Source organism: Mustela putorius, unplaced genomic scaffold (genome assembly GCF_011764305.1).
Source record: "Mustela putorius furo isolate JIRA1106 unplaced genomic scaffold, ASM1176430v1.1 tig00000835_pilon_pilon_pilon, whole genome shotgun sequence".
Lineage (NCBI taxonomy): Eukaryota > Metazoa > Chordata > Mammalia > Carnivora > Mustelidae > Mustela > Mustela putorius.
The window spans coordinates 8,819,671-9,037,602 of NW_025421492.1; the positions used below are offsets into that span (position 1 = coordinate 8,819,671).

General features: G+C 54.4%; 6 protein-coding genes, 2 long non-coding RNA genes and 1 pseudogene across 18 annotated transcripts; 5 read left to right on the forward strand and 4 right to left on the reverse strand.

Moving 5' to 3' along the window:
• The first annotated feature begins 13,313 nt into the window (after positions 1 to 13,313).
• Positions 13,314 to 23,693, forward strand: KCNG2 (potassium voltage-gated channel modifier subfamily G member 2). Of its 2 annotated transcripts, XM_045085277.1 has the most exons (3): positions 13,314 to 14,485; positions 14,570 to 15,474; positions 21,009 to 23,693. In XM_045085277.1, exons 2-3 carry the CDS (start codon positions 14,905 to 14,907, stop codon positions 21,810 to 21,812), a joined length of 1,374 nt encoding a protein of 457 aa, XP_044941212.1. In that variant the 5' UTR covers positions 13,314 to 14,485; positions 14,570 to 14,904; the 3' UTR covers positions 21,813 to 23,693. The 2 variants fall into 2 exon arrangements, with proteins under 2 accessions (XP_044941212.1, XP_044941210.1); XM_045085275.1 differs by having other exon boundaries at positions 13,314 to 15,474.
• Positions 23,694 to 23,792: 99 nt separating this feature from the next.
• SLC66A2 (solute carrier family 66 member 2) lies at positions 23,793 to 71,075 on the reverse strand. Of its 3 annotated transcripts, none has more exons than XM_045085279.1 (6): positions 70,774 to 70,917; positions 69,965 to 70,298; positions 62,544 to 62,677; positions 54,646 to 54,693; positions 34,017 to 34,233; positions 23,793 to 25,580 (listed from the first exon to the last, which is right to left on the reverse strand). In XM_045085279.1, exons 2-6 carry the CDS (start codon positions 70,165 to 70,167, stop codon positions 25,373 to 25,375), a joined length of 810 nt encoding a protein of 269 aa, XP_044941214.1. In that variant the 5' UTR covers positions 70,168 to 70,298; positions 70,774 to 70,917; the 3' UTR covers positions 23,793 to 25,372. The 3 variants fall into 3 exon arrangements, with proteins under 3 accessions (XP_044941214.1, XP_044941215.1, XP_044941213.1); XM_045085278.1 differs by lacking the exons at positions 23,793 to 25,580; positions 34,017 to 34,233 and adding exons at positions 37,239 to 38,225; positions 38,894 to 38,998 and having other exon boundaries at positions 70,774 to 71,075; XM_045085280.1 differs by lacking the exon at positions 54,646 to 54,693 and having other exon boundaries at positions 70,774 to 70,912.
• Positions 30,103 to 34,010, reverse strand: LOC123393414. The gene is made up of 2 exons (XR_006608196.1): positions 33,758 to 34,010; positions 30,103 to 33,675 (listed from the first exon to the last, which is right to left on the reverse strand). It is a non-coding gene; the product is annotated as an uncharacterized LOC123393414 (long non-coding RNA).
• Positions 71,076 to 80,144: 9,069 nt separating the features above from the next.
• Positions 80,145 to 85,269, forward strand: HSBP1L1 (heat shock factor binding protein 1 like 1). The gene is made up of 4 exons (XM_004745679.3): positions 80,145 to 80,737; positions 81,655 to 81,721; positions 82,624 to 82,733; positions 84,455 to 85,269. The coding sequence occupies exons 1-4, from the start codon at positions 80,687 to 80,689 to the stop codon at positions 84,458 to 84,460; spliced, it is 234 nt and encodes a 77-aa protein (XP_004745736.1). The 5' UTR covers positions 80,145 to 80,686; the 3' UTR covers positions 84,461 to 85,269.
• Positions 85,270 to 95,010: 9,741 nt separating this feature from the next.
• On the reverse strand, positions 95,011 to 110,404 carry TXNL4A (thioredoxin like 4A). Of its 4 annotated transcripts, none has more exons than XM_004745676.3 (4): positions 110,265 to 110,397; positions 109,829 to 110,000; positions 100,008 to 100,111; positions 95,011 to 96,976 (listed from the first exon to the last, which is right to left on the reverse strand). In XM_004745676.3, the coding sequence occupies exons 2-4, from the start codon at positions 109,979 to 109,981 to the stop codon at positions 96,805 to 96,807; spliced, it is 429 nt and encodes a 142-aa protein (XP_004745733.1). In that variant the 5' UTR covers positions 109,982 to 110,000; positions 110,265 to 110,397; the 3' UTR covers positions 95,011 to 96,804. The 4 variants fall into 4 exon arrangements, with proteins under 4 accessions (XP_004745733.1, XP_012908296.1, XP_012908297.1 ...); XM_013052842.2 differs by lacking the exons at positions 109,829 to 110,000; positions 110,265 to 110,397 and adding exons at positions 108,681 to 108,879; positions 109,079 to 109,153; XM_013052841.2 differs by lacking the exon at positions 95,011 to 96,976 and adding an exon at positions 97,582 to 98,859 and having other exon boundaries at positions 110,265 to 110,404.
• On the forward strand, positions 110,367 to 114,559 carry LOC123393415. Its single transcript, XR_006608197.1, has 2 exons — positions 110,367 to 110,456; positions 112,452 to 114,559. It is a non-coding gene; the product is annotated as an uncharacterized LOC123393415 (long non-coding RNA).
• Positions 114,560 to 117,653: 3,094 nt separating this feature from the next.
• On the forward strand, positions 117,654 to 131,901 carry RBFA (ribosome binding factor A). 4 transcript variants are annotated; one of them, XR_006608198.1, is made up of 11 exons: positions 117,654 to 118,077; positions 120,151 to 120,193; positions 120,985 to 121,161; positions 121,645 to 121,757; positions 123,750 to 123,834; positions 127,982 to 128,055; positions 129,113 to 129,308; positions 129,763 to 129,855; positions 130,384 to 130,544; positions 130,797 to 130,918; positions 131,539 to 131,901. XR_006608198.1 is itself a non-coding variant. In XM_045085282.1 (10 exons), the coding sequence occupies exons 1-10, from the start codon at positions 117,827 to 117,829 to the stop codon at positions 130,852 to 130,854; spliced, it is 1,251 nt and encodes a 416-aa protein (XP_044941217.1). In that variant the 5' UTR covers positions 117,654 to 117,826; the 3' UTR covers positions 130,855 to 131,901. The 4 variants fall into 4 exon arrangements, 2 of the variants coding, with proteins under 2 accessions (XP_044941217.1, XP_044941218.1); XR_006608199.1 differs by having other exon boundaries at positions 130,797 to 130,915; XM_045085282.1 differs by having other exon boundaries at positions 130,797 to 131,901.
• A 49,023-nt stretch (positions 131,902 to 180,924) lies between these two features.
• Positions 180,925 to 208,516, forward strand: ADNP2 (ADNP homeobox 2). Of its 2 annotated transcripts, none has more exons than XM_045085284.1 (4): positions 180,925 to 180,992; positions 186,687 to 186,808; positions 199,369 to 199,458; positions 203,863 to 208,516. In XM_045085284.1, exons 2-4 carry the CDS (start codon positions 186,701 to 186,703, stop codon positions 207,088 to 207,090), a joined length of 3,426 nt encoding a protein of 1,141 aa, XP_044941219.1. In that variant the 5' UTR covers positions 180,925 to 180,992; positions 186,687 to 186,700; the 3' UTR covers positions 207,091 to 208,516. The 2 variants fall into 2 exon arrangements, with proteins under 2 accessions (XP_044941219.1, XP_004745737.2); XM_004745680.3 differs by lacking the exon at positions 180,925 to 180,992 and adding an exon at positions 182,587 to 182,943.
• LOC101676959 lies at positions 192,611 to 194,268 on the reverse strand (annotated as a pseudogene).
• Positions 208,517 to 217,932: the final 9,416 nt, after the last annotated feature.

A 217,932-nucleotide genomic window follows, 5' to 3' on the forward strand; every position in this document is an offset into this window, starting at 1 on the left:
GGTGACGGGTGCTCAGGGGTGCGGAGGGCACGTGTGACCCCTGACTCCCAGGTCAGCAGCGCCCCCCCCCCCCGGCTTCATGCGGTCCTCTTGGCTGCCCACTCACACGTAGAGATTCTTAAACTTCTCAAGCCACATGGACGGGAAGTGATGTCCGGGTGTCTTCGTCTGTTCTTCTCTGGCCATGAGTGTGCTGGAATGGTCTCTCCACACATCCGAGGGCCGTTTTTATCTATTTTATCTATTTTGCAAATCGCCTTTTCACAGTTTTTCCACTTCTCTATGGGTTTTGGTCCTTTGTCCCTCCACTGGAACAATGCTTCTGACGCACTCGCACATCTGATCCGAGTCCTACATGTTAACCCCATGATACAGCTTGCTCTGATTTTGCTGGGATTGAATGAAACATGTACGTTAACCTGAGTGGAGGAATCTCTCGTGTAAAATGCCGCGTCGTGCTATCCAAGACCACGGGGTGGCTTTCCCCGGTTCGGTTCTGCTTTTCTGATTCCGGGGTATTCTAAAACCCTTCCTTGTAGAAAGTGCCCACTTTCCTTGTGACACAGGCTCCTGCGGATTTAGTCTTCTCTTGCAATCACCATATTCTTGATTTCTTGTTTGTGTAAAGGAAGCTGTTGTGGCCTGCTACTTCACTCAGTTCTGTTAGTCAGTAAGTACATGTTTTACCACTGGTTCCTGTGATTTTCTAGTTACACTGTCATCTCACCTCCAGGTAGAGACGGTTTTACTGTCTGTGCCCACTCCATGCCTCTAATGGGTTTTCTTGCCCAATTCTGTCAGTTAATACCCTGGGGGTAACGTCGAATAACATCGGAGACAGTGCCTGTCCCCCCTTGCTCCTTATCTGGGTGGGAAGGCATGTCGCAGCTCTTCATTAGCCAAGAGAGTGGCTTTTAGGCTTAACGTAGTGGTCTATTGTGCCAGTGAGATGTCCCCAGTTTCTGAACAGTCTGTCAGATGCTTCTTGGCATCTGTGGGATGGTCAGAAGATTGTTTACTCCTTGGGTTTATTTTTATGGCACATGACGTTAGTAGACTTCCTACTATTGAACCTGTCTTGCATTCCTGGAACAAATTCCAATTTTTCTAGTATTTTTTAAAGAACATCGGGTTCTTCCTGTTTAGTAATATTTGTTCAGATTTATTACGCCCGTAGTCATGAGTGATACTAGACTTGAGTTTTCTTCCTTTGTATTAACCGCGTTTGGTTTAAGTATCAGGGTTTACCTGCTTCGTGAGAGGGACTCAGGAGCCTTCCTTCCTTTTCAGTGCTCTGCAGTACCTCGCAGCACCTGGGAACTGTCTGGTCTTCCAAGAAGTCGGGTAGGTTTCCCAGAAACTCATCCAGGTCTGGTACTTTCTGTGGGGTAGCTCCTATACCACCTTCTCTGTCTCTGACTCTCGTGGGATCAGTTCTGATCGTTGGTATTTCCGGAGGAAGTCGGCCATTTCCTCTAGGTTTCCAGATATTTGCATGGAAGACTTCAAAGTGTCCCGTGATTTTTTATATTCCATTTCAGAAGTAAATTTCTTGAATATAATCATGTAGTTACAAAAGGGGGAAGAACGTTTGAGTGACGGGGAGAGATCATCCCCTAGAATTTCAAACATTGTTATTTTCAAAGCAGCCTGTTACAGTGTTGCTCACCCTCTGTTTTCAAAGACTAACCCGTTGGGTGGTCTACAAAGACGTCTCCCTGCGCCGCTGGTCCGAGAGCTGCCCGCCGTGGAAAGCAGTGGTCTTGCCTGGGATTCGCAGGGGCTCCGTGACCGTGGAGACCGGCGGCTTCTGGTGCGGCTGACACGGCGCACAGAGCACATCTCCGGGGTCGGTGCCAGGACAGCCCCCCACGAAGGGCCATTGTATCGCGGTACGTTTCAGGAGACTTCCGTCTCCTCATATGAAAACACTCGAAGATGAGACTTCCCCCCTAGAATCAGACTGGATTTAGTCCTTTTCCCGGCTACTCGAGTTCTTAGATCCTCTGTTGGGGGGGGGGTTGACGAAGCAGGATCAAAGAGCATAACAAAGTGAAAATCACCTCAAATTCCGCCACCGCACCTGTGTGCTGTCCGCCTGCTGACGACTTCGGTCCCAGAGGTTTCTGTGTGCGTCGTCCCCAGAGAGAGAAACTGGGCACAGACGGTCAGTCATAGGTCTGGGCTATTCTGTCACCTGCTGTTCTTCCTAGTCCTTCGTCACAGATGTCACTGCCCAGAGTTGATGACAAGGAACGGGGAGCCCCCTGGAGAGGAGGCTGGAGGTCTGCGGGCTCGGGATGGTGGGCCGTGCCCCTCAGGCCGCCGAGGGCTGCAGCAGTGTCCCCACACGTCCCACAGCCTGTCCTCCAGCCGGCGGAGGGAGTGTCTGGATCCCGAGGCTGCGCAAAAGCAGCTGCCTCAGACTTGACTCGAAGCCTTATTCCCGCAGCCAGTGGGCAGCTCTGGACACCTGGGGGGCGCGCTGCCCTCTGTGACGAAGCGAGGGTCACAGCGAAACCAGGCCAGCATAGGGGCCCTCCCCCTACTGCACAGCCACTGGGTGGCAACTTCACGGTGTGTGTGCCGCTCTCACCGAAAGTTAAATTAATGTGCATTCCATGCTGGTTCAGAGGTATGGGAATGATTAATCACTTGTTCTAAAAATTGATTTGAAAAAGAAATGACCAAATAAGAGTTGTCCCGATTGAGAAGTAAAATTTGATTATCTGGGACATGTGCTCGCTTCCTGTTCTGTGTCTGCTCTCCCCGGCGTGGGGACAGGAGCCCAGCATTGGTGTCTGCTGGTCTTTATGGGGACACAACAGAGGTCTCAGGCCCCCTGAGGACCGGCCTGGGGCCCCTCACTCGGCAGAGGACGAGGGTGGAGAAGCCTAGTAGCTAGTCGGATCACGGCCCACCTGTTTGTCGGGAGCTGGGGATACTGAGGGCCAGAGGGTCGGGACAGGGGAACTCCTGGAACCCACGAGAACTTCAAACCAAGTCCCTGTCAGCTCCCCTGCTGTTTCACGAGCTGCGCCGGGAAGACGGCTGCTCCGGGGTCCGAGTCCTGGGCCCGGCGGGAGGCTCCGCAGCTCTGGAACACAGCTCTCAGACTTCCCCACCTTAAGGATGATTTAGGATCAAAGAGCTTTTTTAAAAGTGGGTCATGTGTATCACCATAGCCAGGTTAGAAATCACTGGGGCAGGAACAAGCCCCCTGAGGGCGTGCCCGTCCTGTGCCCTGGGGTCCCGTGACACCGGTGGTCCAGACCTGCCTCCAAGAGACCGGCACCGACGGGGACGCTCGGAACGGATTTGGGAAATGCTGGCGGAAAGACAAGCTCCCAGGAATGTTAACCATGCCCTCCGGGATTGCATTTCCTCCAAACCGTGGCCCAGAAACCAGCAGGAAGTGGACGGGCGACTCCATTACCCACCCCGCGGCCCGCTGCTCCGCGCGAACGTGGATGGTGGTGGCGGAGGGGTCTCTCCTCTCCGAGCTCCATGAGCAAAAGTATCGATGTAAACCGCTACTTCAGAGGGAAGGTGGGCTTGACGGTCCATTTGCATAAAGCACACTAATTATGACCCTCTGACCTGTGCCTTGAGGCAGATTCAGCAGTTACAAGTGTCCTGGAATGAATGGTCTTAAACAGAGGGCGCACGGGCCGGTGGGGGGGGGGTCTCTCCGTGCATATGAGGATGTGTGTGCTGAGCTTTGCCGACTCTGACGGCACCGTGGGCGAGGGGCCAGGCCGCCCCTAAGGGACTGACATCCCGAGAGACGACGAACGACATCTAGGTCTGTGGCTGGTCCAGACGGGGCACCTGGGGCCGGCTGAAGCGGGGTGAGCGCGCGGCCCGTGTCACAGCGACTGTGGGCTCCTCTCACAGCAGAGGGCAGCCGGCCCTTGGGGCAAGAGAAGGAGGCAGGTCTGGCACACGGAATGTGACGTGTCCAGGAGGAGGTGAGAAACGCAGAATGACAGAGTGATTCGGGAGGTCTTCCAGAGGACGCCAGCGCGGGGGATTGGCCTCAGGAAAGAACCCTCCTTCCCTGACACCGGACGGTCGTGGTCAGGGGCGGGGGACGAGGGCCTCGTGCTAGGGCCTGCAGGTCGCACTTCTCACACTTTGTAGCGTGGGCTCCTGAGCAGCTGTCCGGTCTGCAAATGGGAGGCCAGGAGAAGACAGGAGACAGGAGCAAATTCTGGAAAATTCTTGTGTTTTCCTTTGTCCAAATGCTACACTGGGGACTCTGCCTTTGGTAGATGAGAGTGACCGCGTGGTTTGCCGTCGTGATATGATTAAGTTGGTAAATGAGATAAATGCAAAACGTTCCCCCAGAAATAGAGGCTCTCGAACTGGGAAGCTGTGGTCCTTGTGACCAGCGGTGGATTTCATGGGGCCCAGGGAGACCCCAGCCCGAGCCAAGATGATGTGTGCGGCGACAGAAATTCTACACAAGCAGATGGACTGGGTTGGTTGGATTCTCTGACAAGTTCATGGCCCTACCAAGGTCAAGAAGCCACGCCTTAAAGGGGATTGGAGGGTCCCCCAGGAGGCTCAGCTGATGAAGTGTCCAGCTTCTGGTTTCAGCTCAGGTCGTGATCTCGGGGTCCTGGGATCAGGCAGGCTCTGTGCTCCGTGGGGAGTCTGCTTGGGCTTCTCCCGGCCATGGCCCCTCCTGGCTCTGGCTCACACGTGCTCTCTTTTCTCTCTCTGTCTCTCAAATAAAATCCATCTCTTAAATAAAAAACTAAAAGGGAGATTTGACGTGTCCTTTCAGGGACTTGAGCGCACTGGCCGAGGTCCGACGGACGGCGCCATTTGCGAAGGGGCCCCTGGGATGAGCCACCACGCGGGGACACGGACCTGAGGTAAGACGCGTGCCTGCCCCCCACACCCCACTGGGAGGAAACGGCAGGATCTTTTCCCTGAAACGTCTCACTTAGAGTCTCAGCAGGTGACGCCGTAAACACACGGACGTCCTTGGAGCTTCGATGAAGGAGGCTGAACTCTGGGGACAGAACCCAGGGACGAGCCCCTGAGCCCGGCGGCTTCGGGTGCCCGTCCCCCAGGAGCTCCTGCGGCTGCTCTGGGAGGCCAGCGGGTGACGGCCAAGGGGGCCCCCCGAGTTCTAACTGAGGAGTGGGATAGTGGCAAACTGATGACCTGGGGGACCCCAGAGAGCCTGTGTCCGCTGTCCCCTAGGCCTGTCCTTTGTCCTGTGAGTCCCCCGGAGCCTGCCTCGCCCTTCACGGGACCCTCACGGAGCAGACCTGTGAGCTGCTGGTTCTTTGAGCTTCGCCCCAAGATTCCGGACGGAAGGCTGTGCAGGGGTCTAGGTGCTCACCGACGCAGGGGGACGGTGTCACCAGCTCCCTCCTAGCTCCAGCTGCAGGGACCCCAGTCCCACACCCGCCCCCCGGGGGTCGTTCACCTGCCCCCAGGCTGTCCCTCCGCAGCTCCGCGGGCTCTCCCACACCAGCCTGGGCCTCCCCGTCCAGTCTCGGCCACTACTTCGCAGCACATCCCTGCTGCTCTCCGGATTCCCACCCCTCCCTCCCTGGCCACTCTCACCTGGCACTTACAGACCTTAAATCTGGAAGAGAGCTAGAGATTATCTCATTCAACCCTCGGTTTGCTACCTGGACCCTGAGACCCTGAGGGCTGTGGGCGGTGGGCCCCAGACGCACACCAGGGGCACCAGGACACCCTCCCCTCCCCCGACGCAGTCCTCAGGCTTTCCCGCCGAGGTGCCCAGAGTCCTGTTGGGCGCAGCACACCGTGGTCCCAGTAGCTTTGCACACTCAGATGTCCCCCCTCTTCCCGGCCCCCGAGTGCCTGCTCTGGCTCCGGAGCGGGGGCAGGTCAGCCGTGAGCTACGGTGTCGGATCTGGCCAGGCCTTTCGTCAGCGTTGGCTGCGAGCCAGGATTCACCCTCCGGCTGGGAAGGTGGAAGCTTCAGCTACTGTAAAAACCGGCGGAGAGGGATAGCGCGTGGGTTTTCCTTGCCGTGGCGTCTCCGTGTTTCTCAGCCTCCACGACTGGCTCAGGGTTTCTTGGCGTCCGACCTAGGTCTCTGGCTGCACTTCGATGCGGCTGTTAGTGCTGCTGGGTGCGGCCCCTGCGGCTCTGTTTGCCTTCCAACGCCCGCGTCTCAGTGGTGTTTGGGGACTGAGAAAGTGGGAGCCCTGAACTCACAGAATAAAACCCAAATCTGCTGCAGTCGTTTTAGAAGCGCACGTCCATGAGGACACCCGCGGACGGACGGGGGCCAAGCAGGCCGCATCCGTGAGTCAGTAACGGGCACATCAGTGTCGACGTGTTTTACAAAGACTCCTCTGTCCGGTGTGGTCAGGCCCCGTGTGGTCACTGTGACGGACACACGACCCAGCAGCCCCGCATACGTCAGAGCGTCCAGGGTGCCCAGGCCCTAGCCAAGGCCTCGGCGGCGGCCGGTGCCACCACACTGAGCGACCGGGGAGGAGGACAGCCCAGGGGCCACGCAGGTGGTCAGGGCGTGGACACCACCACGGCGTCGTGGCAGGAGAGTCCGTGTGCTGGCATAGAGTTTTGTTTCGGGGTTTGTTGCTGTTATTTTCCAGCGTTTTTAAGGGAAAAGTCTCAAATACACCAGAAGTTGAAGGAGTCGCTCGGTGAAGACCCGGCCGTCTGCGCGTTCACGTTCATGTGAAATAACGACCCACCTTGGAAGCAGCCCCCGGGAATCGAGGCATCTTATCCCTAAACAGTTACCATGCGTCCCCAAAACAAGGGCCTTCCCTCTGGGACCACATGCATGTGACACTGAAGAAAATTAACAATCATGGCTGTATTGCGTCCAATTGCAGATCTCCCCAGGGGTCACAAACCGTCTTCTGTCGCTATTTCGGATAAAATTAATCGTGTCTACAACTTCATCGGTCAGTTGTCTCAAGCTCTTTGAACCCTGATTCTAGGACATTCCTTCACGTTTTGATTCCCACGTCCCTGACTCCACGCAGAAGCCAAGGAGTTCTCCTCAGAATGGCCTCTGCTCATGCTTCTGTGCGAGCACGTCACCCCCGGGTTCTCTGGACACCGGGACGTGGGTCTCTGCGTCACTCAGGGCAGAGCCCGATGGCTGTGGCAGTGTCAGCCGCTGCACACCGTGTCGTGCTCGAGGCCACGATGTCAGTGGGGCCATGCCACGTTGTGTGACTGGACTCAGAGTGAACCCAAAAGGCACCCATCGTAAAGCCACATCCACCCTCATGACAACTGGGTGGCCGGTGCCCGGCAGATGCCCGTCCCCGGGGATGGCAAAGGGCTTTCCCTCTTCTCTGCGTCTCTCTCTTATTTCTGCGTCTCTACAGACTCATCAGCCTCTGTTTACTTGTGTCACGCGTCCACTCTCAGCGTCGGCCGTAGGACCCGTCCCTGCGCACCGCTTTGCCCGGGACTGCGGTGCCGCTCACAGAAGCGCTGGTCACAAGGCGCTGATCTCACCCCGGACGCTGCCGGCCTCCCCTCGGGGACCGGCACTTCCTGCGAGATGCAGCTCACGTGGGAAGGGCCCGTCCCTGATGGCTAAGAGCATTTTCCCTAGAAAGAGAGGGTATTTAGTTGTATGATCTTAGGAGCTTGCCAGATGTGTTCATTCTGTTCTGAGAGGCTACAACAGAAGTTTTAAGTAAGATCCAGAGTCCCATAACATCACGCCCCAAATCTCCAGGTTTCTTTGGAAAATCAGTCCTCATACCAAGAGCCAAGACGGTTCAAACCCAGCAGAGGACAAGCATGAGACACCGACATCAAGACGACAGACACGTTAGAATTAAGTAAGCTGCCATCGTAAAAACACGTCAACGAGCAACGACAAACATGCTTGACAAGAAAACTGAGCTTTAGCAAAGACAGAGCGTCTCAGTGAAGGAAGAGCAGGTATGAAGAAGAAACGGGAAACTTTAGAACTGAAGAATACAATAAATGACAAAAAGACGCAGTGGATACATTCAAGCACCAGTGAGAAGGCGTCTGGACGGCGAGCCGGGCCGCCTGAAGGACGGGGAGGACAGAGACAGGGTAACACGGATGGCGGCTCAGAGACGGAGCCTCCGGCCGTAACAAGAGCCAGCGTCCGCGTCGTCCGAGTCCGGGAGGGGAAGGACCGCGGGGCGGAAAGTTCTTGGGGAAATAACGACTTAAAAATTAGCAAAAGACACAAGTCTACAGATTCAAGAAGCTGACTGAGTACTAAACGGTACAAACCAGCAAGTCCACACCAAGACACACCATAGTCAAATGTCTAAAAACCAGGAAACTAAAAATCTGGAAAACAGGTAGAGATAAAACGTGCCTTACCTGGAGGGAAACAGTTCAAACGGCAGGAAATTTCTCATCGGAAGCCATGAGGCCAGAGGAAGTGAGACCAGATTTAAGGGCTCAGTTTAGGACAATTCGTATCAGCTCAGAATCTCACATTCAGCAAAAACACCTTCAGGAATGAGGTGAAGTCAAGACATTCTCAGGATACCCGGACTAAGAGAATTGTTGCCAGCAGACCTGTCCCCTCCAGCACACGCTGACTGCAAGTTCTTGGGAGAGGCAGAGGCTGAGGGGCCCCGGGGGAGAAGGTGGGGTGTGAGCACGGGCGAACGCGGCGGCTCTGCTGCTCGCCTGGGGCTTCCGAAGCGATGTCCGACGGCAGGAAAGAAAACCGGACGGCTGCCCATGTGCTTCTAAAGCCCCTCGAGGACCGACCGCAGACAGCTGTCTACCGGGTGTGGCGCAGGCATGTAGGGGACAGTCGGGGACCGTGCTCCGCGCCAGCTGTGGAGCGGACAAGTCGTGTGCACATAGCGCAGGGTCCCAACCAGCCGCCGAAACACTCGGAAACACCGCGACGGGTCTATGGAGAGTTCCAGCGCACGTGCGAGGCCCATGCACAGGGGCACCTGGGGGCTCCGCCCGTGAAGCCTCCCCCTCTGCTTCGGACTCAGGCCATGACCTCAGCCCCGCGCCGGGCTGCACGCTGGGTGGGGCTCTGCTTCTCTCCCTCCTGCTCTCCCTCTGCCCACCTTAAATGAACAAGCGAACTCTTATTTCATGAAGGCTACATGGTGCAAGGGCCCTGGCTGGCTCAGTCAGTGGAGCGATCGGGAGCAGAGCCACGGCGCCGTCCTGGCCTGCCGAGCCTGACTCGGTCTTCCTGGGCCTCTGCTTCAGGTCGCAGGCTCTGGCCATTTTTTCAGGGGAAATCACAGGGGCTGTGTTCTTGGGCCCCCGGACCAGGTCCACCAGAAACCTCCTATGTGCTGGGCCACGGGCCAGACCCCACCCCAGCTACACTCATGCCGGCCTTGCCACCCATCGGGGGCCACGCGACGCGTGGGGCACATGGGCCGGTAACATCTGAGGCCCATGCGTCCCTAGCTTGTCCCTTCGACGAGGACTACCTGACCACCCGCCACACTCCAGGGACCGTGTTGGGGTGTTTGATGGCAGCTGTTCCCTCGCGGAGCCCCTGTCCCAGCAGCAGCAGAAAGAAAACGGCCAGTGGCTAAAGCAGGCGAGCTCACTGCCGGCTCACCTGGGAACAGGCCGGAGCCGGGGAAGGCCGGGGTGTGCGGTGAGCCGAGAGCTGAGGGACGGAGGCGGATCTCAAGGGAGGCGAGGAGCCGGAGGGCGTCGGGGGTGGGGGGACACCGCCCGGTCCAGACCTCCGTCCGGGGAGCAGACAGCAGGGAGATGTGGTCGGAGGCTGACTGCCCGGCCTCGCGAGCCTCCCTGGCTGCCGTGCTGGGTGCAGGGCAAGTAGGAGACCGGCCGGGAGAGGATGAGGCTCTCCAGCGGGAGAGGACGGAGGCTCAGACCAGAGGCGTTCAGCGGTGGACACTGCGCCCACCCACACGAGTCGAGAATTCCCCAGAACATCAGACACGGGCGTCCGCCTGGAGGGGTTCAGAAGTTCGCAAGATCGGGGCCACCGGCCGGCGTGGAGCTGCTGCTGGCTCTGTGCTGACGGTGAGGAGGTCGGGGACACGCGTGCACTCACTCCCTTCTGCGCCCAGATGCGGCGTTCCTTCCCACAGGCGGACGCCGCTCCGGGGAAGCCTCCGGACAGACGGGTCCTCTTCATCCAACTCCCGACCTTATGTGTCTGGTCATACAAAATGCCCGAAGAGGGCAACTCAGACCTCATCCCTCGGGAATCTGTGAGCTGCGCACAGGGAACAAATGGCGTTCGGTTCCGAAGTCAGCGTTGGGAGTGTGTGTGCGGACGTGGGCGGAAGGTCGCGGGTGCTGCTTCCTCGTGTGACATCACAGACCAGCATCAGGGTGAGGGTTAGGGTGTGGTGGAGCGCCCCTGGCCAAGCACCTCCCGAGGACAGCCACCGAGCACCCCAGCAGCGCCCGCCATCTGGGCCTCACCCAGAGCCCAGCCCCCACTGCCCCGTGGCCCCGGATGCGCTAGCTCGGAGCCCTGTTATGCGCGTTCGGAAATACACGTGGACTTCAAAGCGAGGAGGTAGGGGTCGTCTTCCCCGTCAGACAACACACACGGAATGCCAGGGGAGCGCTCTCCGGTCTCAGAAGCACTGTCTTCTCAAATGAGAAGGAGTCAGGTTCCCGTCACCTCGAGGAACACCAGGAGGAGCCTCGGGGACGGTTGGGCTCTCTAGGTCCGGAGGAACCCAGAGGTGTCTGCCTGCCAAGGAGCCGCGAGCGGCAGGCACACCCCTGCCGGAGGGGAGGGCTCGCAGCTGCACGAAGGGACGGACGGCCGTGGCAGAAGTGCCGGGACACAGAGAACGGAGCTCTCTCTCGCATCCCGGTGGTGCTTTGGGGTGATGTGGCTCTGCCTGCCGGCGCTGTGGGCTCCCACTTCACCCAAGGAGCTCCCAGCCCAGCCAAACACCATCCCAGACAAACGGAGGGAGGCAGACAGGTTAGCAGGGCCTGTTGCGTCCTGGGTGAACCAGCAGGAATCAGAAGGGAAGGGGTGTGGGGGACCGGCAAGCTCCCCGGCTCCTTGACCCCGCAGTGCAGCCGCACCCCGCCCCGGGATACACGGTTTGCAGTCTGCAAAGTGAGCCCCCGAACCTGCCCCCAAGGATCCGTGCCCACCCGTGACAAAGGATTCATGGCACTCCTAGACCCAGCAGGCCCTCGACGGTCACTGGAGCGGCTGTCCCTGTCCGCAGACACCCCGCCCCGGCTCCTAGTGCCCCCCCGGCCAGGCTTCCTCCCCCTCCCCCACCCCACCCTGCTCTTCTGGTCCTGGTTTCTGTAGGCATGGCTAAGAGAGGTGCTTAGGGACTCTGAGAGCCGTCACACCAGCCGTCCCCGGAGTAGTTGGGAGACGGACCATGGGGGCGTGAAGGCCAGCGGGTGCCGGCCCCCACTCAGGCCCCCTGCGGGACCTCACTTCTGCCCTTCTGGGGCAGGGTGACATCCCTCGCAGTTGACTCTGGCCCCGCCGTCATTCACAGCACCCTGTGCCTTCTAAGCGTCCCAGTTTGGACAGATTACGTGGGGGAGGCAGGTGATCGCCAGGGCAGAAGTGGGCACTGTGAGGTTCAGAGACCATGTCATAAAAGAGCAGTAATTTCTCTGCAAGACCCAGTCGAGGGACGTCTGGGGAGTGTGGTCGGTGCAGTGTCTGCCTTTGATCTCGGGTCCTGGGATGGAGCCTGCTTCTCCCTCGCACCTTCTGCTTGTGCTCACTCTCTCTGTCTCTCTCTAGCAAATAAAATCTTTTTAAAAAAAGAAAGAAAGAAAAACTCAGTCAAGCAGCCCAAGATAGTGGCTCTAAGTCCCTTTTCTCCCTACAAGAAGCAGGAGGTTCCATTCCAGAATGTAAGAGCCTGATGCATCAGAGGCTTTGAGTCATTGTTGGTGACACGGGCGCACGCACACATGAAGCCGCTGATGACCTTCTCTTCTAGACACTGTTCCTTGCATCTTTCTGGCTCTTTAAAGTTCTGGGAACTGCGGGCTCCACACACACAGCCTCACACTCCCCAGATGTCTGAGCTCAGTTCCTCGGGCAGACCGGAGGAAGCGACGCAGAAGCCTCCCCAGGCTTCCCCAGGAAGCCACCCCAGGAGCACCAGTCCCAAGTGACCAGGAGAGGAAGGCAGAGTGGGTCAGCCAGGGAGGCCCCTCGCAGGACTGGGGAGCTCTGGGGGCCTCTGACCCCCGCCTCTCTGCCCTAGTGAGAGGTGCCCCTGCAGACGCTGAGCCTCAAGCATCTTTGGTCTGTCCCCCGGCGGCCAGGGGGACGCAGGCACAGAGACCCAGGCACGGACAGCTAGGAGTCCACCCAGTGTGGGCACAGACCCATGGGAGGTGGGGTCCAGGCGAACACGAAACAGGGAGACCCGGGGCCCAGGGGAACATGGGTCCCCGGGGACGTGGGCCCGGGAGACTTGGGGACCAGGAGAGATAGGTCCAGGGGGAGGTGGGCCCAGGGCCGCTGTTTCTTGTTTCGCTCCACCTGGTCTTTCTCCGGGATGTCTAACCCCTTCTTCCACATCTTTGTGTGTGTTTGGAAGCTCTATTATCTAAAGACCCTAGGGCCCTCCCTTACCCCTCGGGTGCCTGCCGCTTCTTGCTCTGAGGGTTGTAACCCTGTGAGTTTCATAATTTTGCTTTGTCATTTCATCGTCACTGAGGCTCCGACTGTGGGAATCCCACAAGGCTGGACGCGAGAGCTGGTCCCGCGAGAGCCGTGGCACTGTGGACATCTGGGCTGCTTCCCACCCTGGGTTCTGGGGACGTCCTGTGCATCCCAGGGTCAGCAGCCCCCATGCTCTCCGCCCACGGCTGTCAGTCACCAGCAAACAGTGGCCGCAGCCCCGCCAAACGCCGCGTGTGTCAGGTTGAGAACCACAGCTGTGGACGGAGGGTGTGCGGCTCTAACACGGGCCGTGGGGACAGTGCCAACCCGAAACCACCTTCCGTGCGCGATCGTATCTGCACTTGGAGTTTCACAGACCGAAATCCCAGCCCCAAACGACTGTGACGGCAGACGCTGAGGTCCATGCTCTCATTCTACACCCAGAGCCGGCCCAGAAATCTCATGGTCTTCCCACACCAGCAGATGGAGTTTTTTCTAGGTTACCCTTTTCCTGAGTGCGTGGCCTAGCTAAGGTCCCCGGGCTTCACACCCTCGGCTCCTGCCAGAACAGCTGGACCCACTGACGGTCCGTGAGGAGGGAACGAGTGTGACAGACCCCACAGCTTGACAACAGAGAGATCAGACTTCCTCACCCGTTCCCACGCGCTGCCTCGTGGGGACCAGAGAGCGCTCTTTGGTCATGAATGAGGCTGCATAGCTCTTCCTATGTGGAAAGGCTCTTTTTTCCTTTCCTGTAAACTTTGTGGCTTTTGCTCATTTTTCTACTGAGCCGTCCGTCCTCTTAAAACCAGCTGCGCTTACAGACTGTTGTGTTTGTGTTGGGAGTGGGGATGTGTTCAAGGTGCTTGGAAGTGACAGCGTGGCCTCCCGAGTGAGCAAGAAGTTGACTGAGAACACTTGTAAAGTGAGCGGTGACTAGTACTTCTATTTCTACAGGTACGTTCTGGCATGTTCTGTGGAACATGTGTGTTCTACATGTATGTTCTGGAAAAACGGTTTCCAGAAGTCCCGGGGTCCGGCAGATTACCCAGATCTTTCAACCCCTGCGCACTGACAGGCCCTTGGAAGCACGCAGCTGATTTAGCTACAAAACGACTCCCTCATCCTGTTCCACGGACTTAGTATGTGACTCAGAAGGGGTGGGGGGGGGGGAGAGACCGAAGCCCCGGGCAGCCCAGACAGGCTTCCACACGTGCGTGTCACGTAAGCTGGGTTATTTCTCTGTCCCTCGTTTGAGACCGGATGCCGGTATTCCCAGCAGAAACTGCTTCAGGTTCCGCAATCCCGGGGGAGGGTGTGCGGTGCTTCCCTCTGGGGCATGGGACCTTCAGCACCTTCCCGGGAGCTGCAGCCGCTGGTCCACGCCCGTCAGCCTCACGGGGCTCTGGGCACTCGGGACCGTGTCCCCGTGAGGGCCACACGCTGCCCCCGCAAGTCTTCCCTGACAAATCGCTGCTGTTTCCTGCCATTTTGAGAGCAGATGCCTTGTGACCTCAGGAAGGAGGTTCTGTCTGGGAGCCTGGGGGGAGGTGGGGTGGGGGTGGGGCAGGGAACTCTCAGAGCTCTGCACTCCTCTGAGTCTTTGATTTGGGGGAGCAACAGGAAGTCTTGGCAGCAAGTTCCCGGGACCCAAATGATGACTGCTTTCCAGTAAGTGAAACCTCGCTCCTTCAACACAACTTCCACTTTTCCCCAACTCCTTGGTTCTGAGAGGCTCTCCTGGCTCTCCAGACCTTTCTGGGTGCCCAGAGCACCCTCTTATTTCTCCTATAGACCCCACCTTGCAGCTGGGGGTGCTGGGCTCTCTGTCCCCCAAACTGGAACGCCAAGGAACCACGTCCTCCGTGTCAGGTGTGTGGCACACCTGTTCGCCCCGTGCGGCTGATGGCCGAGTGCACACGGGATTCAACCTTGATCACTGCCTCTCGCTTCCAGCCACCAGCTGCCCTTCCAGAGCCCAAGAGCCCACCGCCCACAGCTTGATGAAAACGTCCCCTCTGTCTTTCCCCCTTGACCTTTATTCGAGGCGCCGGTGAGCCTGCGGGGCGTCGGGTCGGTGGCCCACCCTTGGCCACTGCCCTCCTCCCGGGGAGGTGAATTGACAGGAGGGCACCACCTAAGCGGGCCTGCGGGGGCTGAAGGGGTCCGTTCCGCGGTTCCGTGCAGGTGGGACAATCCGGCTTCTTCCCAGGCTGGATCCCCCGCGCGCGCCCTGACCCCTCCGTTCCTTTGCAGGTGCTGCGACCCGAGTCCCGCCGGGCTCCGGGGCCATGGCGCGGCTCCCCGAGCCCGCGAGTGGCCGGCGCGTGGTCATCATCAACGTGGGCGGCTGCAGGGTGCGCCTGGCCTGGGCGGCGCTGGCGCGCTGTCCCCTCGCGCGCCTGGAGCGCCTGCGGGCCTGCCGCGGCCGCGACGAGGTCCTGCGCGTGTGCGACGACTACGACGCCAGCCGCGACGAGTTCTTCTTCGACCGCAGCCCGTGCGCCTTCCGCGCCATCGTGGTGCTGCTGCGGGCCGGCAAGCTGCGGCTGCTGCGCGGCCCCTGCGCGCTGGCCTTCCGCGACGAGCTGGCCTACTGGGGCACGGACGAGGCCCGGCTGGAGCGCTGCTGCCTGCGCCATCTGCGCCGCCGCGAAGAGGAGGCGGCCGAGGCGCGCGCGGTGCCGCCGGGGAGCCCGGGGGACGCGGGGCCCGGACGGCGCCTGCGGGACCTGCTGGACGACCCGCGCTCCGGACCCGCCAGCAAGCTCTTCGCCTGCGTGTCCGTCGCCTTCGTGGCTGCCACGGCGGTCGGCCTCTGCCTGAGCACCATGCCGGACATCCGCGCGGAGGAGGAGCGGGTGAGCGGGGCGGCGGTGGGGGATGGGGGGGGGGTGCAGTGGGGATGGGGGAGGGGGGCGCAGACTGGGATGGCCCCAGGGTGCGGGGCGTGGGGGGCCTCTGGGCCTGCGGAGGGGCTGCTGGTGCAGGTTGGTTGTGGCCAGGCCAGAGGGTGGGGACAGCTGGGACCTGGAGGCAGCTAGGCCAAGGGAGAGCCAGCTGAGTGCTGGTTCCAGAACCCCTCCCGCGTCCAGCACTGACACCCCAGGATCCGGCCCACTCCTGCTCTGGTCCAGAGCCCCCAGAGTGAGCCTTCTGGAGGAGGCGCTGGCGTCAGCCAGGTGGCTGGGCGGGGATCAGACAGCCGGTGAGCAGCCCTTCCCGGAGCCTCTCCAGCCGGCAGGCCAGCAGCCCCCGATGACTTGCAGCCAAACATGCGGGATCATAAAGGCCTAGGGAGTCGTGTGCTCTAGCCTCTAGTCCTGGGTCTTGAACCAAGGGGACACGACCTCACATTCAGGAGGGGCACTGGAGCCAGTCCTGGGTCTGCTCAGACATACCCAGGGTTGGCTGTGTTGAGGGGCTGGGCGCAGTGGTACACCCTGTCCCCGTTTGGTCTGTGAGAACGCCCGCACATGTGGCCAGAAATGTTCCCAGTTTGGATGTTGCCCAACGTGTGTCAGCATTTATGCACTGAATGCGTGGTGGAAAACCCAGGGGACATTCCGGAAAGGCCTGGAGTGTGTGCTGTCTGGGGCAGCAGCACTGGGAGACGAGAGGGTCCTGCGGCGTTTGGAGGGCAGAGTCGAGCATTCCAGCGTTTCCTTCTCGGGAGGGTATAAACCCTCCACAGTCCCCAGCTTTCCCATTCCAGGGGCTGGACCGAGGCTTCGGAGCACCTTCCTTGGGCAGAGAGCTCGAGATCAAAGCCTCGGAGCCCCTCAGAGGTCAGGAGGTCAGCCTGGAGCACAGGTGGTGGGGTCACCCCTTATCCAGAGTCACAGTGACGAGATGAAGGCCAGTGTCCTCCCCCGAAACAGCAGCCGGCTGACCAGGAGCCTGGCGACCCTGACGGCAGAGTCAATTTCAACATGAATTTTAGGAGGTCGGTTCCCTTTGCCGTTGGGTGTCTGATTCCTGAGCCGTCGCCTCCAGGGGTCTTAGCTCCGGTTTCGGATTCTGCTTCAAAAAGCCACTTGCCATGTTTGGATTTTCTGAACTGTAGTAACCCCGGGCAGTACGCAGAGGGGACCCATTTACATAGTAGAGTCAGGACACCGGAGGAGTTGGGGTTGCCTCGTTCCTGATGTCCTTTCGGGAGTCCAGCTGGCCCCTGCGCAGTCCTTGGGTGCCCACCGGCCTCCGTGCCTCCCCCAGTTCGAGCCCCTTAGCCCCTGCCCCCCACTTCCTGAAACATCACTTCATGCTGGCCAGGCACCGCCTCGTCCCGTCAGTTGTGGGATTACAGAGGAAGAATCCCAGTGTCGGTGAGCACATGCTGGACTGTGTCGTGTGTGCCCCTTGCCTGGGGACAGACACCTGTGGGGCATCTGGCCTCCCGCACAGACCAGGTGCTGAGTAAAGAGCAGGTGTCGCTCATCGCCGTCTCAGGGGAAACCTGCCCAGAGCCGACCAGCATCTGGACGAAGTGCAGATGACACGTTGTGTCATTACTGCCACCGCCACGGCCAGAACCTTTTCATCTTCCCAAACTGGAAGTCCGCCCCCATTAAACCGAACCCCTCCTCCCCCAGCGCCTGGCACCCACCATCTACCCTCTGTCTTTATGACTGCGACTCCTTCAGGGCCTCACACAAGTGGAATCCCACCGGACTTAGGCTTGTGGCTGACTTCTGTCACTGAACATATGTCTTCAGGTTCGCCCGTGTCGCAGCAGGTGCAGAATTTCTCCCTGTTGAAGGCTGAGTAGTATTTCCCTGTCAAGCACGCCACATCTTCTCATTCTGTCTGTGGACACTCGGGTTGCTAACCCTCCGGCCCATGGCGCCGGACGCTGGCGTGACCCCGTATCAAAACCCTTGCTTGAGTCCTTGTCCTTCATTATTTTGGGTAAACATCCAGGCATGGGCTTGGAGGATCATATCGTAATCCTGTGTTTCCTTGTTTGCGAAACCACCTCACTGTTTGCTGCGCTGGCTACACCGTTGACTCTTTCCAGGAACGAGGCAGATGGGGTGGAGGCGGAAGGAAAGAAACTTGGGAGCCTTTTAGTACTTTCTTGTCGGGGTTTTTCCAGTAGAATTTAACTTGAAAGTCACAGGGCTGCAGTAATTTCTGTATGTGATTTCCGATTTTTAAAGTGGCTAAAAGATTTCTTTTTAAAGTTTAAGTATCATTCTGCCCACAGCGCCGAGCCCCCCACCAACCCCCCCCCCCCCGGGCTGTGAATGCCCTCAGGGACCCGAGGGCCCTTTTCTGTCTCCTCCAGCACGGAGCCGTGGGGCCGCCCTCAGGGCTGAGCGCCCGCCCCGGAAACCCGCCCTTCTGAGGCCGCATGCCCGGTTAGGCTGCTCGCAGGAGCCTGTGCCGGCAGGTGCCGTCCCCGGGAGCCCCTGACCGCTGACTCCGGCCGGAGCCGCATCGTGGGTCACCGTGTTCCCGGCGCCACTGGAGCAAATGCCACAGACCGCCTGGTGGAGGCTCCCACGCATCTCCCCGCACAATCCTGGCGCTGGCCCCAAGGAACCTTCCAGAAAGGGGAGTGGCAGACGTCCTTGCTGCGTTTCTGCTGCCCCAGTTGCTGCTCTCCCTGGCCGTGCACGGTCCTGTCACCAGGCCTCAGCCCTCAGGAGCCCTCCTGCTAGGATCTGTGATCGCCAGATGCCCCAGGGTGTGCACAGCCCGCCAGCCCTCACAATGGCCTCCACAGGGAGGGGAGCAGCCAGCGGCCGGCCGCACGAAGAGCCAAGTGGCCCCGTGTCATCAGCATCCCCAGGGAACCTGGATTTGGAGGGGTGAGGCTGGCAGGTGGGAACAGGTGGACAGGGCCAGGTACCCCCGAGGGCACAGGTGGGGCAGGAGCCCCTGAGTGCTCTGTGCACAGCAGCTCCTAACCCTTTGGGGCCCAGAGCCAGCTCTGGGACAGAGGGACAAAGGCACAGACTGGACACACTCGGGACCCCAGGCCATGCCGCAGACTGGGCGCCTCCAATTGGGCTAAAGCCCCTGCTTGTCTGGGAATCGAGGGCAGCAGCGAGACCACCGGACTTTCTAAAACAGTCGCACCGCTGCGACCTGCAGCTGGGTGACTGCTGGGAAGCCTCTGGACTGGCCACACCACCCCTGACCCTGGGGGGATCGGGCCTTGTGGGACGACAGGCCACTGAAGATCCTACACCATGTTGTCCGCACACCCCAGCAGAGGGTCTGAAAACCCCTCCTCTGGGCGGAGGCACCACTGCCTTTGTCTGGGGACAGACCTGCCACATTGTGTCCAGAGACCTGCACCCGGGCCGTGTCTGCATGTGAGCCTGCGGGATAAGCCGCGGCGCCGGCCCACTATCTCCAGGCACAAAACAGGCGATGACCACGGCGGCGGAGGTCCTGAGCCCCAACGGCTCATTCGTGGGGAGGCGAGCCACCGGACGGCGGCGCATGGCGGAGACAGGTCTATGGGAGCCCCAGAGGCCCGGGTTCCTGAAGACTGAGATAAATCAGGGTCTGTACATGTAGGACACACTTGGGGAGAAGCCCTGTGCTGTCCATGGGGGGTGGAGATGCAGCCCTGCCGGCCCCTCCCTGAAGCAGGCTTGGGAACTGGGCGGGCGTGAGGGTCTGTCCCCACAGGCCGAGGGGGGCAGTGCAAGGCCCCCAGGTCACCTCCCCTCCAGCGAGAGGGGGTCCGCAAGTTCACGCCAGCGTCCGCTGAGTCTGGGGAGTTTGCTGAGCCCCCGGGAGGTTCTGGCCAGGTGGGAGCTCCGGGTCAAAGGCAGGCCCGACCAGGACCTGCCGGCAGCTAGGCACACGGAAAAGCCTGCACGCCCCATCTGTGCAACGGGCTGCCGTCCCGAGTTCCACGTCTTCGATCTTCCTCTGGTCTGTGAGCACATTTCCACAACGGTGCTTCTCCAAACTCCGGCATCTGGTCCTCCCAAAGGTCGCTTCTGTTTCCTGATTCTTTTCTGAGGCAGGGATCATGATTTACGGTTTCCACACCCGCTCCAGGGTTTCTTACTGGAAAGACGCAGGGCAGCAACGCTGGGTCACATGGACCTTTCCTCCGGGCTTCGCTCCTGTTACCTGTTCTAGCGCAGGTGTCCTTGTCCTCCGTGTGCGCGCACACACGTACACAGACACATGCATGCGCACACATGTACAGACACATACATGTGCACACGTAGACACATACATGCGCACGCACGCACATAGACACATGCATGTGCACACACGTACACAGACACACGCATGCGCACACACGTACAGACACACACATGCGCACACACGTACACAGACACATATGTGCACACACGTACACATACATGCACACACGTACACAGACACATCCATGTGCACACACATGTGCACGTGGATGCACACAGATACATGTGTGTGCATGCACATGCAGATACATACATGCACACGTGCACATACTAAGTACTCGCACACACACGCAGACACATGCACACGGATATGCGCGTGCACACACGTATGTGGCTACACATGTGCACATATACACATGCGCACACACGTACAGATACACACATGCACGCGTACACACGTGCACACACACGTCCGCACACTGGGATTACCGATGCTGCCCCTCAGGGACCCACAGCTTGGGGACACCCACGGTCACCCTGGGACAAACCCCATGACTCTCTGCCCAGTTTCCTTCACGACAGTGTCCAATGATGAGAACACCCTGGGGTCGAAGGACTCTGCACTTAGTTACAAATGAACTCAGTTTCTTTGGCAAGAAATGAGCTGTTCTAGGAGCCTGCTTCCCCCTCCCCCCGGGGAAACCTCTGCCCCAGGAGTTGTGGAACTGGGGGTGGGGACAGTGCCTGGCTTCTCTGGTGACCCCCATTCACTGAGCTGACTGGGGGGAGGGGGTCAGAGCAGCTCAGGTCCTCTGGGTTGCCTCTCCTGGCGTAACACCACCAGCACAAGCCAGGACCCCAGGCAAGGCGGGGACCCCAGTGTTCTCAGAGCAGGGTAGGGCAGAAGTGGGGACTGGGAGGGAGAAGGCGCCCCCTTCGAAGCTGCACTGCCCTGGGGAGCTAGGGGACGTGGCCTGTGTTCTGGAGCAGGTCTCCTCGCTGAGCTGGGGCGGTGGTATTTCTCTCGCCTTTCTAAATGAATTTCTTTAGCTTTGCTCGAATAGATGTTCCGTTTGCCGTTTCCAGAGGCTTTAATGGCTGTTTTTAATGACTTTCACCAGTAGTGCTGGGGAGGCGGGGAGCGGGTCGGCTGAGCTCCAGGCCAGGTGACAGCCTCGGAGGGAAACCGGCCCCCGCGCATGGGGAAGGAGGGTCCGGGCGCGTGGGGGAAGGGCAGCGCGGGTGTGACCGCACCCCGCCCCTCTCCTCTGCAGGGCGAGTGCTCCCCCAAGTGCCGCAGCCTCTTCGTGCTGGAGACGGTGTGCGTGGCCTGGTTCTCCTTCGAGTTCCTGCTGCGCTCGCTGCGCGCCGAGAGCAAGTGCGCCTTCCTGCGGACGCCGCTCAACGTCATCGACCTCCTGGCCATCCTGCCCTTCTACGTGTCGCTGCTCGCGGGGCTGGCGGCGGGGGGCGCGGGCGCGGGCGCGGCGCTGCTGGAGCGCGCGGGGCTGGCGCTGCGGCTGCTGCGGGCGCTGCGCGTCCTCTACGTGATGCGCCTGGCGCGCCACTCGCTGGGGCTGCGCTCGCTCGGCCTAACCGTGCGCCGCTGCGCGCGCGAGTTCGGGCTCCTGCTGCTCTTCCTCTGCGTGGCCACCGCGCTCTTCGCCCCGCTGGTGCACCTGGCCGAGCGCGAGCTGGGCGCGCGCCGCGACTTCTCCAGCGTGCCCGCCTGCTACTGGTGGGCCGTCATCTCCATGACCACCGTGGGCTACGGCGACATGGTGCCGCGCAGCCTGCCCGGGCAGGTGGTGGCGCTCGGCAGCATCCTCAGCGGCATCCTGCTCCTGGCCTTCCCGGTCACGTCCATCTTCCACACCTTCTCGCGCTCCTACTCCGAGCTCAAGGAGCAGCAGCGGCGGCGCGCCGCCAGCCCCGAGCCGGCCCTGCGCGAGGACAGCGCGCGCTCGGCCCCGGCCACCGAGGTCGGCCTGCAGGGGCCCGCCACAGCCGCCCACGCCGGGGTCCCCGCACCTGGGGGGTGGCCGCGACTGTGGCCCCCAAGAGGCCACTCCTCCTGAGCTTCCTCAGGAATAGAAGCGCGTCACCCCCCAACCCCATCCCATGGGCGACCTCGGGGTGGGGGTCCTGGATCCTTCCAGGTACCCACTGCATGTCCCTCTGGCCAGCGCAGCCCTAACTCGGAGGGAGGGGGGGACTGATCCTCCTCTTCTGGTCATTGCTTCCCTCTTTCCTCCTCCTTCCCTCCGGAGTTCGGATTCCCTGGCCCAGAAATTCCCAGACCATAGCGAATGCCAGGCGGCCACCCGTGTCCGCAGGCCGCACCCTCTGCTTCCCTGCCCCTTGGCTGGCAGCTCCTGGAGGAGCTATCTGTGGTGGGCAGTTGGGGGGGGCTCCTGCTTCTGCAGGGTCATCCACTGTGGGCGTCCCACTGCGACACACGCACGCACACGCACGCATACATGCACACATGCACACACGGCTTCTTCTTGCCCAGATGGAGACGGGCCGGCTTCACTGAGCCTTCCGTCGGCTCCAAGTTCTCGGAGGGTCAGCGCAGGGAGCCGCACCGTGTCACACCAGCAGCCAGGGCAGTCGCGCCACTATCCTGCTGAGGGGAAAAGCCATACAGCTTTATCGGAGGTCTAAGCCTGCGGAAAGGGACCTTCATCTACTCTGATTAGAGCCCCACTTCTCGTGGGGCTCGGGAGCCTGTGCCCCGCCGGCCGATGTGATGACGGGGCCCCAGCTCCTTCCCACACACCCGGCGGCTGTGAGTGGAACCAAAGAAAGAGGCCACAGGTGACTTTTCAAGAACGGAGATGGGCTCATGGCGAAAGACGCCTCTGCGTGCTTGACTGCTCTTCATTTCGCCGTCGGGATTTTTACTGCATGCAGAATTAGCAGTTAATTTTAACGAACTGATTATCAAAAAGAAAGTAAAAAAATCTACCCTCAGAGCAAGACAAGGGTCCAGGCTGGGGATGCCGGATGCCGGAGAGAGACCACGTGGGTGTCACCCACACGGAGGAGCTCCAGGCCAGACTCACTCTTGGACCCTGGGGCCAGTGCGGGAGGGGTTGGGGGGGTCATCCAAAAATTTAGAATATCATTTTCATGTATTTTCACCGTATCTCTGATATTTCTGAGACCTTGCCCCGAGATGTAAATTGTCTCCGTGAAAAAAAAAGAAGCACTCAGTACACACAGCTCCATTCCTACAGGCTTGACAAAACTGTCCACTTTTCTTCAAACACTTCCCTTGGCCTTTCTTTAAACAAAAGACTTCTCACCCTTTCAAGGCATTCGGTGGTCAGGGCCTCCCCTGGCCTGGTCCTGCTGCTTTGTCGGGGGAGCTGGTCTGCGTCGGGGGGCCAGTCTGTCCTGGGGCACTGGTCTGTGCTGAGGGGCTGGTCTGGTCTGTCCCAGGACACTGGTATGTCTAGGGAGCTGGTCTTTCCTGGGGGAGGGGTTGGTCTGGTCTGTCCCGGGAGCTGGTCTGCCCTGGGGGCTAGTCTGAGGGGGTGGGGTCGCTGGTCTGTCCTGGGGGACTGGTCTGTGGCCCCTCAGGTCTGGCCCAGGAGACTGGTCTGTTTGGGGAGCTGGTCTGGCCCTGGGGGCCAGTATGTCCTGGGGCACTGGTCTGTGCTGAGGGGCTAGCCTGGTCTGTCTGGGGGGACTGGTCTGTCCACGGGGCTGGTCTTTCCTAGCGAACTGATCTGTCTGGGGGGAAGGGGTGGTCTGGTCTGTCCGGGGAGCTAGTCTGCCCTGGGGACTGATCTGTCTGGGGGGTGAAGGGGGGCTGCTGGTCTGTCCAGAGGGTGGGGGCTGGTCTGTCTAGGGAGCTGGTCTGTCTGGGGGGCTGGTATGTCCGTGTGGGGGGACCGAGACAGCAGTCTGGTCCCTGCCCCTCACAGAGGCAGAGCTGGACCCCAAGAAGAGGGCACCCCCCCTTCTCTGAAGACCCGTGTGGACCCATGGGGACCCATGATTCACTGTGTCCTGGGCGCCCACTTGGACTCCATTCACGAGGCCACACGGATCCGCAAGCGGTTTATTGGGTTAAAGTCAGAGCGCAGAGACCCCGAGTGCTCCCCTTGCTGGGCACATGCCGCATGGCCGCAGTCAGAGGGAGACACTTCAATCTGGAGGCAATTACGGCTACTGACACCCCCTGTGTTTAAAAATAAACATTTTCAAAGCATCTTACAGCCCAAGTGACTAAGCAGGACCCTCACTCAGACAGTCAGGCGTTTGTGAGCAAAGCTCAGGAGGAGGCAGCAGCTGGAACAGCAGGACAGCAGCGCTGCCCCCGCACACCTGCCCTAGGGCCGCCCTCCGCCCTGCAGAGGGGAAGCCTCACGGCTGCTGGGACACTCAGGCGCCGGGACCTGGGAGCTCGCCCAGGGCTGCTGGGCACAGCAGAGATGCTCCTGTACAACTGAGGGGGGAAGAGCATGTGGCCAGGGACGCCCCGCCCTGGCACGTCACCCCACGCCCGAGGAGCGTGGGGACACCTGCATCACACGTGCCCTCGCCTGACTCGCAGGCCACCCCCGTCCTGGAACATGGACGTCCAGGGCGGCAGGCTGCAGGCACGTGCGATTCCCAGAACCCAGAGGGAACACCAGTAAGTACACCTGTCCTCGGCGGAGGGTGTGTCCCTACAGACCTGGTCCTGGGCCCCCAGCTTTCCTGGGGGCACACACGGGCCACTTGTGCCCCCCACATACCCCCAGGACTCATGGGGAACTCTAGGCTCTGGTGCCAACACCCCTGAGCTCACTCTGGCAGCATGCAGCCGGCACAGGCTTGCCTCCTCGCTGCCAGCGGCGTCCACACAGGCATCTCCCAGGAGGCGGCCAATGCAGAAATGAGGTGTGTGGGCACACGGAATACTCTGGGCCCCACTGCCAAGCTGAGGGCCAAGTCCTGAGTCCCGTGACGCGGCTGCACTGAAGATGACCCTCACAGGGCAGACTCCGGCAGGTCACCAGAAGCGCTTGTAAAGTGCATCCTCACGGCTTCCTTCCCACAAGCACTAGCTGTGTACAAACCCCAGGCCCACTCTCTGTGCCCGGGCCCTGCTCTGAGTCTCCCTCGCGCGCGTGCTGTCTCCAGGATGTCCACGTTTGGGCCATTCTGAGACCAGGCTCTGTGCGCCGGGTGCATGGGCTCTCCTGGTGCCCCTGCTCCCCCACCCGCCCAGGCCGAGGGTTGCCGACAGCCCGGCTACAGGCCCCGGGGACTCCCGGCAGGCCTGAGACCCAGAGGGGCTTCCTGGAGCCCTGTCCCGCAGCAGCCCAAAGTCTGCCATTTCCTGGGTCTGTGAGCACATTCCAAGTCCCAGACAGGTGTTTTCTGAGAGGAAGGAAGAGAACACTTGCTTCTCCATCACCTGGAAAACAGCCTCAGCCCAGCCCTGGGGTCTCGTGCCCACTCACACTCGTCCTCGGGGTGGAGCACGAATGTTGGCCCCCAGGCCCCTGGCACCCCACCCGAGACCCACAGAGCTGATCGAGATCCCGATGGCCCGGACATCCCCTTGGCCACGCAGGGACGACAGGCGCCTGGGCCAGGGCCCACGGCGGAGGCCACGCGTCCGTGTCCCACCGCCACCTCAGAGGGCCTTGGCGCTGGCGGGGTGTGCCACGTGGGGGGCTGGCTTCTGGGGGTGGCGGGCGAAGGCGTAGGCCTGTCCCAGGATGGCCAGGTCCACCAGCACCTGCAGCAGGCCGCACACGGAGAACTGCAGGGGGGCGCCGTTGAGCAGGAAGTAGGCCGTCTTGAAGGTGTCGCCGCTGGCCCACATGAGCACCATCTTGATGCTGCAGAGACACAAGCCGGCGGTCAGCAGCCATCCAGGCCCCCACCTGTCCCCCCCCCGCTCCTCCTGTCCTCACCGTGAGGCCACGGCATGCACAGCCGTAGGGACAGGCAGGCCCTGCGGCTGCCAGGCAGGGAAGCAGACACCTTGGACACCGTGGCACGGCTCACGTGGCCTCCTGAGCGTTCCGTCCCTCCTGACAGCCGGCGTGCATGCTATGACCCTCAGGAGGCATGCTGTGGCCTCAGAAGGGAGGGGGGAGACCACCCCTTCCCACATGGCATCCCAAGGACCACCAGGCAGGTGGGGACGGCAGGAGAACAGCACTTGGCCACGGGGACGGGCGGGCTGAGCCGGGCTGGCCTCGGGAGACTTGCCTGGGGGGGGCCCTGTAGCCAGGAGCTTCCTTTCCTGGCCGGGCAGCCCCATCTGCACCCAGGCGTGCTGAGGACGAAACTGGAGGCCACAAGCAGCAACAGAGCGAACCCCTGGTCACGGGAACCCCTGCCTGGCCAGACCCCCGCCCTCAAACGGTAACTGGAGGGAGATGCCGTCTCTGGTCGCCGACGCCAACCTCCCTTCCAGCGCTTCAGATCAGTCCACAGGCAGGCAGGGACTCTCAGCCCTCAGTGGGTGGCAAGGGAGCACCTGTCCCTGCGACGTCCCCCAGCCACGTCCCCCAGCCACGTCTCCCCTGACAGCTTCGAGCACCCAGGCTTCCCAAGGCACCGGCACAAGCACTATTGTGTTTTCCGGTAACTTACCAGTAAATTTAAATCAGACCCGTTTCCACCCGTGGCCCGAACCCTCCCAGCTAAGTGAGCCAGACCAGAGTCCGAGAGGAGCTGCTGCCAGGAAGGGGGTTGAAGATGAAGGAGAAGCGTGGGGATCCCCACGCAGACGGGGCGCCGTCTGCTGCCAGAGCCGCCAGCACCAGACCAAGGGCCACGCATCCAGGCACTGAGCTTGCAGACGGACACAGTCCTCTGAGCCCCAGGCTCGTTCTCACTCCAAAAACCAGGGTGAGGACCCCCGTGTCTGGAACTCCCCGCCTGAGGACGTAGCCCTGCGTCCCCCACTCTGCCGCGGCCGTACAGAGCGCAGACGGGGACGGGGAGGCCTCCCGACCTGCCGCACACAGGCTGCCTGAGGCTTCGCGGGATGGTCACGGGGAAGACGGCCCGCAGCCTGGTGGGCCCCGTGCAGCCTCTCCGTGGACGGGCGCTCCACGACCGGAAAGGCCCCTAGATGTGTCCCCTTTGGCCTGTGATTCTGGCTCACACGGCATTCTAAGACTCTGTTGTGAGGGAGCTGGTAACTCTGCGTTTTAAAAATCCACACCGTGTACGACAGACCCTCTTTTCCTAGTTGCTTTCAACATCCGACTTCGGCTTTTAGCAGACCGTGACGGGGTCCGTGTTTGGGAACTGAGGAACTTCTCGAATCGGTAAGTTTATCTGACATCAAAGCTGGGAAGTTTTCAGACATTCTGTCAGTGTTTCGTCTGCTCCACACCCCTGCTCTCCTCCAGACTCCGACGACATCAATGTTAGATTTTCTCGCACTTTCCCTGAAGCTATTCTGGTTTTCCTCTGCTGTTGAGAACGTATTTTTATTGATCCGTCTTCAAGTTCACGGGCTCATTCCCCGGCCATCTGCTTTCCACTACTGAACTCACGAAGTATATTTTTATCTGGCTTACTGTGTTTTTTAATTTAAAATGTTCTGTTTGGTTCTTTTAATTTTATAGCTTCCACGTCTTCGCTGAGTTGTCCTGATTTCCGTTCACTTCGAGCGTGTTTCCTTTCCTCCCTGGACCAGTTTCCAGGGACCGTTCCCAGGCCCGGGTGCCCGCGCTGGTGGTGCGTCGTCAGCTGGCCGGCTCCTCCTCTGAGCTGCGGAGCCGGTGCTGATGTCTCTCCGCTGTGTGTCCTGGGCACGGTCAGTGCCACATGACGAGACTCCGCGTCCCGTCAAACCCCGTGGGAACGTCGGGTTCTGCTGCAACAGGCACGGTCACCGTCCAGCGGCATGTGGGCTGCCATGCGTTCAGCTCCTGTGGCTGCCACCAGCTCTGAAGGCAGCGACTCCGGGCCTGGGGCCTGCCTAGGGTCTGCGGAGGAAGGGCAAGGCCAGAACACTGACAGCCGCGGCCGGAGCTCACGCGCCCGCACACACGGAGCGGCGGGGGCTGCACTGGGAGCCCGTCCTGCTTGGCTCCGGGCACGGTGCTGAGCCCCAGGCTGGCGGGTCCAAAGGGAGACCAGCACCGCCCATGTCCGTCGTTCCCAGGGTTTCCTCCTGCTGCCCGGCCGAGTCCCCCCAGCTGCTGGGCACCTCCTGTCCAGGCTCTCTGCGCCCCTCGAGGGGAGAGTTGGGCTTGCCCCCTGCGGCCCTGAACAACATATGCGTTCCACCACTGGCCACCCCAGACTGGCCCCTGGGGATAGCTGGCCTGGTCTGCCCCGGACGGGGCAGAGAGACAGCGATTGTTGCTGTGATGTCCCCCCCAGGATCCGCTGCCTGCGGTGACCAAAAACCCTGCACTTGCCACGGCTGTGCCTCCAGCTCGGCCCGGACCGCCTGGTCTGGGGCAGCAGCGGGGGAACTCGGCGTGAGGCAAAGGGCCCCCCGGGGGCTGGACAGCGGGGAGCACGGGCAGGAACGGGGCTACCGACACACTCGGCGCTGGTGGGGACCGCAGAGAAGGACACAGCAGGGCGACCAGCCGAGGAGGGAAGCAGCTCAACCAGGGCCCCTGGCCGGGGCCCCCTACGGGCTGGCCCGCTGGGCTGAGATGGCCCGCCTGAATGCCCTGCGGAGGGGCCTGCCTGCCCGGGAGGGGCTGCTCGTAGCTCCCACACTCACCCCTGCGCTCTTCCAAGGAAAGTCCACACCCACACAGCAAGCATTTCAAGAAGCTCCGAGAGCAGCCAAGGTTTCTGCAAAAGGCCGTGAGGACAAGGAGAGAAGCAACAGGGCCCAGCAGAGGAGTCTAGTTCTGTCTTACAGAGTTAACAGTGCAAGACTCGGTCTGCCGGAGGCACCCACATTTTATCAGGAGATGGAGGCACCTCCCTCAAAACACAAATAAAATCTAACAAGCCCCAGCGCTGGTTCTAGGCCTGGCAGCGGGGTCCATCAGGGGGCCGGGCTGGAGCCTTCGCAGCGGACCTGGGCGGGAGCAGCCAGGCCTGGAGTGAGCCAGCCTGGAAAGGTCCTGCCTGTGTCTCCAGCTCCTTGGGGCCAGGCCACTCCTGGGGTTAGGGTGCTCCCGGCCGCCCTGGAATGGCCGCCTCGCAGGAAGCTGGCCCCTCCAGGCAAGGCGGCACTCCACATGAAGGCCTGGAGACAGTCCCAGGACCTCCACCCAGTGCCCGGTCACAGCCCCTCCCCCAGGCCCTGAATGCACAGGTGGCCTCTGCTCAGGGTCACAAATGTGACAGCCCCGTGGGCGGCCCCACACCAGCCACCTCGGTGGGGGGCTCAGGGTTGGGGGCATGGCCCCCAGATCAAATACTAGCCAAGCACAGGAAGCGATCAGCACCCTGGGTGGTCAGCTGTCAGGAAGGAGCGTTCCTGTGCAGGGCTCGGGATGTACGAGCTCATGCTGTTACCCCAAGACCCTGAGGCGCCCTGCCCCCACGAGCTGTGAATTCCCATCACCCACAACAACTATGGGAGGGAGGAACGAGCCCCAGAAGCTGGGCTCTCAGTCCACAACATGCCAGGGATGTCCTGGAGTCCCCACCCCAAGGGGGACCAGGATGGAGAAATCTTTTTTTTTTTTTTTTTAAGATTTTTTAATTTATTTGACAGAGAGAGATCACAAGTAGGCAGAGAAGCAGGCAGAGAGATAGGGGGAAGCAGGTTCCTCGCTGAGCACAGAGCCCGATGCGGGGCTCGATCCCAGGACCCTGAGATCATGACCCGAGCCGAAGGCAGAGGCTTTAGCCCACTGAGCCACCCAGGTGCCCCTGGGATGGAGGAACCTTAACCAGTCCAGAGCTCCAACACCACAGGAAGCCCCGACCGCCCCTCCCAGGCCCCAGCTGTGGCCTTCCTGCTCGGGCTGGAGATGGGGCTGTACCCCCCGCCTGACCCTCTTCCACCATTTTAATCCAGGCTCCTATTACCTTATTCTTGACGTCTGCATTTTTCCTCCCAAACTCTCCTAAGATTCCTCTCCCCACCTGCTTGCTCTGTCCTGCAGTCCAGAACGCGTCTTCCCAGCTGGTGCCCAAGAAGCGATGGCCCCACTCCTGTGCCCGCCCAGCCTCCTCCAGAGCCCAACCAGGCATGCCGACTCCTGCGGCCACCCCTCTCTGCACCCTCAGCCTAGACCTAGACCTTCTCCCTTCCACGAATCAAAGGCTCTCCTGTAATTCAAAATCCACCCAAAACACGTCCCAGAGGAACAGGCTTTTGAGACCTTGGGTCAGACGGGGGTTTCTTGGGTCTGATGACGAAGGCAGGAGCAACAACCCCCACCCCCACCCCACACACAAATTCATTAACTTCAGCAAATTTAAAGTCTTTTGTACTGAAAAGGAAAATATCAGGAAAGTGAAAAGACAACCCACCGGATGGGAGAAAAAAATCACGGATCATACGCCTGACAAGGCTGTAGTGCCAGTGCAATACGGAACCCTGCAACTCAGTAATGAAGACGGACCACCGAGTTTAAAGCGGGCAGAGGACTGGAACAGAAGTTTCCCCAAAGACACACAGATGGCCAAAAAGCACATGAAAAGATGTTCAACCTCATTATCATAGGGAAATGCAAACCGAAACCACACGGAGACCGGAGGGCCCACGTGACACCCACGAGGACGGCTAGAATCGACAGGCCACACAGTAACAGGCGTCGGTGGGATGCCGGGTCGGAACCCTCAGGCGCCACTGTGGACGCAGCATGGCCGCACCTCAAACCGTTCAACCCAGAGCCGCGGTCCGACCCAACAGTGCCACCTGGTCTGCTCCCAGAGAAAGGAAAGCAAGTGTGCAGCGGAAACTTGTACGTGACCTTCACGGCAGCATTACCTGTAACAGCCAGAAGATGCCGGACACCCAGATGTCCGCCAGCGGAAGAACAGGCGCAGGTACATCCACACAACCAGACTGTGGTCCGGCCTCCGCAGCCGAGCGCGGATACGTCGTGCACGGCGGAGCCTGGGAGCACGGTCCGCTTCCCCACGGCTCTGTTTACGTCCAGCATCCTAGAGACAGCCGGTCCAGGGCCGCCGAGGGCCAGGGGTGGGGCAGGTTGGGAGCATATGGAGGGTGACGGCCAGCAGGCAGGAAGTTTCTCCGTGGGGGGAGGAAAGTGCTCTACCGCGACACGGAGGAGGCGGCCGCACAGTTCCGTGGGCCGGACTCCTCCCACCTGCGCCCCCGAAACGGGTGATGGGGTCGCGACAAAGCTGGGCAAGGGTCCGGAGGTCCCGTGCCCTCTCCAGGCGCACCGCTCTCCCCAAATCTGCGCGTCTCCACCGGCCTGAAGCTCTCTGAAGAGCTCGTCTGAATGACCAAACAGACGTTTCTTATAGATCATCATATTGCGATTTATTTATCCACTTTTGCTGATCCTTTCGTCCACCCGTGGACACCGGGGCTGCTTCTGCGTTACAGCTGCCGTGAACGGTGCGGCTGTGAACGAGTCTGCAAGCAGTGCAGGACCCTGCTGTCCGCTCTCCTGGGTCGATTCCCAGAAGCAGAACTACCGGATCATCTGGTGATTTTCTTTTTATTTCTTAAGGACCCCATACTGCTCTGCACAGTGGCGGCACCAGGGCGCCTGCCCGGCACCAGGGCACAAGGGCTCCTGTCCCCTGGCCACCACCGCCTGCTGCTTTTCTTCTTCTGGGAGCAGCCACGCTCCTGGTGTGAGGGGGCCTCAGTGTGGTTTGATCTGCAGGTCCCTGAGGGTCAGCGATGCTGAGCACCTTTTCTCGCGCTTCTTGCCCACTTGTACATCGGCCTTGGAAACATTTTTCCGGTCTTTGTTTGTTTCTTAATTGGGTTGTTTGGATTTTTTGTCATTGAGTTTTAGAAGCTCTTTCTGTAGACTTAATGTCACCCCTCACTGGACAGAGGCCCTGCGCATATTTCGTCCCATTCTGCCGGTCGCGATTTTGTTCCTGGACAACCTCCTGACGCATGAGACTCGTGGTTTATAAGTCCAATTTGCCTTTTTGGTTCTTCCTGTGCCTTTGGTGTCACATCCAAGAAATCACTACCAAATCCAACGAAAGCATCTGATGATGCTTTTCTCCCGTGTTTTCTTCTAAGAATGTTGCTGTTTCAGGTGTTGATTTAGGTCTCTGTTCCCTTTTGAGTATTTCTACGCACGGTGGCAGGTAAGGGTCTAACCTCGTTCTCTTGCACGTGGACGTCCCGTTTCCGCAGCACCACGGGCTGGGAACAATGCTCCTTCTCCACTGAACGGTCTTGGCACCCCTGCTGCAAGCCACTGAACACACAGGGAGGGGTCGTTTCTGGGCTCCAGCTCTATCCCACGGGTCTGTCTATACGCCGGCAGGGCAGCCTCGATGGCACCTGCACAGTCATTTTTGAAATCTGAAGGTATGTCCTCTAGTTTTGTTCTTTTTGAGACTGTTTTGACAATTTCAGGTCCCTCAATATTCCATGTGAATTTCAGGACAGGTTTTTCTATTTCTGGAAAAAAAAAAAAATCACTGGGATTTTGAAAGGGTTCCACTAAACCTGCGGCTGCCTTGGGTCGTGTTGATATTTTGACAATCCTGAAACTTCCAGGCGTGGATGCGGAATGTCTTCCCTTCTACTCATGTCTTCAAGTTCCTGCAACAGTGCTCTAGTTTCCACTGCACGAGTCTGCTACCTCCTCGGTTAGTCTCCGTAGTACCACGAACGGGATCGTTTTTGTCATTTCCTGACTGCCCGGCAGTCTGCTCGGTCTCAGGGGACTGAGCTGTTGCGTCATTTCCTACATTATGAGGCTTGAATCCTGGGGCACCCGGGTGGCTCGGTCCGTTGAGGTCCAACTGTTGATTTTGGTTCAGGTCACGCTCAAAGGGTTGGGGATGGAGCCCCACGCCGGGCCCTGTGCTCAGTGGGGGTCTGCTGGGGACTCTCCTGTCCCTCTAAAATCTTAAAAGAAAAGCCTTGAATCTCTGCCTTCCAGAGATGTCTGTGAACTCAGCTTCCCATCCATGGGCCATCGTCTCTAGCCAGAGGCATCAGCAGCCTCTACTCCGACCCACCTCTGACCCACGGACAGTCCTTCCCCATCACAGCAGCTCGGACTTGGAAAATTGAGACAATGTCAGATTCAGCTGCCAGGGTGTCCCGTGTGTGCTGGGCATATGAAGAGTGGCCACAGGACCTAGCCAGTGAGCGGTGGCAGCCCGGGAGCTGCCGCACACACAGGCGGGCTACGGAGCGGCAGGTACGGGAACAGTGTGACCTCACTGTGAGCATGTGCCGTGGCCACAAACCAGGTGGTTGGCCTCAGTGAGTCTGCAGGTAGCAAGGCTCCCCAGGGAGGGGATACCCTGCCCCAGTCCCGGCACAGGCCTCCCACTGCACATTCTGACTTGAAGCTGCTCACTAGACTTCTGTCATGCGTCGCACGAACAGACCCACCAGGGAGAACTGGGTAAGGAAGGGGCTGTAAGCCATCACGGGACGGACGGCCGGCAGACCGAGGGAGAGCAGCACAGACAGGAGGCCCCAGGGGAGTGGGGTCGTGGATGCTGCCTTCACACACACAGGACCACCCTGGGAGGGGCTGGGCTGCATGGACCTCAGGGAAAAAGCATGGGAACGTCAGGTGCTACTACGGGGCCTCGAACAGAGCCTTGGGCAGGGGTCCTCACGCCTGGGGAGGAGGCTCCCCATCACAGGAAGCAAGTAAGTACGAGAAAAGCACCGGCAGGAACGACGAAGCTTCAGAGCAAGCCCATCCACGGGGGCCCCGGGAAGTCCCGTCGACATCTGGTTCCAGCGCCACGGGCGACTTCCACAGGCTGGGGGAGGGCTCCACCCAGTGCCTTCGAGACCCGTTCCACACGGGCCTCCCGTGACCGGGAGGGCATCTAAACACACGGAGGGCCCTGCGGAGACACACGGCTGCCACCTAAAGTGTATCTCGGGACACAGCCCCCACCGCCGGGCACCGGAGCCACCTCCGCTCACCTGTGCTCCCACAACAAGGCTCCAGGTTCAACCCGGGAGACCCCGTACCACGCATCTGTTTCACAAGGGGGTCGCGGCGTCCCCTTGCGTGTTCCGCACAAACACATCTGCCCACGCGTCCAGATGTCTGCTCTCTACCTGGCGTCTCACAGGTACAACTTAAAACACAGCGGCCAAGTCTGTACACATTTGGTTTTTACCAAACATGCGGGCACACTGGTACCAACAGATGCGGTGAGAGCGACTCCGGTCCACTTACCTCATTCCCTCGGTGGACTGGTGGCGGTAGTTGCGGTAGAGCTGTGGGACCCCCAGCATGGCCTCAGTCAGCACAGCCAGGAAGCCCAGGGTCTCCACAAACAGGGCCGAGTCCATGGACAGGTATGTGACGTAGCCCGCCACTCCCGTGAAGGCCAGGACACACTGCACGTAGTCCCCAAAGCTGCTCCAGTGCCAGAAGTGGTGAGGGTCAAAGTCTAGGGCAAGAGGGAGAAAGAAATGTCAACCAGGCATACGGGTCATGGTCAGCATGAGGACAGGATGCGGACTGAGTGAGGTCGAGGTCCGTGTACAGAAGACAGATACGGGCTGTGGGGCTCCATAAGCTCTCGACCCAGGCCGTGGTGAGGGAGCCCTGGTGAGGGAGCCGTGATACAGATACGAATTCAACGTAAAAACGCTAGAATCCTTCAATCCGCTGATGGCATGGGCAGGGACCCCACTGGAGCCTCCGAACGCTCGTCCTGGGTGAAATGCTTGCCCCTTCCCTCCACGACTGCACTGCTAGCCACGCGTCTCAGTTCTTCAGACGTAAAAGAGGAATAACTTAATCTCCCTCCTAGGGCTGTTTCAGCGGTTAATCTTCTGAACCCTACAGAGTGCCCAGCCCGTAAGCGCCCAGCAAAGCTACGTGCATGCCATCACTGCACACATCACTGAGGGAATGTCGTCTGCTCCACGGATGCGTCCTGCAGAAACCAAACTCACAGGCACTCACCATCAGCAAACCACAAGAAGTTCCTGGGCTTTGGCAGATAAACACGGGAGGCCCTGGGGACAGAGGTGGCTTCAGGGAAGGTCAGGAAAATGGAGACACATACAGAGAGAACATGGGGGGGCACGATGCGCCCCAGGACTGGCCTGGCCCTCACTGGCAGGGTCTGGGCGTGGGCAAGGGTGCGGGCTAGGGGGCTGGCCACCCAGGGGCCGGGAAGTACCCTGAAGGGAATGTCCAGCCCGCGTACAGGAGCCTGTCCTCTCCGCCCCCGGCCCTCCCTCCCAGCTCCACCCCTCACTCTGTACGAGAACACCCCCCCAGGTCTGAGCTAGAAAGCAGGTGGTGTGTGGGCAGGAGGCCAGAGGAGGGGGACACAGTGTGCAGGTGTGCCGACACGTCCCAGAGCAGGGCGCAGTGGGAGCGGCTCTACCTCCTGAGCAAAGCCCGGCTGCCCGGTAGGGGTGGCCTGGGACCCGGGGCTGGGAGCTGACACTGAGGCATCCCCTACAGAAAACACGGAATCCCAAGACGGTGCAGCAGGGACACCTCAGACCTGGGGGGCTCCTGCCCTTGTGCCGGGGAGTGCAGGGAGCACGTTCAGAGCCGAGGACGGGGGCCAGGACCGGGATGAGCTAAGGCCGGCGGGAGACGGTTCGGGGCCAGAGCAGAGCCAACAAGGCCTGCGCTCAGTCTGTCCGGAGCCTCCTCTGTCGGGTTCCCCAGGATCACGTCAGTTAACAAAGAACTAACAGAAAATCCTACCAAAAGCTTCTGGGAAAAGACTGAAACTAGACCCTTGCCTTCACATATACAAAAATTAACTCCAAATGGATCAAAGCCCTAAACATGAGAAACCAAACTCTGAGCAGAAAATACAGAAAGCTTCAGGGTGTCGGGTCTTCAATGGTCTCTCCGATGTGACAGCAAAAGCCAAAATAAATAGGGTGATATCAAAATTTGAGGCTTCGGTGTTTCTAAGAAAAAAGCTCTTTGACATTATTGGTCTTGGCAACAATTTTTTGGATATGACATCAAAAGTGCAAGGAATGGGGCGCCGGGGGGGCTCCGTCGTTAAGCCTCTGCCTTCAGCTCAGGTCATGATCCCAGGGTCCTGGGATCGAGCCCCGCATCGGGCTCCCTGCTCAGCAAGGAGCCTGCTTCCTCCTCTCTCTGCTTGTGATCCCTCTCTTACTGCGTCTCTATCAAATGAATAAATAAAATCTTAAAAAAAAAAGTGCAAGGAATAAAAGCAAGAATGAGTGGAACCACATCAAAACAGACAACCAACGAACCAACCAGCAAAACGAAAAGGAGACCTACTGAGTAGGAGAAAATATGTGCGAACTGTCAGTCTTACTGGGGTTATACCAGATCATATATGAAACCCATTCAGCACAAAGGGGAGAAAGTTTAAAAAGCCAATCCAGTTAAAAAACGGTCACGGGACTGACTAGATTAGCAGACTAGGTCTTTTCCCAAGTAGACACTCCGATGGCCGATGGACGCTCGGACAGATGCTCAAGTCCCTCGGCGCCAGGGAAGTGCCCATCGGAACCCCGACGAGACCGCGCTGCAGCTGCCGGAAGGCGAGACGCGGGAAGACGAGGGACAGCAGGTGCGGGCGAGCAGGCGGAGAAGGGGCCGCGCGCCGCTGGTGGGAAGGCGGGCTGGTGTGGCCGCCACGGGGACGGTACAGAGGCTCCTCAGAAAGTCAAAAGCGGGGCTACCCCGTGCTCTGGCAGCCCCCCGGTGGCCCCCTCTGGAACAGAGCCTGAGGGGAGGCAGGCAGCATCCGGAAGACGTATCCGGGCCCCACGCCCACTGCGGCTTCACGCACAGCAGCCAACAACCCGAGTGACCGTCGAGAGAGGACGAGATAACGGTTCAGCCATTAAAAAGGCAGGGGGGGGGGGTCTTGCCTCTAGTGACAACACAGACAGAAACGGAGGACGTCATGTGAGTAAAACCCATCAGAGAAGGACACGCCCTGTATGTTCTCCCTCAGACGCGGAATCCAAAATGCCCAACTCAGAGAAACGGAGAGCAGAACGGTGGCTGCCAGGACTGGGCTGGGGAGAGGTCAGTCCCAGGGTACACACCTCCAGTTTGGGGCCTGATGTACAGAACGGAACCGTAAGTAACGCCCGAGCGCGGCTGGCTCGGCTCGTGGAGCGCGCGACTCCTGATCTTGGGGTCACGTGTTCAAGCCCCGCGCTGGGTACAGAGTTTTTAAAAAAACTTTAAAAAAAAAAAGGTGCCTGGGGAGGCTCAGTAGGTTAAGCAACTAACTGCCTTCAGCTCAGGTCGTGACCCCGGGTCCTGGGATCGAGCCCCACGTCGGGCTCCCTGCTCAGCACGGGGCCTGCTTCTCCCTCTGCCTCTGCCTCCGTCTGCTTGTACGCTCTCGGCGTCAAATAAATACACAAAATATTTTTTAAAAATTAAAATTAAAATTAAAAAAATTTTCAAATGTGTTGAGAGAATACATCTTAAAAATAATATAATAAAAATAAAGTAATTGTGTGAAGGTGTGGAAGTATTACTTAATCTTACCATGCACTTAGTTCACAACATCTGTGTATTAAAACATCACACTGCAGGTCTTAAATTTAAAGGGTTATATGTCAATAATATCTCAATAGAGCTGAGAAAATTGATCTTTTTAAAAAATCTGTGTTTCAAAAGACATAATCAACAGTGAAATGCAACCCAGGGAACAGGAGGAGGTCGCTGCGGATCCCAGGTCCAGGGAGGAACTCGTGGGTGTGGAATATACAGAAGGCGCACAGCTCGGGAACCAGCCAGCTCATTTTCAAAAAGGGCGGAGGGCGTGTTTCCGCGAGGGCCTGCGGCGACGCATGAAGAGGTCCCCAGGGCCGCTCATCGTTGGAGAAGCGCAAGTCAAAACCAAGTGCGCCGCCGCTTCACGGCCCTTCCAGCAACAGAAGTCGGCGGGGGCGAGGACGCGGCGACACGGGGCCCTCGCGGGCTGCTGGTGGGGCGCGGAGGCTCTCCCGGAAAGCGCAGAGGGCGTCCTGGCAACGGCGAACAAGGCATCACCGCAGGAGCCGCGACTCTCTTTCCGGGTGTGCGCCCGGAGAGCGGGGCCAGGGGCTCGGGGACAGCTGCGCCCGGGGTCCCAGCGGCGGGGCTCCCGGGAGCGGGACCCAGAAGCCACTTGCTGTCTGTCAGCAGGTGGACGGAGACGCAAACCGTGGCCCACACGTCGACGGAGCATTAGTCCGCCGTGAAACGGAAGATTCTGCACCGTGCGAAAACACGGATGGACCTGGCGGGCGTTATGTGCAGGGCAACAAGCCCAGGACAGAAAGGAAGGGGACGCGGAGTCCCCGTGCCTCCAGGCGCAGCGATTCGAATCCAGAGCGAAGGAAGCAGAAGACGCGGTCCGTCGCCATCGCTGCTGCGGCCGGGAGAGGGCTGCGGCGTCCGTCCAGGCTGGTGAGGTCTGGGCTGTGGGGGAGGAAGACCCGGGGGGAGGCGCCTTCACACGCAGCAGCCACGGGAGGTGAGGGGCGTACGGAGGCCCCGAACGGGAAAACTGAGCTTCCACCCCCCTTCCCGCCACCGCAGAGACCAGCCTTCCTCCCCCACACGACTGAGCAATGGGCAGCATGTACGTCTGCAGGTCACGAGGCAGGAAAGGACCGTGACCTCTGGCAGATGGGAAACAGGCAAAGGGAACCCAGAACTGACTGCCACAGGTAGGGCTAGAGCGAGTTTCTGGGGACCCAGGCTGGGCCCACAGAAACCCGGAGCTGCGTCCAGGAAACGAGGCAGCTGGAGTCGGCAGGACAAAACTCCAGGAAGCAGGACAGCACGGAGAACGCGGGAGGTCTGCAGAGCGTCCTGCCCAGGCCCTTGGCGGGGCACCGACCGCAAGCCCAGGGAAAGAACCACCGGGCGGGTAAGCGCTCACCGTGCCCAGCGTCCATCCACAAAGGGCCAGGAGTGCCCCTGCCCGCCAGAAGGGGAGCCTCCCGATTCTCTGGGCTTTGGGAGTCACCAGTCCAGACTGGGCAACGCTCTGGTCCCAGCCGACTCATCAGAAAAGCAAGACCTAAAAAGATCAAACTGTTTCCAAGCTCCTTCAGTGCACCCCCAGAACAAAGCTCACGCACCTGTGGAAACTGAAGACGCCCCAGCGACAGGGGCGGTCGGACAGCCACAGCGGAGCAGCCAGCGGAAAGGAAACGTGACCCACGATGCAGCGACAGATCGGCCGACTGCAAAGACACGCACAGCCAAAGTGCACGTTGGCATTTAGCTGACAAAGCGATCAAAACCGCCGTTATAACTCTGTTCCGCATGCTCACAAGGTCAGAGACAGAAAATTCTGTATTTATAGGACACTGTGAGTCATAAACCGAAGCAGCACAAGAAACCTGAGGAAAACCGTGTCATCGTAACGACATCTCAATACGAATAGTAACACGGGAACCATGGCGGCAGCCAGGACCGCGCACACGCGGAGGAACGGGGAACGCGCCCTCGGGTCGCTCGTCCGGCGCAGCCCAGGCGGCGAGAGCTCACGGGCGCCGACAGAGAAAAACGCATCCGCTTAGACTGCCAGACCTCACGGAAATGTCTTCCAACATGAAGGTGGGCGATAAAGACTTTTTTACATTTAAAAGCTTAAAAACTCCATCACCAGAGAGCCGTGGCGCCAGAAACCTTACGGAGAAGGGCAGCGGCACCGGATGGAAATCCGGATCTGACATCTCCGGCAAGGACGCGGCAACTAAGTGGGTAGATGTATACGATACTTTTCTCATAATCTCATTCTCTTTAGTAAGTGACTCGAACAAAAATAAGAACAAAAGAGCAGGGGTTCAGCACACGCAAAGGACAGCCGCCCAGGGACCGACGGCAGAGACGGGGCAAGCAGACCCCGCCGCGGGCCGGGCTCTCGGCAGCACGCGCAGCGCCCGGGCGTCCCCCCAGGGCAGACGGAGGGAAAGATGACCACGGTAAGCCTCAAGCCACTGCCCATGCATGGATACGGCAAAAGAGAATCTAAAGTCAGCAAAGAAAATTAGAAAGTATTTTTGCCTTGAGTGTAGCTAACACGAGGCAACAAGTCCACCGGCCGCTGCTAGAGCCCCTGGCCGCCCACTTGGCCGCGGTGCCTGTGCCAGAGCCAGGGTGCAGGAGGGCAGGCGAGGAACAGGTCACAGCCACCGGCAATGGGCGCCGGGCGGCTCCACCGGCGGGGCGTCCAGCTCTTGGTTTCCGCTCAGGCTGTGAGCTTGGGGTCGTGGGATCGAGCCCCACGTCGGGCTCTGTGCTCGGCGGGGAGCCTGCTTGGAAGTCTCTCCCTCTCTGCTGCCCCTGCCGCTCACGCTCCCTCGAGAAAAAAGTCAATCGATCTTTAAACCCAAAGTGAACAGATAAAAGGAAGTAAGAATAACAGAAACCAATACCCAGAAAACGGGAAAAAAGAGAAAACCAGTGAAACCAAAACGAGACCCACCATCTCTAGGCAGGATAAACACGAAGCTGTAAAGGAGTCAAGAGGAAATGAATAAAACAAGTAACCAATCCCCATCAGGAAGCTGAATGTGAATTAAAAACTTCCCACAAACGGGGCGCCTGGGTGGCTCAGTGGGTTAAGCTGCTGCCTTCAGCTCAGGTCATGATCTCAGGGTCCCGGGATCAAGTCCCACATCGGGCTCTCTGCTCAGCGGGGAGCCTGCTTCCCCTTCTCTCTCTGCCTCTCTGCCTACTTGTGATCTTTGTCAAATAAATAAAATCTTAAAAAAAAAACAAAAACTTCCCACAAAGATAACTCCGGGCACAGACGGCTTCCCCGAGGGACCTCACAAGCTCGAGTAAACCGAGAAGTACGGAGCAACTCCCAGCTCACTCCACGGCGCCGGCATCGCTCCGACACCAACCCCGGATTAAGGCATCGTAAGCGAACCACAGACCAACAGCTTTCGTGAACGCAGACGTAAGAACTCGGAAGAGGCTGCGGCAAAAAAACCCGCACACAGAAGGGTTAGCCCCTCGCGACAGAGCAGGTTCATCCCGGAGCACAGGGCTGCGGGACTGCCCAGGAACCAATCACACGATGCACTACGTCTTATTAAACTAAAACAGGAAAACATACGCTCATCTCAACAGGTGAACGAAAAGCATCTGACCGACTCCACACACAGTCCTGATGAACAATGGAGGAATAAAGGGAACTTCCGCGACCTGAGGACAAAACACAGAAAAACCCTGCGGCTAACCCCACGCTCGTGCGGACACCCTGAGACGGGGAAGCCTGAGACCAGGAACGGGACAGGAGGGCTCCCCAGCGCTGCTCGACACCCCCCAGAGTTCGTCATGGCGACGAAGCAGGAGACATGAGACACGTCTGCCCGGGAAGGAAGAGGGAGCCTCACCTCTCCTCGCTGGTGACGTGATCATGACTGCACTTCACAGACACGGAAGGAACCCACTAGAACCCTTGAGCTCAGCAAGGTCGCAGACGGTACGCTCGGCACACAACAACCAACAGGGTCTCTCCGTACGAGCAGTGAGCAATGAGAAAGTAGAATCTAAAGAGCAAGACCGTGTAGGACACCACCGAGTGTGAGTCCCTCAGGGATCCGTGAGACGTGTGGGAGCAGCACACAGTGAAATTCAGACACTTGGCGCTCGTGGGCCAGAAGCCTCGGTGCTCTGTGCGGGTTCCCAGACCAGCCCCGGGTCCTGTGATCTTTCTAGAAGGACTGACACAGGAGGAGCGTAACTCCTCCAGCAACAAACTACTGACAACGGGAGTCAGGCTCCACCGAGGAAGCTCCTGGAGACTCAAGGCCCAGAGTTTTTACTGCAGACACCCTGCCTGGCACGTCTCACAATCCCACTTCCAGAAAGAAAGCAAGCGTCCAGCACATCCCCCGTCATACCCAAGTCCAGGCACAAAGAGCCCCTCCCCCAGGGCTGGGACGGAGGCAAAGTCTCCTGGAAATCCGGACGCCAGCCCCGGGCCAGCTGCGCACACGGGCCCTTCTAAGGCTGCTGTGTGAACACCTTCTGCATTACTGCCAGATGTCAGTTTCCCCCAGATCAACCTGAGATTCAAAATAATCCCCAAATCCTAGCATGTTTTTTGTAGAAATTGACAGACTGATTCTAAAATTCTACCGAAACGCACAGAATCCAGAACAACTTGGAAGACTAACAACACCTGATTGCAAGACTTCTCACCAAGACAGTGTGGTCCTGACCAGGGACGCAGGAATCAGACGCTGGTCTTCGATAAACACACGAAGGCAACCGAGCAGACAGAAGACAGTGTCTGGACAACCACATGCGGATACGGGCTGTAGCGAACCCTCACACCAACAAACACGAACTCAGAGCGGGTCACGGACCGGAACACAGAGCCCAGGGGCGCCTGGGGGGCTCCGTGCATGAGGCCTCTGCCTTCGGGATCCTGGGATCGAGTCCCGAGTCCGGCTCCCTGCTCGGTGGGGGGTCTGTGTCGCCCCCGGCCCCTCCCCCCACGCTTGGGTGCGCTCTCTCTCACACTCAGATAAATAAATAAAATCTTTAGCATAAATAAGTAAGTGTAAAAGACAGAAAAACAGTTATGCGAAGGTTTCTGATACATCAAAAGCATCACCCATAAAGGAACAAACTGGTAAAGTGGATTTTATAAAATTAAAAATGTTAAAGAAAAAAATACCCTCAGAGCTCGGTGAGAACAGCGTCCCGGCTGGCCGATCGGGCACCTCACCAGCGAGGACGCAGAGACAACAGCTGGCCCGGCCAAGGTGCCCAGCATCACCCGTGAGAGGAGAACCACACCGAGATGCCCACGCGTCCTTCCAAGGCCTGCAAACGAAAGGAGGCGCAGACTCGGTGTGGACGAGGTGCCAGCCAGGAGCCCACTCGCCGCGGGGGGCGCTGGGCAGCACCAAGGAAGCCGAACCCACTCACTGTCGGGTCCGGCCAGTGCACGCCCATTGGTACCCCGGGGAGAGAAGGCACACGGTCGCACAAGGACCCGTCCATGGACATTCTGAGCAGCCTTATTTGGACCAGCCCCACGGCACAGCTACAAGGCCCGGTACCACCGACACCAGCACGGGCGGACCGCTCCCGCCGTAGCTCGGACACACTGCAGGCAGCCCTGCTGTGTGGACGGAGCCAGCGGAACAGGAGACAAGCAGGACGACCCCGTCTGTGCTGAAGTCCAGTCCGTGCAAGCGGACGTGCAGGGGAAGCGGTCAGTGGTGCCTGCTGGCGCGGAGGCAGCTGGGGTGACCGAGGGAACTCGGGGGGCAGCACGCTTGGGCTCTCAGACCGCACTGCGGAGGGGGTCACAGACACGCATCCACACTCACCCAAACCGCACACCTTGATACAGGCTCGCTGTGTGCTGACTGTGTCTCAGCAACATGGGGTGGCCCCCAGGGACTGGGGAGCCACGGAGCCACATGGTGGGAAGAAGGACCCCCAGTGCTCAGGAGCCACCCTGGGCTCCGTCCACACCGCCAGACCACAGGCTCCTGAGCTACATCCAGGGGCGACAACACAGGACGGCAGCTGTACTAGGGATTTCCACAAAAGCGGAAAAGAGCCCATTCCCGGCTGAGACCCCTGCTGCTGCCCAGGGTCCCAGGCCTAATCCCCACCCCGGGCGGCTGGAGAGGCGGGCCTCCCCCCGCAGCACAGCCCGTGGACACTCTGTCTGGGCGGGCCGTCACCCCTCACATACCCTGTCACCCCTCACATACCCTGCGCGTCTCGCGAGCTTCCCCGCCCTCCCAGCTCCGCCTCGATGCTCACCCCAGGCCACACGGCCACCCACTGGGGGAGCCCAGCAGCCCCCGCCTCTGTGATCCAGGCTTTCCCGTTTGCTGCTCTCTGTCCACACCCGGCTCTCAGGAGCACACACTCCCCAGACCACAGGACAGACGTCCATTCCTGTGGGACACAGCCCTCGGTTCACACGTTCCTTTTCTTCCCTCATACTGCGGACCCCACCTTTTCTGGGGGGAGATGTTCCTGAGTTTCTGGGGTTCCGGGGTGGGGAGGGTAGCCCCGTGGCCAAGCGCAAGAGGTACCCTAAGCGACACGGGCCTCGGCCAGCAAAGCTGGGGACGCAGCAAGCTGCCCGGTTTCCCAGCTCTGTGCTCATGGGCATGGCACTGTGGAAAGTGTGTCCACAGAGCAGAAGCCAGGTCTGGCCCCTGACCCCGAGAACACCACACCGGTCACCAAGCTCTCTGTGCCCACCTGGCACCCTTCTTCCCAATTCCTACCCAACCAGAAATTCGGGGGGGGGGGGATGCGGTGCCACTCATGACTGCCAGTGTCCTTTGCTGGGGTAGGAAGTGACGGTCCCACACGCACAAGTCCCAAGAGCCGCAGGGGCCCATGGCCCAGGGACCCCACAGGACAGTCCTGACCAGTGACACGTCTCTGCCAATGGCGCCTCGGCTGTGCCTCAGCACAGACACCAAATACCGCGGATTCATCCCGGATTCTCCCATTTTAACGAGGAAACATCAACATATGCGTGACCCAGCCGTCCCCCATCAGTGACGTAAGGCTGGATCTCCACAAAGTCCCAATCTGGAGCAGAACTGCAGCTCGGAAGGTCGCCACAGACCTCAGCCCACCCTCCGCCCCTGAGTGCAGCCTTCCCAGACCTGCAGCCCCCCCAGTCCCCAACTCACTCAGCTGGAGCCCTTCACGTCTCTGAGTCCAGGAGGCACAGCCGCAGGTGCCGGCCCCTCTCCAGAGGGCTCTTCGTGTCGGCTCCCAACGCCCCAAGCCATACAACTGGGGGATACTGAGGCAGCACCATCGGCTGGATACAAGGCAGGGGGGGGACAGCAGGACCCCCCTCCCCCAGCCCCCACCGGGCAGGGGGCAGCTGCCAGCAGCCACAGGGCTGAGGGAGTCGAGGGCCCGGAGGCTGCTGAGGTCTCAGGGTTCCACTGACTTGGTTTCACTCCTCATTGCTCTGTGCAGAGCTGCGAAGGCCAGCGTGCCTGCAAGGGGGCCTGGGCACCTCTCCGCACAGCCTTCGGGCCTCAAGGGACTGCAGAGGGCCTGGCCGGGCAGGGGGTGAGGCCGAGTCCAATCCGAGCACTGCCCCAGCCGCTGCGGGGGTGGGGGGGGAGGCCGGCCCCCAGCTCTGCAGCCTGACCCCTAGGACAGTAGCAGCAGTCGGCCCCTAAAAGACCCTGTCCCCAGCCTCCCCTGAGGAGCAGGAGCCACAGAGACCCTGGCCCTCCCTGAGGTCGAGGACACCCTAGCCCTCACAGGTCACTTCCTGGCTGGCTTGACCTTATCAGGGCTACACCGAGGACCCCCTCAGTGATGGAACAGTTCCGTAACCCCCGGCGGTTTCTGCTCCTGCAATTTCCACCCAACTCCCGGACCTCGAAGCCCGCGAGCACCCCCGTGTGGCCCACTCCCGCCAGTTCGGGCAGAGTCCCGCCTGCCGGAAAGAGGCTGAGCAAGCAGGGCAGAGGGCAGGCTGTGTCCCTCCCCAGGGCCAAAACGACAACCAGACGTTGCTGGAGAAAGCGGGGTGAGTCCGGGCTCACCACATAGCCACGGGCTCCCCAGGTGCCCCAAGAAGCACGGAGAGTGCAGGGGTCCATAGCTGTTCCCGCCCGTCAGAAGCTGCTGGCCCGGGACACAGGCTCCTGGCCTCTGCCAGCTCTGCCCCCAGGTCCCCAGAAGCTGGGGAGGGGGGAAGGTGTGAACTTGAGGGCTGCCGTCCCATGGTCCACGACACACACAGTGCCCAGTGACGTGGGCACAGCCAGGGCCGAGCTGTGGGACAAGCGGGGGCTGCCTCAGGACTGGGTCTGCTGGCTCTGTCCTACGGGACAGGACCCCCAGCTGCATGCAGCAGGCGGCTCCTGGTAAGGCCCGGCCACTCCCCAAGGACAAGGAGAAATGCAGGTACCGAGAGGGCCTGCCACAGCAGCCAGAGCAACGTCACCAAAGCTGAGCGCCCCTGGCCACTGTCACCCCTGCATACCAAAAGCCGAGCTCTCTCCTAGCCTCTGTCACCCCTGCAGCAGAAGCCAAGAACTCCCCTGGCCCCCTTCACCCCTGCTCCAGAAGCCAAGCACCCCCCAGGCCCTGTCACCTCTACACACCAGAAGCCAAGCTCCCCCTGACCTCCGTCACCGGCCACCGGAAACTGCCTGTCCCAATGGGCCAGGGCCCACAAAGCCTCATGCCGCATATAGCCTGGGGCTCCCGCTGCACAGCTTCTGCCCAGGAGTGGGGGCCAGGCATGGCAGCAAGCCTAGCATCGAATGGTCAGCCCCAGTCCCCGGAGGCTCAGATGCTCCCACAGGCGAGGGTCCCCACGGGAAAAGACGGGGGGGGGGGGGTGCACAGCCTGGGCCTGTGATGACAGCCTACCCATCAGGGGGCCCAGCCTGCCTCTTGCTGTTGTGTGGCTTCCTGCACAACAACGCGGCCTCCCTGGGCCTGTCCCCACATCTGTAAAATGGAGAAATCTCCGTACACTCCACACGGGCCACGTGAAAATTAACCAACTTCTCATAAAAGACTTAAAACAGCGTCTGGCACATACAGAGCGCTCAGTGTCTGCTACGTCGACGATAAAGTCTCCTGCATGAAATCCTCGTGGCCAGAGGACCACGTCACGTCTTCCCCGCCCACGCGGGGGCAGACACACCCACGCAGCTCCAGGGTGAGTCCCCCTGTGCTGCTTCCTAACGAGTCCCCCCTTCCTGAGCCCAGCAGCGGACCCGCACCATCTGGGAACCCGACTCAGCAGAACTTGGGGACCAGCCCGGTCCCAGCCCATGCCCAGCCAGGGGGTCTCATCTGCAAAAGCACTCCCTTCCCCAGGGGCAGGGTCCACGCTGCGGGGGCAGAGGCTGCCCCAGACACACCCGGGTCTTTCTGAGGTGACAGGCTGCAAGGAAGCACCCCCAGAATCGTGGCAGGTCGCAGGGACTCCCCGGCAACCCAAGCAGACACGGGTCAGTCGCTGAGTGAGGCAGGAAGCCATGAATCCCTGCCCTTATCATCAAACATGGGGATGCATGGAAGTTTGAGGAGGAGTGGGATCTTCACGAGCATTCAGGTGTCCCCCAGAAATAGGTACAAACCACAGAGAGAGGCGTGGGAGCCGGAGCAACAGCCAGGAACGGTGCCACGCGGTCCCTGGAGGAGGGAGAGCACAGGCACCAAGAGACAAGCGGCCCCAGGGTCTCAGTACCCCCGAGGAGCCTCCAGGAACCCCCAGGACCACCCAGAGCCCCCCATGACCCTCCAGGAACCCCAGGATCCCCAGGACAAAGGTCTGGAACTGACCCCTGCGAGCACAGGCCAGGAGCATGGGACGGCTGAGCACACGGGCTCTGGGGACCCGTCCCTGCACCGGCGAGCGCACGCTGAGGTTGGTGGGCTGGTCTGAGCGGAACCTCAGGGTGGCCCACAGATGCTGGAATCCTGCTTCCCAGAGCCAGCCCTGGAGTGTCCGGGGTCACCAGGCAGCAAGTCAGACACTTCCTCGCAAACAGCTAAGAAAAAGCGGTGCACTCCTACCCTAACTTTGTGGCCTTTCAAAAAAATGCAAATGTTTAGAAATCAAGTCTTCATGAAAACAAAGCCACCCTCACTCCTTCCTTCGACACCCTGGATCAGACTAACACGCGGCTCTGGTCACACGCCCCCGCCCAGGCACGACTGCTCATCGGTGTGACTGCTGAGTGCCCGCTCAGTCTGGGGACACCGTCCCGATCTCTGACCCCATGGCCCTGGGCTCACACTCTGACAAGGAAGATGGGGGGCCAGGCGCCATGGGGGAGCATGTGCTGTCACCAGGGGTCACCAGAGGAAGCCTGGGGTAGGCAGCCTGCAAGGCTCCTGATGGGGGGAGGGGCCGGTCAGGAGGCAGCTGGCTCTCCAAGGTGGGGTACAGCCACTCTGCCCAACCCTCCAAGCCCACCCCGGCTTTAACTCTGCCTGACAGGGACGCAGCGGGTTAGCAAAGGGCTGCGCAATCCAGCTGCAGGACTACAGAACTGTGGGCCGCGGGGCTTGCCGCACTGACCCACCTTCCCTGCCCACTCACGCACCACCCTTGCCGGGCAGGTCTGCCGACCGGCAGGCCACCACTGTGAGGGGGTGATCGGGGGACCCAAAGGTCCCAGAGCGCCTCCCCCCTCCCCCGGAGCATAGTATGACTAACCAGTGAGCAGGAACACCAGCCCTTGTTCAAAAACGCTGTCCTGGGGGGTCCCACCATGCCCCCGAGGCTGACCCCCAGCAGATGGGCTGGCCTCCGGCACGCCTGAATTGCAGGACCCTTCCCTCTTACTCTGTTGGCTTGCGAGGACTCTGTGCTGACAACTCGTGCTCAGTGGGGCTCCCTGCACTGGGCGATGGGAGGGCCCCGGCTGAGAGGCCCGCACCGGCCTACACGACAGGCTGCTGGCTCAGGCCCGCGGAGCCGCAGGCGGTGCTCGAGGTCCCCGTGCTGGACGCAGCAGGAAGAGCAGCAGACAGACTGGGAAACGCAGCTTCTCCCCAAATCAAAACAGTACTTCGGTTTGAGTTTTAAGGCTGCTTCTAAAACCTTACCGGAGGACATGACCTTCTGTTCAGGTGAACATCCTGCCCTATCCTCCACGGAAGAGAAAACCAACCGTGAACGAGCAGGTGCACCTTCAGGCAGCTCTAAGCAAAACCAGAAAAGCTCCTGTTCTCCCAGCCTGAAACCTCTGCGACGCGACGGCGGTCGCTCTCCCCAGCAAGACAGCGCAGTGTGTGCACCCCGTGAAGGGTCCTAACATCTGTTTAATAGAAGAACGTCTGAGACTCGGCCCGCGGCCCCCACCGCTCCAGGGGGGCGGCCGCTACATGCCCCAGCCCCGCAGTGCCGCGGGTTCTCCAGGGGCAGCAGCTGCCAGCACTTCCCAGCCCTCAGCTGACTGCTGCAGGCAAGCACACAGAGCCCCCAGGGCGCTGCTCCCCACACACTCAGCGACAGAGGCTGCAGGGAATACCGTCCCCTCCCAACCTGCTCCTGGGACTGAGGTCCCATGCTGGGAGGGCCGAACTGTCCCCTCGGTCCCACACTCAGAAGAGCAGGGGCGTCACCCCAGAGAAGCTGGTGCTGCCCCAGCCCCCAGCTGCAGAGCAGGGGTTCCGAGGTCTGTCTCACAGATGGGGCGCACAGGAACAGACCGGTCTGTCGCTCTCCCTAAAGGGAGGAACAGGAGCAGGAGCAAGCCTAAGGCCTGACGAAAGCAGTGGGGACCTTGGTAGAGGAGCAACTGGGAGCTGACAGCTCAGCACGGCAGCTCCTGAACCAGCAGACCTGCTCCGCGTGCATCAGACTAAAACAGCCCTCCTGGGGCACAGCAGCCTTGGAGACTGCCCTCGAGATCCCCGCCTGATGAGCCACTCGTGCCCCCCGGGTCTTACCCACCCAATAGAGCCATTGACCCGCCCGGCTGCCGATCTGCTAGCCATGGGCAGAGGCGCACAGGGGCGTGTGATTCCGACGGGGGCCGGCCACCCAGAAGCTCAACAGGGGAACCCAGGAGGGTCAAGGAGAGCTAGACCCACAGCCCTGCCTGGGGGAAGACAGGTTCAGAGATGGCACCAGACGAGCCCACTGGCACGACACATCAGCAAACAAGCCTTCCCACCAACATGGGGGCGGGGGGATCCAGGAGTGAGTCGCTATAGTATTTTACAATACACAGCTTTCAACAAAATGTTTGAGAAATGCAAAGAAATGGGAAAGTGGCCCATATGCAGAAGAAACTTAAGAGGAAACAAAACTCTTTTTGAAGGGGCACAGCCACTGGACTGAGCAGAAACAGTCTTTAAACTTTAAAACAGTCACTCTAAGTATTTCAAAGAACCAAAGAAAATCATAAAGTAAAGGAGAGCATGACAGTGTCTCATCATACAGAAAATCAGTGCAGGGCACGTGGGCGGCTCAGTAGGTTAAGCATCTGCCTTCAGCTCAGGTCATGATCCCAGGGTCCTGGGATCCAGCGCCTTGAATCGGGCACCCCCGCTCGGCGGGAAGCCTGCCCCTCCCCACCCCGCTTGTGTTCCCTCGACCACCCTCTCTCTCTCTGTCAAATAAATAAATAAAATCTTAAAAAAAAAAAGAAAGAAAGAAAGAAAGAAAGAAAAGCAGTACAAGATAGAAATTATAAAAAAGAACCAAATGGAAATTCAGAAATTGAAAGTACAATAACTGAAATAAAAATTTCACTACAGAAGCTTAACACTGTATATTTCTTTAAAGATTTTATTTATTTGACAGACAGAGAGAGAGAGAGCGCATGCAGGGGAAGTAGCAGCGGGAGAAGCAGGCTTCCCGCTGAGCAGGAGCCAGATGTGGGGCTCGGTCCCAGGACCCCCGTGCTCGGTGGGGGGTCTGCTTCTCCCTCTGGGCCTGCTCCTGCTTGTGCGCTCTCACTTGCTCCCTCTCTCAAATAAATAAATAAAATCTTTTTTAAAAAATAAAAGATCACCAAAACAATTAATATACTAGGAACATCTGCTTAATCCAGAAGCAAGCAGTAAGGAAGGAGAAGACATGCAGGGAAACGGAGAACATCAGGTACAAGTCCAAACACATCAAAATAACATTCAGCATGAATGGATTAAATAACACAAATCAAAGGGCATAATTGCCAGAATGAATTTTTTCTAAGTTCCACTATATGCTGTCTACGGGAAACACACTTCAGATTCAAAGAAACAAGTAAGTTTAAAGTAAAAGAATCAAGGGGTGCCAATGGGAGGCTTAGCGGATTAAGCCTCTGCCTTTAGCTCGGGTCATGACCTCAGGTTCCTGGGACGGAGCCCCAAGTCAGGCCCCTGCTCAGCGAGGCGCCTGCTTCCCCTCTGGCCCTCCCTCTGCCCCTCCCTCTGGCCCTCACCCCGCTCATGTATGATGTGTCCTCCCTCTCTCCCTAATAAACAAATAAAATCTTTTTTTAAAAAAAAGTGAAATAAGGGAAAATATTTTATCAAACAACAGCAACCACAGGAGGTCTGCAGTAGCTACACTAAGATCAGAAGAAAGAGATGTGAAAACAAAACAAAAGAGACTAGAAATAGGGGGACAATTTATAATCAAGGGCCAATCCATCAGTCAGGTAAAAGTATAAACATATAAACAAACACAGACACGCCGAACAACAGTCCTCCAAAACAGAAGAGGCAAACCCGACAGAAGTGAAGAAGAAAACCAAATAATTAAAAAATAGTGGAAGATTTCAATATACACTCTCGGTCATGGGTGTGACGACCAGAAAGGGCGAAGGAAAGACTTGAGCTCTACGAAACGGACAGTCTCTCTCCACTTCCACCCAGCAAAGGGTGTCATGCATGTGGGACATTTCCAGGACAGACCTTCTGTGACCCCATGAAACCAACCTCAGCTTAAAATGACTGGAATGATATAAGGTATATTCTCTAACTACATGGATTCAGTTAGAAATCAGTTACAGATGAAAATCTGTGGAAAATACGTGCAAATGACACAACATATATAAATAAAAAAACGGGTCAAAGAAGTAATCTCAAAGGAAGTTAAAAAGTATTTAAGACCAATGAAAATGGAAACTCCACAGGCCAAAACTTTCAGGGTTCACTGAAAGCATTTATTAGAAGTTGTTTATGATTATACATGCTATACTAAAAAAGAAAAAAGGATCTCAAATTAATAATCTAACCTTCCACTCTTAGGAAACTAGACAAAGCAAACTAAACCCAAAGCCATAAGCAGGAGAGAAGGAAATACTAGAATCAAAATAAGCACAGGAGAGAATAGAAACACAACAGAGAAAATCAACAAAACCAAAATTTGGTTCTTTGGGGGGGGGGGAATCAATAAAACTGACAAACCTTTAGCTAGAACAACCAAAAGAGAGAGAGAGAGAAGGGAACTCACACTATTCAAGTCAAGGACGAAAGAGAAACCACCTGCCCAGAAACAAAAATAAGACAAAAGTACACATCAGCAGATTAGACTCAGTGGACACATTCCAAGCAAGTAAGAAAAGTAATTGAGTAACTAAGTAAAAGTTACTAAGAAAAGTAACTAAGTAAGTAAAAGTCACTAAGAAAAGTAGCTCAGGAAGAAGCAGAAAGTCTGAAGAGACTTGTAAGAAGAGACTGACCTGGTAATTTTAAAACTTTCCACAAAGGCCCAGGGCCAGAAAACCTCACAGGATAATTCTACCCCACAGTGAAAGAATCAATAAGCTTGTGATGAGAAGTACACAAGCCCCAGAGACGGAGAGCACCGGGGGGTGAACACAGACGAGTACTGTGGCCATGACACCTGCTGCGGTAACACGGAATTATTCTAACCACTAAGAAGATTTTAACTATGTAATATGATAATCACCACTATGATGGCAATCATATTACAATATATAAATGCATCAAAGGGAAATGATGTGCACCTTAAATTTCCACAATGCTGTATGTCAAATGTATTTCAGTTAAAAAACAAAAAACCTCCCATAAAGGAACATAGCCAATAAGCTCCGTGACATTGGCCTTGGTGATGAGTTTTTGGACCTAACTCCAAAAGCAAAGGAAAAAAAGCAAAAATAAATAAGTGGGACCACATCAAACTAAAAAGCTTCTGAACAGCAAAGAAAACCACCAAAGCTCACAAGTGACTATTTTAATCAAAGAGACAACAGAGCTGGGACGCCTGGTGGCTCAGTTGGTTAAGCGTCTGCTTTCGGCTCCGGTCATAATTCCAGGGCCCCGGGATCGAGCGCCGCATGGAGCTCCTTGCTCAGCAAGGAAGCCTGCTGCTCTGCTTGCTTGTGTTCTCTCTCTCTCTGTCAAATAAATGAATAAATCTTTAAAAAGAAAAAAAAAAGGACAACAGAGCAAGCGTCGGCGAGGATGTGGAGGAAAAGGACCTCTCGCGCACCGTTGGTGGGAATGCAAACTGGTGCGGCCGCAGTGCAAAACAGCACGGAGGGTCCTTTAAAAATTAAAAGTAGAATTACCACATGACCCAGCAATTCCACTACTGGGTATTTATCCAAAGAAAACAAAACCACTAATTCAAAAAGATATATGCACCCCTATGTTTACAGGGGCATTATTTACCATAGCTAAGATCTGGAAGCAGCCCAAGAGTCCGCCCACTGATGAATGGACAGAGAACATGTGGTGTATATATACAGTGGAATTATTATTCAGCACAAAAAAGAAAAAAGTCCTGTCATTGGCAACAACACGGATGGACCCTGAGGGCATTATGCTAAGTGAAATAAGTCAGAGAGAAAAACACAAGTACTGTATGATCACTTATATGTGGAATCTAAGGAAACAATGACTGATGTTAAGTAGACTTACTACATACTCAAACCAGATGTTATATGTCAATTATACCTCAATAAATCATTTTTTAATTAATAAGGAATTGATACCAATCCTTCATGAACTTGAAATAGAAAAGGAAAGGGGTGCCTGGGTGGCTCAGTGGGTTGAGCCTCTGCCTTCAGCTCAGGTCATGATCTCAGGGTCCTGGGATCGAGCCCCGCATCGGGCTCTTACTCAACAAGGAGCCTGCTTCCTCTTCTCTCTCTGCCTGCCTCTCTGCCTACTTGTGATCTCTCTCTGTGTCCAATAAATAAATAAAATCTTAAAAAAAAAAAATAGAAAAGGAGGGAAACTTAGAAGACCAGTACTATCCTGATACTAAAACCAAAGTCATCACAAGAATTTTAAGTATCTACCTTCAGCTCAGGTCATGGTCTCAGGGTCCTGGGATTGAGTCCCACACCGGGCTCTCTGCTCGGCCAGGGAGCCTGCTTCCCCCACCACCGCCTGCCTCTCTGCCTACCTGTGATCTCTGTCAAATACATAAATAAATAATCTTAAAAAAAAAAACAACTAGCAAACAGAATCCAGCAATTTATAAAAAGGATTACACATCACAATCAGATGGGGTTTATCCCAAGAATGCTATGTTGGTTCAACATACAAAAATCAATCAATGTAGAATAAAGGACAAAACCACATGATCATCTCAAAAGACACAGAAAAGCATTAGACAAACTTCAACATCGTTTCATGATTTAAAAAAAAAAAAAAAACCAACAACCACTCACCAAACTCAGAACAGAAAGGTTCTTGCTTCATCTACATGAGGCATCTGTGTAAACTGTGCAACTTCATCGGGCTCGATGGCGACAGAATGCCTTCTCATTGAGACCAGGCACAAGACAAGCATACCCAGGCCCACCATTCCTAGCCATTCCTAATTCTAGAGTAATTAGGCAAGAAAAAGTGAAAGCATTCAGATTGGAAAGGAAAAAGTAAAACTACCTCTACTTGCTGATGACATAATCTTACAAGGGAAAAACCCTAAAAAATGTACTAGAAAGCTATTAGAACTAAAGAATGAGACCAGCAAAGCTGCAGGATACAAGATTAATATGTGAAAACCAATTTTATTTCTACAACATAGCAATGAACAATCCAAAATGAAATTAAGAAAACAATTCCATGTACCACAGCATCCAAAAGAATAGAACACTTTGTAACAAATTTAACAAAAGCATTCCAAAACACTTTGTAACAAATTTAACAAAAGCATTCCAAAACTTGTACTCTGATCATCTGCCCCCCCCAACACACACACACACACACACACACACACTGGACAGGTTTCTAGGAACTAGTTCATGCTTAAAAATAGCAGGCTATGGGTTGGTTAGTCGCTGGAGACACGGCCGCCTTAGTAAAACGAATCACACACAGAGCAGCAGGACAGTGAGGGCTGAGCTGGGACAGAGCCGCACAGAATGAATGAAGCAGAGGGTGCAGGGGCCGCCTTGCGCGGTGTGGTACGTACCCAGATAGGACCGCCTGGGGGGAACCTTGATTTCTTCATCCTTATGATCTGCAGCGACATTGAAAGAAAGAGAACAGAGAGGAGGAAGCACAGAAACAGACTGGTTTGAACACTGGTCGCAGCCCCGGCTCCCAGCCCTCTTGGCATTCTTTACAAACAAAAACAAAAACAAAAGACACTGGAATAGAAGGACAGATCTTGGCTTCTGTGTTTTAGGAAATTTACTTCCTGAACTATTCTACCCCCAACCTACCCTCTTCCTGTAGAAGTGCCTGGAGCAGGAGGAGGAAATCTTGGCCGAAAAAATCAAAGTCACCATATTTTCACTTAATTTGTAAGGTCGGAGGTGCCATAAAGGCCATTGCATGGCTGCTGGGCTGAGAGAAAGAGAAAGCAGATGCTACTTCTATTTTCCCCTAAAAACTCATCTCCATGCGAGCTTTGACGGCTCTTGTCCCAGGGTCACACCCTTCAGAAAGGGTCACACCCTGCAGAAAGCTGTTTCCGGAGCACGCTAACAAGATGCCCGCTGGGAATGGGGAGCCAGTTCAACCTGCGAACCTGACAAACGTGTGGCCCAGAGACAATGCGGCGTCCGGCCCGCCGGGGAGGGACTTGAGGCGTCGGGGCAGCTGCACCTGACGTAGCACGAGATGACTCCGTGCTGGGGGAACCTGCTCCTCCGGCAGCCCAGCCCCACCGCAGACCCCCCAACACGGTGCTGCTGGACGACAGCCCACAGCCCTTGAACACACAGCCAGAGTCCCTGCACAGTGGAGCCCAGGACAGAGTCTGAAAGACGGAGGGAAGAGTCACTGGGCCCAGTTCCCTGTCCCCTGCCCGAAGTAATGAGGCTCCGTGCGTGGGGACAGCAGATGCCCACAGGTCCTGCTTACAAGGAGCGGCCGCACAGCGCACATGAGGGCTCCTGCCAGCAGCACCGCCACACGCCTCACCTCCGCACCCACTCCCTCCCAGCTCCTGCCCTTGAACACAGCTTCGTGATTCTGTTTCTCTCCTGAGACCGATTTCACCACTCACTGACACCTCCTCAAGGATCAGGTTCCAAAGTGCAAGGGAGCGAAGGGGACACAGGACACACTGCTCGCGTTGCTGCGGGCAGGCCGGACCCCCACACACCATCTGCCCTCTCGACTCGGGCCACATCATGCCCAGAGGACAAGCAGAGCTCGGAAGCACGCCAGGGAGCAGGGCGGGGCCAGGGGCAGGCCCAGGAGTGAGAGAACATGGCCCATCGGGTCTCTGGGCAGCACCACGGGGGAAGGAAAAGCAGCAGCTGGTAGGGAGTCGTGGGTCAGGGCGGGGAGACTCACCCCAAGGACAGAGTCAAGCCACCCAACGTTTCCTGTCTACAAAGCAGAGAAGCATGCCTGCAGAGGACAGACTGGAGGTGAGCCAGTCCTGAAGCTGAGAGCCCAGGTAGGGACCCACGGTCCATGCTGCCCACGTGGCCCAGGCCTCCCAGCGACACACCCACGGTGACGTCAGGGCCTCACCGCTCCCCGCTGGATGCACCCCTGGGCTCCTGGGGACCGTGACCACTCCAGGCCACAGAGACGATGCTGCATGGGCCCCAAGACCAGATGACAAGAGAGACACAGCTCCCACCCAGTTCTCTCCCAGACCCACCCCCTGAAGCCTGGCTGCCATGTCCAAGCGCAGGCCACGTGAGGAGGCCACGTGACCACGTCCCAGCAGACTCCCCAGTAGAAGCTGAGAGGACAGGAGGGACGGATGGAGGGACACAGAGCGCGAAGGACCCGAGCCACAGAGACTCCAGCCGGAGCTCAGACCGGAGAACTGGCCGTCCTGAGCGCCAGAGGACAGCCAGGGGATGGCCGGCGGGAAGGTTGGGAGTGGCCAGGAGCCAGGGCGCATGCGGTTTCCAGGGGCTTCAGGTCCCCGTCGTGGTGTGGGAGCCACTGCGGTAGGCGCGTGGAGAGACCAGTTGGGAGGAGCAGAGCGTGGGGGCCGTGGCGGGCAGGGGTTCCATGGACAGGACGACCCAGAGACCAGGGCACCAGGGGGGTCCAAGCAAAATGGAGATGCGACAGACATCAGTTAGGGCTGTAGGCAGGAGAGACACAGGACATGTGACCCGTGTCCAAGGAGAACACCGATTAACCCTCAGAAATGCAGAACAGCAGGCGCCTGGGTGGCTCAGTGGGTTAAGCCGCTGCCTTCAGCTCAGGTCATGATCTCAGGGTCCTGGGATCGAGCCCGGCATTGGGCTCTCTGCTCAGCAGAGAGCCTGCTTCCCTCTCTCTCTCTCTGCCTGCCTCTCCATCTACTTGTGATTTTTCTCTGTCAAATAAATAAATAAAGGGACGCCTGGGTGGCTCAGTTGGTTAAGCAGCTGCCTTCGGCTCAGGTCATGATCCCAGCATCCTGGGATCGAGTCCCACATCGGGCTCCTTGCTCAGCAGGGAGCCTGCTTCTCCCTCTGACTCTGCCTTCCACTCTGTCTGCTTGTGCTCCCTCTCGCTTGCTCTCTCTCTGACAAATAAAAAATAAATAAATAAATAAATAAATAAATAAATAAAATCTTTAAAAAAAAAAAAAAGAAAAGCAGAACAGCTCATAGACAAACACCTTCCAGGGGCTTGGTGGGGGGGGTCCTCAGCTTTCATTCTCAGGATGGTATGTGACCCTCCCCCACCCACTTCCCCAATTCCATCCTGGAGCTTGGAGTGCCGAGATCTGGGGCCAAGTCAGATGAAGGCGACCACCTGACCTTGAGCCAGAGATGAGGTTCTTTCTTCAGTAAAAGGGAACCAAGAAGCCAGCAGTGTGTGCCCATCCCTAAGGAGACACTCTTCCCAGCGACTCGGAAAAAGGTCATCGACGGTAAGAACGTATCATCCTGGGACCCCCAAGAAAACAACGTTCCAGGAGGCTCCTTACGGAGAGCACCTCCAGCACAGGGAAGCAAGTCCGGCCAGTCTCTCGCTCCTGGGTCCTCGAGAAGTCGGCAAAAGACATGAGACAAGACGGAAGCTCGGCAGAGTCGGCGACAGGTCTCACCTCACCATCTGCCACAGAACCTCCCACCCACTGAGAAAGCCAAACCACCCCCAGTCCCATAGCTGTCCCAGGACCAGAGTGCAGCCTCCAAATGCCCCCGGGTCCAAGGGACACTCGTCCGTGCCAGAAGGTCAGGAGCCAGCCGCAGAGGCTCCCAGTGGCAGACGGGAGTCAATGGGGCCTTCACCAGATGTAATAAAAGGCAATCCAGAGAAACACATCAAATAGGGGATTTGAAGCCCATACACTCAGAGCAGAAAAACAACGTGATCACTGTTTGCAGATGTAAGGGAACCAATTTTGAAAACCAGCAAATAAAGAGAAAGAAGAAAAGTAATGACCTGCCTTTCATTTATAAATTATACCACTGGATAACTAAACAGCATTTACAGGGGCAGCTTTTCTTCAGAGAAGCCCTCCAGCTAACAGGTGAGCAGAGACGGACAGAACATCAGCGTTCTGCAGCCTCGCGGCCCACGGGTCAGGCACCGGGCACCCACCACCACTGACCACTCATCTCCACCACTGACCCCGCCACCACTGACCTCCAACAAGAGATAAGCCAACAATACATGCGTCCTTGTAGAAGAACACAACAGTCGGCAAAAAACAGACAGAACCAAACCTAGATCTGACCGACCCCTAGACCCAAAGATCTCTTTCCAGTGTCCTTCCACACAGCATGCCAGAGACAAGAAGATGTGATCAACCACCACGGGTGTGGCCAGCAGAAGCCAGGCTGGGACCAGGTCCGTGCACCTCCAGGTCCCCTGCGGCAGCAGGAACCTTGTCTTCGCGCAGATGTGGCTTAGCTCTCGACTCTGCATTTCCTGCACACTCCTGGGCTGTCAGCCCCCGGCAGAGCCTGGGGTCGCACCACCCAGCAACCCGCAGACCAGGCCACCTGCTGTAATGGCACACAGGCCACACGGAAGGACAGGAGGGAGGGAGAGCCTGCAGATGAGACAGACAACCAGCAGGCACCTGGGCAGCCCCGCGGGGTAAGCGTCTGACTTCGGCTCACGTCATGATCCTGGGGTTGTGGGATCAAGCCCCACGTTGGGCTCCCTGGTCCACGGGGAGCCTATTTCCCCCTCTGCTGCTTAAACATTCTAACAAACCAAAACAATCTCAAAAAAAAAGAAAGAAAGACCATCAGCTGATCGCAGTGTGCAGCCTGTAACCTGACCCCGGCTCAAGGAGCTAAATCGGTCCAAAATGAGGAAGTGATGAGGCAGCTAGAAACTTGCACGGCAATTGCGTCCTAGATAATTAAGGAACTCATGTTTTATGGCTGATAATGGCATGACAGTATTTTTTTAAAGTCCTTCTCTTTCAGAGATACATTGTGAACTATTCACAAACACGGTATGTCAGGAATGGCCTTCAGAAACCACAGGCGGGCGATGAGAACAGGCCTCGGGGAGCAGCCAGAGGTGGGCACGACCACACCTCTCCCCGAGTCTGTAGACGTCTCACGTTCTCCAAATAAAGATTTCTTCCTGAAACACATGCGTCTGGCCGCCCTTGGAGGCCGAAGCCACCTCCAGGACCCACACCCCAGCCCAACCAGAGTCTGAACAAGGGCACAGAAGGAACCCCCAGTGGAAGGAGACATTTTTAAAAATTTGAGCCTCTCTGAAATACTTCCAATTTTGTGATAGGAGACGAACTGCAGAAGTGTCCCCAGAGTTCACAGATGTCACCTCTGGGGGGCTGGATGGAAAGCTACTGGCTTTCACTTCATACTCCTCTCTCCTCCCCCAGAATGTCGACTACGAGCATGTAAGCTCCTTCTAATCAGACAGGAAATTATATATTTAATTGTGTAAGTAACCTGCTTTTTTCTTTTGATTCCATTTCTTTCTTTAATCTTAACTTCCAACATGAACCAGTACCTTCAAAATTAAAAACCTCTATAAAAGGTATAAAACATTTAAGTTGTTATTTGTTTAGGCTTTCTATCCTTTGAGAACGCTGAAACAGGGCTATTTAAGATTTCCTTCCCTAAATACTTGAGGTGTGCAAGGCCAGCCCCCTCAGGCAACCCCAACGCCCCAGCAGAAAACCGGCAGGACGTGGGGGCCGCCTGCCTTCCACGGGGAGGCCCCTGGCACTTTCGTCAAGGGACTCGGCGCTTCCAGCCCGAACTAGCCGGTGTTTCTATCCCCCACCTTCCCACTTCCGGCAGAGGACAGGAGTACATAGGAAACACAAAAATCCGTCAATCTCATTGGATTCAGAATTAGCGATGGACCTCACTAACCCTCAAACACATCCTGCCGTGTTCTCCCATGTGGAGTCTGGGGACAGGCTCTGCATCTGAGGCTGTCTGCGCCCCCACCTGCCCTCGAGGAGCGCAGGGCTCATGAGATGCGTCCGTCCTCTGTGTCCGTCCTCTGCCGGAGGAGGCCAGCCAGCCAGGGACAGGCCCGGGGAGGGGGCGCTGTTCCGAGGGGCAAGGTCAAAGCCCACCGCAGCGTGAGGTTGGGGGAGGGGCAGAGGGAGAAGCAGACCCCCACAGAGCAGGGAGCCTGCTGCAGGCTGGATCCCAGGCTGGATCCCAGGCCCCGGGGATCATGACCTCAGCCGGAGGCAGACGACCCCAGGGGTCCCTCCGTCCTTTCTCTGTGACTTACCTGCATCTTTGAATCTAAAGCGTGTTTCCTGCAAACAGCATATAGCAGAACTTATAAAAAATTCATTTAGCAATTATACCCTTTGATTTGGGTTGTTTAATTCATTCCAAGTCGTCATTCTGACGTGCTTGGGTTTGTGTCTGCTGTTCTCCTTTTCTGTTCTCTGGGTCCCTGAGGCTGAGCTCCCCATGTCCCTGCCCTGCCAGTTTCCCAGGTTCTTCCTGCTCCTGCCCCTCCCCCGTGGCCAGGGCCAGAACCACTTTCCTCAAGGCCCTCCTGGCCATGTCCTCTCTCCTCATCTACTCTAAGGGCCTCTGCCGACATCAGGCCCGCCCAGGAAGTCCAGGGCAACCCCCGGGGAGGCCTCAGCACTCATCACCCCTGCAGCCCCCACACCAGCTGACACGGCCCCTCCCAGGCTCCCAGGAGTGGACGTGCGTGGGCTCCGTTCATCGGCTCATCCCAGAGAGGCCTCTTGTGAAAGTTCACACTGCAGCTCTATCCCTGGAAATTGGGATTCACTGCTTTAATTCGGTCCGTTCTAACCAACCAGAATTAAAGACAGTCCTTGTGGAAGAATTTACACAAACACCAGCAGTCAAGACAGAACGAGAGAGAACTGTGGCGCCAAAGGGCTGTGGGAAGAGGCCCCACTCCCCACTCCCGAGGTCTGCCCCTGCACTCAGCCGCACCTGTGCCTCTGGCCACCTGCCGGTGACCGCAGGAAGCAAGACAGCAGGTGCGGGCAGCCAACAGCCTGTCTTTCAAGCAGGGCACAGACGGGTGACTCCAGGACTGCTCCATGGCCTGGAGGCCCACGCCCCTGCTGCATCTGGCCCCTTACTCAGCACAGCCTTACTCTATTTCCAACAAGATCATGAAATCTGGTCTCACGTTTCAGAGTGAGGCATAGGAACACTGAGCAACTGTGGGCCCCAAGTGCCTTCTGCCTTTCGTCCTTCCCTGGGGGAGCGGAAACACTACTGACCAACTCCCGCCCTCCCCCCACAGGGTGGGCGCAGACTCTGGGCCACACTGAAGGCGAGGTTTGCAGATCAGGAGCAGGGGAGGGGCGGGTGCCGAACCCGGGCCAGCCCCTCACCCGCTAAGGGCGGGGGGCTGGAGAAGCCCTGCTCTTAGGCAGGACCCACAGTACAACGAGCACATCCTCAGCTGTGAACAGTGAGAACCGAGAACAGATTGCAGAGAAGTTCATGGGGGAGAGAGAACAAAGCCACAACAGAAGCAGACCGTGGGGGCCACTTGAGTGACACGAACCGGTCCGGCCGCCCATCAGCGCTGGAGGGTGACCTATTTAAAGACTGAAACTGGCAAACCTTCATCTCTAAAAACAGAAGCTACCAGGGGAAAGAATTTGCTCCGATGGAGAGAAAGTAACCATCAGGACAAACACAGGAGCAAGACCTCAAGTCCCCAGGAGCCAAACAGTCCCACAAAAAAGCTCCACGAAGCAACAGCGGAGATGAAACACACGCTTCAGACACAGTCAAATGAGAGCTGTCTTCCGTCTCATAACTGGAAGAAAACCAGAAGTAAAGCATTGACAACACTCCCGTATGTTCACACACAGAACATCAGCCCAGAAGGAGCTTTTTCAAAGGAAAAGGCAAAAAGAAGTATTTTCTATTTTCTGAGCCACAAAGTCACGAAGCAGTGTGGGCTGAGTGTGTCATTCGTCCTGCCCGATGCGCAGACCCCGTGGGCCCACTCCAGGTGACCCCCTACCGGCCCCACAGAAGCAGGATGTCGGGTGAATGGTTACCAGGCACGAGAGGAAGCTCCCGGTGTTAGCACCGAACCGCAGCTACACGGTCACTGAACGGGCATGTGGGAGGCGCCGGCCCCACACGGTGAGAAAACCATCGTCGGGCAAATCCCCCTCTGAACCGACCGTGCCAGAGAAGATAACTGAAACGTACGCCCTAGCCCAATCAGAACCCTCAGGTAAACAGCCACGGTGCAGAGGAACACGCCAAGACTACTTTGGAGCTTGCGCACCTTCCAGGGAAGAAACGACCCCATGTTAAGGGAACATGCGGCACACGGGACACACGGACGCCAGGCACTCGCCACCGTGCCCTGGGTGAACCGAGCACGGCTCCAGAGCGGCCCCTGCCTCTCCTGCGCACATGGGGTGAGTTCTGCTTGTTGACCGAGCACTTTGTTCCCAAAGCCGCAGATCAGATCACCAACCTGCAAAGAAACGGCGTTTTACGTTCAGCTCATTTGTGACGTGGACTTCGGTGCAGAGCTTCAACATCAGTAACATGGTCAAGATCATGACTACGCTCTGCCAGAGAAGCGGCGACTCAAAGTGCCTTCCAAACCTGGGGAGGGAAAGAGACCATGGCGTCAGGAGGGCCCCCGGGGCACCAGGGGCCTCACCGCCTCTCCCTGCCCGGGCCCCTGCCACGGCCCCCCTGGCCACCTCGGGAGCAGCCCCAGACGGACTCGCACATGCGTCACAGCCGTGGGCCCGAACGCCTGGGCCTCCAGGCTCCGCGGGGAGACACAGCAGGGTGAGCAGGGGCTAGGAGCACTCGGGGACGGCAGGACCAGGGACCACGATGCCCCCTCTGCAGGGGCACCTCTCAGAACGACAGGCAGGGCTGCCACGCTCCCCTCCCCGGGACCCGCAGTGAGGGTGGATGGGCTTCCCAGGTTCCCGCACCACACAGCCAGACGTCCCGCAGACAGAGGCCCCAGCCACCCACGAAGCCCAATTTCTAGACCACCTGATTCCCTGGGAAGACTGACACCAGAGTCCAGGAATGACAGGAAGTCCTGCCTCCTGCCTGGGCCGAGCAGGGTCAGTAGGCCAGAGCAGTGACGGACCAGGGAACCCCCCGTCCCTCCCACCAGAGAAGAGGAGGAGCAGCTGAGGGCACAACCTCCCACTCCTGACCTGAGGCCCTGACTCCCCGCGCCCAGGCCTCGCCACCTGCTGTCCCTCTCCCTCCTCGCCCGGGCCTCGCCGCCCACTCTCCTCTAACCCCCCAGCCTGCCCGGCTCTTGTGCCCTTCCTGCCGAGGTCCTCCTGGTGGTGAAGTGTCACCAAGTGAGCCATAAGGTCCTGGAGGTGAGACCCTCGATCTAGTGACCAGCACGCATTGGGCGCCTCAGCAGATCCCAAACCCCAGGGGCGGAGAACAGCAGCGCCGCCCTCCGTGCGCCAGCTCAGGGGTCTCTGCCGTGGCCACAAGGATCAGTGTTGACCCAGGCCCATCTCTAAGGCCAGGCCTGGACAGGGCACCCCTTGAAGCCCCAACCCCAATTCTAGCCCAGCTATCGGGGAGCAGGAATCCCACTAGGTCTGGCTGCATCATGACCTGAGGGCAGCTCCCAAAATTGAACTGCTGTCAACGCTTTGAGTCAAGAGACCCTGCAAGGCAGCCTGACTTCCCAGCTGGTCGTGAAAAGAAGATGCAGAGAGAACCGCCCTCCCCTCCCCACCACCCTCTCCCTCACTCTGGCCTAAGCCAACACCGTGCTTCCTGCAGAGAGGGACGGTCACCGAGAGCTGACCACTGACGCCTGGCAGGGGTGCCCCCATGACACAGAGCTAGGTCAGAGCTCCCGGCAGGGCATGGGCCTGGGCTCCCCCACACCTGCCAACACCAAACCAATGAGAAATCAAGGCAAAAACTCAGCTCTGGGTTTGTCGTGAAGACCAAGATTAGCTCTCCTGGCCGAGGAGCACACGTCTGAGACGTGTGCCTACACAGCAAGAAAATCTCCCTACACAGTCAAGAAAACATGATGCTTCTTCGCACAGAGACACTGACTTTGGCCCCTGCTCCAGCGCAAGTCAGCTTCTCCAAGACCGAGTCGTGGGCACGCACCGCCCTGCCGGCGTCCTAGCCAACTCGCGCACCTCTCCAGAGGGGACGCCTCTGCCCAGGGTCTGCCCTGCCAGCGTGAGTTGGCCCAGCAGCGGAGAGCAGGCCACCGGGAGCGGGCTGCACCCAGGCCACCAGCCCGCAGGAGGTCCAGCCACCAGGAACAGCCAGATAGTCCCTGGGAACGGGAACCATGACACCAGTGCCAGTATCGGCATTCTGCACAGTTTCTGAGGTTAAGGGCTGGCCCGTGTCCTCGGAGCAAAGGACAGAGCAGTCTGGGGTCACAAAGCCTCAGGCCCACACCCCTTGGGCCCCAGAAGAACCAGGACACAGATAGGACAACTCCATCACCACGAGATTTCTCCTGCCTCCCCAGGAAATGTCACCTGCGCTCACTGGGGATCCTGCTGCTTCGTCTGGACCCCTCCTTCAGGAGAGGAGCTGAAATGCTAAATGGTCAGAGCAAGAAAGGGCCGATGGGCCCTGGAGCTTTCGAAGCCAGCAACACAGACCGGGGGAGCCCACAGACTCCACCCCAGGCTGGTTCCACAGCCTTCGCACCTGGACCCACCACCTCTGGGCCTTGTCTCTTCCGTGAAAGGCAGCTATTACCCTGAAGGCCATTAAGGACATTTCTAGTCCTTTCTAGGAACTGGATCCCACTGGTTACCCAGCTGATCCCAGAGGTCAACTCCTCTCTAGGTGAAGATCAGACAAGGGGACAGCAAAAGTTCAATGTCTGCCTAAGGAGACAGGAAATGCTTCCTTCCTGAGCAGGCGGGAAGAACCCCAGTACAGCAGGGTATTCTGGGGCCCCTCGCACCAAGCTAACTGCCAGTTGTGAGGCTGAAGATGTGCAATTCTGGCCATTATGTGAGAAAGAACACTTTTATTTTTTAAATTCTCAACAGAAACAATGACTAGAAAAACTGTGGGGCAAAGAAATCAAGGTTTGCACTTCCCCTTAAACCCTACACCGAAACCTGAATCCAGATGAATTCAGTATTTACAATAAAAACAAGACCATCTAAAGCCAAGTGAGAGGGAGCAGAGATGAATATTTAACTGATTTTGGAAAGACAGGCTAAGCAAGATACAGATTTCAAAAAGCACAACTTTCGACAAGCTATATACAAAAGACAAAGTAAATCTGAAATGAGGATCAATATCATTAGTAACTTTAAAGGCCAATTCAAATAGAAAGATACCATTTGTTACTTATCATATTGGTTAAGCTTTTTCTTCCTTTAAAGCTAAGAACTAACTAAACTGACAGAGATGTCAACACTTTGTCCTCTCCTGCCTGAGAATGTGTGCTGGCACAACTTCTTCTTAGGGCAGATGATGGGTCAGCCCCCCGGATGAGTGAAGGGCGTGCTGCTCAGATAAGCTACTCTGAAGGGTTTGTCTTTCCCCCTAGGAAGATACGCACTGCAGGCGAGGCGATGTTTCACCAAGTCTGACAAAAGTTTCTACACGGGACACCTTCTCATGTCTTCCAAGTAACAGGAAATCAGTAGAAAGAAGTTGTCTGTCTCCTACCCTGTGTCACACTGACTGCTACACCCTTAGCTGAATGTTACTGAGTGCCCAGCAGGGCCGTATCTCTGATACAATGCGGTGCAGGACTCTGGTATGACACCTGCTGCGTCTCTGATACAATGTTACTGTATCTAATGTGGTCACAACACTCCCTGTATCTCTGATAAAATGTTACCGTATGCAATAGAGTCTTACTCCATCTCTGACAGGGTGTTGCCCCCTCTCTAGTGTTTCCTTATTTCTGATACAATGTCACTGCATCTCTGATACAATGTTATTAAACATCTAACACATCACTGCCTCTGTTACAGTGTTTTCACCCAATAGGAATGGAGCTTGAGAACCAGCTCTGTGAATGCAGAAGGCTCCGGCTGGAAGGTCCTGCGATACCAGCCCTGCACCCTGGCCTCCTGCGCCTTGTTCTGCCTTTCTCTACAAAATCACAAGTCTGCAAACATCAGTCATGAGGCATCATTTAGCTCTTCGCCTGGTGTCTCCTGACGCCACTCTTCTGAGTCAAAATACTATCCATAAGCATTTCATAGAATATAATCTGCTGAATACTAGTTCTGCGAAAGGATGATAAGAATTGTAAGAAATAAAAGTGCTAGAGGGGGCACCTGGGTGGCTCAGTCCATTAAGCATCTGCCTTTGGCTCAGGTCATGATCTCGGGGTCCTGGGACTGAGTCCCACATCAGAGGGGGAACTCAGCTTGGAGGGAGTCTGCTTCTCTCTCCCCCTCTGCACTCATGCTCTCTCTCAAATTCTTAAAAATAATAATAATTTAAAATTAAAAAAAAAAAAGAAGAAAGGAAGACAAACCCTTCAGACTGGCTTATCTGAGCAGCATGCCTTCACTCATGGGGGGGGGGGGCGCTGACCCATCATCTGCCCTAAGAAGAAGTTGTGCCACAAGTTTTAGAAAACCCAGCATTGGGGCACATGAGTGGTTCAGCGGGTTAAAGCCTCTGCCTTCGGCTCAGGTCATGATCTCAGGGTCCTGGGATCAAGCCCCGCATCCAGCTCTCTGCTCAGCGGGGAGCCTGCTTCCTCCTCTCTCTCTCTGCCTACTTGTGATCTCTCTCTCTCACTGTCAAATAAATAAATAAAATCTTCTAAAAAATAAGTTTAAAAAAGAAAAAGAAGACCCAGGGTTTACCCAGCTCTGTCCCCCTCTGCCGCACAACTGCGAGCCACTCCCAACCCTCACACCACAAATCCGCAGGGGTCTTCCCAGACCAGAGTTCCGAGGACTGTGGTCTCAGCCGGCTTTGGGAAACACACTCTTCAGTTCTAAGTCCAGCCCTGGTCTAGCATAGACACAGCTTCGGTCTCACCTGGAGCCTGCCACAACCCATGTTGTGTACAAGGTACACCCCACACAGCACTTCTGCTAACATGCAAACCCATGGCATCTGGACCAGGGTCTGGAATGCAGAAAACCAACACCTGCTAACCCATGGGCTGCTGCTAACCCATGAAGGATGGTAGACCCAGGAGTGAGGGCTTCAGAGGCTCCAGAGAAGACATAAAAGGAGGATGTGCACCCTCTCCGAGGAGTGGGGCCCAGAACTTGGTGGGCAGAGAAGCCCACATGACTCCAAGTCCTGGACAGAGCTCAGCCCATCTGCCGGGCTTCACTGTGAACGCAAGGACTGTTCTGCGTGAAATGCAGGAAAAGCACACCCCTGAGCCAGAGACACTCTGGAGGAGGGACCAGTGCCCTTGGCCAGCCCTCCTGCCACCCTGCACACTGCTGCAGTCTCCTGTAATGTGGGCTGAGGGCAGCCCTGTGTGTTCACAGGTCGCCACAGAACGGCTCCAGTGACCCGGGGCAGCGCAGGGTGCTGACTCTGGGAAAGGACCAGTTGGATGGATAGAAATAGACTTGCCAGTGGATGAAGTTTAGAAGCCCACAGTTTAGAAGTCCACACTTGAGAAGCCCAGTGCCCCATTAGGAGAGCTCCAGATTCTGCTTCCCAAAGTCTCAGGCCCTAGAGTGGGGACAGGACTCCCAGCCCAAATGCCAGTTAAACCCAGAATCCCTGAGACTTGGCATTCAAGAAATTAGTGTAATTACTGACTTCTCCAAACCAGCTATTTGGATGTACATTAGCTACCCTATCCTCTTTTTGCAACTGTGAAGGAGAAGCATACTAGGAAGAGATCTCTTGACTGATCTTTTTCCCCCATAAGGCAAGCCAATGTCAGGCACCTCCCCCCAGTGCAAGAGAAAACTTGTTCCACAACCTCAGCCTGGGAGACCCCTGAATGACCCTCCAGTGCACTCGGGATTAACAATGGTGTCAGATACAATTATATTTCAGGAACTGCTTCTGTTCAACCTCAGACTTGATTAAAGCCCCCCCCCCTTTTTAAAAGATTTTATTTATTTATTTGACAGACAGAGATCACAAGCAGGCAGAGAGGCAGGCAGAGAGAGAGGAGGAAGCAGGCTCCCCGCTGAGCAGAGAGCCCGATGCGGGGCTCGATCCCAGGATCCTGAGATCATGACCTGAGCTGAAGGCAGAGGTTTTAACCCACTGAGCCACCAAGGCGCCCCCTAAAGCCATCTTAGAAAAAGCCACATGTCACTGTGAAGCGAGTGATCTCTGCCCCCAGCCGAAGGAAAAGGAGAAATCTTGAAAACATGCGTTTTCAACTAGAGAAACAAGTAAGCACCCATGAGCCCTCCTCCTTCCAAAGTAGCTCCTAAACAGAGACACACCGGGGGATGTGACAAATTCTCCCTGGAGGGGCTGACTTACTGGCTCAACTTTTAAAAGCCCCAGACAAGGGCAAAACTAACACACAGTGAAAATAAATCAAAGGTAGCCTGGGGCCTGGCACCACTGGATGGCCCCATCCTGGATGGAACACAGAGGAGAGAGCAAACCTCTGGCTCAGAAAACTCCTCTCCGGGTTGTGATGATGATGGGAAGGGGATGTTGTCAAAACTCGTCGAACTGTGAACTTACGATGGGCAGTTTTATTGACCTCCGTAAAGCTGACTTAAAAATGAATTAGCAAGGGGCGCCTGGGTGGCACAGTCAGTTAAGTGGTTGCCTTCAGCTCAGGCCATGATCCCAGGGTCCTGGTATCGAGCCCCACGTCAGGCTCCCTGCTCAGCTGAGAGCCTGCTTCCCCTTCTCCCTCTGCTGTCCTCTCTGCCTACTTGTGTTCTGTCAAATAAATAAAATCTTAAAAAAAAAAAAAAAAGAATTAGCAAACAATGTGGTTAGTCCCTTACCAAGAAGCCAACAGGAGGAACCAGAAGCAGAGGTCCCGACACCAGTTGCCTGGAACCCTTGTCCTACCTCTGCCCTCAGCCGACCTCCTCCTGAGCAGGCTTAGCAACCTGTCTCACTATATGCGCAGACAACCAAGAAGAAAGTTCCAGACCTCTTCCATCTTAGAACGGGGCTGAAATGGGGCACCTGGGTGGCTCTGTCTGTTAAGCACCTGACTGCACTCAGGTCATGAGATCAAGCCCCGTATCCGGCTCTGCGCCGGTCACGCAGTCTGCTCAATATTCTCCTGTCCGTCTGCCTCTTCTCCAACTGCCCCCTCTTCCTCTCTTAAGAAAAAAAAGGCGGTCATAAGACACCATTTCATTTCCTCTAAAAATGCCCCCTCCCAGACATGCCTGGCTTTAGCAACTATTAAAATGAACTACAGACTTCCTCACCAGAATGCAATCGACAGTAAGAGCAAGCGGCCTGCGACTGGCAAAGAAAACAGTCTCAAGTAGCAGCCAGAAAGTTGCCTTTCCTATCAGAACGGAACAAAGCTGTACACACCAGACAAGGCTGAGGGGGCGGCCCTCCCGGCACCAGCCCCTGAGCTCTTTCCTGCCCGGCTCTGATGGCCCCTCCTGAGGGGCCCGGTGGTCAGCCGTATGCCCTTCCCACAGCTCGTCACTTCTGGTTAGTCTTAACTTCTTCGTTCCTCTTTCGTCTCCCCTGCCCCCATGCAATCCTGGGGAAGGGACCAAGTGCAAGGACCTCGCCGGGCACCCAGTCGTCTGCGGGAAAGTCTCTCCCCAGGTATGAGTGCCATGAAACAAAGACGTAGCCCGAGAGTCTCCACTCCGATCCCCCGTGTTTCCTGGGAAATGATCGCATGCAACCGGCCAGTTCCTGCCGCCACCCCACCCCACCCCACTCCGGAACCCCGAAAAAAGAAAGCCACCTTCCTGGAAGCACTCCCATAGAAAGCCCCCAACTTACCAGAAGAGGATCCGTAAAATATTAGCCACCAGGAGCACCAGACACACGTAGGTCGAGAAGCCCTCAGCGTTCTGAGTCCTCCGGATGTCCCTGTACTGGGGGATATACGGCACGACCCCTCCGAAGACCATGGCCCCGGCCGCCCCCCAGGAAACCAGCCGGTGCAAGGGGACCAAGAGCCAGTCCAAGCCTTCCGCTTCCATCCCGAGCACCTGCGGCCCGCCGACGGACGTCCGCCTGGCCCGGGCCCGCTGCTCTCGCGGGCTCCCGGGTCGCGCGCTGCCGGTCACCCCCACCTCGCCGCTGCTGCCCGGCGACCCTCCGCCATCGGAGCCTGGCGGGAGAGAAGAGCCGAGAACTCCGAGCCAGGGCGCCGCGGGGGCTCACGGCCGGGGCACCCCCCGCCGACACCGGGGCCCCGGAGCCCTACGCGCGCGAGCCGACCCCGCGCGGGGACGGAGGCGCCGGGCGCACAGCGGGGCCCGCGGGGCCGGGGGTGGGGGGGCGGCTCGGCCGGGGCGGGGCGGGGCGGGGCGGGGCGGGGCGCGCTCAGGCCGGGGCGAGCACGCCGAGGCCGGGGCGAGCGCGCTCGGAGGAAGGGAGGCCGGCGGCTCCGGGGCGGGACGCGCGGCCGGGCGGGGACGGGGGCGGGGACGGGGGCGGGGGCCGCGCGCTCGGTCCGGGGGGCTCCGTCCCGCGACCCGCCGCCCCCGCCGATCCCCGAGCTGCGACCCCGGGGCGGGCGGCCCTCGCGCTGCCTCCGCGTCCGCGTCCACGCGCGGCCTGCGGACCCGGAGCCCGATCCTCACCCGCGGCGGCCGCGCCCGCGCCGGCCCCGCCCGGTCTGTCCCGCGTCCTCCGTCTGTCTGTCCGTCCCGGCGCCGCAGCCCCGCCTCCTCGTGACGTCACAATACAGGAGCCCCGCCCGCCCGGGCGCCGGGCCAAGCGGCGCTGGGTCCTAGAGCGCACCGCACAGCCGGGGAGGGGTCGGACGTCGGGGGCGCGGGGGCGCCGTTGCTCCGCGCGCACGCCGGGGCTGGGGTCAGGAAGCACCTCCCGGGCGAGGCCGCGCCTCCGGAGCCCGGGACCCACGTGGGCGCGTCCGCACCTGCGCCGGGGCAAGGGGCCCTGTGGACGCGGCGCGCCCCCGAGAGCGGAGGACCCGCGCCTGCCTCCGGCCGCGGTCTGCGCGAGGCCCGGAGCCCTCCTCCCCTGGGGGCCCCCTCTCGTGGGGACGGGGGCGGCGTCTGCGGCCCGCAGGTCGTGCCTGAGCGCCCCCAGGAGACCCCCGCGGTCCTTCCACGGCCGCGTATTCTGACGCGTTGGGGGGCTCCCCTTCCCGACGGGCAGGCCGAGCCCGGAGCAGCAGGTGTCAGAGGCTAACCTGGTCTCCGGTGAGGCTGAGGGGGCGGCCCTTCTGGGCAACCAGGCCCAGGATGTCGCTTAGGGCGGGAGCCGGGGCTGCCTGCGGCAGCGTCTCTTGCTGTAACTTGCTAAGTGCTCCGGGCTTCATCTGAGGCACACTGTTCTCGAGGGGAACTCACGGGGTGCCCGCCGACATAAAGAAACAGGAATTCCAGAGTTCCCTGACCAAGGGGAGCCCCGGGGGCCTCGGGAAGGTGCCTCGGACAAAGATGCTGGGGGGCTGGGCGTTAATGAAGCCCACGGCCGGTGGGATGGAGGGGCACTGAGGACACTTGTGAGAAGTCGGCAGCCCCGCGTGCCCAGCACCCTTGCAGGTGGGACTCGGGGTGGAGAAGACCAGCCGCAGGGCCCCAGGACTCTGTCCACAGCACAGCTCCCCCCACGCTCCTATCTCCACAGACCTGAAACACCCCAAAAGGGAACGTGGCCGTGGGGCCGCACACCTGGCTGGCCAGCTTCCCGCTCCAAGGTGTGGCCCGCCCTCCTTCCTGCCAGGCAGGTCTCAGAGAAATCATGGAATAGCTCCAGCCTCCCTGACACTAAGGCCCAGACAAGTCTGGTGCGCTGAGCAGGAAAAACAGAGGCTGGTTCTCAGTTCCCTCCCATCTCCGAGGCTGATGTTAGGGATCTCTGAGTCGTGGCTACTCAAGAGTATCCCCAGGAAACAAGCATCAGGAGTGTGCAGAGGGGAGAGAAAAACACACAACCACAACCACGGACAAGGCTGCTGTGGCTGGTCAAGGAGGAAAAGTGGGTGTTCTCCCCCCAGCCCCTCTGCCGGAGCTCCAGGGGCCCCGGAGGCTTCACTCTGTCCTGGGGGTTGGAATGAAGCTTCCTCCTCACTCTCACTGGAGCGCCCGGAGTCACAGCTGCTGATCCTGTTCATCTGGGCGTACTCGGGCCAGTCGTCGCCATCCTGGCCGTTTCAGAGCCATCAGGGCTGTCAGGGGAAGCGTCCACACCAGACAGTATCCACAGAGTCCAGCGACGTGGATACAGTCTGGTGTCCTTGGTCCAGGACTGCACCCCACAAAGGTCTCCGGTAAGGCCAGCTGATGACTGGAGAGTTCGCTGTTAAGTCCTTTTAAACACCAACCGTCTGGGACCCGAGGTGCACTCGCTGGCCTAGAACCATCCGTCAGTCAAGCAGAAGGGAGGAAAGCTCATCCAAGATGCTGCTCCGTCCCATGGCTTCCTGTAGTCCCAAACAGAAGGAGCAGCCAGGCTGGGCTGGAACGGAAAATAGCCCCCAAATGTATCCTCCTCATCCCCAGGACCTGGGAATGTTACCTTATTTAAAAAAACAAAAACAGGGGCGCCTGGGTGGCTCAGTGGGTGAAGCCGCTGCCTTCGGCTCAGGTCATGATCCCAGGGTCCTAGAATCGAGCCCTGCATCGGGCTCTCTGCTCAGTGGGGAGCCTGCTTCCTCCTCTCTCTGCCTGCCTCTCTGCCTACTTGTGATCTCAGTCTGTCAAATAAATAAAATCTTAAAACAAAACAAAAAAAAAAACGCAGGGCCCCTGGCTGATTCGGTCGGTGGAAGGAGCGACCCCCGCGCTGAGGCTGTGCATTCGAGCCCCACGTGGAGTGTAGCGGTTACTTAAAAATCTAAGATAAATGAAAATAAAATATTTTTGAAAATGCAGGTGTGATTAAGTTCAGGGTCTTGCTCTGGGGCAATGGTCCAGGATTATCTGGCTGGGCCCTGTGTAGAGACGGAAGGGAGGAAACTTGACACACGGAGGAGACTCTGTGAAGACGGAGCAGAGACGTGGAAAAGTGGCCCCGAAGACTGGATTGGCCCAAGAGGGTGGGAGCTGTGCCCAGAGAGGCAGGACCACCCTGTCACCGCTGCTGGGGAAGACCACACCACCAGGCTCTTCCCCCGCGTGGGAGGGTGCCACCGAAAGCCACCAACTCCTCCAGGAGCCCTGTCAGAAGCTGCCTAACCAATGGCATTTCTAAAATGAAACGTAAACCAAGGTGACCTTGGTCCTAGGAGTCGGGACATTTTGGGCTGACCCTAGGTGGCTGTCACCTCATCTCAGGAAGCTGCAAGGAGACTGGGCAGAGGCTTCACTCTGGAACTTGGGCGGCAAAGTGCAGGAATACTGGACTTCCAGAGTCTGCTCCAAAGCCCGCGGTGGTCGTCCTGCTGACCCTCCCCCACAGACACCCCCACCCCTGCCACCAGAGGTTCTTCACGGGCCCAGCCACAGCCTCCGCTCGTGAAGTGGCTGTGACAAACGTGTATTTCTGTGCATTCTGAGCTCATGCATTCCCTTGGGCAGGCTGACCAGCTGCGGTCGAGGCCCCACTGGCCCCCAGTCCTGCAACCCCCGTCTTGGAGCACTCATGTGGCTGAGCACCAGCCAGTAAAGGCTGATGGACTCAACGTCTGCCACTTCAGGCCCGTCTCCCTGGGTCTCCTCCGGCCCTTCGTGCTCACTGTCGCCTGACCAGGTGCAAACAGGGCAGTGGAGAATCCACCGGGACATGGCCTGGCATGTGGTCCCCGACTGGATGGCCTTGACTCACAGCATAGGGTGGAGTCCCCACGGCAGCCTGGCAGTGTCGGGCCCTGACATCCACGAGGATGTCACTGGGCTCAGCCGCCGGAATGGGTTTGTTCCTTACAGCTTTGTTCCTTCCTGTGACAGACAGTCCGGTCCTGAAACGCCCACCACCTTACCACCTCCCCAGTGGCCTTTAACCACACTCAGACACACTGCACACGTCCCCAGACTACGGGCCCCAACAAACCCAGTGCAGCCCACTTCTGCTCATTCCAACCAACACACTGGTGTTGTTCCCAGTAGAGGAGGCTCCAGGAGCCTCCGAGACTTCCAGGCGGCCACAGGCAGACCAAACCCAGAGCAGACATCACGGACACCTTCTGTTGACGCTCCATATAGATTCCCTGAAAACACAGCAGCTCCAGGGTCAGTTCCATCAATGACGGTTCTTAGGATGAAGACCGCCTGTGGGGACACCAGACCCGCGCTCCAGCACCGGGGCCCACGGCACGCCCCCCGTCCCCCGGCCTGAGGAGCAGAGACCCCGGCCTGAGGAGCAGAGACCCGGCCTTGCAGGCCTTTCTCTGGCCTCTTCTGGACCCAGGAAAGGCCCCAGCGGTGTCTTCAGAGGTCACGGATATTCCCGCCCTTCTCAGCCCTCCTCCTGCCTTTGAGAGCCTGGAGTGTGGGGGTCCCTGCTCAGATCACTGAGACCCTGCACAGGAACACTGTGAGCACTTCAGATTTTGAGTGACAAATCACAAAAATAGGTAAAAGACGACAAAATGGAGGACATATCCAGAACAACAGGAAAGAAGGCGGTGGACCTACGGTGCTCCTGTCTAGCAGCAGCATGGATTTTCCCGTGAGAAGGAGCTGTGGGGGGAGGGGGGCAGCCAACCAGGTCCAGGCAGAGCCCCCAGCCCCGACAAGGATTGCCCCTCCCCCAAAAGCCCTGTAAGCAGAAAGGCAAGTCGTCCTGCAGTGAGATCCAGAGGGAGCAGAGATTGAGCAGCGGAGCTGGTGGGCGGCCAGCACCCGGCGGTGTAGACGAGTGTCCGGCATGAGCCAAGGCAAGCAGGATGCTGAGGCACAGGTGGAGGGAAAGCCCGGAGAGCGTGGGCCCTGGGGCCCCCAGACTGCAAAAATGAAACCCCTAACTCGCAGCAGGGGGCAGGGTGGACAGGCCGCTGCTGAGAACATTCCGGAACTACTGAAAGCCCCATCCGTCAGGGGCACCTGGGCAGCGCCATCCTAGGAGCATCCGACTCTTGGCGCCGGCTCCAGTGGTGACGTCAGCGTTCTGAGCCGGAGCCCCACGACGGGCTCCACACTCGGGGAGTCGGCTTGTCTCTCTCCCTCTGACCCTCCTCCGCTCACCTGTGCGTGCGCACTCTCTAAAATAAATAAATAGTAAAAAATTAAAATAATTAAAGCAAAATAAATAAATAGATAAATAAATAAGGTCTTTATAAAAAAGCTCCATCAGTCAACCAAGAGCAAATAGAAAACAACTGTTTTGTGCCTGGTGGCTCAGTCGGTGAAGCGTCTGTCTTCAGCTCAGGTCATGGTCCTGGGGTCCTGGGGTCCTGGGGTCAAGCCCCATGTCAGGCTCCCTGCTCAGTGGGAAGCCTGCTTCTCCCTCTCCCACTGCCCCTCCTTGTGTTCCCTCTCTTGCTGTGTCTCTCTCTGTCAAGTAAATAAATAAAATCTTTTAAAAAGTTAAAATAAAATTATGAAAACACTGCAACTATTTTAGAATAAAAAGCAAAAAATTCTATACTCAAATCTGTGTACCCAAGTCTATACCCCAAAAGAACTCTTCTTTTCTTACATATATTTAATAAATATTTTACTTATTTATTTATTTAAAGGGCAGAGGGAAGGAGGGAGAATCTCAAGCAGAGGCCCCACTGAGTCCAGAGTCTGACGTGGGGGCTCCACGCCACAGCCCTGAGATCAGGACCGGAGCCAAAACCAAGAGTCAGGCACTTAACCGACTGTACCACCCAGGCACCCCTGAAGCTGGCAAAATGTACTGCAAAGAAAAATTGTGGTAAAATATATATACTGTCAAATGTTACTATTTTCACCATCTTTAAGTGCTCCATTAGCAGGAAGGACAGTACACTGCTGGGCGGCCATCACCACCGTCTGTCTCCAGAACTTCATCTTCCCAAACTGAAATGCGCTCCGGAGTGAGCGTCAACTCTCGTTTCTCCCTCTTGCTGGCCCCTGGCACCTGCCACTCTGCTTTCTGTCTGTCAGAATGGGAACAGTCTGTGCGCCTGACGGAAGGGGACATGGTGCCGAGCCCTGTGGTGACGGCTCCTTTCATTGAGCATAACGCCCTCCAGGTTCACCCACGTGGCGCCTGGGTCAGAGTTCCCTTCCTTTTCAGGGCCGCATAACATGCCCAGGTGTGTGTCTCATTTTCTGTATTCGCTCGTCCGTCCATGGACACGTGTCCATGTTCCAGCTGTTGAGAATAACACTGCTATGAACACGGGTGTACAGATTCCTTCCCAAGTCCCTGTTTTCACTTTTGGGGGTAGATGCCCAGAGGTGCAATTGCTGATTAATATGGTTATTCTAGTTTTAATCTTTTGAGGACCTGCTGTCTAATTTTAAGTTTTCACCAGCAACACACAGAGTTCCAGTTTCTCCAGGTCCTCCCTGACAGGTGCTGTTTCTGTCTTTGCTAATAGTCGTCATAATGAATGCGAACTGGACCTCACCAGGGTTTCGATTTGCATTTCCCTCTGACCAGGCATGTGGAGCATATTTTCACGTGCACATCTTTGTTGGAGAGATGTCTGCTCGAGTCTTTGCCCATGTCTGTCAGGGGCTTGTTTCTTGTTGAGTTTTAGGAACCGTGTAAATATTCTGGCATCGATTCCGTATCTGATACCTGACTTGTAAATATTTCCTCCCATTCTGTAGGTTGCCCTTTCATTCTGTTGATGTGTCCAGCAGGTGCGGACACCCTGCTGCTGACCATGCGCTACGATCTCAAACAGCTTAGTGAAGTTTAGGGTCATGTGTGAAATGGGTAACAATATCTGCCTTGTGTGGGTTATGGGGAAATGAACAAAAGTGGAAATAATAAGTATTATTACTTATTATATATTATATTTATTTTATATTGCTAATTAAATTATATTATGTATTAAATATTCTATATTTATTCTATATTCTAAGGTATCTCTTCCAGAAAGTGTTTGGCTTGCCCCCTTTCTATGACGCCTCTCCTGCCCTCCTAGGTCTGCACACACAGCTTTGTCTCTCAGTTGCGATGACACCCTCCCCCCAAGACTAAGCCTGTTCATCTCCCCGAAAGTCCTGGAGCCGTGGAGGCCACTTGGATCCTGGCCCAACACCACACACATCACGGTTGCCCAGAAGAATTACTGATGTGTTTGCCGAAACACAGACTCCTGGGCTCAGGAAGGGTACCACGGGCTGTGGGTGCTGTGGCTGGAAGGCCACCCGAGAGTGTGCTCTGAACGCCCAGCTCCCGTTACTCCTGCCTCAATTCCTGGCCACCCACCCCCCTACCAGCTCCACTTCTAGAACCTTCCCATCTACCCTAAGGATTCTCTGTCCTGGAGACCTCACACCATTTCTCACCATTCCCAGCTTGGTGAGGAGACTGGTTCCCAGGCCTAAGACCCTGGACTCTGATGGGAGTTTCTGAGGCTCTACCTCCTGAAGGGGGGTCCGGGGCCACCTGTATCAGGTCCACCCGCCCCACAAACCTCCAGCCACCGTCGGGCAGGGGACCCCACCCCATCTTTGCTTCCCCAGGGGCCTGCCGAGCACATGGGTGCTAACTGCCTTGGTCAGCCGGTTCTGGAAGCTTAGACTGAAAGATGAGCTAAGGCCCGGCTGGGTAGACTCACAGACAGGCTCCTTGGGGAAGAGAAGCACATGCAGGGGAGAGACAGGCCAGTGGCTTCAGAGACAAGAGCCTCTGCTTGTCTACTTTTCCAACCCAGGCTCCCGTGGGCCAGGCCAAGCTCACTGCCTTCTGTCTACTGCCGGTAATTAAAAGCATGGGGTGCGCAGGAACGGGAACCTCAGCTAGGACCGGTTATTAGCATCCAGAGTCCCCCACCCCCCAATCCACACTCCCAGGATGCTCACGAGGCCTGCCCCCGCCCCCAGGTCAGCCGGCCAGGGTGTCAGCAGTGCCCAGCGCCGCACAGCCCGCCCCGCGCGTCTGTCTGCCTGCACGAGGGGACCCACCCTTGCACGGGAGGTGCGTCCTGTCTTCCAGAAGGCCGGGCTGGCCCCGCCGGCCTAGCAGGGTTTGCTGGGTGCTCAGTGGCTGAGAGAGGACGCGGATCAGCCTGCACGAGGCCTCTCCTTCTGGCAGTTCCCCACCTCTGCCTTCTTCCAAGAGAAACGGAGGCCAGAAGCGGTGGATCCCTCACGCAGGGCTAGGCCCTTGAGCTCCTGCCGCACCCTCCCTTCCCCGGAGTAGCCCAGACGGTGCCCCTCCATCTCCCACACCCCAGTGTTCACACTGCACACCTTTCCTCCTCAGCTCCTCTCAGAGGGAAGATGCTTGGAAAGACATGAAAAGGAGCAAAACAGCCATGCTTTTAAAAAGCTATTATTTTAATAGCTGCTTTACTGAGATACGATTCACATACCATAAACCCACCCATTTAATGTACATGATTCAGTGAGCTGTAGCTGACTGCAAGGGTTATGTGCCCACCACCATAAGCTAATTTTAGATTATCCCCCAAAGATAGCTCTTAACTACCGAGCAGTGTCTCCCATGCCCGTCCTCTCCCTCCCCCAGCAACCGCCAGTCTGCTTTCCCCCTTGGATTCACTGATTCTGGACATTTCATGGAATTGGAACCCTACAGGGCATGACCTTTTGTGACTGGTTCCTGTCACTCAGCACCCTGTTCCCAGCCTTCACCCCTGCGTACCCTCCAGCCTCCTTCCCTTGGCTCAGTAACAGCCCATTGGATGGTGGACGACATTCTGCTTGTCCGTGCATCATGTATTGGACATTTGGGCTGTTTCCATTTTTTTTTTTTTTAAGATTTTATGCTTAAATCTCTGCACTGAATTGGGGTCTCAAACTCACAACCCTGAGATCAAGAGTCCCAAACTTCACGGCCTGAGCCAGCCAGGTGCCCATTTCCACTTTTTAGCTATTGCTAACAGTGCTGCTGTGAACATCTGTGTTACGCGTATGCTGCCATTTCCCTGTGCACATATCCAGAGGCGGAGTTCCAGTTCCACGGTAACTTTAACTCCACGCTGGCTGCCGTCCATCAGCAACCTGTAAGGGCTCGAACTCTCCACTGCTGCCCGCACCTGTCATTGTTTCAGTTCTAGCCTAGCAGTGGGTGTGAACTGGGATCTCACCGTGGTTCTGATGTGCATTCTCCTGATGATTAACGACTTTGGGCATCTTTGCACGTGTCTCACACACACATTCAACAACCTGGGTGTTCACCTATTGTTGAGGGAGCGGCTAAAAACAGAGTCCTGTGGGGGGGTCACTCAGGAAGTGACCCAAGAGCCACAATCCAGACAGGCCTGACGGGCGCTGGAAGGAGGGAACGGGTCACGAGATCTTCCTTCCAGCCCCTCAATCAAACCAGAACAGGGATGCGCGTGTGGGATGCGCGTGTTGGCAGTGTGCCAGGACTTGGTCACGTCTCAGTTTTAAGGCTGACCACAGGAACGGCAGAGACGTATAGAGATGGCCGTCCTCTGGAGGGGCTGGGGGGCACGCTCGGGCTGTGTGTGGGCAGCAGCCGAGTTACCCCAGCATCTCCCCGAGCTCCTTAGAAAGGTGACCAGGAAACATAAAGGCAGAAGAGAGGATGGTGGGTGCCAGGGGTCCTGCAGGGGGTCGTGGAGGTCACCAGCAGTGGGGGCAGAGTTCCACTTTGGGGAGATGAAGGGGCCCTGCAGGAGGACTGTGGGGACCATGGCACAACAATACCACCTGGATGTGCTCAGGGCCGCCGCACCAGACCCCAGTCGGACCCCCAGCCGGACCCTCAGTCGGACCCCCAGTAGGACGGGCAGTCGGAACCCCAGTCGGACCCCAGAGGGACCCCCATCAGATCTGTTAAGACGGTAAAGTTGCTACTGGGTACGTTTTACCACAGTAATAAGGCGCGCTCCCTCTGCCTGCCTCTTTCATCTCTGATGCAATGAAAACAAAGCAATCAGTCCTTGGCAGGGTGAGCAAGGCCTGCCTGCCCCCCCACCCCCAGGTCAGCCAGCCAGCGTGTCACCAGTGCCCAGGGCGCGCATCCGGCCCCCTGCGGCTGTCTGCCTGCACGAGGGGACCCGCCCTTGCACGGGAGGTGCGTCTTGTCTTCCAGAAGGCCGGGCTGGCCCCGCCGGCCTAGCAGGTGCAGAGGCCCCTTCCTGCACAAGGCGGCCCCTCCCTCCGCGGGGAAGCTGACCGTCAGGCCTGGAGGAGCCCGCACCTCCCCCGGCCTCCTCCCGGGAACCGCCCCGGTTTTGTTTGCCTGTCCCTGCACAGGCGGCCGCGCCGGCCCGGGAATTCACTTCTGGGGACCCGAGCTGCTGCACTGCCTCCTACATCGGGGCTCCTCCAGGGCCCCCCAAGACCCCCCCCCCAGGCTGAGCATCTCGGCGACCGGCCCCCCCAAGCAGCCCTGCGCCGCGCGGGGACCTGTAGGGTTTAGCGCAGCGGACGCCCAGGGCCCGCCGGGTCCGCAGGGAACCACCTGGCCCACTGGGACCCACCGGGACACCGGGACCCACTGGACATGGACGCGCGGGGACCCAAAACCCCCGGCGGGGACGCGCTGGGCGACGCGGTGAGTGGGGTCCCGACCCTTCCCTCCCCCGTGTCCCTCCACACCGGCACCGCCTCCGGGACCGAGGGCGGGTCCTGGGTGGGCGTGGCGGGAGGGGACTCGGGCAGGCTCCCCCCGACCCTCCCCTGCAAGCCTCTCGGGCCCGCACCCCTTCCCGCTCCCTATTGGCAGGAGGAGCCCGCGCGGCCACGCCGGCCGGCGCGCGTCGGGACGCCAGGCTGACAGGCCGGGGCTTGTCTTCTCCTCCTCGTCCGCGCGGTCCTGACCCCGCGAGGAAGAACGGAGGCGAGCCCGTCCGCAGGGAGGGCGCCGCAGCGTCTCCACCTGCAGATGCAGAGTCTAGACGGCCCCCGCCCGGCCTTTGTCGAACCCGCGCGGAGGTCACGCGCGCCCCGCACTGCGCACGCGGGTCTGCAAGCCCCGGAGCCGCAGGACCAGGGCTGGTCTCAGGGACCGCACCCGCGCCTCTGCGGCCGGTGGACACGGTCCGCAACCCCCGCTCAGGGCGGCCCGAGGGAGGCCGCGGGCAGGTGCTGCGGCCGCCGCTTCCGCGCTCCGCGGGGACTCGCGGGGGTGCCCCGAGTTGTCACAGTCTCCCGCGTCCCCTGCTGCCCATCGGTAGGTGTAACGCCTACATGCAGGTGCGGGATCGATTCGAGCTAGTTTTTGCGGGGAGCGGGAGGGCAGCCCGGCTTGACCCTGTTACGCGTTGGGCTCCTCATCCCAGCACCGTCTGAATGGAAAGTCCGCGGCACCTTGTCAGAAATCTAACTAAGGATGATTCTATCCGTGAGGCTAAAATGTCCTACATCGACAGTAAATATTATTTTAAAAAAGGAAGGCGATAGATCTAATTTAACTACAGACATCTAGGGGCATATATATATTACATTCAGTTTTGTGGTTCACTTTTTCAGGCAGAAAATCTATTTCAGGAACTTCAAGAACATTTTCAAGCTCTGACTGCAACATTAAACCTCAGAGATATCCTTTTCTTATAACAAATACTGCGATGCTTTTGAACTCAAATGATCAGGGGACATCTTTTTGTCTGCTACTAATGGATGATTGACCTACCATTGCCTGGGGTTTACATTCGTGTCTGTCCCTGGTATCCTGATGTAGCAATTACCACTCACAGGTAATTACTTCCTGCCGGACCAGCAAAACAGGGCATTTTGTACGACAATGATAAAATACAAGGACACAATGCACTGTCCTGCCCAGATGGGGCTTTTCCACCGAGCCCTAAATAAATCTGAATGAGATTTGTACTCCACCAATCAGAAACTTGCAAACGTAAGCAGGAATGTCAGCTTACTGCTTTGTTAGGACATGAATTCAAACAGAATTAGGATACCAAGTTTGTTTCCACTTCAAGCAAACCTGGATAATGGTAACTTCTGCCCTAAGACCTGGGGAGCTAGAGATCACTTCATAACATTAAGGTCATTCCTTAGGAATTATATGTAAAGTATTTGCATATGGAATCACTTACTTCGACTTCTGATTCTGCAGATGGGTTCTCATAGGGAAAAATTATCCTTAAACATGGTAAAATTAAACTGTAGGACAGTTGGTTTTAAACAGAATTAGTTTCCATTATATATACAAACTCATTCATTAGAGTTTGGTTAAAACATAGTTAAACCTACAAAGACCATCTCATGCGTCTGAATCTGTGTCCACACAAAGGGAGCCAAGTTTTCAGAACCGAGCTAACACTTCGAAGGGTAAAGACACACCATGAAACCCTCAGAGAAAGGGTTAATTTGCGCTGACCCAGAGGTGAGTGCCTGGGTTTAAGAGTTGCATCAGTAGCCCTGGGCGTTTTCTTCAGTCGCCTTGAGGAGCAGGTGTGGTTTGAAGTCTCCTTGACCTTGTACTGGAAGAAATGGGAAGTCGCATTGAGGATCTCCAGAAGAATGTCAGTGACCTAATGGTGCGAGCTGGGATAGAAAATTCCATTAAAGAACAAGTGGTCATCAGTAGGGAGGTAAATATGTTTGCCTTTTGCATTATCTTTTGATTGCTTTCATCTTGAAAAATACGGTCCCATATTCGTTCACTGTGGGGATTACTGCCTTCATCCTACATAGAAAACCTTCAGGAATAATAGAAGACGTTTACAAGTGTTCTTTTCTAAACAGACCAACTGGAATGCTCCTCGTCATAATTCCTTAAAAAGTGTATTTTAAAATCACAGGCTCTATTATTTAACAGTTGGCTTTTATTTTATTTTTCCCTACTACCCCTCAAATTAGTCTTCAAACAAAGCACAAGTTAGGACAGAGTAGAGGCTGGGGCATAGAACTAGTAGTTTTTGTGGGGACCATGTATTTCTATGACCATTTAAAGAAAATGCATATGCATTAAGCCCTCAGTTTCATGGTGGTTCCTGAGGGTCCCGCGCCTGTCCCCACAATGCAAACATTTCTTTTCCCGCGAAATGTCACACTTAATCCTGCAGCTGCAAACCCGTACTTGACTTCAGGGCTCAGACCAGATTTACGCCCGTGTGACGTGGGGACAGACACAGCCTTATTTTATGAAGATACTGATCCATATTTTGTTTCCAAAATATTCTGGTTAATTAAGCCAATTTTGATCGAATAGTTAAGGTGTCTTTGTTTTCCCATTTTCTTTTACAATTGTTGTCCTCGGTCAGGGCAAATGATCTGTACTTGACCTGCTGAATCAGGGCTGGTTCACCTCCCAGGGACTTAGAAATACCTGTGTCTCCTCTTCCGGGAAAACGGTAGCCCGAGGCCGCGCCCTGCTGCCCGGGGGAGCAAAACACTGCAGGGGCGCTCTGTGTGCAGGTGCACTCGGGGCACAGCTGGCCCCCAGCCTCCCAGCCAAGACCTCCTCCCGCGGGGCTGAGTTGGTGGTAAGACAGGGCTGAGGACACTGCCCGCTCCAGGCTGGGGGTGGCAGCCCAGGAACCCGGTCCTTCCCTTCGTCACCCAGATGCAGCTGCTGTTTTAAATTTAGTCAAAACCACGAACTATTAGGCATCAAGTTAAATGATTGAGTAGATGTGGAAGCCTCACTGTTGGAGGCGCCTGCGGCCTGAGAGGTCAGACACCCAAGTTCGTTTAAAGGGGTCCTGCTGCTGAGACGAACAGGAAGACCTAAACAGAGATGTTTGGATAAATCTGGGTCTGCCGGTTGCACTAGGTCAGGGTTCACAGAGGGCTTGTGCCGGGGACTTGGGGGGGACTCTGCACACCTCTGAAACCCGTGTTGCTGTCCTGGGGACGGGTGATGGGAGGAGGCAGAGTCGGTGAACCCAAAATGTCGGAGACGTGAGAACAAACTGAGAAGTTTGTCAGTGTCCCCAAACTGAGGCACGACACTGTGGCCCCCTCCTGCAGTTAATTCCATGCAGAGACACAGTGTACCTCACAGGGGTTCTGTCCCGGCTGCCAGGGAGGGTCGGTCACGGCGGTGGGACACGGATGAGAAGCAGTGTTTTGTTGTTTCAAGAAAACACACTGTTTCCTCACCTTCCGTCTGACTCCATCAGTGGAAAAGGAAAAGCATTTAACATGTACATTCTTCTATATATTGAATTTTTCTTATCCACAAATCTTTTAATAATTATAGGAAATTAGGGTATTTTTCTTGAAAGCTTTGGCTTCCTGTTTATTTAACTGTACATTGATTGGTATATAAGTCAACCATTACCTCTTTCAATATTTTTTTTTTTTACAGACCTGAGGACGGTAGACCAGTCACTTGAAAATGTGATAAAGTCAAAACTGTACTTTTAAAATAATAATTTGCATGAGTTCTGACGTTTGTTACTTAATTTAAAAATTCATTCTAATAAAAAGAAAGATTAAAAGAATAAACAATCCAGGAAGAACATAATTCAGGAAATGATTAACAAAAATGGTTGTAAAATTTTTTCAGTATATACCTTGTATTTATAAATCATGGGAGAAAAGCATAAGCTACATTAGGTCAATGTTTTTTTTTCCTGAATTAAGTTCTACATAGATCTTTTTAAAAAGCGTCATAAGCTGTTTTCTGATTGAGATTGCTTTTTAAATAACTGCATTCCAACACAGCTTTTCCACTGCCACGGTGTTCGGGAAAACTCATTTTAATCTGTCCAGTCCAAATAGATTCGGTCAGCAGTGTTCTCCAGACCCGACCCAACCCAAGAGAACAGCTTGTCCGGGAGCTCGGTCAGCCTCGCCCGCCCCGCTCCTGGAGGGTAGTTACCCAGGAGAAGCAGACGTACTTCAGGGCACTTTGTAGATTATAGAGAGACAATCAAGTAATTGTGTGATTTGCCTCTCTAAGCTAGAGTAAAATAGAGCTATGATCATCTAGAAAGGGGCTGGCAGGTGGTAACTATGCAAACAACACCAGTTGTTTCCAATCATTTTTTGGAAGTAGTTCTTTTTCAGGGTCCCTGGGCGGCTCAGTCAGTTAAGCATCTGCCTTCAGCTCAAGTCATGGTCCCAGGCTCCCTGCTTGGCACGGAGCCTGCTTCTCCCTCTACTGCTTCCCGTTTGTGCTCTGTCAAATAGATTTTAAAAATCTTTTTTTTTTTCCAGATTTTATTTATTTATTTGACAGAGAGAGAGAGAGATCAATCACAAGCAGGCAGAGAGGCAGGCAGAGAGAGAGGGGAAGCAGGCTCCCCACAGAGTGGAGAGCTTGATCCCAGGACCCTGAGACCATGACCTGAGCCGAAGGCAGAGGCCCAACCCACCGAGCCACCCAGGCGCCCCTATAAAAATTCTTAAAAAAAAAAAAAAATAATAAGGGCGCTTGGGTGGCTCAGTGGGTTAAAGTCTCTGCCTTCGGCTCAGGTCATGATCTCAGGTTCCTGGGATCGAGTCCCGCATCGGGCTCTCTGCTCAGCCGGGAGTCTGCTTCCCCCTCTCTCTGCCTGCCTCTCTGCCTACTTGTGATCTCTGTCTGTCAAATAAATAAACAAAATCTTTAAAAAAAATTAAAAAGGGTTGATAATAGGCTCTCATTGTATAAAATAACCTTATACCTGCAAATGAATAAAACTTATTCTTCATATAAAAGTCAAAATTACCCAGAATTCTACAATTTAGAATTAACCACTGTAAGCACTTCTCTGTGCATATACTATTTTATATATGCTTGATCATGCTGTTTATAATCTCATATCCTGTTCTTTTCATATCATAAACATTTTGTGAGAATTTCATACACTTTTCATACTTTTTAAAAAAAATGTCCGACTACTATTCTATGGTATGTAATAATCTGAACTTTCCTATAATACCCCTCGGACACCGAGGCTGCTTCCCATTTTCCCACTGTCACAAATAATGCCGTGGGGAGCGCTGTTACCATGGATTCTGTGCACATTTCCTTAGGGTCAGAAGTACATTTAGTCAAACGCATCTAAGAAAGGGAGTGTCATGTTATACTCCCAAAAGGGGTGCATGTCTTTCGTTTCATTATTTTATTTTTTAAAAAGATTTTATTTATTTGAGAGATAGAGCGAGCATAAGCAGGGAGAGCAGCAGGCAGAGAGAGAAGCAGACTCCCCAATCAACGGGAAGAACAACGCAGGGCTCAATCCCGGGCCCCCGAGATCATGACCTGAGCTGAAGGCAGACACTTCACTGACTGAGCCACCCAGGCGTCCCCATGTCTTTCTTTTTTTAATCCAAAGTTTTAAAATGGCATCATTTAGATTCAGTATTCTTGGTGGTTTAAAATCATAGTAGTTCCATTAGAGTATGTGAGCAATCTCAAAGCATCTTGGCTCCTATCATAATCTCAGCAGAAATTAAAGTGGATATTTGAAGTAAACCAAACAGATCTGAGTCTTCATTAATAACACAGACCACAGTTCAAAATCCAGGATTTTTAAGTAAGTAGAAAAGAAAGCTTCTAGGCATCTGGTTGGGGGGGGTGGTGGGCTCATTCGGTTGAGCGTCTGACTCTTGAGTCCAGCTCAGGGTGTGATCTCGAGGACACAGGATCGAGCCCCAAGGAGCCCCAAGATGGTCTCTGCACTGAGAGGAGGGGTCTGCTTGAGATTCTCCCTCTCTTCCAGCCCCTCCCCCTGCTCACACTCTTTCTCAAAATAAATACAGAAAATCTTTTAAAAAGGAGGTGGGAGAAAGCTTCTATTAGTTAATAACTAAAATAAAAACATTAGGGGTGCCTGGCTGGCTCAGCTGGTAGAGTATGTGAGTTTTGATCTCAGAGTCACGAGTTCAAGCCTCACATTGGCTGTGGAGCCTACTTTAGAAATGAAAAAGAAACATTTATGCTCTCCCAAACACTAACTTCTTTCTAAGGAAAGTTCCAAGCTGATCCCCTCTCATAGTCTGACATTTAATATCTCAATTATCTACTCAAACCACAGACACCTGCCTTTAGAGGTTATTTGGCATTTTATAATACCATTCCTGTTTTAACATCTTCCTAACAGTTTTTTTCAATTTTATTTAATTTTTTAGATTTCTAAATTTATTAACATAGAGTACATTATTTGTTTCAGGGTACAGGTCTGTGAATCATCAGTCTTACACACTTCACAGCACTCACCCCAGCACGTACCCTCCCCAGTGTCCATCACCCAGGCACCCCATTCCTCCCACCTGCCTCCACCCCAGCAACCCTCAGTTTGTTTCCTGAGATTACGAGTCTCTTATGGACTGTCTCCCTCTCTGGTTTCGTCCTGTTCCATTTTCCCGTGATCCTCTGCCTTGTTGCTTAAATTCCACGTATCAGGGAGATCATATGACAATTGTCTTTCTCTGATTGACTTATTTCGCTAAGCATGATACGCTCTAGTTCCATCCATGTCATTGCAGATGGCAAAATTCCGTTTCTCTCGATGGCTGCGTAGTATTCCATTGTGTATATAGACCACCTCTTCTTTATCTGTTCATCTGTTGATGGACATCTAGGTTCTTTCCATAGTTTGGCTCTTGTGGACATTGCTGCTATGAACATTTGGGTGCACATGCCCCTTCGGATCACTATGTTTCTATCTTTAGGGTAAATACCCAGTAGTGCGATTGCTAGGTCATGGGGTAGCTCTATTTTCAATTTCTTTTTTTTTTTTTAAGATTTTATTTATTTATTTGAGAGAGAGAGAGAGAGAGAGATCACAAGGAGGCAGAGAGGCAGACAGAGAGAGAGAGGGGGAAGCAGGCTCCCTGCTCAGCAGAGAGCCCTACTCGGGGCTCGATCCCAGGACCCTGAGATCATGATCCAAGTGCAAGGCAGAGGCTTAACCCACTGAGCCACCCAGGCACCCCTATTTTCAACGTTTTGAGGAATCTCCATGCTGTTTTCCAGAGTGGCTGCACCAGCTTGCATTCCCATCAACAGGAGGGTTCCCCTTTTCCTGTATCCTCGCCAACATCTGTCGTTTCCTGACTTGTTATTTTTAGCCATTCTGACTGGCGTGAGGTGGTTTCTCACTGTGGTTTTGATTTGTATTTCCCTGATGCCGAGTGACATTGAACATTTCTTCATGTGTCTGTCGGCTATCTGGATGTCTTCTTTGTAGAAATGTCTGTTCATGTCCTCTGCCCATTTCTTGATTGGATTATTTGTTCTTTGGGTGTTGTTCTTTATAGATTTTGGATACTAGCCCTTTATCTAGATATGTCATTCGCAAATATCTTCTTCCATCCTGTCAGTTGTCTTTTGGTTTTGTGGACGGTTTCCTTTGCTGTGCATAAGGTTCTGATCTTGATGAAGTCCTAATAGTTCATTTTTGCTCTTGCTTCCCTTGCCTTTGGCGATGTTTCTAGGAAGAAGTTGCTGAGACTGAGGTTGAAGAGGTTTCTGCCTGTGTTCTGCTCAAGGATTTTGATGGATTCCTTTCTCACATTTAGGTCTTGCATCCAATTTGAGTCTATTTTTGTGTGTGGTGTCAGGAAATAGTCCAGTTTCATTCTTGTGCATGTGGTGTCCAATTTTCCCAGCACCATTTGTTGAAGAGACTGTATTTTTTCCATTGGACACTCTTTCCTGCTTTGTTGAAGATTAGTTGAGGGTCCATTTTTGGGCTCTCTAGTCTGTTCCATTGATCTGTGTCTGTTTTTGTGCCAGTACCATGCTGTCTTTAGATGATTACAGTTTTGTAATAGAGCTTGAAGTCCAGAATTGTGATGCTCCCAGCTTTGCTTTTCTTTATCAATATGCGTCTGGCTATTCGGGGTCGTTTTTGGTTCCCTACATATTTTAGGATTATTTGTTCCATTTCTGTGGGAAAAAAATTGATGGTATTTTGATAGGAATTGCATTAAATGTATACATTGTTCTAGGTACATTAGATATTTTAACAAAATTTAGTCTTCCAATTCATGAGCATGGAATGGTTTTTCATTTCTTTGTGTCTTCCTCAATTTCTTTCATGAGTACTTTATAGTTTTCCGAGTACAGATTCTTTGCCTCTTTGGTTAGGTTTATTCCTAGTTATCTTATAGTTTTGGGTGCCGATCAACTCCTTAATTACTCTTTCTTCTGTCTTGTTGTTGGTGTAAAGAAATGCAACTGATTTCCTGCATTGATTTTAAATCCTACCACTTTACTGAATTCCTGTATGAGTTCTAGAGATTTGGAGTGGAGTCATTTGGGTTTTCCACAGTATCGTATCATCTGCAAAGAGTGAGAGTTTGACTTTTTCTTTGCCCATGTGGATGCCTTCATTTCTTTTTGTTGTCCTAGTCCCGAAGCTAGGACTTCTAGTACTATGTTGAATAGCAGTGGTGATAGTGTATATTCCTGCCATGTTCCTGACCTTAGGGAAAAAGTTCTCAGTTTTTCCCCATTGAGAGTGATATTCACAGTGGGTTTTTCATAGATGGCTTCGATGATATTGAGGTATGTTTCCTCTTTCCCTGCAGTGTTAAGAGTTTTGATTAAGAAATGATACTGTGATTTGTCAGATGCTTTTTCTGCATCTCTTGAAAGGATTCTATCGTTCTGGTTCTTTCTTTTATTGATGTGTTGTATCACACTGATTGATTTGCAAATGTTCAACCAACCTTGCAGTCCTGGAATAAATCCCACTTGGTTGTGGTGAATAAGCCTTTTAATGTACAGTTGGATCCTATTGGCTAGTATTTTGGTGAGAATTTTTGCATCCATGTACATCAGGGATATTGGTCTGTAACTTTCCTTTTTGATGGGGTCTTTGTCTGGTTTGGGGATCAAGGTAATGCTGGCCTCATAAAATGAGTCTGGAAACTTTCCTTCCATTTCTATTTTTTGGAACAGTTTCAGAAGAATAGGTATTAATTCTTCTTTAAATGTTTGGTAGAATTCCCCCAGGAAGCCATCTGGCCCTGGGCTCTTGTTTCTTGGAAGATTTTTGATGACTGCTTCAATTTTCTTGTTGGTTATGGCTCCATTCAGGTTTTCTAGTTCTTCCTTCCTGATTCATTCAGTTTTGGTAGTTTGCAGGTTTCTAGGAATGCATCCATTTCTTCCAGATTACTTAATTTGTTGGCATATAGTTGCTCATAAAATGGTCTTGTAATTGTTTGTATTTCTTTGGTGTTGGTTGTGATCTCTTTCATTCATGATTTTATTAATTTAAGTCCTTTCTCTTTTCTTTTTGATAAGTCTGGCCAGGGGTTTATCAATCTTAATGATTCTTTTCAAAGAACTAGCTCCTAGTTTCGTTGATCTGTTGATCAACTGATCTATTGATCTGATTTCGTTGATACTGTTCTTTTGGTTTCTATTTCATTGATTTCTACTCTGATCTTTATTTCTCTTCTCCTGGGGGGTTTGGCTTTCTTTGCTGTTCTTTCTCCAGCTCCTTTAGGTGTAGGGTTAGGTTGTATATTTGAGAACTTTCTGTTTCTTGAGAAAGGCTTTTATCACTATATACTTTCCTCTCAGGACTGCCTTTGCTGCATCCCAGATTTTGAACCATTGTGTTTTCGTTATCATTTGTTTCCATGATTTTTTTCAATTATTCTTTAATTTCCTGGTTGACCCATTCATTCATTTAAAAAAAAAAAAGATTTTATTTATTTATTTGACAGAGAGAGACACAGCAAGAGAGGGAACAGAAGCAGGGGGAGTGAGAGAGGGAGAAGCAGGCTTCCCGCCAAGCAGGGAGCCCAATGCAGGGCTCAATCTCATGACCCCGGGGTCATGACCTGAGCCAAAGGCAGAAGCTTAACAACTGAGCCACCCAGGTGCCTCCCAGCTTTCTTTTGATATCCATTAGCATGATAAATTGCTTTCTATTGCCCTCATTTTCAATCTGGAGGTGTCTTTCTGTCTAAAACAAATCTCTTGCAGACAGCAAATCGATGGGCCTTTTTTTTTTTTTTAAAGATTTATTTATTTGACAGAGAGAGAGGAAGAGAGAGAGGGGAAGCAGCCTCCCTGATGAGCAGAGAGCCTGACGTGGGGCTCAATCCCAGGACCCTGAGATCATGATCTGAGCCGAGGGCAGAGGCTTAACCCACTGAGCCACCCAGGTGCCCCACCATGGGTCTTGGTTTTTATCCAATCAGATACCCTGTGTCCTTTGATTGGGGCGTTTAGGCGATTTATGTTCAGGGTAACTATTGAAAGATATGAATTTAGTGACACTGTATTGCCTGTTACTGTGTATTCTGTTTCTTTCTGGTCTATGTTACTTTTAGACTCTCTCTTTGCTTAGAGGACCCCTTTCAGTAGTTCTTGTGGGGCTGGTTTGGTGATCGCAAATTCTTTTAGTTTATGTTTGTCCTGGAAGTTTTTCTCTCTCCTTCTACTTTCAATGACAGTCTAGCTGGATATAATATTCTTGGCTGCATATTTTTCTCATCTGGTGTCCTAACATATTCCTAAAGGATCGGTATTTTCCAGTTCCATGTTACATACATTTAAATGAAATCAAAATGCTTCCATAAGGAAAAGGGGGAAAGTCGTAGATGGAGTTACATGTGCTTAAACACACTTATTCAAACATAAACTGGACAAACATGATTTTTAGCACCAAGCAATTTACTCACAGAATACTTAAGTAAATGTTGTGAATTCAGTATCAAATGCTATATTCATAAATTTGTAACTTAAAACTCATTTACCTCAAAATTAGGGAACTTATGAAAACCTCAAGTTTAATAATAAAGGCCTAAATCTGTCAGTCAGCAGCTCTAGAAGCAGTTGTGTGAAGTTTTAAATTCTCACGTTTAACTTCTGTTCTTTACAGTCTCTTGCCTGATCTATCACCACAGACTTTCAACTCTCTTCCCAATCCCCTTTTAGCTCTTCCAAGGGGACAGAAAGATCTCAGAACTAAAATCTGATGTTGGGGCGCCTGGGGGGCTCAGTGGTTTAAGCCTCTGCCTTCAGCTCAGGTCATGATCTCAGGGTCCTGGGATCGAGGCCCCGCATCGGCCCCTCTGCTTAGCAGGGAGCCTGCTTCCCCCTCTCTGCCTGCCTTCTGCCTACTTGTGATCTCTCTCGGTCTATCAAATAAATAAATAAATAAAAGTCTATAAAAATCCGATGTTACACCTGGTTTCCTTGCCTTCTGCCTACTTGTGATCTCTCTCGGTCTATCAAATAAATAAATAAATAGAAGTCTATAAAAATCCGATGTTACACCTGGTTTCCAAGGCAAAGCATCCTGTGCCCACTACACCTAAGCCACCACCGTTCTCAGATGAGCCCGCCTCCTTCCCACCATGGGCCTTTGTTCCTGCAGGTCCCCTTCTAGAATGCAATTACCCCTACACCCACTTAGCTTTTTAATATCTGATATCAGCTTGAAAATAATCTCCTCAGAGATTCTCTCCCTGAATCCCCATCTGGGTCAGATCTACTTGGTATATGATCTCCTGGCACTCTGCTGTTGACTCACAGTCGTAATTTCACTTTTTACATGATCATTTGGTTATCTTCACAAGGCAGCAAGCAACCAGACTGATTTTGCTCAGTCCTGGGGTCCAGGAGCTACTCATAATTTTTAAAAAATAAATTAATAGTTGAATTGCTAGAGTTTCAAAATAATTTTGCCATCCTTTATATGGTGCTTTTTGTCCATGGAGATGTGTGAGAGCTTAACTACTCTACTAACCAAGACAATCAAAGCGCAGTTGGAGGCTGGGGTTACAGCAGTGGTTGGGGAGACTAGTGGGATGTCACCCCAACAGTACAAGACAGTTCAAGTCTCATTAAGACGCCATTAGGGTTCCTTGTATAGCTTTTGATAAATGTAAAAATGTCACAAAAGAATACTAAAACCAGATGTATTTTAAAAGCCTTTAGTAAAGATGATGTAGAAAAACTATTCAAAATGGCAACCATATAAGTGAGTTCTCCCAAAGTTCCCCATTCTGATTTTCAAGATATCAGACTTTCCCAACTAGCACCTCAACTTTCAGATCAGAAACGTGGTGAGGTCATGGACACATCCTATTTTTTTTTCCTCTTTTTAATTTATTTGACACAGAGAGAGAGAGCGAGAGCACATGTGTGCACAAGTGGGGGCAGCTGCAGGCAGAGGCAGAGGGAGAAGCAGACTCCCCTCTGAGCAGGGAGCCCAACCTGGGGTACTTGATTACTTACTGCCCCCCTGAATATATGCTGTACCTTCTAGGCTTGTTGCCTCTGTGTAAGCTGCCAAGACTAGCTCTTGGACTTTGCGCAAGCTGCCCTGGGGAGGATGAGAAATCATTCAGTACTCAGGGAACCGGGGGTACTGGTGCACCTTCTGCACTAGTTAATTTCCACTTGAATAAAGCAATGTGTGCAGCAATGAGGCGGGCCGGTAGCCACACAGATCCAGCCTTGAAGCCACGTTCTCTGGATGAGGTGGGACTCTGCGCAACCTAACCTTTACCTTCCTTCTCTGCACGCTAGCTACTGGCAGGGGGTTGGAAGGATTTGAGAAAATGGCTTGTAAATCACTTAATTCAGGCTGAGGTAGACAGTAGGTACAAAATAAGACATAAACTTATAAACACAACACATTTATAGCACTACTACAGGGTAAGCTTAGAAATGTGGGATGTCATTTTCTTTGCTTATTTTTCGGCAGCTAATAAAGCTTTATCAATAAGATGTAATTCACATGCTACACAATTAACCAATTAACACAATTCAGTGGTTTTTGGTGTATCTACAGATGTGTGCTACCATCACCATAACCAGCTTAGAATGTTTTCATTATCTTAGGAAGAAACTCCACACCATCAGCATCACCTCCCTCTGTCCCCCTCCCCCAACCACTAATTTACTTGGTCTCCATGAATTGCTTATTCCGGGCATTTCATAAAAATGGGAATCCTATGAGATGTGGTGCCTAGTCTCTCACTTACCCTCACGTTTTCAAGGTTCAGCATACCATGCATCAGCACCTTGTGTCTCGGCACCAAATCACATCCCACTGTACAGACGGACCACGTTCTGTTTACCCACTCTGCAGGTGACGGACGTGCAAGTTATCTCGTTTTCCAAAGGGTTGCCCGTACTCCTCTCCCTGAGCAGGGTCTGAGGGATCCAGTTTCTCCGTGGCCTTGACTCTTGCAATAATCAGACTCTTTAGGGGTGCCTGGGTGGCTCAGTGGGTTGAGCCTCTGCCTTCAGCTCAGGTCATGATCTCAGGGTCCTGGGATCAAGTCCCGCATCGAGCTCTCTGCTCAGCGGGGAGCCTGCTTCCCCCTCTCTGTCCGCTTGCCTCTCTGCCTACTTGTGATCTCTCTCTGTCAAATAAATAAGTAAAATCTTAAAAAACAAAATCAGACCCTTTGGATCTGGCCGCAGCACCCCGATGCGTGGGCAGTGGCATCTGCAGGTTTTCCTCGATGACAAAACAGAGCTTGTCAGGGGATCCTCGGCTGTTCTCGTGGAGAAACATCAGAAGCGGAACACTGAATGTCTGTCATGTGCCGGGCCTGGGGTCACGGTGAGTTTTCCCCTCGCCCCTCACCAGTCAGGGCCTGTACTCCCTATCTCACAGGACGGAAAACAAGGCTGCAGCAATGCCATGAGCCTGCTTCGGAGTATTACATCAAATTCCAGCACGCCTCATGAGCATTTGCTGGTCTGCCCTCGTGTCTCAAGCACAGACAACCCAGCCGGGGCTTTCGCACACTGAGGCCCACCAGGCTCTATTCTGAGACACCCATGGGACAGCAGACACCGCCACCTCCTCACCTGAGAGAAAACGGGAGTTGTCACAGCAGAGCCTGTATGGACGAGATGTGCTGGGGAAGTTCCCAACCGCCCACCCACCGCCGAGCTGTGGGGCAAGAGAGGCGCAAGCCTGAGATGAGGCCACCAGCTGCACGTGCGGTTTCCACGAAGATGCAGCCTGAGTACGTGGGATACCATCTTCGGAGGAAGGAGGAACAACTTACACTTCGTATTTAAAAGGAGGACTCCTAGGGATGCCCGGGTGGCTCAGTTGGTTGGACGACTGCCTTTGGCTCAGGTCATGATCCCGGAGTCCCGGGATTGAGCCCCGCATCGGGCTCCCAGCTCCATGGGGAGTCTGCTTCTCCCTCTGACCTTCTCCTCGCTCATGCTCTCTCTCACTGTCTCTCTCAATAAATAAATAAAAATCTTAAAAAAAAAAAAAAAGAGGACTCCTAGAATCATTATTTTATTGCAGTTTTTATAACCAGAATAAAAGACACTTTCTCCCTCAAGTGTATTCTTTCTGAACTCAAGTCTTCGGATTCTGCTGTGGGTTGAAATTGCCTCCTCATAAATTCCTATGTCGGGAGTTTTAAAAATAGATTTTATTTATTTGACAGAGAGAGCACAAGCAGGGGAGGGGCAGAGGGAGAGGGAGAGGGAAAAGCAGGCTCCTGCTGAGCAGGGAGCTGATGCGGGGCTCGATCCCAGGACTGAGATCATAACCAGGGCCGAAGGCAGACACTTCACATCGACAGAGCCACCCAGGCGCACCCTGCCTGTGTCGGGAGTTCCAATCCCCAGTACAATGTGACCTTATTTGGAGATAGGACGGCCCTCTCCAGTGACCAGTGCCCTTATAAGAAGAGGAAACGTGGACACAGACACACACACAGGGAGAAGGCCATGTGAAGATGAAGGCCAGGATTGGGGCGAAGCCTCAGGCCGAAGCAGGCAACGATCACCAGAAAGCAGCAGGGTCTGGGAGAGGGGCAGGAGACCGATTCTCCAGCACAGCCCCAAAGGACCCAGCCCTGACCACCTCTGGATCTAGAGTTCTTGCTTTCAGATCTGGAAGCCTGCTCCTGTCCGCTGTCACTCCCGTCTGGGCTACTTTGCGAGGTTAGCCCTGGGAGGCTCACACGCCACTCCCCGTCCCCAACAGGACGCATCAAACACAGGGTCCTACAGAACACACACTTGAACTCCACTCCCATGGGAAAGAAGTCCAGTAACTCTGACTGCCAAAATCAGTAACCTGCATGGCAATTGTTTTTAAAAGATGTTATTTATTTATTTGACAAAGATCACGTGTAGGCAGAAAGGCAGGCAGAGAGAGAGGGGGAAGCAGGCTCCCTGCTAAGCAGAGGGGCCGATGCGGGGCCTCGATCCCAGGACCCTGAGATCATGACCTGAGCTGAAGGCAGAGGCTTTAACCCAGTGAGCCACCAGGCACCCCTGCATGGCCCATCTGTAAGAAACAGCAATTACAACTTCCCATCACTGAGTGCTTTATTTATTTTGGCTAGATATTTACAGGTATTTGCTAATATAAAAATACAACGGCCAGGGGTGCCAGGGTGGCTCAGTGCGTTAAGTGCCTATCTTTGGCTCAGGTCATGATCCCAGGGTTCTGGGATCGAGCCCCACATTGGGCTCTCTGCTCAGTGGGGAGCCTGCTTCCCCCTCTCTCTGCCTACTTGTGATCTCTCGCTCTCTCTCTCTGGGCCAAGTAAATAAACAAAATCTTAAAAAAAAAGAAAAAAAATACAACAGCCAGGCAGGCAGGGTTGAGGCCATGCAAGCCCTACAGCAAGGGCCCTCCAACCAACCCTGTGATCTTCAGATTCTCTTCCAAACGCTGGCTCTAAGGCTTTAAATAGTTTCCAATATTTCCACATGAAAACAACTCCACGCCACTTCTGCGCACAGAGACTGGGCCGAGCTCAGTATCTGTACTTCGTGGAGTAATCCTTTGGAGAAACGACCAGGCCGCGGCCTTTCCGGGCGCCCCGGTACACAGTCTCGATGATGTCTATCATTTCCTGTTTGTCTTCCATGGCCCAGTTGATCTTGTTGTTGTTACCAGTACCCAGGTCGATCATGATGTGCTTGTTCCTGCAAAGAGGAGACGGGGTCAAAGTTCACCAACAGTCTTCTAAGAATTCCACGAAAAAATGCATTCTGTTTCCCACCCTCACAAGCTCTTGTTAAACATCAGTTAAGGGCGCCTGGGTGGCTCAGGGGGTCAAGCCTCTGCTTTGGGCTCAGGTCATGGTCTCAGGGTTCTGGGATTGAGCCCCGCATCGGGCTCTCTGCTCAGCGGGGAGCCTGCTTCCTCCTCTCTCTCTGTGCCTGCCTCTCTGCCTACTTGTGATCTCTGTCTGTCAAATAAATAAACAAAATCTTAAAAGAAAATCAGTTAAGACAAAAACATACCCAGTCAGGAGGATCTACCACGTCTTAGAAGAGGAGAACCAGGTGAACACTAGAGTAAAAGCACACACCATGCATGGCCCAAGCTCCCTCTGCATGGCTTAGACACTCCCTCGGGACAAACGTCCTATAGGACACAGTGTGAGTCACTTGGAAAGTGACACTGTTTCCCAAAGGGCTGTACCAATTTACCTAGGAAACACAATACCCCAACCCTAGCGTACACTTTATCCAAAGTCCTAATTGTGAAATTAGTCTGTCTGCATTTCTATAATTAGGGAAGCAGGTGATACTTTACAAATTTATTTTTAAGAGGCTACTTTCAAAAACGAATTGATATGTACACTTTACAGAGATATTAACCCTTGCAGTCATTGGTGCACTGATTTCTCCAAGTTTGTCGGAGACAGTTTTCATTTATTCCAGTTTTCACTTCTACAGGAATGAAGAGCAGCACCTCAGTCTCTGTCTGTCCAACCACAGGGAGCATCCAAAAGGCAGACGCAATGTTTCTCCTCTGCTGCGAACATCTACTTCCAGGGCAACTCTCCACGTCCACACTCAGGCCCAGGAATCCGGGGGTCTGGACCCCGTCCCTCCCTGTCGGCCTCTTACAGTCTCCCCGCCACGGCCTGACCATCTGCGCCCGCATGCCCGCCCCCGTGAAGGCACGAGCTCAGTCTAAACGTCCTCCGGCTGTCCTTCAGCTGCCCGCCACCCCGACCCGGCACTCGTGTCTCTACAAACACCTGCTCGCCTTGGCTCATCTACTCCACTGCTGCCAATCCGCGAAGTCCGGTGACGGCAGGAACCCTGTCTTGTCTGACCTAACGTCCGGGCACTAGACCATGAAACCTGGCGGGACTCAGTACACGCACTTGGTGAAAACATGAACTCAAGCAGAGGCGCCCGTCTTGGATTCCGGCGTCGCAGAAAGAGCGGAAGGCACTCGGTCTTCTCTTCAGCCTAGTGCCCCGGCATCCGCCCCACCATCCCCCTCTCTGCGGCCCCCTGTCGGCCACAGCGTCCTCCGTGGCTTGGTCGGGCTGGCCACCGGCGGCGGGAGGCTGGCCTGAAGACGGCCCTCATGAGTCGCACCCTAAGGGTGTGGGGGACACTGAGAGCAGCATGACAGGAAAGGCCCGGACTGCCTTGAAGAGCCTGTTCATGGACACGCGGACTCGAGGAGCAAGGCCGGTGCAGGTGCCGGAGGAAGGAAGGAGCACACCGCCGGGAGGGAGGGGCCCCTGTTCCTCGGGGACATGGTCCTGCAGAAGTCATCAGGATGCGCCTGGACGTGCACCTGAGGAGCTGCTGAGCCCTGGAGCAGCCACCTGCTTTCTCCCTGCTGTGGACGGTGACGACCGACTATGCGGGGTTAGAGCTGCTGAAAGAGAAGAAATTCTTGGCCCCTCCAGACGGCAGAAGACGCTGCAACGCAGAAGGGCACAGGGACACAGAAGAGGCCCCACGACCTGGTGCTGCAGCCTAGGCGGAACGTTCAGTCGCGTGTGAGGAGCAGCGCGCCTCCTGGGTCTTCGTGGGCACCAGGACGGGCACTCGGCCTGCAGAGGATGACGGTGCAGAGAAAGGAGGCAGGAGAACCCCAAAATGCTACTGCTGCAGTCGGCTGGAAACGGCCTGGCTGCACATGCCTTTCCCAGAAAAGGCAGGAAAGCCTGGGCAGACCTTCCCAGGGCTGGGGAGTCAGCCCCTTCCTCCTCACGTCCCCCTGAGAAGCCCGGCCTGTGTGCTGTGCTGTCCCACGATGTGCTGGCTGAGCTGGGGCCACAGGTAAGCCGTGCCCACCGGCCTACGCAGCCTCACGCATACCTGCTTTTGGACAACCAAAGGATGTGACTCTTTGGAGCCAGAGGGCAGACAGTGGGAAACCCTACACTCAAGCCTGCGAAGTTCCTGCCCTCATCCCCGGGCCTGTCTGCAATGAGACACCAGCCCCCAGTGCAGATGCCAGAGACTGGCAGATGCCCCAACGATTACTCATCAACTGACTTCAAAATAAGGAGATAATCCTGGATTATTTGATGGGTCTATTCCGTTCACAGCCTCGGGGAAGCAGAACAGGAAACTGCAGAGATGGTGCAGGCTGTGCAGACTGAAGGGCCTCAGGCAGCAGGGAAGGCCCGGCACACAGCCGGCCAGCAGGCCAGGAGTCCACGGCCCCAGCCTGTGACCAGGGACCTGGATTCCACCAACGACCCAATGAGCCAGTGGCTTCTTCCCCGACGGACGGGCCCGAAAAGGCCCAGCCCGTGACTGCAGCCTCGTGAGGCCCCGAGAGGAAACCCACTGAGCCGGCCCAAACTCGGAGCAACAGAACACTGAGCTCATCCATGAGGCTTTTAGCTACTCGCACGGCGCTACCTGTTGCACGGGATATGAAGCCAATACCCGCCCCATACAGCACACACATACAACCCACCCAGACGTCCCTCACTTGTCAGGAGCGGAGCAAGTCTAAGGCTTAATACTGCCGTTTACCAACCTTTCTACTAACGATACACAGAAATTTTGACAAGTAGAAACAACGCCATATGGTGATTTCTTTCCAAATTAAATCTCCACAACTTCTTTTTGAGTCATGTTACCCAACTTTATTACAGAAATACCATTGGACATGACGCCATCTGGACTACATCAAAATCCCGGACCAACAATATCCAACTGAGGCGAGAGCTTTAAGAGAACGTACCTGAAGAAAAACATGACAGTACACGGGTCGTACAGCTCGTACATCTTGTTGAAGTCAGGCACTTCTGTGATATCCACGAGATAAATTACTGCGAAATTTTTAACCTAAAAGTAAGAGATTGAAAAAGCCCTATAAAGTCACGATCAGTTTTTTCTCTGCAAAAGCACACTGAAAAGCAAGCACAAGAATCTGTGCGGAACAGGACGATTTCCGAACCAACCCCCCCACGCCAGTCCGCAGGAACGCTGACACACAGGCACCAACCCCGGGGTCCCACCCGCTGCACCCCTTCTGGAAGAGCCGGTTGCGCCACCCCCGCAGCGGAGGCCCATCAGCAACCACCTACACCAGCTTCTCCCAACAGTGCGTGCGCACCGCCAGGAGCGGCGGGAAAACAGGCCTTGAGGAGTCGGCCGGCTGCCCCTCCCGCATGGCCCTGCACACCCGCCGGGCTCAGAGCCCAGCACCGTGAGTGGTGCCGCGCAACACACACCTTCCTCTTGCTCCCTGATTCCAAGTGCATCAGAGGATTTAGAAAACTCAGAAAACGGTCCATAAAACAGAACCACTAAATAAATAAATAATTAGAATCACCTGCGATCCCAACGACCAGAGTTAATTGCTACAAGTAGATTTTTAGTAAATTCTTAACCACTTTTTCTGTTACACACATACACGTGTCTATGCTGTTTAAGTAAAATGTGGTCATACCACAGTATTTTATATCCTGCTTTAACTATGGACAGTCTCTTATACAAATTATACACTTTCCCCAAACACAATTTTTACAGCTACATAATTGCTTTATCAAACAGTTAGGTCATTATTTTACTTTTTATATTATGTTCTGATTTTTTTCATCAATACCAATTATTCACCTGTGACCATTGCTACCCTTAAGTCTGTGTACATATTTCATTATTTCCCAAGATAAACTTCTAAAACGTAATCTCTACAACAAAGGACATGACGTTCTAAACCCTTGCAAGCGCGGTCTTGGTGCCTTCCGGGCAGCTAGACAACCCTGTGTGTTATGGGCCGGGTTGCGCCCCCCAGAAAGAGGTGCGCTGCAGTGCTCAGGGCGGGGCCTCACTGGGCAGAGGGTCCTTGCGCATGCCTTCGCTAGGGGAGACTGGCCATTCCAGACGGTGTCGTTCAGAGAACGGGCTATGGCTGACTTCTAGGGCGGGAGACACCCACAACACAAGGGCCCCGAAGACGGCAGACAACCCCGGAGCAGGAAGACGCGCCAGGTGGTCTCCGGAGAAGGTTTCAGAGGCTGCACCGTACTGCGGACACCCTGGCTTGGGACTCTCGGCCCCCAGACTGTGAGATGACAGACTTCTATTCGTTTCTCTGCCCAGGTTGTGGGCTCTGTTACTGCAGCCCCAGGAAATGCACATAAACTAATTCTAAAATTCTGAATATAATCTGCAGATGAAATGATGCGGTATCTGGGATTTGCTTTAAATGCTGCAGCAGAAAAAATGTCCAGGGCCAGCTGACGGAAGACGGAAAGGTACTGGGGACTGTTAGACCCGAGCGAGAGGCGCAGAGGGGTCACTACAACCTTCTCTCTGCTTTGGGAACTATGAACCAATAGTTAACGCAGAAAATTAAGCTACCAACACCAAACAAAGCTGGCATCTCATAAGGACTCCTTTCGGCCCCCGTGCTGGTCGGGAGAGACCCTGGCCACCACCATGCCCCGGCTCTCTGCCCGAGGGCTCTGACGCTGCCACACGCTGCGGTCTACACACTGTGTCCTGAAAGCCCTGAAGCAGCACCTTCGTGTGGCCGAGCCCCGTCCTGGAACTCCAGTCTCCGGTGCCAACAGTGGGAACGTGCTGGTCAGGTCACCAGAACCCAGTTTTACTTTCCGGGTTAACTCATCAACTGTATTCTGATTTTATTTAAAAATAAAACAGAAACTGCAGCACAGAAGTTCAGACTATAAAACAGTCAGCGTGTACAAATACACACAAAGTCGTCAGGCAGTAACCCTGACCCGTTTTTATCCCTTCAATGCCTTGCTTTGTTGACTGATGTGCAAAATAGATACCAGTAACAGTGAGTAAATATTAACTTAGGGAATCGCCATGTAAATATTCAGTTAGTCTAAAAATCAGATGGGCAGGGCTATAAATTATGTAATTTAGAGAAAAGTAAAATCATAAATTTGTCCTTTTTATTGTATGCAAAAAATTTTGTTTTATTTTGCTTTACTGATAATTCTCCAGAAACCAAGAATCGTAAAAGATTAGCAATAATTTACAAATTATTACTGCTGCCCACTTCACAGTCACCAAACTCTTCCTCCAAGAGGCTCTGGCGTCTGCGTCCCTCGGACTCGCTTTGCCACTTTGCAAATTCAAGCTTCCCTTTCCCTGCCCCTCCCAGAGTCCTCAAACTGCATTTCCAGGGTCTGTCAGCCTCAGCACATGAGTACCCAAGGACAGGAACTTTGGCTACTGCCTGGTTTTCACGAACTTCCCAGTATCGTGTGTGGACTTGAAGTCCTGCCCGCGACACAACAGACTTCCCGAGTCACGACGTAAACGACAGCGAACTTCGAAGTTCTCTTGCCTCTGTGCTCTGTCAACACACTCGGAACACAGGAGGTGCCGGGCAAATCCATGAGCCACGACAAACTGCTGTACGCAAAAAATTCTAAAAGCATAAGGACTTGCATCAATGGACATTTCATAATCAGAAGGCAACTAATAAAAGCAACTTGTTTAAAGGTACAAGTCTAGGGGCGCCTGGGTGGCTCAGTCATTAAGCCTCTCCCTTCGGCTCAGGTCATATCCCAGGGTCCTGGGACCGAGCCCTGCATTGGGCTCCCTGCTCGGCGGGAAGCCTGCTTCTCCCTCTCCCACCCCCCCAACTTGTGTTTCCTCTCTTGCTGTGTCTGTCAAATAAATGAAAATCTTAAAAAAAAAAAAAATAGATACAAGTCTCGATCTGTCTGGTCTAAACCCCGACTCTGAATTCCAGCAGAAGCAAAGTGCGTCAAGCTCACTTACAAGGGACTCCTCACTCCTTACTTCTAACTCTAACCCCCGAATGAAGACATGGTTAATGTTTTGTGTACAATGAAAGGAAGACTCAGGAAGACAGAGTGACCCTAAGAAATGAGTCAGAAAGACCGCAAGCTACATGGGAAGCAAGTGGCAAAGCTGAGACTCACCCCGTCTGGCTCCAGAGCGCAACCTCTGGATGGGATTCCTACCCAAGTCTCGAAGGAATTAGGCTGCCCAAAGGGGACAGGAGGCCCTGAGGGGGGCGGGGAACGGGCCAGGCTAGAAAGGCAGCGTGTGCGAGAGGAAGACGCCGGCGAGGACAAGGCAAGGGCAGCGGCAGCGCCCGGGATGCGGGGTCAGAGGTGGAACGTGAGCCTGGAAACGCAGACAGGGCCCTTCGAGGCCCAAGTTCGGGTCATTTACTTGTTTGTCTCCAAGCAAGGAGGGGTCGGGGACCTGGGAAAACTGAGGAGCATCTAGGGAGAAGGGCTTACTTACAAGGAACGCTGGCATGGCTGTGCTCGGAGCACCACTGCCGTCTGCATCCAACAGCGGCCAGTCCAGCCGCTCTACGGGAGGGCCAAGGGCAGAAGGGGTGGCCAGAGAGGCACACTCACAAACCAAGTCAAGGGACCCACCTGACAGGGAGTTGGGTCAGGGACCAGAGAGCTCACGTCAGACGAAGCCTGTGGTTCTGTGACTCTGGCTACTGGAAGGTCATCAGTGACTGTGCAAGACCCGCACAAGGTATGAAGGACAGACAGGCCCTGCAGAGAGCCTGGCTGTGAAAAGAGGGAGTGACCGAGGGTCTCAGCTGGAGAGGCAGGTCCTCCCTGGCCACTGCCAATCCCCGTGTTTCCAGGTGAAAGAGAAGGCAGCTGTGCGGTGACGTGCACCGTGCGGCCCTGGTCCAAACAGCCTCTGCGCGGAGGGCTCCCGCCACGTCCCCACAGCCCCTGGGCGGCAGCGCTCCTTGCAGAGCCGGCCCAGCAAACCAGACCCTGCGAGTCCCTAACCTGCTGCCTGCACCTGAATTCCAAGCAGAGATTCCTCCTTTTGTTACTTTTTACTTATAAAACAAAGGCACCGTAAGAACGGTGTTTACGTTCCGGTGTAACCACGCGTACAGATGCACGCCTGCCTCCCGCTGCCAAGCCATCCCCTGCCCGGGCACCTTCCTGGCTTGACGTGGATTCTTTAGCCAATGGGTTCTGGTTCCTGGAACCTCCAAACCTCCCAAGTTAGAGCAGAGACTGACACGAGAAACCACATCCTCCTAAAAGTGATCAAGATACATCGCATCTATTTTACGTACGAGGACATTCAACGACCCCAGCTCGACGAGACAACTGTCACACTGTAAATGCTGGTCTTTACCGTGAGACTTTAGGAGAGGCCCAATTTCCTCTTGCCTCCCACGCGGAGTAAGAGAACTGGCTCTGTCAGAAGTAATAGGACAGGGACCCCTTGGTGGCACAGCTGGGCTGAGCCTCCAACTCTCGATCCCATTCAGGCTGTGAGCCCCGCGGCAGGCTCTGGGCTCAGTGGGGTCTGCCCGAGAATGCCCCCGCCGCTCCCCGCCTCACAGGCCCTCTCAAAACAAAAGTAGACAACCAAGTGGTGCCCTGGTCTTACTTCTTCTCTCCCCCCGTGCGGGCTACACGATGGCCCTGCAGAGCGTGTCTGTCTTTACCGACGTGCCCTCAGATGCAGAGCCCGACTCACAAGCACGAGTCATGTTCGCTGCATGAACTCCTAACAAGAAACTCGTATTTTGAAATGCAAGGAACACATTATTGTCACTAAAAATGTGTTCTGGAACAGCGTGAGCTTAATTACGTAACCCTGGGCTCGGAGAGACTGGCCTTCAGAGCCGGGGTGGTGCCACCTCCTCCGGACACAGGCTGGCGAGGAATCGCCGCGCAGGGACCGCGGCCCAGCCGGGCGGTGCCCAGGGGCCTTCCACCAACCCTCTGCCTCCCTGCTGTCTCCCTCTTCTGGAAAAGCCTCCGCCTGTCCAAGCTGCTCCTAACGCGGGCCACGTGGCTTCTGCCGTGGCGCCTTCCACACGGCCCGAACTATTTCTACTCAACATTTCGTACCCATTAAGGAATCCGTGCTTAACTACAACCCTGTGTATTTTTAAGAAAACTGAAAAGGAGCTAGGTGTCTACGATATTCTCTCCATTTAAAAAATGCTCACTTTGGAAATATACAAAAGGAAGGGAAAATCCACTGCCTTGTGACCAGCCCAGTTTTTTTTTTTTTTTAAAGTAAAGTCTACCCCCAACATGGGACTCAAACTCACGACCCCAAGACTGAGAGCCGCGTGCTCTTCTGACTAAGCCAACCCAATGTTCCAGCCCTGTATTCTTCTAACAAGTTATGTAACTTAAAAATATATGACAAATAAAATTAACAGAGTAGGAGTGTCTTAACAGTGAAAAGTGTTTCCCTTTCCCCAGACACACATGTTCACTCATGAGGAAATCACATACGTTCTGCTTTCTCGAGCTAACGTCATCAACAAATGCCCACGGTATCTAAAAAGCTTAGAAAATCATTTTTAATGGCCACATAATATTGCATCCGGTGAAGAAGACATTCCCAGTTCAAATCCCAACTCTCCATTTCCGAGTCTGGACAAACCACTTGGCACACCTACTCCGTGGGTCCCACGACGACTACGCCGAGGTCTGTGTCCCACCAGACCAGGTGACTGATCTAAATGTTCCAAAACCAGAGACGACAGCCATCACCACGCTCTCCTACCGTCAGATGTAGTCGCTGCTCCCAGTTTTGCTGGAAATGATACCTAAAGTCCTGTGGAGCATAAAACTTTGCCTACTGAAGAATTTGGACAACTGAGTTCTTAAGGCTTTTCAAACAAGGCCAAGCTGCTTTCCAAAGGAATATCAGTATTAACGTTCTCCACGCCACAGTAAACACCTTCTCATCTCTGAGGAGTCCAAGTAGCAGTGTGTACTGTTCTCATGCGCACGGCTCTGAAGTTCACTCGACCATTAGAATTTCCTCTTTTTAAAGTTCATTGCCTCTCTACCCATGGGAGTCATCTTCTTAAATGGTACTTCAAACTGACTTGCCTAAGTCTTCTACATCTAAAGTAATATTTGCCAGCTGTATTTGCAATAATTTTAATTGGTTGTTCCTAGCATTTTTCAGAAAGCCAAGAACTCTATGTACAAATTTCATTTCTACATTCAAGTTGTTTCTTAATGTATATACTCTGCTGATCATTTGTAACAGTAAACATCCTTTCCAGCTCTGCTGCCGGACATCTCCTTCTCCTCCGGCAGGCCACTAAGCTGCCCAGCAGCCCTTCTACAGGATGTGTCCACAAGTGAAAGTCACTCGTTCGAACCAGGGATCCTGAAGGCCCGCACAGGAGACCAACCACCCTTCCAGCCTTGTAAGAGAGCTCCTCCTCCAGCTAAGAACCCACGTAAAATGCTGGAAAAACGTGTTCTAGACTGCCAATTGCCACTCTGTATTTTATTTCAGAGGAACCAATGCTTAGGTCATTCGTGCAGAAGCCAGCAAAAACCTGCATGATAACTTGATTTTCCCCAACTATTTGCCTGAGTAGCTCCATCACAGCAACTCCTGCAAGTGTTTCGACACTACTGTCCCTTTCTTACAGACGAGTAAAATGAGGCACAGAGACAAGTTATTTAAGATCACACAGGGAGTAAGTAGCAGGAGCTAGCCTGGTCCCTGCTCTTAACCAGCACTCCACACGGCCCCTAGCGCTTGCTGCCAGCTTCAGGGCTGTCACACCCGACACGCAAATCCACAGCACACATACGCTTCTTCCTGACTCATAAGATATCTCGTTTGACTGAACATCAACTTCCAGTAAGGTTCAATTTACTTTATGCAAAGCTTAAGAATGATCCCTTAAATCATTTCTAAAAGTTCCATACATACATTTGTCTTATTTACAACTATATCAGAATGTATGATCATGAATCAATGATACCATTGAGGTTTTGCATATTTTAAACTCATTTGTATGAGTTTTTTTAACACAAAAAATCTAAATGTCCCAACTACTCTTTCCCATCACGGGATGAGCTGTGACAAACTGTTCGTACAAAGTGGCAAGACAGCAGAGGTACACAACAGTCTCTCTTTGAGGCTGTGCATAAAATCAGCTGAACAGGGATGCCTGGGTGGCTCAGTGGGTTAAGCTGCTGCCTTCGGCTGGGGTCATGATCCCAGGGTCCTTGGATCGAGTCCCACATTGGGTTCTCTGCTCAGCAGGGAGTCTGCTTCTCTCTCTGCCTGCTTGTGCACTCTGACGAATAAATAAGTAAATAAAATCTTAAAAAAAAAAAAAACCCAGCTGAACAGGAAACTTTGTTATTCTCACTCTACCAAACTCCAGACGTCTGTGAAACCGTCACACAGATCTCTTGTGTTTTCAGTGCAGCTCAAAACTAACCCACACGAGGTGGGGGGCGGGAAGTCAACGCACCACGTTCCAGGAGAAACAATCGCATCAAGTCCAGCCTAAACAGTGGAACTTTTACTCACTCTACAACAGCTGGGGTACCCAAACAGGGAATATGAGGAAGATCCCCCACTCTCTGCCATTTCTGCAGAGGGAGATTTTTATTTTTAAGATTTATTTATTTATTTATTTGATACACAGAGATCACAAGTAGGTAGAAAGGCAGGCATAGGGGGAGGGGGAAGCAAGCTCTCCCCTGAGCAGAGATCCTGATTCGGGGCTCGATCCCAGGACCCTGAGATCATGACCCCAGCCGAAGGCAGAGGCTTAACCCACTGAGCCACCCAGGCGCCCCCAGAGGGAGATTTCTAAATGGAGAGTTAAGTTGTTCTTTGTACTAAAACCTTAAATTTCAAAAATTCCCCTTGAGCTTCCTCAAAAAGGGCTTCCAGAATCATAAACTCGTATTCTGCCTTTATCCTAAGAAAAAAATTAAGCAATAATCTTGGGACACATTTCAAGTTTGCATTTTTAATAACTGTACTATGTAATATTTTACTGAAACTTTATTAATATAAATAGAAATCCAAATTTTTGGACAAAAAAGAAAAATCTTAAAAAAAAGAAAAACACTCAAAGTGAGCCCAGTTAAGCTATTATCAATAGGTTCAATACCAAAAAAGAGGGCATCTACTGATACAGGGATTCAGTCCATAACCAACAGGAAGAGATGAGAAAAGAACTGTGCAAGTCCCTAAAAGCTTACATCAACACACAAAATCTGTCTTCTAGCTAAGAGCATTTTGCTGGTTTTGCTCAGATATGAAAACAACCCTGCCATCTCTAAGTATCCTGACCTTGTGCTGAGGGCAGCAGGAGCCGGTCACTGCCTGGTGTGCACACCACCAGCTGCAACGCAGGACTCAGAACACACAGCCGAGCTGCTGCAGAGTCAGCGGAGCCGCCATGTGCTCCTCAGAGAGGTGCTCCCAGGCAGCACGGACCTCGGCTGTGTCTGCCCTTGACCACCACAACCTAAGCAAAGGCATGAGAGAGATGTCCTGGCATCCCACGGATGACTCTGGGCCCCAGCTGGGAGGATCCCCATGTCAGGAAACTGGGCACGCTCTCAAGCTGCTGGAGGAGGAGGAGGGAGAGGCGGGCAGCCAAGCGCACCTACTCTGATCCTGACCGCCGCTGAGGGGTTTCCAAAGTCCCATCAGAGCTACCAGGACGGCTTCTGAAAAGGGCTGTTTCTGGACCTCACCCCAGACCAGCAGAACTTCAGCAAGTATTCCAAGGGACGCTCATGATGACTGACACAGATCGGTCTCCAGTGTCCCCGTGCCACCACCCCTGCCGCAGTCTGCCTCTCCTACCCAGGAAGAGATAGTAAAAATCAGCAGCCGAAGGTCAGTTGTTTGTTTTCAAGTAAACTAACCCAATGTGGGGCTTGGATGCAGGACCGCAAGCATCTCACACTCTGCGGACTGAGCCCGCCAGATGTCCCAGAAGGTCAGTTTTCCTGTCCTCAGTGCAAGACACACTCTTACATGCGTTCCTCTGCCCCTTACCCTGAGAGAACACGGCTTCCATGTCCCCACGGCTGTCACTCTTCCTCCGAGTGGCCTCTCAAATTATTTCTGGAATATCGGTAAGTTAGGTGTCTCATTAACAGCCTACCACTGGCTCTCTGTCCTGTGGCTACAGCTGCAAAAATCCAAATCCAGTTACCTCCAAACCACCGCGAAGAAGCTACCGAGAAGCGCGCAGCCCCGGCGCCGTCGCCACCACGCACGAGCCGGAGTCCGGATGGGAAACACCCGGAGCCCGATTCTCTCCTCTCCTGCCGCCGCCCGCAGCGCGCTCGCCCCGAGACGCAGCCAAGCGCCGCAGAGCGTGGGGCGGACGGAAGGGCCGGGGCCGGGGGCGCGCTCCGGCAGGGCGCGGGGCCCGCACGCCAGGAAACGAGGCCCCAGGGACGCACCGTCCCGTCCGCGAAGCTCCGGCTCACTAGTCCCCAAGCGTGTCCGGTCCGCGACCCTGCGGCGAGGACGCGCCCACCGCGTCGACACCGGGGAACCACGAAGCTTCTCCGGGACGGACGCAAGCTCGCGCGGACACCCCCGGGGTCGCAGGGTAAGAACGCGTCCGGGAGCCTCCTCCTCCCTCTGCCGACCGCGCCCGAAGTTGGGGCGCGAACGAGACCAGCGCACCTCCAAGCCCCGCGCCAGCGGGCCAGGCGGGGGCCGTGGGGGGGGGGGGCGGGGGGCGCGGGGCCGGCCGCGCGCGGGTCCCAGGCCGACCCCGGGGCGCCGCGCTACCTTCTCGGCGATGCTGTAGAGCACCTCGTCCATCTTCATGCAGGTGGGGTCCCAGTCGTGCCCGAAGCGGATGACCACCACGCGGTCCTCCTCCGACAGGATGGCCTGGTCCACCTGCCAGCCGTTGTGCAGGTGCGGGAGCATGTACGACATCGCGGCGCGGGGGCGGGGCCTGCGAGGAGAAGTGCGCGCACCCGCTCCTTCCCGCGGCTGCCGCGCACGGGGTAAAGGGCCTCGGCCCCACGGCGGGCGGCCGGGACCCCGCTCCCCGCCCGGAGCCCCGCGCTCGGCCCCTGGAAGGGCGCCGGGACCTCGCGGACGCCCCGCGGACCCCAGCCCCGGCGCGGAGAACCCGGGGGGGAGGCCCCGCTCGGCTCCCGCCCCCTCCCTCCCCGCCCCACCGCCCTCCCGGCCCCCCAGCTCCGGCCGCTCGCACCTCTGCCGACCAGAGCGTCCCGCGCTGCGGTCCTTCCGGGCGTGGACGCGTGCCGGACGCTGCGTGCGTGCCGACGTGAGCGTGCGCGCCGACGTGAGCGTGCGCGTGTCCGCCGACGTGGGTGGGCGCGCCCGGCGCTGGGAGGCGCGCGACACCCGAGGCGCAGGGCTCCAGGCGCGCGGCGCGCGTGCGGTAGGTGGTCTGGGGGCGAACCCCGCGGGCTCGCTTTTCCGAGGCGCCGCGGTGGTCGCGACGGGCCCGGCTGTACTCGCCCCGTCGGACAGACCCAGCCTCACCGCGGCGCCACGGTGCCCCGGGGGTGCGGAGGGGGCAGCTGGCTGGGCGGACCAAGGAGGTGGGGTTCGCGTCCGACCTGACCGGACCCCTGGACGGGGCGGGGGACTGGACAGAGCGGACCCCTGGGCCGGGGTGGGGACCTCCTCGGTCCGCCCCCTCCGCACCCCCGGGGCACCGTTGCGCCGCGGTGAGGCCCACGGGGCCTGCCTGGGACTGACGACGGGTCGGGACAGCCGGGCCCCTCGCGACCACCGCGCCGACCCCGGGGAGAGGCCCGTGGTTTCACCAGTCCCGGCTCCGCGGCGAAGCCTCCGTAAACCCCCAGAGGCCAGCTTTGGGGGCCTTTCTGGAGACCTTCCACGCTGAGGGAGCCAGACCTGTCCCTCGGGGGCCGGCGCTGCTCCGCGGGGACCGAAACCCGGTTGTAGGCATCTCGGTCGCCCCGTCCTGTGTCGCCGCCCCTGAGGACCTGCAAGCAGGGGGCCGCGTCCCGGAGCTCCGGGCGCCGCTCTCGCGAGGGCCTGGAACCGGCGGGGGAGCTGGTCGGAAACTGCCGGCGGGGAGCGCGGGGAGCGGCCCGGGGCCTGCGTGGGGCCGCCGCGGGGGGCGGGGGCAGCGGCGGGCTGGGGGGGCGGGGCGCCGGCGGGCTGCGGGGGGCGGGGCAGCCGCGGCGGACTCAGCCCTCGGCCCGCGGGAGCTGCCGCCGTAGCCGTCCTCGTAGGGACTTGCTGGACCCTTGCCCACTCAGACACTCAGCTGGTGCCCGGAGGACGGCGTGGAATTGAGGGCGGGGGCGCCGCCGTGCTGGGAACTGGGCGCTCAGAACCCGGAAGGGCCGTCGGGGAGCCCTGACCGTCCGGTTGAAGACGGGGGGGGGGGGGGGCAGCAGACGTGGCGCTTGGCGTCCCGCAGGCCGTGGCGGATGGGGACTGGCCTGGCCGCGGCGTCCGCACTGGCAGGTGCTGCGGGGCGCGTGAAGGTCGCGCTGGACATCTGCGGAAACGCTTTGCTCTGTGACCGGGCAGGAACTTTTGGAAAATGAAATGCAGTTTGGCCCAAAGACCGCGTATATCCGGGGCGGGAGGGCGCCGAGGAGGTCTGCATCCCGGACCTGAAGCTCCCGGCCGGCTTCGGTGCGAAGGCGGCCACGCACGACGGGCGTGTGCGGCCCCAGGGCCCACATGGGGATGGCCCTACTGCTGGCGGCTCGCAGGGTCGCGGCAGGGGGACGCCACTGGAGTTGCGGGTTTTCCAAGGAGCGCGTGCCGGACAGTCCCGGGCGCGGTGACCTGCTCCTGCCTTCCCGGGGCCTGACCTCCGCACACCGAACCCAGGGCTTGGTTGCACTTGGGCATTGGAGCCACTCTCGGCCGACCCGGGACTCGAGCCCGGCTGGCCTGCACCTGGTACGGGCAGTCTGTCCGACAGCTGCCACGTCTGCCCCCCACAAGCTTCCATGGTTCCCCTGAAGTCATTTCAGCATCTCTGTGGAAATGCCCTTGGGGTCCTTCCTTGGTCCGTAGCAGCTGTCCTGGGGTGTAGGCCTCCAAGTGAGAAGGCAGCACCGGGCCTCTGCACGCCGTGGCCCTCCCTGGGAGGGTGCCCCACCCTCCTGGTGAGCTTGGGTGCGAAGGCGCTTGAGGAAAGAGGAAGCGAGAACCAGGCCCTTCGTGGGCACACAGGTGCCGGCACGGACATTTCTACCAGAAGGCCTTCCCTAGCGTAACAGAAGTTGGCGTTCTACCAGGACGCTCCGGTGCTGTTAGGAGGAAGCTTCCGTCTGTCCCTTCAGCCTTGCAGAAGCCTTGTCTGTGGTGTGGGAAGGGTGTGGCGCGGCTTTCTGTGTGTGGTGCTGGCCCCGCGGCTCACTCTGTCCCCTCTGTATTTTAGGTCATATGTTGGCCAGTGCGCCAGATACAGAGACATTTTCTACAAACTGGATGGGCCAGGACGTGACCGGGGCCACCCTGGGAATCATCAGTGTGGGCAGCAGTGGCTATAAGGTGGCTCAGGGAGCCAGAGCGTTGGACACGAGGATTCTGTACCGCAACAGGAGATGCAGGTGAACATTCAGAAGGGACCTGAGATTAACACACCATCCCTGCCTTCAGTATGGCTTGGACGTAGGATCCCCCCATAAGTCACAAGACTCCCCTGCTCTTTCTCTCCAAAAAATAAGAGCGACAGTCGAGAAAGCGGCTGTGCGTACTTGGGAATGTGGCTGAGACTTTTTTTTATTGAAAACATTCACCAGAAAAGAGGCTCCAATTTCTGAAGTGAAAGGGAGAAGCGGGCCATAGCACCGGGCAACTCGCCTGATCCATGTAATACGGAAGGTCCTGTCGGCCCTCCATGACGTGCGCGGGCTCCTTCCTCCGTCAGTGCCCGGGCTTACAATGGTCTCCACACAGCGGCAGACCCGCTTGTTCTCTCTCACTTCCTCGATGCCGCGGGCTCCGGCCCTGTCCTTTCTCACCTGAGATGCATCTTCTGTGGGGCTTCTCCCTGCTGCTCTTGACCTCCGGCCCTCCGTGCAAACCAGCCAGACGACGGATGTTGTTTACAGCCTTTCAGTGGCCTCCCACTGCCTGTGGACCACATTCCCAGCTGGTGAGAAACTCGTGGAGGCCTGGTGAGCTGGGAGATGGGGTGTCCAGCCAGTGTTTGCACCATGGACAGTGGAGAGACTTCAGGGCAATGAACACAGGCACAGAGAGAGACGCCAGGGTTCCTGTGTGATGTGGGCATGGCAACCATCCTGCCTCGGGGCTGTCCCTTAACCCAAACACTTGTTAGGGGAGAATTTCGGTAATTTGGAATTCTGTGTTTGTAGCGCTGTGGCAGCTTCCCGGGAACCTATAACCTCTGGGCCTTGGAGTTCCTCTGAGCAGCCAACTGTCTGGGGACCAGAGCAGGGTTAGGACTGAACCAAAGCAAAACACAAAGGTTCCCTCTATCATACCCTGGGGGCCTTGCTCCCTGTGTGAGAAGCAGCATTCCCAGGCACCCCCCGGTTCTGCTGGTATGTCTTCTGCAAAACCCAGATGCGTTTGCCCACATCGGGGTGCTCTGTGGTCCCAGAAGCAGGTGCCTGTGCTCTAACTTGTACTGGGACCTACTTCCCTTCATCGATGTCCTGTCGTCACCGAGCTATGTCTGATGTACATCTGCTGAGGAACCGGCAGAATAAAGCTCCTGGTCAGCCGCTGGCAGGATCGAGACGGGCCTGCAGTAGCAGCGACAGTGACCAAGGCATCCCTCCCGGGTCCTGCCCGACCGTAGTGACACAGAGGCCTCGTCCCATTAACTCAGGTCTGTCGGTGCATCAGGATGCGCAGGTGGAAGCTCTCCAGACCGGGGCCATCAAAGCGGTGGCACTGGACGTGGTGCGCCCACAGCCCCTGCCCCGTGAGCCAGCCGGGCAGGATGGCCGTCTCCCCCGAGGCTCGGGCGCTCCGCACAGTCACTGCTTTCTGCCCTTGCAGCCGTTAAGCCACAGACTGGGGGGGGGGGGCGGGTCTGGACTGTGCAGGGGCCGGGGCAGGCCTCCGCTGTCCCGTCCGGTTCTGCAGAAGGCCAGTCGTCTGCGTGGGGGGGGCTCCGGGCTCTCGGACGGCGGCCCCCGCGGGGCGGGCCGGCCTGGCTCCTGTCCAGCCAAAGCACCCTCGCCTTCCCCGGTGGCCCTGGTTTGCCTCCCGGAGCCTCAGAGCCGCTGCCCCGGCTCCGTGTATCCGAGCTGGTCTCAGGTCCTTCGGTCACAGCCGAAACGGCGGTGTTTCCCGGCTCCGCTTCCAGCGCTCGGGTCCGGGAGGTCCTCTGAGGACGTGCTCGCAGGACCCGCGCACGGGCCGTGTTGTGGTCTGCACGCGAGCGCGTTCCGCGGCCTGTGCTGCTGGCGGGCCCGTTCACGCGCAGCGTGTTAGATTTTTAGTTAGCAGAAATCGAAATTATTCTCAATTGTCTTTTATGCGTGGAATTTTACATTTATTTCTGCCCAATTTGCTTCTGTGTCTTGTTTTAAGGACATTTTATTTTTATTTAAAGGATTTTAGTTATTTGTCGGAGAGAGAGCGCACAAGCAAGGGGTGGGCAGGGGGAAGCAGGCTCCCCGCTGAGCAGGGAGCCCGACGCGGGGCTCGATCCCAGGACCCCCGGACTGTGAGCGGAGCTGCAGGCGGACACTTTACTGACGGAGTCACAGGGGCGCCCTGTCCGTCTATCAGGGAGAGGGAGGGAGCATCGCGTGGGCACGGGGGCGGGGCAGATGGGAGGGAGAGAGCCTCCTGCGGACTCCCTGTGAGCCTGAGGCCCATCGGGGCTCTCGATCCAGGGCCCACCGACGGAGCCCCGCAGGCGCTCATGTTTCTGTGTTTGACCCATCGATCCGGGGTCTCCTCACGTCGTTTATCTCGAATCTTGGGGTCGTTCATGAAGGTAGCGGTTCTCAGGTTTGATTCCTCCAGCTGTGTGTCTAGTAAGCAAATTACTGTCCGTTGGAAGTCTGACATTACAACCGAATTTAATATCTAACTTTACCAAGACTGACCACAGAACTTATGTTTCTGAAAAAAAAGCTTATTTAGCATACGTTCTCAGAATGTGGTCTGGAGACGCTCTGAGGGTCTGTACAGTCGGCGTCATCTTCACTGAACGTATGTGCGACCTCCTCACTCCTCACGGGCAGGGCAGTGCCCCTGCGGGCGGCGTCGCGGACAACCAACGCAGCACGTGCTGCTGTGCTCCTGTTTCTGTAACCTCCGATACAACACATGTGGACAGATAAAACCCATAAAAATGCTTTTTGTGGTTCTCAGTTTTAAGAGTGTAAAGAAGGGGCCTGGGTGGCTCAGTCGATTGAGCATCTGCCTCCTGGGGTCGGCCCCGGTGGGGCTCCCTGCTCAGTGGGGGTCTGCTTCTCCTCTTCCCCTTACTTGCTCTCTCTCGAATAAACAAATAAACAAAATCTCAAAAAACTTAAAGAAGAGTGTAAGGAAGTCCTGGGGTCCGTGGCTGGCTCCGTTGGAGTATGTGCAATTCTGGACCTCAGGGTTGTGAGTTCAGGCCCCACACTGGGCACGCAGACTACTTTAAAAAAAAAAAAAAGAAAGAAAGAAAATTTAATAAAACAAAAAGATTGAGCTAAGAGTGTACCTGAGACCAAATGTTTGAGAACCACTAATGTAGAGCAGACGCGTGTCCGTACCCGGTAAGAAGCACAAGGATTTTAGACCGTTACCGACTTACTCAGAAACCTAGAAGCTTGGGGCTTGTCTGCTGCCGAGTCAGCTTTTTTGGTGGCTTCACTAACAAGTCACAGGGCAAGTCCAGGGGTCTGCCCCAGAGGTCATCAGGGTCATCCTGTTACCTCAGTACCAACAACGCCGCCGTTGCCATGTTGTGCTGGTGCAGTTCAGGTTCGTCCAGCCCGGCACCAGATTCTGTGGGCGGGCCGTTGCAGTTGGCCAGGACTCGACTGTTTCTGAGCCTGAGTCGTGGGGTCACCTCCCGCTGAGACTGGTGTCCCTCGTGCTGTGGGATGGTAGGGCCCACCTCCTTGCTGGCAGGGCTGGAGCGTCCTTCTGAATAGGTCCCACCCTCGCTAAGGGTGTTCCAGGCTCTGCCTCACGTGGGTCAGGCCTGGGGGCAAGGACAGTCATGGCGCATTGACATAAATTACAAGTGTCCCCGGAGAATTTCTGCAGGTTTGGGGTCCCTAAGATTCCTAGAGCATGGAGGCTGACGGCTGCGTGTGGGCTTTGGCCTTAGTATTTGTTTTTAAGATTTTATTTATATATTTGACAGAGATCACAGGGAGAGAGGCAGCGGGAGGGGGAAGCAGGCTCCCCGCCGAGTAGAGAGCCCGATCTGGGCCTCCATCCCAGGACCCTGAGATCATGACCTGAGCCGAAGGCAGAGGCTTTAACCCACTGAGCCTCTGCTTTCGGCTTAGGTCGTGATCCCAGGATCCGGGGGGCTCTCTGCTCGGCGGGGAGCCTGCTACCCCCTCCCCCTGCCTCTCTGCCTACTTGTGATCTCTCCCTCTCTGTCAAATTCATAAATTTTTAAAAACCTTAAAAAAGAATTCAAGAGGCTCTGCCAGGTCAGGCTGCTGCCCTCTCCTCGTGCTGGTGGCTAGGGTCAGCGTCCGTGTTTGAGACCCTCTGCGGCCCTTCGACCAGTCCTTTCTCTGGGCGGAGTCCCCTGCTGTCCCTTCTCCAAGGAACACCGCTACTCGTCACGGGGAGCCCGGCCCATGCTGCGGGACGAGCGCCTGCACCACGGCACCCCGAGGGCCTCTTCTGCCGGCCTGGCCGGTGTCGTGGGGGCCGCCCCGTGGCGAGCCGTCGTGCCGAGAGCCCGGCCCGCGCCCCCACGTACGGGGGTTGGAGGAGGCGCGGTGCCCTGAGACCTCCACAGCCTCCCGTCCGACCGGAACGTGGGGTCGGAGACACCCGGGAACCAGGGCCGCGCCCTGCGGTGAAGCCGCGCCCCGAGGGCCGCGCGCGGGCGCCGAGAGCGTCCCCGTGGCACCCCCCGGGCCAGCCGAAGCTCTCCGTGGCTGGTCAGTGCGCGGTCGGCTCCGAGGCTGGAGCCGGCGCGCGGCCCGCTGAGGTTTCCTTTCGGCCGCGGGGGCCGGCGGGCTCGGTCGGAGGCTGTCGGGGCCGGCGCGGGGGTCACGGAAGCGCACGGGGGCGCGGTCCGCCGAGAGCTCCGCGCGCCGTTCGCTCCCGCGGCGGCCTCCGGGCGGCTCCGGGGGGTCGCCCCGTAGCGCCGGCGGCCGGGGTCCCGTCCCCACGCTCGCCCCCGGGTGAACCCCGGGCTGGTCCGCACTCCCGGGGCCGCCTTCCCTCCTGCCGCCGGCGCCAGCGTCCCCGACCCTCCGACCCGCCGGCGCCAGCCTCCGCGCGCCACGTTCGCGCCGGGCCGGCGGCCCCGGGGGTGCGGGCGGGAGCGGCGCGGGGCGTCGAGCCGGTTGGGGCCCCGCAGGTCCCGGGTCGCCTCCGTCCGGCGCGCACGGGCGGCTGCTGAGGCTGCGGGAGCCCCGGCTCGCCCGCCCCGCCCCGTCCCGCCCCGTCCCGCTCCGTCCCGTCCCGCGCGTCGGCCGGACCCGCCGTAGCTCACACCGCCCTCCGGGCCTGCAGGCCCCGCCCCCCGACGTCGCCCCGCGCGCCCCGCCCCGTGCGCACCTCGCGGGAGGGGACGTCGCCCCGCCCCGACGTCGCTGCGTACGCGGGTCGCCGGCGCCCGAGGACCCCGCGCGCCGCATGCCCCTCCCGCCGCGTGCTTCCGCCGGGACCCACAGCCCCGCCCCTGCGTCGCCCCGCGTCGCCCCTGCCGGCTCTGCCGCCGCAGCCATGTGGGCGGTGACGCCCCGCCGGTGCGGGTTTGGCGAGGGGCTCCGGGCGTTCCTCCGCGGTGGCCACGGGGCTCTCCCTCCGGCCGGGGCGCGGGCCCTGCGTGGCTCCCCGGTCTCCTGCGGCAAGAACCTGCTCAAGAAATTCGCTTCGAAAACCAAGTAATGCGCACCCAGTCCGCGCGGGGGCGCTGGGGGGGCGGCGCCCTTGTGGCGGAGGGCGACTCACTTCAGGTGGGGGGGCAGGTCGCAGCTGCGGGGGGTCTGTCCACTGTGCAGGGGGACGCTCCGCGGGGCGGGGCGGGGTTCCCGCGTCGCGAGGGGCGGGGCCCGAGGGGCGGGGTCACGGGGGCTCGCGGGGGCGGGGCGGGGTCGGGTCCGCGGGGCGGGGTTCACCGGGGGCGGGGCGGGGTCTCTGCGGCCCCGCCGGAGCCCGGGCGCGGCGTCGGGTCGGCCGCACGGGGCGGGCAGCCCCGCTCCGGCTCGTTCGGTCGCGGCGGCGGAGGAGCGGCAGTAACGGCGCTGTCGCTGGTGGACGCGGGTCCGGGGTCCCGCCCGCTGCTTCCCGAGAGCCGTCCTCGCGGGGCGTCGTCGGAGGGCAGCCCGGGCGCGGCTCTGTGCGCCGGAGCGCCCGGCGCGGGCTCGGGGGGTCCCGGGCGGAGGGTCCCTGCGCCGCCGTCCGCGGCCTCTCCCGCCGCAGACCGGCTTTCCGAGACGGCTTCCCGGGGCCCCGCGCCCGCTCGGTGACCGGAGCCCGGATCCCGCCGCAGGGCCCCTCCGGACCGCGTCCCGCCGAGCCGGCTGTCAGGCCCTCTGGACCCGGCTTCGGTCCCGCGGCCCTGGGGGCTGTCCGCGTGCCCCGTGTGGGTTGCGGGACGTCTCGTGCTCCTGCCACGGAGCCTGCTGCGGGCGGTCGCTGCGGGCCAGGGCGGCCGCCCCAGGTCGCGTCTGTCGGGCGCACCGAGTCGAGCCCCCCAGCGCGCGGCGTCCTGTCTGCTCTAGGGGACGCCCGGCGGGCAGCCGCACGGGGCGGGGGTCGTGCTCCGGCGCGTGTGCGGGTCTTGCCCTGCGGGTGCGTACGTGCGCCTGGACGTGGCGTGTCCAGCCAGCAACCCTGCCGCGCTCCGGTGGTCTCCGACCCCGGGGAGCTCTCTGAGCAGGTCCTGTGCTCTGTGCCACGCTCATCGTTTCGGGGTTCTGTGGTGGCTTTTCAGTTGAAAAAAAATTTTTTCCCTTAAAGTTTGTTAGAGGTCGAGCGGGAGCCGTGGGGAGGGGCAGAGGCGGAAGCAGGCTCCCCGCTGCGCAGACGGCTCGACCCCAGGACGACCCCAGGACCGGGGACCATGACCGGAGCGCAGGAGCGCAGGGCAGACGCTTCACTGACGGAGCCACCCAGGCGCCCCTAGAAACTTTTTCCCAGCCCCGCAGTCGGCAGTGCTCTGAGAAGCGCTGTTATTGCTGGACGCGTCAGAAATGATCATCTGGGGGCGCCTGGGGGGCTCAGTGGGTTCAGCCTCTGCCTTCGACTCAGGTCATGATCTCAGGGTCCTGGGATGGGGTCCGGCATCCGGCTCTCTGCTCAGTGGGGAGCCTGCTGTCCCCCTCTCTCTCTGCTGCCTCTCTGCTTTTTTGTGATCTCTGCCAAATAAACAAAATCTTAAATTACAAAAAGGTTAATCTGAGAGCTGGGGTGCCTGTCCCTTAGGCCTTGTCAGCTGACAAAGCAGAAAATGCATTTTTGTTAACTCTGCACGTACTCTCGGCTGCAAAGGTCTCTGTATATGTTACTCAGGGACACCGGAGTCCACCCTGATGTCCAGCCCCAGTCCACACCACAGGGCTCGCGCAGCTAGCTTTCCTTGCTTATCTGTAATCTCTCCGCGGAGTAGTGACCGCTCCCCCCCCCCACCTGCTGTCCTCGTCCAGCCCAGCCAGTGCGGCCGCACACCCCGCGTATGGGGCTCGCCTGCGGTTTCGCAGGTGTTCTGAGGTGCTCTCTCTGCCTTCGGGATTGGAGGTAGACCTTGAGTGAACGTTAGAAGGTTGAACTAAAATTATCTTCTGTCTCCCCCACAGCCCCTGTTGATTAGAATTCTGAATTTCTTAGTCCTGCGGTAACATCCGTTTCTGTGCGCAAGTTTAGCCCTTTAGGAAGGATGGGGGTATCGTACTGTTGAGTTGATCTGTATTTTCCTCAATTTGCCACCAGTGTCACCGTTTATTTTCTCCCCATAGAAAGAAGTTTTGGTACGAAGGTCCTTCCCTGGGGTCTCACTTGGTAAGTGCCCGGCGGCTTGGAGGGGCTGCTTCAGGCTCTGGTGGGTGTGGGCGTAGGCATCCAGAAGTGGGCAGAGCCCCAGCCTGGCAGTCCTTCCATTTCCATATCTGAGGACTCTGGGTCTGCAGGGGCGGGACTAGAGACACTGCCAGTGTGGATTTTTACTTCTTAGAAGAGTTTATTTATTTGAGAGAGAGGGAGAAAGCATGAGTGAGCAGGGGGCAGGGGCAGAGAGAGAGAGAGGGAGAGAATCGCAGACAGACTCCCCGCTAAGCATCAAGCCCAACTCAGGTCTCCATGTCACAACCCTGAAGTCATGACTGGAACCAAAACCAAGAGTCGGACGCTCAGCCAAGTCACCAGGTGCCCTTTAAAAAAAACTATCCTGAAGTATCCTGGAACGCCGTCTGTGTTATCAAATAGTAGTGCGGAAACGTCCGTTTGGTGGCAGCGTCTGTACGTGCGGATAGACCATGAGGGTTTACGTACTAAGTGGCTTTTGTTCGAAAAAGTGCATCGTATGTTAAGCCTGAATTGTTTAAGCAGGAGAATTTCATACCATGTAAGATTGTTTTAGGTGTAGACACATGTATGACAGCCCTTTTACCTTGGGGGGACGCGAGTAACGTCTAGGGGCCAGGTCTGTGGACCGCAGCGTGACGCGCCGAGACGGCTGACAGTAACGCCGGCTCTCGTTGGTCCAAGTGTGCAGTCCTCCCCAGCCCCCTTCTCCTCGGTTAGAGCAAGTTCCGTGCGCAGTGGTGACGCTGCCCTTTCTGTTCCGCACGGAGATGTACAAGCCATCCCGGCTGGAGTTCCTAACGAAGAGCACCGCGAAGAAGACCAGGAGGGACGAGCACGTGCGCCTGCGGGCTCTGAACGGCCTCCTCTACAAAGCGCTCACGGAACTGCTGTGCACCCCGCAAGTGAGCCAGGAGATCTGTGACCTGAACGTGCAGCTCTCCAAGGTAGACTCGGGCCAGAGGGTGGGGACCGGGCGAGGCCGGCAACCTGGTGCCTGGGGAGGAGGCCCCGCGTCGGTCCCGAGGTCTTAGAGGTCAGGAGCCCCGTTAAGTGTCACCACTTAATGTAGTGTCGACGGGGTGCGCGTGTCCAGGTGTGGGGTGCGGGCACCCACAGTGCTGTTCGGTGTGCAGGGTGGCCACTTCCGCGCCTGCCTTCCTGTGCTCTGAGTTTAGCTAGAGGGACACACGGAGGCTGAGAAGCCGCAGGTCAGGCATTTCTGATGTGCGCTGTGGGAGCGGGTTGGGGACGCTGAGGAATTGTATTCGGGCAGCAGGAGCCGGTGGCCTGCGGCGAGGGGACGGGCTGGAGCACCTGCGAGAGGGGAGGGGTGTGGTGGGTGCCTGAAGCTGTTCCTGCTCCTGCATGCCGTGTGCAGGCCAGCGCGGCCACTGGAGGTGACCAGCGGCTGCGGTGGGGGGTCTCAGGTGTCTCTGACCGCAGACTTCTCCGCCTGCCGTGTGTATTGGAGGACCGAGGTCCCCACCGAGCAGAATGCAAGCACGGAGGCCGTCCTGCAGAGGAGTGCCGCCCACATGAGGTGAGACCCCCTGTCCTGAGCCCGCTGGCTTCTGCTTGCCTCTCCAGTCTCCCCGTGGTGCCTGCGTCTTTTTGGTTTTGAGCAAACTCTGGGAAGCGTACTCTCAAATTTCCAAGTGTAATTTACATTTTCACGCGGGACATAACCTAGGACAGTGGTTCTCAAGGTGTGGGCCCAGACGCCAGGGGCTCCCGGCCGCCGACGGCCCCTGGTCCTGGCAGCTTCCTGCTACCTGCTCGCGGGGAAAAGCAGCGCAGTTTTTCGCAAGGACAGCCTGAATAAGCAGAAGCGACTGAGTTCATTCTGTCCTGACCCTTGGGCACATGTCATCTCAGTGTCCTGTGTCACCGAGAGTGAGCACCAGCTCACAGCACGTGCTGGCATGGCACAGTCGCCTCGGGAAAAGGCGCGGTTGCCCCCGAGCTGAAGCAGACATTCGTTTGCTGGCGGGAACAAGGGGCTCGCTGCGCGGTTTCAGATGTGGGCAGTTGGCAGACGTTTCCTCTAAAATGAGCAAAGTGAAACTGTCACTTCAGGGAAAACAATGGACTGTTTTGTCGCCAGTGATAAAGTTCAAGCCCCTCCCCTTTTTTTTTAGAGTTACTTATTTGAGGGCGCCTGGGTGGCTCCGTTGGTTGAGCTCTCTCTCTCTGCCTGCCTCTCTGCCTACGTGTGATCTCTGTCTGTCAAGTAAATAAATAAAATCTTTAAAAAAATTCCACATGACCACTTTGTAAGTTTGTTATTGAAATGAACTAATGCATATTTTTCAAATTCTGAATTATTTTTTGTTTTATTTATTTGTTGGCGAGAGCGAGCGAGCACATACAAGCAGCAGAGAGGCAGGCAGAGAGAGAGGGAAGCAGGCTCCCCGCCGAGCAGAGAGCCCGATGCGGGGCTCGATCCCAGGACCCTGAGATCATGACCTGAGCCGAAGGCAGCAGCTTAACCCACAGAGCCACCCAGGCGCCCCTCACATTCTGAGTTTTAATTTATAGTGTGCTAGACGTGCACAGATACGACGCATGTTGACAGAAACTCCTTGCTGTCCTCGGTGATCTTTACCAGTAGGAAGAGGTCTTGAGACCAGACGTCTGGAGAACTGTGGCGGCAGTAAAGGGTGACTCTGTGTCCTCCTCGGTCTGAGGAAACGCAGAAACCTAACCAGCCGGTGCTCAGAATGCGTGCTCTCCCCGTTCTCTGCCCCTCACCCTTCCCGAGTCCATCGCACTCTGTTCTTCGGAGAAGGGGAGGAGTCCTGTGCGGAACCGGTGTTTTTACGTACCGTCTGCTTCATTTCTCCTAACGTCTGTCCCAGGAGGCCCGAGGAGTCTCCTCCATCAGAGAGCGCTCATCTGATTTTTCCTTTGTTAACAGTAACAGGAGAAAGATCTCCAACAAGTGTTGGCGAGAACAGTATTATTTTCTGATTAGTTTTAGGTCATCAGAAAACCCAGCTGAACAGACCATCCCTTTTCCCGGCTCTTGTGCTGAGCTGAGGTTTAGAGTAGAGGCTTGGCTATAATTGCGTCCCAGGACCTGTTGTCACTGCCGAGAGGCTGTCCCAGCAGTGCCCTCGCACGGTGCTAATGCTGCTGCTTCGCGTCCGTCTGCCTGCACGAGCGGCCGTGCACACAGGCTGTGCGTCTCCCTCGGAGCCTGAGTCTTGGCCTTGTCCACCGAGTGGAGGAATGAGGCCGGGGCCCACTGCTCACGCCCAAACCACGCAGCCCGTGGCCGCTGCGATGCCCAGGAGGCATCCAGGCCAACATCAGGGTGCTCGTAAAGCTCTCAGGAGTTGCGTTTGGGCAGTGAAGCAGTTACGATGTGTTCCGTATTCCTGGTGTGGTGTGGCAGTGGGCGAAGGAAGGTGTCTGGTGCTGACGTTTTCGGGTTTGAATAACGTGATAGCAGATCCCTTGTTTTATTCCATGAGATGAATGTGTATTTTCCTTTCTGCTAAAACGCACCGTTTGCACCGTCTCTCTCCAGGCACCTGTTGATGTCCCAGCAGACCCTGAGGAACGTGCCGCCAATTGTGTTCATTCGGGACAAGGGAAACGCAGCTCTGGCAGAGGTAACGGCTCTGCAGGAACTCCGTGCGAGGAACAAGCTGACCGGACGAGTCAGATGTTGTAGTTCATCTTCAGATGCTGGAACGACCGTGGGTGTAGTTACAAGGAGTGATCAGTCTCCAAGAGTCTAAGCGGAAAGTGAGGCTCCCAGGCCCCTGTCCCAGCCAGACTCCCCAGCGGTAACCACTCCTCCTGGTCTTTAATGTTTACCACTAAATCTCTAGCTAGGAAACCACGTGTCCGCTTCTTGACTTACAAACTGCCTTTCTCTCCGGATTTGACCTACGTTACTTACACTGAATTTACATTCTGTTAATTGTAAGTTAATTACGAAGGTTACAGGCTGTAAGGTTACGTGTGCTTTCTTTCTGGGTGGTAGTTAACGGTAGTTACTAAGGTGTGTTATACTTTTAAAAAATTTATGAAAACCCCAGTCAGTAGCAGTCGTGATGGTATAGCCAGGTAGCTGTTACTCACCACAGGACTAAATAGTGTCTTTTTCTTTGCTTTTAATTTTTTATTTAGTTTAAAGATTTACTTGAGAGAAAGGGCAGGTGCATGTGAGCGGGGGTGGGGAGTGACAGGACGGAAGGAGAGAGACAATCCTAAGCAGGCTGCCCGCTGAGCGCGGAGCCTGACTCGGGGCTCAGTCCCACAACCCCAAGATGACAACCTGAGCCGAAACCGAGGGTCAGGTGCGCAGGCGCCCCAGGACCAGGTGGTATTTAGATCCACAGAGGAAAACCAATCTAACAGGATGTTTTCATTTTTTGTTATTCGTGATTTAAGCAATACTGAAGGTATCGTACAAGTTAAACCCCTGACAGAGGCGTGGTTTTCTCACGAGAAGAGTGACGTGGCCAGCGCCAGCTTCAGAGAGCCGGGCAGAACCCAGGTTGTGGGTGCGCTGGGTCTGTGCGCGCACAGGACTCACCCAGGCCCGGTTGGCGGAGCCGGCAGAAGACGGTCCCTCTCGGCGACAGGGAGAGTCCTTTCCCTCGTGGCTGGTCCTTCTCTGGGGAGGTAGAGCCCGTCTGGCTCTGTGGGCTCCTTTGTAGAAAAAGTCGTTGGAAGGAGGGAGGTGCAGGGAGTGCCCCAAGCACCCCAGAGCCCTTCTGTCCCTAGAGAGTGTGCTGTGGGCTGTTTGCCACGGAGACCACCTGGGCCTGCCCAGCGCCTGTCCTCCTGTGTCCTTGCTGCGCTAGGGTCCGAGAAGGTTAAGCTTCTGCTCTTGTCCTCAGGTGTCCGTGTTCTGTAGTCAGAAGCAAGCAGAGGCTGCAGGGCCGTGGGGGGTCTCTGGCCGGGGCAGGTTGTTCACTGAGGGCACGGTCATGATCGGCTCTAGCATAAGTCAGGGCTGCGTGTTTTGAAATAGGGGTTAAGGTCAGTCTGTAGTAAAGAAGTTTGGATAGACGCGTGCCTTTGGAATGGGGGTATTGGATGAAACTTGGAGTTCTGTATCTGTCAGCTTATTTCTGTCTTGTGTTGGTTGCACACGTTGAAAAGTTGCCGGTGGTGGCAGGCGCGGGGGGCGGGCCGTGGTTGCGGCAGCTTACTCTGCCTTCTCTGGAACACTTGGGAGAGAGTAGGGATGAGCTCTGCCTCAAGCGTGCTCAGGGTGCCGGTGTGCCGTAAACACACGCAGCGGTGCCCAGCGGCACAGAAAACCTCACAGAGGCCGGGCTCGCCCTTCCCCCAGGGGTTTCCACTAGTGAGCAGACAGCGGGCCAGAGAGACGCCGCGGGACCCCCTCCGTGCTGTGGGCCGAGCAGCTAGCAGTGGGAGCTGAGGGCACACTTACGCTGCCGCTTAAACTGACTGTGTGCCCCAGAGACGCACCCAGGGTGCCAGCGGCAGGAATCCCTCCGTCAGACCCCTGGGTATACGTCAGGCTCCTAGACGCCCAGTATGCGTCACACTCCCCGGTACAGGTTAGATCCCCGGGTATGCGTCGGAACCCCTGGGCACAGGTCAGACCCCTGGGCACAGGTGGGTGGGCGGACGAGCTCCCCTCACCTCGCAGGTGATGCAGAGCCAGGGAACAGGCCGTGCTCCCTGCAGTTCTGTTTCCAGGATGTTGAGCCAAGTGTGGCTCATCTCTGGTGACGGGAGTCAAACTGGGGGCTGCATCTGGGGAAGCAAGTGAGTGGGGGGGACGTGAAGAGGCTCCTGGGTTTGTCTCTGGGACGCTGGGGACGCCCGGGGGTGCAGTCCACTGGGGAGGTGTCCCTGGGCTCCGCACATAACGACTGGTGTGCTTCCCCGTGTCTTCCATTCCAATCAGAGGGTTTTCAAAAGGTTCTTAGGGGCGCCTCAGTGGCTTAGGGGGTTGAAGCCTCTGCCTTTGGCTCAGTTCATGATCTCAGGGTCCTGGGATGGGGTCCCGCATCGGGCTCTGCTCGGTGGGGAGTCTACTGCCCGCCCCCCACTGCCTGCTTCTCTGACTGCTCGTGATCTCTGTCTGTCAAATAAATAAATTAAAAAAAAAAAAAAAAGGTTGATCTTACCACGATTTTAAAGGGAAAAACGTAAAATCTTGAAATGCGTAAACTGTGATAGTGGCTTTGTGATTTATTACGTGTTTGCTTGTCTTCCGGCTGGAGAAGCAGGTGTCAGGAGAGCCCACGCGGGCTGCCAGCTCCTGTTCAGTCGGGCCTGAGCCTTCCCTGGAGAGGGTGTCCCAGCAGCCCATGTCCTGTCTCAGAGGTCGGCACGGAGCCTCCCGTCCCCGCAGCGTGAGGGGACACGTCGGGATTTGGTTGCTTTCACATGGGGTGCTCGGTAAAGGCTTCAAAGAGAAGTTTTGGTGACGCCTGATTTCCAGGCAGTGCGCAGGGATGGCCGCCGGCGTGCCTTTGTGCCCTGCCCCGCCCCTGCCCCCACACCCCTGCCCGCGGGGCCCCCCCAACCAGCGGCTGTCAGGTGGTTTCTCCTGTTCAGATTCCTGGAGCTCTGCAGACAGAGGCAGACACCGGGTTTTATTGCTCAGCGCTGTAACGTGTAAGGGGTTCCCTACTGCTAAGTGACCCGTTCACTTTCGTGGACACTGGTCTCTTCTGGTTTTTGGCAGCGGTGAGTAAAGGTGTTGGGAACCGTGTGTACACATGGTTCATCGTTGCATGTTTAGGTCAGTGTGTAGAAGTGGCGGGCGTGCCTGACTTTCCGGAGCTGTTGGTGGGACGGAACCGTCTGGGCCACCGCGAGCTCCCGGCAGACATCAGGAGTCCTGCTGCGTTTGTGGTGGCCCCTCTGGCGGCCACACGTGCGTGTGTGTGCCGACTTGTACTGGGGGGATCTGGCCATGCGCCTGTTGGCCATTCTTTGTTTGGTGAAGTCTGTTCCAGGCTTCGGCCCGTTCTTGAAGGTATGCAGTGTGGAGTTGTGCAGAACGCCCGTGTGTCCAGCACAGGTCCCTTGGCAGGTGCGGGCAGTAACCCGGGAGACGTCCAGTTAGTGCTTGTTTTGTGGCTTTGTTGGTCCTGTTTCTGGTCTTTTCTGTGGACTGACTTTTTCTCCTGGTTCTGCTTTTCACATTTGTGATTTTTATTGGCGCATCCTCGGTTTGTGATGGCGCTTTGTGCTGCTGTGGAATGGCGGGCCCTGGTCCCGCCCTGGGCGTGCCGCACCGCAGGGTGGGGTCTCGGGCACACGTCCTGGGTGTGCAGGGCGGCGGGTGAGGGGGTGAGCTGCCCTCCGTGTCCAGGGAGCTGGGCTCTGAGCGCTGCCCCGACCGAGGAGAGCTTTCATTTCCACTGAGTCCCCTCGGCCCCCGTGGAGCTGGGAGTCGCGTGACTGTGACTTTATCACTGGGCCGGGAAGCTTTCTTTCTGCAAACACAAATTCTGTGGCAAAATTGAACTATCCTGCACTTCCTTAGGAATTAGGTATTTGAGCTAACGCTTACCTGACTTTTTCACAAGTTCGACGTTCGCAGGCTCTAAGTGCAGTTTGAAGAAGGCTCCCGTGGGTCGTCAGAGAACACGGGGCGGTACGTGGGTGATGTGTGGAAGCACCACCGCCGGGAGGTCTCGGCCGAGGCCCGTGTCCGAGCCAGCACGGCGCGGCTGCGCGTGGCCCACCAGAGCCGGGCTCTGGTGCCGGGGTGGGGCGGTGGGGCTCACCGGCTCACCCTCTGTCCCTCCTCCTCAGGTTGAGCGGCTGCTGGCTGTGGCCGATCTGGGACCCCGGGATGAGAAAGAAGACTCCGTGCAAGACGACATCGGGTACGTGGGGACGTGACCTTGGTTCTTTGGACAGATGTCCGGGTGTGGGGCTGCGGGTTGCTGCAGCAGGTGTGTTACGCCCTCCGACCCTGCCGGGGCCCCCAGCCTGTCAGAGGCCTGTGGCCGTTCCCAGTAGCAGCAGCTGCATGGTGGCTGGGAAGGCCTCTGGTCGCCGCAGCGACTCATCAAGGGAGGGCAGCTGGCCCTCCCTCAGCCTCTCTGTCCACTCAGCACGGTTTTCTTGGGTGCACTATGTCCTGTCCTAGCACCCAGGGTCTGGGAACACGTAGTGGGCTCTTCGCCTTCTGCTGGACGAGGCCTTTGGGGAGTCACAGACAGTCGTGGGTCTGGAAGGTCTGGTTGGCGGGTTGGTAGGCGGGTGGGTGGGGGCAGCGCTGGTTTTCAGTCAGGCCCCCCCAGTCTGAGAAAGAGACGTGACGATCGAGCTGGGGGCTGTTGCAGGCGAGGGAAGAGCTCTCGCCGGCGCTCAGCCTCTGCTCCTTAATACCAGTGCCTCTGCGTCCGGGGGCCTGTCGGGACCTCGGGCGGGACCCCCAGGCTCCAGCCTCAGGAGCATGGAGCAGGAGTGAAGGCCCCAAGCCATGGGGAGCCCAGCCTGTGGGGGTGAGACCTTCCAGAGCTGATCAGGAAAGGGGTGAGAGGCATGACTTGGTCAAATTTGGGTTTTGAAAGGGTCATACCAGGTCAGATATTTTCCTTTGGTTTCTCGGGGAACCGGCGGGGTAGATCTAAAAGGCTGCAGCTATAATTCTGTGAAACGGGCCCCACACACTCGCCGTGTCTAACTGGGGAAAGAGATGGAAAACCCGTCTCGTGGAAGGGCTGCGTGGGACGGTGCTGGCCTGTCCCGCCCGCGGGCTCCGGCAGCACTAGCAGAGGGGCTCTGGGCCGGGGAGCCCAGTGCCCTACGGCCCAGCTTCCCTCGCATGTGGGCAGCCCACTGGCAAGTGGAGGCGGGAAGGGGAGGAGCAGTGGCCCTAGGCTCTCACAGTCCTGCCGCCTCTCGTGCTTTACCGGGTGCCTCTTCTCTCTCCAGTGGCGCCAGGGCCTGGGACACTCCTGCTCCGCGAGGCACCCCGACCTCTGCCACGTGCTCAAGTCTGTGTGGGATCGATCATGAGGCGCTCCACAAACAGATCATGGAGTACAAGAGGAAGCAAGGGCACAGGACTGCGAGTCCTGAGGAGTCGCGGCCGACGGCTGGTCTGGCGGCGGAGACGAGAGAGGGGAAGGTGGCAGCCACACCCTGTGCAGACGGGGACCTCTGCCCCAGGAATCACCTGCTGGGGGCAGCGGGCGGCAACCCCAGCCCTGACCTGGGGGGCCGCCAGGGTATGGACAGCAGCCCCAAGCAACAGGGCAGGCGGCCGCCAGGGGCAGAGAGCGGGGGGTGGGGAGGGGGTGGGTCCTGAATGTCAGCCGTGCTGGCAGAACCCAGGGCTCCACGGGGGCTGTGCTGCCCCCCACACAGGTGCACTTGGACCTTGCATTGAGAAGGGCGGTGGTCGTGGGAAGCGTGGGACAGTCCGTCAGCATGCCGGACGCCGTCGGTCCTTCTCACGAGTGCCTGCACGTGCATACCCTGCTCGGACGTGCGAGGGACTCGTGGGGACTCGAAGCTGTTGTGTAGCCCCCGCACATAGTTCATGGGTGGGACGGCCGAGCATCGTCCCCTTGTTTGCACAGGTGTCTGATCGTGCCCCAAACGCCATCCTCACAGTCGGTCTGCTGAAGGGTCCAGTGTCCCTGGGACAGGAGCTCCGTGGTGTGCCCTGTCAGGTGTGTGCTGTCGGAAGGACGTAGAATAAATCCTTACCAAGTCTTCCGAGTGTGGGGTTCCTCCCTTCCCCGGGTGTCCTCAGTGTCAAATGCTGATGGGGTGTCCCCGGAACTCGCACAGTCAGACTCGCGGGAGTGAGACGGGGCGAGGGCGCTGGTGGCTTGGCTGCTTGGGGAGCATGACTTGCACTTCTGTGCCATCCCCCTAGCCATGCAATCCCCTAGCCGTGTGGGCACGCCCCCCCCCCCCTGGCTCTGTGTGCAGGCAGGTGGCACCAGGAAGTGCTGGCTTTGCCCGCTGAGTGGCCCCATGGAAGGGACACGTCACAGGTCACAGGCAGGACCACCTCAGAAGCGCGGGGCATGGTGGTGTAGGGGTGGGTTCTGCGTGAGCCCACCTGTCCCGCGGCACGCAGGTAGCCATGCCTAGCGAGCATTTCACTCGGGAGTGCGCTTGCTGACGAGACTCCTCTTCTGACCTGAGAAGCCACATGCTGCACCTGTCTGAATACGTGTGCTTGGCTCTAGTCAGGGGAGCTGGGCGACAGACCTCGAGACAGCTGCCTGGAGAGGAGAGTGGGCCGCACACCGTGTTTCCCAGGGGCGGAGACGTGCCGCGCCACTCAGGGCTCCTCGGGGAAGCCCCAGGCCCGGTCAAGACGCAGAGAGAAGCCGGGGCTTCTGCGGGCGTGAGTGGGCTGGGGAGTGGGGTTTCAGCAGGCTCCGGGCTGTGGGGGGGCGGTGCTGGGCCTGGGGGACGCCGGGCAGAGGAAGTGCTCTCTGGCGTGCAAGAACCAGGTAGAGGAGGGGCTGGAGTGTGGGCTGTGGGTTGGTGGGTTTGCGTACGCCAAGGTGAGCTCTGGGGTCAGCTGTTGACTGTCCCTGGGAGGGTGGGGGCCGCATCCCGCCAACAAGGCCCCCAGGATGTTAAAACATTGCAGACACGGAGCATCAGAAACTAACCCAGGACCCTGCGGCGTCCAGCAGCCTGCTTACTGATGGCCACTGCGCGTCCTCGCTGCCCAAAGTGCCGGGGCCCCAGGGCCAGTGGGATCGTGAGGTTGTGAGTTGTGTGGCACACACATCGGGGGGCATCGCTGCGTCTCAGAACTGGGGCCAGGGCTGGAGCAGAGGCAGAAGGAGCAGAGCTTTCAGGCCGGGAGCAGCCTGTGGTGGTTTTGAGCTGGTGTCCTCCACGGACTGGTCCTCCAGGGACAGACCCTCACCCCGCAGCGCCAGCACTTGTGTTCTTGAGGGCCAGGGGGCGTGACCGCCGGGCCACCTCTGCACTTCCTGACAGGTGCCGCTGGCCGCGTGGACCGGGTGTACGGGTTGGGCAGGGACTCGGACATAGCTGGCACGCGGCCCTCTCTGCTCGGCTGTTTCAGAACTTTCTCTTACTAGACAGCGCGCGGGTGCAAGAGCAGAGGCGGGGGGGAGCAGGCTTCCCGCTGAGTCGGGGCTCGACCCCAGGACCCCGGGATCATGACCTCAGCCGGAGGCAGATGCTGCACCCACTGAGCCCCCTGGGAGCCCCTCACCGCTGATGCTTTTAAGAGGACTTGGAGGTCCCCTTCACAGAGTTCCTGCGTCGGTGTGCGTAGAGGTTTGGGGAGCGGGCGTGGCTCCCCGGCGCCCTCCCCAGCCCTGCCTCTGGCTGGTCTCGCTGTTTCCTCTGCACAGGACGCTGCGGTCTGCCCAGGGGCCTGGCCGCGACCACAGCCCAGCCCTCCAACCTGCTGCGGAGCGACTGGAGATCCTGGAAAGGACCGAGTAGCCACTGAGGATGATGGACCGTTAAGCAACTGAAGCACCTAATGGGGAGAAAAGGGGACAGGCTTCCCTGGGAGGGGCCTCGGGGACAGCTTTGTCCGTGTCTGGAAGCGCCCTGATCTCCAGCAGGAGCTCCTCAGTCTCCGTCTGCCGTCTTGGCCTTCTGGGTCCTATCGGGAGAATTGGAAATCTGCTTCTTTACAGCATCTTTTCTGTTGAAGAGTTTGTGATCCATGGGCTTTTTCAAAAATAAAAGTATTTGTCACAGAGCAAGTTCAGGGCACCACAGCTAAACGTGACGCATCTGAGCTCTCGAGGGAAATAGGGCTCTCGTTGCTCTGTGTGGTCCCGGGCCTCCTGGCCCTGCACCAGCCTGTTGAGGCGTGGGGACTGGGTGCTGAGATCCCGTGTCCCAGGGTTCGCTCATTTCTTTTTCTTTTTTCTTAAGATTTTATTTATTAATCTGACGGAGGTCACAAGTAGGCAGAGAAGCAGGCAGAAGTGGGGGAGGAGGAAGCAGGCTCCCCGCTGAGCAGAGAGCCCGATGTGGACCCCGGGATCATGACCCGAGTGGAAGGCAGAGGCCTTAGCCCGCCCCCCGCCCTACAGGCACCCCAGGTTGCTCGTTTCTTAATTGAGAGTCACTGGAATTATGTAAAGTGCAGCCCAGGGGACAGTGTGTCCTACGACCAAGTAGAGCTCCAAGTTGCCTTTCCGTAGCTTGAGGGAAAGAACCGAAACCAAGTGAAGTTGGACAGGATCTGCGTAAGTTCCTGCGATGGGGCTTAACACCTGCCCCTGCGGAGCCTGGGGCAGGCTTGGCTGCGGGGGCGTGGCTGGGGCCGGGAGGTTCTGTGGGGTGTGGCTGGGGGCCTGGCCCGAGCCCGCACTCCGGTGCCCAAGGCGGGCGCCCGACGCTCAGTTTGTGGAGCTGCATTCTGGAGGACCCTGTAGTGGGGAAGGTTGCCCTGGGGGCGCTGGAGGGGAAGGCCGAGGCAGGGCCCCCGCAGTGGCGAGGTTACTCCATGTTGGCAGGGAGCCAGGGCTGGGCCGCGGATGCCAAGTGCAGGGCAGAGTCCCAGGCCCCCCTCCCCGAACTCTCAGCCCGGACGCCCCCCGCCCCCCGTCGGTCCGCTTCGCCTCCGCGGGTTTGCGTGCGATGTTCCTTCTGTTCAAGTCGGGTTCCTTGCTAATCGTTCACGTTTCACGCTTGACGCCCCTTCCCCTTTCAGACGCGAGCCCCAGCCCCGGCCGCACAGCCTCCCTGCCAGCTGCTCTCGTGACCCCGACCCTGATGGCGCCACAGGGGCCGCGGCCTTCCCTGGTGTTGTGCGGCGCTCAGTCCTGTTCCTCGGACTGGATCTTGGCACATTCTCTTCCCCTTTCCTGCCTTACCTGGGGAAGCCTTTGTGAACCCGCAGGTCTCGTTCCCACAGCTGAGGCCTCACGGCCAGACTGCTGAATCAGCCTCTTGCCTGCCTCTCGCTCAAGATTTCTCAGGCCAGAGTGTGGCACGTGTTGATCGACTGACTAATGAACTGTTGGGGTCTGCTCCAAGGTCAGGGCCAGGTGTTCTTGCTGGCTTAGGGGGGCACATGAGCAGTGAACGAAGGTGCAGCTGGGGCCCCTTTTCACTCTGGGCCCGAGAAAAACTGAGGCAAGGCAGACACAGGACCGGAAACAGGAGCACAAAGGAGCCACTCGTCCCTGGGGTTGTAGCAGAAAATTGAGGTTTTAAGAGGTTTCACGTAATCAGGGAGAACACAGGCTCACTGGATCATCTGGGTCCTGACTGCAGAGCTGGGTCTTTGCGGCTCCCACCGGGAGCGCCTCCTCTGCAGCAGTCACGGTCACCCAGACTGTCCGCAGCAGTCACGGCCGCCCCCATGTCCGCAGCAGTCACGGCCGCCCCGACTGTCCGCACTAACTGACTTTCAGGGCAGCTTCCCTTTTCAACCTCCTGGCCCCTGCTAGTCTGTGTGGTTTCTGCAGGAATCTTGGTGGCCGTCCTGCCGTTGAGCCTTGATTTCTGGAACTTCAGATCTGGGAGAGACGAGTGCCAGGGTCTTGGTTTTTCCGTTCTAGAACAGGATCCGCACAAACAGGCCTGTTTCCTCGCAAGACTGTGGCAAAGTGAGATGTCAGGAGTGATGTTCTGTCTCCCTTGGGCATAGGTACACCCAGTTCCCCAGAACTTGTCCCTTAAAATTTAAAAGCCACAGCTTCCATGCTGCTTCTTTCCCTGGAAAAGGACGAATTCTGCTACCCAGGCACCTGCTGGGACGACCACACGCAGCAGACACGTGGCTCCCAGCATCCGGTGTCTCACTCTGCTCCTGTCTGGGCACACATGGTCCCAGACGGCGTCAGGGATCCGACTGCCCGTCTCAGCTCAGCGCGGCCTGTGCTGGGAGGTGGACATGGATCATCTCCCGCAGAGTAAGCTGGCATGACACGCCGTCTGGACGCAGTGGACAGAGTGGACGCAGTGGACACAGACGCCACTGAGCTCAAACCCAGAGTACCTGCTGCAGAGGGGAGCAGTCTAGTTTCCGTTTGTTTCTAAGATTTTATATGAGAGACAAACCACGAGTGAAGGAGAGGGAGAAGCAGGCTTCCGCTGAGCAAGGACCCCCGACGCGGGGCTCGATCCCAGGACCCTGGATCACCACCTGCACCGAAGGCAGATGCGTCACTGACTGAGCCACCGAGGAGGCGTCCTTCCTTTTATTTTTTAAAGTGGGTTTTCAGTAACCGAAGACAGAACAAAACTTTGTAGCCTATACCATTTTGTTTAGAGTTCATGTCCCTGCAACACCATTTTCTGTGTATCTTCAAGTTTGCTTAGGAAAGCACCTCTCACCGTGAGCCACGAGATGAGGCACAGCCTTTTGAAGTAGGCTGTTTGAGGAAGAATGTGTGTGCAGGAAACTCTGCAGTGTCCCGTCAGTCCTCTCGGCTCAGCCCCAAACATACAGTTGCCTCCGTGCTGCCATACTGTGTGCAGGCGGCTTGCACACAGGTTTGGGAAGGTGCCCGATGCAGGCTCTGTAGAACGAGCCAGTAGAGTGCCCGACAGGATGGTGGTGTCCGCGTTGTGTGGGCTGGACCTTCTGTTTAGATTCTGTTTTGAATTCCTGGTGTTGGTCCCTGCTCAGGCCTGGAGTCTGCACACTGGTGCACGGGCCGCATCACACACGCGTCCTTAGGGTCAGGACAGTTTGTGAGGAGGCAGGTGGCCCCATTCTACCCCCATGCTCAGCTCCTGGGTCTTCAAAGCAGGTGTTCTTAGAGCATGTTGTTAGAGCATGTTAATCTTGGTCACAAAGCCAAAAGTAATTGAGTGTATTTTAGTTACCAGGAGAAAAGCAGAGGAAGAATCATAAGGAATGTCATTGAGAAGTGACAAAAGTTCTGTGGCAGATTCTTGCCTGAATTCTGTTGATAGAAACCAGCAGAGCTGGGAAGTGTGCCACGTGAAACCTCAGCACTGTCCTGAACATGTGTGCATGCCTGAGTGTGCCCGTGTCTGGAGGCCTGTGTGTGCAGTTCTTTTTGCACATGTGCAAGTGCATGGATGTGTGAATGCCTGTTCACAAGCCATTAGGCTAGGCGGTATTTTTCCCCCCAGTATTTGAGAGACAGCATGCGTGAGCAGGGGGAGCAGCAGCAGAGGGAGAGGGAGAAGCAGATCCCACGCTGAGCAGGGAGCCCGACATGGCACTCGATCCCAGGACCCCTGAGATCACGACCTGAGCTGAAGGCAGACACTTAACCAACTGAGCCACCCAGGAGTCCCAGACTGTGAGGTCTCCAGGCACAACATCGTAACAGGGCTATCTGGCCGTTGCCATTGCCATTTGTCTTGTGGTTTTGGCTCCATTTTACGAAGTCTCAGAGCCATCAAGGTTAGGGAGGAGGCAGGATTTGAAGACCAGGTCCTCTATTGTTAAAAAGCTGTACTTTTTTTGGGTAGCAACACACTGGAGGGTTCTAACCCTTTTCTGTAATGAAATAATGTTGAAAATGTTCTGATGTACGGCAGTGTCTAGACACGCCTCCCCCTCCCCAGGCTCTGTGGTAACAAGTTGGGTTTGGAGTCTGTCCTGATCCCTGGGTCACAACACTGCTCCTCTTACAGGGTCTTTGTGCATTTGTGGTAAATGGAGGCCATGAGGGTGTCAGACTTGAAAGAGGGCTTGGGGAAGAGATTTTGCGGCTCCTTGGCATAGAGACTGCCTACAACAGGGAGAAACAAACTCTGGGGATAGGGGAAAATCTGATTTCCGGAGTTCCTGCATGGTTAGATTCAGACATCCAGTTTTCAAAAAAAAAGCCACAAGGCACACAGAAACAGGAAAGTATGGCCTATTGAAAAGAAAAGAAAATCTGTCCCTGAAAAAGACTTGATGGCAGAGCTACTAGACACTTGAAAGCGACTGCCTTGACTCTCAACTAACGAAAGATGTAGAGAAAGTCGACAAAACAATGAACAAAATGGAACCATCCACTAAGAGAAAGCAAAAAGAAACCACGAAGAAATTCTGGATCTGAAAAGTACAGTAACAGAAATGAAATAACTCACTAGAGGAATTCAGAGGCAGGTTTTAAGCACAAGAAGGAAACAGTGGATTGTAATATAAGACAAAGGAATTTGAGTTAGAGGAACAAAAAGAAAAAAAATAAAAGTAAATGGGACCAAAGGGATTGTGAGATTCCACCAGGCCGACCAATCTATGCATTATGGGGTGCCAGAAGGAGGAGAGAGATAGAGCAAGTATTTGAAGAAATGGCTGAAAGTTTCCCCAGTTTGAGGAAACATCCAGGAAGCTCTATGAACTCCAAGTTAAGATGAACGCAGAGACCCCCAGTAAGAAACACAAAAGCCAAATGCACAGAATCTTGAAGCGGCAAGAGAAGCAAGTCAATACATACAAGGGGTCACAAGTAAGGTTAACAGATTTCCATCCGAAACTGGAGATCAGAAGCAGTGGGCTGACGCATGCGAAGTGCAGAAAGAGAAACGTCCAACCAAGAATTCTGTACTCAGCAAAATGTCCTTCAAAGTGAGGCAGAAGTTATGACGTTGGTCAGTAAATAAAAGCTGAGGAGTGCTTTTACCACTAGACCTGCCTTCTGGAAGTGTGTGAAGGGCTCCTGCAGGGTTCGGGGCGGGGAGCAATAGACAGCAACTGCAAGCTGTGTGGGGGAGAAAGATCTCCGTAAAGAAAAGTACACAGCCGATCATAAAATTTAGTATTGTCGCAGCAGTTGGTAACTCCACATTTTGCTTTCTACGGGATGTAAGAGACTAGTGCATTTAACAGAATTGTTAATTTATGTGTTGTGACATCAGTAACTGAAAGGGCTGGGGACAGAGATGTTAAAGGAGCAGTTTTTGAGTGTTACTGAAATTAAGCTGGTATAAATTCAGATTAGAGTGTTTCAGTTTCAGGATGTTAAATATAATCCCCACATTAACCACAAAGAATATAGCTACAGAATATACACAGAAGAAAATGAGAAGGGAATTTAAATGTTTCAGCACCAAAATAAACAAAAGACAGAAAGTAATTCAAGAAATGAGAGACAAAATGAAGCAGTAAGGCACATAACAAATAGCAAAATAACAGAAGTCCTTCCTTATCTGTAATTGCCTTAAATATAAAAGGATTAAATTTCCCAACGAAGACAGAGATTGGCAGAATGGATAAAAAACCATTGTCCAACTACATGCTGTCTTCAAGAGACTCTAGATCCAAAGACATAGAGTGAAAATTGAGAGGATATAAAAATGTGTCCATGCAAATAATCGTTGCTAGCAGGAGCGGCTACACTAATATCAAACAAAATTGAGTTTAAATTTTAAAAAATTCCAAGAGATAAGGGAGGGCACTGCCTGTTAACAAAAATGTCCATAAAACAAGATCCATACTTACAGATATTTACATGCCCAATGACAGGCCATTGAAATACATGAAGCACAATTTGACACAACTGAAGGGAGAAATAGTTTTAAAATAATATGTGGAGACTTTAATATCCTTCGTGTACTAAAGGATACAAAACCCAGACAGAAGTAGGAAAATAGAGGACTTAACAGAATAAGCTAACTAACCCTGACGTCAGGACACTACCCAGCAAGAGCACACACATTGTTCTCAGAGGCGTAGGGGAATTTTTCAGGATAGATCATATGTTAGGCCACACATTAAGTCTCAATGAATTTAAAAACAGCTGTTCTACCATTTTCTATGACCACAATGGTATGAAGTTAGGAATCAGTAACAAAATTGGGAAATTCACAAATATGTCGAAATTAAATCAACACATTCTTGAACAACCAATAGATCAAAGAAGAAATCATAGGGAGATTAAAATATACTTAGAGATGAATGAAAATGAAAACAACATGTCAAAACTTAACGGAATACAGCAAAAGCAGTGCTGAAGGGACATTTATAGTTACAGATGCTTACATTAAAAAAAACCAAGATCTTAAATCAACAACCCAGCTTTACAGTTTAAGGAAATACAGAAAAATTAACCCTAACCCAAAACTAGCAGAAGTAGGGAAATAAAGATTAGAGCTATGACAAATGAAGTCATGAACAGGAAATCAGAGAATATCAATAAACTAAATGTACGTTCTTCAAAATGATCAAAACTGACAAAACTTCAGATGAAGAACAAAAGATTGAAATTACTAAAATCAGAAAAGAAAATGGAGAAATGATAAATTCTACAGAAATAAAATGGATTATGAGTGCTATGAACATTCATACACCAGCAAATTAGATGACTTAGGTGAAATGGCAAATTCCTAGGACAAAACCTGCCAAGCCCAAGTCACAAAAATAAAATAAAATAAAATAAAAAATCTGAACAGACCTAAAACTAGTAAGATTAAGTCAGTAACCATAACCAGAAATCTCTACAGGGAAAAGTCCTGGACCTGACGGGTTCACTGGTGAATTCTGAACATTTACGGAAACTAATACCAGTCTTCAGACTTCAAAAAAGAAAAATGAAGGAGGTAACACTTCCCAGTTCACACTGGGATGTCATCATTACCCCCTTAAAGCCAGACAAAGACACTACGTGGAATGAAGACAACAAACCAATATCCTTTATGATCATCGGTTGATCAGAAATCTTCAATAAAGTAATCAGCAAGCAATGTAGCATATGATCATCGATTGATCAGAAATCTTCAATAAAGTGATCAGCAAGCAATGTAGCATATTAAAACAAGCATACACCATGACCAAGAGGCATTTTTTCCTGGGACGCAAGGTTGAGTCAACACACAAAAATTGATAAATGTGATCAATAAATGCCCCATCGAACAAAATGGGAAAAACACAATCATCTTGATGCAGAAAAAGCATTTGACAAAATTCAACAACATTTCATGCAACATTTCCTTCTAGGAATAGAAGGAAACTACTTAACAAAAGCCGTATGTGAAAAGAAAACAGCAAACAATGGTGAAAGAAAGCTTTTCCTGGAAGATCGGGAGCAAGTCAAGGATGCCTGTTTTTGCCACTTCTATTCAACACAGTGTGGGGAGTTCTAGCCAGGGTAATTAAACAGGAAAAGGAAATAAAAGGCCTTCAAATTGGAAATGAAGAAGTAAAATTCTATCTGTTTGCTGATAATCTGGTCTTAAATGTAGAAAATCATAAAGCCCTCACAAAAAGCTGTTAGATCTGATTAACAAATTCTGAAACGTAGCAGGATTTAGTCAACACAAAATCAGTTGTGTTTCTGTATATAATGAAGGATCTGAAAAGGAAGTTATAGCAATAACTGATTTACAGTAGCATTAAAAAGAATAAGATACTTAGGAATTAATTTAACCAAGGAGGTGAAGATTTGTACAATAAAAACTACAAAACACTACTCAAAGAAATAAAAACAGGGGTGCCTGGGTGGCCCAGTGGGTTAAAGCCTCTGCCTTTGGCTCACTCAGGTCGTGATCCCAGGGTCCTGGGATCGAGCCCCGTGTCAGGTTCTCTGCTTGGCAGGGAGCCTGCCTCCCCCTCTCTCTGTGCCTGCCTCTCTGCCTACTTGTGATCTCTGCCTGTCAAAATAAATAAATAAAATCTTTTTTTAAAAAAAGAAATTAAAACATAGATACATGGAAACACAGGCTGTGCTCATGGGATGTGAAGACTTAATATTGTTTAATGTCAGTATTACTCAAAGGGATGTACAGATTCAGTCCAATCCCTATCAAAATCCCAATGATGTTTTTGCAGAAATAGAAAAGCCCTTCCTAAAACGCATCTGGAATCTCAAGGGACCTTGAATAGCCAAAACAATCTTGAAAAGAAACACTGGAGAACTTACACTTCTCAATTTCAAACTTCGCAGAAAACTACAGTAATCAGACACTGTGGTTCTGGCCTAAAAGCAGACTGACCGACTGACGGACTGGAATCAGGAGACCAGAAATAAACCCTTGCACATGTGTTGACAGGACGCCAAGATCGTTCAACAGGGAAGGAATCTTTCCAAGAAGTGGTTCTGGGGAAATGGGACCCTTCCCTCACACCATGTACAAAATGCAACTGAAAATGGGTCAAAGCCGTAGATATAAGACTTCACCATATAAAGTTCTTAAAAGAAAATACAGGTCAAAAGATTTAGGACTTGGGATTTGGCAATGATTTCTCAGATACGACATAAAAGGCACAGGCAACAAAAGAAAAAGACAAGTTTCATGAAAAATTTTAAATGTCACACAGATACACTAGGCACACAGTAAAAAAGCAACCCACAGAATGGGCAAAAATATTTGCAAATCATAGATCTGGTAACTAATCAATATTGAAAATACACAAAGAATGCCTACAAGTCAGCAGCAACAATGAATGAACAATTCAATTAAAAAACAGGAAAAGATTTGAATAGAAATCTCTGCAAAGCTGCTACACACAGGGCCAACAGCCACAGGAAAATGTGCTTACATCACTCATCATCAGGGGGTGCAGATCAAAGCCACAGTGAGGTGCCACCTCACACCCATTGGGGCCACTATTTAGAAAACAGCAAAGAAGGGCCCCTGGCTGGTCAGTTGGAAGAGCATGCGACTCCTGATCTCAGGGTCCTGAGTTCCAGCCCCACATCGGGGGAAGAACTTAAACACAGACACACATAACATGAAACTTGTATGTAGAAGTGATGTGAGGTCATGGGGAACCATATTCTCTGCTAAATATTTGTGACAAAATATAGTTATTTAAAAATTTTGAAAAACTAAAAAAAAAAATGCAAGTATTGGCAAGGATATGGTCACGTTAAGTGAAATAAGCCGGTCGCAATAACACAAGTCCCGTAGGGTTGCGCTGATGTGAGGTGCTTCGAGGAGCTGTCGTCAGAGACGGCGTGTGGCTGTGCCAGGAGCTGGGGAGTGGGGTGTAGCGAGGGCTCGGTGGGCAGAGGCGGCCGGTTTTGCGAGATGGGAGGAATTCTGGGGACGATGATGCTGACGGCCGCACTGTGGGGTGTGCGGGGACCACTGGACCGGATGCTAGAATGCTTAGGACGGTGAGGTTTCTGTTATGTGTATTTTACCACAATAAAAATGCTGCAGAAAAAGAAATGGAAAAAGTGTACAAATAGCTCTTATACGGTGGTTAAAGGAAGACAACATTTCATCTTATTTACGCGCAAGCACTTTGGGAAAAAATACGCAGGCCTGCGGTCTGTTATCCGGACTCCTTGGGGTCTGAGGCCACACGCTGTATCAGGACCATCAGTACTTACGCACTTGAGCCCTGAAATATTTACGCTAAGTAGCTCAGCCAGAGGCAAACCTCCGGGGAAAGGAGGGGGTGATAATCACACTCGTTGACATTTCCTGCTGACTGCGGCATGACCGTGCAGGTGGCGCTTCCCATGGACAACTCGTGTGGGCCCCACAGCTGCCCAGATGCAGATGACGCTGCCGAGGTTCCGAGCTCTCGGCCGCTGGAGGGTCTGGGCTTGTCCGCCAGTTCGTAGCTGCACCGTTCACGATGTGTTCCTTGGGGCTGAGGCATCCCAGCGAGTGGGGGTGCTGGGGTCCCCTACCTGCTCCCTTGCTAACCAGAATCCAGTTGGGGCAGCACGTGTCCCTCCTTAGAGCCAAGGCATCGAGGCAGCTCTGTCCTTGCCAGGGTCTAGAAACGGGCACTTGGCCAGTGAGAAGTGAGGGTGCGAGAGGAGAAGGCCCCCCTTCCTGCCTCTGGACACCGTGGCTTGAGACAAGCCTGGTCGGTGGGAGGCAGCGTGGGGAACAGTGCCTGGACGGGTGTGAACCAAGAATGAACTCCCTTCACTCTCCTGCTGGGTGAGATGCAGCGAGATAAGAATCTTAACGTCACTTAATCCCGGTAAGGATCCGGCAGAGCGCATCCCGACAGCCGAGAATTCCCCGACTGGAACCCAGCTGTGGCGGCAAGGGTTTCGGCTCGCTCACTGTTAGCCACTAATAGCCCAATGGTGATGCGTCCAGACAGCCTGCCTGTCATCTGGGGAAGCAGACTAGAGCAATGTGTGCGGTGCCAGAGGAACAGTAACAGCACCTGCTAATGTCCCCGGGCCTGTGGCGTTACTCGAAGCCCTTCCACTGCCTTACTTGGTGCTGGGAGGCAGGTGCCATTATCAGACTTGCTGTGTAACCGGATGCTGAGGCAGGGTCAGCCGGCGGTCTTCACTTCTGCTGCACCCCCCGACTTGTGGGCCAGGGAGCCCCTCACGAGGAGAAGCTGTGGCTCATACACCCGCCTCCTACAGCCGGCCGCTGGCCAGCCCGCTGCCGTGGGGAAGGGGCTCCCGGCAAGGGGAGGGGCCGGGCCGCAGCCGGAACTGGGGAACCTCGCGTCCAGTGTGTCTGTGGCCCACCGATGAGCTACTGTCTAGCAATTTTCTTGTTACCGAAAGAGGTGGTTGTCTCGTGTTTTCTCCAGGAGCTTTCCCGTACGTGCTGGATGGTGGGTCTGCAGTAGGGGACAACACGCTGGAGAAATTTCGGGAAGAGACAAAGGGGACGGGCAGAGGATGTGGGAAAACAGATGGTGCCCTGGCCAGCCAGTGCCAGGCGCCCCGACCATGCTGGGCTGCCGGCTCGAAAGATCAGTCCTCGTCTTCCAAACAGGAAGCAGACACACCCAGACAGAGCCACCAAAGAGGCAATGCCTGGGCTCATTTCAGAGAAGACTCCCGGGGGGCCCCGCCCCAAGGGAGTCCACACCTGGGGCTTTTCTGGGCTCCCCGGGTGCCTCACTTCCATGGGATGCATGAGAAGTTGGGGAAGCAGTGATCTAGGGAAACCCTCAAACCAGCCGCACGTGTTAATGAGCTCATTCTCTCCACTCTTGGGTCTTCCGAGTGCCTGTCAGTGTGAGGCCGGGCGCTCTGTGCCCTGGCTTTGCTCGGGGCACCCTGGTTATGTCTCTCATCTCCCCCCCGTCACTGGGGGTGCAGATCGGGTTCTCCAGCTTCAGCCCCGGGTCCTGGGGGCTTGTAAAGCCGAATGGGGCGGACCTGGCCCCTGCTGCCTTGGCAGGTTCGGATCGCTCACCAGTGTTTCTATTGTGCTCTGGGTGCTGCAGCTGCCGCTGGCTCCCCGAGGTGGAGGAGGGGGGCTTCGTCAGCCCCTGGACGCCCTGCACCTGTGCCCGAACCCCCTGGGGAGCTCTGTGAAGACCCTGGCCCTGGGCCCTTCCCACACCAATGGCATCTTCAGGGCAGGGCCATGTGGAGAGTCCCTGCTGGGGGGGGGGGCTTGCTTTGGACAGGTGTCTCCCTGTCCCCTCTGGGACAGAGTCGCTGGCTGACACTCTCAGAGAGACAGAAGTCTAGTTTTCTAGCCCACTGTGTTTCCAGGAAGGAAAGCCCAGGCGTTAATGGCCCTTCGTAAAGCCGTCAGTGCCCTTGAGAAGGAGAGGGCACGGGTGTATTTTCAGGGATGAATGAGGGCACCGACCTCGGACAGGGGGAGGGCGAAGACACAGAGGAAGAAGGCTCAAGGCCCACACGATCCAGGTGAGGGAGCAGAGGCCTCGCAGGCTCGGCTGAAAGGAGGGAGCACACCTGCCGCCCCTCGGCCCTCGCCAACCCGGTCGAGGGAACCTTCTGCGCCTGGTCTCCCGGGGGGCTGCACTTTGACCGTGACCGAGGTCAGGATTTCTCAGCAGAACCTGAAAGCGTGGGCTGTGTTTCTGCCCCAAGCACACATTGTGCTTCATTAAAAAAAAAAAAAAAAAAAAAAGACCCGGGCACCTGGGTGGCTCAGTGGGTTGAGCCTCTGCCTTTGGTCAGGTCATGATCTCAGGGTCCTGGGATCGAGTCCCGCATCAGGCTCTCTGCTTGGCAGGAAGCCTGCTTCCCTCTCTCTCTCTCTGCCTGCCTCTCTCTGCCTACTTGTGATCTCTTTCTGTCAAATAAATAAATAAAATCTTTTTAAAAAATGACCCAAAAGGTCCATTCCAGACATAAAGATAAAAAGAAAAATTCTCCCTGGTCCCCATAAGATGACAGCCACACGGCCCTGCAGGTACTAGAAACATAAACTAAGCCGGTAACTTCTGGGAATGTCCTTCCTCGTGATGACTGGGAGCTCTGTGTCAACGACACGTAGGACCCTGCACCAGAGAGTCCCAGCCTCTCCGCTCTGTGGTGTCTTCCTGGCAGCCGTCCTCCTTGGGCTCAAACAAAACTTTTTGATTTTCTAAAATTTTAAAAAGTTTGTTCATTTGCATCCACGAAGTCCTTTCCTCCTGTTCACAGCCTGTTAAGTGGCGCCCTCGCTCTGAGCCGACGCAGGCCAGGGGCTTGGGTGGGCTCTGGATGGTGTGAGTCATTTTCTTAGCTGGGGTCCTAGGGGCTCCCCGCTCAGCCGAACCTCCCGACTCAAGCTGACAACGAAAGAAGCCCCCCGCCTCCTCCCAAGGTCTTTCTCTGGAAGAGGTTGACTGCTAATATTAGGGGAAGACAAGGGATGACTACTTCCCAGTGCAGCAATGAAGGAAAACCACAGAATCCCGAGGGTCTCCTGATCTGGTTCCGCTTCCATCTCCCGGCCCGAGCGGGAGGACCCCAGTCTCTGTCTTCGCGTTTCGTGGGTGGGCTCAGCCCCTCCTGTCCCTCCTGCGGCCCCGCCTAAAGGGAATAGTGCGGGACCCGCCCAGCCCCAGACCCAGGCCGGGGACACGCCCTGGCGTCAGGTGAAACTCAGTCGGCGAGGACTGGTTTCTGCTCCCGAGGAGTGTTGCCTGACCCGTCCCAGAGCCGGTCCGCACGCGGCGCCGCTCCCGGCACAGCCCCAGACTCCGCTGGATCCCGGGACTGACCGTTTCAGCGCGTTCGGGAGTCAAGCCCGCTCGGCCCCGGGGGCACGATGGATGGTCCGGGTTTAGGATCTCCAGGTCAGAGAAGCGCGCCCTGGCTTGTGCCGGGCGCAACCCCGCGTATTGGTGACCCCGGGCCCTGCGCGGGCCTGCGGGAGTCCAGGCGGAGAACCGAACCATGGGCTTCGCCGCTGCGGGTTCCAGTCCGCACCCCGTGGCCGACGTTCCCGAGGTGGGGGAAAGCGATCTGCCAACTTGCTCTCTCCGAAGCAAGACGGTCGGGTTTTCCATCAGCCTCGCACGTTCCGCTTCACCGACGCGTGGTGCCCGGAGCCGCGCCGGCCCGGGGGGCTGCAGCCCGCGGCCGGGACATTGCGCACCCCCTCCGGCTGCCCTCCCGGTCCTGGGGCCGGAGAAGACTCACTCCCGACCCCGGGCGTCCCAACTGGAGGCCGCACGCTCGGGGCAGGGGAGGTGCGGGCCGCCGCCGCTGCTGCAGGGGACCCGCCAGAGCTCGGGGTGGGCGCTGCAGAATGACGGAGCCAGGATCCAGGAGCTGGACCCCACCTTGTGGGCCAGGGCAAGACCCCCAGATGCTAACAGAGATCAGCCACCCATGCACAGAGGTGACCTGAGCAAAGAGACGCCTCCCACCCACCGGCACAGCGAAGCTCGCTTTTCCCCTTTACCCCCCCCCCCTCCCCGGGGGCTCAGCGTGGACGCCGCCAGGGGACCAGAAGCACCTGTGATCTGAGCAGGCTCAGGGCTCAGCGAGCCCCGTTCCCTTGCAAACCTGCATCTGTCGCCAGTGTCGCGGGGACAACTCCAGGCCCTCGCCGGCCCCGCACAGCGGAGGCGTCCGGGCAGCAGCGGCCAGTTTGGGAAAACTGTGGTGTTGGTGGTATGTTTTGCTTTGTGTGTTTCTAAGGGATGAAGGAAAGCATTTGTGTTCCTTGTCTTAGAGGCAGCCAGGACCCATCAGCTGTTAACCAACATTTAACACCTAGGGTCCCAGCCCCTAACACCAAGGTAGGTGCATCAGATAAGCAGAAACAAGGCTGGACCTGGGCTTCCCCCTCCCCGCACGCCCGGCAGCTCTCCCTAGTCCTCGGGAGCGTGGGCACCCCCAGCAGACAGGGCACTGGCTCCGCTGGGGGCCAGCACTGCTTTGGGAAAGTCATTAAGGGTTCTTGAGCCCTCACGACGCGGTTCCCTAGTTAAATGAAAGAGTGGGAAGCAACCCAATTGTCAGCTTGAAGGATTTCTCCCCAGAGCATCCTTCTTAAAACTCCCCCGGATTTCCCGCTGGGCCTGGGTAACGCTGTCAAATCGCCACCCTTCTGAGAATCTGCCTTACTTTCCTCACCCTGTCTCTCTACCCTCACAAAGCCCGTCCGACTGGGGGTCTGGAAGTGAGCGCCCTGCTCAGCCCTCAGGCACTTGCGAGGGGGGACCCCATTCCTGCCACATCGGAGCCGGCCCCCAGGGCTTGGGATGCACTTCAGGTCTGTGGGTCTGAACTTTGGCCTCAAGAGCCCACAATCCCCTGTCTTGCTCCTTCAGGGCCCTTTCCGGCTACGGAAGGTTTGTGGGGATGCTCTGGAGTCTGTTTTCCTCAGCTTCCCTGAGAGCAGCTTTTCTGTTCAAGAGCCCTAGCTTCTGCACACCCTGAGATTTCTGTGGTCCCTTCCAGGCTAGAGCTCAGGGCTCACCCTGGCAGGTGTAGGTAGCACCAGGCCACGTAAGCCTAGCAGGACGCACTCCCTGAAATGTCTTCTTTCCTACCTAGCATCTGGGGATGTTAACTCCCAGGAGGAACAGGCCTTTCCCTTCGCTCAAACTACTGAAGTACTCCTAGCTTATGGCCTGGACCCTTCCCTACAGAGAGGGGCACCCCCTCCCCCCAAGGCTAAGTCTAGAACCCTCCATCTGGGACGTGTTGGAGCCTCTGGGTAGGTTCTGACAAAAGGAAGGCCTTTGTAGAACACTCAGAAGGACAGCATTGTGTCCATGCACATTTTTATTTTGAACAATCTTTCTATCTGATGGGGAGGGCCCACGGGTGCAGGCGTGGGTGCAGCAGAATGGGGTCTGAGGTCGTTCCAGGAGCCCAGGTGAGCGTGGGGGAGCGTGGGGTGGCACAGCGTTTCCTGCACTCATAGCTCTTCTGACAACCACCGTCTGGGATCTTCTCCCACAAACCAGTCCTGCAACTCTCTGACCTATCTGGGAATCTTGCCCTTGACTTCTGAGCTGGCGCTCTCTGCTAGAATCAGTGCCCACGCACAGACTGACTCTCAGTCACACTTGGGTCCTGGCTTGTCGCCCCCACGGGTGACCCACCAGCTGTGAATCAGGGTTCCCACGCTTCGCTAGGGCTGCTGCGCACATACCTACCTTTACCGGCTTATGACATAATAAAGAGCGTGACAGACAGATGAACAGCCAGACGGAGAGCCACCTGGGGTCCCACGCAGGGGAGCTGCTGCCCCCGTGGAGTTGGGGTGGGCCGCCCTGCCCCATGTGGAAGTGCCCCAGGCCCCGCCTCCGGCTCCATCTCCGGGCCCCTCCCCTCCCTGCTCTGTGAGGCTCTGGGCTGGGGCCACACGGGGTTCAGAGTGTAAAGGAGAAGGAAAGGGATTGTTGGGAGTCTGGGGGGGAGCTGAGCTCCCTCTCCTGTCGTGGGGCTGTGGGAGCAGGAGGCCGCACCCCAGGGCTCCCAACCGTGGCCTCTGCCGGCCCATTCTGGGTGGAGCTCGGCATTCTAGCCCCTGGGCAGTGCCTTGGGAGCCCGCATCTGCGTCCCCAAAAGTACCCGTAAACCCCCAACTTTGGGGGTCCGGGACCTGGAGCCCCAGGCCAAGAGGCAGGGGGTGAAGCCAGGTGGGTGCGGGCGTTGCAGGAGTGCAGGGGCGGGAGGGAGCGGGTCTCAGAGGAAATCCTCGTTGGGAAGCTGTTTCCCGCGCCTGGCCAGCCTTCCCGTGGCCGCCCAGCTCCCGGAAGACGAAGCGGGGCTTTCCCTCCTCTTCTGTGCGGCACACGCGGGTGGCCTGTTTGTCACGGGAGGGAGAGCCGTTCCGAGGAGCAGTGGCGGCCCCGGGAAGGCGGCCGGCAGGTGCGCACGGACGTCCGTCCCCGTGGGGCTGCAGCGCGGGGCTCCCCGTGGGAAGACCCCCGCCCCAGACTCGCTCTCGACCCCGGCCCCAACCCCCACCGAGGCCCGCTCCGCGGGGCGCTGAGGTCCGCAGGTGCCTCCCCCGAGAGCCGAGAGCCGCTGGCCTGCCGGGACCACCTGCCCTGGGGGCGGAGCGGAGCCGTGGGCGCCCCCCACACCGTGCGGGGAGGAGAGAGAGACGGTGGAGGCCCGGCGCCGGTCCACGGCCGTGCTGTGCGCGGGAGGGGGCCGCCGCGAGGTCACGGTGGCGAAGGCCGGTGTTGGGGTGTCCCGGGCAGAGGGGGTCGCGACCACAAAGGCCCCGAGGTGGGATCGCGGCGGAGCCTTCGCTGGTGGAGCGAGGCAGAGGCAGGGGCGGAGGGTCTGGCCAGGCGGATCCGCAGGAGGAGGTGGACCCCAGCGGGAGTGTGGCCGGGAGGCGCAGGTGGTCAGTGGTGGGATTCTGGGTGTCCTGCTGGTGGGACCCGCGACAGAGCACAGCGGGGTGCGAGGGGGCACGGGGAGGGCGGAGGGCCCAGACTGTGGAAGGGCTCACCTGCTGCGGCCTCGGGATCCCCACCCCGCCTGCAGGTGCTTCGGGTACCGCGAATGTGACCAACTGGCCACTGAACAGCACCTCGCAACGGGAAACTCTGAGGGGGTTTACAGTGGTCGGGAGTCCTCATGGGGTCCAGAGTCCTCGCCGGTGGTCAGGAGTCAGTCCTCTTGGGGTCAGGAGTCCTCGCTGGGGGATTCGGATCCTGGGCAGGTTTGTGGCATGGGTTGAGGGAGTGATATTTTATATTTGGCCTTTACCCAGGATGATGCTTCAAATAAGTGATGTTTTTAAAATGATTAAAATCTATAGAAAGTTACTGTGGAGCGGACAACCCTGGAGGGGGTGACCCAGAGGACACAGGGCACTGACCTGGGGTCCCTGAGGTGTCTGTGCTCGTGGAGAGCCATGGGCGGGGCTGGCAGAGTGCCTGAACCTCCAGGGAGTAAGGGCTGGCCGGCTCCCGAAGCTTCGTCCTCACTCATGGCGGCCCTGTCTGGGTTTTCTGTGTGTGTGTGGGTGGGGGGGGTTGTTCTTGAGGGAGTGAGAGGCAGGGACTCTCAAGTGACTCCACGCCTGGTGGGGAGCTCAGTCTCCCAACCCTGAGATGGTGACCTGAGCCGAGGTTAACTGACTGAGCCCCCAGGCGCCCCGTGGCTGTGTTTTCAGAGGACTCTGTGATTGACTCACACGTTACCCTAGCTCACCGGCCCGTCCTACCTGAGTCCAATCACAGTTCACCAAGGCACCTGACGATCATGTGCGATCATCATTTTTAAGATTTTATTTATTTATTTGACACAGAGAGAGAGACCGCGAGAGAGGGAACAGAAGCAGGGGACACCCCGCTGAGATGCAGCGGCTGGATCCCAGGACCTGGGATCATGACATGAGCCGAAGGCAGAGGCTTCACGACTGAGCCAGCCAGGCACTCCTTCTCGTTTCTCGTTTTGCATGATGACCCTCCACTGCTTTAGAAACTGGAGAATGTGCGGGCACTGAACACCGGGCCGTCGTGGGCACCCCCTGTGGGGCTGGACAGGAAGGACCGGCTGCGAGAGGAGCGCGTGTTCCTGCCCCAGCAACACAGTCCAGGGTCAGTCATGACACTGGTGTGGGTTCAGCCGCGCCGGTGCACAGGGGGCCACGGGAATGCAGGAGGGGGTCGGCCCAGCCCCCGCTGATGAGCCGTGCAGTCTGCGCAGAACACGGACTGTGGGGGAGGCTGTCTGGCGGGGGGAAGGGCGGGTCTGGAGCTCTGCGCAGGCAACCGCCAGCAGAGCTGGCAGGTGCTCGATGGGAAGGGCAGGGCAACCCGGGCTGGACTGGAGGAGTGGGGAGCACGAGGGGCCGGAGGTAGGACCCACTGAGTCAGGCAGCCCCTCTCTGGCCGGGACCCACTGAGTCAGGCAGCCCCTCTCTGGCCGGGACCCACTGAGTCAGGCAGCCCCTCTCTGGTCGGTGGTGCCTGCAGGCTTGCTAACGTATGGAAATCTGTTCGGTTTTTGCACAGGCTGAATTTCTGAAAGTCAACATTTTAAAGACCGTTTTTTTTTTTTTTTTAATATAATCCCCTTATGATGGGAGATGATAGTTTCTTTTTCTTCCATTTTACTATTTATTTGAAATCTCTTTGCCACTGTATATCCTGGGACCTGGGAATGAGAAACCCGGATTTCCTGTAATGGAAACACGTGGCCTGTACGCTTCCCGCTGCTGCCCGAGCTAGATCTGCCGGCCTCTGGGGTGGGGGTGGGGGTCAGCAGCTCCTACTGACCCGCGACAGCTCCCAATGTGTCGGTCTGGGATTGGGGGTGGTGGCGGGAAGGTGGAAGGGGTCAGATAAGAGGCACAGCAAGAGATGTTTCCCTCGGAGACAAGAGGGAGGCAGATTCGGGAAGCCCTGAAGGGGCTGTTTCTGGAGGATGAGATTGTACATGGGGTGGGGAAGAGGGGGTCATGTTCTACAGTCTGGCTCGGAAAGTGTCTGAATTTTCAGTCAAGTGTTGTTTTCTTCATGTAAAGAGCTCTGTTTGAGGGATGAAAAGCAGATGGGACATTGTGTTTTTAAATTAAATACATATTCATTTAACCGAAACCAAATATTTAAAATGCTTTTCTCCTATCCAAACATACTGTTCAAAAAGACCCACCATGTTACCACTTCACACAATCATCAAGGACACGACAGTCCCCTCCTTAGTGTGGTTGCGGGGACGCTGAAATCAGGAGTCCGTGTTTTGCTCTCTGTAGTCACCATGGAAACCACAGGTGGAGGTTCTCCTCTGCACCGGCCTGACCTTTCCCCCCGTTCCAAAGTGGTCACTGTCTTTGCTTTCCGGTGTCCTGGTCCATGTCGGAGGCTTGCTGGAGCCTGTGGGGTGGCCCTACCCTTGGACCTGCCCATGCTGGCTGGGATGAGCCCCCTAGGCAGGTCCGGGTGATGCTTGCTTAGGACAGGCAGCCCGAGAACCTCTCAAGTGCCGGTGGTAGGCCTGGTCTAACGAGTAAATGCTTCAGGAGGGGACATAGTTAAAGAAAAGGAAGCGGAATGATTTTTCTCCTGTTGGACAGGATACATGCAAATGTGTGCAAATCAGAGAGAGACAAATATCCTATGATTTCATTCCTGTGGAACTGAAGAATCAAAACAGAGGGTCATAGTGGAAGGGAAGGAGAAATAAAATCATACGGAATCAGAGCGGAGACAAACCGTAAGAGACTCTCAACTCTAGGGAACAAACTGAGGGTTGCTGTGGGGGAGGGGACGGGGGATGGGGGCGGGGATGTAATGTAGCAAGCACCGGGCGCCAGACACGACGGATGAGTCCCTGAACTCTGCCTCCGAAACTAGGAATGCACAGAGTGAAAATTAACTGATTTTAAATCAATTACAATCAACTAAAATTAAATCAATTAGATTAAATTAACTAAATTAAAATCAACTAAAATGTGCGGAAGCACCTTTGTTGGGGATGTGTTCTCCCACCGGAGGAGGTGGTGAGGAGCAGGTGGCCGTCCTTGTGGGGGCAGCTTGCCCGTGTCTGCTGGGGTCACAGATGCCGCCTCCGTGACCCCCACCTGGCACATGGGCATCTGCCCTGAAGAGTATCGGGTCCTGATCTCGGGGTCAAGCCCCGTGTCGGGCTCCACGTGGGGTGTGGCGTCTGCTTGGGATTCTCTCTCCCCCTTCCTCTGCCCCTAGCTTGCACAGTCTCTTTCTCTAAACAAAATAATAAAAAAAAAAAATAAAGAGTCAAATCTGAAACTGGTACTAGAGCTAATACCCAGGCAGGGCTGAATTCTGCGGGCCTCATAGGCTTTGCTTGTGCCCCGTGGGCTGGTGGACCCAGCACAGAAAACTCCCAGAAGAGCTTTTTCTTCCAGGCGGCATGTTTTTCTTAAACGAGAGATAATGTGCGCTCGTGTTGTGAAGCCGAAAGTCGAAGGAGAGGAGTCTGCGGGCAGCGAGGCCACACGTGCGAGGGCATCTGGAGGGGCCTCTGGGTCGGGGCGCGGGGTCCCGGCCGCCCCCTCCCCGGTGTCTTTCTAACGTGGAGGAAGAGCCCGTCGCCGAGTCCGCCAGCGCTCAAGGGGCAGGTGGAGCGGCTCCTCGTCTCCGGGCCTCGCATGAGCAGCGTGTTCGACGAAACGTCTGTTCCAAGTCTGGGACGAAAATGGACCGAGAACGCCGCTGGAGTTTTTGCTTGGGTGTCGTTCAATAAATAATGGAAAATGGGTCGTTTCATAAAAATAACTTGGGATTACAGCTGGAGGGAGCTGGGGAGTTGACGTGCATTCTCCAAAGATGTGTGTGTGATCAGAAAAGTTTCTGCTTCTCTTGGTTTTCTAATACGAAGTGAGGAGAATGCTGCCGTGTAAATGAACAGATGAATCTTTTGTTAAAGATTTTATTTATTTATTTGACAGGGAGAGACCACAAGCAGGCAGAGATGCAGGCAGCAGAGAGAGGAGGAAGCAGGCTCCCTGCTGAGCAGAGAGCCTGATGCGGGACTCGATCCCAAGACCCTGAGATCATGACCTGGGCTGAAGGCAGAGGCTTTAACCCACTGAGCCCCCCAGGCACCCCCAGATGAATTTTTAAAAAATTATCAGGAGTATCAGGAAATATGGGGACCTATTAGGTAAGCTGCATCAGGATTTTTTCCCTAATCTTGCGCTCAGAGAAAAACTGTCAAGACCTCCAAAGCAATTTCGTGTTTTGAAATTAGGCTTTCCTCTTAGAGCGCGCCCGCCCTGTGTGCAGTCAGGAGTCAGCCGTAAGCCAGCTGAGCCGCGCACGGTGGTCTGTGGCTCAGGATGCCTCTGGGGTGCGGAGAGTGTGGTGTGTGGAAGCGTGTCCCACCGCAGACGCGTGACGCTCTCCACTGGCGTCCGGGAGCCGAGCCCACTCTCGTGAACACGTGACCTTAAGTGCTTCCCAAGGGTAGCTCTGAAGGCAGTGGAATTCACGAGACTGGAACTTTGTCTTGAGATTTTGTGAGCCCCCTAACTCCTAAATTTGTTTTTTAATTTTTAAGATTTTAATTTGTTTTTGAGAGAGCGTGCGTGCCAGTGGGGGAGGGGCAGAAGGAGAGGCTCCAGCAGAGTCCGCACTGAGCCTAGAGCCTGACGTGGGGCTCGATCTCACGACCCCGAGATCACAGCCCGAGTGGAAACCGAGAGCCAGACGCCGAGCCGACCGAGCCTCCCGAGCCTCCCAGGCGCCCCTAGGTCTTCAGTTTAAACGGAAAGGCAGAAGTCTGGTCTGAAACCTGTGGAAATAGACCGTACGTGCCCCTGAGGGTCGGGGTTCTGATGTCTGGCGTCTGGGGACGCGGGCCAGAGGCAGGTGGAGACGGACGGTTGTGCGCCACACTCTCACGGAGAGGCTGATGTCTGCCTGGGACGTGTTCTCCGTGGCGCCCGGGATCTGCAGCTGTGCACACCCGGCTGTGTCGTCCTCACCCGCACCTCTGCCGAGCCCACAGCCTCCAGTCTGCGGTCTGCCCCCCGCCCCTCCGGTGGGCTGGAAGCGAGCAGGGGGCCGTCTGACGGCGAAGGTGGGGCAGCTTTGGGGTAGGCCGCCTTCTTTGTTCTCGGTGTCTGCGGATTCAAAGAGCTGCTTGGAACGTTCTCCGAGGAGAATTATGTGAGGGTTGAGTTTCGGGATTTCTGAGTGAAAATGTGTTCATTAAAATCAGGAGGCAGGGATGACATGAGTATGATTGGGAATTTCGGGTCTGACGGCTGGGGAGGGCGTCACAGACCCACCATGTCCGCAGGGACGTCACCGTGACTGTCCTCCGTGCAGTCAGTGCAGCGTCACTGTCACACCGGTTTGTCCCCCCAGTCCCGGCCGCACTCGTCGTCAGGTGGGCTCCACGCATGGGGAAGGCGTTTGCTGCCCTCCCCACGGGGGCCAGACATGGGCCTCTGCTGCACGCAGGGTGTACGCAGGGTGTAGTCCTTGCTCCGCCAGATCAGCAGCGTGGGCTCAGCCCTGCACACCCCGTGATCGTGGGACCCGGGGCCCGTCTTCCAGAGGAGAGCTCTGTGAGAGGGACGTCGGTAAGAATTATTCCTTGGCTGCATTGGTCATGCTTGGGCACGTGTCATTTCATTGTTTGTTGTCTCACAAAATTAGACGCACGTCTTTCCTGTCTTATAAGTAGGCTCCGCGTCCAGCGTGGGGCTTGAGCAGACAACCTGGAATCCACGTTCTACTGACTGAGCCCGCCAGGCACCCCAGAATGTGCGTCTCTTGAAACAAGCCATTGCTTTTGAGACGTTCCGATCTACATTTGGAACAGGCCTCTTAGCAAACACTGGAATATTGGGCTTTTCCTAGGTTTTCAGCCATTTGTCTTGACGACCCAGAGCTTCTCTTGTTCATGAGATGAGGTTTTCCTGACGCAGTGGTCTCTCTGGGATTGCAGGATGCATGGAAGGCATTTCCCCTTATTTCTGGTTAATATACATCGAGGATTCAGTGGCTCCCCTGTGAGTGGCCTTTCCCACTGAGACACACGTGTGGCCGCAGTGAAGTCTAGGCCATGGGGGGCACCCCCCACCCCGGTCTACATCCGGCCTCCTGGCCCGGGGAAACCGTAGAGCAAGGCCTGGAGCAGAGTCCACCTGGCAGGGAAATGAGGTTTCAGACGGCAGAAGCAACCCAAGAGGTCGATGTGGGACTCTCTTGAGCTATGGCAGAGGAGTTTCCCACAGGACATGTACTGCTCCTTAGACCCCAAGGAATTCGGGAGGTCCCCCTCCCCACGCCCCCACCACGCTCCAGTCGATGCCGTCAGGGGACGCAGAGTATGTGGGGTGAACGTACAAGGGTTCTCGTGGGCACTGAGGCCGCAGCATTCGTCCCTGGCTGAGCCCTGCGCGGACCCTTGGAAACGGGACACGTCTGTGTGGCAGGCGCCTCCAGGAGACTCCGCCTTATTCCCACTCCTGGCTTGCAGGGCAGGGTTGAGAGGATGGGACAAATAAACAGGGTGTGGGTGTTGTGCGCCCCAGGAACGGCGAGGAGGGACCGTCCGACCAGAGGCAGACGTCCCTCCGACCCTGCCCCACGTCCTGTGTCGCCTCACTCCATCCTCGGCGAGCTGCTCCACGTCTGCTGAGTGGACAGAGTCGATATGCAGGGCAAGGCCGGCTCTCCCGACAGTACCGGGCAAGGCTCTCACTCTTTACGCTGTCGCTCTGTGCGTGGGTCTTGTTTACTTGTGGCAGAGAGAGCCAGCCCTGGTCTTTTCTGTAGTACATGATTTCGGTCTGGCACAGTCTCCCGTTCAGTGGCCTTATCGGATGACCTCAGACAGGACTGGCGGGGGTTCCTCACGCTGTCGGCTCCTCTCAGCCGCACCCTCGAGGGACAGATCCTCGAGCAGGGAAGGACCACCCTGCTCCTTCCCCAGCATGAATGGCCCATGGGTCTGCACCTGTATTACAAATGACCGAGAATCGGGCTACAAACCTTAACCTTACAAGGGGTGGACAGTATCTGTTCATACTGGTTATTCTTGAGCACTAGCTGTGCACCAGGACAAGGCCAGGGTAGATTCTCACTTCTAATTTTATAATTAGATAAAGGGCAGTAAAGCCCAAAGAGAAGACCAGGATAAAATCTTGAAAATCAAAAGGACATGAACAGACTTCAACATAAAATTACATTGCATGGAGGGGCATCTGGGTGGCTCTGTCATTTAAGCACTCGACTCTTGATTTCGGCTCAGGTCCTGAGTTCAGGGTCATGAGATCGAGCCCCACGTTGGGCTCCGCACTTCCCATGGGGTCTGCTTGTCCTGCTCTCTCTGCTCCTCCCCTGCTCGCACTGTCCACGTAAGGAAGGAAATAGTGCAGACGAGCCTGTGTGTGAAATGCGCAATGCTGGAGACGGATGTGAGGAAGTGGTTTTCATCTTAAAGCCTAGGTTTTAAGCTTGGGGCCTGTTTGAAGTACAGTGAGCATTCTGCTTTTGTAGGAAAAGGAGTAAAATTGATTAAAACACGGCAATCATAATAAAGGACAAATAAAATAAAGGATAAACAAGGGACAAGTGAATTAGGTAATCTCCTGGGCTCCTGCAGTTCCTTGTCCTGTGTGTCTCATGTGCTGCAGACAGAGGCGGGTGTGGACGCAGCTGGGTGGTGTCGTGTGGAAAGAGCACAGTTAGCTGAGGTTCAGAGGGAGTTCTCAAAGTGAACCTCCCCTATATTTAATTTTAAAATGAAATCATAAACTTTTCCCCTAAATAATTCAGAAGTCAGTTTTTATTATTATTATTATTATTTATTTGACAGACAGAGATCACAAGTAGGCAGAGAGGCAGGCGGAGAGAGAGGGAAGCAGGCTCCCTGCTGAGCAGAGAGCCCGATGTGGGGGTCGATCCCAGGACCCTGAGATCACGACCCGAGCCAAAGGCAGCGGCTTAACCCACTGAGCCACCCAGGCACCCTCTTGTTTTTGTTTAAAAACAAACTCAAAGTGTGTCGTATGTAAATGGACAGAAATCTCCCCCGTTTCAGCTGCTTGAGGCCAGCGTTTGATAGAAGGAAAGGAAAGGGGTGAGGCGGGCAGAGCAGGGAGCTGGGGTGCGGGAAGCTGAAAGCTCTTGAAATCCCAGCGGCTGATGGCGCATGATGTGAAACTGCGTATGGCAGGAGGGAAGAGAGCATGGGTGTGGTGAGAAAGTCCCCACGCCATCCAGTGGTGGCTCAGAACGTGTCCGAAACCCAGAAACGAGGCGCTGTTGGGGGAGGAAGACACAGTCATCGGAGACCGAGAGTGCGCGACGTGAGCCTGTGGGCTCTGGGGTGTCGGGTGGCTGCTCCTTCGGCGCCCGGTGCGTGGTCTGCCCGCAGTCCTGCTGCTGTCCGCCGCGCCGGGCTCGCTTCCGGGGCCCAAGCCCAGCGAGGAAGGGCAGTTCTCCGGGAAAGGTGGGAAGACAGGGCGCGTGGAGGCCCAGGGCCATCGGGTCGGAGGTGCACGCTCCTCCTCTGTAAAATCAGACAAGAATTAAATGTTAATTCCTCTACTTTCTCTACACTATGTGACAACTATGTGTTCGTTTTTTATTTTGGGGATCAGGCATATATTGAGTGTAAACCAATTTCTAAGAAGATTTTCTGTATTTATTAGAGAGAGAGAAAGCATGAGCAGGGCTGGGGGCGTAGGACAGAGGAAGGAGCCTCGCCCGCTGAGCAGGGAGCCCGATGCGGGGCTTGAACCCGACCCCGGGATCATGACCCGAGCTGAAGGTCATTTAACCAATGGAGCCATCCAGACAACCCAAGTGTAAACCAATTTTTATTTTAAATTTAAATTCAGTTAATTAACATACAGTGTATTACTAGTTTCAGAGGCAGATGAGTCGTACACCTCCCAGGGCTCCTCCCTCGTGTGCGTCCGTCCTGCCCGCCACCCCCCCCCCACCCTCAGTGTGTTTCCTGGATTTGAGAGTCTCTGAACCAATTTTCAAACGATGACCTTCTTCTCCTGAAAACATTTGTATCCCTCTTCTAAGAAAACCTTAAGAAGATCACCAGGAGGCCAGCGACTCCAGGTGTTCCGTTATTTTTCTGTTAAGGCAAGTGAATCTGGTCCACAGCGTCCGGGAGACTGAACTCGGGAAAGCCCACGCAGAAGGGAATCCCTGGAAGAGAGACTAGAAACACTGGAGAAAAGGCTGTGACAGCCCGCGAGGCCCTGTGCTTCCGTGAACCCCCGCTTGCCCTGCGGCTGGACATCGGCCCCTGTTTTCTCTCCCGCCAAAGGGGAGGGCATCCTTCTGGAGATGGAGGAGGAGACGGAGACACCTGATTCTCGCAATGCTGGGCTGCCGCCACTCTAAAGCAGCCGTCCACGCTGAACGAGGGAGTCACTACCGCTGCTCCTTGGAAGCCGTGTCAGGTTCCCGCACGCCTCTGGCCCCCGCGTGTTGGGCAAGCAGTCCGCACCAGACTCCATCTCTTGGTGTTTTCGTTCGGAGACAGCCGGAGTAACGTGTGTCGTCCGTTCATCCATGTTGGACCCACAGCCAGCAGGGCCCTAAGCCCCCGAACGCAGCCCGTCGAGCACACACACTCTCCCGCAGGGGCCGCCTTCCTGGCGTATACCTGGGCACTTTCTAAACGCTGAGAACGCCATGAAAAGGCACAGAGGTGTTGTGACCACAGCAACAAGAAACACGGCTCTGATCAGAGCTCAGGGAGAGCACGTCCCAGCGTGGCTGGACCAAGAAGGCAGAGTCCGCCTGCTCCGCCTGCGGGGCCGGGGCACTGGTGCAGCGGCCGGTGGGCGCCGAGAATCGATCCCCTGTGAGCCGAGGGGTGAAGCTGACGAGCTTGACGGCTGCGGAGCCGGCTAAGCCCCCTTGAGCACACACGGGCTGCTGCTCTCCGAGCTGCCGCTTCATGAGCGTCCCGTGCCTCACTGCTAAAAGGCTTCTGTGGACGGCAGCGGGTCTCAGCTTCTGTTCATGCCCACGGAAGTCGGGCTGCGAGAAGCCGGAGAGACTGCGCTCTTCTCTAGCTCTGCTGCTTCTCCAAACCTGGCTCAGCCCTATGCTTGTTAAGAATGTCACAGCACAGCCCCTGGGTCGCTCAGTGGGTTAAGACTATGCCTTCGGCTCAGGTCATGATCCCAGGGTCCTGGGTTCAAGCCCCGCATCAGGCTCTCCGCTCGGCGGGAAGCCTGCTTCCTCCTCTCTCTCTCTGCCTGCTGCTCTGCCTACTTGTGAGCTTTCTCTGCCAAATAAATAAATAAAATCTTAAAAAAAAAAAAAAAGAATGTTACTCCGTGTGCTCCAGCTCAGCTTTGCTGTTACTGTGAGGCGGGAGCTGATCACCTGCTCCCCGTCCCTGAGCTACGAACATCACACCTCATGCTTAGCCGCTCCCCCCACCGCCGTCACTGCTGATGATGGAAACACTGGACCACTTTGGAACCTCTCTGCTCCCTCTTTTCTCTGAATGGCTCTGTAATTCCTTTTAAAGGGAAGCATAATTTCCCCCCTTCTCAAATTTGTCTACTATCTCACTTCCTAAAAGGGTCAGACCTTTATTCTGGCTTTTGAAATCAAACAAAGCAAATCAAATTAACACTTCAACTGACAACATTAAAAAAGTGTGTTTTCTCTGAGCTTCCGAGAGAAACTCTTTACACACCTCTAAGAGAAGCCCCATGAGGACCCCCCTCAAGGGTGAGGGAACTTCAGGTTTGTCTCAGATGACTCTCTGGTACGGTGGAGACCGGAGGACATGAATAAGGGGAACGACCTAGAAAGGAGACTTCAGATCAAGAGGCTCAGAGTAATAAAAGCAGGGGTTGTCGAAAGGGGCCGAAAGGGAACGTGAGCTGGGCAGACAGAGCCTTGCAAGTGCCAAGGGGTGAGGGGCTCCGCAGGCCAGGCAGGGATTTCCTGGGCACGGAGGCCGGAGGACACTGAGCTGCTGACACCTTCATAAGCTGTTCTCATTTATAGTCAAGGGCAAGTGGACTGGACCCCAAGCTGCTTGTGTTCGACCCAAATCTTATCTTTCAAGCTGTTGAAGAACAACACAAGTTGACACCCAGCCTCTCCAGGCATTTTACCAAAAGTTAGGATGTTGACTGGGGAAGCGTGGAGCCCTACGCTTGGAGTGGGGATCTTTGAGAGGATTCTGATGAATCTGAGAGCCCTAACTTCCAATTCCACTGCACCTCTCTCTCCGTTAGAATCCAGTGCTTGTTCCCCACCTGAGGTCGGCCTCCGTTGCTGAAGGCTTTGCAATGTTCCAATCGAAGCAATTAGCTTGAAAGAGAATGCCGCTCTCAAGGCCCACCCCACCCACCTTCTGCGGCCTCCAGACCACTTCCCCGCGCACCGCTTCCCCGCGCACCGTGGGAGGTGAGGACAAAATCTAAACTGGGTAAAGAGGCATGGACGAATATTTTCTTCTGTAGTTATCAGAAGAATCTTGGATTAAACATTTGGAAGTGATTTTATTGACATTATACGAGAAGGAGTAGAGTGTTGGCTTGAGCTGAATTTACTGATACAGATGTACTTAGCAAATACTTGGGATTCATTGTTAGCATGAGCAGTTGATTGTGACTCGTATGGTTTGCTTTGTGGTTGACTGATAGCTTGGTGTCCACATTAAATGAATCTGAGATCCATAACTTCCTTGATTTATTGTAAAGGAAGGAATCTCCAGGCTTAAGAAGTTAGAAATGATGGAATAGATTTATGATAATAATGGAATGGAGTGATACCCTTCATGCATTTTCTCTCTTGGTTCTGCTAAGGGGGCACTGAAACATTCTTTTTACCGAAGTATGGAGAAATATATTAATGAAAGGAACACTAGTCTCCTTGAAGAACTTATATAAACCATTTTCTACTTGGTAGTGGAATGCTGCTGGGCATGTCCAATTTGGTGCCTCTCTTGCCCAGCCTGACTGTGGTCCTGAGGTGGGCATCCCTGATCCAGCATTCCAGAGTCAAGCCTAGTTAGTGCTTTGTCCTTGGGTACCAGAAATCCTGGAGAAGATGCTCATTTTGGGTATAACCAAAAAAGGTGGTAAGGTTTTTCTGCACACATGAAAAGGAGAAAAATTAAGGTTTTCTTGAGATGTAGGTGAACTAAAAAATCTAGAGAATTGACACCATGGCGATAGCATGTGTATGTGTGTCCGTGTGAGTGGTTACAGACAAGCGGTCTCCTCCCGTCTTCGCACACGCTAAGACTTGACTTAGAAGGCTTTTACCCTCCTGTTTTGGTGGTAGTGGTCTAAACCTTCATTTATTTTCTAGATTCAAGTCAGACCTCATAGTCTCCAGGAAGTTTTCCTACAGCGCCCTTCTCCCAGAAGATACAGTATAAAGATTTATCAGCAGATTATCATTGTGTGTTGTCAACATGGATTCTTTTGACTGTCCTTCACGCTGACTTCCTTCTCAAAGACAAGGGCTACCGGTGCTCAGTAATTGTGCTCTGGATGCTTAACAAGATATAACAAACTCTCAATTACAAAAAGGTGAATATTTCAGCAAATGGTGGACTTTTTTGTTTGTTTGTTTTACTCTTTTGGTAAAAGATTCAGATGTGAAGTCTCTGAAATATATTTCACAGTTTATTGGAAACTAATAAACAGGGATGACTGCAAAGGTGATAAAAAGAGCTTCTATTTTGTTCCTTTTTAAATCTTCTAATCTGCTTTCCTCCTGTGACCTACTTTCTAGTAATGTAGACTAAATAAATATAGTCATATCAAAATCAACATTTGCTCTTGAGGAGAACATTTATGAGCAATGGGAATGTATGTCACATTGAGCTTCTTCAATATGCTGGTATCAGTAGAGACCGTGGACTTGTCAAAGACAAAACTTTTCCCATCCCAGATGTGAGAGGTATACCTCTCCCCCTGGAAGGTTGGCAGCTGGGAAAACAGCAGTGTAATTTTAGTTCAAATGTAATTTTCTACTTAACACTCATTCTACATGGGTTTCATGCACATCAAGAAACTGTAGACCCAAGGGAATGCTTGTTTGCGCTTAACAGTAGACTGAATGCTGAGTCTTCAAAGCACATTGGAAGTATTAGAAATAAGGCCTGCACATGGCTCCAAAGACCCAAATAAGTAATTCTGGTTTTTTTTTTTCTTACCAATATCCAACTTATCCAAAGAGCAAACATTCATTGTTGATTGAAAATGTGATGATCCACATACACTTCAGAATGTGTATTCTGCTGTTGGCGAGTGGTGTGTTCTCTATACCTGTTCTTTAATTAATTTTTAAGTGCTGTTCAAATTCTGTTTCCTTGTTGGTCTTTTGTCTAGATGTTCTATTATTGGAGTCTTTAACTGTTAATGTAGAGTTATTTTCCCTCCGATTCTATCAATGTTTATGTATGTTTTTGGCTCCCTCTATTTAGTGCATATGTGTTAATAACTATTATATCTTCCTGATGAATTGACCCTTTTATCAATGTGTAATGCCATTTTTTCTTTCTCGTAACAATTTTTTTAAATATTTTATTTATTTGTCAGAAAGAGAGAGTGAGAGAGCATGAGTGCACAAGCAGGGGGAGCAGCAGGCAGAGGGAGAAGCAGGTTCCCCGCTGAGCAAGGAGTCTGACACGGGACTCCATCCCAGACCCCCAGACCATGACCTGAGCTGAAGTCAGATGCTAAGTCAACTAAGCCACCCAGGTGTCCCTGTTTTTTGTGTTTTTAAAAATTCAATACTGCCTCCTTTTATATTTGATTGATTTTTATTTCACCTACTTTTCTGTAATTTTTTGGTTATTTTTTTTAGTTAAATGGGGATTAGAGTTAAATCCTAAATTTATATGACTCTAGATTGAATAGAAATAAACTGTTTCAATGGTATGCACCAGCTCTGCTCCTGTCAAGCATCATTTCACCCTTTACGCTATTTTTGGCACTAATTACATCTTTATATGTTGTGTATCCATTAACATAGATATATAATTATTGTTTTATGCTTGTGGGTTCTAAGTTATATAGGAAACAAAAAGAGGTGTTATAACCCAACAGTACAATTGTACCCGCTTTTATATTTATTTGTATGTTTACCAGAGATCTTTAGTTCTTTGAATGGGTTTGTGTCACCATCCTAGCTCCTCTTGTTTCACCCTGAATTCCTTGTAGCATTCCCTTGTAGGACAACTAATGAATCCACTTGGCTTTTGTTTATTTGGGAATGTCTTAAGTTCTCTTTCATTCTTGAAGGGTAAGTTTGCTGGATATAAAGTTCTTAGTTGACATTATTTAAATATGTTATCCCACTGCCTTGGGGCTTCTGTGGTGTCTGATGAGAAATTGGGTATTAGTCTTAATGAAGACCACTTGTATGTTGTGGTTTGTTTCTCTCATTCTGCTTTCAAGATTCTCTCTGTCTTTTAATAGTTTATAACATGTTCCATTGTATGTTTCTTAGTTTATACTGCTTGGAGTTCATTGAACTTCTTGGATGTATAGATTCATGTCTTTCATCACACCTGGGACGTTTTGGGCCATTATTTCTTCAAATATTTTCTGCTCCCTATCTCTTTCTGCTCTTTGGGATGCCCATAATTTGTATATTGGTACAGCTGGTAATGTCTTATAAATTTGTTAGACTGTGTTCATTTTTCTTAATTCTTTTTTTCTTTCTGGATCATTTCAATTGCCCTGTAGTCAAGTATGCTGATCCTTTCAGAAGGATCTGAACCAATTTGCTGCTGGACTTTGCTAGTGAATTTTTTTAATTTGAGCTACTGTATTTTCAGATCCAGAATTTTTATTTGGTTCCTTTTATACGTTCTGTCCCTTTATTTATAGTTCCTACTGTTCATGCATCATTCTCCTGATTGCCCTTAGTTCCTTGTTCATGGTTTCCTTAAGCTCCCTGAGCCCACTTAAGACAATTAAAGTCTATGTGTAGTAAATCTAGTGCCTTGGTTTCCTCAGGGATGTTTACTGTCAATTTCTTTTTTCCCTCTCTGAATGTATTATATATTCTTGTTTCTTTGTATGCTTTGTAAATTTCCATCAAAAACTGGTACTGGACATTTAGAATATTGCTATGGGCTATTATTATTATTATTATTGCAATGAAAAATAACAAGCATTGGCCAGGATATGAATAAATCAGAACTTTCATATATTGCTGTAAATCAGTGCAGCTGCTATGGAAAATAGTTTGGGGGTTCCTCAAGAAGGGAAACCCATGGGGCGCCTGGGTGGCTCAGCGGGTTGAGCCTCTGCCTTCCTCTCAGGTCATGATCTCAGGGTCCTGAAATTGAGCCCAATATTGGGCTCTCTGCTCAGCATGGGGCCTGCTTCTTCTTTCTCTCTGCCTACTCATGATCTCTCTCTCTCTCTCTCTCTGTCAAATAAATAAAGTCTTAAAAAAAAAAAAGAGAGAGAGAGACACCCGAGTGGCTCAGTGGGTTGAGCTGCTGCCTTCAGCTCAGGTCATGATCCTGGGGTCCTTGCTCAGTGGGGAGTCTGCTTCTTTCTCTGTCTCTGCCTGCCACTCTGCCTGCTTGTGCACACTGTCTCTCTCTCTCTGACAAATAAATAAATAAAATCTTTTAAAAAAAATTTAAAAAGGGCATAATGACCATGTGATTCAGCAGTTTCCCTCCTACATACATCTCCAAACAATATGAAACATATATCCTCATAGAAACTTGTACATGAATGTTTAAAACAGCATTGTCTGTAATAGCCAAAATATGGAAACAGCTCAAATGTTCATCAATGGGTGAATAGATTTTTTAAAATGTGGTGTTTGTTTTTACTGACAAAGTTTTTTAATGACAAAAACTTTGTTTTACAGTTGGTCCTCTTCAATTGTGGGAAATGCATTGGCATTAGTAACTTCTAAATCTGCAGGTCCATCACTTTGAGAAGAGGTTCTGTGGTAACAGCAGGTGTGCCAAGCCTTCCGCTGCTCCCTCTCTAGGATGCAGAGTTGGCACATGGCAGTCACAAGCTCACAAGCAGTTACTGCCCAGCTCAGGTCCATGACAGAAGAGGCACAGTGCTGCTGGGCTCCTGGATGTTAGTGAGCAGTCAGGAAGGTTGGAACCACCTTAGGGGGAGGAGATGTAACCCCTTATTTCAGACAAGCAGATCTCAAGCTATTAGACCGCCATTATCACTTCATTCTTTTTGTCTTAGAGACTTCCCTGGGTTAGAATGTAAAGACCTCAAGAAGAAGTGTGATTAACTAATACCTGGGTCATTCTCACTCACCCTCACTCACCATCTGCTACCTGAGCCCAGATTAGGGGAAAGCAAAGATCAGAAGTGAGATGGATGGTGGTGGCGGTGTGGGAAGGAGCCTGTGGACTTGAGGGCCTTTGAGAGAGGAAGGGGGGCATGTGCTCCAACATCTTCATTTGCTTCACATTATTCTGTATCCTCCTCACACATGCTGCTGAGATTTTATGTGCTTCTGAGAAATTTCTTATTTTGTCCTTTTACCAGTGGCTGTAGGGCACCTCAGTGGCTCAGTTGGTTTAGCATCTGCCTTTGGCTCAAGTCATGATCGCAGGGTCCTAGAATTGAGTCCCACATTGGCTCCCTCCTACTCATGCTCTCTCTCTCTCAAATAAATAAATAAAATCTTTAACAACAACAACAACAACATCAACAGAAACAATGGCTATAGATCCTGACTGAGAGACTATACACACAAATGATGGTGGCCAGAGCATATATGACAATAGGACTTGGTCAGTGACTACATCTGCCCCATTTTCCATGCCTGCTTCTGGCTCAGAGAAAGCCATATTTCCTCCCCAAAACCATGACATTGGATGCCTCACTTCCAGAAGCCACTTACAGCATCCCCAGGTCCACAGACTCCATTGGGGCATACCTGAGGTGTCCTTTGTTCCACACTAAGTCTCTGATAAACCGAGTGATGGTGGTTGACCCCTTGGCCATAGCAAGCTTTGAATGAATAACCTCTGTGTGTTCCCATTCGCCTGGTCTCCATTTACTTCCACAGTTATGCAGGCTCTGCAAGGGTCCAGTCTGCCCTGACGGTCACTGCAGTCCCCACCTCTGACCAAGTGTAGTCCCCACAGAGGGCCCTGTGGTAAGCTGGCAGAGGGTCTGAACTCTGCAATCTTTGACTGGAATTTCTAAGCTAGCCTCATGTTTCTTTCCAGATCTTGTTATTTATTCCTATTTGTATGGCATCCTTGGTGGGATCAGACCATTCTTTTCCTTCCCTTTTGTTGTCTTTGCATTCTTCTTTTTTATTTTTTAAAGACCTTATTTTTAAGTAATCTCTACACCCAAAGAAGGGCTCAAACTCACAACCCAGTGACCAAGAGTTAGGTGTTCAACTATTTGAGCCAGCCATGTGCCCCTGCATTCTGGCTTTGTGTTGTGCTATCTAAAAGTGTTTTGGTCATAATGATAAGAATTGCAGAGTGGAACTCCAGGATAGGCCCATGCGACTGTGGTCTGAGCCAGCCTCACTGACCACACTGGTCTGTAGTTCCCATGGACTGGTGTCTTCTTGGATAGACTGCTGTGGGTCACCAATGAAACCAGATGAGGTTGTCCTTCTGCCAACCTTGTGTCCTGAGAGCCTGGCTTTGATTCAGAGAGCGTCTTCTCTGGTTTTCTACCTGCCAGGTCAACTGTTAGTTTGGGGGCTGAAACTCAAGGTGCACGGCCATCACGTACCTACCAGCCTTCACTAGGTCTCAGGTGCTGAGTCTAGAGCCTCTCCTCTAGGACAACTCCTACTTCTTATAGGTACTCCTGTTTATAACCTGCCTGTCTTTCTCAATGATGTAACTTCACCAAGGCTGGTTTGGGGCAGCCTGAGGAACATATGGCTTGAAAAAAATTGTGCTTTTAAGAAGTATTTAGAAAATAAAAGAGGTAAGTTTCCTTAGGCCCAAATGGGCGGCCTTGCTTGATTAGTATGCAGTGCCCTCCAAATTATATTTTGAATAGAAAATTATTTCACTAGAAGATTATCTAACCAAAGCTAATGAACAACTTGACACACTTTAGCAACAACCAGCTAATTTGTCACCCCGGGGAGGACCTCCTATGCCCAGGTCCCCTCTTGTCCCTGGTTGCTCTCCATTTGCATCTCCATTGACTCTGCCCTCTTCTTCCTGTTATCCAGATCCCCTACACTTTCCCAACAGTTCTCTTACAACCCCAAATTACCAGTTGTCTCTAGAGATTTTTCCTTCCATAAGCCAGATATGTAGGAAACCATGGAATTAATCCTTGGACCTAAGACAAGTTAAAAACTGTAATTAAGGATTTCTCTGAACCCAAGTAAGACCAGCAAATATTCATATGATTTTGAATTCTTTTTGATCCATATGACCCAGGGTTGTCTGACCTATATCAACAGAATTTCATGTTTAAACCCTATATGGCAAAAGCCAATGGGACTAACCTGGAAAGGGACCTACAGGATCCCCCTTTACATGATAAATCAGTCCAAAGATAGTCAGAAAAGTAGGTTGACGTCTCCTGAAAGCCATACTTGAAACATCTCCTGTAAAAATTGGACCATAAATGCATACTATAGGGACTATTCCTTGAATCCCAGACAACTCTTGTCTTCATCACCAAGCTGTGTCTGCCTTCTCTGTGATATCTGATGCAGACCCTGAGAAGGATTTTGATGCTGTACCGGTCAAGTATGAAGATTCCATGGACATGGACATAGGAAAAATAATTGGACCAGAACCTATTAAAGTTCAACTAGCTCCTACCTCAACTAGAACCATTATCTGAACTTCCCTCATATTCCTTGAAGCCAGAAGCTAAGGAAATATCCTGCCTCTTGCTGAAGTCCTCTCATCCATGGGCTTCTTGTGCCAAACACTTGCCCGAGTATACTCTTGTTCTTTCAGTAAAGAAACAAAATGGGTGAGGATATCAACATGCTCAAGGCTTTTGGGCATCAATAAAGTTGTCATTTCCCCTTCCCACCAACCCAAATACCATCCTGTTGTCAGTTCCTCCTGAAGCCACTTGTTCAATGTGGTGGGTCTTTGCCCTTTCCAGTGTGCCCTTTGATGAAGACATGCAGTGCCTTTCACTTTTACCTGGGGAGCACAATAGTACCCCTGAACGGTTATGTGTTGGGGGCTCATTGACCTTCCTCCTATTGTGCTCAGGTCCTTAATCAAGACTCAAAGGACCTAAGTCACACTCTCATGAGTCACTGCTGACACTATATGTAGATGATCATTTACATTTGCTCAGAGAACGCCCATGAAAAGGCCTCCATTCTCCTCTGCTCCTTCTCCCAAAGGCCCTGCGAGAAAAGGGACATAAAGTTTCAAAAGATAAATTAAAATTTGGAAAAACAGAGTCCATTATTTAGAGCATGACCTGTCTCAGGAGGGAAAAGACACTCTTCTGATAGACTAAAGACTAGCCAATCTTAAAGCAGGCCCCTCACGAAATGACATTTGGGAGGATTCCAGGTGTAACTGGATATGACAGATAATGGGGGCCATTTTTATCTGATATTGTGATGCCTCCTTTATGAATTGACTATGTTCTCAGGGAGGGACTGAGGGACCTTTTCTTCTAGAGCTTAAAACTGATCAGGCATTCTGGAACCTGAGGAAGGTTCTTCACCAGCCTTGTTCCCTGGCATTCCTGACTATGAAATTCCCCATCCTCTCTTCATGGAAGAGCAATCCAGACAAGCCATTGGCATTTTAACTCAACTTCCAGCAAGGCCCAACACTTACTACAACCTTGGGTGGAAGCCCTCAGGTCATCAGCTTGCTCTAATGGTTTCTGGTCCACTGCCTGCTTCTGAAAATAGGCTGCTTCTAGGGACTCTGTGAAGTTCAAGGTCCCTTACTGAGAGAGTCTTCTAGCTGGATGGAATTCTGGATTGCTTCTTTAGCTGTGAATCATGAACCAAGTTGTGAAATTGGACTTTCTTGAGTTTTACTGCTGGATTTGCTGTTAGTGACCGATGGTAAGGACGCCCCAGTAGGGTTCAGGAGCAGTTTACTCAGATGTGTCTTCCCATGGACAGAACCTCTGGGTTAGGGTCATGAAGATGCTGTTGAGAAAGATTTGGTGAGAAGGCATCCTTCACCTGCCAGTGACAGAAACGCCAATACGTGGGACCCTTGCACTATTGTGCCATGTGTGTGTGGAGCAAGGCAGGACTTGGTGTGTGAGGTGAAGACCCTAACTGTCTGGGCTTTCCCTATTGCCAGATCATAGGGTGACAGATGTGTCCTTGAGGTACTAACCTGTGTGGCTGTAAGGACTAGTGGGATACTTTTGGCCAAAGACACTCAGGGCTTCAAAAATTTTTCTAGTTTTAATTTAAGGATGCCTTTGACTCTTTCAGCCTTTCCAGAATACTGCGGATAGCAGAGACCATATAGTTTTTGAGCAAGTAGTATCTCTTTACAGAGTTCTTTCATGATGGTTCCTATAGTGTGTGACTTGATCACTTGATATAAAAGTTGGGATGCCCCTGGTTGGAAACAAAATCAAAGTTTTTAGCCACTGTAAAGGGCTAAAACTTCTTGGCAAGGAAATAGTTCCACCCATCCTGCAAATATTCATATAATAACTAAAACATATTCAGATCCCATAGAGGGTGGAAGCCAGATAAAACCCATTGAAGATATTTAAAAGGCCCTTGGGGCTTTGGTTCCAGGTGATGTTCCAATGCGATGATTAATTTTATGTCTGGAGATTATGGGGTATGCAGACCAAGCATGAGTGCTGTGTGTGTCTGTGAGTGTACTTCCAGATAAGATTAGCTCCTGAATTGGTGTGCTCTGTAAAGCAGAATGCCCTCCCCAGGACGGGTGAGCACCATCCAGGGCGCTGAGGGTCTGAGTAGAACAAAAGGAAGGGAAGATTAGCTTCTTTTCCTTCTTGCCTGCCTGTGTGAGGTGGACACAGTCTTCTCCGGCCTCAGACCAGGATTCCTACCAACAGAATGTGGACTGGCATTGTGCCGCTGGCTTTCTGGGTCTTCAGCTCACTCAACAGACTGTGGGACTTCTCAGCTTCCTTAATGGTGAGAATCAGTTAGTTCCTTATCATAAATCATCCTAGCCTGTGACTTTGCCCATGTCCCTCTCGCCCAGATAAAGAATCATTTAAACTCTGTTGATCAAACTCCAGCTAATTCTAAATTTTAATTCAGTAGCCTTCATAGTATACAATCCCCCACGTCACGGGCAAGCCCTCTGTCCCTAGACCCCCCCATGTCACAGGCAAGCCCTCTGTCCCTGGATCCCCATGTGCCCTGGCTAGATACTACTTTTTGGGGGGTGTCCAGGACAGTTGGTGTTGCTTTCCTCAGACTAATAACTTAATCACTTTAGGAAAAGTACTCTGAGGCTTGTCTGTGCACCGAGGCCCTAATTTTAGAGACCACTAGGCTGGAAACCCTAACTCAGACATGAGCTCCAAAATGAGGCTTTATCCAAATGAGGCACTTAATTGAGTGCCTTGATTATTCAGGCACTTTCCCTGGATGGCTTTTTGATTCACAGTGATGTCAACAACCAGAGCAGTCTTCTCGAAGGTGGGAACTCTACAAAGAGAAGGAGGCTACTGTTTCCCCTAGAGGAGCTGTGACCACCATTGTCCTGAAGAGCTGCAGACTGGCATAGGTGGTGACGGCTTGCTCTAGCATCCCTGCCGGCTGGTCAGGGCAGTGTCTGTGCATGCTGGTCCTCCTTGCTCTACCGGCATCACTGAAGTGTGTGAAGCAGAGCAGACCGTGCCTTGCCATAAGGAAAAGCCACTTGTCTCTTCAACGTTAATCCTCATGGCCTATGGGATTTTTTTCTCTTGTCTAGCTTGGGCACATGGGGTTCCTAGCTCCAAAGCAGCCTACAAGACTATGAATTGGGGGCGCCTGGGGGCTCAGTCAGTTAAGTGTCTGATTCTTGATTTCAGTCATGATCTTGGGGTCATGGGATTGAGCCCCGTGTCCGGCTCATGCTGGGTGTGGAGACTACTTGAGATTCTCTCTGTCCATCTCCTTCTGTCCCTCCACTGCCTCTTAAAAAAAAAAAAAAGGCAAAAAAGGCAATAAATTGTTCTTGTCTTTATCCTGGTGGCCATGATGCTGATCTGTCGCACCCTATCTGGCCTTGAACGATTCTGGGCAGCTGCTCTCTCAGGTTAGACAGTTGCCGTGATGACTCAGTGACAGAGAGAGCACGTCTCAAGATGCGACTGGCTGTGGAGGTTCTGAGACAGTCCCCAAGCTGTGAAGGTCCCCAGCCTCCCATGAACTGGTCGTCCTCTCACAGGTGTCAGAAAGACCCAGGGGGCAGGGGAACTGGGAGACTGAACATACAAATGGACACTGAAAATCGCCTCTGCAGCCATCAGCCCAGAAGGAGCAGGACCTGGTCAATGGCTGCCAGCATCCCCTGCTTTCTCCCCTTCCAAATTAGGGCCACCGGAGAACGTATTCTCCCCACACCTGTATGCCCCCAGACACAAGTTGTCACAGCTCTGCTTAGCCGCTTCCAGCCTCCCTGTGCCAACGGCCTCCAACCGGAGCGTCCTTTCCTGCTCACTACTGAGTTTCTACCAGACGCAAGCGGTGGTGGCGGACTCGCTCGTCAGTGGAGGATCTGGGTAAAAGGCAGCTGTGCATTCTCACTTGGGAGACATTCATGTATGTCACATGACAAGCTGGATTTATGTCGATTATGAGAGCGTGTGCGACAAATGGGTGCTAAAACCTGAAACTGGAGTGACCTCCCAAAGCATACACTAGTTTAGATCACCCCCTTGCTTTAAAACCTTCCATGGCTCCCCACTGCCCTTGGCATAAATCTGCTCTTTGTAACTGGACATGACCTACCACTGATTTGTCTTCCAGCCTTCTCTCTCTGGCATCTGTAACCAAACTGACTTTTTTTTTTTTTTTTGGAACACGTCTGCTCTCTTTTCCTTTTGGGCTTTGGGACAGGCCATTTCTTCTACCTGGAACAATCTGTTTCTCTCTTCACTGGATTGCGTCTTCAGTATAGACATGACTTCCCCTCCAGTTCCTCCCAATGGAGGGGAAGCTGCTCCTCCTGTTGTTACCAGACCACACCATCATTCCACTGGTTATTACCCCATTGATTACTTGGTTATGTTTTCCAGACCACTGGAAGCTGAATCCTATTGGTCATGCACCACACCAGTCTTGACCCTGTCAACCCTCCCTGTAGGGTTACAGTAGTTCATGTATATAATTTATATTAACATATCTGAAAACTTTCTTAGGAGGAAATGATTTCTAGAAATAATTATGATGGGATGACTTTCCATTGGCATGGGATCTAATGCTTTACCTATTACACAATAATACCAACATCAGCCTTTCAGGAAGACGGCATGAAAGGCGAGGAAGGAATCCCCTGCCCCTTCCAAAGCCAGAGCCAAAGAAAAGGAGCTTTGAAGTCCAAAAACTCACTGCTGAAAGGCATCCACAGTCACACACACAAAAGGTCTGTGTGTTCCCTACATTCCCACGGCCCAAGATGCAGCATCTCTGAAAGCAGCACAGATATTCTCCAAAGAGCCCACGTGAGAACCAAGCTGGATCACTTTGCTATACTGAGTCAGCTGTGAAGAAAACTGGAGACCACAACACCCTGGTGTTCACTGCAGATGTCAAGGCCAACCAGCCCCTCATCAAACAGGCTGTGAGGAAGCTCTGTGACACTGACGTGGCCAAGGTCTGCACCCCGTCAGGGCTGATGGAGAGCAGAAGGCAGGTGTCCCCCGGCTCCTGACTGTGAAGATTTGCATATTGCCAGCAAACCTGGGATCATCCAAACTGAGTCCATCCAGTGAAATCTAACCTTAAATCCTGATTTTTCACCCTCCAAAACCCCACCAACACCAACCATGTAATTTATAAGTTTATCCTATTGTTATATTGTCATAATAAACCTGGGAAGGTGGGTGTCTACAAAGTGATTTGTATTTTACCTTCATTATTGTGTTAAAATATAGAATCCCAGGGTAGAAGTGACTCCAAGAGGCAACCTTCCACCAGTGCCTTTTCTGTACTAGAATCTTTGTGTCCGTTCTTTGCTCTCTTCCTCCATGTTTATAACTTAATTACCAACTACATTATGGTGATTTTAAATTTATATTTCTCCCCCAGGCTTTCAGATCCAGCCCCTTGAGGTCTTCACAGCCACACCCAACATGGTCAAGACCAATCTGTGATCCCTCATTCTCTTTCCTGTTTCCACGGTCTGTTTCCCTCTCTTTGGAGGTTTTGCATTAAAAAATATGTACTTACTTGTCTTATTTGAGCACAGTTGGCACACAGCTTAGTTGCAGGTGTGCGGAAATGACGGACCATCTCTCCAGCGGTAATGACGGACCACCTCTCTAGTGGTAATGATGGACCATCTCTCCAGTGGTAAAGACGGACCATCTCTCCAGCGGTAATGATGGACCATCTCTCCAGCGGTAAAGACGGACCATCTCTCCAGCGGTAAAGACAGACCATGTCTCCAGTGGTAATGACGGACCATCTCTCCTGTGGTAATGACGGACCATCTCTCCAGCGGTAATGACGGACCATCTCTCCAGCGGTAATGACGGACCACCTCTCCAGCGGTAATGACGGACCATCTCTCCAGCGGTAATGATGGACCATCTCTCCAGCGGTAAAGACGGACCATCTCTCCAGCGGTAAAGACAGACCATGTCTCCAGTGGTAATGACGGACCATCTCTCCTGTGGTAATGACGGACCATCTCTCCAGCGGTAAAGACGGACCATCTCTCCAGCGGTAATGACGGATCATCTCTCGAGCCGTAAAGATGGACCATCTCTCCAGTGGTAAAGACGGATCATCTCTCCAGCGGTAATGACGGACCATCTCTCCAGCGGTAAAGACGGACCATCTCTCCAGTGGTAAAGACGGACCATCTCTCCTGTGGTAATGACGGACCATCTCTCCAGCGGTAATGACGGACCATCTCTCCAGCGGTAAAGACGGACCATCTCTCCAGCGGTAAAGACGGACCATCTCTCCAGTGGTAAAGACGGACCATCTCTCCTGTGGTAATGACGGACCATCTCTCCAGCGGTAATGACGGACCATCTCTCCAGCGGTAAAGACGGACCATCTCTCCAGTGGTAAAGACGGACCATCTCTCGAGCGGTAATGACGGACCATCTCTCGAGCGGTAAAGACGGACAATCTCTCCTGTGGTAATGACGGACCATCTCTCCAGCGGTAAAGACGGACCATCTCTCCAGCGGTAATGACAGACCATCTCTCGAGCGGTAAAGACGGACAATCTCTCCTGTGGTAAAGACGGACAATCTCTCCTGTGGTAAAGACGGACCATCTCTCCTGTGGTAAAGGCGGACCATCTCTCCTGTGGTAATGACGGACCATCTCTCCAGCGGTAATGACGGACCATCTCTCGAGCGGTAATGACGGACCATCTCTCCAGCGGTAAAGACGGACCATCTCTCCTGTGGTAATGACGGACCATCTCTCCAGTGGTAAAGACGGACCATCTCTCCAGCGGTAAAGTCGGACCATCTCTCCAGCGGTAATGACGGACCATCTCTCCAGCGGTAAAGACGGACCATCTCTCCTGTGGTAATGACGGACCATCTCTCCAGTGGTAAAGACGGACCATCTCTCCAGCGGTAAAGTCGGACCATCTCTCCAGCGGTAAAGACGGACCATCTCTCGAGCGGTAAAGACGGACCATCTCTCCAGCGGTAAAGACGGACCATCTCTCCTGTGGTAATGACGGACCATCTCTCCAGCGGTAATGATGGACCATCTCTCGAGCGGTAAAGACGGACCATTTCTCGAGCGGTAATGACGGACCATCTCTCGAGCGGTAATGACGGACCATCTCTCCAGCGGTAAAGACGGATCATCTCTCCAGCGGTAATGACGGACCATCTCTCCAGCGGTAAAGACGGACCATCTCTCCTGTGGTAATGACGGACCATCTCTCCAGCGGTAAAGACGGACCATCTCTCCAGCGGTAAAGACGGACCATCTCTCCAGCGGTAATGACGGACCATCTCTCGAGCGGTAAAGACGGACCATCTCTCCAGCGGTAAAGACGGATCATCTCTCCAGCGGTAAAGACGGACCATCTCTCCTGTGGTAATGATGGACCATCTCTCCAGTGGTAAAGACGGACCATCTCTCCAGCGGTAAAGTCGGACCATCTCTCCAGCGGTAATGACGGACTATCTCTCGAGCGGTAAAGACGGACCATCTCTCCTGTGGTAAAGGCGGACCATCTCTCCTGTGGTAATGACGGACCATCTCTCCAGCGGTAATGATGGACCATCTCGCCAGCGGTAATGACGGACCATCTCTCGAGTGGTAATGACGGACCATCTCTCCAGCGGTTATGACGGACCATCTCTCCAGCCGTAAAGACGGATCATCTCTCCAGCGGTAATGACGGACCATCTCTCCAGCGGTAATGACGGACCATCTCTCCAGCGGTAATGACGGACCATCTCTCGAGCGGTAAAGATGGACCATCTCTCCAGTGGTAAAGCCGGACCATCTCTCTTGCGGTAATGACGGACCATCTCTCCAGTGGTAAAGACAGACCATCTCTCCAGTGGTAATGACGGACCACCTCTCTAGTGGGCTGTGCTCACTGCAGGAATAGCTACCGTCTGTCACCATGCAGAGCTATGACACACTGACCGTATTCCCTGTGCCGTACCTTTTATTCCTGTAGTTTATTCATTCCGTAATGGAAGCCCTGTGTCTCCACTCCCCTTCACCCATTTTGCTCATTTCCCTTCCCTCCTTCCCTCTGGCAACTATCGGTTTGTTCTCCATGTTTATGGATGTGTTCATTTGTTTTGCTTTTTAGATTCAGGTGTAAGAGAACCATATAGTATTTGTGTTTCTCTGTCTGACTTACTTCCCTGAGCATACCCTCTAGGTCCATCCGTGTTACAGACGGCACCATCTCATTCCTTCTTATGCTGACATCTACTGCAGGCAAATCTACACCACATGCTCTCTGTCCGTTCGTCAGTGGGTGGGCTCATGGGCTGCTTCCGGATCTTGGCTATAGTAGATAATGCTGCTGTAAGCCTAGGGGTGCATATATCTTTTTAAGTTTGTGTTTTTGTTTTCTTTGGGTAAATACCCAGCAGTAGAATTACTGGGTCATGTGGTATTTCTAATTTGTACACTTTGAGGACCCTCCATGCTGTTCTCCACAGGGGCTGCCCCGGTCTGCATTCCCGCCAGCAGTGCACGGGGTTTCCCCTTTCCCCATGTCTTCACCAACACTGGTTATTTCTTGTCTTTTTGATTCTAGCCATTCTGACAGGTGTGAGGTGATAGCTCATTGTGGTTTTGATTTGCATTTCCCCAATCATTCGTGAAGCTGAGCATCTTTTCATGTGTCTGTTGGCTGTTGCGATGTCTTCTTGGGAGAAATGTCTGGTCAGGTCCTCTGCCCATACTCAGTCAGGCTGATTAGTGTGAAGTTATTTGGTGCTATCCTTCCTGACTCTTCACTCACGGCAGGGTCCAAACTACCACCATGCCCTCCTCACTTCGCCTCCTCAATATCTCTCACAGCTGTCTGCTTCTCTTGGTCTTCCCCCTCCCCTAGTCTCCGCTCTCCCACCTGGGCCCGTCCAGCAAGCTCCTGGCTCTTGTGCCCACATCTTCCCATCTCGGGTCTTTCCGCCGTAGCCACCGGTACTTTTCAGATCCGAATCTCATTCTATCAACCCATCCGGTGAAAACCCTTAATGGGCTTCTCACTGGTCTTAGGACCAGTGGTTTCATGATCTGGTCCCTCACCTACTCTCGTAGTGATTTTATTCCCAGGCTCTGCACTTTGCTCGTTCTAGATTCTCTCATCAGCATGCCTGGGGCATGTCTGCCCAGGCACAGGGCCTTTGCAGGGGCTGTTCCTGCTGCTGGAGTGGCCTCCGCTCACCATGTCTCACTGCCTTGATCCACTAATGTTTTCTCGTCCTTCTGACCTCAGGCTGTTGCCCCCGCAAGGCTGCTACTCTAGGTCGGGTTTCTGCATTGCAGACTCGTGGAGAGCTTACCTGCTGCAGGAGTGTTCACCTCCACTTATTTTATCTTATTTTTTTTAAAAGATTTTATTTACTGATTTGACAGAGAGAGAGACAGCGAGAGAGACAACACAAGCAGGGGGAGTGGGAGAGGGAGGAGCAGGCTCCCTGCTGAGCAGGGAGCCCGATGTAGGGCTCAGTCCCAGGACCCTGGGATTGTGACCTGAGCCGAAGGCAGACGCTTAAACGACTGAGCCCCGCAGGCGCCCCTCCCTCAGTGTATAATTAAAGTCTCACTCTGTAGTCATTTCACTAGTGATGTTCTCCTCCACGGGATTCCAAGCTTTTGTTTTCGGCTCATCACTGTCTCCTTGGCACCCAGTAGACACCCAAAAAGTATACATAGAACATAGGCAAAAAAGGCATAATTAGATGTAAGTTGTTCACAAAGTGTAACTTGCCCTCTTTTCTGTAGAAATTCCAGTGGTTTTGGATGAACCGCAGCAATATATTTTATCGTAGATGAGCTTGTCTACAGCGTGTTCGTAGATCAGCCAGTGGTGCCGGGTGTGGCTGGGCACTGTGCGGACTCCACGTGGGGACAAGCCGCCACGGGAGCGGGTGCGGCTGAGATCAAGCCCACTGTCTTCACCCAGGTCTGTGTCTCAGAGGAAAGGATGCTTCCCCTCCTCTCTTTACATACAAAGCCACTTTATAGTGACACTTCTGTCCCCAGGTTAGGACCTTCTGGGCAGCACAAGACCCAAGGGTTTCCCTGCTTCTAAATGTGCACAAGGGCAGCACAGGCTCTGGGGCTAGTTCACGATTCTCCTCTCTTCTCTGGTTACCCAGACTGCTCTCGTCATGCTGGACAATTCCATCACAAATGCTGATTCGGCTTATGGGGTGCACGAGATAAGAGAGTAGGAAGGACTCAGCATAGCGCCTTCACTTTTAAAGAGTGAAAATCAAAGCATCTGTCCTTGTACTGATGGCAAGTGGGTGAAGGAAAAGCAAACATGCGTGTGCTGGGAAATGAGTTGCTGTCATCTCCGCTGGGCACTTTCCCTACTCTTTGGACATCATCTCGACCAGTCCCACTGGGTCTCGTTGCTCATTCCTTCTGTGGTGGGGAGGGACAGTCCTCTCAACCTCACAGCTGTGGACTGTAGTTGGAAACATCATTCATTACACACCCATGCTGAGGTATTTAGGGATGTAGTGGACTGATGGTGGCAATTTTTTTTTGAATGTATATGTAAGAAAAGAGAGGATGGATCAAGAGGTGCGAAGTAAAGAAAATAGAGCAAAATGTTAATGATAAGATCTTGGTGATGGTGCTCACTGTATACTTATTTCAACTTTTCAATATGTTTAAAATTTTTAGTAATAAGCTGGGAGAAAACTTTTGTTCAACATTTATTAAAGTTGTCTTGTATTTATTAAAATATTTACTTACGTTATTTCTTCAGGTAACCTAGGCATCAGGAGTACAATGGCGAAGAAGACACGGTTCCTGCTGGCAGAGACTTCCTGAGACACAAACACATTAGCAGATGGTGATGGGACAACCAGTAAGTACAGTGACAGACACACAGAATGTCCCGGAACAGCAAGGAGAAGTGCCCTGGCACATTTTCTGATGTTTCTGTGTGGAGTGCTGGCGGTCATGGAGATCTTCCTGGAAAAGAGGGCAGCAGAACTCAGCTTCGCATGGCAGTGGAATGAAAATTGGTCCAGGTGTTGGGGAGGGCAGGCACTCCATGGACACTGTGTGGTATTTTTGATGGCAGGACATGGGCTGGGACTGGTCAAGCTTGGAGAGCTTGGGTGCCATGCTGACCACTGGGCTTGATCCTGGGAGGATGTGGAATGGCTGAAGATAGGAAGGGGTTGGCGGGGTTCCGTTAGTCTTAGGTACGTCTCTGGGATGGCTGCCTAGAGAATGAACCTGAGGAGCCAAAGCTGGAGATAAGGTGGCTGCTCGTGTTGGTGTTCGTCACGGGGTGACCTGAATTCCAAGGTGCTGGTGAGACAACAGATTTAAGGAATGTTTAGGATGTAAAACTGGAAAACTGTAGATGGCAGCATGAAGGACAGTTAAGCCCGCCGCTTACTGTAACACAAAGACGGTTGATGGGCTGTTTGGGACATTCTACATCTGAGGTGCCCGTGGGAAACCCAAGTGGGGCTGCCCCACTGGCAGCTAGAAAAATAAAAGTGAAGCTTACGAAAGAGGCGCACACAGTGACTTGGAATTGACATGATGCCATTCGAATCTACCACTGCCATCCAGAAGGGAGAGCAGAGTAACACTGCATTTCCTGTGCTGGCACAGTGCCTGGCACACAGGATGCGGGTGAGTATGTGTTGAGAACGGAGTGAAAGCGGGCGTCCTCCTGCAGACCCGCAGTCCAGCGTGGGCCGAGGGAGAGGAGCTGGGGAAGAGGTAAGGCCCAGTCAGCGCTTGGAGGTGAAAGGGCTCGCCCGGGCGCGGTCGGGGGGGGGGCAGGGCTTCCGGACGGGGAGACGGATTCCAGACGAGGGGTGAGGACTGCCCGCTCTTCTGGGGTCGCTGGTGACCCAGGAGTTTCTGCAGAGTGGTGAGGGCCATGGCTGAGCGCAGGAGGCTGTGCAGTCCGGGAGGGCGAGCAACCGCGGACGACGGCGACCCGCTGCTCTGCTGGGAGCACCTGCATCCGACCGAGAGGCCCCCGAAGGCTTCAGCTTTACTTCTGAGCCCAGCCACGGCGTCAGGGTGGTACATGGGGTCCTCGCGCCGTGGGCTGGGATTCCCACTGGATGCAAGTCGCGACTCCACGGAAGGACCGAGCTGTCCTCCAGCGGCGACCTGTGTCCCCACGGCGGAGCCCAGCGCGGCGGCCAGTCCGGAGTCCGGCACGTCTCCGGTTCACCCGGTTCTCCAGGGCCCGCCGCGTTCCGGGTCACGGGCCGTGCTGAGGAGGAGGTCGCGGGAGGGGCGGACGGGCTGCCGCTGTGCGAGGCCGACGACCGACGACCGAACACGAGGGGCCGCGCCGGGCCGCGCCGGGGGAGGACGCGCCGGGGCAGCACCGGCAGACGCGTCCCCGGAGCCGCTCCAAGGTCAGCGCGGCGGCGGCGCAAGCGGGGGTGCCGGGCGCGGGCGAGGCTGGGGAAGCCCGCGGCGCTGGTCCCGGTGCCCCGGGGCGAGGTGGGCCGCGGAGCGCCGGCGTCGCCGGGGCGCGTGCACGCGGAGGGCAGGGTCTGCAGGGGCCGCGCGCCCGACCCCGTCGCAGTGCACGAGTGCCGGCGGCGCGCGAGGCCGACCCCGCGGGGAGGCCCAGGCCACGTGCGCGCGTCGCGGGCGCCCCGGCGGCCGGAGCGGCTGTGCGCGGTGGGGCCCGCGGGCCGGCGGCGGGTGACCGGCGCGCGGTTCTCCCCCTCCCCCGCGACGGGCCGCGGCCCCCGCCGGAAACAGACTTCTCCGGAGAGCAGGCCAGCTTCCTCGGGAAAGGGCCGGAGGTCGGGGCCCCCGCCAGGCCTACCCCCAGAGGCGTCAATTCCGCGGGCGCACTGGCCCGGCCTCCCGGAGCCCGGGATGCGCTGTCCAATGGCAGCGCGGGGTGCTCCTCGCAGCCGCCTTCCTATTGGCTCTGAGATGTGGGCGGGGCCACCCCGTCCTGCCACGGCCACTAGCTCCACCCCCATGCCATGCAAATGAAGTCAAAGCGCTGGTGAGCCCACGTGATTGGTCACGTGGTGAACGACGCCCTTGCCCCGCCCCTTCCAATGACGTCATCACCCACTCAAACTCTCTCGAGAGTTTGCAGGGATAAGAGGGAGAGGCTGCCATCCCCGCCCAGTGTGGCGGGAAGGGGGTTAGGAGCGGGGTCTGCAACAGGGGACCCTCCCCACTCCCACTCCCGAGCCTCCTGTCCAGCTTCAGACAGGGGCCCCAAGGGTCCTGTGGGGCAGCGCCCGGGGGAGGGGCCCCATGCACCCTCCCCTCCCATTGGCTGGCTGTACTGGCATGCAAATGAGGGCGCGCGTCACTTCCGGAGGCAAATCGAGCGCCATTTTCTCTTTCTGGCCGTGCTGGGAGGAGGGGACGGGGTCGCGCGGGGGTGGGCGCGCGCCGAGGGGGGGGTCCCGCCGAGCGGGGCGGAGGCGGGCGCAGGCGCGGGGCCCCGGCGGGCCGCAGCGGCGCGGCGAGAGGCGGCGGGGGACGCGGCGGCGGCGCTCCGGGCGCCCAGCGGTAGGTACGACCCCGGCCCAGTCCCGCGGCGACGCCCACCGGCCCTGCCCGGCCCCGGCCCGCGGAGTCCCGACGGCGGCCCCGCCCCGCCCCGCCCACAGCCCGCGGCCCGCGGCCGCTCGCGAAGCCCGCGACGCTCTCCGGGCGCGGGGTTGGCGGCCCGGCCGGCGCCCGTCACCGTCCGCGTCACGTGGGCGTCGGGGGTGGTCGCCGGGCGGGGGGCGGGCCGGGCGCGGGGCGCGGGGCGCGGGGCGGGCGGCGGGGCGGGGCGGGCGGCGGCCGGGCCCCCGGAGCCTGTGCGGGGAGCAGCCGGGAGTGGCCGCCGACGCCGGGCGCGGGGCTCCGGTGGGGCTCGGGCCGGGGCAGGCCGGGGAGGGCGGCGCGCGCGGGCCCGGGGGTGTGCGGCGCCGACGCTGCGGCGTGTGGCCCCGGACGCGGCTGTTCCCGGGCCGTCACGGCGGGAGCTGCGGGGCGGCCGTCTGCGGGCTGTCAGCGGGGGCGCGGGGGGCGCGGGGCGGCGGGGCTGCGGTCGGCGGGGCTGCGCCTCGGGGTGCGCCGCGCTCCGGCGGTGGAAGCGCCGGCGCCCGCGGTCGGAGGTCGGGGGTGCGCGCCACCGCCGCTGGGTTGGGGCCGGCGTCGCCCCGCGCGCAGGAGGGCCGGCCGGGACCGCGGGCGCCTGTCGCGCTGTGTGACCCAGAGCGGCGTCGGGTCCCGGCCGCGGAGGCGGACTCGGGGCGGGAGCGGCGTGAGATCCCGGGCGCCTTGGACCCCGGTGTGCGGCGCGCGTTTTGCGGGCGGCCCCTCCGCGCTGCCGGCCGCGGTGTCCGCGCCGCTGCCGCACGCGGCAGGCCCGAGGCCGTGTCTGGGGGACGGTCCGGGACGCGCGTCGACGCCGCGAGCCCCGGGTGTTCTTCAGCCGCCGAGCTGCGGGCCTGGGTCGGGGCGTCCCCCGAGTCGGGGCCGGAGCGTCTTCGGGCACCGCCGGGCCGCTCTGCACGCGCGCTCGGCCCCCGCAGCCCCCGCGGCCGCCCTGTGACCCGCCGGACGGTGCGCGGCTCGGACGCTGTGGGGCGGACGCCACCGGGACGGGCCGTCGCTGACCCGTTCCTGCCGGCGGCGTGACGCGGCGGTGGCGCGCGGGAGCCCCTGGGGCGGCTTCGATGTCGCGGGAGCCGTCGGCGTGCGGGCCTCTGCAGAGTGCGGCGCCGTGCCCGGCGGGGCCCGCGGGGGTCGTCCTCGCGCGTCGGACGGTCCGCGTGAGCCGCGCGCGGGCTGCGGGCCGAGGCTGCTGGGCGAGGGCGGTCGGCGGTGCCCGAGCGCCGGAGGCTCGCCTGCAGCGGCGCGTGCGGGGCCGCAGGGTCAGCGGCGAGGGCGGGCGCGCGCTCACGCCCCAGGCCGGGACGGCCCCGCTCTCCGGCCTCGGGAAGGAGGACCGACCTCTCCTCGGCCCGGGCCCAAGCCCCGGACAAGGGGCTCCGGGCCGCTGGCCGCTTGCCCCGCCGCGGACGGCGCCCGTCAGTGCCCTCCCGAGAGCCGGGCAGCCTGCGTCGGCCCCGGGGGCCGGCCTCGCCCGGCAGCCCGCCCCGGACCGCTCCTTGCGCGTGCCCAGGCCCCGCGTGCCCCGCCGCTCAGGTCGCGGTCCCCAGAGCGCGGCCCAGCCCGTGCCGCGTTGTGGTCTGCAAGCCGCGGATGCAGCCCCTTGCTGCGGAGCAGGAGGGTGATGGTCGTGACCTTGGACGCTTCTGTGTAACCGCCCCCTGGGCAGGAAGCACCCAGAGCGCAGACAGGGTCATGGGGCTGCGGGGAGGCCAGGAAAGCGAGCCGGGTCGAGTGGAGCGGAAGGCGGCCGGCCGTAGTTCTTACCGAGGCTTCCTCGGGCGGAGAAGCCAGTGTGAGCTGGAGGGTGACCTTGGGAACACCCTCGGGACGGTCTTGGCAGCTCCGCTGTTAGGTGAGGCTTTGGGGCTTGAACTCGTGACCCTGTGTGGAGACCTGAGCTGAGGTCAAGAGTCAGAGGCCCAACCCACTGAGCGCCCAGAGCCCCCTCGGTGGGGCTTTTGAAGGCCAGAACCTAATTCGGTGCATTTCATTTTTAGTAATTTTATTAATTTTTTACCTTATTTACTAGGATTTAATACTCTTCAGTTACAACTCGCTGAACGATCCTTCAGTCTCTCCTCCTCCTGAGCCCAAGATCTGCTTTTGACATAGAATGAGATTCGGAACACTCCTTCCCAAGGAGCTGCTCAGAAATTCTGTGTTTCCTTCGCACCGGCGGGGATTCCTCTCTCTCACCTGTTGGCCCGCCCTCCCCCCAGCGCCCCGTTTGATTCCAGTATACCTTTCTCGGTTTTGCTTACTTTTGGCCGAATATAGGGAGACTTTTCCTTTACCTAAGTAATTTTTTGATGCTTATCTGTTTGCCTAGACTGTTTTGGGCTCCAACTCTAATGGTCCCGTAGCCTTTTTGAACCTTTTAGCACTTTTTAAAAAAAATATTATTTATTTGACGGAGAGAGACACAGTGAGAGAGGAAACACAAGCAGGGGTAGTGGGAGAGGGAGAAGCAGGCTTCCCGCGGACCAGAGAGCCTGATGTCGGGCTCGGTCCCAGGACCCAGGGATCATGACCTGAGCGAAAGGCAGCAGGCGCCCCATCACTTTCTGCATGTCTTACGATTTCTACCCTGTTTCATTTTATCGCTTTTGTTCCCTTGTTGTGAACACTTGGTGTATATGGGATGGGTCCCATATGGGTGATGGGTCCCAGACGTGCAAAGAAAACATGATTCCTACCCTAAAAGGGTTAAGTCTAATAGGAGAACTAGATACGTAAATAGATCATTGGAACACATTGGAACACGGTGCCATGCAAGCAGCATAAACTGGGAGGGGCACCAGGTATATGCTGGGGGAGGAGGGGCCGCTAGAGGCTGCAGAAATCTAAGTGCTGACTCACGGATGTTGTCATTTAAAATCTGGGGAGATAGGGCTAAGCTTCCCTCTACGCATGTAGAAATTATGATTTTTCTACTTAGTTTCACTGCCCGTGATGATCAGTCTTTACAAGTTATCATTCTGATAATAAAAAGTTGGCATTCGTTACTTTAACCTGGTGCTCTTTAATCTGATTTGACGGTTTTGTAGCTTTGGTAGCTTACACTTAAAAAAAACTTGGAAATAGTTGCAGATTCATAGAAATTGCAAGTATAATGGGAAGAACTTTCCCCCTGAAACATCTGAGAGTAGCTTGCCAAACAAGATGCCACGTTACCCCAAATACTGTCTGTTTCCAACGATAAGAGCGTCCACCCACATATCCAGAGGGCAGTTGTCAGAATCAGGAAATCAGCACGTCGTCATCATCAAATCCTCAGGTCCCACTGAAGTTTTGCCAGGGCTCAGTAACACTGGTGAAAGAGCGAACTTAAAATTTCGCATGGCGTTTATTTTAGTCTCTTCCAGTGGGAATTAGTTCCTTAGTGTTCCTTCCATGATCTTTTTTTCAAAAGTGTGTAATTCACATAGGGTTGTGTAGCCATCACCACGGTCTAATGACAGAACATTTCTGGCACACTCCAGAAAACCCGTTTCCACTCCCAGCCAACTGCTAACCTAGCTTCTGTGTCTGCGGAGTTGTCTCTCCTGAGCGTCTCCCATACACGGAGTCCGAGAGAGTGAGAGCTGCTGCATTTGGGTTCTTTGGCAGAGCCTAATGGTTTGAGGTTCATTCGTGTGTGGCGTGCATCACTCCCTCGTGCTTCGTGCCAAGTAGCGGTCGTTTGTAAGGGTTCACTGTGTTGTCTTCCCGTCTACCATTCGAAGACCATTAGCATTGTTCCACGCTTGGCTGCTGTGGATAGTGCTACCTTGTATGGTCTGGACCCTTGAATGTTACAGGCTCGTTATTGTGTAGAGTGTCTATTAATTTGGGCTAAGAAGTCTACCAGACTTCTGTGAATTACTTTTTCTTCGCTTATTTATTTATGTATTTATTTAGAGGGTGGGTGGGGAGGGGCCGAGGGAGAGGGAGAGAGAACCTGAAGCAGACTCGGTGCCCAGGGTGGTGTAAGTGGTTCTGGACTCTGTTCGTGAACAAAGCTGTGGAATACATACCCGCACACTGACAACTGGGTCTTTGTATATGCATGTATTAAAAACAGTGAGGTCACCCCTGTACCTCCCATTCTGGCCAAGTACCACAGGGTTTAGTTTAATTTTATGCCTTTTTAGATATTTTAAAAACAGCTTTTTGGAGGTGTAATTTACATACCATACAGTTCACCTGTTTAGAGTATATGGTTCACTGGTGTTTAGTATATTCACAGTTGACTTTTAGAACATTGTGATTGTTTCAGAAAGCAGTCCTGTTCCCCTTAGCCAGCCCCTTCATTCCTCCACAGCCCTAGGCAACTAGTATTCTACTTTTCTGTCTTTGTAAGTTTGTCTGTTCTGGACAGTGGTGCAGGTGGAGCATGACGCGAGGCTCGATCCCACGGCCTGGAGATCATAACCAGAACCCAGATCGTGAGTTGGGTGCTTAACTGACTGAGTCACCCAGGCTCCCCTTTCCTTTGGTTATTATTAAGTAATTTTTAGGGAGGTGCTTGGAGATCACGTACCTATTCTGCTCTTTTATAAAAGAGCATGTGAGGTGGGAGGTACTGTGGCATTGTGTTTGGAAAACGCAGTGCCCCAGGTTGTAGTCTATTACTGTCACTTATTTGATGCCCGAATTGTCCCATGCTTGGGTTGCGGGAATTTGCTTAAGGTGGGTTATTTGTCTTTTAATTATTGAGTTACAAGAGTTCTTTTCTTTATACATTTTAGGTATTAGTTCCTTATTAAAAATGAGATTTGCACGTTTCCTCCCATTTTGTGGGTTCTCTTTTTGCTTTTTTGATGATTTCCTTTGAAGCATAAAAGTATTTTATTGGAGGTGGCTCAGTTGGTTAAGTGTCTGCCTTCAATTCAGGTCACGATCCCCGGGGTCCTGGGATTGAGCCCCGCATCTGGCTCCTGCTTCTCCCTCTCCTGCTGCTGCTCCCCCGGCTCATGTGTGTGCGCGCTGGCTTTCTCTGCACTCTCTCCCTCAAATCAATAAATAAAAATATCAAGTTTTTATTTTGGTGAACTCCAGTTCTCTTTTTCTTTAGTTGTTAGTGATTTTTGGTGTCTTATCTAAGGGTCCATTGCCAAATCCAAGGTCATGAAGATTTATGTCTGTTTCCTTTTAAGAGATTAAAAGTTTAAGCTCTTATGTAGAGAGGTGTATGATCCATTTTGAGTTATTTTTTGTGTGTGATGGAAGGAAAGAGTCCAGCTGCATTCTTTGGCATGTTGATACACAGTTGTCCTAGCATAATTTGTTGGAAATTACTCTGTTCTCTCTCCCTCTCTCTCTCTCTCTCATTTTTTTTTTTAAGATTTCTTTATTTGAGGGCGAGTGGGGAGGGCCAGAGGGAGAGGGAGAGAGAGTCTCAAGCAGACCCCGTGTGGAGTGTGGAGTGTGGTGGACTTGATCTCATGGCCCCAAGATCATGACCTGAGCCGGAACGAAGTCAGACGCCCAACTGACTGTGCCACCTAGGCGCCCTGAAAATTACTCTGTCCTTAGTGTTTTACCGGCTCAGCTAAATATTTAGATGTCAGTGTAGGTACTCAATTTTGTTTTCTTTTTTCTTTTTTTTTTCAGGAAAAAATTCAAAAATGTTTCAAATTCCTGTGGAAAATCTTGACAACATCAGGAAGGTACGGAAAAAGGTGAAAGGCATTCTTGTGGATATTGGGCTTGACAGCTGCAAGGAGTTGCTGAAGGTAAGGATACACGTGGGAGGGGGAGACGGCCCTGGCACTGGAGACGCGGGTTGGCTTTGGGGAGGTAAGAGCGGAGCTGGGCGTGCTCCTCAAGGTGGAGGTCGCTAATATTTCAGATGAGGGCACGAGAGCATGATTAGTTCTTATTTCTGGCTTTCTGACTTAAACGAGCTCTTTGAAGCTGTTCAAATTTTCAAAGTTACTTTTACGTGAGTCTTTTTAGAGTTCTTATTTATCAGATATATTTGTTTTTGTTCTTCAAAGGGAATGTGTCATATTATTTGTTATTTTGTCAAAAGAAGACCCTAACGTGACCCCCGGGTTGTTGGGAGTAGTTACCCAGTGGGGGTGCACATGTGGTGTGACTTGTGAACTTAATGTATGCAGTTTTAGCAAAATTTAAAATTAAGGTCACACTCACATACTCTGATAAGCTGTGTTCTCATAATTTTTTTTCCCTTATAACTTGAGAATATATGGCTGGCATCTAGAGTAAAGAGTCAGAAATTGTTAAGTAAGGCTTGGTGTGCATTTTTAAAGCCATTGGTGATTCTTTACATGTTTAGGACCATGTCTGCTTTGAAATTTTTTTTAGACTTGTGAACAGTTCAGTTCATAGTATTGGCCTGGGAAGGTTCAGTTTCTTAATTTTCAAATATCAGACTTTCATCCAGATTGATTTTATTTATGAAAAGGTGGTCTGATACTGAAAGGCTTGTACTTACCACAGTCCTCATTAATGGCCAGGATTGATGTTTGTGCTCAAGTGGACAAGTACCAGTTTCTGGCTGAAGGACCTTAGGTAATTCTCTGTTCAGACACTGCCGCCTCAGAGCGCTCTTCCTTCTCCGCTCTCTGCTGTCCTGACTACTCTGTTTTGCTTCAAAGCTCTCCTAGTACCTCACAGTATTTATTTTCTGTCTCCAAACCGCCCCCCCCCCACAATGTAAGAAGACAAGGACCTCTTTGTTTTGTTAATCCACTGTATTACCTGTGATCAGAGCTGAGGTCTGGCACATAGATATGTCATATATATACGTATATCCATATTTTAATATTTGTATGAAATATATATATGTATTTAAACAGGTAAGTTTTGAATGAATGAACAAAAGTAGAAACCCAAGTAGAGCAGTACTTTTAATAACAGACTATTACTGAAAGTCCTTTGCAAATAAAAGGGTGGGGAGATCCCAGAGTGGAAGCTCTTGGTAGGCCCTCCTGCTCAGGAACAGTCTGGAAGCAAAAGAGCCGCAGAGTTCTTTGCATCTGTTTAAGAAGTCATAGTTGATGCATGAGAATGAAAGCAAGGTAGTTATTTGGAGATAAGATTGGGCAGGTGGGTATAGACATAGTCCATCACTAAGAGCTAACTCTTGGAAAGTTCCTGGACCCAGTTCTGTCACGACAAGAGGAGTCCTGGTTTCCCATGTGTGGGAGTTCTCCAAAGTGGGGAATAAAGTTCTTATGGAGCTTTCCTTACATAGTCAAGGTTGATGAAGTCCTTCACTGATCCAGCCTGCAGTCCCCCGTACCTCCCCAGGAGTTGGGGTAGGCCTGAAGGTTCCAGCCCTCTCATCACATGATTGGTCCCCCTGGGAACCACTTGCGCTCTTGGGTGGGATCTACAAGTCACCGTCATGAATAACAAGACCTCCACTGCACCTTTATGGCTTTGAAGCATTTTCAGAAACTGTGAATGAAGACCAAATTTATCTGAGAAATACATATCAGGTCATCTGAATGACCTTATAAATAAATAATTTCTTACAACTTTCTTATAAATCATTTTCTTACAGTAAGTACATGTATTTAAGTAGTATTTGTAGAGAATATTTATAAATAAGCTAAGAACCCAAGTGTATGTATGTAGGTACAGGGTATTTCAAGTGGTAATATATGGGAGCCCCCTACAGTGATGCCTGGCGTGTGGTAGATGCTCCAAAAATGACCCCTGAAGGTATCGCGCTGCCCCTCAGTAGACAGACGGAGAATGTTCGTGGGTCACGGGGGGGCGTGGGGGATAAAGAGATGCCTTTTATCTTAATCTTGGCTCTTAGCTAATTATGTACTTTTAGACAAATCAGTTTATCTTTGGGCGCGTGTCCTTATTACAGGGCAGAATTAGGGACTAGGATCCTCTCCCCTGTTAGAGAGATGACAGTTTAGCAGGAGCTGAGAGACAAACTTAATACTGGTGGGAAATGGGGAAAGATCACTTCTAGCTGGGGAAGCTAGAGTAGCCTTTTTTTTTTTTTAAAGGTTTTTTAAAAAAATTTATACATTTGAGAGAGCTACAGAGACAGAGCTCAAGCAGGGGGAGAGGCAGAGGGAGACGGAGAAGCAGGCTCCCCTCTGAGCTGGGGATGCCCCCGCCTCCGCAGTGGGATTGAGATGACACGGGGCTTGTTCTCAGGACCTAGAGATCATGACCCAACCATCAGAGCCACCCAGGCACCCCTAGAGTAGCCTTTACAGAGACGAGATTTGAACCGTGTTTTGTTTGTTTATAAAGAATGGGTAGGTTTACCCAGTAGAAAGAATTAGAAAGGGTATTCCAGGAACATGGAATTTAAAACCACAACCCAGTTGGTTAACCCTCATCCAACCAGGCTGAGTGATTTCAGGAACACATTACCCTTTAACAAGATTAACCAATCATTCTTATTTTATTCTGTTTGCTGTAACATTTTCTCACTTTGTGTGTGTGTGAGAGAGATACTTCAAGTGTGTGTTTTCAGAGTAAGGATGGTCTCTTACATCGCCTGGGAATGGTTATCAGCTGAGGTGAGCTGGTACTTTTATCTTGTCTGATCCTTTATAGCTCTGCTCTGTCTGGGAGGGACCCAGTCTAGGACCAGGCATGGCCTTCAGTTGTCGTCTCGCTTGCTTTCATCTCTTGAACGTGAATTGACTTTTTAAATGGAATTCTGTTCCGAAATTCGTTTTGTTTTGTTCTTAGATAAAACATTAGTAATAACTGAAAGTTTTCATCCTGGTAGCCTTTGTTTTTGACTCTATAGAGCAGTGTCCTCTCTAACTTCCGCTTCCTTAGTCAGCCTAAGAATGTGTCTATTCATCTGAATTTGTTCAAGATTTATTTGCTTGGACTGTGCTGACACAGATACGTACATACTTCTCAACGGAAAATTGAGAGATTTGAATGGTTTACAACTGTTAAGTTAGTTTAACTATTGGGTTAAATGTTACTGATTCTTTTGGGGGAGAAGTTTTGTTTTTTAAAATCTGTAGTTCTCTATTTTATTAAATTGTTTAAAATTCAAGCAGTGGTGAAGTTCAGTTTAGAAAATATATGCAGAAACTTAGATACAAGAAGACTCATTTGTAAGCCGTTACCCAAAATACCCATTGTTAACATTGTTGTGTGTCTTTCTAGATTTTTTTAAGTGAGAGAGTAAACTGAGATACTCGACTAGCTTTGTTTTGTCTTTTCATGAATCTCATATTAAGAATTCTTTCCCACGTCAGATGCGTTTATTCTTAATCCCCCATAGTACTTAGAATTTCTTGGTTTCAAGCAACAGAAACCGACACTAGACCAACTTAAGCAAAAGGGAATTTTCTGGAAACCCAAGGCCTCTGGAGCCTTCCCTGGAGCCTGAAGGAGCTGAGGGAACGTCTCTCTGTGGTCCTGTCCACTTCCTCACCCAGCGAGTCAGATTTCAGCGAGGTGTCACTCTGCCTTCTCCAGTTTCCAAAGTGTCCGGGACTCTCTTTGTCCCCAGTGTTACGACCTCAAATTTTAGGCTATAGAGTTCTTGTTGAAAGCCTGTCTGAGAAAAAATTGAACTTGTGGGAAGACAGACTCTTGCAAAGAAGACTCTTCTTTTCTAAAAGTAGATTTAAACCCTGCCTACTCATTAGAGTAATTTTTTTAGAGTGATTTTTTTGAAAGCTAACATTTGACCAGTTCAAGTAGGGGCTGGCTATGGAATTTGTACGGCACTGTGCACAGTGAAAATGTGGACCCGGGCTGGCCCCCAGGCCTCTTGTCCCGTCCCCACCCACAGCATGTGGGGAGTCCCAAGGGACAGCACCTCCGTGCTGGGGTGCTCTGGGACCTGTGGTACCTGTGCTGTGCTCGTGGTGCCTGGACCCGCGCGGGGTTCGAGGTCCTCACCTTGCCCCTTCTCTCCCTCAGTCTGTGCTCGGCTTCCAGTGGAGGTGGTGACGGGATGTGACAGCTTGGTTACCGTGGCAAGGGGTGCAGGGGAGAGGGAGGGGTTTCAGGATGAGGGCAGAGAGAGAGGTTGGGGTGAGTGGAGATGGAGAGCCGGGGCAGAATCTTTCCCAGGAACATTGGAGGTAGGACCCTGTGTGAGCTGAAGCTACAGGCTCCTGACCTGTGGCCCACTGTCCTATCAGACTACTTTTCTAAAATACAAATTCACACTTAAAATTATTAACAGTTTCAATACGGTGACAAGGGAGCGTTAAACCCCAGCACTGGCCTTTCTGAGCATAGGGCTCTGTGTGGCTTCACTAGTCTGGTGCCTCTGGAGAAGCCCTCGCTGGTATTTTCTAAGACCTTCTCAGGCTGTTTTGTTTTAAGACTTTATTTGAGAGGGTGTGTGCGGATGTGCGTGCGTATGGGAGAGAGTGGGTTTGAGAGCGAGGACCAGCGAGCCGGGGAGGGGCAGAGGGAGAGGGATGAGCGAACCCCCGAACCCACACCCCAGGGATCATGAGCGTAGCCAAAGGCAGATGCTAAAGCGACTGAGCCAGCCAGGTGCCCCCAGATTTTTAAAAATATTTAATAATTTAGTTCATTTAACCTCATACATTAAAAATATTTCAGTATGCAGTCAATATAAAGTAAGTAATGAAATATTTTGCACTTTTTTCTCTTAAATGTTCCAAGCATATTGAAAGATATTCTTTGTTATGATAAAATATATAATAAAGAATTTGTCATCTTTCCCATTTTTAAGTGCATAGTTCATTAGCATTAATAATATTCACACTGTTTTGCAACTGTCTGCTCTATTTGCAGTTGACCCTGAATATCATGGTGGGTTGGGGCCCCGACCCCCCTTCCTTTGCACAGTCAAACCTGGGTATAACTTTTGACTCCCCACAAACTTCGCTACTAATAGCCCACTCTTGCGCAGAATCCTACTGACAGCATCAGTAGTCAACAAAAGTATATGTGTTATATACTGACTGTGTTTAAAGTAAGCTAGAGAAAAGAAAATGTTAAGAAATCATAAGAGAAAAAACAATAAGAGAAAATGCATTTATAGTAATTTTTTTTTGGAGAAAAAAAAGAAATCTGTGTTTAAGTGGACCTGTGCAGTTCATACCTGTGTTGTTTCAGGGTCCACTGTGTTTCCAACATTTTCATCGCCTCTGAGCACGAGACAGTGACTCCATCCTCTCTACCCCCGCCCTTGGACCTACAATCTCCCCTCGCTCTGTGGGTTTGCCTACTGTAGATGTCTCATGGAAGTGGAATTTTTTTGTGTCTGGCTTATTTCACTTATTTTTCTTTTTTACTCAATTGCAAACATTAAACAGTTTTTTTTTTTTTAAAGATTTTATTTATTTATTTGACAGAGAGTGAGTGACAGAGACATAGCAAGAGAGGGAACACAGCGGGGTGGGGGCTGGGGGGTAGAAGGAGAAGCAGGCTTCCCGCGGAGCAGGGAGCCGGATGCGGGCCTCGCTTCCAGGAGCCTGGGCTCCTGACCTGAGCCAGAGGCAGACACTTAATGACTGAGCCACCCAGGCATGTACTTTATTTTCTTAAGATAAAGTAAAGTGATAAAGATAAAGATAAAGTGATAACTATCACCTTTTAAGATCAGTAGATCACTGCGCCGTGGGTAGCGGGGGGATGCCTACCCAGATGAAGACAGGGGAAGCCAATTAGACCGTTCACAGCAGAACTATCCCGGAAGAATCCCAAGGTTGCAAGTGTGTACGTGAGATTAAGAGGAGGTAGACTTGAGTTTCCTGCCCGAAACTCACCACGGAAGAGCCCTCTTGTCTGGGAAGGTCCTCTGAGCTTGCGTTCCGCTGTGTATTGAAGTCTCTTAAACCTCACTGAGAGGGAGAGAAGAAAGCTTGACCTAACCCCAGATTTTCTGCTGTTGAGTGCCAGCCCTCGTCAATTTTCACTCTTCTTAGGTAACTTCGGAGTTCATCTTTCTCCATTTGGTAGCTGCTTTTTTCCCCGGTTCTTGCAGCTGCTGCAACAGGCTTAGTTTCTTTTCCTGAAGAAATGCCCACGTTGCTGATGTCATGGCCACTTGCAGGAAGTGGAGGGATGCGCCACTGCTGCATCTGCTGCGGAAGACCGTGCTGTACCTGGTACCTCAGGAGCTCCCACGTGCGGGTCCTTGCGTCAGGTTCCCTCGCACCTGCGATGCCGTCTTGATGGGTTTCAGCAGCTCTGAATTGTCTGTTGCTTTAACTCAGTCTTTCCTGTTTTTAACTATGAATATACCAAGGTTCTTCTCGTCTTTTGAAGTCTTAGCCTCAAATCCAATTTGGTGACCTCAGCCTGTACTTTGAATAACCAGGCCAAGAGAGTCATTGGCTTTGGTGAAGAACCAGCAACGTTTTCTTAACGTTGTGAAACTCTTGTAACTTGGCTTAGTAGGTTAGCCTGTGTAAGGAGCCACGACAAGATCATAGCTGAATGCAGTGATCCGCGTGGTTACCAGTAAGTTTGTCCAGGTCCTCCCAAACCCTCTCCCCCGACAGTCCCACCAAGCCTTTTGCATTTGCTGCGGTTGCTTCCAGAGTCTTGGGGTCGTGGTCACCAGGTTTGTCCTTCATTGTCCCATGAAACCAGGAATATTGTAAAAGTTGAAGAGAAAGTTCTTGTAGCCTCCGTTTAGCATGCCCAGCAAATCTGACTTTCTTATTTTTTAAATCTTCATAACCACTGAAGTAGTCTAAGGTATCGCCAGAACCTAAAATCAGTTTATAGTGAGGTCTGCGTCTAGCATCTTTCTGCGGGTCCGTCATGCCTTCTGGGTCGGCTTGTTCGCCGGGGATGATGCCAGTCCACAGTGCAGGACTTCCAGAGTTTTCCTCGTGAAGCTGGCGGTAACTTCCACACCTTCCTCCTCTCTGTTCGTCACCCCAGCGCCATCGGTCTCAGGCTCGTCCCTCCTGTGAGCGGGGCTAGCAGTGGTCGCAGAACCCACCCTGGGGGCTTACTCTGTCTCCGCTCGCGACTCTTCCTCCCCAAGGGTCTCTGACGGGTGGTTCTGTCGGACTCTGCGACCCTGGACCGCTGCTCCTCTGTAGGGGAACTGCTGGGAAAGGCGGCCTGTGCCAGGGCACTGGTGTCCCCGCCTCCGGGGACAGAGTCGCTGACCATGCAGCCGCCCTAGCCCTCGGGGTCACTGCCACGCCCTTCTGGCAGAGCCTCTTGACTTTTTGAAAAAGATTTTCCTTCTTTATTTATTTGACAGAGAGAGAGAGAGACAGAGATCATAAGTAGGCAGAGAGGCAGGCAGAGAGAGGAGGAAGCAGGCTCCCTCCTGAGCAGAGAGCTCGATGTGGGGCTCGATCCCGGGGCCCTGGGATCATGACCTGAGCAGGAGGCAGAGGCTTAACCCACTGAGCCACCCAGGTGACCCGGGGGAAAGACACTTATATGCTGTGAAATGCACTTAAGTTTCTCCAAATGATGATTTTTGATGTGCGTGTCCTCCAGTAATACAAGTCTCCCGTAGAGATACAGGACAGTTCTTAGGCACCTGGGTGGCTCATTGGGTTGAGCATCTACCTTTGTCTTGGGTCGTGATCCCAGAGTCCTGGGGTCGAGCCCCACATTGAGCTCCCTGCTCGGCGGGGACTCTGCTTCTCCCTCTCCCTCCTGCTGTGTCCTCTCTCTGTCAAGTAAACAAATAAATAAAATCTTAAAAATGAAGAGTAGAGGACTGTTCATTGCTTTGGAAAGTTTTCCTCAAGCCCTGTTTTGTCAGTCCTTGTCCCCACCCCACTGGCTACCATTGTTGTGAAATTTTGTACTATAAATTAGATTTGCCTGTTTTACAGTTTTATGTAAGTGGAATTTTATGTGCTCCTGTGGAAGATTATTCTCTGTGGTTACAGTGTTCTGTTACATGGATGGGTTAGTTTATTGGTCCTTTCTTCTGATGGTGGACACCTTGGCTGTTCCCAGTTTTTGGTTATTATGAGTAAGTTACTCCTTATAAAAGAATTTTTGTGAACATCTGTTTAGTTTTATAGGAAATGGCTGATGTAGGATTCTTTACTCCTGTCGGTACTGTGTGAGGGTTTCAGTTGTACCCTTACCATTTGTGGAATTGGTTTTCTCTTTTCTTTTTTTTAAATTTTATTTATTTATTTGACAGAGAGAGATCACAGGTAGGCAGAGAGGCCGGCAGAGAGAGAGAGGAGGAAGCAGGCTCCCCGCCAAGCAGAGAGCCCAATACGGGGCTCGATCCCAGGACCCAGAGATCATAATCCGAGCTGAAGACAGAGGCTCAACCTGCTGAGCCACCCAGGCACTCCTGGAATTGGTTTTCTAAAAAATTTTGAAATAACGGGGCACCTGGGTGGCTTGGTTAAGCGTCTGCCTTCGGCTTAGTTCATGATCCCAGGGTCCTGGGATCAAGCCCCACTTCGGGCTCTCTGCTCGGCAAGGAGCCTGCTTCTCCATCTCTCTCTCTCTCTCTGCCTACTTGTGATCTCTCTGTCAAATAAATAAATAGAATTTTTAAAAAATTTTTTGGAAAAAAGCTGTATTACAGTAGCAGAGTGTCATTATGTTACCATACGGTGTGATTGCCAGCTGTGTGTTCTCTGCAGGTTGTTTTTCCAGATTGAGCAAGTCCCTTATTCCTGCCTTGCTGAGAGCAGAAATTATGACTGGATGTTGAATTTTGTGAACGTGATTTTTCTGTATCAGGATAATTGTCTTTCTTAAGTCTAATACAGTGAACAACGTGGTTTGATTTTCTTTTTTAAAAAATAAACTCTTAAACCAGTCTGTATCTGTGGGAGAAGTGCTACTTCGTTCTTTTTATATGTTGGATTGATTTGTACAATTTCCATTAGGGATCTTCGCATCTATATTCTTGAGTGATGTAGTCTGAAGTTTTAATTTTTTGTAATCTCTTTGTCTAGGTTTGGTGTCGGGGTCATTCTGGCCTCGTGGAGTGAACTGGGAGTTGCTTCTTCCTCTTTATTTTATGGAAGTTCATAAATTGATAATGTTTGTTCTTTTTTTTTTTTTTAAGATTTTATTTATTTATTTGACAGAATATAAGCAAGTGGAGCAGCAGCAGAGGGAGAAGCAGGCTCCCCGCTGAGCAGGGAGCCTGATGCGGGGCTCGATCCCAGGACCCTGGGACCATGACCTGAGCCAGAGGCAGCCGCTTAAACGGCTGAACCATCCAGGCGCCCTGATAATGTTTCTTACTTGCTTTGTGGGAAGGGTTTGCTTTTGGTTTTTAGTTTTATGTTTTATGTATGTAGGGAGAGCATGAGCAAGGCTGGGGTAGGAGGTAGGGGAGGGGCAGAGAGTGAATCTCAAGCAGATTCCCCGCTGAGCTTGGAGTCCCATGTGGGGACTCGATCTCATGACCCTGATCTTGACCTGAGCGGAGATAGAGAGTCAGACACTTAACTGACTGAGCCACCCATGTGTCTTACTTTGCGGGAGGATTTTAAGAATGAATTCAGTTTCTTGACTAGATATCGGCTGTCATGTTACCTAATTATTTGGGGGCTTTGGTAGTTTGTCTTTTGAGGAATTTAACCATTTCAACTTAAGCTGTAGTATTCGTTGGCATAAAGTTCATACTATTTCCTTTTCTGTAGGAGCTGTAGTGATCTTGTTTTTTAGGTCTTCGTTTTCTCAGTACTTCTGCTTTGCTTTAGAAGTGTCCCACCGATTTTATTTCCTAAGTTTCCACTTTCATTCAGTTTTGAAATACTGTCTGATTTTGCTCCTGATTTCTTTGATCCAGGGATTAGAAGTATGTTGTCTCATTCCTAGGATTTGGGAATTTTCTAGATAGCTTTTGTTACAGATTTCTGTTCAATTTTGCTTTAGTTAGAGACCGTATTTAGTCCTTGTAAATTTATTGGGACTTAGAAGCTCGTGAGTATTTCCTGTGTATTTGCTCTTCCTGGGTGGAGAATCAGGTTGGTTGATTGTGTTTGGTCCTTTCTGCCCTCCTGGTTCTTGTGCGTGTTCTGCCACTCACTGCAGGAAGAGGGTGTGTTGACGCCTCCAGCTATACATTGAAATTTGACTTTTCTCTTTTCAGTTCAGTTTTTGCCTCAAGTACTTTCTAAAGTGCATACGTGTTTGGATTGTTTTGTTCTGCTAATGAATTGACACTGTTACCGGTAGCAAGTGAATTTCTGTCCACGTTAGTATTCTTTTCTTACCCCTGAAATCTCCTTTGTGTGCTAATGTAGTTCCTCCAGCCTTCTTTTGACAGGGATAGCATGACACACCTCTGTCTTACCGCTCACCTGTCTTTGTATTTCCAGGGAGAGTTGTTTTTTTTTTTTTTAAAGATTTTATTTATTTATTTGACAGAGAGAGAGATCACAAGTAGGCAGAGTCAGGCAGAGAGAGAGGAGGAAGCAGCCTCCCCCTGAGCAAAGAGCCTGATGCGGGGCTCGATCCCAGGACACTGAGATCATGACCTGAGCCGAAGGCAGCGGCTTAATCCACTGAGCCACCCAGGCGCCCCTACAGGGAGAGTTTTGTAGGCGGCATGTAATTGGACCTTCTGTTTGCCCAGTCTGCCTCTTAATTTGAATGTTTGGACCAGGGGTAGGCAGACTGGTTGTGGCCAAACCTGGCTTGCTGTCTATTTTGTAAATAAACTTTCTTGGAATGTAGCCATGCTTGTTCGTGTTTATGGCTGCTTTTATGCATGCTGGTGGCTTTGAGTTGTGTGAGAGCCTGATCGGCTGGCAAAGCCCTAACCAGTTCTTCTCTGGCCTTTACTTGAGGAGATTCCAGCCCCTGTTACTTACTAGTAATTAATGGCTATTAAATCTCCCATCTTGCTGTTTGTTTTTACTTGTCTTTTCTGTTTCTTTTTTTTATTCTTTCTCTACTTAAAAACTACATAAAAATATTGAATATTTTTTATGATTCCGTTTTAACACCACTTTTAACTTACTAGCTATCTGCTTCTGTTTGCCTTTCTAATGTACGGCTTCACGTACAAGACCCTTCCAAGGGGCTCCCGGTTGGTGGAGCGTGCGACTCTTGATCTTGGGGTTATGAGTTTGGGCCTAATGTGGGGTGTAGAGATTACTTAAAAAACAAAATTAGAAAAAAAAAAAAGAAAACCTTACAATACTAGGCTTTTGTTTCCCTTTCCAGCCTTTGAGTTACTGTTACCGTGCGTTTTATTTCTATGTATGCTACGAACCTCAGAATACGTTATTTGCAAATTAAGTCCTTATAATTGTACTTTTCTCTGGTTCTGAATTGACTTGTTAAGCAGTGTATTAGCGTAGGTATATTTGAAGGCAATTGTTGTATTATTATCTGGCTTAACTAATTCCTTTTTATATTATAAATCTTTAAACAGCAATATAAACTGTGAAAGTTAGAAAATACAGGTAGTCATTTCTTTAGGAAATAAAATTTAAAAAGTCACGTTCCTGCCGATCAGAGATCACGGCTATTAACATCTCGTTCAGCAGCTGCTTGCGCGTGGGCGGGTGTGGTCTCCACAGCTCTTATCCGTCATGCTTTTTTACTGCCTTTTCAGTCACTTTCATCTTTCTCTGTCCATTAAATGTCCGTCCTTCTTGTCTGACACCCAGTCCGTGCTCGTAGCGCCAGTTGCCGCCAGATGTCTTACACTTGGTTTGTCTGACCCAGGGTTCAGCGTGAACCCCGTTGCATCTGGTTGTTCGGTTCTCGGTGTCCAACACCCCCCTTCTCACCCCCTTTCTGTTGGGTTAGCCACACCCTTGTCCACGCCGTCCTCCGCAGGGTGGACTTCAGGTGTCCTCGGTCGGGCACACACCAGGAGCACCCACTTCATACTCTCGCTGGCAGATCTTCCCGTGTGCTCACCACAGAGAGAAGACGACGTTCACTCTTGCAACTTTGCTCTTTTACAAATTATTGTTGGGAGGGGTACCCGGCTGGCTCAGTCCTTAAGGATCTACCTTCGGCTCAAGTCAAGGTCCCGGGGTCCTGGGTTCAAGCCCTTCATCGGGCTCCCTGCCCACTGGGAAGGCTGCTTCTCCTTGCCCACTCCTGCTTGTGTGCCCGCTCTTGCCGTGTCACTCTCTGTCAAATATATAAAACCTTTATAAAATAAATAAGTAAATAAAAATTATGGGTGGGAAATCTCTTTTATTTCTTATAAAACTATAATATTTAACTATAATTTAAAACTTGAATTTTTAATTGGGTTGTTTCAGCCTTTTCCTCCTTTCTCTTGCTTTCTGGGAGCTCCGCCACAGTCCCACGCGGGTTTCATAGGTGCTAAGTGATCCCTTCGGGTTATTAAATATCACCTTCTGAAATTGCTTAATGATCTCTCTCTTTCTCCGTTTTTAAAAAGGACCTTAAAGGCTTTGATCCAGGAGAGAAGTACTTTTTTAACACATCATGGGGAGATATTTCTCTTTGGGAACCTTCTGGAAAGAAAGTGGTATGTATTTTTGTATTTGATTTTTATATTTCCTCAGAAGTTGGGGTTACGTGTCACTCCAGTTCTGAGGAGCATCACGCACACTGGGGTCACTGATGAATACGGGGGAGGCTTGTCATGCAGACATTCAGGGAAGGAGAAAGAAAAACCAAGTTAAGCGCTGTATAGTATAAAGTTGTTACTTTGAGAGTTTTCTGTGTATAAAGTTAATAATGTGATGGAGTGAAACTGCTGTTTGTCCTTGATCATAAGATGCCACTCGTGTAAGAAGGGCCTTGGATTCATGACTGTTCTGAGTAAAAGGGATTGCCCTGTCATATGCGCTGAGGGTTCATCCTGGTTTCGGAAAGCTCATTCAAAATGCGGATCTCTGGTGGGGCGCCTGGGGGGCTCAGCCAGTGAAGAAGCATCTGCCTTAAGCTCAGGTCATGATCTCTGGGTCCTGGGATCGAGCCCCGCATCAGGCTCCCTGCTCAGTGGGGAGTCCGCTGCTTCTCCCTCTGCCCCTCCCCCTTCTCATGTGCACATGTGCTCGCTCGCTCGCCCTCTCCCTTTCAAATAAAATCTTTAAAAAAAAGAATGGCTCTTCGAGATGAGGAACACAATTTATAATAATTTGAGACTTCAAACCTGAGCAGATTGAAGCTAAATTCTCCTTATTAAAGTGTTTTCTTCTAGAAAACCTTTCCTACCACCCAGCCGCCGTAACATGAGCCCCTCAGTATCAAGCTCAGCATGTCCCAGATCTGACATAACTGTCCAGTCTCCACCACGCCGCCCCTCTCCACTCTCCCCTCCATTTGTTCAAGCTGTGTTGGCTGTGGAACTTTTGGCTTTAAAAACATTTTTCCTGTTACTAGTCAGTCACTCTTCTGTCACAGTTTTCTTTAAAAACACTTAAAAAAAAAGATTTTATATATTTATTTGACAGAGTGAGAGAGGGAACATAAGCAGGGGAGGGGCAGAGGGAGGAAGCAGGCTCCCCGCCGAGCAGACAGGCGGACGCCGGGCTCCATCCCAGGACCCTGGGATCATGACCTGAGCCCAAGGCAGACACTTCACCAACTGAGCCACCCAGGTGCCCCTTTCCCATTTCTGTTGCCAGCCGCCCTCCCGAGTTCCACTTCTGCCTTTGTGTCGTGTCCCGCCTGTTGGTCTCCTGTGCTCCTTGCCCCAGCACTCCCCCTCTACCGGCAGACACAGGATGACTCGAAACCACGGATTCGGTTGTTCCGCTAGACTCAGCACGTGGCTGCTCCGTTACGCCTTGCTTTGAAGACCTTGACTTCTTGAATCTTTCATGTCTCACTGATGTTCCTCTTGTGAATTCTCGGAAGATCCTATAAAGTAAAACGCAGTATAATATACGATTATAAGCTTTTCACCAAGAAGCGCCTCTGGAGTACCTGCGACAAGCCAGGTGAAGCTTTCTGCGCGCCTGAGCAGATGGTACAGCGCAGGTAGTTCGCTTAAGGAGGTGGTTTGTGTTGGGGTGAAGAGGGCGCAGGCATAACAGTTTGAAATGGTAGAGATTGAATTTGTTGATTGGGTGCTGTGCTCAGGAAGAGCACCGCTGCCCGGTGTGGCAGAGACCGTGCCTCACTTCCCCGCTGTTCCCGGACGGCGGAAGCGCCGCAGGCTGAAGTGCGGGGCTCGTGCTGCGGCGAGGTCCTCCAGGGCTCAAGAGAGCAGATGTTCGTTAGACGTTTGGGTTCTGGGGACAGAGACGGTTGTGGAGCTCTGTTAGTGTGGACCTGAGGAAGCGGCCGGACAGGCGGGCGGGGGCTGGCGCTGCGTCCGGGGCAGGATTGCTGGCAGCACCGGGTCCTCCTCGCTCTGCCGGTCCGCCGCGGGCTGTGCTTCCCCTGCTGCCCGCATCGCCCCGCTCCCGAGCGATCGCTCATCCCCGAGCTTTCCCAGCGCGCTCTAAGGGGAGTACAGGCTGTCACTTCTCGTCGGTGAGTGCCTGGGCTTGAACGTGCTGGAAGGCCCGTGGTAAGTAAGCACACGGTTTACCTGCAGAACAGACTGCCGGCTGTTTTCCAGAGCGGCTTTACCGTTTTGCTTTTCCCCCAGTGATGAGGGAGGCCTGGTTACTCTGCCTCCAGGGCCCGGCTGGACTCCGCTCTGCTGGGTTGTGGTGCTTACGGGTTCACCCGCTTCATTTCCATTTTAGTAGGTGTGTCGTGGCCCCTTCTCTGGTGTCCGTTTCCCTGGTGACTAAGGATGTTGAGCATCTTTTCCTGTTTATTTGGCCTCTAGAGGCTCTTCGGTAAAGGTTCAGATCGTTGGCCCATTTGCTAAAAATCGGGTTCTTTTTTCGTGTTGAGACTTGAACATGCCTACATGTATCTGGATACTTTATTAGGTGTGACGTTTGCAAATACGGTCTCCTAGCTGGTGGCTTGTCTATTTTTTAAACAGTGTCTTTCACAGAGTAGAAGCTTTCTTAGATGAGACCCAGTTTATCGATTTTTTTCTTGTGTAGATCATGTTGATGTTTTCATATTTGAAACCTCTTTCCCTCACCCAAAGATCTGTTCAGCGTTAACAGTAACATACACCTGTTAGTAATTTCTGTTGGCTCTTTCATGGAGTGTAATTTTCATTGACTGACTGGTTTTTCACTCTAGTATTTCATTGAGTGTAAAACACACCATTTAGAAAAAGGTATCATGGGGGCCTGGCTGGCCGGGTTGGTGGAGCCGCTTTTCATTCTGGGTTGTAAATTTGGGCCTCACCTTGGGTGTTGAGATAACTTAAATAATAAATAACCCTTAAAAATGTGTAATTCAAGTATAGTTGACATACAGTGTTGTATTAGTTTCAGATGTACAGCTGTGATTCAGGAACTCAGTGCTGTCCACAATCCGTTTGATTACCGTCTGCTGCCATGCGCTACTACTAAATTATTGACCATGTTCTGAGACACCATTTTCTAACGAACTTCTAATAAAGCTAAAGCGATACTTCATTTAAGCTGTGTTACTCTGGTAACACTGAAGTATTAGTTGTAAAGTGTATTCAGATTTCTGAGATAGTAAGATACTGGAAAAATAGGGGGAAAAGGTCTTTTAGAAACAGTGAAATATGGGTTATTGTTTGTTTTGGTTTGTGGTCTAGTATCCGCCATTACTGTAGGTTTATTCTAGACCCTGTGAGAAATGGTGGAATGAAGTGGTGATTCCATGTCGTCTGAACACGTTTGGGTGATTTCTTGACTTGTGGCAAGAGGGAAACCGCATGAATAGCAAAGAGAGAGACAGAAGCCGCTGAGGTCCACTGGGCGGAGGCCTTGAGCACAGGCTTAGGCAGGAGGGGAGAGTCGCTGTGCTTGCAAGCAGCGGTGTCGCAGGAGGTCTTTCTCCCCACCGATGGCGGGACCTTAGGTAAAGCGTTCCGTGGGCCCAGGTCTTCCCTTTCTGCTCCATGAAGCCAGAGCCAGGCGTTCTGTGCTTCACCAGCTCTAGGGTCTGGAGCCTCGAGACCAGAGACTTTGTGACTCTCAAACCTTCACAAACGTGCAAATGTTTGGCTGTTTAACTTCCCATTTCTTAGCTGGCCGGCTCTTGTCCAGACGTGTGTCCTCATACCCCAAGCTTGTGGAATCCCCCGTTCGCCCTAGAGAGGACTTCGCCTTCGTGGTCTGTGTTCCAGCCTGGAACTCGCTCAGGACTGTCGTGGTGCCTTAGGTACAGCCCTGTTCCTTCCCATCGTCACGTAGTTTACTGGACACCTGTATGTGGTTGGCTCTTACCTCCTCTGGGAGTGAGCGAAGTAAAGGTAATGAAGGTTTAACCATTGGCACGTTAGGTTACTTGCAGGTGAATTCTAAAGGTTTTAGAGTTGGGAGTAAAAACAACATTGGAACTGTGGGAAGGGGATGAGAAGGGGAGAAATGAACTTTCTGTCCCGGAGAACGGAGTGGGTTTCTTGTCCTGGGATGACGAGACTGTGGCTCAGGAGATGGCATGGAAGGGGTCCGGAGCCAGGCTCGGGGGGCCGGGTCCTGTGTGTACGGTCGGCAGCCGGGAATAGCTGGTGCGTTTTTAGATGCTCGAGAAGAAAGAAGTGAATAGTTTTGTGACGTGAAAACTCCATGAAATTGGAATTCGTGTCTGTGGCTTTATTGGCACAGAGCCACGCTCCTAGGTTGGCGTGTCGTCTGTGGGAGTTTTGGGGTCACGATGGCAACACCAAGGAGTTGGCGTAGAGGCGGTGTTTACTCTCTGGTCCTTGAAGAAAGAGCTTGCCCTGGTTTCACAGAAGCACTCTTCCCGGAGGGGTGATCGTGTCGTGTTACGCAGCACAGTCAGTGAAGAAGAACCCTAGGCTTTGACCTCTGGAGGGTGTAGGACCTGACTTTTATTGACGTCTGCTTGACTGTCTTTTTTGTTTAAACAGAGATACCGCACGAAGCCATACTGCTGCAGCCTCTGTAAATACTCCACGAAAGTGCTCGCCTCGTTCAAGACCCACTTACATCGGTGCCACGAGGATGACATCGACCAGGAGCTGGTGATTCCCTGCCCGAACTGCGTATTCTCTTCTCAACCCAAAACCGTGGGACGGCACTTCAGAATGTTCCATGCACCTGTTCGGAAAGTCCAGAACTACACAGTGAATATTTTAGGGGAAACGAAATCTTCGAGGAGTGATGTGATAAGTTTTACATGTTTAAAATGTAACTTTTCGAACACCTTGTACTACAGCATGAAGAAGCACGTGCTGGTGGCTCACTTCCACTACTTAATTAGCTCCTACTTCGGCCTGCGGACTGAGGAAACGGGCGAGCAGCCGAAAGCTGAGGACAGCCTTGCTGCCGAGAAGGTGCCCCCGTCCGACAAGTATTATTGTAAAAAGTGCTGCGCCAAGGCCAGTAGCCAGGACGCTTTGATGTATCATATCTTGACCGCGGACACACACAGGGATTTGGAGAATAAGCTTAGATCTGTGATTTCCGAGCATATTAAGAAGCCTGGACTCCTGAAGCAAATGCACATCGCTCCCAAACCAGCGGCCCCTTTGGCTGTGCCGCCAAACGGCAGCGCTCCGGGCCTCGCGGCCACATCCCCTTGTTTCCGCCTCTCTGTGCCTCGGAGCAGCCAGGGCCAGCCCGTGGTCCAGCCTGTGCCGGGCCCGGTCCCGCCAGGGACGGTGGCCGTGGGCACTTCGGCGAGCCTCACCCATTCTCCGCCTGCCGCGGCTCAGTCCCACGTGACTCTGGTCTCCAGTCCCCTGCCTCCCGCCGCCCCGCAGCCCGTCTTTCTTTCTCGTGGAGTCCCGCTTACTCAGTCAGCAAACCCTCCTGTGCTGCCCTTGAGTCCGCCAGTGGGGCCTGTCAGTAAGCGTGTTGGAGCTGGCGTCCTCCCCGTAAGCCAGACCATCCGCCCCGGGGCTTTACCCCTGAGCCAGCCTGTTGGGCCTGGAGTTCTTTCCGTCAGCAGGCCTGCTGGGCCCGGCGTCCTTCCTGTCAATCCGTCTGTCACCCCCGGCGTTCTTCAGGCAGTGTCACCAGGAGTGATTTCCGTGAGCCGGACGGTCCCATCGGGGGTCCTTCCTGCAGGCCAGATGACCCCTGCTGGAGTGATCCCTTCGGGACAGACGGCCACTTCTGGGGTTCTTCCTGCTGGCCAGGTGGTCCAGTCAGGGGTTCTTCCCATTGGCCAGACGGCCCCCTCAGGGGTTCTCCCCGCTGGGCTGACGGTCCCGTCACGGGTTCTCCCTCCCGGCCAGACCGTCCCGCTGAGGGTGCTGCCTGCAGGCCAGGTGGTCCCTCCAGGGCTCCTTTCTCCCAACCAGACAGTCTCGTCAGGTGTTTTGCCCGTGAGCCCGGGTGTCAATTCTGGGGTTCTTCAGCTTAGTCAGCCGGTCGTGTCGGGTGTGCTCCCTGTGGCCCAGCCGGTGAGACCTGGGGTCCTCCAGCTTAACCAGTCTGTGAGCACCAGCATTCTGCCTACAAACCAGCCGGTGAGACCGGGCGCTTCTCAGAACACCACGTTCCTCACGTCGGGCTCTATCCTCAGACAGCTCATTCCTACAGGGAAACAGGTGAATGGGATTCCCACGTACACGCTTGCCCCCGTGTCTGTCACTTTGCCTGTGCCTCCGGGAGGCGCTGCCACTGTCCCCCCGCCCCAGGTGCCCCTCCAGCTCCTGCAGTCGGGCACGGCTGCCCAGATGGCTGGCTCCATGGCCAGCATGCCGTCGCCTCCGGTGGTGGTCAGCGCCACCCAGAGTATGTTCGTTCAGGCCTCTCCGTCGGCGGCAGAAGCGAGCCAGGCGCTCAAACAGGCGAAGCAGTGGAAAACCTGTCCGGTTTGCAACGAGCTCTTCCCCTCCAACGTCTACCAGGTTCACATGGAGGTGGCCCACAAGCACAGCGAGTCCAAGGCTGTGGAGAAACTGGAGCCTGAAAAGCTGGCCGCGTGTGCCCCGTTTTTAAAGTGGATGAGAGAGAAGGCGGTCCGGTGTCTCTCTTGTAAGTGCTTGGTGTCCGAGGAAGAGCTCATCCATCACTTGCTAATGCATGGCCTGGGCTGCTTGTTCTGTCCCTGCACTTTCCATGACATCAAAGGCCTTTCTGAGCACAGTCGGACTGTGCACCGAGGGAAGAAGAAGCTACCTGTGGATTACAGCAACCGAGGTTTCCAGTTGGATCTTGACGCTAACGGCAACCTGATGTTCCCCCATCTTGATTTCATTACCATATTGCCGAAGGAAGAGCTTGGGGAGCGGGAAGTCTACTTGGCCGTGCTGGCGGGGATACACTCCAAGTCCCTTGTGCCCGTGTATATAAAAGTGAGGCCCCAGACGGAGGCCGCCGCCGGGAGCCCCGGCAAACAAGCGCTGACTTGTCCCTTTTGCTTTGGCACCTTGGTGACGACCGAGGCGTATGAATTGCACTTGAAGGAGAGGCACCACATCACACCAACGGTCCACACCATTCTGAAGTCTCCGGCGTTCAAGTGCATCCACTGCTGTGGGGTCTACACCGGCAACATGACCCTGGCCGCCATCGCCATCCACCTGCTGCGCTGCCGGAGTGCCCCGAAGGACAGCAGCTCGGACCTGCAGGTCCAGCCCGGCTTCATCGAGAACGGCCAGGTGCTCTTAGTCAACGGCGAGGTGGTCCACGACTCCAGTTTCTCCGTGAAGAGAAAGCTGCCCGACGGCCACTCTGGGGCGGAAGAGCAGAGGGGGGCGGAGGAGCGACCTCCCGCCGTCAGCAGCGACGCGGCCCCGGCCCCCGAGAAGGTGGCGAGTGCGGTGCCTTTGAAAAGACAAAGGAGTGAGGTGAGGACAGAGGGGCCGCTCGTTAGCGAAGACGCGCTCCAGATTTTAGCTTTAAACCCCAAGAAATACGAAGACCGTTCCTATGAAGAAAAAAAGCAGTTTCTTAGAGACTATTTCCACAAGAGACCATATCCTAGTAAAAAGGAAATCGAACTTCTTTCTTCACTCTTGTGGGTGTGGAAAATCGACGTGGCTTCGTTTTTTGGAAAAAGAAGATACATTTGCATGAAAGCAATAAAAAATCACAAGCCTTCTGTACTTTTAGGCTTTGATATGTCTGAACTTAAAAATGTTAAACACAGGTTGAACTTTGAGTATGAGCCACAAAACCTGTAAAAAAACAAATTAGGCAATCTAAAGTGCTAGATAATTAGTGGTTTTTCTCAATCGAGATTTAAAATGTTATTTTCTTCACTGTATGTCAAATTAATCAACTTCAGTGGTCTTTATGCTGCTCTGTAGATTTATTTCAGGTGCTCGGAAAGACTTCTGCGTAAGAGAAGCCAATAGTTCTTTCAGAATTGTTGTTTCCTGCAGTTTGATTTTGTAACAAGTATTTTTAGTTCTTCCCCGTCATGTAAATTAAATCCTTGGATCTTTCATGCACGTCTTGTTTCCCAGTAGTGTCAGTATGGTAGGATGAGAGCGGAAATCTGTCTGTGTCTCCGTTGAAGGGACTTGAGGAACCGCCTGGAGCTGCCTCCGTGAGCTTCACGCGCGGCGGCCAGTGGCGAGCGTCTGTGCTGAGAAGCGAGTTCACACCCGCTGATGCGTGGGGTTCCCTGAGACGCAGTAACTGACGCTGGTTGCTTCTTCGCGAGGTACTGGCTAGCTCCTAGGTGGTGATGTTGATTTACACTTCTTCAGGGTTGTCCTAGCAGCTGTTGTTTTGTTATAAATCCTAGAAAACCAAATGTTTCCTTTGTTAAGATTGTGCCGAATCTGAAGCCCCTAAGAGTAATTTTACAAATAAAGCAATTCGGTGGGTGCAGAAATGCTTTTTGGTGTAGACTTCTCCCCCTTTTTATATGGTGATGAGTCATTTTTCCATTCAAAAGTAAGACAATAAATTTAGTGCCTTTAGCATAAATGCTGAACACACGCTCCTCCTGACCGGGACGTGGACAGAACCAGTGGAGGGAAGGACCATGTTACTCAGGAATCCAGTTTTACCCCTGAGTGCGCTACTAACTGAAATGCAGACATAGGTTTTCGCGGGACAAAGCGAAATGAGTAGAGGGAGGGCTGTGTCCGTGTTGGTGTATTACATCTTGGGACCGTTTCCTAGAGGTGAACACATTTGTACCGGAGAAATGGGCTTTCCTGTAGCCCAGGGGTCTGGCCCGACGGGATGCGGCGTCGTTCCGGATCTCCGCGGTGCTGCTGTCCTATGCGCGGTCAAGCTGCCCGGGTTTTTCCCTCCCCACGCAGAAGAACTGAAAGGCCCAGAACCAGCAGTCGAGACCAGCCAGCGTAGACCTTAAGTCCTATTCCTGGTCACACCCGGCAGAGGCACCTGTCCAGCATACTCAGAGGATGTGACAGTCTCTGGGAAATAAGATGATGTCACCATATGGATTTTAAAACATAGAATACTTGCATGTAATTGCTATAATGTGCATTTTTGAGGCAGTTGTGAAACTGGTCTGTGATTGGTGTGCTCTGTTGTAAATCCAAAAAGAGCTTGTCGAAGTTTATTTTTTTTTTAACCTATTGTTTCAGAGTGTCTATTTTGAATTAAAATTTGTTATATCACTGCAAACAGAACCGTTTAATTTCTTCAACAGGTACGTCACTGTGACTCAAGAGCAATCTCAATGTGGAAAAGGACACCACATTTATTGGCTAAAAACATTACTTGTCACTGTGAAAGCATAACCCAGAAGGGCCAGTGAGCCACCTCTGTCCCCACAAGAGACGTGGCTAGAGATTCTTGATGCTTCTGTAATGTTGGCCTCCAGCGGTCGAAGCGGATGTCGGGGAGCCACGAGCGTGGCTGTGTCGAGGCTGTGCCGGGCAGGGTCCGTGTGCTGGGTGTTGTGCCGGTCGCTTTGCTGGTGGACGCTCCTTTGATCGCTCCCCCTGCCCCCCCCATCAGCATGCCGCCTCCCCCGGGGACTGTGTGCCTCCCGGTCAGACCCTCTCTGGAGGCCCGTCGGTCCGCTTCCCGGCTTCTCACGCAGCTGAGGGAACTGGACGCGATGTCTTGGGTCTCAGCCTCACCAGAAGGCTCACGAACGTTCTCGTCAAAAAGCCGCGAGTGGACGGCCTGGGAAGGGCAGACGCGTGGGCTGGAACGCAGCAGGGGGCTGGAGGAGGCCCAGAGCACTGCGGCACGGCAGCCCCCCCAGGGCTGCCAGCTCAGAAGGCAGGGCGACGGCCACGGGGTTGTAGGGAGGGGCTGCCCTTAGCTGCTTCTGTGACACGGGCCCCGGTCTGACGGCAGGCGGCACCGTGCTGGGAGCATGCAGGGCTGGGCCCGACAGCCCAGGTGGGCAGGAGCCCAGGGCAGCACCCAGGGACGGTCCCTGCACGGGTGCCGCAGGTGCAGAGGAGGAGCTGGCCCGTGGCACGGACGCCGGCCCTTCACCCCCATCACGGAGCAGTGAAGAAGCCGGTCTGGTCCCAGACAGCCAGTGGGGAGCTGGAAGACCCTTGTCCACACGCCAGCAGATAACCCCAGAAACAGAGACCCTGCAGAGCTGCTGTGCCGCCACACTGGACTGGCATTTCTGGGCAGAGATGGTTTCCCAGAGCTCTCCTAGGACGTTGCATCAGGAAAGGGCTGGTGCCACCGGCCTCGTGGGTGTTGGGTGCACGCCTCCTTCCCTCAAATCCAGGCCAGTTCAGTCTCCCTGCAGAGGTGCGCGCAGTTCTTGTTCTTTGTCAAGTTCTGAGGGTCTTGCTCGCAGAGGCAGCGGCCCGGGCGAGGGCCCTGGCAGGCTCCCAGGCCAGTGCAGCCGTGGGGCAGCCGCCCACCTGCTCTCCCGCCCTCCTCCGACAGCCCCTTGCGCCCGGTGATTACCGCGTGGGTCTAGATTCTTAATCGCTCACTAGACAAAGCGACACAGAACTCTTAGAAAAAGAAGAGAAATGAGGCCTCAAACTCCAGCCTGGTTTTTATTCTAGTTTTTAAGCCGTGTTTCTAGACACTTGTCAGCTGTTGCTATCGCTAGGAAATGGGCTGAACTCTTGAATGGTAGCGCCCATGATAGCGCCACTGTGTTGGGCTCTGCTGGAGGGCACTCTGCGCCCTAAACGGTTGGTCCTCACGGCACCCCTGCGTCTTCCGCGGAGACGGGCGCCTCTGGGGGCCACGCGTAGGGAGGGAGCCAGATGGTAGAAGGGCAGCCGTCGTGCTGGGAGGTGAGACTGTCGCCTCTTCCTCTGCATTTTACAGCGAGAAGTGGGGTCAGAGGTGGAGGCACCCGCTGGCCCAGTTTGCTCTGGCGGTCCCTTCCGGGCCAGCACGGACAAGCTGGTCACCCCACTGAAGGCCCATTTACTCCCCAGGGTGCCCCGTCCCTAACAGTAGTGCCACATTGCCTCCTACTCTGCCTACTGTCTGCAGACGCAGGCCTGGCTCTTCGTGTCCCGAGATCTCTAGGGCATCCTGGTAAAGTAGAAAAACCTTAGAAAATTGACCAAAATCAGACTAAAAACATGTTGTGTGTGTCCACCGTATTGTCATACTGAGAACGAACGCTGATACCAGCCATTCGTTCGCTCAGGTGATCTGCGGACACATTTTGAGGGTCGACCGTCTAGAAGGTGCTAAGTAGTAGCTCAGGGGAGCTTTTCATAGCCTTTAAAGAAGGTGTTCCCTGACCGCTCTTCTCTGTCCCACTCAAAATCGTGAGCTTTATGTTTATTTTTAAATAAAAGAAATATACGGAATCCTTTTCAGGAGGGAAGTTTTCCAATAAAAATTTAAAATTTTATTAAAATTGAAATTATAAACCAAACTTCGGCAACCATATAAGCATATTTACTACAAGTAAACTAAGATTGTGTGGTCTTCTGTTCAAATACAAATTCAGAATTCTTTGTCATGAATGAGTATGTTTTTTCAGAAATCGGTTGTTTATAGCTTACAGTCCATGATCTGGGAAGTTTGATATAATGTTAAATAATTTACCATTTACCTACAAGTAAGCTAGAGAAAATTGAATGACTAATAGCAACGGATAGTAAGGTTTCAATGGCTCAGTTTTTCTTAAGACAACTTTTGCGTATAGGTATGCAGTTCTATCTGAAAAGAGAATATTGTTAGTTGAGCTATAAAATCCAGAAAAAAGTTTGCCGGTTTACAGATAAGTTGTCTCATTTTGCTTCCCAACCTCCTCCGAAGCAGCTTTCAGAAATGGAGATTGAAGACACGGAATTTCCTGCACTATGAAACAGTGGCCCAGAGAAAAGCTTCGGAGAATAAGCAGGAACGCCCACGCTCCCAGCACCCACACGCGTGTGTTAGTGTGACCGCCCCAGACGGTGTCCGTGGGCGTGGGAGAGAGCTTCCAAGCAGATTTGGTTTAGGGTCTTGTTAGAGGAAAGTGTCTTCGGTCCTAAAAAGGGCAGGAGACATCTAAAGTTGGCTGTTTGTGGAAGAGGACTTCTGAAAATGGGATATTCAGAAGAGGGCATTTGAAGGGAATTACGCACTTTGGAGGGAAGCTGATTTCTGGTTATTTTTGAAAACTAACTTTGGGGCGCCTGGGTGGCTCAGTGGCTTGGGCGCCTGCCTTCAGCTCAGGTCATGTTCCCAGGGTTTTGGGATCCAGCCCCGGTCGGACTCCCTCTGCACAGCTTGTGTCCTCGCACACACTGCACGTGCTCTCTCAGATGAATAAAACACACTTTGTCTAGGGTTTATATGTGCTCTCAGAGGACTGAGTGCAGCGAAGATGTGTCAGTAAGGTAGCTCGCACAAGTGGAAGCCTGCTAATGGACGCGGGAGCTTCGGACCTACTGGAGGAGCCCCTGGTCAGTCCCAGCCTGGGACAGGCCGCCCCACTCCGGTCACACGACACGACACCATGTTGCACCCACAAAGGCCTTTCAGCTACATTCAGTTCCAAGGTGCTCTTGTAGTGACTTAGAAAACTGAGAACGTTGGGCGCCTGGGTGGCTCCGTCGGTGAAGCGTCTGCCTTCAGCTCAGGTCATGGTCTCAGGGTCCCAGGATCGAGCCCCACATGGGGCTCCCTGCTTGGTGGGGAGCCTGCTTCCCTCTCTCTCTGCTTGTGTGCTCGCCCTCACTCTCTCTGTCAAATGAATAAACCAAATCTTAAGGAAAATTAAGAACCTTGTATGAACTGATATTGCTTCTACAGCGGCTCGAGGGTTCCGTCGCCGGGGCTCAGTCTATTTCACTGTGGACTTCATTTTTATTTGCATGTGGTGGTCGTGGCCGCTTCACCCAGGAAGGTTCTGACCCCGAGGTGAGCAGGAAGCGCGAGTCACACGCGGGCACACGCTCCCACCGCCTCCTAGCCGAGCTCCTGCTGTTCTGGTGTCTGCGTACAGTCTGCGCCGACTGATCTGATGACTAGAGATAAAGTGGGAGATACTAAGAATAGATTTATTGTTACTGAAATATTAAATGAGTCAATTCAGTGTTTTAAAAACTAAAATGAAAAACTTGGTAAATTCAATGTGAGACCTACTCGGTAATAAAAGTTTAATGATTTTGGGACATTACCCTGTGTGTAAGTTCTAATCTGTTTGATTCCCACTTAGAAAGAAATCCTTAAATGTACATTTAGAACTGGATCCAAAATACTTACCATAATGTCTGAGGGACTTAGTATAACTTAAACAATATCCCCTGTCTAATTTCTCCATATTTAAGAAGTTCTGAAAATGAACTTACTTTAATCATATTGTATGTGATAACGGATGCCAAGTTCTTGTCCCGTATGTTGGATTTTCCATTTACAAAATGGCAAGGGAAGGGACAGTGTTGCCTTCTGTGTTTCTTCAGAAACGGTCTCAGTATAATCCTAGTTGTTTTCCATGCACTAGAAATAGCAAATGGGTCTTTGTCACTTCCTAAACCTTCATTAGCAAGCTGCTTACTTGCAGTGCCCTGTGTAAGGATAAATCAGCCTGTAACTTGCTTTCCCACAGGATTGCCAGGGGCTGCACAAAAAGACTGGACACAGGGCACGAGGCGGGGGGGGGGGGCGCTCAGTCAGTTGTGCGTCCAGCTCCAGATTTCAGCTCAGATCATGGTCTCGGTGGTGGGGTGGAGCCCGCGTCTGGCTCTGCGCTCTGTGCCGTCCGCTTCAGATGCCCCTCCCCCTGCTTGTGTGTACTCTCTCCCTCAAATAAAGTATTAAAAGAATTACATATTATATACAAAATATAATAGACTAGACAGGCAGATGCAAAGAGTTGGGAACATGGCATATTCTCCATAACCATGTTTGTGGCTTTGCTTTTTTTAAAGCAGGCTCTGTGCCCAACGTGGAGCTTAAACTCAGGACGCCAAGATCAAGAGTCACATGCTCTCCCCTCAAGCCAGCCAGACGGCCCCGTAACAGTCGTCTTGCTCTCTGACATTGAGTCTGCCTCAGTCCAGGTTGTCGGGTTCCGTTGCATAAATCAAACTACTTGGATTAGCATGAAAATCTTGGAAAAATCATAAAAATCAAGGAGATTTCTCTCCCTGCTCCTCTCTGCACCCCCTCACTGACCAGGTCTGTCCGCCTATGACGGTAACAGTGTACAGGAAGAGGGTCAGAATGGTTAATTTTCCTTCCTTCAAGATTTAATATTTAGGGGGGACCTGGGCAGCTCAGGTGACGAAGTGTCTGACTCCTGGTTTCAGATGGGTCATGAGCTCAGATTGTGAGGTCAAGCCCAGAGTTGGGCTCTGGGCTCAGCTCGGTATCTGAGCCTCTGCTCCTCCCTCCCACCTCCACTCTCTACCTTGAAAGAGAGAAAGAGAAAGTCTTTTAAAAAATAACTAAAATTTAATATTTATTTAAAAAATTATGCTGCTACCCTTAATGTGATAATGTTCTATTCCTCCAATGGTGTTTTCTCATTAAAACTTTGTGGGCATCCTCTGAGATTATCAGCAATGTTACAGTATTTTGTAAATATTTCACTATAGGCATAATATCGCATCTCTTCTTCCTAAAGCAAATTTGGACCAAATGTCCCTGGGTCTATGCTGTATACATGTGTCTGCCTCGCAAGGCTTATGTTGACTTAGATGACATGTCTGGGCGGAGCAAGATGCTAAGAAAGAAGCCAAGGGTGGCTTGAAGCCCAGTAAAACAAGACGAAGGGCTTCGGCTGCTGAACACACTCCGTGTGGGTTTCCCACAGGCTCTTTCCGGACATCGGGCGCCGGGCTTCTCCGTGTCTGCTTCATTCACTCGGGTCAGGGGAAGGTACCCTTCCATTTACAAGACCGGCAGCTGCTGCAGGTCCGGTATGTGCAAGGATGCGGCCAGAAGAAGTCACTCTGACTATGTAAGTTTGGCTGAACGAGGTCTTCATTACTGCATGACGTGGGCTTCCAAAATATGTGAGAATCAGTCATTAATGCTGGACTGAAAAACTTGCAGAGACTCAACCCACCCACTTGGAGGCTCCTAGAGATGTACATTCTAACCGGGGTTTCTGGCCAGGTGCTCCTAGCCTGAGACGGGACGAAAGTAAATAGAGCAAACAGGTTTTTCCTCACCTTGAAAATTCAGTTGGAGCGTGAAAACGGAGACAGCTTGGATTCCATATAGCCTGTAATTCAAATACACTCCACGTCTTTGTGTTTAAATCCGGCGGCGCGGGAGGTGGGGCCGTGTCCACCGTCTGCCGAGCCTCACTCGCGTCGCCTCTATCCGAAGAGCTTCCAGACCGTCTAGAGCTTTGGTCTGAAATAAACGACTTCAGGGTTAACTGAAGCTGTGCGTTTGGTTACTGAATTGCTGAAAAGCTTGTGATGACCGGAGAGAAAGGGCGTCGGTTACTAGCTTGATAATTCCAAGAGCAGAAGTTGCTTCACAGAAGCGACCACTTGGTTCGCTCCTTTCTTGTTCCTCGTTACTGCCATGTGTGCGACCTCGGGGGGACGGGGGAGCAGGGGCTGGGGTGCTCTCCATCACGAGCTCTTTTGAAAGGGTTTATTTATGATTTATTGGACAGAGATCACAAGTAGGCCGAGATGGGGCAGGGAGAGAGGAAGGGAAGCGGCGAGCAGAGAGCCCGATGCGGGGCTCGATCCCAGGACCCCGGGACCACGACCCGGGCGGAGGGCAGAGCTTCACCCCACGGAGCCCCCCAGGCGCCCCCGTCACGCGCTCATTTCCAAGCGCGGATCACCAGCCTCCGCGGCGTGCCGGGCTGCGTGCGGGCGGCCTGAACGAGTGCCCGGCGCGGGCCGTGTGGACGGCACAGCCACCCCCGTGTCTCCCGCGGCCGCCTCGGGAGCGCCGGCAGCGCGGGCGGGCGACAGCCGGGGCGACAGACACGGCTCCGCGCGCGCCTGCATCGCCGCCGGGGCGGAGGGAGGACACGCACCACCGGGCCGGGGCACCGCGGCGCAGGGAAACGCCCAGGACGACTCCCGAGAGCCGCCGCGAGACGTCGGTGCGGTGCTCGGTGTTGCCGCCAGTGCGGCCCGTGCGCGCCCAGCGGGGTCTCGTCCGTCCGGGGCAAGCGGCGCCGCTTTGTCCGCACGAACGAGCCGGCGGGCGCGCAGGGCTCCGGGGCTTTCCTGCGGGGCCGTGGCGGGAGCCGCACGCAGCCGGGAGCGGCCGGCCTGTCGCCGGGCAGGGCAGCGGCTGGTCACGAGGCGGGCGGGTCTCCGCTCACTCGCTCAGACGGTGCGGGGGCGACCGGGACCCGCAGGCTGCGCGGTGAGCGCGGGGGCCACCGCCCTGCCCTGAAATCAGAGTCTGGCCTCTACCCGCCGAAACGACGACGCCCTCCCCGAGGAGAACCGCGGCGGCGCCGGGAGCGGACCCTAACCCGGGCTCGGGCCTGCGGCTTCAAAGCCCGGCGACCCCGCGGAGGAAGACGGGGTCCTCGTGCGCCCGCGGCCCGGCAGAGGGAAGGCGGCGCGGCAGGGCTGCGGTCGCGGACGCGGCACTCGGGGTCTCGCCCGCGCCGTGGAAGCCCGCGCACCCCCAGCGGTTGCCCCTGTGAGCGCGGAGGCCGGTCCCCACGTCCACCCGGGCGGGCGTCTGCGTTGCGCACGGTCGGGCCGGCCCGGAGGGCGCGCGGCTGAGCCGGGGCGCGGAGGCGGGGCCGGCCGTGTCCGCGGACGCGCGTCTCCGCGGGGGCACCGAGCCCCAGGGCGCCTCCGTCCCGCGACCCTGCGGTCCTGCGAGGTGGGTGACGCGAGGGCCGGCTGGGCTTGCGCCCCGAAGGCCGCACAGGTTCTGCGTCCGCGGGAAGGGCCGGGTCCCGTCTGCGCTGCTCCCCTGGGGCCCGAAGTCCGCGTCAAGGTCCCTGCGCCCCCCGCCCCTCCGACGCGCCCCGGACCGCGCTCGGGTCGGCGAAGGCGCAGCCTGGCACGTTGTGGGGACACCAGCGTGGCTAGTGACAGCCGTCCGGGGCCCTTCGAGCACAGACCCCACAGACCCCCCGCGGAAGCACGGGGTCGACGGGCTCCCGGGCCGCGGGGCAGCGGGACGGGCCTGTCCGCGGACGCCGCGCCGGGGTCCCCCGAGCCGCTCCAGTGCTCGCCGCCCGGGTTCGCGCGTCTGCGCTTTCTCGGTTTCCAGTGTTCGTTGACACTCCGGTGCCCTCGTGGTTCCAGGAGGAGAATTCACGGTCCGTCGCTCCCTACGACCCCCGGTGCTCGCCACAAGCGCCTCCCTCATGCCCGCCCCCGGCCTCCTCCTCCCCAGCCACCCTCGGTTTCTGTCTGTCCTGGAGTCTGTCTAGGGTTTGCTTTGTTCCTTCCCCCAGGTTCATGTTTCGTCTCTTAATTTCCACTACGCGTGAAGCCATCGGAAATTTGTCTTTCCCTGACCCGTGTCCTACGGCCCAGCACCCTCCAGCTCCATCCGCGTCGCTGCAGATGGCGGGATTTCATTTCTGACGGCGGCGCAGTATCCCGTGGTGGGGACACCGCCTCTTCTCCAGCGGTCATCGGTCATCGGTCCACGCAGGTCTGGGCTCTGTCCACAGGTTGGCTCTCATGGGCATTGCTGCTGTAAGCACTGGGGTACAGGTGCCCTTTCAAATCGCACTTTGTATCCTTCGGGGAAGTACCCAGGAGCGCAGTCGCGGGGTCGAGGGTAGCTCTAACTTCTTGAGGAACCTCCACACTGTTCTCCACAGGGGCTGCCCCAGCTTGCACTCCCACCAGCAGTGTTAGAGGGTCCCCCTCTCTCCGCTTCCTCGCCAGCTCCTGTTGTTTCTTGTGTTGTTCACTGTAGCCAGCCCGGCAGGTGTGAGGAGGGTCTCATCGTGGTTGTGGTTTGTATTTCCCTAGTGATGACTGACTTTCAGCATCTTTCATGTGTCCGTTGGCCCCCTGTATGTCTTCTTTGGGAAAATGTCTGCTCCTGTTTTCTGCCAGGGTTTTTGTTGTTGTTGTTTTGGTTTGGTTATTTTTAACAGGGTTATTTGTTTTTTGGGTGTTGAGTTTGATAAATTCTTTATAGATTTTGGATACTAACCCTTTATCAGATACATCATTTGTAAATATCTTCTCCTACCCCATAGGCTGCCTTTTAGTTTTGTTGATGGTTTCTATGGCTGTGCGGAAGCTTTTGATCTTGATGAAATCCTAAGAGTTCATTTTTGGTTTTGATTCGCTTGCCTTGGGAGACATGTCTAGTAAGAAGCTGCCGTGGCCAGTATCAAGGAGGTTGTTGCCTGTGTTCTCCCGTAGGATTCTGATGGATTTCTGTCTCACATTTAGGTCTTCCATCCGTTTCGATTTTATTTCTGTGTGTGGTGTAAGAAAGCGCTCCAGCTTCATTCTTCTGTATGTCGCTGTCCAGTTTTCCCAGCGTCACTTGTTGAAGAGCTGGTCTGTTTTCCATTGGACATTCTTTCCTGCTTTGTTGAAGATTAGTTGGTCATATATTTGTGGGTCCATTTCTGGGTTTTGTATTCTGTTCCACTGATCTGTGTGTCTGTTTTTGTGCCAGTACCATGCTGTCTTGGTCGTCACAGCTTTGTAATACAGCTTGAAGTCCAGAATTGTGAT

Coding starts and splice junctions, on each gene's coding strand:
- KCNG2 (XM_045085275.1), top strand. CDS start 14,905: ATGGCGCGGCTCCCCGAGCCCGCGAGTGGCCGGCGCGTGGTCATCATC. Junction 15,475..21,008: donor TCCGCGCGGAGGAGGAGCGG/GTGAGCGGGGCG, acceptor TCTCCTCTGCAG/GGCGAGTGCTCCCCCAAGTG.
- ADNP2 (XM_004745680.3), top strand. CDS start 182,682: ATGCAGCCCCTTGCTGCGGAGCAGGAGGGTGATGGTCGTGACCTTGGA. Junction 186,809..199,368: donor GCTGCAAGGAGTTGCTGAAG/GTAAGGATACAC, acceptor GTTTTTAAAAAG/GACCTTAAAGGCTTTGATCC. Junction 199,459..203,862: donor AACCTTCTGGAAAGAAAGTG/GTATGTATTTTT, acceptor TTGTTTAAACAG/AGATACCGCACGAAGCCATA.
- TXNL4A (XM_004745676.3), bottom strand. CDS start 109,981: ATGTCGTACATGCTCCCGCACCTGCACAACGGCTGGCAGGTGGACCAG. Junction 100,112..109,828: donor TCTACAGCATCGCCGAGAAG/GTAGCGCGGCGC, acceptor TCTTACTTTTAG/GTTAAAAATTTCGCAGTAAT. Junction 96,977..100,007: donor ACTGTCATGTTTTTCTTCAG/GTACGTTCTCTT, acceptor TCCTCTTTGCAG/GAACAAGCACATCATGATCG.
- HSBP1L1 (XM_004745679.3), top strand. CDS start 80,687: ATGGACGCGCGGGGACCCAAAACCCCCGGCGGGGACGCGCTGGGCGAC. Junction 80,738..81,654: donor GGGACGCGCTGGGCGACGCG/GTGAGTGGGGTC, acceptor TCACTTTTTCAG/GCAGAAAATCTATTTCAGGA. Junction 81,722..82,623: donor TGCAACATTAAACCTCAGAG/ATATCCTTTTCT, acceptor TTGACCTTGTAC/TGGAAGAAATGGGAAGTCGC.
- RBFA (XM_045085282.1), top strand. CDS start 117,827: ATGCCCCTCCCGCCGCGTGCTTCCGCCGGGACCCACAGCCCCGCCCCT. Junction 128,056..129,112: donor TCCGTGCAAGACGACATCGG/GTACGTGGGGAC, acceptor TTCTCTCTCCAG/TGGCGCCAGGGCCTGGGACA. Junction 129,309..129,762: donor CGGAGACGAGAGAGGGGAAG/GTGGCAGCCACA, acceptor TTGTTTGCACAG/GTGTCTGATCGTGCCCCAAA.
- SLC66A2 (XM_045085278.1), bottom strand. CDS start 70,167: ATGGAAGCGGAAGGCTTGGACTGGCTCTTGGTCCCCTTGCACCGGCTG. Junction 54,694..62,543: donor AAAACGCCGTTTCTTTGCAG/GTTGGTGATCTG, acceptor ATGTCGCTGCAG/ATCATAAGGATGAAGAAATC. Junction 38,226..38,893: donor GGCGTCTTCAGTTTCCACAG/GTGCGTGAGCTT, acceptor CCTCCCCCACAG/CCCAGACCTCACCAGCCTGG.